At 47.2% G+C, this 205718-nt stretch overlaps 4 protein-coding genes across 9 annotated transcripts; 3 read left to right on the forward strand and 1 right to left on the reverse strand.

Moving 5' to 3' along the window:
• The first annotated feature begins 4840 nt into the window (after window positions 1-4840).
• On the forward strand, window positions 4841-12700 carry LOC144142712 (uncharacterized). Its single transcript, XM_077674377.1, has 3 exons — window positions 4841-5628; window positions 8865-9012; window positions 11455-12700. Exons 1-3 carry the CDS (start codon window positions 4963-4965, stop codon window positions 11676-11678), a joined length of 1038 nt encoding a protein of 345 aa, XP_077530503.1. The 5' UTR covers window positions 4841-4962; the 3' UTR covers window positions 11679-12700.
• Window positions 12701-17895: 5195 nt separating this feature from the next.
• Window positions 17896-26949, reverse strand: LOC144142714 (uncharacterized). Its single transcript, XM_077674379.1, has 3 exons — window positions 26195-26949; window positions 20658-20805; window positions 17896-18450 (listed from the first exon to the last, which is right to left on the reverse strand). The coding sequence occupies exons 1-3, from the start codon at window positions 26909-26911 to the stop codon at window positions 18245-18247; spliced, it is 1071 nt and encodes a 356-aa protein (XP_077530505.1). The 5' UTR covers window positions 26912-26949; the 3' UTR covers window positions 17896-18244.
• A 5710-nt stretch (window positions 26950-32659) lies between these two features.
• Mv (lysosomal-trafficking regulator mauve) lies at window positions 32660-151349 on the forward strand. 5 transcript variants are annotated; one of them, XM_077674380.1, is made up of 54 exons: window positions 32660-32995; window positions 33535-33644; window positions 38937-39016; window positions 41999-42152; window positions 44545-44629; window positions 46567-48674; window positions 51617-51775; window positions 54960-55119; window positions 56351-56511; window positions 58173-58257; window positions 58681-58790; window positions 59969-60097; window positions 61880-62036; window positions 63740-64041; window positions 64701-64890; window positions 66928-67124; window positions 67822-67919; window positions 68487-68625; window positions 69293-69481; window positions 70332-70607; window positions 71928-72162; window positions 77255-77389; window positions 79399-79791; window positions 82200-82342; window positions 87012-87178; window positions 88685-88814; window positions 92562-92671; window positions 93571-93648; window positions 93738-93835; window positions 94892-94984; window positions 96616-96843; window positions 99796-99890; window positions 100680-100748; window positions 103316-103447; window positions 104667-104914; window positions 106401-106598; window positions 108013-108152; window positions 109753-109858; window positions 109952-110013; window positions 111009-111055; window positions 113022-113174; window positions 114246-114490; window positions 115478-115689; window positions 119547-119687; window positions 122971-123188; window positions 124312-124491; window positions 126214-126415; window positions 129610-129749; window positions 134513-134611; window positions 138153-138286; window positions 142332-142432; window positions 143012-143168; window positions 148352-148423; window positions 151120-151349. In XM_077674380.1, exons 2-54 carry the CDS (start codon window positions 33558-33560, stop codon window positions 151232-151234), a joined length of 9942 nt encoding a protein of 3313 aa, XP_077530506.1. In that variant the 5' UTR covers window positions 32660-32995; window positions 33535-33557; the 3' UTR covers window positions 151235-151349. The 5 variants fall into 5 exon arrangements, with proteins under 5 accessions (XP_077530506.1, XP_077530509.1, XP_077530508.1 ...); XM_077674381.1 differs by lacking the exon at window positions 32660-32995 and adding an exon at window positions 33038-33367; XM_077674383.1 differs by lacking the exons at window positions 32660-32995; window positions 151120-151349 and adding an exon at window positions 150878-151043 and having other exon boundaries at window positions 33037-33644.
• A 23221-nt stretch (window positions 151350-174570) lies between these two features.
• On the forward strand, window positions 174571-204733 carry LOC144142718 (catalase-like). 2 transcript variants are annotated; one of them, XM_077674387.1, is made up of 11 exons: window positions 174571-175057; window positions 181691-181821; window positions 182621-182772; window positions 187619-187800; window positions 188420-188599; window positions 191081-191272; window positions 192019-192171; window positions 193587-193722; window positions 197230-197378; window positions 198054-198073; window positions 201269-201397. In XM_077674387.1, exons 1-10 carry the CDS (start codon window positions 174818-174820, stop codon window positions 198069-198071), a joined length of 1533 nt encoding a protein of 510 aa, XP_077530513.1. In that variant the 5' UTR covers window positions 174571-174817; the 3' UTR covers window positions 198072-198073; window positions 201269-201397. The 2 variants fall into 2 exon arrangements, with proteins under 2 accessions (XP_077530513.1, XP_077530511.1); XM_077674385.1 differs by lacking the exon at window positions 198054-198073 and adding an exon at window positions 204529-204733 and having other exon boundaries at window positions 174574-175057; window positions 201269-201427.
• The last annotated feature ends 985 nt before the right edge of the window (window positions 204734-205718 follow it).

The raw sequence follows: 205718 nt of genomic DNA on the forward strand, positions 1-205718 counted from the left end.
TGTCCCTCGACATCGCGTTGTCTGTTTTTCTGAGCCAGTTCACGAATGAAGCCGTCACCTTGAGCCCTCGCCGGTGAAACGGCGACAACACGACGACACCGATCTTTTCCCTAACAATCGAGGACGAAGTGTGACACCACTAATTGTGCGCCCCCATATCCTACAAGAAAACAAGTCACGTTGCCGTCAGCAACAACATGCAGCAAAAGAGTTCACCAAGCGAGGATAAGCCGTGCTGTGATGCAGCGAATTCAGTGATGTGGAAATGATTGTGTGCATTGGGGTGCCACGCTGGACGTACCACATTCGGCTTGTTATTGCGGTGACAGGTAAATGCGCAAACGAGACGTGGTCGAGCTCACCGTGTTCCGGTACATCTACGAATTCCACGGTGACAGAGAGAGAGAGATAGAAAACCTTTAATGAAAGCTGAAGAGGTTAGTCCCACTAACGGAGAATTTGTTTTATGGTAAAGGCGAGATTAGCCATTGCACTTAGCTTGCTATCGCCCTTGATGTCTGCGCTCTTGATGGCTGAGTGCGATGCTTGCACGGGCAGAAATTTTTTGCAGGCAGCTGTATGAAGCGGGCTTCCAAATACAAGTGCCTTACATACATGCTATTACATATTGCATGCATACTATTTTAAATTGCCTAAATAGTGAAAAGAGCAACCTTTAAATCGTAAATCAGCGGGAAGCTGAAGGCATGTAAAGTTTGATAACTGCACGTCCCAGGCCTTATAGCTACAGCAAGTGGTGAGCCTGTCTTATATGCACCTCCTGCAGTTGTAACTGCCCTAATTGCACCCAGTGATCGTACAGGACGAGAATATTGACAGATAAGCCATTTGCAGTGTTGTGGTATTTTATTGTCCCTCTGTTTTCTTAGAACACACCCAGCTCAGTATCATCACAAACTTAATCAGAGCAAAGCGAAGTTCATCCAGCTGTGAGTGGTCATAGCGCTGTATTCTTATTTTTATGGCGAGCCTTCCCTGACCAGAACACCTTTTCCCATGGCTTTATACACCCATGACTACTATTTCCGATACCCACTTTGGGTTGCCCATAGAAGCAGCCATTCCACTGAGAGAAGGAAGAGTCACCTATGCAAGCCTTCCCCATCGAGATGTCAATAGTCACCTGTACTCATGCTATTGTCACTCCAATTGCCTTTGAAACTCTCAGCTGTGCATTATACTGTCAAAGCTGCAAATGCTCAATGCAAGAACACACATGTACACTAGCTCAATCAGCGCCGTAAAGCACTGGGACAGGAAGATGCTTTGAGTCTTCCAGCATATTCATGGTCACTATTCAATATTTCTATCCGGTGATTGCAAAGACACAGCCTGAATGCTTCTAACCACTTTGCCGACCCCATTTTCCCCTCACCATACCAGACTCGTTGCCAAATTACTGCCTCCAGGTCCTGCTTTCTTAAGACTAAAAAATCTCTGCCCTCAAAGTTGCCTCTGCATCTGCTCCCTGCCTTGTACTGTTTCCGAGAGGAGGAAGTTTCTCTCCAAAGGCTTCTAGTTGGAGTGGCCCTCACACTTTTTCAATCTGGACACATGTAATCCCCTGTCCACTGAAATCCATATGCATGAGTCACTAAGCTGTGAATTTTTAATGTCCTTGCACATTGATAGCAGGTATAGGTTCTGAAGAGTTGACTCTGTTGGTATGTTTTGGGGCAACACGTTACGTAAAATGGACTCAGCAAGCCTAAAAAGGCATTTTTAGGGCAACAAAAAGCCAATATAGACACGAATCTAAAAATAGGCCCTTATAGGCACTATCAACAGTTGATTAATTTAATTCCTGTAGTTCGTGCTTATATGTCGAACAAAGTTTACAGGGACTCCAGGAAAAAAATGGGAATTTTGCCTAAAGTTTCAATCTCTAGTTATACTTTGTACATCAGGGCATGAGCTGCGTCGCAAATATTATGTGCCGGTGCATAACTGTTTTGTGTGCTGGAATTTGCTTTTTTTGCTGGTGTTCGCACGGTTTCTGTATATACACGATTGTACTTTACCAGTAATACTTAGTTCCACTTGTTCCTGTCATCCTTTGTATCTTGTCAAAATTTTGCCTGTATATATGCGAGTGTATCTTACCAATAAATCCTAGTTGGAAGTAGCACTTGGTCATGTCATCCTTGTTTGTCTCATCCAAATTTTGCACTTTACACGTGTGAAGCCGCCCAAAAGTTCACGTCGGTCAGCTACATAAGAGATCAAGTACATCACCCACTAAAAGTCTGCATGGCTTCACCTAATAATTAGTCCGTAAGCTACAAGTGAGACTAACAATAGCCATGAAGAGTTAACATCTATGGAGAAAAAGCGAGTAGTATAATGCACAAAAGAAATTGGAAAAGATACGAGGCTGTTTGGGCACAGCTTTTTATTGCAATTGAATTTCCTGGAAAAAAAGTCAGTGTTAGGTGCAACAGGGCCTCAGAACACAAGTTTGCTTCAATGTTTGTTTCAGTGAAGTTTTTTCTGAGCTGACATCACAAGCACAGAGTTAGGTAACGGCACTGTAATGAAAACTATCATGCATGGTGGTGTGGCTCCTATACTCAATAAAGCGCAAAGGCTTTATTAGAAGAGAAAAACCACATGCAGTGCTCTTAGAGAAAGTAAATATCTTCATTCAGTGGCTTCTGCTTCACATAATGGGAATGCACTGTCCCCTTATAACTGCTGAAGGTGGTGCAAAAAGAATTCAGCTATTACCAACACACCCACTGAAAAGAAAGTGCTGGTGATCCCTTTTACATTCCTATGTCTGAGGTGTTTGCAGCACATTGTGGCAAATTTTAATTTTTGTCCCCAGTGCAAATTACAAAAGGCACAAATTGCGGCTCGTTGAACGTTATGTGGTGCTTTTGAATGGACTATATGTATAAGGGGTGGGCGATTGATCGATCAACTTTCCGATTAATGCTTTAGTTGCGATTAATTTTTTAGTCGGTCGAAGTCATGTGAGCAAACCGAAACAGGAGTACCGCGTTGAAAGTGTGTGCATGCCGAGGACCATATTTGCGTTCAAATAACCTACGTGACGTTACAACAGAAAACAATGCAAGTATGCTCAGAGATGATAACAATTAAAACTGTTGGGACGGAGAAGCATTTTATTATTATCATTGGTGTATGGATTCCATTAAATAATATTTTAGGTCATTAAAGCTAATCGGATTGACACGGTCAGACAGATTAATCGGATTAAAACTTTTAACCGACGCCCAGCCCTACAATGTATGCAACCTACATCTTGGCTTTATTCAAAAGGTCAGACAGTGTACATCATTACTACAATATTGTTCTATGAGGAACAACACTACCACCACACAATAATTAGAATACCCACGGGTAGATTTCACAAACAGGCAGCCAGAATGCAAAGGAAGCCAAGTAAACCAGGGGAGGCCACCCACTTATTAAACAGCCATCGGTTCCGTTCTTGTGCAAGATGCATAAAGCCTGCCACTTGACCTTACTTCAACTGTGGTATCAAAACAGCTTTTTGTGCCATGCTATAGGTACTCGGTACGAGATGAAATATCTGCTACCACTACAAAATGTCTTAACTAAAAGCCCGCAACCCTCCTAGTTATATATCTTATAGGAGCTTCTGTGGAGACCAGGGCTGCGAGGATATGAAATTCTGCTTTTAAAGCTGTTTTATTGAACTAGCTTTTAATAGGAACAAATATTTTCGAATTAAAGTGCTCTCCTAAAGCACCTTTCTCTTCGAAACGTGTTTTGGTTGAGTTGGTCTATGATATTGACAAAATAAAATAAAAAAAAATTATGAGCGCTAAATAACAGCGTATGAAAAGAACGGACGACAAATACGACAGCTGCTTGCCTTTCTCGTCCGTTGTTCTTGTAGCGCTCGTATTTTTCAACTCCTTCCGCCTGTCCTTTAGCCGCACGTCACCGGTGCATTGCGGTAAAGCCTGTCGGCGCTAGCGGTGAAAGCGGCGCTAGTTAGCGGTGGCCGATCGGTCATCCAAACTTTTTATGGGCCTGGAACTGGTACTACAGCGGAGTCATGGTGGAGTCAGTGACTGTCGAACAGGCAACATGAACACGCTTAAAGCAGATACGCGGCGCGTTCATCAACCAACAGCTCGACGCTACACTTGACAATCATGTAAGCAACCGTCCACGACGTTGACCCGCGGCTACGTTGACACAAACTCGAGCATCAAACAAACGCCAAAGCGAACCTACCGCTGCGGAAGGGCGGATGTACCTGTGCAATAGTGACAAAAAAACACCTTACCGCAGTATAGCTTCTTGATGCTACGCGCAGTGCCTTCGCGATAAAAGTAAAAAAAAAAAAAAAAGCCCACGGTCTAGGAAGTGACAAAAATGCCTTTATCACGTGACTTTTGGCTGTGACGTCACGACCTCGATCTGTTGTTGGCCGGACAGAGCGTCCCCCACGACATGGGAGAAAGAATGATGCATAGATCAGGGACAACTCGCTTGCAATGGTGAAGCAACATGGCGGTAAAAAAAGTTTCGATTTTGGCTGCCGTCCTACTGACTGTTGCCGTCACGTCCTGTACATCAAATTAACTCCGTGTTGTATTTCTTTCTCGATATTTAAACGCATGAACGCCTCGCTATCTGCTAGAGGAGAAACGCATTGAAATTGTCTCGGATGACTGGCGAGGCGGGGACAAAACCACCGAAAATAATGCATGTATAAAAATTCTGCAATGCATTCGGGATACTAGGGACCTCTCCTGAGTAGTATCACGGTATTTACGGAGGAAAAAAACTGGTATGTATACTTGCGAAATCTTTACTTCTGTTTGCCTATGGTTTGGGTCTGAACCTGTCACGTGACACATCTAGCCACCATACTATGGCACATCGGAGAAGCTTATCGTTTCATGCTGGTAGAAACTAATCGTAGTAAAATAGCTAGAAATGCTTCTGAAGAGAAAAAAGAAACGCTCAGATGAAGAGATCGCCGAGCAGAGGCGACGGCGCAACGAGAGGAGTCGCATTCGCCGTGCGAACGAGACTCCCGAAGTCAGGAAGAAACGCCTGGCCAAGCAGCGAGAACTGAGGAACACTGAAGAGGCGCGGCTTCGAAATCGGGAATCCAAGCGACTGCAGTACAGGAGGCGCTTGCAATGTGAAAAGTACGCGTGGGACGCACATCGGTGTCGTCAGCTTCGGCAGGAGCTGTGGCGGCTGCAAATAGAAGGGAATGCGGCCTCCTGTTCGGAAGAGAGACCTGTCCCCGAAAATTTGCTGATGGTTTCGCGGTTCGAGTTCCAAGAGCGCCCTGAAAGTCCCGTGTCCGAGCAAGAGTGCGTTGAGAGTGCCGTCGTCACAGAACAGGGAGCCGTCGTGTTCAAAGTGTTGTGCGGACTGTGCCAGCGGTTGTGCTCCGACAGTGACGTGCAGTTGGCCAATGTACAGCAGAGCGTGCTCCTCGCTCGAATCTACCCGGGTGAAGACGTCACCCTGTTCAGAATATGCAGCAAGTGCCGTCGTTCTTTGAGCGATAACAAGGTTCCCCTCTTGGCGCGTCGCTGCCGCATTGTGGACGCTTTGGTGCCGGTGCTTTTGAACCCTTTGAATCGAGTGAGTGAGCGTGGTGAGCGTGCGGTGTAGCCTGTGATTCGGTTGTCTACAGCGGGCACCCCCGTTCTGTGCGGACACCGTTGGGGAAGGGCGGAGGGAGGAAAACTTCCGGCCGGGTTAATTTTTTGTCGGGTCTCGCGTGATTGGCTGCCCGAGACGTTTTCCGTGACGTTTTCGCGCGCGCAGCCAATCACGTGAGATCGCATGAGGGATCAACCTCGCCGAAAGTTTTCCAGCACCGTCGCAACCTTCTTTAGGCTTCCGGGCGCCTGCCCGGTGCCCACGATTCGAGCGCTCACTCTCGTGACGCCGTTCCGGGTTCCAGTATACATCAGTAACAGGGCGCTGTCAACAGTTGTTATCCAACACGCCCAACCTTGCTGCTTTTAGCAGCATTTATCATCATCATTACTACCTGCATTGGGAAAGATAGGGGAAGGATCAAAGGGGAAATTAGGGAGGTACCCTCTTTCCAGGGCCCAGGAGCCCGCTGGCCAGGGTTGCCTTCCATGTTTTTTTAGTGAAAATAATATGAAGGCAAGATGCTTGCAGCTAAAGGTTGTCCGTGCTCTTTATGAGTGGAAAATCAAGGTGTTGAATACATGGGATGGGTCAGGTAAGCAGAGCAGGTACACGAATCACTGAGGCATTAGTCAAAGTAGTTGACACCGCAGCACTATATGTAGTGCGCTACAGTGGCTGCGCTGTCGTCTTGTGGCAAGGGGTGCACTGCACTTGCCTACTAGGCAAGTGTTTGTGGCGGCGAACTGTACAATCCGATGAGCTGAATTTTTTCGTAATGACAGCTCTGGATTCATTTGTTGGTGGAAATGAGGAAAAGGGCATCTCAAGAACGAGCATGTTTGCAGTGGGTCGGGGTAATGCAGCGCTGCCTAGAAGTGACTGGCTAAGGTTGCTATATCTGTCACGCAAGTGCGAATCCCGTAAGTGAGAAGCCTCATGCCATTGCAGTTCAGGTTTCTGACTTATTATTGTTTCTTGCCTACTTGTAAATGGCGGTGCAACTACCTCAAGCAAGAGACTGTCTGACATCATAAACGAAACAAAAGCGTTAATGCACGTGGGTTCACTATTGCAGCCCTGTTACTTGCTTACTTCACGAAAAAAAATGTAGTTTTGCGTTGATGAAACTGGCTTAAATATTGACAGTTGAGATCAAGATTTTCAGTGACAAAGGTGGCTACTGCTGTGCCCGCAATGTGCAGTGGAATTGAAATACGACTTCTTTACCGCCATGCCTGCATTTGTTCAGGTGTGTGCGCGAGAGCTGGCGCATTGCCCGTATAGGCGAAACGAAATTAGATTAACAGACGCCAATGCAGGGGACAAGTGCTGTGAACAATCACGTTTTACCTCTTTTACACGAATCACCTTCAGTGGCGACTTCCTTGGAGTGAGCTGTCGATATAGCTGATTAACGAGAAATTTTCGTCAACTTATTAAGTTTGCTAGCTGCAGCAAGTGATGAAAAAGCGCCACAGGTCCAAAAAAAATTACAGCCGTTCCACTCAACGTGAAAGCTGTCGGAAGTGCAGAGCAGTGATTCGCCATAAAGGGCTGTAGCGCCGTTATCCGCTCACTGCTACCACCCAATTGAATTCAAATTTCCCGCCTTTGCAGTGCTCGCGCTCCCCCTGCCTGAAACTGCGCCAGCGGGAGTTCTGTTCTTTCTGTGCTTGCTTTTCCTCCTGCGTGTGCCGGCGTTGCACTTCCACTTTTTTTCACTTACTATAGAAAAAACCAACCCAACGAGCGTTCCTAACTAAAGGAACGCGTGCACTGTCGGTTAATGACGTATGTTATGCCTCAAATGTGCCTGCAGTTTTCTTTGCGCTAAACAATGGGGAGCTGTATGACAAGTGCCAGCGGTTAACGAGTTTCGAACGCTTATGGCTATATAAACCGCTTGGCTTTCAAAGCCTCTGGGTTACGCCGTGACGACAGCCGCTACGCCGGAACGCGGGCGTCTCTACTTGGGTCTAGCGAGCAAGCTACGACAACAAGGTGCGGCCCTAAAGTGCTATAATTAGAGCACACACAAAAAAAGAAAGCAGGTGACGTAGGATTTCGCGATCATCAACAAAGTACGCGCTCATCAACACATAGATAACTGTCATTATAAAATTGTTAGGTGCAGGGAGTGACAGAAAGCTGCGATGGCTCGAAAAAACTCCTGCTTAGCATGAGAAACGAAGGTTACGTTGATGTTCATAGTTCTCAACAAATGTCTCCCTCCTCAGAATGACTCGCAAGGCCCCCCCAAAAAAACATGAAAAGGATTCCCTGATAAATCGCAAATACAGCGCAGACTGGCCGTTCGTAACTGAAGTCCCTGTCTTCAGTTATACCAGACGTTCTGCGGTAGGTTGGTGGAAAATCTTAGGCACATATGACAGAGATCTTGCATTCGTCCATGGTTTACCACCAGTGAAGTGAACTCTGCGTATTGTTATCATCTTCGCCGGCTACCATTCTGCTCCGTGAGCCCTATGTTAAAAATAAAAATTACACTCTTTGCACATGGTCATACAGCGGAATGTAAACAGTCACGTCCCTAACGCGACGCGCACTGTGATTTAATTTTGTTCACCGGCTTGGCCATGCTGGAAATAGAAAGAACATTGTTTCTAGAGGAGAATTAGAGTAAGTATAGGCACATTTCACAATGTAACACATCACAAATTTACCATCTCCGTGTATAACTATCCAAGCGCTGTCTTCTCGACCACTTGCTACGTAGTTAGGGAAGCACCCATGGGATGGCACTGCAGTCCTGTTGCATGGTCCGTGTAAACACCAGCAATGACGGCTTATTGAGAAGCACGAAAATTAAATCCTGCGCTAGTAGTGAAGAACTAGGCAAAGCTTCTACCATCAACAGAGATAAAACAGGGCGCTCTTGCAGGTACAGCGAAGTGAACGCTAAATTACGTCTTCCTCGGCACTTCGTACTACCAAACTTGGAACTTACTAGCTTCACAACAGAGTCCAATATTTCTTCAGGGCAAATACAGGGGTCCTAGTGTCATGCCATCCTTATATGTCCTCAGGTGTATTAGTGGTATGGCTGAGAGTGCGTCAACAGAACCTAAGCGTTGGAAGTTAAATGTGTGTATTTTTTTTCAACCTAGAGCTTGGTGGTGATCAAGCATGCACATGCCTCCGTGTGGCGACTAGGCCTCCCAAAGTAATGTTGTTTTCCATTACTCGTGCAGGAAAGCACCAACGTGGATGAGAGTTGCAGACCTGGCAGCCTTCTGGGCACCGACAACACAGTCTTAATGCAAGTGCCTACAAACTGTGACGACCTGAACCGGATCCTCCAACCCCATGCTGAGGTCGCTGCGGAAATCTTCAGCTGCTGTAATTATCTAAATTCGCTCTAAGTAGGCACTTGAAAGCATGTCTACCATTTGTAGGGATCATTCAGAGAGACCGGCAGGCGAGATATTTTAGCTGTGCCACCGTGAAAAAGAAAAAAATTAAAGCCCTTCTACTCAATGTGAAAGCTGTCGGAAGTTCAGAGCAGTAACGTGCCATAGGGGCTGTGGCGCCGTTATCTGCTCATTGCTGCCACCCCTCGTGCTCTTCACTTCCCTGTCTCACTCCTCTCTCGATGAGTTGAGCAGAGGTTTGTCCAATGCATTTCAAATTTCCCGCCTTCGCAGTGCTCGCGTGCCCTCTGCCTGGAACAGAACGAGCGGGAGTTTTGTTCGTTTTGTGCTTGCTTTCATCTGCACGTGCTGGAGCCTTACTGCACCATTCGCAAGGCGCCGTCATTTTTTTTCTCTTCCGCGTCCAGTTTTTTTTGTTTACTATCGTAAAAACCAACCTAATGAGCATTCCTAACTAATTGGATGCGGGGACTGCTGGTTAATTACATATAGTTTGCTTCAAATGTACCTGCAGTTTTCTTCGCACTAAATAATGGGGACATGTATGACCAGTGCCAGCGGTTCCACGAGTTGCCAACGGTTTTGCTTATATTTATTTATTTATTTATTCAAAGTACCTTACAGGCCCAGCAGGGCATTGAGTAAGGGGGGACTAGCAGAGCAAATATTCACAAAATAACGACAAAAGTTTATTGAACTAGGCATATTATAATAAACAAGTCAGTGCAAAACAAAAGAACATTACAACAAGTATGGAAGGAGAATTAAACCTCTTGTTCAAGTATCCTCTTAGCTTTGGGCCAAAAGGCGGAGTTGAGCGACAAGCGGGTAACTTTTAAAAGCCTCTGTCTGGGTGCGTGACGCCGCAAGGCTCTGTTTTGGTCTGGCTTGTCGGCGTAGTGGACGAGCTAGGACGACAAGCCGGACTCTTAAAGTGCTCTGCACTTAAAAGCGTCACTTCACGTGTGTGTGTTATCTCTACTGACACTGCGAATGCTTTACCTGGCAGCTAATCTGGATGCAGGCAACCATGAACAAGGATCTTTGATCTCTGACGCAACTTGGTTTCCTTTGGGCGTTGTAAGTGGTGAAGGAGTAGTATTTGAAAACACTCGGAACAATAAACAAGGCGTATTTCTGGCTTATTCTAATGTAGGATGTACTCTTGAGCTCCCGCTCTTGTAGTGTTTTGTTTTTTCAATGATAGAGGGCTGTACTCGTCCATGCATGAGACGAGACAAGCTCACCCCTGGCCGAAAATTCTTGTATAAGAAGATGGCTTTTACTCTATCACAAAATGTCAAACTAAATACTGTAACTGATATTAGTTTTGAGTCAACTATACAATATAATGTGCATGATTTGTACAATGAAATGTGCACGATTGTGCTAACTTTCAGTAGTGATTGAGTGTAGAAAAAGGATTTCAACATTTCTTTTCCTGTTTTTTTTTTTTTTTTTTTTTTTTCGAGTGTGAGGTGTGCGATACAGAAGCTATTTAGAAAGTTGTTGCCGTGAGCATTAGTTCCGTTTTTTGCCCATTCTGTGGTGTCCTCTTGAAGGAGAATTGCTGAGCTGCCAATGTACTGGCTCATTCACTTGTATTTGATTAAGAAGCAGCCCCTGAAAAGTGTTGCTGAAAACTTCGCCTGTCCTTGCTGCGGGTGATTCCACATGATCAGTCGTCGCGTGTATTTGCTAAAAACCATTCAAAATGTCAAACATGTCTGTTTGAAGAGCTCTAATTTGTGTTTATAATACGTAACTGTGCCCTTAAACATGACAGGACACACTGGTTCTCCATGCAAGATTGCTGTGAAGTTCTGCATATACCTTTCTGGAGCTGCAGTCAGTGGCACATTTGAAGGCATATTATTTGTCTCTAGAAGTAGGCTTATGAAAAGGTGGTCGGGTACAACAATCTTGTGTGCATTCACATTGTGGTACAGAAAAAGTATGGGTGTTGCCAGAAGCTGGAGTGTCATGTGGAGAAGGAGGGCGTCTAGATCAATAGAAACACTCGTACATACATACATCCGCATGCACGTTCTGAGCACCATCAATCCAGCCCTAGCTCCATGGCTCCATTCAATGTACGTTTATTCGGACGTCCGCAGGAAGCGCATTTGAGGGTCGATTGACGTACCATGTACATCCATGGGACGTCCGGACTTAACACTTCCGTACTTTCATTTGTACGTCAGAAATTCAAATTATATGGGATATTCAGTAAAAATCTAGAGAGTCACAAATGCCTTGCAAACGAGAAGCTTACATTCTTACAACGAATACTGCACCTTAGATACAGCCGAGCTTGAGGGAATTGTGGTTTGTCATACTCTTAACCAATTTGTCAGTGAAATTTCTCAATGTGGGTCTGATTACTTTGATCGCATTTTTGTGCCTGCAGGTTTGACCAAGTCATGTTCCCACAACACTGCAGCTGCCTTACCATCAGACGAGACACCAAAGCCTATTGAAATCCCCGAAGCCTCTGGGGCATGGACACAGTGCTCAGTGTGGGTTTCGACAAGGCCAATACAAGCCAAGCCAAAACGGCGGACTACTGCAGTACAAACTGAAGATGAAGCGTTACGGACTGGTCAAAATAGTGGCAGAACACCGTGTGAATAGTGGATGTTCAAATTTTGGGAGTTTTTTTGTGCCAAAGCACTACAGCTGCACTATGGGGCGGAGAGCTCTGGATTAATTTTGCCCACCTGGGGATTTGAACAGATGGAGAATTGTGTGCCAGCAGGCAGCTACTTAGTCAAGCAACTCGTTCCTGTAACATTGTGCCTGCCAGCATGTTTGTTGACTGCACAGACTACTTGATCTAAGGCAGAAAAGCAGATGCATTAATTGCATGTTTTGTGAGCACAAAAGAAAAGTGAAACAACTCTGTCAACCACAGCCATGCTATCATGTACTACGAACAACGCATCCTGTTTGACCAATGGGTTTGCCATGAGGAACTTTCCTTTTTGTTTCATAGTTGAACAAGTATTTCTGCCACCAGGAAAGAGTGAATCCAGTGGCAGTTTGTGGTATGCTACATGAGGTTCACCTACGCACAGTGGCCTGAAACTTTCTTGCTTGCATGTGCTCAAAGTGACAAGATTTCCTTTCATGTTTTGAGTATCAACACTTCAGTCTGCAACAGGTACCCATCGCTTTTTTCCCTCAGCTAATGCTCGCTCGTTCATGCTCTGATGTAAACACTACACCGATAAAAAATCCTTTATCTCAAAAATAACATCAGGCCTGCACAACGCTCTTAGTTTGGTACGAAGGGTAGGAAGGAAGGATAGGAAGGTAGGAAGAACGGGTACGAAAGGTAGGAAGGGCTCAGACATCAAGCGTTGATTCAGCGATACGAGTTGCTGGCATGTAGCTATAGGTAGTTTCAGGCGGTAATTTTGTGCCATGGTCTTGGTTTGTCCTGTTTGTGATGATGGCTTCTAAGAATTGTGTTCAATGTGTGACATAAGCATCATGATTTCTCAGTTCTGCTCATAAGTACCCTTTCACCACTGTTAATAAATGCTATAAAAGAAAAAAAATGTGGTTCCAATCCACGCTGTGAAGGTGGCTGGACTGCGAAGCTGTAAGGACACCCACAACGATTACCCGTGCAACGTCCCTTGAATTCACACACGTGACTCTACAAAGAGTGAAACCAGAGACAAGTGAAATGTACTTTTCCACACCCTTTATTACTTCACAACGACATTCACAACTGCTTTGTGTTCTCCTTCTGGCTGTTCTGGTGTCTTTACTCTCGGTGGTCAACCATGGTAGCCTGGAATGGACTGAATGAGTTACTATACCAGTCTCCCTTTTCATATATGAAGGCATGGTGATGTCACTGCTTGATCTCTATGCTGTTGGTACTTTTGCACTCTTACGCAACCGTAATCTTTACCTGAAAACACACGCTGGGAGAAGGAATGTGCTTCGCATCATTCGCAGACGCTGTTATCATACATTATGCAATTTGCACTTCACACAAGGGCTTTTAATGAGCGCAGGTGGTAGACCCACCGCTGCGCTCGTTGAGTACACCATCTGTCTCCCCTGTTCCCTCGTGTGGGCGTAGCTTAGTTGGTAAGACAATGGGCTCTTGCTCCGTTTCTCTAATCGGGTCCAGGTTCGACTCGTTATCAGCGTCGGCGCCGACAGCAGATCGCAGACAACAGGAAAGAATATTTCCTCCCCCATTTCGGCCGGTGTTAGGTAGAGGTCGTACAGAGGGCGCTACGTGTAATAAGCTAAAGGGAGAAACTCACTGGGCTGGGGGGGAAAACCAGAGATTTTCTCCCTTTTTGCTTAGTGCATAGTGTCGGCAGTGCTGTCACGTCGGCGATGGCCCCGAAGAGCTCAACAGAGAGACATGCACTCACGTTGAAGTATGCTAGTTGAAGGGATAAATCTAAGCGACTTTATTCAAAACGACGTCTCTTTTTAAAAGTTCGCCGTAGCCCCCTGGTGGTAAACAACTGAACCGCCGAGATGCAAAAACCCCGATACTACAAGGCCTTTTAACCCCTGGGTGTATTATGCAGCCAAACAACGCGACGCCTAATATGGCTTTACTGGATCATATGTTGAATAGAAATGCAAGCCTTACGTATACGCTAATATGCCTTTCGACAAATGTAGCACTCGAGAGCAGGATTTTTCGTCTTCAATGGGAAGCAGGATCCTCACGGCGTGGTTTGCTATCACCCCGAAATGCTATCTGATCTCTGCAACATAGTTTTTTAAATGCAGAGCATTTCTTTAACTCGCACTGTCACCCGTCGTCCCTCGGCGTTGTCCGCAGCCAACCGGCGAGGCGCAGGTCCGCACCCCTCCCCCTACACTATAAAAAAAAAGTTATCGGCGCCTGGTTTCGATCCCACGACCCTGCGGGCGGAACGCGAGGTACACGGTGCTCTTCCCACTGCGCGACAAAACCGACACAGAATGAAAGGCTACGAACGCGCCTTATATCCTTGACTCATTCAAACTACGTCAAGAAGCTGCTGATACAACGCATTCACTACCACCAACTCCCAAACACTAAACGTTAACGCAATACACCCACCCCCTATGCGACGCATTTACTCGAGTCCCCCTTGCAGGGAGATGGGCCCAATTTTTTATCCAATTCTTGCCCCGTCCATGAGCACCCCTGTAGTTCTTGTGTGTTGTCTGCATGGCGCAGCCATTGTAAAGAACAAGAATTCGAGCGACACCAATGCAAAGTTTTTTGCATGTAAGGTAGTCGAACATCCATAACAGTTAGTTAGTATAGCATATAGAGGGAAAACGGAGGAGTTTCCATCCTTTATGCCGATTCCTTTCTCTCCTACGACAGCCACCCCGCCTTCTGTATTTACCAAGTTAATTGCGGTAAATTCAAACAATTGCTAACTGTGCAAGTGCTTCTGGAAGCTTGGCAGCAGAGCAAGGTGGTGCTCTCTGCGCTTTGAGCCTCGACGACCGTTGGGGTGCATAGTAAACTTTGGTGCCTGGAGATTAAACCAGGAGCGTGTTCAAGATGTGAAAAGACGGCACTCCTTTTAATATGGACAAACTTGAATGTACGTTCACTGTAAAATGATTCACAGCTTAAAAGGAATTTCGGACCAGAACCGACGCCCTTACACCCCAGCAAAAACACAATTAAGACGCTCTTTTAAAGGGTGTTATAAAAGACGAAACACCAAGGAAAAGGGTGCTTACCTGTGTTTTTGATAGAGTCCCTCTGTTCAAGGTCAGCCAAGGTAAACCAAGCGCCTTGTGGGATTTTGCGGCTCCGTGCCGGTCAAAGCAGATCATCTCGTGGCCTTGAGAGATTTGCGGGTCTTGTTTGTCGGTGCAGAAAGAGACTTCGGAAGGCGCTTTGTGAGGAAAGATGAACTTGACGACGTGCAGTTGAAGTTTCGCTTCACACGGATTCCCACCCAGGTGAAAATATGTTTTTTCTAGCTGGATTATTGAATTACAAATTTCCTCTCGCTAGAAATATTCTAGCTAGAAATAGCAGAATTTCTAACGAGAAATTCAGTTTCTACTTCATTTCTAGCTGGATTCAGATTTACTTCCAGCTAGCACTTCTCAGTCCAGCAAGTAGAAGGAAAAAAAAAACCCGCAAGCTGGAAATAATCGTCTCTACCTAGACAAAGAATTTTTCTAGTTAGAAGCTATCGATTCCAGCTAGAATCTAATAATCTAATCAGAAATGAAGCCAGCAAATGATGATTTCTTGCTGAAAATGCTCTTTCCATTTTCACGGGGGCACCTATAGCTACGCAAGAGATTAATCAATTTTGTTAACAGCAGAGCTGCTTAAGCTTTTAGTTGCGCCGTGGAGTGTTACCAGAAAACTCACCCCAGCTGAGCACACGTGAGCGTGCGCTTCGTGAGAAGCGCCCAGAATTGGTCAGCTCGACCTTCGAGAACGCTCTGCCCAGCGTTCGTGGCGTGATGTCTCGCCTGCTCTTGTACTCACCAGTTCAGGTGTGTTCATGCCTTGGGGACCACAGACGCCGAATTACGGCAACAAAAGTTGATGCTGTGCCTCAATCGTCACCGCAGCCGGATGTTATTCCGCATGGCAAAGGTAGTGCGCTACTGGGAATATTTTAAACGTGGACGTGGCTTTCGAAATCAACTTTTTTATTTCTCTGCGGATTTTGATGAAAATTGGCACAGCAACTGGGAATGCTTCTGCGATAACACCATAAAAATTTCAAAGTAATACTTTGAAAATTTTTTTATTTATTAAATTTTCTTTCCATTCACGTTCTTTGGAGCTTGAGCGGCTTATAAAACATGATAGAAAACTTGTTCGAAGTGCTTTGCATTCCGAAGTGCGAAGTGAATAGACAAAATCGTGATGGTCTTAGATTTTTATTTACAACATAATTTTGTTTTAGCTCATAGTTTTTTAGAGGTTCATGTAAAACAAGCATGTCGACTGTGAACGACTACTTGAATATAAAAATCACAAAAGTAAACCTAGAAAACCAAGACTGTCACGACCTGAACTGTACATCAAGGAATGTAATGCAAAAAACAGAATCAAAATGGACACAGCGGTCACGAAGAAATCCCTGGAACAAGCAACGGAGGTGGCAAAAGAACTGCTTTGAGAAAACGGCTTCCGAAGTTGCAACATAGATTTACTTATGAAAAGTCGTCACGGTTGTAGCCTTTCGTGTATTTTTGAACATGGGGCTTCTGGAATGTTTTGTCCTGAAATTGGAGTGGCTTTTGCAGCCTTTCCAAAATGTCATTTTCAGCTCCTCTGTGACGAGTACATAGCCCACTTTGCAGACTACATGGAGGGGGAGATGGCCTTCAATGCAAAGTAGGTTAGCCGGTTGCCTGTATCGCACCGGACAACTTCCCTTTGGAGTGTTGTCACCATGGCAACAAGTGAAGCACTCTTTTTTTTTACTTAAATTTGAAAATGACTCTTGGCTTCTTTTATGTTTTACAATCTTGCCTGAAGCAGCAACTTAGTACTCATACGTGCAGGTGTTCATTGCCAAAAGTTTGCCTACCACAAGGATGCAAATGAGCTACTTTGAAGCTTGGTATAATATTCTGAATAACTCCAACTTCAACGCATGTTTTTTTAGTACTCTAGACATTCAGGGCATCCAATATTCCTTGCAGCACAGCCAATTTGCCCTAAAGCATAGATGTATGCATTGGTATTAATAATTTCCCTATAAAATTCAATGTGAAATGCTGCCACTGTAAGGTATGTTTTAAATGCAGAGAACATATTTTTATTCCTAACTCAAATCCATTTGCGTAATTACTAGAAGTGCCCAGCAAACGTTGCACAAAAAAGGTGGCATAGTTCATGCGCATCGCAGCGTTCGTTTACCGCAACGTACCATACTTCGATTACCACTGACATGGCTCATCAGGTCGCTTTTAACATTAGATCTAACGCCACAGGCATAATTACAACTACTGGCGTTCAATGGTAACCGGTTGTGCAGTCGATCTAACGTGCAGCGGCTATGGCACGCGCGCCGCAGCGTTTGACGCCTCGACTGTTTCTTTCCCCAAGGCTATCGAGCCTACTGTATAACATAGCAACAACTAAGCGTGCAAACATCGCAAATCAGACTAGAAGTTCACTTCGCGAACCAGTATCACAAGCGCGCACACCGTGTTTCACCCTCCGATGTAAAGTCAAGAGCAGCAGGAAGCATCTGGTGACCACTGCCTTTTGAGCCATGCAACTTCCCGTAATCTGGCTAATGATCTCAGGCACTCCCATAGCGATAATGTCCATGTTGAATACCACAGCAGATAGAGAGTTTTAGTATATCGTACGGAGGACTACGTAAAGAAATAGCACGTGTTATCTCCTTCCGTCGCTGCACTGCGCATGCGCACTACGCTACATTATTTTTGCGCTTAGCGTTGCTTGATGAGTGTCGCTTTGCATTCGGTTCAACAGATGGCACCGTAAGCGATAGGGTGCCACAAAGCAAAACCGATGAAACGCTGTAGTAAACTTTCCGCGCAGTACCAATGTAGCATGCCACAAAAATTTAACGTTTAGCATACACAAAGACAGACAGCGCTATGCTAAAACTCTTTTCTTTCATGCACACAAAACACATAATTGATGCATCTGCTTTTCTGCTTTAGATTGCGTAGTCTGCGCAGTCAACAAATATGCTGGCAGGTGTTACGTTATGGGATCGGGTTGTTCGACTAGGTAGCTGCCATGTTTCAGAGCAGATAATCCTTGGACAGGCAACGCCATCTCTCTGCGCCTGGAGGAATTCTCAGCCATCATCCTCCTTCGTGCAGCTGAGAACAAGTCTTAGAAACTTTATTGTAAACTCTCACTGCTCTCACTAAGAAGCATTGAAATTCATAATCAAGCATCTCAAATGAAATGCGCCACTAATCTCGCTTCTGTCCACAAAAGACGAGCCCTACATACAGATCTTAATAAACTATACATAAGCTTTTAGAATGTGACACTAGACAGTTCAGGTATAAACGGCGGGTCATCCTAAATGCACAGGAAGGCTTTTGGTCCATCCATGTTCTAGCCCTACGGCAGAGGCTAGTGCAAAATTTAATTCGGAGTTCTCTGCCTCACAGTGCAGGTGTAATGCTTCGGCACAAAAAACTCATGAAATTGAACATCCGCTGTTCACACGTGCAGTACGTCACTTTTTTTGACCAGTCCCTATTGCCTCATCTTCAGTTTGCGCAGCAGTGGTCCGCAGACTTGGCTTGGCTTGTGTCGACCTTGTTGAAACCCACACTGAGCACTGTGTCCATGCACCTGGGACTCCGGGGACTTCGATCAGCTTTGGTGTCTCGTCTGAGGGTAAGGCAGCCGCAGCGGTGTGGGCACATGACTTGGCCAAACCTGCAAGCAGATAAATAGGATCAAAGTAGTTACCACCACGCTGAGAGATTTCACTGACAAATTGGTTAGCAGTTTGACAAACCAAGGCTGATGCCTCAAGCTCAAGGAATAGAGAAGACCTGCAACAGACTCCTAGTCAATGTATCCCCTAGTCAATGTATCTCCTAGTCAATGTATATGAGTGATGTACGGGCAGGATAAACCTTCACAAGCAAAGCGAAAAGTTCCTGATCCAAAAGGGAGTGTGACAGAAAGATACCATCTGGCCAAAATTGTTCAGAGTATGTCTGGAAGAGATAGTCAGGAAGCTTGACTTGGAAAATGTAGGTTTACGGATAAACGGGGAATACTTGAGCCATTTGACGTTCGCAGATGACATAGTCTTGAGGCTATGGAACTTTGGGCTGGATTGATAGTGTCTGGAATGTGCTTGCCGATGTATGTACGCCTGTTTCTGTTGATCTAGGCAGCCTCCCCCATTACGACACCCTAGCTTTTGGCAACACCTATATTTCTGTTATCCAACAATGTGAGCGCAGAAAAGAGCTCCGAATCCAGCTCTTTACACCGTACCATCTTTATCAATAACCTAATTCTACCGACAAAAATCATGTCTTTAAAGGTGCTCCCAACTGCAGCTCCAGAGGGGTATACACAGAAGTGCACAGCAGTCTCGCACTGAGGACCAATGCATCCTGTCATGTTTAAGAACACATTTATGTATTACAAGCTCAAATTAAAGCACTCTGAACAGACCATTTTTAATGGTTTTTAGCAAATACACGTGACGACTGATAGTGTGGGATCACCTGCAGCAAGGACAGGTCAAGTTCTCCGCAACACACTTAATAAGGGACTGCACCTTAATATAATACACATGACTAAGTAATCTTGAAGCCTGGAACAGGGGCGAATACGGCTGCCTACTTTGGGGGGGGGTTCCATAACGCTGATGGGTGGGGGAGAGGAGGGTGCTTTGATTTGATTGTGGGGTTTAACGCGCCGACACTACGCAGGTGATGACATACGCCGTAATGGAGGGCTCCGGATTGATTTTGGCCACCTGGTGGTCTTTAACGTGCAACAAAATCTCGAACATGAGAGGAGGGTATAACCAAACAAAATGTCACGATTTGTTTCCAGTTGCGCACATAGTGCTTTTTTCATCAACATCTTGCAGACAATCATGTGACCAGTTTTTTTTAAAAAAGGCTCCCCCCTTGCTGTTGCACTGATGGCTGTAAATAAGCCTTGAATGACCCTCTACTCTGTGAAGGGGAAAAACTGGGTGTGGGGAGAAAGCAATTTGCACGCTCCCATAAGGTGGCAACTGCGTTAGCCAGTATCACACCTAAAAAAAAAAAAGAACTGAGGGGTGCCTTGCTGGCCGTGGACAAAAATCAGCGTCGAGGGGTGTGGAAAGATGTGGGTGGATTAGTTAGTGGCGTTGTGGCAAGGGGAGGGGGGGGGAATCCACCCCCCCCCCTTTGGATTTGCCACTAACCTGGCAATGTTTCTTCAAGGGGACACTACAGCACTGGTGAAACAATGGACAACTGGCACTCACGGCAACAACTTTCTAAATTTCGTCTGTATCGCACCTTACACGCGAAAAAAAAAGATGTTTAAATCCTTCTTCTACGTCACACACTTGCTCATACCTCAATATTAGCACAACAGAACACATTTGATCGTATACTTGACTTAAAACTAATGTCAGTTACAATATTTAGCTCACTATTTTGCGATGGAATAACAGCCAGTTTACAGCCACCTCAGAAGTTTCAGGCAGGGGTAGGTATTGTCCTGTGCTTAGACTACCACAGCTCTCTATCATCTAAAAGATAAAATGAAGAAAGAGCATTAGCTGAAGCATCTGAGGGGCAGATCCTACATAAGAATTTGCACAAATATGCACTGCATTACATATTTAGTTTCCAGCCTTTTCAAATACTCCGTAACTACTACATTGCTCAAAGAAAACCAAGTTGCATAACAGATCAAGTCATGGCTGCCAGCGTCCAGCTTAGTGCACTTACCCAGGCCAACAAAACCACTACCGCATTGAGCATTTGAAGTGACGATTTTCATTTGCACAAGTAACACAGCTAAAAGATCTGTTGTCAGTTTCTGTGAATGATACCTACATGTGGTAGACATGCTTCAAAGTGCATACTGAGAGCAAACGTTTAAAGATGGATAATTACAGCAGCTGAAGACTTCCGCACTGGATTGAGCACCGGGGCCAAACATCCCGTTCAGGTCGCCAGAGCTTGTAGACGGATGCACTAAAACGGCGCTGTCGGCGACGAGAAGGCCGCCAGGTGTGCAGCTCACATCCATGTTGCCACTTTCCTGCATGAATAATAGAAAACATAATTTTGGGCAAGAAGTGACAACTGGGCTAGTTGGTAATGCATATGGGACATCTTGAAGGTAGCGCACTTAAACACGGACACTAGCGAAAGAAACGACAAACCACAGCGCTGACTCACAACTGATTTTTATTAGAACAGACACACACTTAAATACTACAACCCAAACCCATGTGACCAGACATCATACATACGTCACAATCCAGCGTATCATTTCTCAAAAAATGACAGGCATGAAACAGACTGCGTGGATGAAGGCGCGTGTTGTATTTATTCATTCTCGATTCATTTACATGAGAGCGAGTTTGAATTTTTAAATCGCTCTGTAACGTAAATGCAACACGCGCCTTCATCCACACAGTCTGTTTCATGCCTGTCATGTTTTAGTAATGATACGCTGGATTGTGACGTATGTATGATGTCTGGTCACATGGGTTTGGGTTGTAGTATTTAAGTGTGTGTCTGTTCTAATAAAAATCAGTTGTGGCAGCGCTGTGGTTTGTCGTTTCTTTCGCTAGTGTCCGTGTTTAAGTGCGCTACCTTCAAGATGTCCCATATTATTTCGGGCAGCCCAGCACTCACTTGGAGTCATGTGCACGGTTGATCCCCAATAAACTCCAAGTTGAAAAAAAAATATTCACATGCCCGACTTCTGACGCTTAGGTTCTGTTGAAGCACTCTCAGCCATAATACTAACACATCTGAGAACATACAAGGATGGCATGGCAATAGCACCCCTGTACTTGCCCTAAAATACTCTACTCTGTTGTGTAGCCCACCTGAACCGTTCGTCAAGCTAGAAACTTCCGACTTTGGTAGTATGACATGAAGAAGAAGACGCAATTTAGCATCCACTATTCTGTGCAATCAAGAGCACCCCATTTTATCTCTGTTCATGGCAGAAGCTTTGCCTCGTTCATCACTAGCAGTGCAGGACTTAAATTTTCGTGCTTCTAATAACCCGCCATTGTTATGGCCTACAGGAACCATGCAGCGGGACTGCGGCGCCATCCCGTGGGTGCTTCCTTAACTACGTAGCAGGGGCTCGAGCAGACAATGCTGGGGTAGTTATGCAGAGACGGTAACTCTGTGATGCACGGACAAAGTGCTACGCTGAAAAAGGTGCAAATACTTATGTTACTTCTCCCTTGGACACAAAGTTCTTTCGCACGGTCAAGCCTTCATGACCAGCAAACACAACGGATTCACACTGTTAATCCGTGGTTGGTTAAATATCGCTATATTTTACATATCATTGTATTACATATTGTGGTGGTTACATATCATTGTATGGTTGGTTACATATCATTCCATTGAAAGACTTGGTTACATTTCATTGTACTTACATGTGCAGAAGACAAGCATAATTTTTTTTTTTGTAACACAAAGCCGATGGAAGCAAATAGTAGCCAGCGAAAAGAAAAACAACATGTAGTGCTCCCTTCGTTGGTGGTAAACCATCGATGGATCCAAGATCTCCATCATACGCGTCTAGGATTTTCCTACCAACCTACTGCAAAACGTCCAGTATAGCTGAAGGCAAAGACTCCGGTTACAACTTGCCAGCCTGTTCCGTAATTGCTGTTTATCAGGTCGTCTTTTCGTGCCTTGGAATCTTGCGAGCCATTCCGAGCACCGGAAAGGACAGAGAATTTTTTGACGGCCACGAACATCAATGTAACCTACTGTGCCCAGCAGGAACTTTTTCGAGCCACCGCAACTTTGTGTCACTCCCTGCAGCTAACGAATTTCTAATGACAGTGCCTACGCATTGATGAGTGCGTATTTTGTCGACGCTACAAAATCCTACCTCATCCGCTGTTTTATGTGTGTGTGCTCTAATTACTATAACTGAGCTGGATCAGCACCAGGGACAGTTTTTCGACCTGTGGTGTTTTTTCATCGTTCACTGCAGCTAACGAACTTGTTAATTTGGTGGACTCCTTGTTGAACAGCAATATCAGCAGCTCACTCCAAGGAAGTTGTTGCTGAAGGTGATTCGTGTAAAAGAGGCAAAGCGTGTTCAGTTACAGCCCTTCCTGGCATCTGTTAATCGTATTTTGTTTTGCCTGTAGTGCTGTGTTCATTTGTACCATACTGTACATACGGTGGATACCGTAGTCGTAGTAAGAAAAATATAATAGCCGCCACTTTCCAAATCACTTCCGCGCAGAGTAGACATCTTTGCGATTGAAAATCTTCATCTTAACTGTCAACCCCTAAGCCAGTTTTATCAAAACGTAAGCATGCCTTTTTTTCACGAAGTAAGCATGTGCCAGCTCGTAAGTGAGAGGGTTGCAAGAATAAACCAGCGTGCGCTAACAATTTTTTTGCTCAGTCCTTAATGCAAGACAGAGTCTCTCTTGAAGCAGTTACACTGCCATTTACATGTCGACAGTACTGAAGTTTAATAATAATTGTTAAGGACACGAACTGCAATGGCGTAAGGCTCCTTACTAACGGGGTTTATGTTTGCCCAACGGATACAGTGACCTTCGACGTGCAGTTGTGTGAGGTACCGCACTACTCAGACCTGTTGAAAATGTGCCAGCTCTTAAGAAATTTCATGCACTTTTTCTTATTTGTGCCAATAAAAAAACTCAGAGCTGTCAGTACGGCGAAATTCAGTTTGGTGGCCAGTTGTGGCACATTGGTGCCCTCTATAGGTGTTGCACGCTCCTTATTGTGCCGTCCCGTCAACCACTTTTACTACCGCTTTTGTGATTCATGTTCCTGCTTTGTTTGCTAGACCCACACCAATGTATTCACAACCTTGATTTCTCACTCGTAAAGAGCACGGACAACTTTTATCTGCACACGTGTTGTCTTCGTATTAATTTCGCAAAAGAAACAAAGGAGGCAACCCTGGCCAGCAGGATCCTAAAGGACCAGCGCTAGACGATTGACAGGGCCTCGACCGGGGCAAGCGCCAAAGGCGCCCTGGAAAGAGGGTGCCTCCCTAGCTTTCTCTTCCTTCAATCCCGACCAATCTTTCTTAGCGCAGGTTATGATAATGATGGTGATACCAAACGTTGCTAAAAGCAGCAAGGTTGGACAAGTTGTATAACAAAAGTTGACAGCAGCCTGGTGCCACTGTACTAGAACCTGGAACAGCGGCACTACGATAGTGAAAGGTCTAATTGTGGGCACCGGGCAGGCAACCGCAAGTCTAATGGAGGCTATGGCTGTCGCCTCTCGAATTTTTAGATGCGAAGAATCTCATGCTCGGGGCTGTGTCCCTCTTTCCCTTGTTACCGTTGTTGTCCGCACTCAACTGCGCATGCGCGTCTCTTCAGCTCCGTCAGAATTTGGCCTGACGTCAGTGCAGTCCACTATAAAAAGAAATAGTTAGGCGGCGCCTGGTTTCGACCCCACGACTCCCTGGCCGCAACGGGAGGTACGTGGCGCTCTTCCCACTTCGCTACAAACCGAGACGGGAGCATATGCTACGAACACGCCTTATGTCCTTCACTCATTCACACTACGTCAAGAAGCTACTGATACAACGAAGGCACGCGAAGCTGAACGACAACGGAAACAACGAACTGAAAACTTTACAGGAGGATGTTGAATTTCCTGTGGGAAAGCTGTGGCGGGAAGCGCCACGTGCCTTGCAGCTCAACCAGAGAAGAGGACGAAGAGGGCGGGCAGCGGGGTAGGAGCGTGAGCATGCAATAAAGAAAGACGAGAACCAGGAGGTGTTCGATCAGGTAACGCCGGTGTCGGTCTCTTCGCTGTCTCTACATTTCTCTGTCTCTACATGGGGGTTCACACTACGTTCCCATTCTTGCTCCGATAAATGAAACAACATAACGGCAACACAATGGAACCTACACGGAACCCCCATGATGCTTCGCATCCTCCTCATGGTTCCCCACGGGAAGATGGTGCAATTTTTTCAATTCCAAATGCATCACCTGCTTCACAATGAAAGTGAGTGGGGTGCCTGTTACGGACGCATGTAGTAAGGGGAATCAAGCTTAACTGGGATCACCTAACCGTAACTGAATTTGAGACCATCTTGTGCATGGTTGCAAGTCAATTGATGTTCGAGATTGCCGAAGTAGCGGCGCTCTGGCCAGCGACAGAAAATCCAGCGCCACGGCACAGCACATTTTACCAACGTTGCCACTTTCCACCACACATCACAGAGATTAACGCGCCACATGACTAAAGCGTGACCATAGCTTGCACGTGACATCATCGCAGCCCTTTTCTGCGACCCACTTCTAAGCTTCTTCAGCGCTCAGAGATAAGAGCATCAGATAAATGTGCAGCATTTCACTGTACTTGTGGGTCACAAACATGGTGGCTATGCTGACGTCAGTGCAAGCCGTCTAATGGTGGACTGCTCAGGGCTGATGCGTTTAAAAAATACAGGAGGCGATGGTACGGCAGGGACGGAAAACTTCAATCGGGGGTTGATTTCTTGTGGGGGCTCACGTGATTGGCTAGGCGAGTGAAAACGTCACAAAAAAATTACACCATCTTTCCACGTGGGAACCCTGAGGAGTCGCAAAGCATCTGCTCCGGTGCAAGACTCGCATTTGAAGCGCTCATCGGCGCCGACCGTAGCACGACGTTGGCGTGCCGAAGTGGCGTCGCATTCTCGGAGCGCGGGATCTGCTGCTCGACGTTGGCGTTTCGAAGTGGTGTCGCTTTATCGCAGTGTGGGATCCGCTGCTCGACGGTGACGTTTCGAAGCGTTGTCGTGTTGACGAACGGCATCCGGATCCGCTGCTCGACGCTGGCGTTTCGAAGCGGCTTCGCGTCCTCGAAGCGCGGGATCCGCTGCGCGACGCTGGCGTTTATGTTCTGTGTCACGAGTTCTCCTCTCCGCAGCCTTGTCTTCAGAGGTGCTCGCGGTTTTGGAAGTGGACTGGCTGTTACTGGTTGAAGGCGTGACAGCCAGTTCACTGCCAGAATCGTTGGCGTCCATGGTCAGCTCATCGGATGGTGCAGCGTTGTCTCGTAGAAAGCAGCAACTGAAGGGAGCAGCGGCGCGGACTTGGTTATCTGAAGTGGAGAGGAGGAGGGGAGAGGGGGAGAAGCGCGCACAGGTAGTGGGGAGAGGGGGTGAGGAGGTGCGGCGCGCGCGCTATCGCACAGGTGGTGTGAAGAGGAGGAGAGGTGTGGACGCCGGACCCCGGACGACGGAGCCTCGACTAAGAGATGCTTTGCATCTAAAACGGCCCGAGCAGCCAATCACGCGAGACCACACGAGAAATCAACTCACACTGGATGTTTTCCGGCACCCAGTAAAATTTGCCTCCACCCCCCCCCCCCCCCCCCCCCTTATCCGGTTAAATGCAAACAAAACACAGGTGGCACCACACGCCCATACACGTTTGTACACTCAGTTCACTCACTTGGATCAGAGGGTTCGAATGCGCCGGAACTAAAGCGCCCACAATGCGGCAGCGACGGGCCAAGAGGGGAACCTTGTTATCGCTCAAAGAACGACGGCACTTGCTGCATAACGTGAACAAGGTGACGTCTTCTCCCGGGAAGATTCGGGCGAGGAGCGCGCGCTGGTCTTCGTTGGCCCACTGCACATCACTCTGGGGGCACAACCGCTGGCAGAGTCCGCACAAAACTTCGACCACGACGGCACTCTCAACGCGCTCTTGTTTGGACACGGGACTTTTAACGCGCTCTTGGAAGCGACTGCACGGCTTCTCGAACTGCGAAATCATCAGCAAACCTTCGGTGACAGGCCCGTTTTGCGGACGAGACACCGCATTCGCTTCTTTCTGCAGCCGAAGTAGCTCCAGGCGATGCTGACGCCGCCGATGCGCTTCCCACTCGTGCTTTTGCGCCTGCAACTGCCTCTCGTACCGCCGTCGTCCTCGTTCCTGAATTCGAAGACGCGCTTCTTCGGTGTTCTGTCGTTCTCGTTGCCTGATGAGACGTGCCTTCCTGGCTTCAGGCGTCTCGTTCGCACGGCGAATACGACTCGCCTCAATGCGTCGTCGCTTCTGCTCGGCGATCTCTTCATCTGAGAGTTTTCTCTTTCGAACCATTGCTAGTTTCGGGGAGGCGGGTAAAGCTGGCTTAAAAAAGTGTTTAAACACAAATTTCGCCATGATGCCATGCTGTAGTTGCAGTGATGCCAACCTGAGGCAACGCTTTATCCCTAGAATGACCCCTCAAAAATCCCTAGATAGCAGACAAAATCCCCAGATTGCATTTTTTTTTTTCGCAAGTTGGCATTCACCTTTATTAGTCTAGACGCAGCTTGCTCTTCGCTTCGTTTGCTCTGAATCTTATTAGAGTTAAGATACAGCCTATAGCAGCAACTGCAGCTCTTTTTTTCTACATTTTCTGTGGAGTGATGTGAATTCGATTCTTCGAGCAGACGACTCTGGTTTCACAGCAACGCCTCTTGAAATGCTCTCGCAACAGTCTCTTCTCTGTATGCGCAAATTACCCAGGCAGCCGGCCGAGGCTTGCAGGACGAAGAAAATGCTGGACATCGTGACACGTAACCCTTTGAAGTCTTAATCACTATACATTTCTTTCTTCATCCGCTTCAAATGCGATGGAGTGATCTGGAAGGTGTAGCAGGAGCTGTCCGTCAAGGTTCTTTTTGCGTGCAGCAAGCCGCACAACGCGTCTGTTGACAACCTGTTTCTTTGCTTTGTTTTCAGCAGATTTACTTGCGAAAACACGTTCAACCACAGCGCTGGAGTGTGGTAGGCACAAAATGTTTTTCATAAACGCTGACAACAGGGGAAACTCTTGTGATAGAAATAGAAATAGCGAAGGAAAGTTAGAAATGAAAAATAGAAATTAGCAAAAAATTACATTCTTTGCAGTCGCTTATTGTTGAAAACGCGTGGTTACTCAGCAACACCAGTCACAAGCTGCATAGCGTTTCATTTCAACAGACTCTAAAAAATCCCTAGATTTCACAAAAAGACGCCAAATCTCTAAAAGAGACAAAAAACCCCTAGATCTAGGGATAAATCCTTAGGGTTGGCATCACTGTGTAGTTGCCAGATCAGTAGTTGAAGATATGGCTAACAATTTTTCTTGAAAATGAGACACAAATTTAGGGCCCTAAGCCTGCCTAAGCTAAAGTTAGGCAACTTTTATGGCAATAACTGAGTTTTTTTATTAGTTTGAATGTTTTTATTAGTTTTTTTGAAGCATTCATGCTTCACGAACAAAAATAAATGAAATATTAGGCAAAAAGAGGATGTCGGGCTGAGGCGCCAAATTCAGTTTCGGTATATTGTGAGGAGCGTCACTCATGTGGGGGTAATTTACAAAGGTTCACTCTAACACGCCTTAGTGTCTGCTGTGTCACTTCGTTGCTTGCGAAGACAAGCTTGCGAATACTGCCGACGATACGGAATAAAGCCGCCGCCACCTATCTTCAAGGACACCTTCTCTACATGTCCGTAGTGGCTGCTGCCGATTTGAACTCGCCGTCAGCCGGTCATATCATGCATGTTACGCGAGACATTGCTGGGAAGATCGGCTCCTTTTGACCGTATATGGTTTGTAAATTAAATACAACCAAATGTACGAAACATTTTACCATGCCTAGCGTATAACTATAGGCTCTTGTTTACGAGTGCTGTTATACTTTCACTGAACGGTGTTTTACTTGAGTGAGAGATAAAACAACCACCAACTAATAATAATAATGGTAACTTTATTTGCACAATAAGGTGGTTTTCTAGAGGAGGACAAAACGAAGCCGAAAGGTAATCCCGAATGTAGGTGCAGAAATCTCCTGTATGCGTGTGTGCGATTGGTGCATGCTCCTTCGATCGCTGAAACACTCAATCTGAAATTTTCGAGAATATATTTGATGCTTTGCATGACACATTTCTTAAACTCGGTGGATCAGCGACGTTGTTTTATTACGTCTACTTGCACCTCTACTCTCATATGGCCCATGTATATACCTGCACAGAGGAGGTGGGGAAGGAGTACGATGGGCACCCGTGTGGTGGGGCGTTAAGAAAAATTATTCTGTCCTTCTCTGGGTGCCTTCGCAAATGAACGGAAACGGCCACTTCTGTTCACGCCCAATTATCAGGACCACCCCGCCCAGGCGGTTTTGCCTGAAATGCCTGCGGGTTCGGCCGGAAATCTGTCTGTCAACAGGAACCGCCTAGGACTTGAGCATGTTGAGGTAACACACATAATGCGCTTTCTTGGGTCGCGATGGGACCGTCATGTATTTTGTGCAAGGCGAAGTCGACGAAGGATATACGTCTCCCTTGAAAAGTAAATTAATTTGAGTGTACCTCTAAATTGTTATTGCCCCCCATTAGTTCAATCATAGTGGTTAATTTTGAAACAGCTGCCAATTAAACATAACTATTGCAGGTGAATCAGACTGCCTAGCATGATACTATCAATCGCTAATATAGAGTATTCAGACACTTCATATGATTAAGAAAGCGGACAATAAATTGAACTCTCAATTTTATTATTTGTGACAGTTACATCTGCACGTATTGGTTAGTCAGTGCCACCTGGAGACGTTCTTCAGCTAGCTGTATACACCAAATAAAAGGAAGTAATGCGAATGCGATACGTGATAGAAGGAAGGAATTCGATATATGTGTAGCACAGCCTTCTCATTTATGCCAACATTAAACCGGTGGCCACAAAGGTGTCACACCAGACCTTGTGGAATTTCCACGGTTCCATTCCAGCGCGTGCTCACAGCAACAAGGATGATGACGAAGTTGCATTAACGAAGCTGGGTTCCAGTAATATGCTGTAGCTGATTATGAACGTTCTGGATATAATGCTCATTCAAGGAGTACTGTCACGAAATTTCAAAGATATAACAATGTAAAACGCTTCCTTTTTATCAGGAGATATCTCCCAGCAAGTTTCAACAGCAACAGTTCAACGAAACATATTTAAAGTCCATTTTAATCTTCGCCCGCACGAGAAAGCCCAGAGCGGGCCGATGCATGACATCATGCTACTTGCCCCAAACTGCCGACGTCGGGGCTCCCGTGACAAAGCCGACGCGCTGGCTGTGGTTGGCGCGCGCTGCTCGGGCGTGTGTACACGTCATGGTTTTGGGACTGACGTCATGCTGCCCGGGCCTATGGGGACGGCGAAGACCTCGGCCGGTCTGGGCACGCGCGCTCGCGCGCGCATCCAGAGAGGCAGCGATGCGGCAAGAATGGTGACGTCATGTGATACATCCTGTTATGGCGGGCGCTCGGCGTTTTTCAGTCGAAACCGAAACTGGCACGAATAAACGACGCCGTAAATGAATGTTTACGCTGCGCTCGACCGTCTAATCTGTCATTCTATATGATTAGGGGGCTGGTAGGCACGCATAGCAGCAAAAAAAACGTAACACGAAAATTTCGTGTCAGTACTCCTTTCAAATTGTGGTCACCAGCATATTGTTATTTTCATCAAAAATAATGGGCCATCACAATGCCATCAGCCTGTGTATTATATGTGCTTCACAGCATAGAACATATTCCGTGTTGCAATTCCGGCAACGAAAAAAAGAAAATTGACAATGCCAGCCTTACCTTCTCATCCTTCCACCGGTTTTGTTTGAGGTGTGAGAAGTTATTTGTGCAAGCTGAGCCCAATAAAATCTCGCGCACAAGTTACTTTTCATACGTACATTACTCTTTGGCTGCCAGAACAAGCAAAAATAAACACAGAAAAAGCAAGAGGGTCATATGTACAAGCAATTCTCATCCAACAAATTTTATTTCACCACCAGTAATACCACCAGACCTCTAGGGAAGTTTGTGATGGTAAGAGCAAGGCTAAGATGATGTGCGACTTTAAAGAAGAAACTGTAGAAGAAAGCTAGGGAGGTTAATAACCAAGGAAAGAAGAAGAACTGCCCAGCTGGCTGTGCTACATGTGGAAATGGGAACATGAAACTTGAAAGGATAGGAAAGGATTGGCATATAATAAAGGCTAAAAAATTCGGGAGAAAAAAACATGGCTCTATGGTTTCCCCCGTGTGCCTTGTATTTTTCTGTATCATGGAGAAAAGAATGCTCTCTATGGTGCTACTATATTCTAAGCACTCAAATGCTACAGTGCTCCAGAAGGTTCTGGAGCACTGTAATGGTGCCTAGAGCACTGCACGGGCCCAGGCCGGCCCAAAAGCCCGGGCCCGACCCGGCCCGCGGGCCGGGCCGGGCCGCCCGATGTCGATTATCGGCGGGCCCGGGCCGGACCCGGGCTCAGTGCCTTGGGCACGGGCTCAATGCCGCGGGCCCGGGCCGGGGTCGGGCTCGACGCCACGGGCCCGGGCCGGGCTCGGGCTTGAATTCATAGGCCCGGCCGTTAATAGTTCCAACGTGAAGTGTAGAAAAGAGCATAAAATTGAATATTCTAAGTATACTTTTACGCGCTTCTTGGTGTTAGTTGTACACATTAATTGTTTTAAAAACGTGTTTTGCTAGGGCTGATAGTCACTATACTGTAACTTTAATGACATTTCATGTACTGCATCAAGATTTTATATTTTGGTGTATAACATATCAAAGATACGGTTACAAGGAATGTCCTATAGGGGAAGGAATTAATTAAGCCACCCTGGAGCTGTGCACCCATGTCTATGTACGTGCACGTGTGTTTTGGATGTCGAACCAATCTAAATGCGGCTGCCGTGGCTGGAAATCAAACTCGCGTGCTAGAGAAGCGCCACCGCTTAACAACCACTCCAGGGAAAATATTTCAACGCACGCACATACTCGTGGATTCAAATGGAGAGCAAGAAATTTCATTCAACTTGTGACCGAAACGACCACATGAAGTTGCCAAGAGTCTGGTCATCAAAGGTGATGGTGTCTCTCGTGTAAGAATACGAGCTATTATTGCGCCCATCAGTCATGAACTGCAATGTGTCGTGAACTGTGAGCTAAACTACGTGCATGTACTTTTCAACCCTTTTTTTGCGTTACAATTCAGGGCGTGCTTGTACAGACTAGATGCTCCGTCTGATTTCCCGCTACGAAGACACTCGACCAAATATATCATAAACTAATTTTCTTCAACGTCTAAAACCAGGCCTGGTCACACACATGCGGGCCCTCCGTAGGCTAGAAAAAAAAAAAGACCGTGCCCGGACTGGGCGTGGGCTTGAGACGACGGGCCCGGGCCGGGCCTGGGATTGAGACGACGGGCCCGGGCCGGGCCTGGGCTTGAGATGATGGGCCCGGGCCGGGCCCGGGCTAGGCTCACTTATGAATGCCCGGGCCCGGGCCGGCCCGGGCTCGGTGTTACGGGCCTGGGTCGGGCTTCACAGAGCGGGCTTGGGCCTTAAAATCAGGCCCGTGCAGTGCTCTAAGGTGCCTTCAAAAACCCGCCATTGTGTCACGCGAGAGGTCACGTGACAGTGCATTGCATCACGGAGAAAAGAATGCATTTGCAGCATTTTTAGTCGGTTATCATTATTTACACAATTCTAACTCGTGCCATAGTGGCCCCATAGAGTTTCTCACTTAGCTGAGTAACACCCATGGGTGGCCCGCCTCAGAGGATGTCCACAGAGAATCAGTGCTGTTTCGTTTGCTACGATTTCAGCCGACGCGATTTCCGTGCGTTTCATCCGAAGCTGTTACCCTGTTACCTTGGCTGGTACGCACTTACATGTCCTTCAGAACATAACGCGGTGTTCATGCATCTCAATATCGAGGAGGCTGACTAGATTTGATGTATGAGAACCACGTAATAAGTACATATTTGAGAGAAGTATGCGAAACCGAAACCGAAACTGTTTTAGTCTGTTTGCCATGTTGTCCCGCTTTTGCGAGCGAGTTGTCCCTGCTCTAGACTTCTCTGGTGTTCTTGTTTTTGTTCCGCTTCGGCCCGAAACAGATTTAAATTTAAACCAGCTGGCCCTACTTTCCACTGTTGCCGCCGTGTTTTGTTTCAACGCTTTTCCTCCGGGCTGCGCATTTGTTCGGCAGTGGAAAGTTTAAACGCCAAATTCTGTCGTTTCAAACTACTGCGGCATTTCAGTCACGTGTCGTTACGTCGGCTGCATGTTACGCTTCTCTGTGCGCGCAAAGGGGCGACTCGAAAGCGCGAGAATAGCGTACGATTAGTTCGACCCCTGCCGCCTTCTCCAAAGCAGCGTCGCTTACACCGCGGTCGTAGTCGTTACCACCACTGATCAAGCCAATCGCAAGCGAGGCGGACGGCGGGTAAGTTACGTAACGAGGCGTCATGCGAACGTTCACGCCCACCTCAATCGCGTCTGCCTTATCGCACGGTTTTCCAGTTCCTCCAGCAACAACGCGCTGAGGACCCCGCGCTCGGCCGATATCGGAAGGCTTCGATAACGGCTTAAGGGGGCTTATCGGAGTATGCATCCATGCTGTGTTTTCGTTCTTTGAGCCACCGGCCCGAGTCTGCCGCCGAGCTGCACACTACGCAGCGGCGAAGCGGATCTCATCTTCCGTATTGCATTTTCCACGTTTCAGTCAGCGCGCGAGTTGTCAACGCGATCACCGCTTACGGGGGGACGGATTGAGGTTCTCTCTACGAGCAACTCGCCTGACTGTGCGTCATTCTAGGTGGTGATAACGTGTTTCTTTGTTTTAATTGCGCGCGTGATACGGTGGTTGGTCTGCACAGCGCACGTGCGCCCGATGAAGACGTGCGCGGATCGGTGGACCACCTGTTGAGTGATGCCAGCTTTGGTGTTCTCTTCTTCTTTCTCGTGTGAATGACCCGAATTCAGTGGCATGTCCGACGACGAGTGCCATGGACCAAATGGCCGGACAGAAAGCCAGCCGGGAGCTGAAACAGGCGTGGCAGCGGTTCGTCGCAGCGCCGAGCCGAAACCGAGAGGTAACGCTCCCTAATTGCATTTGCTATTCCGATCACTGTCTCGCCTGAACGGCGCTGCACTGCTTCGTAGACGTCAAGGCGCTGCATATATCTACACTTCCGATAGACTGAGCAGGATGTTGATCTGAAAGCCGTGATCCACTGATGAAAACTTCCTGGCGGACGAAATTAAAGATAGCGTTTAGTCACGGTTTGTTTACATGTATCCATTTCAACTGTAGAAGCAAGCGGAAGCGCTGAAAGCGGCCTGACAATGCCTTGATTTTGTTTCCACCTCCGATTCCTAAGCTTTGCGAGCACACTAAGTTTGAAATCGCTCGGTCGGCCTCTTACGCCGTCGAAGTGTCGATTCAGAGCAAGTGTAACGTTTATGAGTTCTTCCCAATACGTGACATCGCTACAGAAAAAAGTATGAATGATGTGATATTTTCTTTTTCCCAGATCCACGCTAATTCCTGAAAATGCTGTGCTTATTGATGGTGTATTCTGGGAACATTGCAAGGTCAATTCCCTTCTTCGTAACAGCTAGCAGTATTCGTAGTTTTGTAAAGGTAGTGTCGTCTGCATAAAGTCAGCATTGAGTTTATACCGACGACAATACATCTTGCGCATAAGGTTTGGCTTCACCGAACAATATCTACAGTTTTGCATCAGCTGTATCAGAGTGAGGATGTGATTGTTTGTAATACATGTGTAACTTGCAGTCATTTTATTATACCGTGTTTTCATGCATATTATAGAGATAGTAACGAAGTACGTATTAAGGCACCGGGAATATGCATAGCAAGCTGTTCGAAAAAAAACTCGAAACGAGTTTCTTTTTCTTTTGAAATACTTCATTATGTGTTCTGTTGTGTGCTAAAAGTCCCTTTACATTTATTTAGTGCAACATATTGCTGCCTGTCAATGTATGTTTCTAGCAGTCTCACAAAGGAACTACTTGCGCAGTGTGCGTGATAATTTTGATTGTCATAGCTGCTTTAATTGTCGTAGCCATTATGAACAAGCCTAAAACATTGTTATACTCGCATAGCAGGCAAATACTTTCATACTTCACTTGTCTAAAAGTTTTCTTCTTTTCGCAAAACTTCATCGCACGTACACAAGGCATGCTAACAAATATTTTGGCACACTGGAAAGTATCGGACATGGCGTTGCGTTTTGTCCTTTATTTTCCCTAGAATTTTTCCGCTGTGCGTAGAACATGATTTCAAGGGGAGGGCGAGGTGATTTGTAAAATTTCAATGACAGGTGACATTTCCTCGCGACACACGATTGTCTCGTGTGAAAATGGGGTACGTGGTTTTGGACTCCATGAGACAACGATGACACCTTTGTCCAACTTTATTGTCTATCCATCTGTCACTTCTGAATGCTGTGTTGTCATTGTACTGCAGCTGACTCTGACTGCTTGTTCTTTTCGCTTATACCCGTGCCACACATACACGAAAAATGACATTAGGTGCTTAATGCCTTAAGTTTTAGTGCCTTTAGTTTGTTGTTACATGCAAAGGTCTAATGACATTCACTCTAATGTCATGTTTGCTTTAAGGAGTTCCACACAACTCATTCGCCTTCAGAAATGCCTTAAATCTGTATACTGTCAAAGGGGTGAGCACCGAATGAAATCAAGGAAACTATCATCACCAGAGTGTTGATGCAAAAACGTAGCTGAACTTCGAAATAAGACGATTTTTTGTGCCCTCGTGGTGGCGAAGTTCTGAAGAAGACGAAGTTCACTAAAACAGTGGCAAAAGTCAAAACATCGTGTTACTCATCGTTTTGAATATTTCGGATTTGGCTATCGCTTGCAGGCGGCGGCAGCTGCTGAAGCCACTTCTGGAAACGGCTCACACCATTTTTTAGAAAACACTATTTCTCATAACGTTTTCTTTCACAAAAAACATTTTTAACCCTTGTGAGACTTTTTCTCTATGTTAAAGACTTCTAAAATATGAGTGCATTTCTCTTTTTGGTCATTATCACCATCATGCCTAACACATTTAATGCCTTTGCGTTTTCATGTGTAGCACGGCCTGCCCAAATACAGTAGAACCCTGTTGATACGTTCTCGGTTTATACGATTTCCCATTTAGTAAGATCTCAATGGTGAACACTAAAAATTCCCCGTAGTATGTTTTACTAGATGGTACGTTTCTCCCTCACGTTTTTTTTTTTAGACGTATCAGTGAGGTACTACTGCAACACTGTTGGGTGTCTTAAAGCCTTAAACACTTAATGTCATTTTTCGTGTACGTGTGGCAGAGGTTTTAGTAAGGAGTGGGTGATGATGGTGATGATTGGAAGTCATCAAAACGCATTGAAGTGAAGGGCAAATACGTTTTCTATTGTGGAGTGGCTTATGGAGAAAAATAATTTTTACAAAACAAGGCGTTAGTTTGCGGGGTTATGAAATTATAGATTTAGAAGTTACTGAACAAAAGAGACCACTAAAAGCAAAGCGAGCCAGTTGAATTTCTTAACGTAAGGTGTGTGGCATGATGGCAGTCTACACTAGGAACTGTGCATGACAAAAAATAAATTAAATAAAAGGCTCCCATCGTGGACTTCTGACTTAATTGTGCTTCAGTTCGAAGCCACTCTACTAATTTTGTTGGCGTCTAATCGTAATGGCAATCAAAAAGAGTGATGAATGCAGTCTGTACTAGGTATATTTGATTAGCAATCGCTGCCTCTTTTTGGTTATGTGATTCACAACGGAGGTATGGAAGGCCTCCTGATAGAGCAGTATGAAAGAATTCAGCCGCGCTATCAGCTCAGGTGACTAGTACAATTGACTGGTTGTTATCATCGGATGTAGGCCTGCAGACAGATGTGCGACTGGGTGGCTTCGAAACGCAGAGGCTTTATTTAACTAACCCTGTTGGAATTTCTTTCTCTCATTGAGTTTCTGCTCTGCGTCTAATTGTTGACCTGTGTGTGATGCTTACTCGCGAAAATTGTACAAGAAAAATCAAGTACCTTATGATGGCAATCATCAAAGCTGTGCATGTCAGGCAAACACTGTACTTCATACCTGCATTCTAGTACTTGATATTGGTTCTTTGGTAGCTGCATTTTAGGGAAGGAAAAATGTAGGTGAAGGACTTTTTTTTTTTTGAGGCTAGAAACATTACTAGGGAGCTGTTATAGGAATTTTGAGTGCGCTTGTGTTCTCATCACTTGACCACCATTGCATGGCCATACGGCTTGATTTGACAGTTTTTTTCGATGCTCTGTGGGTGGAGCAGCGTTATGTTAACTGAAGGCTACTTCTTATTTAAGGGGGGACACTGGTCTTGAGGACTGAAAATGTGCCAATCAATTTTCTTAAATAATTTTATTTGCAATCTACAGGTCCCAAAGAATGTGCCTCCGAAATATCATAGCTGTATCATAAGTATTCACAAAGCTGTCGCCCTTTGAAGTCGCCTAAATGACCATTTTTGCCTTTGTTTGCAAACTTTGTGCCCTGTTTTCTCAGAACCAATTTTTTCCCCACATGGTCAGCAGTCGGGTACAATATCTTGGGATGTACTGGTTCGATTTGCATCATTTTTCCTGCATTCAAAAGCGTGTGAACCGAAAATAAAATCACAAAAGTATAGAATTTCTTTTTTCTGGCACAAGATCGTATGCAGTTATTTTTACAAAAACGTGCAATTGATGACCTGGCATTTATGAAGTTTACAGCGTTTGCAGAAACAAGGCTAAAATTATTGCTGGGGTATAGTTGCACTCCCTGGTCCTTCTAGAGCACAAAGGAATAAAAGCTACCTGAGTATTTCATGTGTAGGTAATGAAAAAAATTGCCCGAAACGGAGTGGCATGACATGTTGCACAACTCTAAACTTACACCCCATAGACAAAAACTGACTGCATATTTGTGCTCAGGATGTTAAAATACACTCAATGTGTAAGTCTCAAGCGCATGGGTTAAAAAATAACAAAAATGTCCTCAAGACCCCTTAACGCCAGCAACCTGTTACTGTTTCTGTCTGTCAGGCTTTGTCTTGCACTGTGCATCTTACACGGTATCTGTTTTCTCAGGAGTTCGATGAAATGGTTTTTGCTTTGAAAGCAATTGGGCACCGTGACCCACAGTTATGCAAGATCAGTATATGTTATGCAAGATCAGTATATGTATGTTTGAAAATTTTTATTGCTTGTTAATATTTTGTTCAACGTTCTGGCTCGAAAGAGTAGAGGCCCTTTTTAATGAAAGCGATTTATGATAAGCAGTTTATCAAACCAATATTTCAAGTACGAATGTGTTTTCACTTAATAATTTTAGTGTAGCCGTAGTTAGCCATCATTCAGAGTTATGTGCTTATCAAAAAGGCATCGTCTAGGGTATTTAATTTAGGTTGGCAGTTTTGTTCAATGAGTGTCACATCAAAACAAAAGTTTATTTAAGCCGATCAATTTAAAAATACCGTACCTTTAAATTCTGAGTTCAGTGTACAGGTGGCCAGTACTCAAAGCTAAGGTAAGACAGTTGGTAAGAATTGACTCCGAAAAAATTGTGGTTGGTTTCTCTGTCGTAGGAATCAGTAAAACACGAAAGTGAAATGTTGAGTGAAATCTGCAGCTGAGCATGATTTGCGGGTCAACGGCTGTCTTGTAGGTGTGGTTGGCGAGCGAGGTCCTGCTGGCGGTCGCTTCTGCAAAGGTTTATTGGCGTCATTTCCGTGACGGATATGACGTCAGTGAAATCTTGGTGTATCCCGGCATAAAACACTTTCGTGTTAAAATATAAAACCTGAAAACGAACAACCATAAGCATAACGTGCCCTTTAGTACTAAAGGTTGCTTCCCCGCAAGACGACCCTGAGTGCAGGGGTGCACCCTTTACAGGCCGCTTGCATCGTTGTACTGGCGTCATTTCCGTGACGGTTATGACGTCACTGAAATCTTTGTGTATCTTGGAATAAAACACTTTTGTGTTAAAAACTGCGCAAAAGGATGGAGGCAAGGACAAGCAACTTCAAATGGATACAGATAACTATGTTAATGCTAAAAAGCTGACAATTAAAAAAGTAGTTGCTTACAAATGAAATAAATATGCTGCCTGTGATATGCCATCGTTTAGCCTTTCGTAATTTGAAGAATGTGTTGCCACATTTTCGGTTCACAAACTTTTCTATATTTATGAAATCTGTGGTAGTGATTGTGTAATAACAATTTATAAAATCCAGGGCTGTCTTACGGTTTAAGTTTATTTTGTAGTATGAACGTTACGTTACAAGTCACATAAATGCATTTTTGCTCTTGTGCATCACTACTTCACAGGTGCAAAGCCGTTTGCTTGACGTCTTCCTGGTGAAGCTGATCGTTGAATACCAAAATGTGCCAAGCTCGACCCAACTCACGTGAGTTTCTCACATGTCCATCAGTTTGTGAGGTTATGAGCATTGTGGCGGGCCTCAAACTCCAAAAAAAGCAGTTTTTACAGCGCGTCATACCATTTCACGTTTACGCAAGATCTAGAACTTAATCCCATATCGTGCTGATATGGCCACATAGGTTGAGCAAACGAAGAGTTAATAAGTTTTGCTGCTTTGTCTGCAAGCTCACCATCAAGAAGGGAGTTACAATCAGCTATTTTTGGCTGGTCTTGTACAGGATGTAAAAGCAACATTGATATGCCACATTTTTACCCGCCGCGGTGGCTCAGTGGCTAAGGCGTTGCGCTGCTGAGCACAAGGTCGCGGGTTCGATTCCCGGCCGCGGCGGCCGCTTTTCTGATGGAGGCGAAAAGCAAAAACGCCCGTGTGTACGAGATTTCGGCGCACGATAAAGATCCCCAGGTGGTCAAAATTAATCTGGAGCCCTCCACTACGGCGCGCCTCATCGCCTGCGTTGCGTCGGCGTGTTAAACCCCACAATCAATCAATCGATATGCCGCATTTCAGCCGCTGCGTAATTAGTATATAGAAACCTTCGTTTCCGATGATGGTTGTTTCTATGGCGTTTGCTTTTACGAGAATGTACTGTAAATTTTCTTCGGGCTTTTCAGGTGGCGATATATGGAAAAATTTAAGGAGAGACACTGCTCCTAAAACAACTTCTAATTTTCAAGTAAATTTTGTGAAACTTCTCAGTCTTGCCGCTGCTTTTTTCCCACTGATTCCAAATATTCCATTATTTTTTGAGTCAGTCAATTACGTAGTTTGGGAGATAGTAAGAGATAATTAGCCTTTACTTGTCAAACAACAGACAAAACAGTGTTGGTCATAAAACTGTAATCTTGATATTTTCCAATACTATGAACCTTGGTGAACGCAATAGTTGAAGCAGTTTTTTGATGCGTCGCTTGGAACTAATTTTGCAGCTCGTTAAACTTCGGTGTTTGGAATTGGCTCTTAAAATGGTTCCTTGCTACTGGAGCCAACAAAGTTTAATGAGCTGTAAAATTAGTTCCAAGCAATGCATCAAAAAACTGCTTCGATTATTGCATTCACCAGGGTTCATAGTATGGGAAAATATAAAGATTACAGTATTATGACCAACACTGTTTTGTGTATTGTTTGACCAACAATGGCTGATTATCTCTAATTATCTTGGGAGCTAATTGACCGACTGAAAAAATACTGGCATATTTGAAATCAGTGGGAAAAAAGCAGCAAGGCTGACAGGTTTCACAAAGTTTACTTGAAAATTAGAAGAAGTTGTTTTAAAACCAGCGTCCACCCTTAAGTAAAAGAGGGAATTCAGAGTATGCAAACATTTACTCAATTTGGCTCTGTTAAAATTTGCACTGTCGTATTCCCTCTTTTGGCATAACAATATATTGAGTTTTCAGAAAGTGCCAAATTAATGCGTAAAGTTTGGTCATCTGAAAGTGCCTTGTAGAGCGCGCTTTCCATGCACATTGACACTGGTTCATATCAGTCTGCTTCTGTTAGATTGGAGCAGATTACAGTCTAACCTCATTATAATGAAGTAGTATCGGGACAGTAAATTAGTTCATTATATCCAATATTCGTTGTAACTGCTGAGGTAAAGAGGCTTTACTAAATAAGCTCGCGCAACAATCCTAGATAAAAAACTCCTTATTCTAGGCTTCGAACCCACTATAAACGAGGTAATCCTTATCTGTCTCCTTGTGGCATTTCAAACTAAACAGACCGGAACGTGAGAACGTGAAATTACAACAGAACGAAGTTCGTTCGGCAAAACAAGCCTGCGTTCTTATTTGCTTGACGGAGGATGTGGCCTTCGCCTGGTGGCTTTTCACAGTCTGAACGAAATGAAGTTTTTCACAGTGTCCACACAGCAAAGGGCCTTTCCTGCTTCTGCAGTTTTTCAAGCTACTAAAAAATAGTTGTTTTGTCTCACTTTTAAAAAATTTTGCTTTTATTATGCTAGCTGTCGAGTTTTGAGCCTCGCGGGAACCAAATATTTCTTCGTTATAGCCGGTATCGCGCGGCTCTCGAGGTTTTGGTTTCGTTATAAAAAGAATAGGCGTCATTTAAGTGAAGCGTGTCCAAACAAACTTCATATTTTGTTTGTTATAACCAATAATTCACTATATCAGTGTTTGCTATTACGAAGTTCGGCTGTAAGTGAGAAATACGGGGAGCATAAGAAAGGTAGAAAAAAAGGCCGCACAAAGCAATGTAACGCTATAATTTATTGATGGCTGCAGTATCAGCCAGGCAAGGAAACTGTAAACTAAGCTTGGTGATTTCCGGAAAGAAAAAAAAAAATCCAAACTCACATTAAATGGACTTGCATCGACACCATGTGTCTTTAAAAAATACGAGCATCTCTCCTGAGCGAGTTCTGCGTCTCAGCGAAATGAGCGTGACTTTCAACTGGGTTGGTTGCTGCTACTGCTGCAATTGAGTTCCGATATTTGAGCCAAGCAGCAAAGTGAGCTGTTGCCATAAGCAGTGTTCGATGCGTGTTATGCTGTAGTTAGGAAAATAGAAGTGTCAGTATCCACTTGCGGGCTCTGAAAGGTTACATGGGAGCCGGTAACATACTGTCGGTTATGGGAGGAGGGTAATGACCTTCGCTTCTCCTTCCTGGTAGGTTCGTTATGATGATTAGGACATTGCATTGTGGCTTGCGTACGTTTAGTCTTTTTGTCAAAGTTTTCTAGGCTATGGGCCACAGTAAATATCAAAGCAAGAGCTTTAGAGGGAAGTATGACTTAACCACTTTATGAGATTGAGAAAGAAAGGTACTCCTGCCAGCCTTGTCATAGAACATTACAGTCTAGCATCAGAGGCAAGCTTTTATGCTGAATTTCTTGTGATGTACTAACATGGCCCAGAAACTTTTGGCAAAGACTGTAAGTATGGGGAAATTTCAGCCCGCTGTCAAGTTGTGCATGCCCTCTGCAGGGAGTGGGTGGGAGCAGGCAACGTGCTGGCCCACCAACTCATGCTCGAGGTTCACGAGGCCTGCAGCGGTGACGACCCCGCCCCCTGCCGGGAGTTCCTGCTGTCTGGTCGGGGGTGGAAGCTGCTCTGGGCTCTGGTTCGAATTGGGTCCCAGGTGAGACATCTGACGCTCCTCCTCCTCCTCCTAATCATCATCATCATCATCATAATTGTCGTCAGCATCGTCATCATCATCATCATAATCATTGTCACAATCATTATCACCATCACCATGCCACCACAACATCATTGCCATCACCACCACCCCAGCACCATAATCATCATATTCATCACCATCATTATCACTACCACCACCATGACAATCATCATAATAATAATCAGCAGAAGTCTGTCTGTGCCCCACTGCGCCAATGCGTTGGACTGTGTGGAGGGACTAGTGCCGATAAAATGGCCATGCCAGTGCTATCAGATCACACCAATTGATGATTTGATGTTTAGCAAATGATGGCATCACTTCTGTCAACTGGAAGGGGTGTTGCTCCCAGTTGCGAGGTCACGCCCACTACTGGTGATGTCACAATATGTGACGTCATTGTAGTGTGGTGCCGTGAATCAGCAATTCGTGGCAAACTACGGAGTCCCGTTGCTAAACATAGTATAGAGTAGCAGGAAAGACCTTGAGACTCAAGTTCTCCACGTTGCCTGATCAACAACACACAGCTTTGCTGGCCGTTCATGTCTTGGGTCGCAAGAATGTCGGCTGTTCTTTTGGTTGCGTTGTTGTCGGCTGCCAGTTTGATTGGTCCGGGGCATAGTGAGAGTGCGTGTAAGTGTGTGGGGAATGAATCAGTGAGCCGTTCAGGAACGGTAGAGATCGAGGATCACTTGGAGGCATAATAATTGCAGGAAAAAAAAAATGTTCACGCGAAACTAAACGCACCTAATTTGGGTCCTTCGTAAGCTTTTTTAATAGGTGTAAGTATAAACGGGCAAGGGGATTTGAGATTTTTGCATTGGCATGTGCGCCTTTGTCCTAAGTGGTTTGACAGTTCTTATGCATGTCAAAGGGCAGGGTAAGGTTCGAGGTCTGACTATTTCTACTCGATGCTCTTGCAACTGCGTGTGCATGTAGCTGCTTCTTGTCTGCATGTAAGCCTAGTTCAACGCTCAAGTATTCCACAAAGGGCGGCGTCGTAGTGATGCTTACCGTATTTATTCAAATATAAGGTGAGGTTTTTTTCCAAAATCCGTAGTCTCAAAGTCATACCCCGTGTTATATTCAAAGCTCAGTGTGTGTGTGTGTGTGTATGTGTGTGTATATATATATTATAGGGATTTAGCTACCCTGGTTGGGTACATTTGCTAAAAAACCCCCAATGATTATACAATCACACTATCGGCCTTCAGGCACTTGATAGGCGTGGCTGCAGGTCCTTGGGAAAGGCCTTCGTCCTGTAGTGGATATAACCAGGTTTAAGATAAAGATATATAGATATGGCGATTTTTTTGAATCTCAAAACTGCACCCTCGCCTTATAATCGTGACCACCTTATAATCGAATAAATACGGTACATACCTGCCTTGCTCAGAAAGATGCAGAAGATTGCCAACTTTTGTTTTTATGACTGGGAATCCCGGAAACCACTGCGAGCTTTCAATGCGACACACTGAGCTAAGTAAACAAAAGCACCGCCAGAAAGCTGCACCGGCATGGAGTGGAGTGAGATCGGATTACAATTTGATTCACAGCTGGGCCGTATAAAAGCCTGAAGGAGGCAGTTTTCTCTCGCATGCCAGAAAACGCTGTACCGCATTTTCGCGCGTATAACCCGCACCAAAAATGCGAAAATTTCAGTGGCAAAGTATGGGTGTGGATAATATGCGGGGTTTTTCTTTTAGTGCAGCTTCACAGCAATGCCTATTGGTATGCCGGGCAGCTCCTACGCAGTAGCACTGACTAAGCTTTCCATTGCAGCGATTGCGCAAAACATACAAGGACAAGGAAAAAAAAAATCAAGGATGAGTGCACTCTACGAACTGAATTTTATTAGTGAATTGTGACTTTCGCCTTGCAGTTAGTGTATTCTACTTGCTAAATATACGCTTTTTCTGTCCACACAGTATGTGACGTGTTGCTTAAGAAATATAGCTTTGGTGCAGCCTTTCCTGTATCAAATGTGCAGGCAATACGTGAGGATTTTTTTTTTTCTTTTCTGGCGGGCTGAAAGTGGGGGTGCAGATTATATGCAGGGGTGGGTTATACACGTGAAAATATGGTATTTCTCAGGAGAAGCATTGCCTGGGGCAGTTCCGGCATGAACTGCCCTAGTGTGTAGTTTTCGTTCGGGTGCCATGATTTCTGCTTCACACTGATGGACCTCCTATGTCTCCTAAATTGGTGCAGTTTCGTAAAATTTAATTACTGTAAAGAATGGCTTGGTGTGGTAGGGTATGCTTTATTATTATTTCTTTATAGTGTCATGTGTGAGTAGACTCGATGCCAGAGCTGTGTGCGTGCCTGAACGAAGATTTGCTCCTGAACGCAGGCGCTGCCCTGCTGCAAAGAATTGTCGCGGGTGGCCATCTCTCTCTTGGCGTTCTTCTCCAAGCTCGAGGAACCGTGGTCCCCGGGTAGGTCTTCCCAGGAGCCACATTGCAAGGGTGCTCTCGTATTTTTGAGGTTTGGGGTGGTTTTGAGTAAATCGCTGGCAGTATTTGCTTACGAGGGGGTGGAAATATTTTCGTTGATCTGAAAACGAAAAAAGTAACATAGCCAAATTTAAGGGTGCGCATTTTGTTGCACTGCAAATGTGAAAGGCTGGTCCAAATAAGAAAAGTTTCTTAACTCTTTCGGGATGGCCGGAAAAAGTGATGAAAAAGGGAGGTCTCGGTACAATTTTTTTATTACATAAAGCAAAGGCCTTAGCATATATCAAAATGCAGCTCATTATATGTTCTTTGACATACAATACCAAGTTTTACTTCAACACTGACGGTAGAACCATGAAAAAATCTGAAAATAAGAACTTCGTAAAAAAACTGCAGAAAAAGATAGAAAAAAGCGTAAATATAAAAATATTAAAAATTTTTTTTTTCAGGATATACAAAATCTAACACAATGCTTTGTTTCTTCATCGCGAAAGTTTGATGCAGCTAGGTGTGACTGGTTTTTTGTTTTGTGTGTGATCTCTTTGGCACTAGGGCCATGGCTACGTCGTCGCCCAGGTACACGCCTGGCTCTCGTCTCGACGAAAACTGATCTGTTTCTTCGCTGGTGGCAGGAGATCACCACCATAGGTAGTTAACACCCTAGCAAACAAATATAAACTAGCCAGGACATATTTCGAGCGCACATACCTGCTGCAGAGCCAATTTGAGCACGATTTGATGTTCCAGGCTGATCGACACCCGAATCCTCACTTGAGCTGAAAATCGATCTCTAAAGCCGCATTCCGACTCTTCACTGCCACTCTCATCGTTAAAATCCAAAGTAGAAGCCGTCCAGCGGCTCGGGGACGCCCTGGCCCGGCAGGTGCGAACGGGAGACCCTCCTCCTCCTAGCGGGGGGAAGTGGTCCCGCCAAGTAGCCAACGCCGGGACACTAGCCTAGTGTTCCTCGAGGTCTAGATACTAGACAAGGGGCGGTGAAGCCCTGCGTGGCCTGATCCGCCCCTGCACGCCGGACTACTCAATAAAGGTCATTTTCTCTCTCTCTCCACAGTAGAAGGCGAAGATATGCGAGACGAGACGAGGCGGATTTCTTATCGCACTCGCGCGAGTATGACGCCATGTTTGTTTACATTCGAAACCACTGCCCGTCAGAATAAAATATCTGATGCGTTGCCGCCTGGCGATAAAAAAAGAAACTTCACAAAAGAGAAAACTCCAGTTTTCAAACTATCTCCTAGATGTCGCTAGGTGTTCCATCGAGTGAAAATTTGTATTCTGCAGGCTTGCGAAACCATTGATCATATGTGATCGATATGTGATTGATGGCCTATGGAGCGGTCCCGAAAGAGTTAATGCACACTTTTTCTAAAAACACTTTTTTTGTACCTACAGAAGTCAGTTTGTCATTGAATGAATTTCTTGTTCAGGTAAAAGCAAGACATTGTATTTGTGTAGCTCTGAGAACACCTCATTTTTGCCTTTTTATTTAACAACTTTGAAGTACTATAACGGTAGAATGGACAACTGGGCTAGTTGGTAGCTGTTCATCTTGAAGGGGAAAGCGCTCACACAACAGGGACAAAAGTAGGAAAAGAAAGTTGAAAGTAGTAGTATAGTAGAAAAATCAGTAGAAAGTAGAAATAAGCGCCGTGTCATCTCCGTTTTTTTTTACTTTCGTCCCTGTTGTGTGAGCGCTTCCACCTTCAATTTGAAGTATAAGCTAGAAACAAAGCTTCCCACTAGAATTAATGGTAGAGCTGCTTATGCTTATCAACATTAATGAAGTTACATTTAAACTGCCTAATTGAAGATTATTAAGACTAAAAAACACTGTATGCTGCCATTTGAACAAGAACGTTGGTAGATGCTTAAATACGTAACCTTTCTCTTCTCTGAAGGAACTTTCGAGTGGGAGTTTGAGTGGAGGGACCTCATGGCGTGCTCGTCCACGACTGCGAGTCCAAACAAGGCTGCAACCAAGCACCGGCGCTGCAAACAAAAAGTCCTCATCGAGTCCGCGACGGACTCATCCACGTCGACCGACTCCGAACACATGGAAGTGCCTTCACCCCTCCTGCGAACATCCACTGCCCTGCTTCTTCCCAACAAGGACCCGTTCGACTCGGCAAGCGAGGTCTGGGACGACGACGGAGACTGGCGTGAAACGGCGTTACCGGAAAACCGGTTCACCGACGAAGAAGCCAAGATCGCCGAAGCCCGCGTCTCGCCATCCTTCCTTCTCCACTGTCTCGTCGCACTCCTGACCCAGTCTTGCGGCGGCTCGGTGCACAAGGGTGACCGGTGGCGAGCCATCGCGACGTCCATATCGGGTTTGTGCCTGCCTGGTGCCTTAGAACTCTTCAGCAGCCTCTGCTACTCCCCCCAGGGCAGCCCGCCGCTGAAGCAGCTGCTTGGTCAGCCCAGCTCCCGGTCTCTTCAGCGGAGGGTGCTGCGTCTGGTAGTCACCGCGACTTCGCAGTTGCTCTACGCCGGTTGTGGATACTCGCACCAGTCCATTCGGAAGTACCGCGCGCTGTTGACCCTCCTCGATGCCTGCCAACCCGCCGTCGACGCGGGGGACTCCGAGTCTGCAGTTGAAAGCCTGTGTGCCACATTAATAACCGTTCGGGACGCCATCCGCGGCTTTCCGTCCTCGGAGGCGAGCCTAAACTGGGTGGTGGAAGCTGTTCACAGGCTCTGTTCCCACGACGGCCTGCACGCGACGCTGCACACCACTGAAGCCCACTCTTCTTCAGCTTCCATAAGCGGGCTCTTTGCGGAGATTGTCGGGTCGTTGAAGCGTGCGAAGACGGCGCGGAGGCAAGGCGTTGCATTCCACCACCACGACGCCTTGTTGGGGACACAGCTGCGGCATAGTGTCCTCGACCTCGTGTCGTCGGGATGCTGCCTCGCGTCCCTGTGCGGAGTCCTCCTCAACGCTCCGTTCCTCTCGACACAGGCGCTCTTCCGGTGCGGTGTGTGCTGCTGCATGGCACTCGACGAAGTCTTCGTGCCGCTGCTCCGCGACTTCAACTCCCGGGCCGCGGAAGACAAGCACCAGATTCTGCAGCTGCTCCAGAAGTGCCTTTGCGGACAGATGGGACTGTTCTTGCAGACATGCTTCACCTGTCGCGACCGCCAGGATCGAGGGGAGAAGACGTGCGCCGCGTACGCCTCGCTCCTCACTCACGGCGATGCGGAAACGCAGGCCATGGTCGGGAGACACTTGCTCGCCGTTATAGAGGTTGCCCGGTCGCCGTTCCGGGAGCTCATCTGCATGAACGTGGCCCTTCCCTGTTTCCTCGAATTTGACTTCGCCAAGGCGACGAGTGCAGAACCGGAACTGAGCCCCCTTTGGTTCTCGGTTTCAGCTTTCTCTCTCCTGGGTGCCGATGCCTCCGCGGTGTTCCCTCCCGAAAGCGTGCAAACCAAGTTGCTGTACCGATTGCTGAGTCCTTCCGTCGCGCCCATATACAGGCACGCCGCGCTGGTTTTGATCGAAACCCTTATCCTCGCCCACGTGAACAGCGTTAAGTGTGACGACGATAACGGCGATGATGAGACTGCAAGCGTGGTGACGCAAGCCGGCAGCGACTCAGACGTCAACGCCCTCTCCGCCTTCACTCAGTTTCTCGCCGGCGAAACGAAGCAGTTTCTTCGACAGCTGAGGCCTCTCGCGGTGCAGTCGACGGAGTCGTTGGTCGGATCGCCGAACGAGTCCTTCGCTTCGGAGACAGCCGAGGCGAGCGCAACTGCCGTGCAAGAGGCGCAACTCGCGACGCTTGCTGAGCTGTGGCTTTCCTGTCGTCACGTGGCGCAGTGCAGCCCGGTGCGTTCGCATCTCCGGACCGGTAACTGCTGCACCGAGGCGTACCAGCTCTTGCTGTGGCTGGCAGACGAGACGGTGAAGCCTGGACCGTGCTGTCGGAAAGTGTTTCCCGCGTTGGAGACTCTGCTCTCCCTGCTTCTCCAGTTGTGTCCTGTGCGGCTGTGGTACCAGTCGGAGGTCAGTGTAATTCTCTTTCAATAACTTGCTTGTTTTTGAAGTCTCTCTCTATTTGGCTTGGAGGCTACTCAGCAATGCACGAAGCTGTGATTTTGAATCTTGTCATGTTTAAGAAAAAAATCTCAATGTGAAAGCTGTCGGAAGTGCAGAGCAGTGATTCGCCATAATGGGCTGTAGTGCTGTTATCCGCTCACTGCTGCCACCCAATGCAATTCAAATCTCCCGCCTTCGCAGTGCTCGCGTGCCCCCGCCTGAAACTGTGCCAGCGGGAGTTCTGTTCTTTTTGTGCTTGCTTTTCCTCCTGCACATGCCGGCGTTGCACTGCCACTTTTTTTTCCTCTTATTATCGCAAAAACCAGCCCAACGAGCATTCTTAACTAAATGTGCGCGAGCGCTGCCGGTTAATTACGCATATTTTGCCTCAAATGTACCTGCAGTTTTCTTTGCACAAAACAGCGGGGAGATGTATGACAAGCGCCAGCGGTTCACTAGTTTCGAACGCTTATGGCTATATAAACCGCTTGGCTTTCGAAGCCTCTAAGTTACGCTGGAACGACAGCCACTACGACGGAACGCCGTGTGGCTCTACTTGGGCCCAGCGAGTGAGCTACGACGACAAGGCGAGCCCCTTAAGGGCTCTGCACTTAAAATGTATGACGAAAATCCTCTTGAAATGTAACCCCAGGATTTCTTTATCCTCTTGAAAAGTAACCCCAGGATTCTTTTGTGAATGTTGGTGTAGTTTGCGTACAGTCAGCACTGATTGGAGCTAGTTGTTGAGGTGAATTAGCATGAAAGGGATCAAAGCGTGAGGAAATGTTTGTGAAGGTTGAGGGAGTAACAAACATTGAATTGCAGCACATGCGGATTGCACGCCATGTTTCTCAAATTTCCCACACAATCTCATGCTTTATTTTTAACGTGAAATGTTCTTGGGATAGCTGTCCAAGACTTTGTGGTTGTGACATGTGACGCCTCAGTTTTTGTGTAACCCAAGAATATAAAGCCTGGTTAATGCGTGAATGCGAAATTGCCGTTTATGTTTTGTAAGCCTTTGCCTGTGACTGTACATCTGGGGTGACCATATTCCTGGAGGTAGAAAACAGGACGCACCAGCAGTGGTGGTGGGGAGTGTAAAAAGGACAAAAGGTTGAGATTGGGAAAAAACATATTAATGCGAGAACTTCCCTCACTTTTTAAAACGTTACATTTTGCACTAAGCCTTCACTCAGGATCGGGAAGCAATTCCACTCGCAGTGCAATTAGGTGCGTTCATTTCGAAGGTCCCGTTTCAAGTCCTTTGTTGGTGTATTTTTCCAACGATTTAATTTTTTTTATCCCGCAAGACTCGGTCGTAAAATGCTTCGAACTTGTACAAAAAGTTCAGCAGCACAAGTAACACACAGTGCTGACAGCAGGTTGATCTCCATGTCGAGTTCACAATGGAAAAAAAAAAACGCGCTCTACTGGAGCCATGGTTCCAGGAAAACGCGGGTCCAGTTCTGCGGTGCGAAATCTCAGCATAGCATGCACCCCGTTGACACATCTTTAAAGACTTGCACCCATCTCTCAGAGATTGAAATGCCTGAAAAGTTTCAGTCATCTAGTTTCCTTTCATTGCTTTGCTTGACGATGGTCCCCTGGTGAAATAATGCCTCTTCAAAGTCGCTTTCGCCAAAAACTTCAGAGCGTCCTCCTGTAAAAATAGACCAAAATTTTACTTTCTTGGTTTGGTGAATATTTTAAAGTGCGCGAGGTTATGTATTTGCAAAATATACTTGTAGCGAGTCGGCGCACTTTTGCTTTTATAAACTTGCTGGGCGGCAATTTTGAAACTATGAAGTCCTGCAAAAATGGGACAAAAACGGGACTGTTCTGGCCAAAATGGGATGTCTGTTCACCCTGTGTACAGTCATAGACAAATGAAATGCCAACATGAAAATTTGAACCAGAACACACAAATAGCGTAATTTATTTCTCTACACGTCGAAAATGACACGTGGCTTAGTTGCAAAAACAATTGCACAATTGGGAATTGTGGCTTTCCAAATATACCAACAGCGCACCATTATTGGACCTCAACGAATAGTAATTTTTAATTTGCGTGTTTTGGTTCATATTTCTATGTTCGTATATCATTTGTCCGTGATTGTATATCACAATGCATGTACAGCAGCCGACCGTTTTTTTGAACTCCGAAAATTCGGACTGCTGGATATTCCGGACTTTCCCGAAGAACCGCCAGTCATCCCATAGGAGTAATGTGTATGAATAACAAATATTTCGGACAAAATAAAGTCAAAAGTTCAATTTCCCGGACAAAATTCTCCGCGACAGAGCCGTGTGCGACTTCAGGACGACGCCATTTTGAATCCTAAGCCGCCTGGCTGGCTTCGGATTGGATGGAGATTGGCTTGACTGCTGCAGGGGTAATAAACTGTGTTCTTGGAGGCCATAATTTTGCACGTAGTCTGTGGCGGAAGCGATATCGAAAGCCGGATAGGTCATACGTGGCCAGTTCCTTTTTTTTTTTTTTTGACACCACTGTTTTTAGGCACCAGGCGAGCTGACTTATTATCAGTAACATCATCACCAGGTTCGTCCTGAACCATTCATGACTTCTTCAGTCCTATCCAAATGAAATAAAGTTCGTTTTTGCGATTCACGGATTTTGTAAACTGCTCTTTAATTCGGACTTTTTCGTTCCCCTTCAGGTCCGAAAAATTGGTCGGCTACTGTATGTAGATATGGACACCATACATGCGCAGCACATACAGATTATTGATTGGAGCTGGACGTAAGCAGCTTCTGTTTCCGCATATCCAATGTAAATGCAGCTATATTAAACCCCGGCTACCTCGTCGCGATATCTTGCAATAAAAATAAAAACTGGGCGAATGAACCGGTTGCGTTACGCCTTTTTTTTTGTCACTTCACTTCAGTGCCTGGAGCGCAAGGACTTGGTGCGAGAGTTACGGAACCGGCTCCACAACTGCCCCAGCGTGAACCGGACGGCATCTGAGTGGCGCTGTCTTCTGGACGCCTTGTTGGGAAACCTGGTTCACTGGACACGAGTTCCCAGCCTTTCGATCCGCTCCAAGGTGACTGAGGCAACTCTAACTCTGGTTCTTAACTTTGATAGCTGCTCTGGTAGTTTTATGGAATAACTCCGTTGTCATCGTACGGGGTTAAGGTGGTGTGTTGCTAAGCTTGAAGTTGCCGGTTCTATGCCCGGTTGTGAGAGAGAGAGAGAGAGAGAAAACTTTAATGAATACTGAAGAGGTTAGCCCCACAAACGGCGGGGCTTGCTACTTCAGATGGGGGTGAACATAGCGAGGTGAAAAAAAAAAAAAAAAAAGAGGGGGAGAAGTGCGCACCAACAATGAATAAGAGGGAGAAGAAAATAAAATCAGTTCGGAACGTAGAAAAAATTACAGCACTAGGAGAAAAATCTGAGGATCCCAAGTTTAAAGAACATCGGTTAGTCCCGTGTCAGACAGAAAAGTTAAGAGAGCCTTTGTCCCTCGCGCCGCGTCAGCGTGATTTTGCCACGGACCAAGAAAGTGACGCAGCTCTAGAGAGTGTCCTCGTAGCAGTCGCACTAAAGTTCTTTTAGCTGTTTCGCGTTGAGTTGTATGCCCGGTTGTGGTAACCTGTTGTGTTGTGGGCGACGGCGAGCGGCCTCGGCGGCGACGGGAGCGAGGGACGGCCGCCGGGCCCACGCACAAGCCCAAGAAGAAAGAGTGCGGCCTGCTCGTACCAAGACCAGAACCCAAAGAGAACGTTTATTGTTCAACAAGACGGCACCGAGACGCATACGCACGTGACCCGTCACGTGCGTCCACAGCAACGACATCTAGTTACAATTCATACAACCAAGCGCACACAGTGAGCGGGCGCTCCACTATAGGGCGCCACTACACCACATAACCCTATCTTGGTTAATGGGGGACAGTGGTCATAAAACAACTTCTTTTAATTTTCAAGTAAACTCTGTTAAACTTGTCAGTCGTGTTGCGTTTCCCCCCACTTATTTCAAATATGGCATTATTCTTTGAGCCAGCCTATTAGTTCCCAAGATAATTGAGATAATTAGCCTATTTTGGTCAAACAATAGACAAAACAGTGTTGGTCATAGAACTGTAATCTTTATATTTTCCAATACTATGAACCCTGGGGAATGCAGTAATCAAAGAAGTTTTTTGATGCATCGCTTGGAACTAATTTTACAGCTCATTAAACTTCATTGTTTGAAATGGGCACTCAAAACGATTCCTTGCCACACTGGTGCCACCAAAGTTTAATGAGCTGTTTACGTGTACTGTTTATATAGTACAGAGCACTCAACTTGTCATATCACGTTGGCCTGTTAAACTCCGAATTCAGTTTCTTTGTGACAAAAAATTGATTTAATGGGGTGCTTGTCGGGATATTGTCAAATACCTTCCCTGTGCAAATAAATAACACCCGAGTAGGCACGCATAACAGAATTTGTACTGCGCGAATTTGCCATAGAACTGTGTAAAATGTCGCGCAATCATGCAGACTGTGCAAAAGCTTGCCCATTGCGTAAAAGTGCAGCCTTACTGCAGTGCACGTTGTGCCGTGATTTATTCATCATAGCAGCCGTCATTTCATTTTTTTTTTGTTCCTCTACTCTAGCCGGTGTATTGTCAGAAGCAGCAAGAAAACGGGCTTTTGCTGTTTCGTCCTAGATAGGGTGTTGCGCTAGCTTTTCGCAAGGGCTGCTGTCGTTACAAAGTCCGACATCACCTTACGGTAACGAGAGCCTCGGAAAGGATCCGGTAACGAGTGTTGCCACGCCCGGCGCAAATGTGAAGGAAGCTCTTTACAACATGCAGGTAGTTACTAGTGAACGGCCCTCTAGGCATGCCTTATTACACAGCAAAACAGCTTTTGCAGTAGGGGCAGTAGGGGCAATGAAATGTCTTGGATAAATTTCGAGAAAGATAAATTTCGGGATATTTTCCCTTCTCTTTTATTTTTTCTTTTTGGTGTTGGTGTTGGCGAGGTTTGAGCAGTTTTTGATGCTTTGTTCAGGCAGATGTGTTAGCTTTCATTACCCAGTTGTGCCGATAGCAATAAGTAGTTACTTGCATGGTTTGGGCTGCTACTTGATTTAAGGCTTGTGTGATTTTCGGACGTGTTCTTGCTTTAATAAAAAAATTCAGGGAAGCTTGCACTCGCGCGCAAGGCTTCAATGGCGGAGCTGTTGTAGGTAAGCATTGCTGGACACGTAGTTAAGTTTCTGTATCATTGTTTATTAGCATAGTTGCGGTGCTAGTAATCGTTGTAATAAGCATTGAGGAGGTCGTCATCTTCTTCGCGGCGAGTGGTGCATGCAAAGTCATGCTCAGCATTGTAGACTTCCAGCATCTCTTCGTCATCGACTCGAGGCAGCAGTGGCGAGATCTGCAAATCGTCTCTGGAAGGATTGGCACACTCGTAGCCATGTCTGCAATTATCCATAATGGCTTCTATAGAATGCGTCTGCCGGGGTGACCTCCCCCAAGCAAGGCATCGTCTCATCTTTAGCATTAGCACTGGGATTTTTTTTTGTTTTTTACATGCGCGGTAGCGCTTGACGGCAGTGCTGCAGCTTTTAAAAATTTTTTGCTAAAGCCACTTTGCAAGCCAGGGACTTGGCGGGCGCGGCAAGGCTTGTACTTACAAGCGCTCGCCATTTTCTTGTTTTTTTCCCCCCCCTGCAATGGCGAACTTGCGGCCAGTAACAACAGCTCCGCTGTTAAAAGGGTGCATGTTAAAATTAGGCAATAACGGTATTCTCAATGTTTTTTTTAACACAAAAGTGTTTTATTCCCGGATACACAAGGATTTTGCTGACGTCATATCCATCACGGAAATGACGCCAGTACAATGGAGCAAGCGGCCTGTAAAGGGTTCAGCCCTTCACACAGGGTCTTCTTGCGGGGAAGCAACCTTTAGTACTAAAGAGTACATTATACTTAGAGTTGTTCGTTTTTCAGGTTTTATATTTTAACGCGAAACTATTTTATGTAGGCATACACCAAGATTTCTCTGATGTCATATCCGTCACGGCAATGACGCCAGTACACCTTTGCCGAAATGACCTGCCAGCAAGATGTCGCTTGCCAAGCACCCCCACAAGACAGCCGCCGCCGACCCGCAAATCATGCTCAGCTTCAGATTTCGCTGCACGTTTCACTTTCATGTTTCACCGATTCCTATGACAGAGAAATCAACCACTGTTTTTTTTCTTTTCTTCTTTTTTTGCTTTTGAAGGTGGATGGTAGCCTGGTGTCGCGTGCCGCCCTGCTTCGGCATGAATCCAACTCTTCCATTTTGGTGCCGGCGTGCAACGAAGAGGTCGGCTACGAAGCCGACTCAGAGTCAAGCCCTGATGCTACATCGGAAGGAGCCCTGTCGGTATCCAGAGAGGCCGGTAAGTTTTGCAAAATGTTGCGTTTCTGGCATCATGGAAGTGTAGAGGCAGCTACGTAATCATGGTATTGTTGATTAAGGGGGCACATGGGTTTTGGGAGACTTAAAAATTGCCCAACAAAGTGTTTTTTTTAGGTATCACTTTCCTCTTGGTTTGCACAGTTTTTCGTCCGAAAAGTCGGTACTTGTAAAAGCTATACAGACCTGATTACAATGAAAAAATAATGATCTCCTTCGCCACCACCAGTATCGCAGTGATAGGAAATTTTTGAGAGGTATATCCCAGCATGTAGAGCAGTTGGGATGTATAGACATGGACAAATAGAACGTGAACACGAAAATATGAACAAGAACACATAAATAGCACGATTTTCTTCCATGCGAGTCAAAATGACGCATGGCTTAGTAACAAGAACAAAGTGAGGAAATGTGTCGGGAAAACGCGTACAAAAATGGTTGGTGCCATAATTGTTTATCGTTAGGTCCGATATATTGTTATGAACGGTATCCTTATAAGTGGACTCGGCCGTATACCAATAGTGCGCCATTGTTGTACAGGTGCCGTCATAAGTAATTGCAACGAGGGTTTGTGAACATCGCAAAATATTTGTCTTACTGGCTTTATGACAGCCATTACTGGTTTATAGGAAGCTTTTTCTATTATGGAGGACAACTTTAAATGTGCACTAACGCAGCCAGGCAGTTTCCGGAAGAAGAAATTTCTGTAAATTTACGAGACCTTGTTCTAATTACTTTTGTCAGCACAGTATCGAGCAGTACTTCTCAATTTTGTGTGTTCTGGCTCATATTTTCGTGCTTGGGTTTCATTTGCCCATGATTGCACTTCTCAGCTTTTCCCACATGCAAGTTCTGTTCGAAAGTAACTTCTTACCATGCCAGCAGTACCTTATTCGTTTTCATTTATAAGGTGGTCATGATTGTAAGGCGAGGGTGCAGTTTGGAGAAACAAAAATCACCACGCGTGCACGCACGCACGCACACAGAGAGAGAGAGAGAGAGGTTCGAATATAAGGCGGTGTAGTATGACTTTGAGACTACGGATTTGGGGGAAAAAACCTTGCCTTGTATTCGAACAAATACGGTAGTGTCGTTTCACAGAAACCCAGTGGCAGCATTGTCTGTGGGAAGCTTTGGTGAAAGGAGACAGGAGGGAGGTGCGAGGGCAGGAGTGGGAGGTTGTGTTCTTGAGGATATCCCCCGCACACGCGCAGGGGACGTGTCGGTGGTGTGCTATGAGGAGGTGTGCTCCCTGGTCCTGGACCTGGTGTGCCGTCTGTGCCCCACCCGCGCGGAGGTGGCCCTGCACGCAATCCAGAGGCTGACCACCCTCTGCTCCCAGCACCCGCTCCTGCTCACCCTCTTCGTCAAGCAGGTGGGCGCCCGCACCCATTCTCTCATATCAACAGCGAAGCTGTTTAGCAAATCGTAATTTTTCATGTCCGCAGTTAAAAATACGAAGAAGTTGCCGAGCATGCGGACATGAGCGCGGGCGTCGCGGTGACCGCGCGATTGTTAACAAAACCAAGAAAAGGCCGAGCGCTCGTGCGTGCGTGCCTCGTGACGACCACCTAGCGTCCCAGGAGCACGTTTGTCAAGTTAAGCATACCCACTTAGGGAGATTGGCCAAGATTGCACCGACCGCCCGACAGTTAAAAAAACCAAGAAAATGCCGAAGCTCACACTTATAGCAACAATGATGGAGTGAATGTTGTTGAGGCAGCGAAGAAGAAGCAAATCGGCTGCAATCGTGGACTTAAACTGTCGTTAAGGTTGCGTACAGCTTCGTTACCTTAAAGTCTTGCGTGTTAATGTGAGCTCCCTTCATAAAGCGCACCATTTTTCCTGGGTGGGGACATGGGGCTTGATTGGTGGCACCTCGTTACCTCAATCTCAGTTAACTCGGTGTTTTAATAATTAACTTAGAGCATTTTTGAATACAAAAACCAGTCACCTTTGCCAACCACATATGTTTATACCCGGCTATCTCGAAAGGGCTGTCAGGGTGAACTTTAAATTTCTTTGGCCGAAGTTTGGTGAAGGGGCCGTCATTTAAAGCGATGTTGGAAGCTGGAATTGAGCTGTGAGCTCACTCTAGTTCTTGTGTCAACAGAGTAACCTAACTTTAACAGGTGCATGCAATGATACATGCCCTCTATCATTAATGAATGTTTTCGTTTGCAATTTTTTTTTGGTTGGTTCTTCATTTCTCGGGTCTCTGTGTCATTGCCCCATGTTGCGTAGTAATTTTTTTTCGGACATATTTGGTTGTCAGGTGTTTCAAATGCCTGTATGGTTCTTTTCTCAGCCAAATTTGATGGTAAAACAAAGCTGCCTTCACAACGTTTTTTATAAATAACATACAGAAATAGTTGATGCTTTTTTTTAATAAACAATCAGTCATGGGTGACCTATGTTGCAAGAACTGGCATTTAACATTTTTTTTTATTATAGATAAATGAGCTTTGCATCTGCATTTAGTTGCAAAAATAATCAATTTTTGGCCCAGGCTTCGGGTGTGCTAAATATTTGCAAGGAACTTCCGTGCAAATATTTGCAGGGAATTTTTTGGTATTTCACAAACGTGAAACATCACCTGACTGAAATTTTTTCCCTCAAGTTATGGTTTAGAATTAGCAGGGTTTTTCTATGCATGTGTACATATATTATGACCTATTGTCATGAACATCACTGTGGTTAATGATGAGCGATCACAATGGATGTGCGTATGTATCAAGAAAGTTTACGTGCATTGACCCGCGAAAGACATGCACATGCACTTGGCTATCTCGACAGCAGGCACTGCACGGGAAGGTGTTGTGCCAATAGTTTTTGCATGCTGCTTACTTGGTCTGTTTTATTTTGTGGCTCCCTGTATCTACGTTCTACAGTGTTACCATCGTCGACAGCAGTCTTTCTCCCTAAACCAGTCGTGATTTCACTGTTCATAGTGGACAACGTTGGTGGTGGTGACCATTGTTTGGGGTGTGTGATGATGATGATGATGATGAACTAGTGCCTATGCCGTGTATGCAGGGTGCTGTGGGAAAGCTGTGCCATGGCCTAGGCTGCCTGCTCCATCTTCCGGACCAGCCGGACTTGCTGGAGCACCACACTCTGGGTGCGTGGGGTGACACGTGACAAACTATCGAAACAGGACGCAAGGTGACCTAACCAGAAGCAGGGACATCCAGATGAGCTTAGAGAGAAGAAGAGCTGGACTTTAGGGATAACGTCTTTGCACGTGAAAGTGAAAGTGGTGTTCGCCCCCCCTCCCTTCCCTTCCACTTTTTTTAGCATGGTACGTGCATGCGAGTACTCTAACTTAAGGAGGGCAATTCTCCACAACACAAAAACAACCATTATTGGGAAAAAAAAAGTTTTTTGTCCATGTAATAGTTGCACCTCTTAGAAAATGTAGAGAAGAGAATACTTTCGATGACATTACTCAAAAGTCTGTAGGGTGATCTGGCTTGACTGTTTGTAGTGCGTGGTGGTGGTGATGATAATGATGATTATGTTGATGATCGGCGTTTGACCGCAGAGCTCCAGGAGAGCCTGGTGTCGCTGCTGGTGCTGTTCTGCCGGCGCAGCCTCTCCTCCCAAGACCTGGTGGCCTACATGGGCCTGCTCAAGGGAACCCAGTCGGCCTTCGTGAGTGTGCGCTCTCTCCTACAACGGGAATCCCTCTGGTGCCACTTTCTGGCACTACATTTTTGCTAAGATGTAGTGCCAGCAGTAAGGCTGTAGGTCTGGGTGTTACTGCACCTTGTGTACGAGCCGTAAAGAAGTTTGCGGTCACAAGGAAGAGCCATTGACAAAGTATTCCAGCAGGAGTGCTTGGTGCTGTTTAATCACAGCTTGTAAGAACATACACGCAGTGTCAGCAGTTGAACTTGGAATTGCAGCGTTTTGCAGACACTTGCTTCGACGCCTCGCAGCGCAGGGGAAAAAAATTTCAGTACCTCTGGCTGAACTTGAATCTCATGCAGGATTCCATGGAAAATTTCTTTCCCTCTAACCTCGAGTTCACCGAAAATATAAATATTCAAAATTCTACAGCTCATTTAACTCTCTCTCACAGGAAGCGTATGTGCATAATTGCAGGAGGCAAACTTCTATTGGAGCCGTAAACTCTTGGTCACGGCAAATTGTTTCCTCTCAACTGGTAACAGCTACCCATTAAAGTCTGATCCCGAAAGCTGGGATATATTTTTAGAACATTAAAAAATGGGGGACCGAGTAGTTTTGAGCGGGACCCGCCGTGGTGGCTCAGTGGCTAAGACGTTGCGCTGCTGAGCACGAGGTCGCGAGTTCGATTCCCGGCCACGGCGGCCACTTTTCTGATGGAGGCGAAAAGCAAAAACGCCCGTGTGTGCGAGATTTCGGCGCACGTTAAAGATCCCCAGGTGGTCAAAATTAATCCGGAGGCCTCCACTACGGCGCGCCTCATCGCCTGTGTTGCGTCGGCGCGTTAAACCCTACAATCAATCAATCAGTTTTGAGCGGACCAGGAAAAGCTGATTTTGCAGCAAACTTTCCCCATGGAGGAGTCCGAGTGCTAGGGAAGCTTTTGGGGAGAGTGCTGGGGAAGCTCTCCCTAGTGCTCTAGGGAGAGTGCTAGGGAAGCTGTGTGCTAGGTAAGAGTGCTAGAGAAGCTGTTGGGAAGAGTGCCAGGGAAGCTCTCCTAGTGCTAGGGAGAGTGCTAGGGAAGCTGTAGTGCTAGGGAAGAGTGCTAGGGAAGCTTTCTCTCCCTGCTAATTGCAGCAGCTGTGATTGCAAATGTGACAACCTGTATGGACCACCTTAGTCCTCGTTCTGTTTGTTCGCAGGGCCCCATTCTGCAGGGTCTCCTGGCCCTGGCCAACTGCGGAGATCGCGGGCCCCAGTGCTGGCTGCAGTTCCCGGCCCTGGCAGCCGACGATGATGACGAGGTCATGCTCATCCCTACCGCACCGCAGGTGAGGTCGTCCGTCGTCATTTCCGCGATCCACTTTGACCCTTCTGAGCCTTGAATCCGAGGGACTGAGGACTTGAATCCTAGGGACTAGCATCCTAGGGACACATCCACTGGGTGCCGATGCTGTTAGACATGCCCAAGCAACCACGGACATCCGTGGGACGCCCGAAAAACATCCAATGCCAAGTTTGGACAGCCACTGTACGTCCATGCTTGGTTGTACAGCCACGAGCAAAAGTTTACGGACCAGGGAAATGGCAATTTTAGGTTATTTCTCTTCGTATAGCAGCCCAACAAACTGTCGCATGCATGTGAGATGTCGTATATGTACTGAACGAATGAAACTACCGCCCATAGTACTCCGGGGTGCCATGCGGCAGAGAAATATCTCAAAATTGCTGATTTCGGGGTCCGTAAACTTCTGCTCTTGGGTGTACATTTGCGAACGTACTGCGGTCATCCAGCAACGGATGCACAAAGGATATACATTTTTGCATGTCTGAAGGACACATGCTTGTGGACGTAGAAAGTTACCAAGAAGCATCAAATAATGGCGTAAATCGAAAGTAAAAGCAAAAACGTTAAAGATACTCTATTTTTATATTAAAAATATTTTTTACATCAACACCCTGACTTGTATATTGGAAGTTTCATCTCTGTGTTACTAAAATTAAGCATAATTTTCTAACTTTTCTGAAGCACCTCACTGACTCCAAGGATGGTCTCTGTGAAGAAGGGTATATAAAAATTGAGAACCGCTAACACAACTGGGAAGCAGGGTTACCATGTTCGTGTTGGTGTTGTGAGTATTCGTTGTAGGAATATATGCTTCTCCTCAATACAACATCTGTGATTCTGTAAACTTTTACTGAACGTCCAAAACGCATCCAGTTTCGGACGTACGGAAGTGTTTAAATCCGGACGTCCCATGGACGTACATGGTATGCCCATCGGCTCTGCAACGGACGTCTGGTGGTTGCTTGGGTGGCACTTGGTTAGACAGCTGATGAAGACAAAATGCTGAATTGTTCAGTTTTAAAAAAACTAGCCTTTGGTACCTCTTCCAGCCAAGAAGACGATTCGGAAGTGTACTGAACAACGTGATATGATTGTGCCTACGTCAGCACCGTGCATTGATTCAAGGAATTCGTTAATACTTATTTTGTTTATTAAAGACGAACAAAACGCTTCTTGAATGCGAATAACGTATTCATGAATTAGAGGAAATCGCGAGCGGCTGCTTCTGGCAGCCGCCATGTTGTTTGTTTTGATATCGTGCGGCAGTGGCCGCTGCCAATAGCGCATCTCGCAGTGAATGTGTTCTCATGATTGTGAATAAAGTTTCCCGCTCAACCCACAGCGCATGGTTATTCCGCGTGCTTATACAAAAGCTTTTCTTTTTTAACATCTACTGCACGCACCACGAGCGTACGGCTCTTGTGGGAGCATCAACCAGTGATGGAAGAGCCGCCGTATGGGAAGTATTGGTAGTTGATAGAAGAGCTTCTCTTTGTGATACAATTTTCTAGTCAGCCGCGTTGCCGCGTTCTTGTGTCACTTCTGGGTTGTGATGAATTGTCCCGTCCGTCATGAGTGCCCTGGGCCCGAAGAACTCTTTTGGCGCTCATTTACAGCAGCGTTCAAACGGGCTGCTTTCTGCACTCGCACTTTTTTTTTTTCTTTTTTGGGAGATGCAATTTTGGGGGGTCGACCTACATTCGAATCAACTTACAATCGTGTAAATACGGTACATGTGAAGCCACCGCCCGCACACTTTGCACAGGGGGAGGCGGAGGGGCGACTGGCCGACCTTCCGCCTGGAGGAGCGTCGAACCAGGCAGTGCTGGTGCTTCCGCTGGTGGACCACGGGGGCTGGTGTCCACGCCAAGAAGGCTTCTCTGTCTCCTTCTGGCTGGCGCTGCGATGGAGCTCTGTCGTGGGTGGGTGAGCTGGGACTCAGCGCCCACCTGCTTTTTCTCCGCCCGCATTTTCTTTGTCATGCAGTACGCCAGTACGACGATACGCCGGTACGCCAGGTGGCGCAGTACGCCTTGTGTACTGTTCGGTGCTCAAGACGATTTAGCTAAATAAGGGAAGGTGGTGTTCTTTTAACGAAGTGGGGACAAAGGGATCCTTGATGCATTGGCTTGACAGCAACGTTTGGAGTAGTACGATGATGATTGTATGCAGCTTAGTGTTGTCTTTTCCTGTCTGCTAACCTTTCCTCCCCAAAAAAATGATACATTACATTATATACTGTATATTTGTGCCCCTTTTAGAGTTGGCTTAGTCACAGGTTCAAATACCTGACATTGGGTGTCTTTTTTTTTTAAGTTGATTTTTTTTTGTTTTGAGGCAATGTTTTTTATACTAAATTCACCATTTTTGTGCTGTAACGTTCATTGCTCCACGAGCAAGTTCGCAGAACGCGCGCAGACTGACACTGGCACGCTAGCGAATTCTCGTTAACGTGCTGTTGCCACAAGCACTGACTACTTGGGGGCAGTGGGCACAGGCCAGAATCAGCCGACTCTTGGCCTGGTGCGAACACGCTTTTTACGATACAGGCATGTGTGAGGCAAGCTCCAAATATGGGGGAAAAGCGCATGGCATTTGAGTGTCTGTGGCGTCTCGAAGGGCGTTCATCCACTGGGTTGGCCTCGGCTCGTGATTGCTACGATTCTAAGCCGTCCTGGTAGGCTTATCTGATGCACTTTACAGCCGACAACACGGCAGAAGTGCGGTGTACCGACTACTGAGATATCGAGAATACCCATCCAACGATAACGTCGGATGCCAAACATCTTGTTTCCAAGGACCGAAACCGAAATGGGTTTGAATCCTAATCTTGGACATCGTCAAATCACGTAGCACCTTGTATTGACATCACTGCTGTTAGATGGTGTGGCCGCCGCAAACCGTACGTGGTAGTTTTTCTTGTTTCAGGCTTTGTAAAATAAATACCGCCTTATCGCCCGGATAAATGCTGAAAAGTGTGTTTATTTGAGCCAGTCTACGCAGTGCAAACAAAAACGGGAGCTTCACAAATTCACTTCAGTGTCCCTTTAATAAGAAAGACAGCACACAGGACTAGTGCTGGACATCAACTGTATTTTTTCACTCGCGTACAAAGGCAGATGCAGAATGAGTGAGGCTCTTTGATTTACATTCTCGAACTCGCTGTGGACTCCCTGCCAGAGAAGCAGTTCGGCGTTTGTTTTTCCTGTACACCCTCATGTCGTGAAGAATCCTCGGACTACCCACGGACTATCCATGGTGTGTTCGAGACTAAATCGAAGAGCGCCTGGAAGAAATTTGGGCAATGTGCGCGGGGCCAGCGTGCATGCTGATATTCTGTTTCTTTTTTTGACGGGTACATAGACGTCATGCCGACGCAGTTACCTTTTGTATTCACCATACACTGTGCTTCAAACATTTTGTGGGTGGCGGTCGGATGCGATGTCTTGTCACACCCGTGTGTTGGAGATTTCGGCGCACGTTAAAGATCCCCAGGTGGTCAAAATTAATCCGGAGCCCTCCACTACGGCGTGCCTCATCGCCTGTGTTGCGTCGGCGCGTTAAACCCTACAATCAATCAATCAATGCCTTCCCTCCCACACCCCTTCCTTTCGCAACGTCCCAGGCCACGAGGCGGGCGCCCCAGCTTCGCGTCTGCACCTGGTCTCACTGGGCTGCGGCCCGTTCCTGTGCGAGCTGTGGGCGGAGGACGTGGAGAAGGGCACCGTCTCCCTCTGGCTCACCCAGGGACCTGGGGAAGAGGCCTGCGAGAGTGCTGCGGCCGCTTGCAATGCGGCCTCTCAGTGCAGCTTCGAGAGGGCCCTGGCGGGCCACGGCTGGCACCACCTGGCCCTGGCCTACCATGAGCAGCAGGCGGCAGGGGTGACGCACGGCTCGGGGGACGGGGGATCCTCCTCTTACGCCTCGGTCAGTTGTTATGCATCAGAGTGTTGTCGGTATCTGTCAGAGTTACTTGATGTACCGTATTTACTCGCGTAATCCGACTTGCGTAATGCTTGCACCCCTAATGTGAGCCACCAAAATTTGAATTTTTTTGTTTCCTCGCATAATACTCGCAGCCCTAGAATAGCAGCGGTGAAAGTCGCCTCCTTGCAAAACCCACATGATGCACGCGCTTCCCACTGCTCGCCCTTTCCGCCGCCGCTCCATTTGGCAGAGAGCGCTGTGTCCAGGTGCCCTAACCCGGATGGCAGCCTAGTGCCACGTCTCAGTCATTACTTACACAGTCATTGAGCTGGTTTCATGTGCGTGCAACTAGATGGCGTTCGCGCAGCTCGCGGTCGTCGTGTCGATGCCATTCAGCAGCAAGCAGTCAGTCTCTTACCAGTTGTCGAAAGCTCACTTTCGGCCATTTTGAGAAGTTATCTTTTGCTTTCTCGAGGGTTGGTTCAGGCTGCTACCATCTTTGTTTAGGGTGGTACCAACTGGGACCAGCAGCGTCCAGCTGGTAATCTGGCCATAAAACAGCTGGGACCAGCTGCCATTTTCTCTAAGGTTCGACTGATTTGTATGCCATTATGCGTCACTCTGCATTGTCTTGACATGTGCACTGTCCCTCTCCGCAGGTGACTCTGACCGTGGACGGTCGCCACAGTCGCTCGTGGCACCTTCCCCTGGAAGGGTGGTCGGGTGGCGGCTGCTCGCACCAGCCCGGGCCCGTGCTCCTGATTGGTCAGGGGGCCGACACGGGGGACTCGGTGGCCCTGGTCGGCGGCGGAGTCTCCTGGGACCTGGGGAACCTGCTGCTTTTCCGCGGTCCGTGCCTCTTGCCCCTATCACTTTTCTTTAATGCGGTCAGCGTTTTAAAGCGAAGCTGTTAGCCTGTAGTCGGTTGGAGAACTTCTTGTCGTGAACAAAAAACACAGGCAGGACCCAGCAGTTCTCGCCTAAGGCGCCGAGCGTATGCGTCAGGCTAATCAAGCAAGCAGCATAGAGTTCACTATTCTTTAAAACAAACACAAAACAAGAGAATCGAGACCGCATTAGGGATGATAATGCGCCTGTAAACAATGGGACCCACCCCCACCATGTGTACCTGGTAAAGATTGTTTGCAGATTATGTTTGAAGGCTATAAGCAGGACTAGTGTCACTAAATAGAGCAGTTCTTGCACAAGACGCCGAGCGCATGCATCAGGCTAGGCAGGACCCAGCATTAGCTGCCACAGTAGCCGAGTGCAAGCGACAAGCTTGCCGAGATGACGAAAAACATTTCATACCCTCCCTCCCCATCAGCATTTGTAGTGGTTTACAATAGCTTCGCTCGACATCCACTTTCGCAGGGCGGGATGGCGACCATTTTTTGGCATTTACTTCACCCACTTTGTGGTGTGTCTTACACAGAGCGGTCTGTGTGTGAAGCAACAGGGAAAATGGAGGAGGGGCGAGAGGGAGTAGAGGGGGAGCAGGGGGTGAAGCGAATTCAGTGAACACAAATCTTCCGCGCGACTGGAATCCCATTGCTAGCACGGACCTTAGCACATCGCCGAATCTATTGGAATGACTGCCACAAGATGACGTGTGCATAGAAACACCACAATGGGTTAAGTGCGCACACGTTCAGCAACTCATGTGTTGTACCACTTCTTCGTTAAGCCTACTTGGTCGCTGGACATGGAGTGGTCAAGTATGGGGGACGTTACCCTGTGCATATCCACCATTATCAATACAGTACTTATCATATGTGCCTTCCGAGGGGTTCAATAGTTTGGGCCCCTCAATATGTCGAATTTTTAAAATGAGATTTGTTTTTCTCCAAGTTATACATCACACATACATGTCGTATTGTACATTTAATGCATATTCACTGCTAATAATGACTGTTTTGCAACTTTGAGGTTAGTTCAAGCAAAAAAAAAAATAGCACACCAACGTATCTGTGTGTAGCTCAGTGTCTGTGTCGGTCTTGTGCTTGTACAAGGCATGTTTTGGCAAGATGCCACCAGGTTGCGTGGTCGAAGAATGTGGTAGAATGGTGTGTGACCAACCAGCAAGAATGGCCTGGATAGAATTGGACCCCTTCCTTCACTTCGTAAAAAACCACAGGCCGGCACACCTTTCACGCCTGACAAGTTTATCTCTGGTCGTCAAGAATGACATGCTCCGTCCAACATCCCTACAGGATGAAGCAGAGCAGTCCGGCCCTTTTGCCTCGCTTAATCTTGTCTACTTTCCCCGTGAAACGGTGGAGTCACAGGTTAAACTACCGTATTTTAGCGTGTATAACCCGCCCCGGAATATAATCCGCACCCCCACTTTCAGCCCGCCGGAAAAGAAAAAAAAAATCCTGACGTATTGCCTGCAAATTTGGTACAGGAAAGGCTGCACCAAAGCTGCTGCTCAAGCAACACATCACATACTATGTAGATAGAAAGAGCGTATATTTAGCAAGTGTTATACCCTGACTGCAAGGTGAAAGTCGCAATTAACTCGGTGTCACTGCTCTCGCTAGAGCTATCACTTGAGCAGCAGTCTGCACTGTTGTACACAAGGTCATCTTCAGTACCATCCATGATGTTTGCGTTCGCTTTTTTCTTGTTTTCGTCTTTGTTTCTTCTTCGTTGTCCTTGTATATTTTGCGCTATCGCTGCCATGGAAGGCTTAGTCAATGCTTCACGGCACAATGCGCATTTCCGTGAAGCTGCACTAAAAAAAAAACCCCGCTTATAATCCGCACCCGTACTTTGCCCCTGAAATGTTCTAATTTTTGGTGCGGGTTATACGCACGAAAATACGGTATGTCTCTTAGGTGAGCTGTCTGCTCTGGTCATGGAACTTCTTGCTTATATCCGCAGGCTCCTGTCTTGGATCGGCTGAGTGCCTGGCTCTGTACTCCAGGGGGGCTGACGCGGCCGCTCCGACATCGTTCCTGCTCTGCGAGGACCAGGAGTCAACGCGGCTGGACATCAGCCCCGGTCTGGTGCGCAAGGGCTCCCTCAAGAAGAAGTGGCCCCTGGCCAGCCAGTTCCATGAGCTGCTCTTCGCACTCGAGGTGGGGCCTGTCGAACAGAAAAGAAAAAAAAAATCTAATTTTGAGGGTTTAAACGGGGTAAAGCCACACCTGTGGTAGTGACGCCAACATTAAAAGGGCTTGGTGTATAGCAGAGTGCCTCAAGAATTTATTAGATGCGGAGCATCTTATAGTCTGGGCATGTCCTGTGTCGGCGTCCGCACTCACACTGCGCATGCGCAACTCTCCTCCTTCCCTCTCTCCCACAGCTGCGCGATACTCCCGCCACTTCTCTCGTACCAGCTGCGTGCACTTCGCTTTCGCTTCTCCCGCTTTCTCGCTTCTGCTTTCGCGGCGCATGCTCGGCGCTTATGCATCTCTCCTCCTCTCGTCTCCTCTCCTTCAACCTTGAATGTAAATCGGGTAGCCCGTTGCGCGCGTTCATTTCAGCGCTTGCTGCGGTTGACTCCACTTCACTCCGTTCTTCCGATGAAGTTCTACGAACACAACGGAACCCCGAGATGCTCCGCATCTACTTAGCGTTCCCTTCGGGAAGATGGGGCTAATTTTTTCGGCAATGCCTGCCTAAGAGTTTTCCTGCAAATGTTTCTTTTTGTATGATGGCTCAGTCTGTGATTGGCTTGCAACTAATTGCATTTAGTTTTAGCATTCAGCTCCTGCCGCCTGTGGTACCTTTTGCTTTGGAAAGCTGCATTTCTGACTGTCTTTTTTTTTCCAGGATGATCTCATGCTGTGGTTCTCTCCCCAGCGGAGCGACTCCTATGTCAGTTACCCGCACTCTTCCCATGGCTTGGCCTCATTTCTGAACGCCTCCAAGTAAGCAAAAACTTTGTTGTTAAAACACTACAACGAAGCTATTTAAGTGTACTAGCTGTTAATGATGTCATCAGGGTCAGTAATTTAGTAATTCATTGTGTAGACCACATTTATAGACTACAAGATATAAATCACATTACTATAAGATGTAGACACTACAAACCATAAAACCATAAAATTCAGGCAGGTGCTGACTGGTGGTATCAGGAAATACAAATGTTTTCTGTTTTTTGCCGCTTCTCCTGAAATGGGCCTCACTTGGCTCTCACCATAACGTGATTATGTTTGGTCAGTTCCTGCTTGTCGACCAGATATTAGGGGGAATCCCCAAGGTGGAGTAACTTTCTGTGAAGGAAAATTTGATGTCCACCTGAGGCAGCCGTACAACAACAAAGGAGAGCTGTACAGCTTTTTCTGAAACTTCGCAGTTGAAGAAAAATTCATCCAGATCCAATTTAGTGCAAGTTTATGAAGTTAAAAGCTGGCATCAAGGCCGTAGTTACTGGTGTGGGCTTTGTCTGGATGAGAGTGGCCAGGTTTGCAACTCTCTTCTTCTTTTTGTCTCAGGAAGCACAAGCGGAGTGGACTTCCTCGCTCCCAGCCCGCTCTGCGGCTCTCACCTGTACAACTTCAGTGGGAGAGGCAGCTTCACCACGCAGCGGCCAGTCTTGGGGGCCCAGGCCTTTTCCTCTTCCTCTTAGCCAGGGTGAGGAGGAGGATAAATTTCACACCTCTGGTTGTGGTAAGAAAGGGAAAGAGGAAGATTGTGCATTCAATCAGTGACAAATAGGTCTTTTTTAGTGCAAAGAATTTATGCATTATTATGGGTTTGTAGTGTGGGTATATGACAGCTGATGGACCACTAAGTAACAGAGTGGGGTAACAGGGACACGGGACTAGAAGTAAGAGAAGACCATTAATTTGATGGGGGGGATGGCATTAAAATACCCAGAGGCAAATGATTGGACTTGGGGCAGTGCAGGGCGGGAGGGGTTGGGGATCTACAGGAGAGGCGTTTTGTCCTGCAGTGTAATTGGATAGGCTGATAATGATGATGATGAGCTTTCTACGTCCCGTTTTGTGGTGAGAGTGGGGAGCCAAGTATCCCAGCATGCACCATTAGAGAGAGCTCAGAAGGCATGCACATGCAGTGCATGCCTTCTGCTTTAATCCTGTTTATGCCCATAACCAGCCTACAAGTTGGAGGGTGAGCCGACTTTTTTTCCTTAAAAATGTTTGCAACCTGATATCACTTGGAGAGAGAATGGGGACTTGGATAGGCACCCTCCCCTGTTGCATCCGATCTCCCATTCTTTTCACAGGCAAACTGATGTGCAGAGCGCTTCCCACGCTTAAAGTCGATGTGCCCGCAGGTGGTGGAGTGCACCACGGAGGACGGTCCACAAGCGGCTGCCCTGGAGCTTGCCCTGGGCATGCTGGGGCACCCCAGTGCGACCTGGGGCACCCCCAGGATGCTAGTGGGTGCAGCCGAGGCCCTGAACCTGCTCGGGCAGCTGGTGGAACACCCGCGGTGGGCGGCTGACTCACCACGCTGCCTCCTGGTGAGCTCCTGTTTTGCGTTTGCCATTCGCTATGGGGGGTGGTGGCAGCCACCATTTAAGGAGCTCGGAGGAAAGCGATTATAGGAGGAATAAAAGGTTGCTTGAGTTGATTGTGGTCTCTTGTGAGGATGCGTGAATCATCACCCTGGACGGAGCTGCCGAGTCTTAGCGTGAACAATCAAGTGTGTGGCCAGCACTCGGCCGCACTCATAGGTAACTTAGCAGAGGAACTATAAAGATAGAGGGAAAGCGTGTACTCTTGTGACATAGCTCTTTGCTTCTCCTCTGGTCTCTTAGTATGTGTACTGTCATTTGCATAATTCTTTGCAACGCAGTAGTGCGCCCGTGGCAAAATGGTGAGCTCGTTTTCTGGCCGTGTGAGGCATTAATGACCCCTTGTTGCATGTGGGGACAGAATCTTGTCACAGTGTCCTCAATTGTGGTCTTATGAGGACTCGGCAAAGCTTATTGAAGCTTCTTTTGAATGGAACAAAGCTGCCACTACCTGAATTCCGGCCTAGCACCAGAAGCCTCCGAAACAAACTCCTAACAAAACGCACTGCCCCGAAAATCGTCATTGTGTTTTGCTTTGAATACCCCAGGTGGCACCGCACTTCTAAGGTGGTCATCATGTCTGAGATGGCCACCGGCTATGCTATAGGTAAAAATTGTTTTTATTTATTTTCTAAATAAGCAGATGCGCTTTTGCCATTCTTGGTGTCAAACAAAGCAGACCACAAAATGCGACCTTCGTTTAAAGTTTGAGTGCAAACGAAGAGGCAGTTTGCTGAGGAGAAATTTTTAAAGATGCTCATTTATTGTTGCAACGCCCTGTATGAATGAAACGCAGGTAGCCGTGAATGCGTGCAGCAGTCGCCCACTGCTCCAGTGGGATGGCGGAGGGGACGGTGGAGGCGTGGAGGCAGTCCGCCACCCGACAGGACAGGAGCCCCTGCTGGTGTGGCCCCAGCTTGCCGGCACGCTGCTGGAGCACTGGAGGCCCGGCATTGGAAGGCGCCGCCTCCTGGCCGCTGCCTGGGCCCTCCTTAGGGAGCGCCACCCACACCGAGAGCACAACCTGGCACAGGCCGCACCCATCCTGGAAAGACTGCTGGCGGTACTCAGGGTGAGACATCAATTGCGAGTGGAGTGCCACAGGGCTGTGCACTGGTGCCACTTGTGTTACCTGTTGGGCAACACTCAGTAGGAGTATGCCTTTACCACTTTCGGTTCAAGTATATACTAGGTAGGTGCACTGAAGTTTCTCAGGGTCTGTGGGGTGGCTCTGGATAGATCCTGTGGAGTTAATTTCTGAGTGCTTAACATGATGTACCATACAATTGCGGGAGGGTGAAGTTGGGTGGCGGCTGGCCGCAGCGAATAAAGTTTTGTACTTGTGCCTATGTCGACCTTGTACTTTTATTAAGAGGGTAAGTCCTGCTTGGAAATGCCTTGGTTATGTATATTACCTATCCAAATCTTTTTTAAGCTCGTTATTACCACTCAAAATCCCTCCCCCTCCGAACATTCTTGCACCCCTTAACTCGCACCGATTTTTACAGAAAAAAAGTTTGAAGATTATGCAAGTAAATGCAGTAGGTGGGTGTGTTAACTGGGCAGCTGCAGGAAGCTGAAAGGTGTCGACTGTAGGGGCTTCTAGTGATTCTGTGCACCTTCTTTCTGCATTCTGTGGTGATATTTTGTTTGTTCTTCAATGTGATCATTCGCGGCAGCCCTTGTCAGCCAAGAGATGTTTGTGCTACTCAGTTTAACGTGGTCCTAGTAACCACCTAGTGATACATGTTGTATTCTCTGTTTCGTCAATAGGTGACCGGTAAAAAGTGCGAAGTCTCATGGGTACATTGTTTTCTCCCGCGGAGAGCCGCTACTTCCGGTTCGGGAGCTCCTGTGGCCTCCTGTGCGCAGGCGGCTTTCACGCGCATGTGTGCTTGTTTATCTGTTTCCACCGGGAAAAAAAACGCTCATGCATCGGGAATTTTATAAATAACGACGATTGACCCTACTAGGGGTTTATCTGACAGGTAAGCACTCTGTGACAAATAAACAACACACACACAAGCGCCTGACAGTCGCCAGTGTACGCAGGCGTACGGGAGGGCAGGAGATATCTCGAACCGGAAGTGGTGGTAGCAGACAACGTACCCATTAGCCTTTGCGCTTTTTACCGGTCACCTATTCACGTGCTGGTATACCAATTAAAATATGTTTCTTTGAGCCAGGCCTGAAGCCTAGCTTGAGATCAGAAAGCCTGATTCATACCAGTAATTGCTCAGCGCTGATCGTAAAGGATGTAACTCAGGTGCGGTCTCATTGTTCTATCTGTTCAAGTGCGGGTGCGGACAATAGGTAGCCTAAAGCAGTGCATGAAGCCAAGCCCGAGCCTGAAGCCAAGCCGTTGCCCGACCCATTTCTTCCCATGCAACAGCGGCTGCTGGTGGACGGGGGCAGCCAGCAGGTGAGCCTGGGGCCCCCGGGGACGCTTCCGCTGGTGCTGAAGCTCCTCGGGGCGCTGGTGCCCGCAGCTCCTTCCGAGTTGGCTCAGCGGCTGAGCGGCTGCCTCGACCTGCTGCTGCTGCTCCACCGGGCCGCCAACGCCCACGTGGCGCAGGGGCGCTCCGCCTTCTTCTCCCTGCCGCCCCACGACTGTGCCCCCGCCTCAGGTCGGGCACGTTTCTCTTTTAAAGCGAAGCTGTGTGTGGCTAGGTTGTGACCGAAACTGCGTCCGTTGACAGAGCCGCATAGAAGGGGAATTTTCTCCTACAGAGATAGTGCAGTATGCTCTGTAGCTCTCGATCTAGTGTAGGTATCCAGAAAAAAAAAATAAAGAAGAAAACGTAGTGCAAACTAGATGGGGACAAAGAAGAGAAGATACGACAGAAGAAGAGATGACACGACAGATACAGCCGCCTGTATCTGTCGTATCTTCTCGTCTTTGTCCTCGACTCGTTTGTGCTACGTTTTCTTCTTTCTTCAAGTATGTACCAACTAGCTCAGCGACAAGTTTTGTTGAACAGAAAAAGAAAAGTAGTGAAATTGTCTGCTAGGACAACACTGCCACAATGCCAAGTTTTCCTTAATGGTCATTTGTCCGCAGTGAAGTTGCAAACATTACAAAATTGTAGACATTACAATACACAGCTGTCTACGGAGGGAGCATGGCTACAGAAAACAGCAGTAACTCTTATTTTACTGAAGCTATTCTGAAACAAATAATACTGAAATAAATTTAAAATTAATTCTAAGGAAGTTATGTGAACATGTGTTTATTCTAACAATGTGGTAAGTCACCATACTTAACTCAATAATAGTTATTCGTTAATACTAGGGGTGTGCGAATATTCGAAACTTCGAATATTCGATTCGAATTTTTTGGTATTCGATTCGATTCGAACGACACTTTTATTGTTCGAAATATTCGAACCACCCAAAACTTAAAAAAAAAAAAAAAATCAGAGCATGTCTGTATCGGTGTTTATGTACAGTGGACTTTCGATGGTACGAATCTGGGGGTGCGAATTTCGGGATGATACGAATTTCCGAAAAGTCCCGGCGAAATTGCATCGTTTGCAATGGGAAAAATTTCGGCTGTTACGAACGGACCTGCGCGGCCCGGCGGAAGATACGAACAAGCCGGCGAGGCACCCGACTGCCGAACGAGCAAGTGACGGCTCTCACTTCCCTGTTTGTCACTCTTTCTCCAGAAACGGCCGGACTGTTGTTTTCTGCTCGCGAAAACGCTCTGCGCAAGCCCAACGCGCTGACACCGCCGCGAAACCACCCCCACGCTGCGCGCGGCGCGGCCGGCGGCGTCAACATGGCGTCGGCTCCAGCCGCGAAGTGGCGCGGGCGCTCGGGCGACCGCTTCTAACCGCTCTTTAAAATGCGGCTCAAGGGAGACACGAAGTTGCTTGTGCGGTAAAGGAGCTGATAATGCATGCGAAAACGGTACTATAAAACATCATCCGCGCCGCTAATAAAAGCGCCCATAAAATATTTGCCGAGGTGCTAAGCCTAACCATCTCCGGCGGAGCCAAGCTGGCTGTCTCGATCTCATCGCAAGTAATCAGGCTCCTCCATTCTGCCGCGCGCATCGTGCGTAATTTTCTGACCGAGGTAGGCGCTACCGCGTGCGCGAAATCGTCGATGTGGGCGTGAAAATACAGCGCTCGCAGAGCCGAGGCGAGCGAATCGCGCGCAAAAACGCACCATGCGGTTCACGCTTGACTGTTGCGGCGTGTAGCGAGCTTGGGTACAGCGAGTGAGGAGACGAGCGCGAAGCTTTACGTGCTCCAGAAAGGGCTGCCTTGCGACATGGGGGTTAAAAAAAAGCAGAAAAAATCACGAATTTCTTCACGCGAAAGTAAGAAAAGAAATAAACGAAAACTTTTTTCAGCGCCCAATTTTTTGGTCTGTGTTGGCTAATACGAATTTCGGATGATACGAATATTTTTCGCGGTCCCGCGAGATTAGCATCATCGAGGTTTTACTGTATCAGCGTGCGGCAATGTGCACGGGCTCGGGCATGCCAGCCACTAGTGTCTCAAGTGAGCGGCTGTTTTCGGTATCTGGTGGAGTCGTGACGAGCAGGAGGTTGTCACTGCTCCCCGAACATGTAGAGCAGTTAACCTTTCTCCATGTTAACATTTAAGTGAGTACAGACCTTAACCTGTTGAGTGCAATGGTATTGTGTAATTCCTAATTTTACTTTGTGTGATTTGTTGTGAAATAAAGTTGCAGTTTTTGTGTCTCTAGATGGTGAAAACATTAATTTTACAAAAAACAATAAGTATTCGTATTCGAAAAATATTCGAAAAATATTCGATTCGATTCGAACTTTGTTTTTATTATTCGAATTCGCTTCGAAATTAAAAAATTGATATTCGCACACCCCTAGTTAATACGGCTTTGCTGGGATTCCATCTTCGCAGTACATAGTGAAAGGGCTCGAAATTTCTTATTACAGTGTAGACCATTTATAACGTAACCGCTCATAGTGCGGGACCAGATATAAAGCGGGTTTTTGTGACCACCGGTTTGCCTCCCATAGAACTCAATGCATAAGCATACCGCTTAAGATGCGGTTGGCCGAAGCACAATACCGTTTATAGTGCGGTTTTTCGGCGGGTCTGCTCATCGACCGGCGCAGCTGGGGCATCGTTTTAGGGTAGCAAAAGAAAAAAAGAAATGATGAAATCGGCCATCTGACGCAGCGCGCACCCCTTGCTCTCCTCTAACTTCGACACAGAAGCAAAAAATAGGCACCCTTTAGTTCACGCGTATGCGATAACCACAGCTGTCCTTGCTTGATGCACCTCGGAAGATAGCGACCGGCTCCCCGTCCACGCGTGGCAAGTTGTTTCTATTAATCGTGAACCGCATGGCCCGTTTTCGCACAAGAATTGTGCACATCGGCGTTGCGCGTGCGTTTTTTTCATGCTCGCGTCTACGATTCCGCGCTCGCGGTGGCTTCTTCACGTGGCAGTGGGAGGAGCCTGACGACTTGCACCAATGGAAAAACGCGCACCTAATGGCGGGAGATTCGAAGCGCTCCGAGCCGGCTAGCCGCGCCAGAGATGTTTAGGCTAAAGTCCCTCGATCAGATAAGGGGACTTTAGTTTAGGCTTACCACCGCGGTATTTTTTGATGGGCGCTTTCACAAGCAGCGTGGATGGCAGTTTATATTCCACTTTGCGGTCACATTATCAGCTCTTTTCTTGCATGAGCATCTTCGATTGCGCCTCGTGCGGCATTTCAGCGAGCAGTTAGAAGTGGTCGCTGGAGCTGCCTGCACGGCTTCACGGCCAGTGCCGACGCCATGTTGCCGCCTCTTACCGCGCCGCACACATTACGTCAGTTGTATCCGCGCCGACGTCGCCGCGCCTGCGGCATGCGCTGCACGTTTTCGCGAGAAATCGCTCCATGCGGTTCACTCTTTAGAACGTTGTGCAGATAAGCCACCGCTCTTCCCGAACAAGCGAGCCGCGCGAAGATTTCCACCACCAGTACGTTGCGCTGATAAGCAGCCGCCTTCGGCATCGTGAACACAAGGTGGGGTAAAAAAAAAAAATCCCCCTGGCCTTTCTTATCCTGTCCTGCGGCATCTTCATAGACGCAAAAAACGCAGCCATGGTCTTTCAAAACACAAACACAACGGACGTTAAAGCCGCACTCACCGTTTGTAAGACCACGCTTTTGCAATGTGTGAGACCCGGCAGCAGCGGCTGATGTTAAAAATAATACGAAATAAAGACCCTTCCTTCGTTTTTAGGCGCTATGCGTTTGGGTGATAAAAAATTTAGGATGACTTGAGAGGTAGGTGGTGATTTGGTTGAATTCGCGCACGTTTTGGTTATAGTGCAGTACCGCTTATAGTGCGGATTTTTGCGGCTCCCGCGACATATGTTATAAGCGGTCTACACTACCTCAACAATGTGTATTACAGCAGGGTGCATTGCAGATAGGACATTGAAAAGTGTTGTCTTCAGAATCTTCGAAAGAGTGCTTCTAACGTTTGGACTGCCCCGGGAGCTGCTGAGTCTGGATTAGCAGAGCTCAGCTAATGCTTGCTGTTTATTGCATGTGGAATAATGTGGAACAATGCACCATCCGGTGCAAGTTTCTTTCTTTTCTTTTTGCACGACTGGAATGCCTGGGGAGTCTGGAAAAGCTTGTAATTCTATCGGCGCACTGATTCAACCTCTCACAGTAGAGCAGTGCATGGGTAAATGGCAGTGCCCTTTCAGTTCACTCCCACACATACCCACTCCATGCTATCTTCCTGCACCTGTAGTATTCCTGACACATCGTGATATGGTCTTCGAAGGCAAAAGCTGTTGCTATGTCAGCAACTCTTATGGGGGGTGCTTTACTGGTTCCATCAGTTATTTTAAAAGGGCAGCTAGGATTGTTGGTACGTGAGCTAGGATAACTACGCTCATGGTGGGAAAAGCGCTACGACGACGAGGACAAGCAACTACACGGGACAAAGCGCTTTGTCCCATGTACTTGCTTGTCCTCATCGTCGTAGCGCTTTTCCCACCATGAACATTTACCAACAATCCCAGCTCGCAGTTCTTCTAGGATAACTATGGTTAGTACGTGTAATGAAGGTGCAATGACCTTATGAAACATGAGTAACTGCCTCAAGCAGGGTGGCTTTTATAATGTGTTAAAAGAAGTTGCAGCTGTACGCTTCGAACTTTTATTTTTTCAATAGGCTTTGCCAATGGCAAAAAATTGAAGGAATAGATCAGCTTGCGTCAGGCCAGATTTCATGCAGTTTGCGGTAATCTCGGCCACACTAATTAGTGGAAGAAGGGATAAGGAATTTCTTTCTTTTAAAACCAACTAACTTGTCAGCATCCTTGCCTTTCTTCGTTGCAACGCATCCCGACCAGACGGGCTTCCGTCACGTCCTTGACTGCAAGATTTTTGCTTAAAACCTTAACCTTTCTCAGCTTAAATATTTCGGTTCTTACACGTGAGTTGAGGTGTGTAATTTGCTTATTTCGAAGTACTTATGGAATCGTGCCAAAAAATTGAAGGCTCAGATTTTTAACTCTATTCCAACATTCCCGGCTTCATGCAAGTCAAAGTCACTGCAACATAAAAATTTGCGCAGTAAGAAATGGCGTTCGAAGATTTGCACGTTAACTCGTTAACTTGCTTAGCTAGGCATCTTAGTGCTATAATTGCATGTGGCTGGACTTTTCCACTGTAGCGGTCACTAACATTCAGTGGAACGTAGTGCAGGCTTTTCTGTCTTGGAAAGCGGCACATCTCCCACATCCCTCTCGTCGAGTCCCCTCTCGGGGAGCTTTGGTCACATCCTGGGGATGGTATCCCGGTCGCCGGCTAATGAGACGATCAGCAAGGTTCAAGAACCTGGTAAGCTAGCGCTTGCGCTGGGTGTTGGAGCTTCTAGAAAGTTTGGGGCGTGGAACTGGGCTCTTTCGGTTATTTTTTGCCTAAATTGTGATATTACTCCAAATTGAATAATTAGTTTCAAACTAGCAAAGTAATTTTTTGTCAGAGCTAATTAGGTCGAAATGATTAATAGTTTACAACTACTTATAAACTGAATAATTATATGAGGGACCGAACCCTCATCCATGGATCAGCAGCACAATGCCTTGGCCACCGAGCCACCACAGCGGGTCAATGATTATTTGTAAATTAGTATTAGCAATTAATACTGTTCTTGCAATAAGTACTTATCAGCCTAATGACTGTTCTGTAGTCTAAGCTACATAGTTGCAAATTAGTAATAAATACCTTTATTTGAACCTAACAAATAGAATTGTGAACAAAATTTTTGAAGCCAGAGTGACTTTTTTCCAACAAAATAATTACTTGTAAGTTTGTGATACTCTACAACATCATTTGGACGAAACAGCTATCAGTACTTACTGAATAATTGTTAATTAGTAGCAAATAAAAATATTCCTGTGCCAAATTTGGTGAAATAATTATTAGTTGAAGCTCAACACCCATTACTTAATTGGTAACAATTCTTTTTTTGCACTGACATCGTTAGTGCAGTGATTAATGTCCTTGCACATGGCCTTTGCACCCTGAGCACGCTCGTTAAAGGAGCCATGAAGAGAAAACACAAGTTTGGTTCATTCAAAAGATTGTCTCGTTAGAATCATACTGACACCACTTTTAACGTAAACTTCGCTCAAATAAGCTACATAATTAGGAAAAACGGGAATGGTCATGCGACCCACCAGCTCATTTCCCGCAACAGAACCTATGATGTCACATGAGCTAAGCTCTGCGATTGGCGGAGGCTGGCAGAAGCAGACGCAAATTAGGTAGAGCTTACAAACTAGACGAACGAGCGATTTGCGCTTAAATTTAGGGCATATTCTTTACAAAGCAATAAGAATGATGGGACAAACAGTGGAAGTTACGAAACCACATGTAAACATAGAAGTACTGATGCGTTCTGCTGTTCTTACTGCGCACAGCATGCTTGGTTTAGCTGCACAGCACTACGGGGCTTGGGGTTGTCTCAGACGACACTGGCCGATTGACGCAAGCAACGGTGTCTTACGTGACCCCATTTGTCGAGCGAGCACTGTTTCAGGGAACGAATATTTTCTCCCAGAACAAAAACAAGCCAGGTTTAAATGCGGGCAAAAACAAACCAAACGCTTGCCACGGTATGGTGGCGCCATCTAGGTTACGGAACGTAAAGAAACGCGGGAACAAACCAACACCGCTGTACAGGGTGGAGACAACCTTTGAACGGTCCCGTGCCGCCGCAATTGGGCCAACGGGCTCAACGTGTTATTCTTTTCGTTTCCCACGAGACCTAGCAACGCGAAACAGACAATATGATTCAAACTTCTTCAGTAAACCGCGTTGCGGCAATAATTTTAGCGCGGTTTTGACACAATGACTTGCTTCGGCGGTGAGCGAGCAACCGAAAATGGCGGCGCCAGCGTATACGTGTCTCTACCCTGTACGGCGGATGCGTGAATGAAGGTACTCTAGGCTGCAGAGCGGTCGGTTTCAGTGATGTCACTTGGGACCACGAAAACGCACGATTGAGCGGGAAAATCAAAATTTTAACCTAAATTGTTTAATTTCTCAGTGAATAAAGCATCGTTTGTATCCGGACAAGCGCTGGGGGCACTATAAAACACGAAATCTTTCGAATAAAACCAACTTGCATTTTCTCTTCATGGCTCCTTTAAGGATCGCATGCAAGTCGCCTGCCGCTGCATTTACCCCAACACCTTCATTGTGGATTTAAGCTCTTGGCAGTTGCTCACAAACATGCACGCAGTACAGAGATCTGTCATTTGCTCCAAGCATGCTAATCACTGACTGATAGAACATCATCATCATCATCAACATCATCATCGTTTGTTTCCACGTACACCCAGATGCCCCGCCAGTGGTGACGGCCCCCTCGGCCGCAGCCCAACACCTCGGTGGCCATGGCCTCGACGGCAACAGTCTCGTCGACGCTAACTTGGCGTCTCTCCATGGAGAGCCCGCGCAGCCGTGCCCCGTGCTTCTAGCCGAGCCAAGCCTGAAGAAGACGACGGCTACGGAGGCGCTCAGTCTGCTGCTCTCCGGAGAGATGGAAGTCAGCGGGCGGAGCCAACGGACCACGGCCGAAGACCAGCTGAGAGCCAGCTGCCCGTTCGAGAACAGCATCCGACTGCGCGGACCCGTGACCTCGTCGCCGGCACCACTCTCACCCAATCCGTGGGCAGATATGGACGAAGAAGAGCCGGTGGATGCTGAGGACGACATGACGGGGCCTGTGCTAGGTGAGAGGCGTCGGACCTGGGGTCGGGGGTTGAAAGCCGTGGTCAGTGCGGCCCGCCGAGTGTAATTTCGGCTAAATTGTTTCGGAACTTTGGCTGTTGGTTCTGCATTCTTTGAAGCTCAACTAGCGTGAGTATTTATGACGGTAGCTTTGCGCGCACTAAATGAGGAGGGGCACAATGAAAAGGAGATACGAAGTCCAGCATAGACCATTTTGTCTTTTTCTCGTTGTGTTTCCGTGAACGAGCATGCCATCAGGCCATCATGCCCAGTGTACCATCAGAGCTACCATCAGGCAAACCAACTAGCCCCGCATTTCTTTGTTAGTATTATAAAGAGTACTTCCGAGAACTTCTTATTGCTACTTACGTGTGAATCGGCAATTTTTTTCTTTTGAAGTGACTGCGAACGGATTTGCGGTTTCATTTAAATAGTTCTCAAATATGAAGGAAATTGTTTTGCTGAGTATAATTTATGGCTGAATCATTTCGAACCTTCAGCTGTCAGTGCCACGTTCCCTAAGGATTGGCTGGCGTGTGTGCTCGTGAGAAGTTAACGCAAGCTGTGTGTGAGTTGACTATCTTTTCCTTTTGAAGCAGGTGCAAAGAAGTTGGGGGTTTTGTTCCAGTAGTTTGGAATCGGTAGTGAATGTTTCGCATTTTTTAGTGCAAAGCCTGAGTTTGCGATTGGTTATTTGTAAACGGTTATACTCCAGTTCAACGACGACAGCAGAAGTTGCCCCTGTGCCTCATAACCGTAGCCGGCTATCTCTCCGTACGGTGCAAAGAGTGCATCAGTGCAAGTATTTTGAACATGGCACGAGTCGTTTCTGTTATTTATTTTGGCTTAATCTGCTTATAAACTATACTTCAGCGACCACAAACAAAGCACGGGAGAAAAAGCATATGATGTCCCGAGACTGGTCTTAGAGCTATTTTTTTTTATTTACAAACCAATTTTAATGAACCTGCACAGCATTATGGAGTTCTTTGTGCTGATTTTAACTCTGCAATTAGATGTTATACAAGTTGATAATTTTTTGAGTTAATGATTAATTGCCATTATTTTGGGTCACAATTACAAAATAACGACTCCATACAGAATGGTTGTTACCCTGTGGCTAGGCGGACCAATGACTAAAGAATAAACGTCGCAAGAACATTCTTGATTTAGCTATTTTTGGTCATTTTGCAACACACTAAACTTCATTCCCCCCACACTCTGCCAGAAATGGCCCAGAGGTGGTGTCAATTGGACACAGTAATAATTTTCCAAAGCCTCCATTTGAAAACTTTGTTTCCCACATTGTATTCTCCGCACATGTAAGTATCAAAAGCTAAAAAAATTAGTTGTACCTGCTCTTGGTGCCGAAATGTCCGAGGGCGCAATGCTAGCTTAGCGTTGCAAGAAAAGTGCCGTTTCACCATCGAATTCTGCGCAAACTGAGCTGTAGAGTGCACTTTAAAATGCTGTTTACAATAAAATATGGCGCCTTACGATGAGGAAATTTGAAGACTGATAGACAGATGGCCATGGATGCCAGAAATGCCATTTTTCAGAAAAGGTTTTTTTTGACCATTTTTTGGCCCCAGAGACCCATCTGCCCCTTAAAGGAGCCATGAAGACAAAATACAAGTTGGGTTTATTAGAAAGACTGCTTAGTCCCGATAACAATGACACCAATATCATCGCAATCTTCGGAGATATTAAACGGAGATATTAAACGGAGATTAAACAAATAACGGAGATATTAAAAGAAAACGTGTGAAGCAGTCGCGACCCCCTAGCAAATTTCCCGCAACTTTTCTACGACGTCACGGAACCTTGTTTGTGCAATTGGCGGCCGCCTAACTGACCCCTCGCGACGACACATGACTGGACGTCTGTAATGGGGCCTCTAGTTCCATTTGACCGCATCACTTGAATGCTAACATGCAGTTAATGCACTGAAAATTATGTTTTATTGTTGGCCCATATGACGTCATTCTTGCTCATAACACGTCACTGTGGCGCAAAATTTGAAAGTTCTTAAATACTTCTTGCTTTTTTTTTCGTTAAAAACATCTTTTGTGGCTGTAATGGAGCTGAGTGAGATACTGAATCCTAGTTCTTTCGAATTAAACGAAGTTGTATTTTCTCTTCATGGCTCCTTTAAGGGCAATCTTCATTCAAAATACGCCAGCGCGGTGTCGTCATGCTTCAGTGCAGTGATAAGAATAAGAATAAGAACGCGAGCTAATGCTGTTCTTAACTTGTACCCGAGTATAGTTAGTATTATGAGCCGCTCACGGAAGTGTGGTCTGAAGTAATGTGTGAGGTCAATCTGCTGTCTCCATATAATTTGTGGCACCCGCCATGGCGTCGTCCAAGGGTGCTATTTGTTCTCGTTGCTGTTCGCAATGAATTGCAGGCCTACTGAAGCTGCTGCAGGATATCCTGGCTGCGGCGCCCGAGAACGTAGTTCGCGACAAGCTCGAGCCCGTGGTGAGACTGGAGGCCCTCCTGGTGCTGGCGCACAACGAGAATCCTTGGGTCCGCAACCAGGTGCTCTGTGTGAGTAGGCTCTGTTTTGCAACCCTTTTCTTGGGGGGGCCATTTTACGACTTCTGTGGCTCTGTTCATAGCTAAGCACCCCCATCCCTCGTTGCACTGTGGTTACATTTTACAGTCTAGTTCACTTATAACACTATCCAAGCGCCAAGGAAATCCCAATGTAATAACCGGTAATTGTTATAAACGGGTTGCGAAAAGAAAAGGTGAAACAGAGCTCAAGACATTTTATTTGCATGCAAGCAACTGCTTGGTAATACTACTACTTATATGCAGAAAAGAAGCTATAGTCGGTGATCTTTGTTTGCTGCATGCAAAGCTGGCGCACATCTTTTTCAAGAGCATCTAAAGGTGCTTCACCTAGCTGAGCTAAATGTCCTTGGCGGAAACGAAGACCCTGAGGGACTGTGTCATGCGTTGGGCCTCCTGTGAAGACACAACCTGAGTAGGCTGCGCAACCGCGTCGCCAGAGTCGTCACTGTCACCGCTGTCTGCAGCGCGTATCCGTGAAATGATCGCCTCTTTGGTGAGGCACTTGGACGTTTCCAAAACATCGGCCCCAGCGTCCCTTCCATGGAAAGACAGAGGTAGTTGAAGAGGCACTCAGCCAAAGTTGAGCCAAATTCAAAGTGGTAGGAACGCGACACAAGTGAGCGGGCACAAGGATAAGGCCAAAGCCGCGGCACTGGGAGGGGTTTTGGAAGGAAAACTTCTCCCCTCCTCTCTTTGCTTCCTCATAAGCGGCGCAGTCGACTCGTTTTCTGAAAGGTGGGCGGGGTGCGAGGCGCATCGCAGCGCATGCCGTCGGCAGCTCGCATTTTCGGTGCACACTGTAACCTGATTCAATCATTATATCAGATATCGCGGCACTGGAGCATTGCAATAAGCGGTTTATTTTATCAGAACGCATACAAAAGTGGACGGTGCCATAGTTGTTTGTTGTTATATATGATATATTGTTATAAACGCTATCGTTATAAGTGGACTCGACTGTAGTCAACTGTTGTGAACGTGGTTCTGTAAGGAAATGTTGGCTACAACAATAGAATTTCAGTCTCCCATCCCTATTTCGTAATTTCAGTTGTCTCCACCATAAATTTTAAAGCAAAAGCTTTCTTAGTGGGGTTGATGGTGTCCAGTCAAAAAACATGCATTTCCCCATAGACTGGTTGGTCAACTGAAAAGCTCTGATAAGATCTCTGGACACATGGGGCGTGCGTGAAACCGGGCATTCCTTGTGTCAAAACGGGTACTCGAAAGTCGCGAAAAAGGAACGGTTCTGGATAAGACAGTACGTGCATCGACCATGCAGAAGGAGTTCAACAGTATACGTTGATCTCATAAACCGCGTGTTGGTATACGTTTACATCGTTCGCAGATACGTTTACCTAGTGCACAAGAAATTGTCGCATGGGTTTGTTCTTTGTTTATGATTTCGGTCTGTAAAGGTTTGACGATCGATTGGACGCACTTTTAGTGAAGATTTTGACGCACTCTTGACGCAGTTTTGACGTGAGAAATCTTTTGCACTTCTCTCAACTTTCTTTACAAAGGTATGGTATTTTTTGTATTAAAAACAACTATAGAGCCTTGTGCGAACTTAGTACAAAAAAGTTGCTGGAAAACTCGGCAAATTTCGGGTAGGTTGCACTCGGAGAGTCCTAATCAGCTTATGTAAACAGAAAGGGAAGTGCATTCAGTAATTGACAGCGTGGGGACCATGATTTCTGCAGATCCATGCCATGAAATGACCTGATGCTGTCTCTCATAAGGGGTGGAATCAGGATCACATGTTGAGACAAAAAAGCGCTGATGATGGGAATGACACGGATAATGGGTTGCGATTTGAGTACATGCATGAATCACAACCCGTCATTATTTTCATGTATCATGAGCATTCCCTGTCATTATTGGCTAAGATTAAGGCAATGGGATATATAGTCATGATGTTTAAGGCCCGATCAAACAAAAGCTGTTTCTGTGCCTTCATTGAGATAAACAAGAAGTGTACTACTATATTGGCAGATATACAGGCTTTCTTAGAAGTCGCCAAACTCATTCAGACACGCATCTCATTGCTTAAAAAAGCTGCGGATACTAGGATAGGCCACAAACAGTGACGGCGGTTGCTTCTCGACCCACATAGTCACCACCTCCGTGATGTTTGCATCAGACTAGAATCATCGTTCTTTTAAGGCTTTCTTTATAACTCTAAGCAAGTGAAAGTCACGTGGGGACGTCTTGGGACTCTAATAAGTGCTGGGTAGAACCTCACACGCTTTCTGTACTAACACATGTTGCACAATGACTACAGCAGGAGCACAAGTGAAATAATTTAAGGTCACTTATTCTCTGAGGGACTGAGAAGGTTAGTGGCACGAGGATGAAAATGATACGTTCATTGGCTGTCACATTGTATGAAGAAGACAGGCAGAAAGTATAATGTTAATGTTTTTTTCTGAAAAAAGTAAACTGAGTCGAGTGTGTCCCACTGTTTGGCGCATGTACAAAAAGCAAAAGCAAAATGAAAGCTCCGTAAATAAATATGACGTGAACCGTACTCCCAAATTTGTTGATTGTATCAAGAAAGGGGTCCTGTATCGGACACCTTTGAATTGTGATTGCATGTACATGGGGCGGTCGGGGAGGTGTGTAAGTACCAGACTCGGAGAGCATCTTTCGTCACTGAAAAGTAGGCCCTGTAGCCACTTGTCACTTCTTTGCAAAAAATGCGAGTGTACTCCGTCCTTCAATGACACAAAGATGCTGTACGAACACAGCATTCAAACAACAAGAGAAGTGGTGGAAGCTTTCCGCACTAAGAAATTGGGAGAGGACTGCATTAGCCACCCATCCTTATCCCTTTCCAATAAGGAAGTTGGTTTGCTGGTGTCAGTCAGAGTTGTGAGTGGGAAAGGGCAAACGAAAAATCTTTCGGCTATTTTTATCGATGTATGCAGTCATCGTGCATGACCAGATGTGTGTGGATATAAATGTTCCTTTGAATAAATTTTAGTTGATAGCACTTGTGTTCATCCTCCTATCTTTGTCCCCATCGTCTTAGTGCTGTTCAAAGTATGCACTTATTCTCGATGTCTCTGCGCGGTTTGTCAGGGTTTGCATTGATGCCTGCATTGGGCTCTTTCAAGTCTTCCAACAGAAGCCCTTTAGTACTGTCAAAAAATGCCATCAACATCACTTTAGTAGCCTGTGACCTGAAATTCGTCTGTTTCGGCGATCCGGAATATCTGCGTGGTATGCTTGCTGCGTTGCTGGAGGGCTCAAAGTGGTGACACCAGGTTTCGCCACCAGCCTGAATGCGTGACATAAATTCACCACTGTCTGTCTGCTTGTACAAGGTTGCTGACTCCAGCTTATTTTGTTGGTCAGTATCCATGGGATTCATTACAAACACACCATTTGGTACTTCAGTTGTTTCCAAACAGCCATTTGAACAGTTCCAAACGACATAGTGATCAACTTCCTCACTAAGAAGGCAGTGTGAGCTCTGAGGCAGTCATCATGTAGTGCTCCATCAGTCTTAGTGATGGCTTCATCATGCAACTGACTGCACCGCAAAAGGTCTTTCACTTTCTCTCATCTTTCCCATTCAGTTACTGCTGTCTTCAAAACACACTCCAATATATACAACCTGCATTCTGCGATGATGAATTTCGACCGGTCGATGTCTTTTAGCTATTTTAAACTGGGCGGCTGCTCGCTGATGCTTCTTGGTTGAATTCTCTATCGCACCAGCCATATTCTCAGTGGTCTCCAGCACAAGCCACACACATGAAATTGGCCGCGGATCTGCTCCTTTCATTGCAAATGCCAACAAAAGACGATGTCGACTGGCGCCCCTGGCAAGTAAATGCCTCCCTTCTCTTTCCCACTCACCTCTCATGCCTTTCCTCTCCTATCTCGTTCCTCCCAAGGTAACACGCTAGAGGTCTGCTCAAGTCAATTTGAATTTACCGCGTTCCACTGCTCCAAGTCAGGTGTCTCAATGCTAGCACTGCTGTACGGCGGAGACGCGCGTGAATCGAGGCACCCTACTACTATAACGTTTATAGAACCTGGTTTCCCTACTGCATGAGCATTCCAATCGGAACGCGGAACCTATTTAGTGGAACTTTTTGTTGCTATTGCTGTTTGATTTTTTCAAATGCTACCGGGTAGCGCGGGCAACAGCAGGCGACGGTGTTCTGCAGTTGATGTAGTATTTTGTTTGCTATCGTCGAAACCAAGCAACCGTGAATTTTTCAATAAAGGAACACTGCAAATATCACTTATGTATTGATTTTCTGCCTTATATTTGCGTAATGTTCTGTTCTTGTTCAACAATGTTGACAAGTCTGAACATTGCCACCGGACATAGACGTTTAAATTTGGCTGTGGGTATGTACAACTATTCCTCAGTTTCTGTTTCACTTTGGCCGGACCGCTGAATCGGGTCACAGAAAGACGGACAAACATACAGACAGACCAAAATTTCTGCGTTTAAGTAGCCCAAGAAAGACTACGCCTTTAAAACAGCACACCTGTACTGTGGTATGCGCTTATCACAAAAAGTTAAGTGTCATCAAGCGATTCAATGCTTGGACATTCCGACAGCCTTATTGCTTACGAAACGGAAGGGAATTGGAGCACGAACCATTGCCATTGCGTGCAGGTCTTGGCAACGTACTTGGGCAAGGCATCGGCCGAGACTGAGGCCCGCTTCCTCAAGGCCCGAGGCTTCCAGCTGCTGGGCTTGCAGCTGGCCCAGTATCCCGCCACGTCCTTCTTGGTGCAGACCTGCTGCCGCATCCTCCTCGGTCGACCCCTGTCCCTGGCCAGGTGAGCACCGTGATGACCTTTCACCTGGTTGGGAGCTCTTCGCGGGGACCGGTTTCTGGCAAACTATAAGGTGGGCATTCCCAGGCAATGGCCTTGCAAAGCAAGAGGGTTCTGTTGGGTTCGAAATATTTTCAAGGGGGGACACTTATCTTAAAACAACTTCTTTTAATTTTCAAGTGAACTTTGTGAAACTTGTCAGTCTTGCTGTTTTTTTCTCACCGATTTCAAATTTGCCATTATTTTTTCAGTTTGTCAATTAGTACTCAAAGTAAATAGAGATAATTACTATTTTGGTCGAACAATAGACAAATAGTGTTGTTCATAAAACTGTATTCTTTGTATTTTTCAATACTAAAAACCCTGGTGAGTGCAGTAATCGAAGCAATTTTTTGATGCATTGCTTGGAACTTATGTTGCAGCTCATTAAACTTCAGTCTTTGGAATGGGCACTCAAAATGGTTCCTTGCCACTGGTACCACCAACATTTATAGAGCTGTAAAATTAGTTCCAAGTGAACAGATCTTCGACCAAAGCCTTGATTTTTTACAATTACTTTAGGTAACGCAACAAACGTTTGCTGTGCAGTTTTGAGGTAGCTTGGCATGAATTTGTAAAATGAAATTAAGGACCCGACAAAAAAAGAAGCCTGTAGCACAAAAGGCAAGAGGTTGCTGCGAACTGCAAAAAAGTCATTGGTATAAAATAACTGACACACAGGTTTCAAAAATTTCCAACTGTATTGCCTAAATTTCCTAGCACTATTAGTGACTGGAGTAAACTCCTGAACGAAGTGTTGCTTGCCACAAATTTTGCTGAGGCTATCGAGCATGCTGTGTAATTTTTTTCTTTCCGGATATCTTCCTCGTGTATTGTTGTTCAGATAAGGGTTTCATTGTTAGTTGTCTCTTAGTGGCACACTTGTGTACCTATAATGTTTGAAAATTACTCCCCTGCAATAATGCCCTATGGTTGCTGTAGGAACCTGTAATAAATGAATGAATGAATGAATGAAACTTTATTGGCACAAGGATGGCGACTCGGCCTACCTGTAATAAATAAATAAATAAATAAATAAATAAATAAATAAATAAATAAATAAATAAATAAATAAATAAATGAATAAATAAATAAATAAATAAATAAATGAATGAATGAATGAATGAATGAATGAATGAATAAATAAATAAATAAATAAATAAATAAATAAATAAATAAACAAACAAACAAACAAACAAACAAAGAAACAAACAAACACATAGATAAACAAACAAGCAAACAAACAAACGCATAGATAAACAAAGAAACAAACAAATAAATATTTTTGTGTTTATTTATTTATTTATTTATTTATTTATTTATTTACTAATAAACCAAGCAAACAAACAAGCAAACTCTCGTAAGGGCAGTGACAAAGCTGGTCTCATGAGTTGCTCCCTGCTCATTAAGATTTTTATGTAATGGCCTAATTGCTGCTGTTGGCGTGATTGTCTCTGCCAACGAGCGCAGGCACCTGTCTCACGGGAGCGTGCCCGACCAGGCGACGAACCGGGCCTCTGTGGTCCTGCTGCTGTCCCTGCTGCCCCGAACGGTCCACGACACCTCCTTGTGCTGCGGTACCCTGCTGCTGCTGCAACAGGTACCGGTACCGTACCCCTGGCTGGACTGCACTTTTCCTCTTGGTCTTTGTTGGTGTTCATGGGACTTTTGAGGAGTGTTTCGAAAAGAGGGGAGGCAAAGGGTTTCACGATTTTTACCACGGTTGTAAATCACCCGTGAGGCTAATTGCTGTTGATTGATTATGAGGTGTAACGCGCTGACGCTACACAGGTGATGAGACGTGCTGTAGTGGGGCTCTGGATTAATTTTGACCATCTGGTGATCCTTAACGTGCGCCGAAATCTTGAACACAAGTCACGTAAACAATGTATTGAGACCCTTTTTTTTATTTCACTTGTGAATTTCACTAAGAAATGGTGTTTGATTGATTATAAGGTTTACCACGCTGACGCTACACAGATGATGAGGTGTGCTCTAGTGGAGGGCTCAGAATTAATTTTGATCACCTGGAGGTCTTTAACGTATGCCGAAACCTTGAACTACTAATTGCTGTTCCAAACACTTTGGAGACACTGTGAACAGATCTGTTATTCTCTTTGGACGAAAGTATACGCTCGAACCCCGGAATAGTGAAACTGCAAAGAAAAGCCGAAAAATTCGGTTTTGCGAGAATTTCGTTGTCGTGAGAATGAAACATAAATGACAGGAAAATAGCCCGCAAATTGAATATTTATATATGAAAGTCAGTTATATTACTTTGCTAGTGTTACCTTGCAGCAACTTCGCAGCTCAGTTCGCACTCTACAAGAAAGGTTCATTGCTACTCGTCGGTGTGCATGTCTAAGAGCGACCGAATCATGTCAAACACATCCAAAACATCCTCCTGGTTTGCCTTCTGTGCATGTTTTTCTTCTTGATCATTGGTTCTGAGCATGCTCGAGCATGCAAGCCATTGCAAAGTCCAGCTCCTTCTGCTGACTAACTTTGCCAGACAGTGGCACCCCGTTGTTCGAATATTGTTCACGTACAGAACCAAGTGAGCACCATCTTGTCGATGTCCGAAAAGGCCGCAGCCATTACTTTTGTTTTGTGCACGTGTGCCAATAAAGAATGGCGGCCTTGGTTTTCAAAATGGTGGACAGCGAGCTGCAGGCGGTTCCAAACTCATCAGCACTATCCTCCAATCCTCCACTTGGGCCACTGTCTTGGGAAATGATGGCTGCCTTATCTTGTAGAGACAAAAGCTTCCGCTTTTGGGTTGGTAAAGGCGTCTTATAGCGCTTTCCATTGGGCGAACAGGAGCACTTCTAACTGCACCCAAAGTGCTCTCGCGAGTTCTGGCGTCTTCCAGTGGTCGGGCAGGAGCACGGGCGTTGTGTTTCATTGGTCGATGAGGAGCACTTTTTTGGCGCCGAGAGCAGCGAGAGCAGTTCTCGGTGCTCCGTTGCCAGCGGCGGAGTAACAGGGAACGCCGAGGAAGTCACACGACCTCTTTTGCGTCACTTCTGGTTTTATCCCCGGGTGGCGGAGGAAAAATGGCGGAATCCAGCAGCCGCGGTAGTCGCTCAGTGCGTACGGCAGCAGCTAAGCGCAGCCGTCTGGACAGGGAATTGCTGCTACTTTTAGATGATGAAAGCACCATAGATTCAAGCGCAAGCTCATCATCGGACAGCAGCAGCAGCGACGACGACGACAATTTGACATTGCATGAGTTTATGTTCGAGCACCTGTTTACTCCGCCGGAGCAGCGACCGAAGGTAGAGTCGTATCTGGAAAAGACGGTGGACGCTGTTATCGTTCGCAGCTAATTTTTGGGAGACACGATGGTGACCCCTTTATCATGAACATGAACATCCGCTCGGCTTCTTCATTCGTCGCCATGCGGAAGGCAGACACAAAACCACCGGCACGTATCTGGCAAAACTGGCGAGGAATAACTGCGTGTGGACATCATGAGCGCGCGAAATGCTCCGGGAAGCGAGCGCGGGAAACGTTTGGTCAGATGACTCTTGACATCTCGCCCTCCCCCTCTTTTCACTGCTCCCGGAGCAGCGCGAATGTTTCATTCGAGGAACGAAAGCACACGTCCCCGTTACTTCCGTGTGCTGCTCTGGCTGCTCGCTCCACTTGCTCCTGTTCGCCCAATGGAATTCGCCATTATCGAGAGAAAACGCGCCGATCACCACATGCACAACGAATGCATGTGCGCTGTTCTGCGGTAGCCGGCTAGCCCAAGCACTAGCTGGGCCGTGAGCCATGAGTCACTAACTGACCATCCTGTGTTGCCCCCTGGTGGTGTTGCTGCGAGGCTGCCTCCGCAGCCGCCTGCTGCACGGTCTTTCTTTAATTTAAGTGCAGAGCACTTTAGGGGCTCGCCTTGTCGTCGTAGCACGCTCGCTGGACCCAAGTAGATTCACACGGCGTTCGTGACGGCGTTCCCACCTTTGCAGTGCTCGCACGCCCCCTGCCTGAAACTGCACCAGCGGGAGTTCTGTTCATTTTGTGCTTGTTTTTCCTCCCGCACGTGCCAGTGTTGCACTGTCACTTTTTTTCACTTAAAAAACCAACCCAACGAGCGTTCCTAACTAAATGAATTCGGGTGCTGCGGGTTAACTGCGTACATTTTGCCTCAAATGTACCTGCAGTTTTTTTTTTTTTTTTTTTTTTTTTGCGCTAAGCAACAGGGAGATGTACGACAAGCAGCAGTGGTTCGCGAGTTTAGAACGGTTATCACTATTTAAACCACTTGGTTTTTGCAGCCTCTACGGGACGCCTTACGACGAAACGCTGGGCTCTACTTGGGTCTGTTATCTGCGTGTGGACATCATGAGCGCGCGAAATGCTCCGGGAAGCGAGCGCGGGAAACGTTTGGTCACATGACTCTTGACATCTCGCCCTCCCCCTCTTTTCACTGCTCCCGGAGCAGCGCGAATGTTTCATTCGAGGAACGAAAGCACACGTCCCCGTTACTTCCGTGTGCTGCTCTGGCTGCTCGCTCCACTTGCTCCTGTTCGCCCAATGGAATTCGCCATTATCGAGAGAAAACGCGCCGATCACCACATGCACAACGAATGCATGTGCGCTGTTCTGCGGTAGCCGGCTAGCCCAAGCACTAGCTGGGCCGTGAGCCATGAGTCACTAACTGACCATCCTGTGTTGCCCCCTGGTGGTGTTGCTGCGAGGCTGCCTCCGCAGCCGCCTGCTGCACGGTCTTTCTTTAATTTAAGTGCAGAGCACTTTAGGGGCTCGCCTTGTCGTCGTAGCACGCTCGCTGGACCCAAGTAGATTCACACGGCGTTCGTGACGGCGTTCCCACCTTTGCAGTGCTGAAATGAATTCGGGTGCTGCGGGTTAACTGCGTACATTTTGCCTCAAATGTACCTGCAGTTTTTTTTTTTTTTTTTTTTTTTGCGCTAAGCAACAGGGAGATGTACGACAAGCAGCAGTGGTTCGCGAGTTTAGAACGGTTATCACTATTTAAACCACTTGGTTTTTGCAGCCTCTACGGGACGCCTTACGACGAAACGCTGGGCTCTACTTGGGTCTGTTATCTCGTGGCACCGCCTGATTCTGGCAGTCATTTGACGTTGATTGTTACAGCGAGCTACAATGACATGGCGAGCCCCTAAAGTGCTCTGCACTCAAAACGAAATAGAATTTGTGGAATAATCAGGGGAAAGAACAGTCAGAATGCCAGGGAAGTTAGTGCGTTCACGACATAACTGTTATGCTTATTAAAAGTCTGCTTAAAACAAAATGAATGCAAATTTATGTGTGTGCTGCTTTGTTTGCATCATGTGTACAAAAGTCTCTTCGTATTTTCTAGTTATGCGACAGGATCGAAGGGGCAGCTCGATTGCTGTATTCCAATGGACTGGGCGAATCTCTGGCTTCGATGATCGTGGCAGCCCCAAGACCACTTCTGCTGAGTCGAGGGTAAGAAACATAGGTGCCTGGAATTTGGGTGAATTTGAACAAGCGTGGCACCATTGAGTGACGCCATACCATCACTGAATTGGTTAGAATTGCTATCCAGGTTAGAGGGGGCGGAGTTGTATGTAGAGATAAATAAGTAGAGAAATTTCACCTCTCTCTTTTTTAAGTGAAGCTTATATGGCTAGGGCTCCATGTATTCTTCATGTCTGCGAATGAAAACTCCGGAGGTTTCATGTCTATTTGAAGTTGAAGGCGTTGAGAAACCAACGCACCAGTGTGTGTGTGCTAAAAGCAAGCGGTCACCACCAAAGTCGCGCGCCAATAAAAACATGATTTGGACCCCAAGTCAATACTTTTTAGATGCGCGTATTGAGAGACGATAGAAAGCATGGCCAGTTCATTTGGACACTTGGGAAAAGCAACCCTCCAAGTGGTGGTGATGATTATTTACAGGTGATGATGATGCTGAGGATGCTCATCATGAGGTTGTGGGAGCTAGCAGCGATGATAGTGTGCTGATTATGAGTTTGTGTCGGTGGCGCAGTGAAGAGCACAGGGAGCATGGTCAGAGTGTCTCACAATATCCATGTCTCTATCACTTGCATATGCACCTTGATTAAATTAGTGATCAGTAGGCACTATTTGCAAGATCAAAACATGACTCAGGCCTTAAGCTTTGCGCCGCATCACTTGGATATATATTTTGAGTAGATTCGTTATCAGGATCAGTAGAGTCAAAATAAAAGTGTGTACTTTCTCAGAAATGACCGCGGACAATGCCCCAGAGAAATAAAATACGGTTCACTTAAATTTGTGCCACCTCCATGTCGTGTGCTAAAACGCTTCACTGGTCAGCCACTTTCACAGAAGGGCTCATGATTTTTCCCTCACTTCCACAGCTCAGGCACCAGTCATGGAGACGGCTTTGTAGACCTCGTGCTGGCTGTTCTGAGAAGTGTCTCTATCGCAACATCAAGGTATGGCATCACGTCAGTGAATACAAAATAAGCTAATGAATGAACACTGGAACCCTTTGTCTCTCGTTTCTTTTTTTTTCCCGTGACAGGCTTGCAACGGATCAAACAGGGAAAATCTCCATGGAATGCTTCCACTCCCTCTGCGCGCTCTTTTCGCGGCTTGCGGAAGCACATAACACCCGCTGTGGCAAGTTGTTTTTTCCCCCCACTTACGGGGCTTAACGGGGCTTATACGGGACTTATACAGGCGCTATAGGCCCCGTATGTAACAGGGGCCTATAGCTTTCGTATGTAATGGGAACCTTCACACGTAGAATACTCTATTGTATTATGCACTGGGTGTTTTGGAGAAGACTGATGCACATTTTTTAAAATGCATATAGACTTGATTTTTATTTCAAAGAAATTTGCAAGGATACAAAATGAGATGGCAGGATACTGGGTCTATTCTCTATGCATCAGAGCAGTGCCTTGTAACGAGAGAGAACATAAGCCTGCTCCTCGAGAGGTCTGATGAGGGCTTGATGATGATGATGACGACGATGGTACGTTGAAACGAACGTATGAATAAACTTTTGTTTGGAGTTAGGAATACAACAACCTTGTGATAAAAGATCAAGGTAGAATTTAACACAAAATTTTTTTTGGTACAAGTTGCTTTGGTGTTGAACATCAGGAGTTGCCTAAAACACGGTAATTACTTGGCTGTCCAGCTGATTCACACTGATTAGCTTCTTAGTAAGGTACACGTTTATGTTTGAAGATTGGGAGCATGGTGTAAGATATTATTCTGCTTTGTAAAAAATCCACATTGTGGTTTGTGGTTAGTGATGTGTGTACCAAAAGCAAATGTTTGCCTTCTAATACTTGAGCGTTCTAGTTCGTACTGGACATGAGGGGGCCAGGGCCTTTTATTTCTGTAATGTATTTTAACGTAACAAAATAATAGGAAAAACATCCGCATCTGTCTGTTCTTTCGCGGCTAGCTTTTCCGTGTTGCTAGTTTCGCTTCATCTTGACAGACGGCGCCACTTATCCATTGTCCAGTGCAAAATAATCATTGACACTTTGGAGTTTTGCAGGGACGATAGTTATGCCACAATATCGTCTTATATGTAAATGAGCAGCCCTTAGTGTCCATACTGCATTTCTACCGTGTGCCTAAGCAGAAGGTGCCAGTAGTGCTTTTTCTGTGCGCATGTTTTGCTAAGACGGAAATTTTATTTTAATTTTTTCTGGACAGGTGAGAACTGCAAAGCGGTGCCATTGTTCCGTGAGTGCCAGGCTCAGTTGTACCTGTCCGCTCTGGAACTGATCGAAGGCTTCTGCACTGAAGGTAAGCGCTTGCAAAAGGCACTTCGGTGGACACCGCAGTTTCTAAACTTTCAATGCTGCTTGCACTTCATTTTCTTCATATACCACCTAAAAAGAGGAATACATTTGAAGCAAAAACGTGCTGCATGATTTAAAAAGTACCCACATGGCTTAGGCATGCCATGTGGTGAATTGTGCCTTGTGTTAAAGCGGACAGAGGGAGAGATTTTCAAAGAGGGCGGGAAAGTCGTCACGTAAAACTGCTTGCATGGTAAAAACACTTGTTTGGTTCATGTTCAGAAATGTGGGTAACAAAGAGAAGCAAAGAGTACGTCAGTGTAATTGAGTTGCCGTAAAAGAAAAAGTAAGTGGCTGCTGTTTTTAGATGTCATCGCCTGTGCCTAGTAATTTGCCAGCTGTATAGTTTCCCTTTTCGTTTCAATCAGCCCTCTCACGGGGCCAGGATTTTCTTCTCGCAAAGCCCTGCTTTTTTTGTTCTTTACTGGTGCACAGCGTAAAGGCGTAAACGTAATAGAGATTTGCCTGTCAGTCATGGCATTAACTCACTTAAGAAATAAATCAGTAGAACAGTCGTCGAAACCTTGGTTGCTACTCTTTGTGCCATCATGATCCCAGTTCACAGCAGCGGCTGTGTAGTAGTGTACAGCCCACATCTTTACTCAATGCCAGTTTTGATGGATGTCTTAAAAATGCTAGAGCAACTTGCCGCACCACTTGGAAGTGTGAGGTTAACCTGATGGCCGGTTTAGGTGTCATCTCATTGTCACTGTAACACATTTATCCGAGCTGCCAGTTTTAAATTCCCTGCTCTTTACACCGTTGTCAGAGCAGAAAAATAATTGGCAGCAACTATTGTGCCCAGCTGTGGAACAGCTCTTGTGTGAAGTTGATTGAGCGAAATGTTAATTTTTTTTCTTTTAAGGCAGAAGCCACAAGTTCCCCATTCTGCAAAAGACTTGTTTTTGTTGTCCAGTCAAGCAAATGGCTGCAGTTTTAAAGATTAAATAAAAAACACGCGCGTGTGTGATCCGATGGGATTTCAACCCGAGTCTCCACAGTAGCCGCCCTGTTCCCTACCAACTGGGCTATCTCCACCATTGCCAGCAGTGGATCAGAAGTTATTGGCACTGCTGTTCCTTTGTTTGTGGCGCATGCCCACCTGGGGAATTGGCCAGGAACAGGAAGCTTTGACAGGCAATGTGCCCGCTTCTCAAAATTCGCAAAACTGCGAATTGGAAACGTAAAAGTTGTAGAGTAGTGCATACTGCGTGACATCTGAACGTGCTGGCACGTGAATAAAAAAGGTGCATTTACTCTGTGTCGACCACTGATTTTAGGGAAGCTGTGGCGTATGATGCCAGTCTGCTTGCTGATGTAATTCGTGTGATAAGACTAAGAAATGAAAGCGAGGTGATAAGACTAAGAAACGAAAGCGAGGAAAGAGACGCGAACACGAGGTGGCAGAAAAGAACCAAGTCGAAGTAATTCACACTGAAAAATGAAGAAACGGAAAAAAAAAGAGATGCAAATAAGAGGTTGCGGTAAGGAAGTTGTGAATAAATCTCGCCAGGCATTTGTCTTGAAAGCGCGTAAGCAAATTTAAGTGCCCCATACAATTTTTCTTCTTTTTAGAAAAGAGAAGCTTTTCATCGCCATCTCTTCTGGAGGCGTTTGCATCCCTGGCGCCACCAGTGGTGCCCGACGTTGCACCGGTGTCGCCCGACATTCACAACGGGGGCAGACACTACTTGGGCGTGACACCGCCTCCCCGGGACAACGTGACGAGTCCTCCGACGTCCTCCCTGTCACGGGAGCTGGGAACCTGGTTTGCGCTTGCCTGCGACTTCGTGATATACCAAGGTGTGTGTGATGCTGTTTGTTTGTGTTAGCTGTTCTGGAAACATTACTAACGTTATCCGGTCCTAGCTGGGACGAGAGGTAAAGTGAGAAATAGATACACAAAGCAATCCCAGCATCATTGTAATATCCTTAATGATACTGTAGTATAGTAGTAATAGTAGTACAGTACAAAGCGGTGTAGTAGTACAGTCCAGTACACTTATAAGAATACCGAAGTGCCAAGGAAATTTCATCGTTACAACCGATAATTGTTATAAGTGGGTTGCAAAAAAAAAAAAAAACGGGCAAAGCAGAGCTCAAAACATTTTGTTTGCATGCAAGCTAGGTCGTATTACTTCTTATTTGCAGAAAAGAAGCCATTGTCGGTCAGCTTTGTTGGTCAGCGCACATCTTTTTCAAGAGAATCTATGGGTGCTTCACCTAGCTGAGCTAAATGTCCTTGGCAGAAACAAAGTCCCCGAGGGACTGTGTCATGCGTTGGGCCTCCTGCGAAGACACTACCAGAATAGGCCGTGCAACTGTGTCGTCAGAGTCGTCACTGTCACCGCTGTCCACAGCACGTATCCGCAAAACAATCGCCTCTTCAGTGAGGCACTCGAACGTTCCCAAAACATCGGCCCCGATGTCCCTTCCACGGAAAAACGGAGGCAGTTGAAGAGGCACCCCGTCGAATTCAAAGCAGTGCGCGCGTGACACAACAAGCAAACATGCGAGCGAGTGGTGCCGCGATCTCACGAGCGGGCGTGAGGACGAGGCCAATGTGGCGGCACCGGGAGGGGGTTTGGAAGGAGAACTGTTCCCTTCCTCCTCTCGATTCCTCGTAAGCGGCGCATTCGACTCGTTTTCTGAGGGGTGGACAGGATGCAAGGCGCATGCCAGCAGCAGCTCTCAGTTTTGGTGCACGCTGTAACCAGATTCAATCGTAATCCGATATCGTGGCATTGGAGCATTGTAATAAGTGGTTTATTTTGCCATAGAAAGCATACAAAAGTGGGTGGTGCCATAATTGTTGATTGATTGATTGATTGATTGATTGTAGGGTTTAACGCGCCGACGCAACGCAGGCATGAGGCGCGCCCTAGTGGAGGGTTCCGGATTAATTTTGACCACCTGGGGATCTTTAACGTGCGCTGAAATCTCGTACACACGGGCAGTTTTGCTTTTTGCCTCCATCAGAAAAGCGACTGCCGCGGCCGGGAGTCGAACGGTGCCATAATTGTACGTCATTATATCCGATATATTGTTGTAAACGGTATTGTTATAAATGGACTTGACTGTATAGTCGTGTAGTAAACATGAGTTTCGCAGTTACTACTGGGGGCAACTTGAAATTCCTGGTAATTGCGTCACATTGTGATGTAACCATTATTTTGTGAGGCGTGGGCCGTGCTTGGAGACGTTAAGCTAGCAAGTGGTTGCATCTTTGAAAAGTGTTGCACCCCTACCAGAAACTCCAAAGGGGTTAAAAGAAGTAAATATGGTAGTTTGTAAGGTGTAATGACCATGTATTGCTGGTTTACGCATCTAGCCCTGTCTACATGTGATTGTGATCAAGGTGAATGTACAACATGAGTAGCGGTCACACGCTATGTAGTAGTATGTTGTTATGTACCATGGAGACATTCCGTCGGGGCTAGGCCAGGTGCACCAACAAGCTCAAAATTTGCCTGTGGCTCCAAAAAACACTATTGATTGTGAAATTTTATTTGAGGTCGTTTTATCAATAGAAAAGTGTGGTTCCAAAAGATTTGTCGGGGGTTTTTTAGAAGCTCCGTGCAAGACGAACGAGAAGAGAAAATGTTACCCTTTTTGTTGGTCTTGGCCTTGGCTTCAGAAGCAGAAAGATTTGAAGCCATATGGAAAGCCAAGCCAAGTAGGAAATGAACATTTCTAGCTACTACCGTATTTACTCGCGTAATCCTTGCACTCGCGTAATCCTCGCACCCCTAATGTGAGCCACCAAAACTTGGATTTTTTGGTTCCTCACATAATCGTCGCACCCCCAACTTTGCAGCGGCAAGAGTTGCCTGCTCGCGAAACCCGCATGGTGCACGCACTCTCCAACGCGCGCCCTCCCCCGCCGCCTCTCCGTTCGGTGGACAGCGCTGTGTATCCAAGGCCATCCAGGCGCCCCAACAACCTGCATGGCTACTCCCTAACAGGCGCTCTAACACAATACTACTCACACTGTCCCTGAGCCGGTTTCGCGTGCGCGCAACTAGACGGTGTTCGCGCAGCCCGCTGTCATGTCGTCGTGTCGCCGTCGTGGTCCCGTCGTTTGAGCGGCAGCAGTCAGTGAGTCACTCGCGTCAGTGGTGGATAGCTCGCTGCCATTTTGAGAACTTTTTGATCTCTTTGTTTTGTGCTTGGTGCCGCTTCGCCATGGGGAGGAACGCCAGCTACACTGCCGCTTTCAAATTGAAAGCGAAAGAGTACGCGATCGAACATTGCAACCGTGCTGCAGGCAGGCACTTCGGCGTCACCGACTTCAGCGTGCGTTACTGGAGTAGGGCACGCACATACGACGACGAGATAGGGCGCGCGCCAGAAAGCAAAGGCGGCAATTTCATGATTGCTGATCGACGGGAGACTGTTTACGTTGTAAACGTTGTAAATAATAAAATAAGCTGCTGTTGGCAACACTGAGCTTACATATACAAAAAACGACCGCTACATTTAGCGGGATTGGCATAAGGCAAATGCAACACTGTGCACCGAATTTTTTTTCCCCGGCATAATTCTCGCACCCCTAACTTTGCATTGACTTTTCTGAAAAAAAAGTGCGAGGATTATGCGAGTAAATACGGTATATGGTGGCGCCCACGACAGCACGCAATTGCAGCAACACATTTCCCTCTACGTAGTAGATATTAGAATGAAAATCTATGCGGGCTAACGTGGTGCGATAACTTGAGCACTAACTTTGTGCCCTTGCCTGTGTTGCATTCGCAGTCCTCTCCTGCGAGAGGCAACCCTGCGAGCTCTTGTTGGTCACTGCCCTGTTGAGAAAGGCAATCACCGGCACAGCACTGGGTCACCTGAGCAAGGTAAGCGGAGGAATGTTTGCTGCCGAGATTGATTAATTGATTGGTTGATTGATTGATCGATCGAGAGAGAGAGAGAGAGAACTTTTATTCGAGTCACGGGAGCTGAGAGTTGGTAGCGACATTGATTGATTGATTGATTGATTGATTGATTGATTGATTGATATATATGCTTGCAATCACGGCGGATTTTTCCTCGACTGATTTCTTTATCCTCGCATCACAAAAAAATAATTGCCTTATTCGGTGCTACAAAGCACCTTAAAGTAGCTGAATAGCACTGGCAAATAAGGACTACATCTTTGCTCTGTGTGTGTGTGTGCGCGCGCATTTTTTTCCCCTGAATGTTCTTGTGTGATTTTTAGATGCTTAGCTTTACATGGCCTTAATTAGGGATGTTGCATCCATATGAAGAAAAAATTTGAGCTTTTAGTTTAAGTATTGTTGGGGATAGACAATCTGAAAAAATATTCAGCACTACTGAACACACTGGTAGTGCTTACAGTTGTCTTTTGCAGGGTGTTAAAGTTTGTAGTACTATCTTACTTTTATATATTTGACTGTAGACGGCTTCATGATCAGTTGCAGTGCACTAAAACACACATAAACATGAAAGCAAGGCTGTTTAAAATACAGGAGAGTCTAAGTACTTCACGAAAATTAACACAAGGGAGAAATCGATTTTTTACGTCGCAGATTTAAGCATAAATCTCATACATTTTGGACTGTCTTTTAAGCGCTCGCACCCTGCAGAAGAACTTTTTTGTATTTTTTTTTTTCCTTTCTTACCAGAAATCAAAACGCAAGCTTTCAGCCCTCGAAAAAGTATTGTCATCTATGAAGAATGTATTCCAGCCCCAGGTAAGCTTGCGTCATCGCTCAGTTGGAATTTTTAAATTAGGTCTTGGAGGGAACTCGAGGGGAACAGCAGCACAAATTCTGCGCCGTCGTAAATTCTGGAGCCGCCTTAATTTGGGAACCTCCGCACTACTCACACAAAGGTCGTCGGAATTTACTTAGACAAATTGATATCTTCGAATGGCCTTAATCTCAGTTTCATCAGTTCGTTAAAACGTTACAGGCCTAGCTACTTATGCTGGAAATAGAAATTTGTAGTATTCCGAGAATTCCCACGATGACACAGATGTCCTCGGGCGAGTCACATTGATGGTTGTGCTGCTGAGCCCAAGGACGTGGGTTCGATTCCCGGCCGCAGCGACCGCTTTTCTGTTGGAGGTGAAATGGAAAAATGCCCGTGTGTTGGAGATTTCAGCGCACGTTAAAGATCCCCAGGTGGTGAAAATTAATCCAGAGCCCTCCACTACGGCATCCCTCATCACCTGTTAAACCTCATAATCAGTCAGATTCCTCTCTAGTTTATGTGAGAAATTCTATGCCAGGCGTATCACACTTTCAGAACCTACTGCCGCCCTCTAAAGTTTACCGGGTTTTTGTAACAGCAGCAGCAGGCTTATCCGCAGCGCACTAGTAGTAGTTTGCAGCTACTAGTCAAGAGGAAGGTGTTTCTGGAACTTCCTTGGTGTTGGGCTGACCCTACCCTCCTGCTACTCGCTTTGCATCCTTATAACAAAGTAGTCACTAGTCGCACATACCGTATTTACACGATTCTAACATGCACCTTTTTTTTTGCTGAAAGAAACTTTGAAATTTGTGTGCATGTTACAATCGGGCTCAATTTTGAAGTCGGATTCAAAACAACCGGCAGGATTTCCATGTACATGGAAGCCTCCAAAAATATTATTCAATCCAACCAAACCAATCTCTTTTTCGAAGTTTATAAGTAAACTTTCCTGCACGTTGCAATGGGGGGCGCGTTAGAATCGTGCAAATACGGTATGCGACTCTGGTCGGTGCCAACAAGATCAGAAAGATATGCTGCGAATTACCACAGTCCCCGGTTTTCTCGTCAAATGCCACGCAATTTAACAATTATCTCTTGGGTGGAGCTTATCTGAGTAGGCTTCCATGCATTTTTGATGTCCAAAAATGAAAACTTTTGAGGTTCCACTTACCTTTGAGGCTCGAGAATTGGACAACAAACGTTTCGTGGTGTACGCGTTTAGAAAACAGGCACCACCAAAGTCGCACACTAATCAAAATATGATTTGGATCTCAAGTCTATACGTCTCATTGCTTGGAAATGCATTCGGAGTGGATTACTTGCCCTTATTAGGTACCATTTTCAAGGTCAGTAGAGTCGAAATAAGGGTGTGTGCGTGTATGTGTGTCCCTGTCTTTGGAACGACCGCCGTCAACTCTTAAAAGAAGTAAAATGTGCTCGTACCTTTTGCTTAAATTTTGTCACCTCTATGCTGTGCACTCTAAAGCTTCACTGGTCATCTAACCTTACAGAATAAAATGGCTTGCGATTTTTTGTTTTATTTCTTAAACATTTAAGCTTCTCTTTTCCAATTTGTAGGACATATACAGTGTACAAGAAATGTGTCTAGTTTCATACTTTGACATTTGGATAAAGGAACCACGGAAGCAGTTTTGCTGTCGGCGGGTTGTACAAAATGAAAACAATGCTTTGCCTCACATCAAAGATCCTTGGAGGTCGAAATTAATCCTTATCCCTTTATTGCAGTGCTCCTCATAGTCCACGCGTACCATAAAGTTCCGAAAGAACGGCCACCCAAACTTCAGGGATATCAAGTGAAAACTATGGGATGAGCAGACTGTCGGGTCAGGTGTGAAAAACTACAAAAATGTGGCCGCACCGCCAACCAAAACTGCGGAGATATGAAGTAAAAAATAGGAGATGGGCGAACGTTCGGGTCAAGTTCTGAAAGAACAAGTAACTGACCGCATTGACATATGAATAGCTAGATCGTGTTGCTGCAGCACGCGAGCAGCAGTACTTCATCCACCATACTCACCCAAGCTTCACGTCCCCTCGCTGGTTTCGTGCTTGCAGAGGCCAGACGCTGGTTGAACTTGCGTTTTCAGACCTGTCAAGGTTTATCGAGATGCCACACCACATAAACGACGCCAAGACGATGTCCCCCCAGTCTTCTATTTTTTCCATCTACTACCCCTGCCTACTGATTTTGTCACTCAAGCAGGACAGGTTGTGTCTCTTTTGTTCAAAATCGACACATTGGTGGTGTTCGCGGCCGCGGATCGTTTTTCTGCAGCGAGCTCCCTGGGCTTTTGAGAAGTCGAAGCTATTACGATTTTAGGGGGTGAGTGATCTTTGGGGTATTTTAGTAACTTGAATATTTTGCCCCCTAAGCGGGGGGGGGGGGGGGGGGTTGATGTTTCGGGGGAGGGCGTTCCCTCGGAACTTTACGGTAGTCTCAATACGTGGTACCCGGTTCAAGTTTTACATGCCCCTTCAGGATTGCGGTTTTAGATTTGCCGTGTGACGAGTGTCTCTCGACGATGCGTCCTCCCTTCCACGACAGCTGTCCAGGCTGTGCATCAACCTGCTGGCCCCCAGCCAGGACACGTCTCTGCGCATTCATGTGGCCGAGGTCCTCATGTCCTCCGAGCACCACCGACAAGCCCTCAAGGTCACCCTGGGGTCGTCCAGTGATGTACGCAGGCTTCCTCTGCATGTTGCTCCCTTCCGTTTGGGCTGATCAAGCTGATTTGTTGGGGCTGCTGAAAGAAGCTTTGGTTAACTCACTTGCATAGAAAAATTGGCTGCCCTCATATGTAAACAAATATCACATGATGCTGACCGACCAATGAAAATCCTGGTGGCACATAACAATGAGAGAAAAGAGTGCCGATACTCTAAAAGCCTTTATTTAGTGACGCTACAGAGGTTTGCAAATTTGCTACAGGAATCTTGTCGTACTGCTGAACCTGTCGTTGAAGGTTTTGGGAACTTGTCATTTTTTATAGTTTTTAATTCAGATATAGTACTTTTCGTAGGTCAACAACCATTTTTTTTTTACATGACTGGGTTTCGCAGCAGTAGTATTAGACAGTTATATAAAATAGTTATATAAAATAAAAATAATGTAAACGAATATTAATAATAATATCTTTGCATTTTGGAAATAGTTATTAGTAGCTATGCATTTTGCAAATATTATATTTATGCTCTTACGGTTGTGAAATGTCATCCCAAACAAATAAACAAACATCAAAAAACAGTGTGGCCCACTGTTTGTCCTCTAGTCTAATTGCACCCAGCTTCTGCTTGTCCCCCCTTGTTCCACCTGATGAGAACTGTTTATTTCATTATTTTAATGGCACGTGGGTAAACTGGAATGAAGCAATGACAAGAGAATTGCACTGCCAAAAAAAATAAGAAGAGTGAATGAGATTTCTGTGGTTCAGCTTTGAGAGGAGTCTACTGATGATTCGTGCCAGCATGATAGACGAGGATAGGGGGAAGGCATTGTGCTCTCCTGTCGAATTCTTTTCATCCATCTGTCGCGCACTGTCACCCCACTCGCTTGCAATTCACCTAGTCACCAACCTCTCCCTTTTCTAATGACCCACTCGACTCTTTGTGATTCTAGTAGTTAAGATAGTCTGCTGAGTTCTCAGCACACCCAGAAGCTCTGCCTCTTCTGTGCATCGTTTGTTCAAACTTTTTGAATTGTGGAAAAGCAGCTCGAACTTGAAACAAAACAAAGGACAAGAAAACAGGACACGCCGCTGTCCTGTGTGTCAGCGGCGTGTCCTGCGTTTTCTTGCCCTTCGTTTCGTTTCAAGTTCGAGCTGCTTTTTTCACAAGAATGTACCAACTAGCACAGATCACAGCCATTTTACTTGAGCTGTGGTTGCCCAAATTTCCAGGTTCGGCTCCAAGTGCGGGTCTTTGCCCAAGAGCTGCTGAGTGCCTCTGCTGGCCGGTCCGCCATTGCCGCAAGCACGGCTGTGGTGTCGCTGGTGGCCGTGCTGGCGCAGGAGCTACCCAGCGTTTTGCCTCGGAACCCCCGGCATGAAGTCCAGGTTGACGAGGCCCAGATCAAGGAACGGTGGGAGAGCCAGTGGGCAACCCAAAGGGACGCCTGGCTTGCACAGAACGCCCCCGCTTCTGAACGGTATGCCAGGAAGCGGCTGCATGGGCAGATAATTTGCTTGGGGGCGAAAGAGCAAAAATTGACGAGATACTATACATACCATAAAGTTACGAGTGAACACCCACCCCTGATACATTGCCCACCCCCCTTCAGGGGCGAAATGGTCAATTTACTAAAATACCCCAAAAGGTCGCCCACTCCCCCTCAAATCGATGGCTTTAGCACCGATGAGTGAACAGAACAGAATAAACGCGAATCATCTGTTGATGCGGTCACTTATTTGTCCTTTCCGCACTTGAGCTGAAAGTTCGCCCATCTGGTTTTTTAAAACAAAACAAGTAATGCTCTTTTTAATTAAAAATAAGAAAATCACCGGTTTAGGTGACTTAAGTGGTCATTACAAGTCGAGACAAGCCTGCAAAAAATCTGTATCAGGGTTGGGGGCGAGATTTCTTTTGCAAGTACTTGTTGGCGTTTCTTTATTTGAAAAACAATATGAAAGGGAAAATATATGTTTACTGACTGTTTTAGAAACAGTATTGTTTGGTTTATTACTGAACTTTTTTGTTTAGTGATGTGCCATTTCTGTCGAGGCTACTCATTTGGCCACTGGGTGAGCTCCCTAACCTCATTTAGCCGCTAAATGCCATTCTCCTCAAATGTAATTCGATATTCTCGTGTAGTGCAAACCAATGACATTTAGAGCAAATGGCATTTGCTCTACATGTCATTAGTTCTGCCGTGTGACAGGACTAATTAGTCTTGTTGCTCTGTTAGGTCAGGTTTTTGTTACATTGGAGTGTGCTGTTTAATGAAATACGTTATGTTGAACTACATGCACCTAAGCAGACATGCCTGGTAGATACCGTATTTTAGCGTGTATAACCCGCTCCAAAAATACGAAAATTTCAGGGGTGAACTAGAGGTGCGGATTATATGCGAAGTATCTCCTTTGGTGCAGCTTCATTGCAATGCGCGTTGGGCCGTCATGCCCCTACAGCAGTAATAGCGACTAAGCCGCTGTTATCCCATTGACAGTGCGTATTTTTCACACACAGTTCAACAATATGCCAACCTGAGAAAATGTGTGCAGCAGGTCGTCTAGTTACGTTAGTTATGTAGTCAGCTGGGTAAGTTCTTTTGCATAAACAAATGTGTAATGTGGCTTGAGTAGTAGCTTTGGTACATCCTTTTATGCATAAAATATGCGGGCAATACGCGGGGATACATTTTTTTTATTCATAGACGGAAAGTGGGGGGTGTGGGTTATATGTAGGGGCGGGTTATACGTGCAAAAATACGGTAAAAAAAGACCAAAGTGGCCCGATCCTGGGCTTTTTGGTAGGCCTGAGCCCGTGCACACCTGTTGTGCCACTTATCCAACTTGCTAGGCCTTGGTTGGTGCGAAAGTAATGTCGCCTTACACAGTGTTGGGGCATCAAATTTATATGCCTTATCAGAAAAATCTTGCGCACATCTTGCGTCGTTTTTTTTTGCTCACGTGCAGCAAGAACAGCCGGTTGCGAAAGTTGGAGGCCAAGGCGTCGCAAGTGGTTGCCGAGGGGGCCAAGGTGACGAGGTCGGTTGCGGAAATCCTGCACGCCCTGCGCAAGGAAGTCCTGCACGAAGCCAAGGCCCGGTCGGGCCGCGACTTAATCCTCAAGCAGACGTGGTCACGGCTGGCTGCACAACTCACACACGAAAGGTCTGTTTTTAAGTGCAGAGCACTTTGGGTGCTCGCCTTGTCGTCGTAGCTCACTCGCTGGACCCAAGTAGAGCCACACGGCGGTCCGTTGTCGTGGCGTAGCCTAGAGGCTTTGAAAGCCAAGCGGTTTATATAGTCATAAGTGTTCGAAACTCGTGAACTGCTGCCGCTTGTCATGCATCTCCCTGTTGTTTAGTGCAAAGAAAACTGCAGGTACATTTGCGGCAATATTTATGTAATTAACCGCCAGTGCCCGTGTTAATTTAGTTAGGAGAGCTCGTTTGGTTGGTTTTTACGATAGTAAGCGAAAAAAAGTGGCAGTGCAACGCCGGCACATGCGGGAGGAAAAGCAAGCACAAAGAGAACGGAACTCCCGCTGGCGCAGTTTGAGGCAGGGAACGTGCTAGCACTGCGACGGCGGGAAATTTGAATTGCATTGGGTGGTGGCAGTGAGCAAATAACGGCACTACAACCCATTATGGCGAATCACTGCTCTGCACTTCCGACAGCTTTCGCATTGAGGGGAAGAACAACTTGAATTTTTTTTGTTTATTTTTGCTCTAAATATTGATTTTCCTGACTAAAGCTTGCCCTTGCTTTCTTGTTTGAGTGTTCTTCATTTTGATTTTCCTCCTTGTAGTCCGCTTAAAAATTGACTTGCAGCTGTATTGGAACTAACCTGGCGATGTAGTGATGGTTACATTGGCATTCAGTGAAACCCTTTGTGCATCCCGTTTCACGTGACTGAAAGATCTGCGTCTTCATGATGTCCCTTGGTACGTAGAGCTTTATATATATATGCTAGAAAAAAATCCCCCTCTGGTGTCTACGCAGCAAGCTGCGCTTTAATTAGCTTGCCGTGACCTACCAAAGAGATGTGTTCCATTCCTATTTGGTGTTGCTCATGAACAAGCTCAATAATTGTCTGTCGTTGCAAAAATTATTGCTAAAAGACATTTAAAGTTGTTTTATCTACACAAAAGTGTAGGTCTTAAAAGGTTTATTGGCCAGGGTTTTTATAAAAGCTTCAAGCAAAACAAGCAAGAGCAAAATATTGTTAACCTTGCTGATGTTGGTGTCAGGAGAGAGAAGAAGCAATGTCGCGAGACAAGCCAAGTAATAATAGAACGTATGACGGCCCCATGGGTAGGTCTTGTTCTAGTATATATTAGTATGAATCTCAGTGCCTCGTCACAAGATTGATGAAGCCAGTGGTGGATTTTATTGCATTAAGAGAACATACATAAATACCTGTCTGAGCTGAGATTTCTGCAATGCTGTTAATCTGTAAAAGCTGAATTAAAATACAGCTAAGTGCTGAGGTTCAGGCTGGCCTGAGGTGATATCTTTCGTTTTGTTAAGCACCCTAGAAAAATGAGATTGCACAGTGCATGTATGTTTTTGTTTCACCCAGAGCACCGTGGTACCTTCCTGAGAGTTTCCCAAGCAGCTGGGAACTGGACCCCACGGAGGGGCCATCGAGAATTCGCCGACGTCTGCGGCGGGCTTTCCTGCCTGTGGACCCCAAGTTCTTGCTTCCGGAGCACCGCAAAGGTTGGTAGGGCAATTTTTTTTTTTCTTCTTTTTTGGCTTACTCTGGCTAAACCAAGTGTAGTCTCAGTATGGTGAGGCCGATGCATGTGTTACACTAGTGTAGCCAGTGTACTAGTGTACAATAGTACACTAGTTACATACACTAACACTAGTGCACTAGTCTAACCCACACTGGCTGCACTAGTGTACCCACTGAAGACCAGCGTAGCTAATGTACACTAGTGCATTATTGTCTGACTTAACACTGGCCACACCAGTGCAGTGAGTGTATGTTAGTGGACTATTGCCTGACCTACACTGGTTGCACTAGTGTAGCGACTGTACACTTGTGAGGACAATGTACTTTAGTGTAGCCCATGTGCACAAGTGTGCTATTGTCTGACCTACATCGATAGCGTATTTAGTGTACACTAGTGCAGCCAATGTACAAGATTGCACTGTTGTGCGACCTAGGCAGCCAATGGGAGTAAAAAATTACAGCCAAAGTGCTGACAGCATCTTTAAGGCATGCATAGGGCTGTTTGAATAGTAGGTTTAGTTTTTCTTCGGGGCGGTATTACTCTTAGTTTTGGTTCCACAATACTTCAAGCCTCCTAGTCAAACTGCCTGATAGTTAAGCAGCATGGGGGACATTGGCTCTGCTTTGAACTTCTCTGTGTGAATTTCTATAAATCACCACAACTAAGTGTTTTGTTCACACTTTCTGCTTTAGATACATAGGTTTTAACTAGTGTATTAGAATGGCAATGGGTAACACTTAGTTCCTTGCTTAATTAACAGATGACCGTTACATTAGTGAGTGATGTAACTCATGGAAACTCAGCGATTTCTTGATATTTTTATCTGCGGACATGGAAAATTATGATTTTCTAAACAGCTTCGCTGTGAAAATAAATACCCGTCGTGGTGGCTCAGTGGCTAAGGCATTGTGCTGCTAAACCCAAGGACGTAGGTTCGATTCCCAGACGCGGCGGCCGCTTTTCTGATAGAGGCGAAAAGCAAAAACGCCCGTGTGTACGAGATTTCGGAGCACGTTAAAGATCCCCAGGTGGTCAAAATTAATCCGGAGCCCTCCACTATGGCGCGCCTCATCGCCTGCGTTGTGTCGGCGCATCAAGCCCTACAATCAATCAATCAACTCATGGAAACGGGATTCAGAGCCAAAGTGTTGGGACGACGTAATACCATAAGTAGCGTCATGACGTTACTAAACCGATTATTCCATTAGGAAGGAAAAATAATTGCCTCCTTATAGTTGAAGCTGTAGTATAACGAGTTTTTCTCAGTTTCAAAAGTTTAACATCCTGGCTATGAAAGCCACTGTATTTTATAATTAAACACTTTTCGCTGCAGTCTTTTGGTTCATCACCCGAATCGTGTACTCACGTGATATGGATCAATTCACGTATCAAAGAATCACTCAGGCCTAAAGGTTGTCACACCAGACTTGGAAGACTTCGTGGTACAGTGTGGCATTGAACACTGTTGAGCAGTTTTCATGGTTTCTGATCACTATTGATGTTTCATGCGAGAGGTGATGCCAAATTTTTTACTGTCTTGTTGGTGGCTAAGTGGTGCGTCTCCCATCATCACTTTGCAGTTGTGAACACAGCTTCGCCGCCGCTCCATTTCCTCTACGACGCAGACGCCTCGCACATGGAGTCGACGGCCTTCCTGCACCATCTGTACATCAACGAGCGAATCACGTGAGTCTCGGCACGTGCAGTTTGTTTTCCTGTATTTCCGGTTTCCACACAGCCTCTTTACACAAACCGCCGTAATGTTCTGATTTCCCACAGCCACACGTGCAAGTGCAGCAAAATCTGCCCCTCGTCAGACATGCCGGGAGAGGTGCTGCTCGGTAAGTCCTAGCATGCCAGAATTTTACTTTTGGCTTTACACTTCAGCAGAAATGCTGGTGGCTGGCATCATTGCCTGCGTTTTTGATGCTGAGAAGCGACTTTGAGGAGCTTGAGGGGGAAGTGGGATGTAATACTGAGTTTGCTTGCATTGTGTGCAAAGGAGTTTGTTTTCCAAGAAAAAATGGTAGCTGGTCCCGGCTGGTTTATGGTTAAATTCCCAGCTGAGCCCAGCTGGTCTTAGCTGGTCCCAGCTGGAACCAGCTGGTCTTAGCTGGGAATTTAACCATAAACCAACTGGGACCAGCTACCAAATTTGTTCCTTTGAACAGATGTGTGCTGAAGAAACTGAAAGAGATATCGGTGCGGAAATGGGCAGCGCAATGAAGTCTCATTTGAATTGGCCGTGAAACTTAAATACATTATCGTTTTAATTGAAAGAACTTGCCTTTGGTAACTTACTCAACTTGTTTTTGACCCTGGAAGGCGTTTTCTCCGAAAAAAATAATGTGAAAATTTTTCAAATTTTGCACCGCAATATGCCAGCAGGAATGATAAGGAGGAAACACTAAAAGCAGAGTTATTGCTGTGTTGACGTTACGTTAGCAACACCTTTAAGTGCAAAAAAAAAATCCGATGTAGTACATGAAGGACGAGGACAGGCGCTAAGGACAGGTAGGACCTGTCCTTGTCCTTCAGGTCCTACGTCAGATTTTTTTTGCCCTTAAAAGTGTTCGTCATTGAGTACCAACTAGCTCGAAGCATTGCACGTTAGCATACAAGTGACACGACCAAATGGAACTAGAGGCCCCACTGTAATCGTCCTGTCGTATTTCTGTCGTATTTCTGTCGTATTTCTTGGCAGTGGCTTTCGCGGCAGCTGCCAATTGCATGAACAGGTGCCTGTGACATTACAAAGACCTGGTGGAAAAGTGGCTGCTGGATGCTTCATCATTTTTCCTGGAGCTTGTTTTCTGAACCAACGTTCTCAATGCAGGTGAAGTCAGTCTGCAGTTTGTCCCAGACCAGCTTGGCAAATGCCAGGTGAGTTCCTTGGAGTGAGTTGATCCGAATCCATTTATGACTTAAAGTACTGACACTAAATTTTTATGCTACGTTTGTTTCACGGCTACAGCTGCCTACGAGGCCACTAATCATAGAATGGAACATTTGATTGTTGTGCACAGTATAAATAATTACTTACAGTTCCGTTTAATCATGTCAGTTTTGGTTTCTGTGAAACGAACACTGAGGCAGCCGCCATGACGGGAAGGTGCATGTGACATCACTGTTCTCGTCGCACCGCAGCCGATTCTAGTTTGAGCGCGGCCCGACCGGCGGTAGTCGCATGTGACATCAGTCCCAAAAACTGTGACATGATGCACAATACGGGGAAGCACTTGTCAACAGTACCACGGCCGCCCCGAAACGTCGCAAGAACCCTGACGTTGGCCGCTTGGGTTGAAGCGCAGATGACAACATAAGTTTGCTCGATGGCACACATGAGCTTTCTCACGCACGCAAGAATTAAAATTGATTTAAAGTATGTTCTACTGAACAGTTACAGTTTACACTTCCAAGGGGGTATCTCCATATACAAAGGAAGCTTTTTACATAGTTATCTGAGCTTTGAAATTTCGGGTCGCTACTCCTTTAACCCTTTTAACTGCCACTACCGAGATAACTCGTGAAACCACCCAGGCGCACCCCCTGCTACTCCCGAGTATACTTGTGTTGCTTTTTAAACTCACTCCCTGCCTCTCGTGAGACTATTCGTGCGGAAAAAAAATTGCGTTCATGTCCCGCTATCTATGGAGAGGTCACCTAAACACATAGAACTTGTAAATTAAATTTTAGACAACAGATGGAGCGCATGTTTTTACACCCGTGTCGCTTCGTATCGGCAGAGCGCAGCAGCCATGGGGAGACAGCGTGACACGCGCGTCCGCGCTTTGACAGGCGAATAAATTAAAGAACTGCTGATGAATTCTGACTCAGATGAAAGTGATGATGATGAAGGAGCTCAGCTAAGTGACTCGTTGAGCGACGACAGCAAAGAATGCCACCAAAGAGTTCCACACCAAGAAGGTTTTCTAAACGGCTGGGCACCCTACTTAGCAGATCATTTTGTTAATTATTGTGGTAATTATATGTAATTAGTGAGCCTTTCTTATTTGAATAGGATAATCCTGAATAAATATCTTTACATGTCCTGTGGAGTATCATGGTGCATTACTAGCATAAATTTCCACTGAACCAACATGGAAAAAATACCCGGCAGGGGATGAGGAGCAGTCTGAAAAAAACCCGGCAGGGAAAGGGTTAAAGAAAGACGGTTTGTTTATTATTTCCAGCAGTGCTGCTGGTTGTGTGTTGCTTGTAATGCCCGAGGCGCCGGTTTTTTGGGCATGTCAAGCAGGCATTTGCAAGACATTGGTGTATTGGTGCAAGACGGTGGAGCATTAGTATGCAATATATTTATGCCACAATGCACATTAGTTTGCATGTTTGTACGTTCTGTATGTTTGCGTAATGCAGTTAAACCTCAACAAAACGCAAATCTAAAAGATGGCACTTAGGTAATTGTTTATTGGGTCAGTTTTCTTGAAGTCCCTTGAAGACTCTCCCCAGCGTTTGTGGCGGGATCTCTCGCGTGCTCTTGTACTCGCCAGTTTAGAGCGTTTGCACCTGAAGTGGGGAGCACAGACGCCGAAGTTTATGCTACAGACACGGCATTCGCGAAGCCAGTTGCCGCAAGTTCTAGCGCGCGCTAACACAGTCCACTTTGGGAGAGATTTGAAAGCCTGCAGACGAAACGATCCGGGCCTGCGAGTCGTGGAGAACTTTCTGCGGCAAGTTTGGAAATCCACGTGAGGTTCAAGAGCTGTGGAGAGATGAAGGGAGAAAGGCCGCCAGCTCTGCTGTTTCTCCCACCTCGCACCACTAGTGCGAGCTGTGCCAATTTTTTTCTTGTAGCCTTTTGATGCATGTGCTGCTGCTTGCATCCCAGGGTGCCTTGGGCGAAGTTGAGGCGAGACACGAGGTTTGGCCCTACAAGGACATCCAGGAAGTGCTTCTGCGGAGGTTTCGACTCCGTGACAGCGCGGTCGAGCTGTTCTTGCGCAACGGAGTCACCGCGCTGCTCGCCTTCTGCACGACACAGGTGAGGAGCCATCCCCCCAGTCTAGCTGGGTTCTGACCTTTCCTCGTGAAAGTCGTTGTGAGAACAAAACTTGTGCACGTAACAGAACTTTGTGGCCATTTTGTAAGTGTGTGCTGCTAAGCGAGGAGTCCTGTATAGAACTTGTGTATGCAACGCCAGAAAGCCAGTCCTATTGGAAAAACGGCCATAATTCCGGCTTTGAGAACCGTGGGGTTTGAGTTCGGTCCTGAGTGCTGAGAAGTGTGTTTCCATTTTGTGAATTTGTGATAAACGTGTCTGTACATACAAGCACCCACAAAAATATGAGTATTATTAACTGCGTGCTGCTGAAGGTGCTTCAGGCCGAGATAATAACTACGCGCTTGAAGGGAAGACTGCATCCATTCTTGTACACTGCATGGCCACAGGATAGCTTTTTGTTGTTGAAAGAAGAGGGTTGGCTGTCTAGAACTTGATAGAGAAAAAGCAAATGCCCGTGCATTTGCACGTGATGCTCAGGAAAAAATATTCCCAGACAACAGTTTGCGTGCGTCCGTGCCTCAAGGGGGAAGCACAAGACAGCTCGTGCCACAGACACCCAGTTTGCGAAGCCAGTTGCTGTGGTGCTGATAGCACGTGTTGACGCGTTCCACTCTGGGAGAAAACGATCCGGGCCTGCCAGTCATGCATGAGGAAGAAGACGACGATATAGAAGGATATCATGATGACTGCTACTACCAGAGTGAAAAGTGGCGACGGAACATATAAATAAACAATTTCATACCTAATTCAATGTGTGGTGGTGTGTCCTTCACTGCTTATGTATAAAGAAACCCTGCAGCTTTGCTATGGCTCAAGCTGTGTGGCTTTAGTGCAAGCTTCGCCTTTTCTTTTTTTATTGGGGCGTTTCAATTCACCGTCTCAAACTCGTCATGGATGTTCGCAGCTACTTCAGCAATTGTCCGCACCGTAAGAATGTATAGAAGAAAATGAATGTCGGTCTGCTTCTCGCGGAGTCTGCAGTGTTGTCCGAAATGAATCACTGAAGAGCCCCATTTTCTCTCCCCCCCTACCCCCCTCTCTTTACCCCAGGAGCGTAACGAGTTCTGCCGGCAGCTGTGGCAGTGCCCGCAGCTGGAGCTGGAGCCGTCGGAGTCACTGGAGTCGCTGAGCCACCGGTGGCAGGAGCGGCTGGTGGCCAACTTCGACTACCTCACCCAGCTCAACAAGCTGGCTGGCCGCTCCTTCAACGACCTCATGCAGTACCCAGTCTTCCCCTTCGTGCTCGCCTGCTACGACCGTGACACGCTCGACCTCAGGGACCCCGCCAGCTTCCGGTATGCGTGGCCTCTTCCGGATGGATCGGGCTTCTTTGCTGCTCAGAACTACACTTGCTGTGCAAGATATGCGCTGTAGTTTATTCCAGCCGACATGCACTTTAGTAGCTTTGCAATTTTGCAGACCCTATAGAAAAAGGGGGACAGGAGTGGGTAGAGATCTATGCCAGAGCCTTTAATCCCGCGGTGGACTGAAATAACTTGATGATGGTGGTGGTGATGATTGAGATGGTGCATGCATGTTTCTGGATCTGCATGTCGCTTCTGAACACAAGCTGACGGACTTTATGACCATGGTGATGATGATTGTGATGATACATGCGTATTCCTGGATCTGCATGTCGCTTCCGAACACAAGCTGACGGACTTTATGATTATGGTGATGATGATTGTGATGATGCATGCGTATTCCTGGATCTGCATGTCGCTTCTGAACACAAGCTGACGGACTTTATGATTATGGTGATGATGATTGTGATGATACATGCGTATTCCTGGATCTGCATGTCGCTTCCGAACACAAGCTGACGGACTTTATGATTATGGTGATGATGATTGTGATGATGCATGCGTATTCCTGGATCTGCATGTCGCTTCTGAACACAAGCTGATGGACTTTTGATTATGGTGATGATGATTGTGATGATGCATGCGTATTCCTGGATCTGCATGTCGCTTCTGAACACAAGCTGATGGACTTTTGATTATGGTGATGATGATTGTGATGATGCATGCGTATTCCTGGATCTGCATGTCGCTTCTGAACACAAGCTGATGAACTTGATGGTTATGATGATGATGGTTGTGATGATGCATGCATATTTCTGGATCTGCATGTCACTTCTGAACACAAGCTGATGAACTTAATGATGATAATGATGATTATTATGATGATGCGTGTGTATTTTTGGATCTGCGTGTTGCTTCAGAACACAAGCTGATGCTCCACGTTGGCTTACTTTTCCCCGTTCCGTCATTCCCTCGCAGGCGGTTGGAGCGCCCCATGGCGGTCCAGGATCCGGCGCGGGAAGAGCACTACCGGCGGAACTTCCTCACGGAGAGGGCGGCTGGTCCGTCGGAGCGGCTCCACCCCTGGATGGGGCCGTTCCACTACGGCTCGCACTACAGCAACAGCGGCACTGTGCTGCACTTCTTGGTCCGGCTGCCCCCTTTCACCCAGATGTTTCTCAGCTACCAGGGTACGTCCGCCTTGGAAGAGTTCCTTAAAAGGGCCATGCAGACAACGTACAAGTTTGTTTTATTCGAAAAAGATTTCGTGTCTTAGAATGCCCCCAGCGCTTTCGCACCAGCAGGTGATGCTTTATTCACTGAGAAATTAGTCAATTTAAGGGAGCACACGGGACTTAAAGGAGCCATGAAGAGAAAATACAACTTCGTGTAATTTGAAAGAACTAGGATTCAGTATCTCACTCAGCTCCATTACAGCCCCAAAAGATGTTTTTTAACGAAAAAAAAAGCAAGAAGTATTTAAAAACTTCCAAATTCGCGCCGCAGTGACGTGTTATGAGCAAGAATGACGTCATACGAGCCAACAATAAAACACAATTTTCAGTGCGTTAACTGCACGTTAGCATTCAAGTGATGCGGTCAAATGGAACTAGAGGCCCCATTACAGACGTCCAGTCATGTGTCGTCGCGACAGGTCAGTTAGGCGGCCGCCAATCGCACAAACAAGGTTCCATGACATCACAGAAAAGTTGCGAGAAATTGGCGAGGGGGTCGCAACTGCATCAAACGTTTTCTTTCATATCTCCGTTATTTGTTCGAAGATTGCGATGATATTGGTATCATTGTTATCGGTTCTAAGCAGTCTTTCTAATAAACCCAACTTGTATTTTGTCTTCGTGGCTGCTTTAAACCAAAAAAACTTATTTTTACAGTTATGATCAGAAAAATTTGGGGGCATATGCAGATTTTCATTCTGATTGTAAATATACAATTTGTTTTTTGTGTAAAACGAACGTATTCAAGTTTATTTGAATTTTTATATTTGACTTTTTGACAGCTTTTGTAAAAAAACTGCTGGTGGGATAAGGCTGTACAAGGTACCAGTGAACTGTGTGCAAATCAAATAGTGCAATACAGTTAAACCTCGTTATAACGAGACGGGCTATAACGAAATAATGGATATAACGAGCAAATCGTAATTCCCCTTGAAAGTCCCCATAGAAACCAATGTATTTAAAACCTCGTTTTAACGAGGTAAAATTAACCCGTTACGGGATATAACGAACAAATTTCGCTGAGAAATCAAATTTTGGGCAAATTTTACAACAGTGCGCAACGCGGATTTGAGACAGTGCGTGACGCGGCAACTGTATTAGCAGTTCAAAACTCCCGCCACGCGCGCGAAGCTGGCTGGCGCGCCATGTGGACGCTGCGCCCGCGAAGCCCCCACCCTCCTCTCGCTGCGCACGGCATGCAGACAATGGGGCCCTTCGATTTACAGTGCAGGACTCACCGCGGGCTCCCCGAGAAGCAGTCCGACGTTCGATTTTCCCACGTATCCCTATGGCTTCGGGGAATCCGCGGACTATCCGGCCCGAGAAGAACCCCATTTCTAGCCACCATACCCCAATGCACACGGCGCGCGCGGTTGCGTTGCCTTCCTCTCCCCCTCCTTCCCTGTTCGTATCGCCGACGTCGCTGCGTAGTTATGTGTGCGTGGATTTTGGCAGTCTTCAGCCTTATCTTTTATCGTACAGCCGGCGTGATTCCAACAACGCGAGTGCGACAGGCGGGAAGCGAAAGCGAAAGACCATCATGCTTGAACAGAAGACGGCTAAGATAAAAGCCGTCGCATCGGGCGCGAATGTAGGTGCACTCCGTGGTTAGGTGGCAAGAGACTTTGACGTGTGGACGAGTACGCTGTTCAACATCGTGAGCAACCGAGAGTCCATCGTCAGCGCTGTTGCACATGGCTTGAAAAGAAGCGCTAAGGACGGCGTCGGAAGCACTAGATGCGGTGGACGTGCTGCGTCGCTACTTCGGCGGGCACGAGGGCGGCGAAGATGGCGTGAACGTAGCGGCCGCAGCCGAGGGAGCCATCGCCCGCATCAGGAAGGTGCATCAATGTCCGAATACGGACTTCTTCGTAACCAAGTCTGTTTGAAATACGAGTTTTGTACTGCAATAAAGTAGGTTCGTGACATTTCCTTTTTACCTCCGGAATGTGTTTATTTTACTGACTACCGCCGTGCGGCAAGATGCTATTTCGCCCGCATTTTGTTTTAGGTAACTACAATGCATAATATTTGCAGTAAATGTCGGCTACGGTTATAACGAAATATTGGCTATAACGAGCAAATCGCGGCGCCCCTTCAATTTCGTTATAACGAGGTTTAACTGTAATACCAAAATTATCGTTCTATCTGGTCTGCAGCAGAAGTTACGACCGTTTGAAGTTTGAGCCTGGAACGCGGGAACTAGAAAAACTGGTTTTGCCTTCGAGGCCAAAACTTTAAACGCTCGTAACTTCTGCTGCAGACCAGATACTTAACTACAGACCAGTTGCTTCCTTCGCGTTCATGGAGTTCCGATGCCCAGAGTTTATCTGGGCATTGGAACTCTACTTGGTCAACTTTTCTTGGTCAACTTTTTATGCCGTAAGAGAAGCAGACAGGCTATATCGTAGTAAAAAGTATTTGGGGAAGTAATGAGTAATTTCCATGAAATTACTGGCCTGAAGTAATTTATTACATTACTAAATTACCAACACTCAAAAGGAATTCATTACATTACTCATTACCGCAAAAAGTAATTTAATTACTGTAATTTCATTACTGCCAAGTCTGGTTGTACATGATCAAACGTTTGCAGTGCAGAACAAGGACTACTGTAATTTTTTTTCATGTCTTTTCAATAAACTCGACGCACACGTAAGCTCTTTGTGTTTTCCCGATTGAAGTAGCCAAAAGTCACACTCGTGTTGTTTCGTTCTTTCTTTTGTCCTTGTTGTTCTGTGCTGCAAACGTTCGATCTGTTGAACCAGGAAGTCAATGTCCATTTTTTGAAATTTGATTTGAGTTGCACTTCATTTTAATGAACTGAAAAGGCTTTTTGTCGCACGCAAGAGTAACACATTGTGACAGCTCTGTGACACTTATTTCTGGTTTTTCATTGAGCCAAAGGCTTTTCAATTTTGCCACGCAAATGTTATTTAACTGTTAGCGTTACCATGGCTAGTTTGTTGACCGGAATCGAGCTTCAGTAAGTCACACGGGGTCATCTTAGTTTTAAAAGAGCCATGAAAAGAAAATACAACTTCGTTTAATTTGAAAGAACTAGGATTCAGTATCTCACTCAGCTCCATTACAGCCACAAAAGATGTTTTTTTAACGAAAAAAAAGCAAGAAGTATTTAAAAACTTTCAAATTTTGCGCCACAGTGACGTGTTAGGAGCAAGAATGACGTCATACACGCCAACAATAAAATATAATTTTCAGTGCGTTAACTGCACGTAAGCATTCAAGTGATGCGATCAAATGGAACTAGAGGCCCCATTACAGGCGTCCAGTCGTGTGTCGTCGCGACAGGTCAGTTAGGTGGCCGCCAATCGCACAAACAAGGTTCCGTGACGTCATAGAAAAGTTGCCGGAAATTGGCTAGGGTGTCGCAACTGCTTCACACGTTTTCTTTCATCCGTTAATTGTTCAAAGATTGTGATGATATCGGTATCATTGTTATCGGGACTAAGCAGTCTTTCTAATAAACCCATCTTGTATTTTGTCTTCATGGCTCCTTTAACCTCAACTCGAGACGAATCTCTTGCAAACCCTCTGAAGTTCAGGACTTGCAGTTTGTGAACCACTGTCACAGGTAGGTCAGCAATTTCACATTGTTTCCACGGTTCCCATACAATCAAACAATAGCTCGTATGTTCCGTTTCGCTGCATATTCTCAGTTTAAACATTTTTTGGTGTGGTGGTACGGAGTGCTGCAGCAAGAACTAACGATTGCGCCTGGCATAGGGGACTGGAAATTTCAGTGAGTCTTGTGCACAACTTACGCCTATCATTCGCTCATTTGTTTGCAGACAACCAGTTTGACATCCCAGACCGGACGTTTCACAGCGTCCACACCACGTGGCGCTTAGCCAGCAGTGAATCCCCGACAGACGTCAAGGAGCTCATCCCGGAGTTCTTCTTCTTGCCGGAGTTCCTGGTAAACCTCCAAGGTGAGGTAATTGTCAGTTCGACCCGCCGTGGTGGCTCAGTGGCTGACACCTTGCTGAACACAAGGACATGGCTCTATCCCGGCCACAAGGGTCATTTTTTAAGACGATAGCCTTTTTTGGTCTGTCTGTCTGTCTGTCTGTCTGTTTGTCTCTGTCTGTCTGTCTGTCTGTCTGTCTGTCTGTGACCTAGCTGAGCTAAATGTCCTCGGCGGAAACGAAGACCCTGAGGGACTTTATCATGCATTGGGCCTCCTGCAAAGAGTAGGCTGTGCAACTGTGTCGTCAGAGTATCACTGTCACCACTGTCCGCAGCACGTATCCACGCCATGATTGCCTCTTTCGGTGAGGCACTCGGACGTTCCCGAAACATTGGCCCTGACGTCCCTTCTGCAGAAAACAGAGGCAGTTGAAGAGGCACCCAGTCAAATTCAAAGCGGTGCACATATGACACAATAAGTGAAAGTGTGAGTGAGTGAGCGACTGCAGGGATGAGGCCAAAGCGGTGGTGCCGGAAGGGGGGTTCGGAAGGAAAACTGCTCCCCTCCTTCTCTCGCTTACTTGTAAGCAGTGCAGTTGACTCATTTTCTCAGGGTTGGAGGGGATGCAAGGCACATCGCGGCGCATGCCGTCGGCGTGGCAGGCATGGAGAGCCGGTTACAGCTCACATTTTCGGTGCACGCTGTAACCGGATTCAATCGTTATATCTGATATCACTACACTGGAGCATTGTAATAAGCGATTTATTTTAGCGCAGAACACGTACAAAAGTGGAGGCTGCCGTAGTTGTTCATCGTTATATCTGATATGTTGTTATAAATGGTATCGTTATAAGTGGACTCCACTGTAGTTGTTGATTCCAGCTGTTACCGAAGCTCGCTTTGTGAATTCACCAGCATTTGCTTAGCATTTCCATCGTGGAATACAGTACACGCCTGGGTGCAAGCGAAATTCATTTGTTCATAGGTCACGGCTTTCCTGTCGTCTTCGTAATTACCACGACCCCTTGTCTTCACTAACTGCCAGATAGCTCACACCTCACTCTCATGAGACATGATGGTGAGTGGGGTTTTAATCATCCGAATAATAAGAGGCTGTGGCAGGTCTCATCGCAATGCCATTTGCCTGAAGAGACTGTGATGGATGCTTAAAAAGAAGTAGAACAACATCCTGTCACCCTCTTGAAGACGGCAGGATGTTGCACATACGTTATTTACTCCTCACGTTTATGAGAACAGGATTGAGCCGTGTGTCAACATTTTGGCGTGTATTAATTAAAGAACCCCAGGTGGTAAAAAATAATGTGGAGCCCTCCGCTACAGCACGCTTTGTTGTAGCCCATGTGTAGCCTTGGTACATTAAACCCCGTAATTTCAATTTTGAGAACTGTATTGTTAAAGAAACGGGCGGAGATTGCGGGACATACCGTATTTTCGCACGTATAACCCGCCCCTGCATGTTATTCTCACCCCCACTTTCAGCCCTCCGGAAAAGAAAAGAAAAATCCTCACGTATTGCCCGCACATTCGATACAGGAAAGGCTGCACCAAAGCTACTGCTCAAGCAACACGTCACATACAGTTAAACCTCGTTATAACGAAATTGAAGGGGCGCCGCGATTTGCTCGTTATAGCCAATATTTCGTTATAACCGTAGCCGACATTTACTGCAAATATTATGCATTGTAGTTACCTAAAACAAAATGCGGGCGAAATAGCATCTTGCCGCACGGCGGTAGTCAGTAAAATAAACACATTCCGGAGGTAAAAAGGAAAAGTCACGAACCTACTTTATTGCAGTTCAAAACTCGTATTTCAAACAGACTTTAATGCACCTTCCTGATGCGAGCGATGGCTCGCTGAGCTGCGGCCGCTATGTTCGCGCCATCTTCGCCGCCCTCGATCGTGCGCGCCGAAGTAGCGGCGCAGCACGTCCACCGCATCTAGTGCCTCCGACGCTGTCCTTAGCGCTTCCTTTCACGCCACGTGCAACAGCGGTGGCGATGGACTCTCGGTTGCTCACGATGGTGGACAGCGTACTCGTCCACACGTCAGTCTCTTGCCGCCTTACCTTTCTTCGCGCCCGATGCGATGGCTTTTAGCCGTCTTCTGTTCAAGCGTGATAGTCTTTCACTTTCGCTTCCCGCCTGTCGCACTCACGTTGTTGGAATCACGTGGGCAATACGATAAAAGATAAGGCTGAAGACTCCCAAAAACCACGCCGGCGATACGAACAGGGGGGGAGGAAGGCGACGCAACCGCGCGTGCCGTGTGCATTGGGGCTCTTCGATTTAGTCTTCAACTCACCGCGGATAGCCCGCGGGACGCAGGTAGTCCGAGGATTCCCCGAAGCCATAGGGATACATGGGAAAACCGAACTCCGACTGCTTCTCGGGGAGTCCACGGTGAGTTCGTGACTGTCCCCATTGTCTGCATGTCGTGCGCAGCGAGAGGAGGGTGGGAATGGCTTCGCGGGCGCAGCGTCCGCATGGCGCGCCATCCAGCTTTGCGCGCGTGGCGGGAGTTTTGAACTGCTAATACAGTTGCCGCGACGCGCACTGTCCCAAATCCGCGTTGCGCACTGTTGTAAAATTAGCTCAAAATTTTATTTCTCAACGAAATTTGTTCGTTATATCCCGTAACGGGCAAATTTTACCTCGTTAAAACGAGGTTTTAAATACATTGGTTTCTATGGGGACTTTCAAGGGGAATTACGATTTGCTCGTTATATCCATTATTTTGTTATAGCCCATCTCGTTATAACGAGGTTTAACTGTACTATGTAGACAGAAAAAGCGTACATTTAGCATTTTACACTGACTGCAAGGCAAGAGTCGCAATACACTAATAAAATTCAGTTGTTAGAGTGCGCTCGTCCTTGTTTTTCTTCCTTGTCCTTGTTTGTTTTGCGCAATCGCTGCCATGGAAGGCTTAGTCAGTGTTACTGCGTAGGAGCTTTTGGCACAACGCGCAATGTTGTGAAGCTGCACTAAAGGAGACACCCTGCGTATTATCCACACCCCTACTTTGCCACTGAAACTTTCACATTTTTGGTGCAGGTTATAATACGCGCAAAAATACAGTAAATGATTCTTTAACGGCCGATGGAACTGCTATCTTAAAATGATGATGATAGTAGGGGCAGCTGGTAACTTCTTCGTCTGTAATATTTTCAACATGAATTGAGGACGCACACGTGTCTACGTGTGTGTCAGCAGTTTTTTCCCTACATAGTGATACTGCGTAACACGATGCCTGCCAACCGGATTGCCAAAACTTTGGCGCAGGCTTCAACTTCGGAAAGCGGCAGTCCGGCGAGCCGGTGTCGGACGTGCGCCTGCCGTCCTGGTGCCGTGGGGACCCCCGCCTCTTTGTCCTAGTCCAACGGCAGGCCCTCGAGTCGGACTACGTCACTGAGCACTTGGGCCACTGGATTGACCTCGTATTCGGCTATAAGCAGACAGGCAAAGCCGCCGAAGAGGCCATCAATGTCTTCCATCCAGCTGTGAGTCTCCCAATTCTGCTGCTTCTGGTCACAGCACTGTCTGCGGCATGTGGCCTTGGCTTCACTGCTTCATTGGAAAGGTGTCTACATAACTTCTGTTAGTGCTGGTAGCATCAGTGAAGTCACATGTAACCCTGCGTTTGTAGCCTTGGTCCCTAGCATGGATAGAGAGAAAGATGCCACTCCAGACTTCTCTCTTCCCTAACCAGATTAGTTGCCAATGTTCTGCTCATTTCTTTCCTCTGGATTGCTGCATAACTTTGCACTGTACTGTTGAAGGAAAAAACAGCAGCTGAGTCTGGTATGTGTTGTGGCTGTGTTCGATTATACAATGCACAGCACTGACCTGACCTGACTTGGCTAGAGTAGCAAGCACTATATAGTTCTGCCTGTGCAGATGTACTACGGTGTCCAGAGTTACTGGATATAGACAGTTGCGAAACTCCCCATAGGCCCCATGTATCGAAAGCCGGTCTTCGGTTGCCCCCCTGCGCCGGGGCAAGCACGGGGCAAGTTGACTAGCCTGTCGTCTGTTGGCAGGACGTTGAAGCAGTACTCAAGTGCTTGCGGCTGCTGCCGTAAGTCATAAAAAGAAAAGCCGCAAAAGCACAAGTAAATTTTACGTAATAATTCTGTTGTAATTTAAAAAGCAATCTTTATTTTACAGAAGAATTTTGAATAATAATAGTTTAGCGAAGTTTCGTTTCCATCTCCTAGGTGCCGCGCGCGTCGACTTGCCCCTCAGCTTCCACGGAGTTGGGGGGCTAGCGCCGCCCGGATTCTGAAGCGGAGTTTCGCAACTGTCTATATTGAGTAACTCTGACGGTGTCGGCGTCACTTGGGTGGCAGAATGATATGTTCCATTGTGCAATGCGATGGCACTGACTTGACTTGAACATGACTTTACTTGACTTGTTTGACTTGGCTAGAGTTCAAAGTGTTCTCTGACCTCCGTTGGTTCCATTCGTGACGATGTATTGCAATGTTGGTGTCAGTTCAGTGATGGAATGCTGTGCACCATTGGGCAATGTCAAGGCACCATCTTACTTGATTTGGCTTGACTTGGTTTCACCTGGCTAGCGTCAAAAGCATTCTTTGACCTCTGGTTCCACCTGTGCTGCAGACATACTATGGTGTGGACGTGAGCTCGGTGGCACAGGACCCTGTCTCCCAGAGGGCCCTGGAGACCATGATTCGCACCTATGGCCAGATGCCCAAGCAGCTCTTCAGCAGTCCACACCCATTGGTGACGCTCAGATTGGCCGACAGCCAACGAAGCAACACCAACTCCGCCACAGACCAGGCAAGTCCGACACTACTCAGAGGCGTCCTATGGAAGCTGGGGACTCGACCACGGGGCTTTATTTTTTGAACCGCAAACTAGTTGTCTGACTGAACGCTTCTCTTGTCAGTTCAGTTTGTTTGCCAAGCTACTTTGTCCTCAATTAAATTTCAAGTACAGTGAAAATTTCTACCTCTCGAAAACCCTATTTCCGTACAGTGTGCCTAAAAAGACAGCAAGATACAAAATATAACAACTATAAAACAGCTATAAAATACCGCTTTAAAAGCTATGAATGCAGCCATAAATAGCTATAAACAACCATACAGCTATAAACTGCTATAACACAGCTAACGGCTATAAAATGTACATGCATGGTGCAAACAACCAGCAAAAATTGGTGATTTTGAAACCAAAATTGAGTAGAGCACGGCCGTTATGGCCAGGATGGAGTGACCTTGCAGCCCGCGAACAAGTGGCCGACTGGTTGGACCAAACGGGCACACAATAATGTCACATGTGCGGAACCCTTAGGAGAAGCACGCGCTCAGCAGGGCTTGACCGGTTCTCCTAACTGGCCGGAGGAACAAGCACCTGGCCGGCCAACATGTCACTCGCACTTCATGGCTGTCTGCACAATGTGCAGTGTCGTCTGTGATGGAGATATTTTAAATGATTTTAACTGATTAACAATGCATTTCACAGGGCTACCAGTCATGTCCCTGTTGACTTGGTAGTACGTATCGCATGTCTAAAATAAATCCGGCAGAGGTGAAATTCCAGTGCAGCTGCAGGCCTTATGCGAAACAGTGCATTTCAAGGGGCATATCAAGTCTGCTTTTCTGATGGAGGTGAAAAAGCGAGAACGCCCGTGGTCAAGATTTCGATGTATGCTACCCAAGCAACCATGGCATCAGCCGAACATCCGATGCCCAGTTTGGACAACCACTGTACGTGCACTGTACATCCAATATTTGGATGTATATTTTCGGATATACAGTGGACATCCAGAAACGGATGTGCAAGTCCGAATGGCATCCACCAGTGGCCGTTCAGAATTACTACAAAGCATAAAATAATGGCTTAAATTGAATATAGAAGGGAAAATGAAAAGAACTACTTTGCTTTTAAATTTAAAAGATTTTGTACATCAACATCCTGACTTGTACATTGGAAGTTTCATCTGCATATTTCTAAAATTAAGCCTAATTTTTTTTACTTTATTGGAGCACCTCACAGACTCCAGCGATGATCTCTTTGGGGAAGGATATATAATAATTGAGAACTGCTAACGAAACGTGAAGCAAGTTCACTGTGTTTATGCATGCCTGTCTGCCCGGTAGTACGTTGGTCTTGTATGGTGTACTATTCGTTGTAGGAACATAATCTTCTCGTTATGTGATTCTGGAAATTTTTACTGAACATCCACAATACATCCAATTTCGGACGTCCGCCTGGACGTATAGAAGTGTTAAATTCGGACATCCCACGGACGCACATGGTACAACAATCGGCCCTGAGACGGACATCGCACGGACGTCCGTTAGAGCCGGAATAAACGTACAATGGACGGCCAATGGACTTCCGGGTAGAGATCCCCGGGTGATTGAAATTAATGCGGAGCCCTCCACTACAGCGTGCCTCATCAAACTGCACCTCGGTGCATTAAACTCCACACTGTAATCAAATGAGGTGAATATCAAGTAAGGCTCCTTGACGAGAGTTTGAATGGTGGGTGTTCAGGTTCCGATGGCGGAGGTTCGGGGTCTCCGGTGGGGTAGCTACGTGGGCAGCCCCTCGGCCCCCTCCCCCAGGCTGGTGTTGCGCCGGAGCCCACCCCGGGACCAGGGACACCCCGTGGGCCACCTGGTGCCCCTCCGCACCAACGACGTCTGGGGACTGCCGGCCACCTCCTGCCTCCTGCTCAGCTACAGCCACACCGCCGGTAGGGACGCCACAGAGCGTGGAATTCACTGCGTGGGGAATTCGTTGCGTTGGCAATTCGTTGTGTAGGTAAATCATTGTGTAGGAACTTAGTTGTATAGGAAATGCATTGTGTAGGGAGTTCGTTGTGTAGGGAAGGCATTGTGCAGAGAGTTCGCTGTACACGAAATGCCTTATGTAGAGAGTTCGTCATATAGGGAAATCATCGTTTAGAGAGTTTGTCGTATAGGGAAACCATTGTGTAGAGAGTTCGTTGTGTAGGTAATTCGTTGTGTGCGAACCGTTGTGCACAATCTATGCCAGGATGGGAGTGACACCGTGTTTACTCGCATGATGATCACACCCTGAGCTGTTGTAATCAATAAGTCGACTTTTTTTTACCCCTTGCATAATGGTCGCACCCAAAACTTGCTGCTATTAGTTCCATAATGCGTGAGTAGTCTTCGGGTGCATGAGGGTCGAGCATCATCCATCAAACGCTACGTAGACTATACGTAGAATATACGTGGACTATATGCTGCGCACTGAGTTAGAGGGATATAGCCAATTGCGAGCGGAAACAGCAGTAATGACAGCAACCGCAACAGCAACTTACTCGCCATTTATGCTACGTGACGGCTTTGTCAGTCTCATCGCTGTTTAGCAGTGGAGCAGTATGCAAGTTATACGGCTGTGTTCAAGTTGGACGTGATTGGCTATGCTCGGAAGCTAAGCACAGCAACCGCGTGGCTGGTCGGCATTTCGGAATTGGCAAGATTGGCCTTTTATTCTGGAGATTTGATTACTGCAAGTTTAAGGCTACAAATAGGATGCACCAGGCTCTTTGTGGACAAAAGACCAGCAAGCTTCTGCACGTTGAAGAGGCGTTGCTGAACTGCCTGAAGGATTGTCAAGAGTTTCAAAAAGACGCGGATATCAATCATACTCGCTCAATGCCACTGATGGCAACTTACTCTGGGAACACGAGGATGCAGTCAGCGATGACAGATGAAATCCGAATGAGGCAGTGTGTGGAGACAAATAGGATGACACGTTGCAGCGCAGGATGTTAGCGCGTGTATGAACACACTCCCCACCTGCCATGATAGTCCACGTTCTTGCCAGTTCCTTCGAAATGCGAGCTCAAAATTTTTTATGTTTTAAAATTTGCTGCGCTGGAAGGAGCTTTAAAATTTGTGCTTAATATTTGCTGCACTGGAGTAAAAATGTGTTGTCAGTGTGACTTGCAGGAGGCACAGGCAATTCATAGTTTAAACGAACATTTAAAATACTGAATACTAGATGGATGATATGAACAAACTAGTGGTAAATGTAAACTGTAATTAGTAGTTTGGAACCAGTAGTGGAGGCCATCATCCTGGTGAGGAGAAGTCATGAAGCGTGGTGATGATGGAACAAATGGTGATTATTGTGATAATGATGGCGATGGTGATGATAAGTCATTGCAGTTTACAGCTTGGAGCAAGGCATTGCAGTGTGCAGCTAACGTAGCAGTCAAGGCAAATTTTCCGGTCTATAAGTCGCACTTTTGTATCAGTCGCACCCCCCTCAAACCGACAGTTTTTCCAGACAAAAATCTATAGAAGTCGCACCAGTGTACAAAACATGCTTTTTAATCAGGTAAACTCATAGAGGATCAGTTCGTTAGAAAGTGCTGGGAAAGTACATGGTTGCAGCGGCTGCCGCGTCTGAACGCATCCCCCGGTAAGTAGTGCTAGACACGTGCATCTACCATCCAAAGTCTAGACAGAACCAACTTCTCAAAAATGGTTTATTGATACACACAGATTGCATGTACTTACAGACGGCGTTTAGGCAAAACCATCGAAGCCTTCTTCCTCCAACTCACCAACAAATAACTCATTCATTTAGACCATAGAGCTGTGTCTCCTAACGTGCGCTGACATTACGCAGCACACAGGCACCTTTTTCAAGCGCGGACCACTCGCGGCCGCCACGTACCAAATTTATTCCATACATAAGTGAATAAGACGCACCAACGAAAATTTCAGAAAAAAACTGCGACTTATACACCAGAAAATACGGTAAATGACATAGGAAAGCTGTAGAGAAGTGGAGCTGGGCTGCACAATATAGTCATAGGACCAAAGTTGGTGTTTTGACAAATTTTATTTAACAAAAAACATTGTAGTGAATTGAGCGAGATTTTGGCTACAGACTTCAGCAGAGTTCATTCATCTGAGAATATCGTGATGAATTTTTCAATGGATTGTTACTGTCTTCCAAGAAGAACATACCCACTCGTAGTTATTTTTTAGTGATCCTTTATGAACTGTTGAATGGCCTGTTCCATCAGGTGATCGGCTGATCAGAATTTTCGTACACCCCCAACCTTTGAGCAGGTAGTAGCAAGAGGTGAACTGTTTCAACTTCTTTCATTTATGAGCTGACTGTGCCGTCGGATTGTACACTAAGGTCTTCTCCTTAAATTCCAGTAAAAAGGGATTCTCTCATGAAGCTTCATTGACTGTGTGTGTGAGATGATTTTTAACAATACGATACGACATGATATTTATGATATGATATGATAACGATACGATAACGGTGTGATAACGATACGTTATATGATATGATAACGATACGATATTTTAACAGGAACTGGCCATGTTCTAACCTGTAATTGTTATGACAAACAGCCAGTTATCTATCCCAGAGAAACAGCCAGTTATCTACCGTATTTTCGCGTGTATAGCCCGCACCAAAAATGCGAAAATTTCAGTGGCAAAGTAGGGGTGCGGATTATATGCGGGGTGTTTCCTTTAGTGCAGCTTCACGGCAATGCGCGTGGTGCCGTGAAGATGACCTTGCGTACAACAGTGAAGACTGCGGCTCAAGTGATAGCTTAAGCGAGAGCAGTGGCACTGAGTGCATTGTGACTTTCGCCTTGCAGTCAGTGTATTACACTTGCTTTTTTTTTCTATCTACATAGCATGTGATGTGTTGCTTGAGCAGTAGCCTTGGTGCAGCCTATACTGTATCAAATGTGCGGGCAATACGCGAGGATTTTTTTTCTTTTCCGGCGGGCTGCAAGTGGGGGTGCGGATTATATGCAGGGGCGGGCTATACGCGCGAAAATATGGTATACCAGAGAAATAGCCAGTTATCAATTCCAGAATTGCTATTAGTGAGTGAAATTTTTCTCAACGCTGATCTCATGCTGATCTTCCCTCCCAGGGGGTCCGAAAGCCGCGCTGCAGACATTTATCCAGAGCACAGCACTGGTAACATGGCAACATGCGGACGGCTTTGTCCGCCTAAAGCTGCAGAAGGACGAACCGGCTCAGCCTTTGCTTTCTCCCTGCCCCGGCGACATGGTATGTATTATCGCTATGGCACGCCACTGTGGAATGTAGTGCAGGAAATCCTTTTAACGGGAGACTGTGGTCTTAAAAGAACTTGTTTTAATTTTGTTAGGCTTACCGGTTTTTTTCCCACTGATTTCAAATATGCCATTATTTTTTCAGTTGGTCAATTAGTTTCCAAGATAATTGGAGATAATTGGCCGTTTTTAGTCAACGAGTAGACAAAGCAGTGGTGGTCAGAAAACTCTAATCTTTGTATTTTCTAATACTGTGAACCCTGGTGAATGCAGTAACCAAAGCGGTTGTTTGGTGCAGCGCTTGACACTTATTCTACAGCTAATTAAACTTTGATGCTTGAAGTGGGTGTTTGAAATGGTTCCTCGCCACTGGTGCCACCAAAGTTTAACGAGCTGTAGAATTAGTTCCAAGCGATGCATCGAAAAACTGATTCTCTTATTGCACTCACCAGGGTTCACAGTATTGGAAAAAACAAAGGTTACAGTTTTATGACCAACAGTGTTTTGTGTATTGTTTGACAAAAAATGGCTAATTATCTCTGATTATCGTGGGAACTAATTGAATGGCTCAAAAAATAATGTCATATTTGAAATCAGTGGGAAAGAAAGCAGCAAGCCTGACAAGTTTCACAGAGATTACTTGAAAATTAAAAGAAATAATTTTAAGACCAGTGTCCGCCCTTAAAGGGGTCGTGAAGAGATTTTCAAAAAAACTGTGTTGTGTGTGCGCTTATAACCGTGGAACCTTGATAAACAAACAATGCATACCCGTTTCGTCGTCCGATATCGGGAAATAGGTAAATAAATGCAGTTACGGTTTCACCGAGGCTTTCCTCCTCAACTCGTGAAGTGACATTTCAGTAAGTCAGTAAGCAGCCAATCACAGTTCTCCCTCGTCTGCACAATATGTCGGCATAGGGCGGGCTTGCAAAGGGTAGGATAAAGCTACAACATCGGCGCCATGATGAAACTCGCCCTGCAACTGAACGGGAGACGTCTGATCTCTGATACGACTGATCAACATGGTCGAACTTTCAGTCAACAACACCGGCGAGTGGCGCAGGCAGAAGTAACCACGTTTAATCTAAACTGGGCATTCGTAAACTGTTTACGCTGCTTTCCACGAGTCTAAACTGTCGTTTTGCTAGCCGATATTCTTGCACAAGTTTGCCGACGTCTGTCTCACGTAGCCTGTAATGTGAGTTGCGCGAACGTGAAACTTCTCACCTGACGAGATACATGACCGAACGCTTAAAATGAGAGTTTATTACATAAACACGTTTATCGAAGGAACTTCGAGTTGTCGGAACTTAAAACCCACTCATTATTCACTCATCAAGCGCAAAAATAACTAGCGAGAACGATACAGCGCCGAGTCGCCGAGTCCCAACATCACGCAGTTCGAGGATTGCTTTCCTGTTTCCTGCAATAAACAATGCTGTTAACGCTGTTTTGTTGACTGTATACGCTCCGCTTTGGCTTACTGCAGAAGCGCTCAACAGTAAGTTGGCGGTTAAAGCTCTGGGTAGATTAGAATTTATGAAAACACGACAGACTTCTGGGTTACAAATGCGAAGAGGCTTTTATGCAGCAGTTTTTCGGCGCGCGCGCTTCCCGCGGCGATAGTGTAGTGGATAAAGTGTCCGACTAGGCTGGCCGTAACGTTGGGCTGGCCTGGAGGCCGCAAGTTCGAATCGCACACGGGGCACTTTTTTTTTTTTTCCTTGAGCGGTCTTGGGCCATTTTATACAAAAAGATAAAATTCCGAAGAGAATTCGGCAGAAGAACGTGAAATTCGGCAGGTAAACTGGCTACAAACACCCAGTAGGTCTGAGTTCTGCTGCAATGGTTGCCAGACAACTGAGGCGGTCACGACACCGCTCACGTGGATAGAAAACTGTTTTTTGGCAACGAATAAAGGAGGCATTATTTTTAAAATATTGGGTTTGCAGATTTGCAGAATATTATACACAAAGAACATTGAACTGCGTTGAACTCTGGAATGTACTTCACATGACGTCATTCTAGTTGCGCTGCCGACCGCCCGTGCGCGCATAGTCGCTTGCGATGCGTCCCAAAACGAGCATTTCAACGGCGCCTCCTAAATTCCAGAAGCAATGAATTGTGAAAATATTTGGGATTTATGTTCTTAAAAGGTCGTTCAAGCAGACAAAATTAATCAAAGACAAATGCATTTTCTCTTCACGACCCCTTTAACGCCTTACATCTCTCATTTGATGGTGACTTTTTAAATGACCCTGGCGTCGACACAGAGGGCACAAAAAACCTGAGGGAGGCCGGAAGCTATCTAAAGCATGTCAGCCATGTATAAGAGATGATTAATGATCACCAAAGTTAATTACAGTGGAATCTCGATGATATGAATCTCGCAGGACCGTGAAAAATATTCGTATCATCCAAAATTCGTACGAACCAACACAGGCCAAAAACTTGAGCACCAAAAAAAGTTTTCGTTTATTTCTTTTCTTTTTTTTTTTTTGCGTGAAGAAATCCGTGATGTTCTTCTGCTTTTTTCTTAACCTCCGTGTCACCGAGCAGTCCTTTCTGGAGCGCGTAAAACACGGTGCTCGTGTCCTCGCTCATGGTGCACAAGCTCACTGCACACTGCAACACGTCAAGAGGATGCAGAGTTTCGCTTGTTGATGGTGCTAGTTCACTTCCGGTGCAGTCCTCGCCATCACTGACCAACTGCTGCTCCATCTCCTTCATCTCTTCGGCGATGCCCTCAATCGTGCGGACACCGCAGGTGGCGAGATCGTTGTCGGCAGTGATGAAATCATGCGCCGAGCAGGTCCCTCTCTTCATTAGCCAGTGGCTCTTCAAACCATGGGGACGCTGTCATATCGGTGCATTTAAAGAAAAAAGCCCTGCCTCATCCACATTGAATACGTCCCGTGCTTCCTACTCCGATAGAAGCGCCGGCAGAGTGCCAGTCATCCAGTTGCTCACCACTGAGTCATCCACCTTCTCTCCTTCGCTGCACACAGTTTTGTATACAAGACCATGCCGCTGCTTGAAACGGGGTGAACCCACCCGCTGGAGTTCTGAGAGCTTTCAATTCCAAGTGAAAGGGCAACATCGCCGGCTTTCTCCCTAAGCACTTTTCCGTCAATGTTTGCTCCAGCCGCAGTTGCTTCCTTCAACTACGTCAGGAGGACGTCTTCGAGTCTGGCATGCTAGGCTGTTTTGGCCTGTTCGACGTTCACGCCGAAGCACTGCCGGTTTTGCAAAATCATGTCCCATTGCCCAAATGGTACACGTCGACCGGCTGAGTTCTTTTGCCAAGTCGCTGCTCTTCCTTTTCGGTTTGCTGTCGACTTTATTCAGAATGTCCAGTTTCTCCTTGAAGGAAAGGGCTTTCCTCTTGTGCAAAATAGCTGACAGCAGCCTGGTTGAATTAAAGCAGTTCCACTCAATGTGAAGGCTGTCGGAAGTGCAGAGCAGTGATTTGCCATGATAATGGGCTGTATAGTGCCGTTATCCACTCCCTGCTACCACCCAACTGCATTTCAAACTTCCCGCCTTTGCAGTGCTCGCACGCCCCTGCCTGAAACTGCGCAGGCGGCAGTTCTGTTCTTTTTGTACTCACTTTTCCTCCCGCACGTGCCGGCCTTGCACTGCCACTTTTTTTTTCACTTGCCATTGTAAAACCAACCCAACGAGCGTTCCTAACTACTAAATGAACGCGGGCGCTGGAGGTTAATTACGTATATTTTGCCTCAAATGTACCTACAGTTTTCTTTGCGATGAACAACGGGGAGATGTATGACAAGCATCAGCGGTTGGTTCACCAGTTTTGAACGCTTATGACTATGTAAACCGCCTGGTTTTCAAAGCCTCTGGGTTACACTTCAATGGCAGAACGCCGTGTGGCTCTACTTGGGTCCAGCCAGCAAGCTACAACGACAAGGCGAGCCTCTAAAGTGCTCTGCACTTAAAACTTCGCACATGCGTCTCAGCAACCGAACATTCACCGTGAGCAGATGGCGGCAATGGTGAAGAGCAGCCGGCGCATTCAGAGGGCACGGTCCCCCACTCAAGGCCAATGAGACGCCAGCAACTGAGTGACGTCGCTAGCCGACTGCATCACTGCCTGCCCAAGCCCATCGAGGCGTTCTCCTTGGTGGTACGGCCATGGTAGACTCTGGGGGCGGCGCGCACTCACACAACAGCCCAACCGTTGCCGGTGAAAGAGTGACAAAAAGGGGAGGGAGAGTTGTACATCGCCGTCGCTTGCTCGCTCAGCAGTCGGGCACCTCGCCCGCTCGTTCGTATCATCCGCCTGGCCGCTCAGGCCCGTTCGTAACAGCCAAAATTTTGCCCATTGCAAACAATGCAATTTCGCCTGGACATCTCAAAAATTCGTATCGTCGCGAAATTCGTATCTTCCAGGAACGTATCATCGTGGTTCCACTGTAATGATTGATTAGAGATCGATAGTAATTATTGGTAAAGAGGGATTAAGATGGATTGTGAAGGATAAGTGATTGACAGCAAGTTTAAATGAATCAAGGTGAATAATGAGGGTAAAGTACAGTAGCTGCTGGGTCGATAAATGGATGTGTATATAAAAGGTTCCCATCACAATAGTTCACCAGGCTTTCACCTTAGAAGCATGCAAGCAGACTTTAGTGCCCCGAGAAACTTTTTTATAAAAGTAGGTGGGAGAAGTGCCGTTGCATTTGATAAATAAGTCTCGGATTGCTTACCGGTTTGTGATTTCATTTCTCCAATCAGGTTTCGACGTGCGCCACGGCTCCCGGGTGTTCCCTCCTCTTCGTTGGCTACGCATCCGGCCTGCTGACCGCCCACGAAATCAAGCTGACAGGGTCAAAGGTAGTTTGGACAACATCTTGCTCCTTTAAAAACAACTTCACCCGCCAAATGATGCAAAGTATTGCCTACGCTCGTTATAGCGGATCCAGCAAAAACGAACTTTTGGTCACAACAGACTGTTTCTGTTGGTTTGCTTGGTCCTCATGCATTTCAAGTGGAATCCACTTCACTCATAACGGACCTGGCTAGAGCAGACTATCGGCTACAGCAGACTAAATATCGGGCGAAAATTGTTTTGACTGAATGTTAATAGCGGGCTTTCATGGTGCTGGCCCCCGATATGCTTTTTCTTTGCCTATTTTGGCGCGGAAACTATTATGTCTGGCAGCATTGTTGGTGTAAAACAAGTCGTTGGCACAGCCAAGCCAGATCAGTGCCAGTGGTTGGGTTTTTTTTTCTTTTTTCCCCCCGATTACCTGCAGAGTAGCTGATTTCATTGTCGGATGAAACAAGCAAAATTAACGCTGTCGAACATGGCGACAAACAGGCCGACATCACCAGAAGTACAGGCCTCTCTAAGCAGACAGTCCGCTAAACTGCCAAGAACAAAGACCCTTCTGAAAAATGTGACTCCGGTGGGATTGAAGAACAGCGCTTTTACTGCGAAACAGTGTACCTCTAACCAGACAAGGAAATTTTTGTGTCTGCGTCAGCAGAAAACTCCCGGGCTACTACTGGCTACACCCACGCTACGCAAACAAACTGCTGGCACTGCCAGGGATTGAACTCGGGCCCGAAGAGACGAATGAAGCTAGAGCCCGTCGTCTTGCAGACTACCGTATTTATTCGAATATAGGTCGACCTTTTTTTTCCGAAAATGTGCTTAAAAAATGAGGGTCGACCTATAATCGTGACTGAAGAACCTCGACCTATAGTCGTGATCAAAAATGGCGAGCGCACCGAGCGATCCGTTTCTCCGTCGCGCCCGGCGCTCCTCAATTTGAGGCGGCAGCGCGGAGCATCTAGAACAAAGACAGGCAAGAAAATAAATGAAAAAATAACAAAACAATCAGCGTAAGAAAACCACCCACAGTCACTGCCGGCTATCGCGCATTACCTGCGGCCGAACCGGACACGAGCGAGCTGACGTACTGGCTAGAGAGCCAGATTGGCTTGGCTTGGTGTCTTCGGAGCCGCGGTAGCGGCTAGCGCGAGGTGGGGGTAAAGGTGACTTTCGCCACCTAGCGTAGCCACCTCGTGAACGGAACGGCGTTATCTGCTTCGCTCGCTGTCTCTACTATCTCCCGTTCTCCGTTTCATGCGCTTTCTTTGTGTTTGCTTCGTTGTGATTTCCGCACATAACGTTTTTCTCGTGCGCATTTCGCGATGTCACGTCGGACTTTAAGCGGCGGGTGATCCTGTTTGCTGAGAACTTGAACAACTGCGCCGCTCAGCGAGAGTTAGACGTTAATGAAAAGCTGATCAGGGGATGGCGGAAACAGCGGGACGAACTTTTTGCTTGTAGGGGACTGCGTCGTGCGTTTCGTGGCCCTACAATTGGGAGGCACGATGCTCTCGAGAAAAAACTCCAGCTGCACGTGGAAGAGGAGCGTGCGATATTCAGACCAAAGCTCAACAGTTAGCGCTGCGAGGCAGGATTGGCCGTTCAGCCTTCAAAGCCAGTCGGGGGCGGGGGTGGTAATGAACTGCGGCGCATGCGGCGCAAGTTCCGACGACGACGCAGTGTGTGGCTCCAACTAGTGAGGTGACCGCGTTGTAAATAAATGGGAGTTTAAAAAAGTTTCCTCAAGTTTTTTCTTAAAAGTATGGATCGACCTATAATCGAATATATTATTTTTTTTTTCGGCGACTTCAATTTTTAGGGGGTCGACCTATATTCGTGCTCGACCTATTTTCGAATAAATACGGTAAGCTATGCCCACACGTGGAGACAGGGGAGACAGACGGTGGTTTGGATTCAGCATCTGGGGAGGGGGGAGGGAACTTTTTGGAGGCGACTCATGAAACAAGAGTGAGGGGGAGGCAGTGAGAGAGATGACGCCGTAGCCGTGCATGCCGCCCTCCTCCTCACCCTTCGAAAGACACCCCTCTCTGTTTTCTTTTGGCCGTCACTGCTGCGTTTGGGCAGCGCTGTTGTGAATCCCAGGTAACGGCTTGCAAAGTCTCTGGTCTCACTCTTTGTAGAGCCACGTATGTGAATTCAAGTGACGCCTCACGAGTAATCGTTGTGGGTGTCGTTTGCAGCTTCGAGGTCCAACCACCTTCACAGCGTGCATTGGAGCCACAGTTTTTTTTAAGAACACTTATGCTGAGAAAAATATTAAAAGTGCCCTGTACATACAATGTTGACCAGCAAATGAAACAAGCACTGCCGCAATTCAGGAAAAGCTCGGCCAGCAGTGCTTGACTAAGCCCAATGGAGGGACCAAAGGTTGTCTAAACACCTGTAAAGGTTTCCAAAGCTGCTCAGTGAGCTTAAAAAGGCTAGAATATGCTTATCTCAGCTTGTAAAGCATGTATGAAAGCTACGAGAAAGAGTTACCGTATTTACCCAATTCTAACACGCACTTTTTTCTTGAAAAAATAGGCCCAAAAATCGCATGCACGTTAGAATCGGATACAAAACCGAAACTGCCGAAACAGCGGAAATTTCATCCCACCCATCGCCATCGCCATCTCAAGATGGCGCCAAAGCTTTTAGCAACGATTTTTCGGACGCAGGAAGCATAGGCGCCTAGGCTTTTCTATCGGCGTTCACACAAATCGTCAAATTGTTTCACTTGCGTGCTTGATAACAGCAATGGCAGCAGCGGCTCTCACGCGTTCAAAACGAGCGGTCGGCTGAAGAGTGCGGCTCTGGAGAAGCTCGAGGGATGGGCGTGCGAGGCGTGGGCCACGATCCCATCGACCATGGTTGAACGTTCGTTCAGAAGTGTGGCATCGTGAACGCGCTTGAAGTCACCGAGGACGAGATGTGGTCAGCGGAGAGCGACGAGGAGTGAGATGAGTGAGATTACTTCGGGAAATAAATCGCCCGTTTCTCTCGCATTCGTTTGTCTGGGTCACAAAGTCCCATGTGCGTTACAATTGGAGGTGCAAGTTTTTTCGTTTTTTTTTTTTTTTTTTTGCCAGGAAAATCGGGTGCGCGTTAGAATCGGGGGTGCGTTATGATCGGGTAAATACGGTAGATTCCTGTCCCAGCCACTGTGTACAGACCCCACCAACCTTGTGCTAACCGGATCGGGGCTCAGAAACACTCACACAGATGACCTCATTAATTCACGCCCAGCAGGAGCTGTGAAGTTTGATTGAATACAGCAGAAAATCGGGTTAACGTAAGTTGAAATGTGCAGTCTTTGAATCCCGGTGGGACCACTACAATGTGATCGTATTGTAGGACAAAGGCGGGTGGAACTAATGAGAATGGATTGAAATGACTCTAACGGGAGTTTGGGCTCTGATGTTGCTTTGTATTCCCTGTTTTACTCAGGTTGAGTCACTGCTTTGTGGTAACACTGGGCTTGCTGTGGTATACCCGGCGTGTTTAAAACTGGGCGTGTTGTTCCGCTTGCTGTAACAGGTGGAGCACCCATCACGGCCAACATGCCTCTTAGGTCACACAGACGCCATCACAAGGGTCGAGGTTTGCACGGCCTTTGGCCTTGTGGTGACGACCAGTCGGGACGGGTCCTGCATAGCCTGGGACCTGAACAGGTGACGCCCCCTCTGCTGATGCCATCGTCACGAACATCGGGTCGCTGGAAGGATATCGTGATTAGAGTGCTGTTCTCTGTTGTGACAGCCTGAAGGGCTTGTGGAATAGAGTAGGACACTGCTGTGTGTTCGAGAGAATGGCACTTCAGTAGGTCTGCTAGGCAGTCAAGGATGGGTTTTTTAACACGTGTGTCCGTTGATACTGAGTTTCAGTTGTTGTTTTTTATTGTAGTAAATTGAATAACAGCAGCGTGGCCTTCGCTTGTTGCAAGCAGAACGGGATGTGAATATGGAATGGCCGAATGAAACAGGCAGCGCAGACGAAAGGAGACGGAGAACACAGGGGAAAAATAGAATGGAGAATAGCGGTGCGAAATTAATTGATGAGATGGTTGAAAGGAAGTGACAAGTGCAGGTGGGAATTAAATGAGGAATTGAAAATAGGCAAAAGTTTGTTATCTCAAATGCTCTGTAAAGATTTACATGGCTTTTCTTGATTTAAATGGAAATAGTGGAGTCTTGTAAAGAGGACCTAGGTAAAAGTGCTATTGGTAACTGCGTGCTTCAAAAGACGATACTTTTTGATGGTGTTCATTTGGAAAGGTTTTCAAAACTGAACCTTTCAACGACATTTGTCTTTGAGCGAAACCGAGCCTTTGACAAGTACAGTGGAATCTCTTTGATACGTTTACGTTGGGAACCGGAAAATAAAACGTATTGTGCGAAAATTGCACTACCCAAAAAGGTTAAAAAGAGAGGGAAATATGCATACTTCGTGAGCAACTGAATTTTTTTAGCAGCATTGACGTAGCTGGTCAATTTGTGCTCCACGTCCTTTTTTTTTCGACACCCAGAAGTAAATTCTTCTTACACGCAAAATAGAAGCTACCGGTAGTTTTTGCTCCGCTGGACAGAGTTTTGTGCGCCGATTTGTGTCGGGGTGAAGCCAGCCGCCGGACGCTTGGACGTCCTCAGTGTCCAAGAAGAGCGCGATGTTGTCAACATTGTTGTGTAGGACTGACGTTCACTCCTGCCGCTCTAACTTCCTTGAACCGTGTGAGCGGGACGTCTTCACTCCTTATGCTTCACTCCTTGTGTTTGTTTTTACACCAGGGACGAAAACTTGCAGCTTCTTTCGAAGTTCCTCTTTAATACTGCTCTTAAAACAGCGTCCTTTAATTGTTAAGTAATCTGCGTGAAACGTGTCAGTCTTGCAGCTTTTTTCCCACTGATCTCAAATATGACATTATTTAGTGAGTCACTCAATTAGTTCCAAAGATAGCTTGAGATGATTAGTCATTTTTGGAGGAACAATAGACGAAACAGTGTTAGCTATATAACTGTAATGTTCATATTTTCCAATACTACTATGAATACTGGTGAGTGCAATAAGACAAGCGGTTTTTTGATGCACCTCTTTGAACTAATTTTACAGCTCATTAAACTTTGGTGGCACCAGTGGCAAGGAACCATTTCGAGTGCCCATTTCAAACACCAAAGTTTAATAAGCTGTAAAATGAGTTCTAAGAGGTGCATCAGAAAACCGATTTTTTTGTGTAAAATATGAACACTACAGTTATATGACCAACACTGTTTTGTCTATTGTTCCTCCAAAGACGACTGATCATCTCTAGCTACCTTTGGAACTAATTGAGTGACTCGCAAAATAATGTCATATTTGAGATCAGTGGGAAAAAAGCTGCAAGACTGACAAGTTTCACGCAGTTTACTTAACAATTAAAGGACGCTGTTTTAAGAGCAGTGTCCCCCTTAATACAGTCGAATCCCGCTACAACGAACTCCGCTTCAACGAAATTTCCGCTTCAATGAAATATTTCCAATTCCCCATCAGTTAGCCGTAGAAGTCAATGCAACTAAGTCCTCGCCACAACAAACTATTTGTCTCGCTTGCTTTCGCTTCAACGAAATTTACGCTCATTGGAACACTTGTTTTACAATAAAATGAGCATAACGCCAGTTATTTGTAACTTTCTATACGTTCAGGACACTTAGTTTCACCGAAAACTTGCGCCACGTGTGCACACCACCACCCAAAACAAAACAAACTCATAGGCGGACGCCATTATTTGCTGGTGATAATGATGTAGCTGGCCCTCTTTACATGAGGCGCAGGCCGGTTCGCCAAGCCGGAGCTACAGCCAATCCGTCTCCAGTTGAAATCGCGCGAATGTGCTCCGTTGCTAGTGCGGCGCCGTCATGTATGCGTTGTGAGCAGCTGTCCTTGCCGTTTGCCTTCTACTATTCTTCATAGCCAAGTCATCCTATCTTACTCACGAGCGCGCGGTCGCGTTTAATGCAAGCGCGTGCATCTTGCCTGCCAAGGTCAGTAGCTGCCGTGCCATAAGGTAACGGCACTGCTCCTGCCACAAGTGAGAAGACGGCTTCCGACGGCCTAGCAGCTATCTGCAAGTAATCAGCTCGGTGGACCAGCCTTGTTGTACAGCAATACGTTTTGCGCCTGCATTTCTTCATTCCCCCCCCCCTGTAACGCACTCTTTGCATGCAGGTAAAAAACAGATAACCATTGGTATGTTTGCTATCCGAATAAACATGACGTTATTGCGTGTCACTCCTTTTTCTAAACATTGTATTATGCTGCCAATGATGCAGAAACATACGGGGCTATTTTTCTGGCTTTTCCGTGGTGTGTTGGGGCAGATTTCGCCTCAACGAATTTTCGCTTCAACAAAATTTTTTGCACGTCCCGTCAATTTCGTTGTAGCGGGATTCGACTGTGCTGGCAGACCGAGCTCGCTTGCCAGGTCCACGCGCTACCTCTTCTGGTTGCCTTTGAACTTGTGTACAATTTGCTCTTTTTCGTATATTATGAGCACCTTGCATTTCCTTGACATTGTCACAAGCCTGGCAGCACCACCGCACACGGCAACAAGGCAGAAAAACAGCAATAAACAGCGTGGAAATCCGAAGCATGGCGAGCAGTTGGGAAGGGAAATCGCTTCCTGCTGAGAGCATTGCACACATTCTTTGATTATTATGCAGGGTGGTGCGACGATAATTGGAACCCTTTAAAAATTTCTCCTGAGCGAACCGCTACTCTGTTTGCGCTCAAACTTGCCACGAAGGTCGCAGTTTGTGGTCTATTTTGTTTGATACCGGCAACAACGGCGGTGCTTACCTGTGTATTCTGAAAATAAATAAAAAAGTTTTAGCATATGGGAAATTGGTGGCCGATTTGGACGTGCGAGCCAGTGCAAGTTGATTTTGGAACGACGGCGCCACCTGGGGTATGCAGAGCGAAACGCACGTTTGGGATTCACGGTAGGAAGGAGCCAAATGGTGCAGCAGACGATCAGAAAATGCACCTAGGAATGAGCTAGCAGACGATCAGAAAACCCGGTTCTCGGGCTCGCATGTCCAAATCAGCCACCATTTTCCCATAGGTGAAAATCGTTTTTATTTATTTTCAGGATAAACAGGTAAGTATCGTCGTCGTTCCCGGTGTCAAACAAAATAGACCACAAAATGCGACCTTCGTGGCAGGTTTGAGCGTGAACAGAGCGGCGGTTCGCTGAGGAAAAATTTTTAAAGTGTTCCAATTATCGTCACACCACCCTGTATGTTTCGATAGATGATGGAGTGCATCGCCTGATGAGGCAGCAATGTTTTTGTTACAAAGCCGGTGCTGCCACAGGCTTAGCGGCTCTGTAACGTGGGTTTGTTGGAACCACAACCTTGGTTGAAACGTGGTTTGAATGTAGTATAGCGAAGAATACACTCAAGATTCCCAGAAATGTCGGTTAAGATCCACATCCCCGGTTGCATTAACCAATATTTGGCAAAGTTGTGATTGTATTAAATGGAAGAAAATGAATCATTTCTGGTGGTCGTCAGCCGGTAATAGAAAAGAAAACGTAATAGGCCAAAAAAACGTGTTATGCTGAATCGTATCAACGAGATTCTACGGTGCGTAGTGACAGACGTGTGACAGCAAGTAACGTTTGAGTCTATTTAGGGTATTTTTTAGTCTATTTTTGAGTCTATGTCCCGCTGTCTTTTGCTGCAGGCTGGAGTACGTTCGCACACTGGTGAAGGGGAGCTCTCCCATCACACTAGCCTGCATCAGCAACACACTCGGAGACGTGGCCACTGTACAGACCACTGAAGGTGGGTAGTACTGTGTGCTCTTTTGGTCATCTTTGCTGCATTCTGATTGAGGTCAAGCTCGCTGCACTGGACAGTTTAGCGAGGAAAAGTGACATTTTACAGCTTTATATCATTTACTGGAGCCTGTGTCTAAATATGTCCTCAAAGCTTCTTCCCTGGTTGAAAGACGAAGTCACGTGAAGGTACTGTAATAGATAGCTCACGACTAACCAAGTGGTTCTCACAGGACAGCTTGCAAAGCCTTCATTATTGCAACAGGAGGGAAATCTGGGCCCGTTGGTTCGACTTTGTTTCGACAGCGCAAAAATACCGAACAAGACAGAAGAAACGCATGGGACCAATGCTGGCCCCATGTGTTTGAATGCCTCTATCATTGGCAGCCATAGTTTACAATATTCTTCGCAACAAAGCCCATGGCAAGCGAAAAACGAAAATTTTCGTGTGTGCGGGGTGTTGGCAGACACCGAAGATCCCAGGGAGGCTCATTAGTGCCCTCCGCTTTGGCACGCCTCAAACGCCGCGTGCTGGTTCAGAGCGGGAAATTCGAATTTCCAGTTTCTCTCTCTGCTTTCGATGCAGGCTCTGAGCACACGCGCGTTCAGGTGCACACCATCAACGGCGCCCGTGTGGGCGAGCTGAGTACGGACGTGGGCATTGGCGCCATCTGCTACTCGGCCGCACCCGAGGGCACCTCCATCAACGTCCTGGCCGCCGGCTGCGCGGACGGACGCATTCGGTGAGCTCGCTAGAGGGCTTGGCAGTCTCTCTCTAGGTGCATCATAGAGTTTCATACTAATATATACTAGAGGGAAATCTGGCGCCACTGCCTAGGGGAGCCACGCTTCAGCAAGCGTTCCATCATGTTTCGGCCAGGCACGTTCCACTGGTCCTTGGCATGGCTCATGAACAGGATGAAAAGTTGGCTCTGGCTGCAAAAAAGCAACAATATTACTGCAGAAGGTTAATAAAATTTGTTTTGTTAATATAAAATTGAACCGCCTAAAAGATTAATTTGTCAGTGATTATGTAGAAGCTTCATGCACGATGAACAAGAAAAATATGTTGCCCTTTTTTGTTGATTTTGTCTTCGAGACAAAAACGAAGCCTTATGGCTAGCTAAGCCAAGTAGGCGAGGAACGTCGCTAGCGGCAATGGCGCCGCCCATGGCGGCATGCGACTGCAGCGACAGATTTCCCTCTAGTATACATTAGTATGAAACTCTATGAGGTCCATAGGGATGATTAAGGGATAGATGATGGTGGTGATGGAGGATGATGGAAGAGGCTAAATGGTACTTTAAAGGGGCCATGCAGACAAAACACAAGTTTGGTTCATCTGGAAGATTGCCTCGTTAGAATCATACTGACACCACTTTTAACGTAAGCGTCACTCAAATAAGTTATATAATTAGGAAAAAACGGCAGCATCTCCACTCCGTGGGTGATGGCGAGGGTGCGGAGTACGGGGACTTGAAATGGCATCCAAGTGGCGCCCCGAGTGACATCCGGTTTGCGCCCCGACCACCTTTCGATTTCAGCCGTGAGTTGCACCTTGATGATTCATTCCCTAAATGAAACTGCAACTCACGGCTCAAATCGAATTTCGCTTGATTTTTGCTTGATGGGGGTGTGCGCACGGATGGACGCGGAAGGACATTGGGCGGTTCTAAGGTACTCCGCACCGTTACAGGCGAGGGAGTAACGCGTTTGACTCTTGGGTACTAACAGTTGTAGCCCAATGGGTAAGACGACTGGCACTAGCACTGTCTGGTCTACCAGACACAGGCTCGAATCCTGCAGGTGCCTGTGTGATTTTTTGTGATTGTAAATGCTTGCGCACGGACGCGGACGGACATTGTGCGCTCCTAAGGTACTCTGCACCTAAAAAGGGAATGGCCATGCTAGCCCACTAGCTCATTTCCCGCAACAAAACCTATGACGTCATATGTGCCAGCCTAGGAAAAGCAAACGCAAATTAGTCAGGGCTTACAAGCTTGCCAAACAAGCTATTTGCGCTTAAATTTAGGGCACATACTTTTTATACGCCTCGAGCTTCGCGATCGCTGCGCCGCCTGCCGCCGTTTCTCCACGGCGTTGACGGGATTTGCGCTGCGTGGCTGATAGGGGCTCGTCGGGCTCGTGCAGTGTTTTAGTTCTGTTTCGCTTATTTTCGCCTTTCTTCGCCCTAAAAAAAATTTGTTATGGTGACGTCTTTAGACAAAGAGTACGTTTAGGTCTTTTAAAAAGCAGCTGGGTCTTAGAGTACGCGATCGCCTGCTAGAGCTATCCGCGGACGTGGTTCTGCGCGCTTCGTCGCCGCTCTTCCGGGCGTCGGCGACGGCAGCAACATATCACCCCTGTCACCTCCAAAACATCAGGCACAAATGAAGTCCACTGCCGCCTCGTTTAGACCTGATACTGGCACAATGAGCGGTTGGCTTCATTTTGCAGCGTGGACAACGAATGCGGCTTCGTTTCGAATATATATATACGTCGCAGAAAAATATGTTTCGGGGATGTGATTACCCAATCCCAGACAATAACTGATGAGCCTTTTATAAGAATATAAACCATGCGAAAAGGTTAAGTATATTCCAAGCCTGTGCGTCGTTCAATATGTGCCCACACACGCCATATAGCAAGAACCAAGGCAAGTTAATGAAACCACGGAAAAATGAATGCTGTGCAAGTGCGGAATTAAGAAACATAATAGCTCTAACGGAAATGAAAAAAAAAAAACAGTGCAGCTTCTGACATGCTAAAGACGTTTGTCTAAACTTAAGCCAGGTAGGGTTCACTATAGCAACTATACACGAAATGCACTGCTATTTCGCGAGACATCGGGGGGGGGGAAAGGGGAGGGGAGGGGGACTCTGTGTACAAATGCGGAGCGAAATCAAGCAACTACGTTTTAGTAATCACACACACAAATCTCGCGTTCACTTTCCTTGTTTTTATACTGCAACGAACAGCTGATCGTACGGCGGACTCATTTTTGGAAGTATACAGGGTAGGCTGTTCAACAAGCGATGAAAGGTGTCGTTAAAAGAGTGTGGTATGTGATAAGGTCCTCTGATTTCAGTTTCTGCTTCATTGTGCACGCTCCCTGTGCCATATGACGATATTTCGAAGAAGCATTTAGTCGCGGACGCGGATTATATTCTAAGCCCGTCTCCGCGCTGCTAGCAGATGAATGTTTGCGGGCGCTCACCTCACGACAAGACGTCTCTGTCGTGTGCTGATCCCCGAGTATAATTATGCATTGTCTATCGTGCTTTTGTTGAATATTCCCTTCCCGAAATTAACACAGACCGGCTTGTAAATGGTGGTGATCAATATCGGAGGTATATTGGCAAACGTAACTGGCGTGCTGTCAGGTATGAGTGCTCCGCTGATTATGTAAGCGCACAAAACCGATTTAAATCGTAGTGTATAGCCGTAGAATGAACATCTGAGGAACCGGTGGTTACGGAGAAACTGTTAGCAAATTCAGGTTAGTGTAACTACAATCGTCTCCATCATACGCCGGTTGCGCGACGCTGACCTGTGACACACGCCTGGCGCTTATACAGACGGAATATACCACACTAAGATCGCGTCAGAAACATTTACACTCTCGTAAACACACCTCATTTGCGAACAGAATGACTTCTCCACATAAACATGGATTTCAAACGCCCGCAAAGGCTAAATCTCGGTCGTGAACATGCCGCAAAAGCAGCGGCGACACTGGGGAGCGGGACGCGGACTCCCGCGGCTGCTTTCGAAACGGGCCGCTAGGGGGATTTCAGTGGCGCCCCTACAGCCCGCGCTCGAGGCGTATAGCAGTAAGAATGGGAGGGGGGGGGGGGGGGGGGGGGTGAACAGTGGAAGTTACAAAAGTATATGTAAACACAGAAGCATTGATGTGTACTGTTCCTGGTACTGCGCACACTAGGCTTGTTTTAGCTGAACAGCACTGCGGCGCTTTGGAGTTGTCTTACATGACACTGGCTGATTGGCATAAGCGGCAGTGTGTTACGTGACCCTGTTTGTCGAGTAAACACAGTGTTTCACGAAATGATTATTTTCTACCTGAACAAAAACAAGCCCGATACAGAAGCGGTCAAAAACAAAGCAAAGGCAGACAACGACCTGCCGCGGTATGGTGGCGCCATCTAGGTTGACTAATGGTAAACAAGGCTCCGCAGCACACCAAGTTTAGCTTGAAGACCTGTTCTTGTGATGTCATTGCAGACGTCATAAAGACACACGATTTGGCAGGAGAATCAAAAGTTTAACTTAAATTGATTAATTTCTCAGTGAATGAAGCATTGTTTGCTTCCGTACAAGCACTGGGGGCACTATAAAACACGAAATCTTTCGTATAAAACAAACTTGTATTTTATCTGCATAGCCACTTAAAGGGACACTGTGGGGCTTAAATAAAATGGCCGCAGGTAGCTTGGCAGCAACTCTCCACGTGTCTAGAGATGTTGGTGATGATGATGGAGAGATGATGGAAGAGGTTAAATTTTCCCCCTGTATGTCAAATCGGTTTGGCTTCTGTCTGCCATTGCTGTTACCTTAAACCTTACTTGTGTTGCTTAAAGGGACTCACTGAAGTGTGAAAACAAAATTTACTTGTGTTGTTAGGTTACAGAGTTAGCAGTGCAAATGTATGGCTCATTGCAGCAGCAGTTGTTTGGTAATGCAGAAAATGTCACAATTATCAAATCAGATGTTGTCATTCCAGCAGCAGCACCAAACGCTCTCCACCTTGCGTGGGGAGGGCACATATTGGACGAGTGCAGCTTAAAATGTGCCGTGTGGATTGTTTATTACGATACGATAGCGTTGGGGTAAAGTACAGTTGGCTGTCCTGCTTCGAAAGGAATTACAAAATCACTCGTAAGATGCCCCTAGTAACAACGCGGTGTTTAATTAACCCTTTGCGACACGCATTAGGATGTACCCATTAGAAAAATTTGTAACTGCCTGTGTATGCCTGTGATAATGAAAATTTCATATAAAAACCATAACATAAACTCGATCTCATAAGTACTTAATAAATTAGGTTGTGTCTTAATCGTAAACATGCTATCGTAAACGTGACCACCGTTTCCTTTCCATTGCTACAACAGAAAACGTATGCACAGAGAGAGAGAGAAACTCTTTATTAAAGAGGAAAATGCAGAGAGGTTTGCCGACATGAGTTCGCCGGCATGCCACTCTGCGGGGAAAGGAGGAGAGGGGAAAAGGTAGTAAGTGTAGTGAAGGAGAGGAGAGTAGTAGTAGAGCAAAAAATATGATCCTTCTTCAGGGTATTGAGTTCAAAGGTTCTTGAGATGGAGGAACGACTACAATTTCGTGGACACACCAATGTCCTGGAGGAATTCGAATAGTGCGGACAAGATTTTGCGCTGAGCGGAGGGAGAGGGCCATGGTCCAAGTACCATTATTGTGATCTGTAGCCCTTGTATACTAAGTTACCATTTCAAGTTTTGTGTTAATAAAGCTTTTAGCAAGATAGAAAAGGTAACATTAAGAACACCTACTTGATGTGCCGTAGAACGCCGAGGTGTTCATCTTGCTCTCTTGTTTTGGTAGAGCATTGGTGGATGGTAAAGGCGCGGCATTCATGAGATGGCAGTGCCGTTCCTTAGAGTGAGAAATCTGAATGCTGGCTGAGCAATTCCAGTTTGGATGGCGACCATTGTAACTCACAAAAATGCCCTTAAAAGTCGCGTACACAATTTGTATTTGCCGTGTCGCCAAGAGTTTGGCTGGACTTGCATTTCTAGGTTTCCTCAAGTTTGCCGATTTTACTAAAGTTTCGTTGTTGCCTGTGAGCTTTTCTAAAAGTAGGGTTTCAGCTGTGCTTACCACGAAAGGTGCCCTAACCACCAGCATCTAATATCATCGTCATCACTTTGCGCAGATTGTGGAGCTCGTGGGATTTGAGTCCCGTGCAAGACATTTACTCGGACAAGTGCACTTTCCCCATCATCAGGTGAGCAGTCGCTATTGTCGGCGTCATTACGCACTGTGTCTTGAACATACTTCAAGGGGCCTTGAAACAAGGAAGGTTCCCAAGTGCAGTGGTTTTGACCGTCCCGGAGATAACCGTTGGCGCACCTCTGCAGATTGCGAGCCGCCGGACCACGAGTTCTCTGGCAGGATGTTGTAGCGATTATCATTATCAACCGAATTTTGCATCACCGGTGAATGAGGTGGCACGCAGGGAGTAGTGAAGGTTCCGCCCATGTTGCACCGGTGGTGCACGACCCGGGCTTCTTCTGTCACCATATTTGTTGTACCAAACATTTAAGAGCAACTGTAACTCTCCCCCAAAATAGAAGCAAAGGAAAGTGATGACGACCCTGTCTGAAATTTCAAAAAATCGTGAAACAGCAGCAGGTACCAAAAAAAAGACTGGGAATAAATACTGTAGTTTCGCGCGTATAACCCGCACCCCCACTTTTAGCCCTCCGGAAAAGAAAAAAAGATCCCCGCGTATCGCTCTCACATTTGATACAGGAAAAGGCTGCACCATAGCTACTGCTCAAGCAACACATCGCATACTACGTGGACAGAAAAAGCGTATATTTAGCAAGTAGAATACACTGATTACAAGGCGAAAGTCACAATTCACTAATAAAATTCATTTGTTAGAGTGCGCTCGTTCTTGTTTTTTCTTCCTTGTCCTTGTATGCTTTGCGCAATCACTGCCATGGAAGGCTTAATCAGTGTTACTGCCTAGCAGCTTCACCGCAGAACGCGTATTGTAACGAAGCTGCACTAAAGGAAGAACCCAGCGTATTATCCGCACCCCTACTTTGCCGCTGAAATTTACGAATTTTTGGTGCGGGTTATAGGTGCGAAAATACGGTACTGTTTTAGTTGTGTGCATTGTAGCCACAGTAAACAAAGAATGCCTGGAAGGGAGGTGGGGCCTGTAAATACGGTACTGTTTTAGTTGTGTGCATTTTAGCCACAGTAAACAAAGAATGCCTGGAAGGGAGGTGGGGCCGGTAGCCTTGGCTTGCGCAGTTCTCTGTTATAATGGGAATTTTTGTGGCTCCAGTGACATACATTATAAGCGGTTTATTACAATTACACTTAATACAAAAAATTAATCCAGCATGCTGGCAATCAGGTTCATTCTAAATAAACTCAACTGTATGTAGCAGGCTAAAGCTTGAAACATGAGAAAGCATCTGGCAACTTTCAAGGTGCTCAGTAATCGACAGTGTAGCCCTATTTTACAGCATCATGCATATCATGTGAGGTTACCTTGTGCTTCGGAAATCCTTCCAATTATGAAGGTTCCACTCTGCTCATTTAATTCTCTGCATGCGTATTTAAGGGGGGACACTGGTCTTGAGAACATTTTTGTTATTTTTTAACCTATGTGCTTGAGATTTACAGGTGAAGTGTGTTTTAACATCCTGAGCACAAATATGCAGTCAGTTTTCATCTAGGTGGTCTAAGTTCAGAGTTGTGCAACATGTTATGCCATTTCGTTTCGGGCAATTTTTTCAATATCTACCTATGAAAAACTAAATTTTTATCTCCTCATCCTCTAGAAGGACCAGAAAGAGCAACTATATCATAGTAGTAATTTTAGCATTGCATCTGCAAGTGCTGTAAAGTTATTAAATGTGAGGTCAGCAGTTACCAATGTTTTCGTAAAACGAACTACATAACAAACTGTGCTATCAAAAAGAAATGCTATATTTTTTGTGGTTTTATTGCACTGTTCAGTTCATAAGCTTTCGAACGAAGCAAAAATGATGCAAATCTAACTAGTACACCCCGAGATATTGTACCCAACAGCTGACCTCGTGGGGAAAAAATTGGTCCTGAGAAAACGAGGCACGAAGTTTGGAAACATTAGGGAAAAAGGTCATTTAGGTAACTTCAAGGGGGGACAGCTTCATAAATACTTACGGCACAGCTATAATATTTTGCAGGTACATTCTTTGGGACCTGTAGAGTGCAAATAAAATAATTACAGAAAATTGATTTTTTTTAGAAATTTTTGGTCCTCAAGACCAGTAGACCAAAGACTTAAGACAAAGACTTAAGACCAACGATAAGACCAAAGACTTAAGACAGTGGACCAAAAACTAGACTTAAACTTTTAAGTCTAGTTTATTTATGTACTACTTTGCGCCTGACAAAAATCTCTGACTGCCTTCTTTTGTGCCACGCTCTTTTTGGTGCACGGCCTGGCCTACTCTCAGGACCAGGAGCATCTCTACGCTTTTTTAGAAATTTTTGGTCCTCAAGACCAGTGGACCAAAGACTTAAGACAAATACTTAAGACTTAAGACCAACGACTTAAGACAGTGGACCAAAAACTAGACTTAGACCCTTAAGTCTAGTTTATTTATGTACTACTTTGCGCCTGACAAAAATCCCTGACTGCCTTCTTTTGTGCCACGCTCTTTTTGGTGCACAGCCTGGCCTACTCTCAGGACCAGGAGCATCTCTACGCTTTTTTTAGAAATTTTTGGTCCTCAAGACCAGTGGACCAAAGACTTAAGACAAATACTTAAGACTTAAGACCAACGAATTAAGGCTTAAGACAGTGGACCAAAAACTAGACTTAGATCCTTAAGTCTAGTTTATTTATGTACTACTTTGCACCTGACAAAAATCCCTGACTGCCTTCTTTTGTGCCACGCTGTTTTTGGTGCGCAGCCTGGCCTACTCTCAGGACCAGGAGCATCTCTACGCTGTCGACAATCAGGGTGAAGTGTTTGCCTGGGAGGCGCACGACGGCATCCACTTCCCGCGCTTCCATGTGCTGCTCTGAGCCGCACACTGCACCCACCTAGTCTTCTACATCGCCGCCGCCGCCGCCGCCGCACTGTCGCACTAATTTTATTACCCGCGAGAAATAATAAATATACGTTAGCGTTATACGATAACCCAGAAGTGGTGTGTCTACCCTGTCGATGATCAGGTGGACGTGCTTGTCTGAAAGGCATACAACGGCATTCACTTTCATGTGCTACTCTGAGGTCATCCAGTTTGATTATGCAGCCTTGATTGATTAATAATTTGATTGTCTAAATGGTCGGTCTAATTGGTTACACCTGAACATTATAATGTGATGAACGTTGTTACAATCCGTCCTACACAGTCTTGCCCTATCGGCATTAAAGGGGCCCTGAAGACAAAACACAAGTTTGGTTTGTTAAAGAGACTGCCTTGTCCCAATAACAGTGGCTTTAACCCTGTAACAAACTTTAAACGACTGAGCTACTTATTAAGCGGGCACACTGGTCTTAAATCAAAAATGTTTATTTTTACAGTTATGGTGATAAAAATTGGGGGACATATGTAGTTTTTCATTCTGACTGTAGATATAAAATTTGTTTTGGTGTAAAACGACCACATTCAAATTTATTTGGATTTTTATAGTTGATTTTTTGACAGCTTTTGTAAAATAACTGCTGGAGTGATGCAGCTGAACAAGGTACCAGTGAACTGTGCACGAATCAAGGAGTGCAATAAGACTAACAGCATCATTCTACCTGGTCTTTAGCACAAGTTACGCCCATTTGAAGTTTGGGCTTGGAAGGAAAAACCGGTTTTTTGGTTCCCACCTTCCAGGCCCAAACTTCAAACTGTTGCAACTTCTGCTACAGACCAGGTAGAACGATGCTGTTAGTCTTATTGCACTCCTTGATTCGTGCACAGTTCATTGGTACATTGTTCAGCTGCATCCCTCCAGCAGTTTCTTTACAAAAGCTATCAAAAAATCAAATATAAAAATCCAAATAAATTTGAATGTAGTTACTTTACACAAAACAAATTTTATATCTACAGTCAGAAAGAAAAACTGCGATTATCCTCAAATTTTTTGTCATTATAACTGTAAAAATAAACATTTTTGATTTAAGACCAGTGTGTCCCCTTAAAAGACAGACGCATGCAAAGGCTCCCAGCGAGGGGTCCACCTGCTTGGACACGCACATTTGTATAAGTGCACTTCGTCTGCCAGTGCTATTTTCACGTCCACCATCAACATATCTTTCTTCCTCTTCCAGGGTCTACTTTACCGGCAACCCTCATATTGATGTCCGCACAACTTTGCTTTGTTGTCATTTTTTTTTCTCTAGCTATTCAGTTAATTAAGCATGTTAATGAGATATTTAATTATTTGCCCTAATTGGCTTAACCAGGTAATTTATCCTTCCTCCCACAGTCATCCACTTTAATTCGCTGAGTCATCCAGTTTAATCGTTTCGTCTTCCATCTTAAATCACTTTGATACACCTACACACTGCCGTTCAGCCTAGTTATTCTCTTTAATGCACTTTGATTCCATTTAATTCACTTTAATATACTTTAGGTCCCTTCGTCATCCACTCAGTCGTGTAGTGTAACCAGTGGTGCGGCGCACGCGCTGCAGGTAAGGTTGTGATGTGGTGCTGTGGTAATAACTTAGCTCCTATACCCTGGACACACAGGTTCGATTCCCAATGTGGCCAATTTTCTTTTACGTGCCCAGAAGATTATGCGAGAAAGTTTCGCAAAGGTTCACTGAATGACAAGACTTATGTTGTAAGGTTTTCACCGTAAATGTTGGTTTTGCGAGTCACAGTGACCTTTTCGGCTGCAAGTGACGGCAGACAACTTCGGAGAAAACTGGCATTGCCTGTTGGCTGCATTGGGACCCACGGCAGCCCTTGGTAGGTACCTTGCCAACTTAAGCTATGATATGCTCACAGTGAAAGTGTCTGCACAAAGTATTTACTACTAAATACAGGTCACAAGGTGCAAACTTTCGTCACTTATGTAAGTTGTACTGAAGGCTCTCATTTAGACGTCGAAAAAAGTGTACTATAGGCGGTATTCGTTGAAAACTTTAGCGGTCAATTTCTTCGTTTGGCAACGCTGGAAACGGCCACAGACATGGCCGATGCGCCACGGGCACGACGTGGCTTGGGCCACTGCGGCCGCTCGCCGTAGAAAAAAATTGACCCGCATTTCCCCGAGAGGAAGAATGTGAAAGTGCGAATGCACGAGTTTAATTTGCGCGGTTCGGTAATGTTCGCGAAAGAGAGATCACACACACACACACAACTACAAAGAAAGAAAGATGCATTTATTCACAGACACCTATTTGTGTTGTCGTTGTACTTGATTGCTAGAGCGGATCTCAGCTTTGAAATTTCGTGTCAGTACTCCTTTAAGCGGGTGCATTAGCCCTTCTCACGCCCGATTCCTGGCCAATCCCCCACGTGGGTATGTGCCATGTCAGCGGCCAGGCAGCGCGCGCCCATCTCCCCCCGTTGCCAAGGGAGACGAGGAGATTCCTGGCCAATCCCCCACGTGGGTATGTGCCATGTCAGCGGCCAGGCAGCGCGCGCCCATCTCCCCCCGTTGCCAAGGAAGACGAGGAGCACGCGCACCCGCAGCTGTTGCTATGCGGACGGCGGCGGACGCTTCAGGCTCGCTTAAGAAGTGCATTCGCACTTAAAAAAACACCGGCGTGTGTTATCTGCTCCATTCCAATCCAATGCAAAATGGTGGCGTCAACAGAGATGTTATTAATCGCACTCAAATTGAACTCGAGGCAATACTTTGCGTTCGGTAGAGTTTGTAACGTGAAACACCGTCATGTGTTTCATAGTCGTGCTTAGCATGGACAAGTACCGCCATCCCGCGGAGCCCGGCGTAACGAGTGACGGCGCACTCACACGGTTGCATGGAGGAGAAGAGGGGTGCCTGATCTGGGGGCCGTGCGCACAACGTCGCCTAGCAACAGACGCTTGGCCACAGATATGGCGGCGCACTCACATGGTTGCCTGCATGCATTCCACGCCATTGAATACTGGCTATAGGGCGCCAGCTCCAATAAGAGCCACAACAAAACCACTTGGAGGAGAGAGAAATAATGACTGGAGAGTTTAGCTCCTACCTAAAAATGAACTGGCTACTCCAACCTTTGGAGTAATTAAAAGTTACAATTGTCTTAGTGAACCACGAGGTTAGAAGATGCATTGAAAAGGCAACGGCTGAAAGATCACATGCGGGCTCAGTAAACTACTTGCTATGTATAGTACGTATGTTTTCATACAGCTTCGAGGAAATTGTCTTTGCAAGGGTGTCAAAATAATGCACTTATAAAGAGAAAGTAAAAAGGCTTCAACGAAGACAATGAAGGCTTTAAAAAATCGGAGCCCTTCCACCCTGTGAAGAGGCAGTTTAGTGAAGCTGGCGCCCTGGTAGTATTTGCTGTGTCGGGGTTTTGCTTGTGGTGAAACAGTGCGTCGCCGCTTCTGAAGGGGGGCGCCTGTGAAGATAAAAACACGGTACAGACGTCGGCTCTGGTATTCACACGGCAAAGAAATCCGACGTCCGGCTCGACCACGGGGTCACGATCACGTGACCCCTACGTCACAGTGTCTCGCCTCTTCGATCGGAGGTCGGAGCTTTTGCTTTTGAGCTACAGACGATCCCATCCTTGGCGGCAGAGGCGGCGGGATTTCGTGTGCTCGTCGGCCAGCTGGCCGTGACTTCAGTTTCAGAGTGCAGGCACTCTATCGCCTTTTATTACACTGGACGCGAAACTGCGCCACGACAGGCGCACTGAAAGATCCTCCTCGCGAGCAGCAATTCCACAGAACCAAGCACCGACCGAGAAATCGCATTGTAGATTAACTTCCGTGCCCCGTTCGAGTTCTCGGAGCTTATAACCACGCAGTTTCACAGTCCGGAAAGGCCATGACCGGTACGGTCTCGTAGACTGTGAGGTGCTTGTTGTTACGTCGTCATTTACACAATATCCGACACTGAGGAGATCGTCTGATTGCTATTCTCCGCTCTAAAGAGCTTGATATAACTGGCTTTCCTTCTGTAAATTCCGCTCATCACCATCATCATCGTCATCACCATCCCCATTTGAAAGTTACGTGTGGTCGCAGTGTGGCTTTTGTTGTCCCTTCACTCGTGGAACGTACCCATGTGAGGCATTGCCTGCAACCGTCCCCGCTGGCCACGTATCTCGCGTTCTTCCGAAAGCACTGCGGTGGCTTCCGCGCCGCGCGCACTCGCAATTCTCCGAAAATGCTGTTGTCTTTTTTTTTTTTTTTCGATGGGTAATAAAGTGCTAAAAATGTCTGCTTGTGGCTTAGGCGAGAACTTTACTACACTCGGGAATAAGTTAAGAACGGCCACGGAAGTTGCCGCTGTGCCTATAGCTCATCACTGCATCCGGATGCTACTCCGCGCGGCGCAAGTAGCGCGTTACTGGGAATATTTTGAACATGGCACGAGCCGTGCCATGATTTTTTTGGACATAATATGCTTAGAAACTACTGCAGCGACCTGAAACAAACTACGCTAGAAAAGGCAGACGATATCCCGCAGTCATAGCATCTCCTAAAGGCGCGCGCCGTTGACATCCGGGTCCGTCGCAAAGCGGAGTGATACTGTAAATCAGCTATTGCCGTTATTAACTTGTTACCGAGATACGAATTTTCACAACATTGGAAATATTGTCGCAAATCATCTCTCAACATCAAAATGCCTCATGTGGTATTTTGCCGTAAGTTGCTGCCACAGGAAGACGACGAAGCAGCGGCGCCCGGCACGAGACTACGAGCGCATGGGCTGGCAGAGCCGGATTGGGCCACGTCAACTCCGGCTGCGTCGACGTCTCCCTCACCACCGCTGGCAAGGCTCACTGTGGAGCAGGAACGCCGGCGAGTCTTGCACGCAACCCCGGCTGCGTCTCTGGCCGTTGTCCGTTCCTGCCACCCATTCGGCGCAGCATCCGCAGCTCACGACGGCACCAAATGGCGCACGTCCAGCATCGGCGTCGGGTCGTCAACGGCCGCCGACACGGCTGAACTCATTCGGCCAGCCAGTGGATCGCGGTCTCCCAGCACCGAAGGCTTAGCCCCCGGCCACCCCGGGAGGCACACGCCTGCTGCCGGGAACTCCGCCGTCGGCAGCGGCTGCGGAGGACGACGAAGAGCCGCACGGCGTCCGACTCAGGCATCTTCGCAGCGCACACCCTGCTGCCAGATACCGACTTGGCTGCCGCCTCTGCGGCCCATCTCACCGGAGCCACATCCCTGGGCCGAGCTTCCGCGGCGCTGCTCAGCCCTCCAACGGCCAGACGACCCTTACCGCATGTCGGTGAGGACACCAGCCGGAAGAGACCGAGGCCGTAACCCGGGGACGCGGAGACAGCGGCTGCCCCAACGGTCGCCGCTCCTGTCTACGCGCCCGGCGTCTGGGTTTATGGCTCACCGCTCAATCGAGGCCTGTCGCATCAGCAGCTGCCACGATTCATCCCAGCAGGACACAAGGCACGCAAGCTGCACGGCGAGCGCCGGTCAGCGTCGAGACATCGGGCCAACCCCGATACTTCAGCACGCACGGCGTCCACTCGACTCGCCGACCTGACACCGTTTTAAGCGTTTTGTGGCTTGGAAGGTTAGGATCTCCAGGCGGACTGGTACGCCCACGGGCGGAATGAGGGGTTTTCCTGGATGGGACAAGACGCGGACTTTGAAACGCTCATCAGTGGAGTGTTTGACTTTACACCTTGTGTAATTCCCGTACACCGTCACAACTAGGTCCCACCATTAGCAAACGTTCTACTGTCCTCAGGGTTTGACGTTAGCTAGGATTGACCTTGGCGAAAAACGCTGCAATTTATATTGTACGAGTGAAGTCGTTGCGGCTATTATATTGGTAATAATTTAGATTTTGTTTATTTGATGCATTGCCAATTACGTGAACGTGAAACCAATTGTGCACGTCATATATAATAGCAAATTACACGCTAAATAAATTGCGAATTGCCCTGAAAATGTGCTTGGTGTTGCTGCAAACATACAGAAGATAGGTTAGCAATGTAATTAGCAATGGGCGTCTATAGCGCGTCAAATAAATTGCGAATTGCCCTGAAAATGTGCTCGGTGGTGATAAAAACATTTTTGAGCTTGAGGGGAGAGGGAAGGGGAAGTGGTCAGCCTCCCATGTCCGGGAGGCCGCGAGCCCGCGCCGATTCCAGAGCTCGTTTCACCAGTGCGAGTTGCTGCTCCGGTGCCGAGCTGGTCAGAGCGGACTCCCACTGCTCAAGGGTGGGGGAGTGAAGGCGGGTTGGGTCAACACCACCTAGACTAATAGCATCCTCGATTAACCGCACCGGTGCACACCGGGGCACACCGGTGCGCCTTTTCATCCTCGATAAACTGCACCGGTGTGCACCGTCCGTCCTCGATAAACCGGGGTGCACCGTCGCGGGGCAATTTATGGTTGCACCGCCGCGCACCGAGAGAGTCGACGGTGCGCCGGCGTGCAGTCCCGAGATGCATCGCGGACGATGCCGGCGAAGGAGCTTCCTCCGCCGTCTGCTGCAGCGACGGCGCCATCGCCGCACTCGTGTCAAGGCGGACGGAGCTGTGTATTGTTGCTGACAAGGATGGCGTGCTTGTGAATTCATCGGGCAGCGATGCGACAGTCTCCTAACGGGCGGTAACAACGGCCAGTGATTGTAAATGAGGACGCGAACTTTGTGTACTTCAAAGGCGGCTGCATGCATTGCCAGAAAGTTGGGGATTGACATTCGTTTCGTTCGATCAAATTATCATGAACTGTTACCGGAGTGCCTAGGCGATGAACACCTACTTGTTTTGCTGTAACGGAAGGGCGGAACAAAACAGGCACTCGCATTATGGCTCAAACGAAGATTAGAAGCAGCTTGTATGTAGCTGTTTAGTGGAAGCGGTGGCGGTACGTTGTTCCGCATGTGTGACGGATTTAAGTTGTGCGTACATATAATCATTGGCCTTCAATAAATACCACTTTCAAATAGCGCTTTGTCTCATTACAGTGCTGTATTGTTACTTGTGAACGTTTTTATGAGTTGATTTTACTTGTGAACGTTTTTATGAGTTGATTTCTTAGATTAAGAGATGGCGCCTCCCTGTTCTGTGGTAGAACCGCCCCGTTTGTCCTCGATCAACGCTCCGTGCCGGTACGCACCGTCGTGGGGCACTGTGCACCGCGCCGGTTTTGGGGGCAACACCGGTGCGTGTTTATCGAGGACGCTATGAGTCTAGGTGGTGTTGGTTGGGTGATGCGGGCAGGAGAAGACTAGGTGGTAGGTGGTAAGGGGAAGGTCACACGCTTGGCAGTTGTGAAGGAAGAGGGATGGGGAGATATGTGAGAGAATCATGTGATTATAGAAAGTTTCTGTCTGAAGGCGGCGATAGACTTCATGTGGGGTAAGGGATGGGTGGGGAGGAGGGTACCTTCTGTTGTGTAGTGGGAAAGGATGGAGCTATAGGGACCGGGCGGCCGTTGTATGGCACCACCGTCGCTTCAGCGAACAGCGCCGCCCGTGGCGAACCGCTCGTCAGTGGAATGCCGGTGGCGGTAAGCGCAGCGTTGTTGTGCATGGCTTTCAGCCGTTCTGCTGCAGTGTGGCTTGCAAAGCGTAGATAACCACAAGGACTTCTGTCACATCGGTAAATCTTGAGCATAGAAATGACGTTTACGAGGCATGACATGTGTGTGACTTACGCCAATACTCAGTAATTACAAATAGCAGACGACGCTCAATGCGCCAAGCTTGAATTCAAGCTGGAAGTGCAAGTCCGTTCCTTCGCGCAAATTTTTCATGCTTGCGTGCACTTTGGCGTATCGAGGAATATATCGCAGATAAATGCTACTACAAAGCCGGTGTGTTCAGCCGATCAAGGAATGCTGCGGCGCTAGCCTTTGTCAGTTGATGACGAAATGGCGTCGTGCACATGCGAAAGGCAAATTTGGGGCGTGCATTCTAAGATTTACCTCAAAACAGAAATTGTGATGGATGACGCTTCCGTAACTTCATTAGCTACGGTAGAAAAGTGTTTAATTTCACAGAAATACACTTACTACAGTCGTCGGGAATTGTTTACAGAATAAAAACCGCAGAACCTTATTGCTTCTCGTGGAAAAGCATTGCTTTGCAAGGATTGCAATGGTTGCTGGATAGTTGGTTAATGGTTTTTCAAAAATCAAATTCCTGCGGGGCTGAACGACGAGAGACAGGAGGGTGCCATAAAAACCTGTCCTCAGCTTCACAATTGAATGCAGCGGTCGAGTTTTACAAGGTACCTACGCTTGAAAATCATGCACCCCTCCGTATAACAACGATGATGGTTTATTGCCAAGTTCTCTCGTGTGGGTTTGCTTGGTTGCTTTCTGGAGTTAAACTTTGGCTAGTTGAGCTTTGAATTTGACCAGCACGCAGTTTGGTCTTCTTATCGCAGCGTCCTTGTCTTTGACCATTTCTCATTCGATTTCGCACGCAGAAAGCTTCGCCTTCAACTATCGTCTTCGCTAAACGGAGGGATGGATGATTTTGATGCTTAATGTTGTACTTCCATGCACTCCTCTCCAAATCCTAAGTGCTTCAGTGTGTCGGAGATGCGTCTGTGCTGGAGTACTCGGGCTGACGCACCCCTATTTGAGGCAACTAGCCGCGCGTTCTTGGTTTCTTCACGAGGCATTTCACGATTTTTCTAGGTGCCCGGGAAAGAATACTTAAGCATTAAAAAACACAGGCTGACGTTAACACTGCCACATTTTTTAACTATCGGTGCCAGCCTTTATTCCACGCAGGTTGCAAAATGGGAAGGGGAGGAGGGATGGTTTGTTGTTTGGGCTGTTGGGCGGTTGATTAACTTTGGATCTTGATAAAATGACCACTACAAACGTGGGAGTTCCGCTTCGGCTATGAGGCTCCCATGCTGTCACAGTGTCGCTCACTAAAACCGAAGGCACAAAGCTCACCGTTACAGAAAGTGTGAACTACCGGGACATTTCCACGACATTTCCACGGTAATCGATCTCGTACATAAGTGCCCGGACGTGTTCTCTTCAAAACACACGTATCAAGATATCTCAGCGTTAAAGATGGCGTGGAAACCGCAGTCATTGAAACCAGTGAAGATCATTTAAAGGGGTAGGAATGAATAATAATAGTTTTATTCCTAATCAGCGCAGAGCCAGGCGCAGAGCTCTGCATAAAGCGCTCACGTCAATGTAGCCCATTCCCAAACTTAGAAGCGTCAAATAAGTTTACGTAGACGTTAGTGCATTTAAAAAGAAATGCTTACTAATATTAGTAGTTTTATTCCTACTCAGGACGGGTGGAGCCAAGCGCAGATCGCTGCAAAAAGCGCTCATGTCATTGTAGCCCATACCCAACTTTAGAAGCGTCCAACAAGTTTCCGTAGCGGTTATTGCATCTAAGAACCCAACACATCTGTCTAGGCTTAGTTTCACCGCAAATATCCGCTCACAACACCACCAAGACATTCAAAGCACAGAAGCACACACGGCCAAAACAACGGGAGCCTGCGTTGTACAATGCGCCGGCTCATTCCACTAACGAGGGGAGTGCCGCGTGGTGGCGCCACCCGTCCAGCTGCCCGGTCCCTATAGGTAGAGTCGAGCGGTGTTAAGGTGGTGCTTGCGGAATCTGGACGTCCTGTGGTGTCTAGCCCAGTGGCGTTGCTGGGTAAACTTGCATGGGGCTCAGGAAATTTGCCACCCCTTCACATATATACGAAAGAATTAAGAATATTGAGACAAATATTGAAGCAAAGCTTTCTACCTCTACCTGTCAACGGTTCTTTCGTGGAGTGCGGGACAAGAAACTCCCAACGCGGCTGGGAAGGCGGAAGGCGCTTTTCACTCACGGAGTACACTGTAGATGGCGCAGCGATAGGGCGCTATAGTCCGTTGAACACTTGATCTTAAGCTGTGCAGGTCTCGGACACTGTGACAATATCCGCGAAAGTAGTCCGCCTCCGACCCTGCAGGAAGCTCTCGGCTTCGGGGACGCCGATGGTGTGGTGGACGTGCGCGCTGTTGAGCGTACAAATCGGCGCCTGGAACGCTGGTGTGCGACGGCAGCCCAGGGACGTTAATTGTACATTCTCAGATTCTTCGTTATGTTATGCTTTTTTTGTTTGTTTTCTTGGTTTCTCGTATGTGGCTGAGTGTTGTGAAGTGTTTCCTTTTGGTGTGCCATAAGTTTGTGTCTCGTTCGGGCCGTGTTATTGTCGTTGTGTTTGTCATGCATTTCTCTTTCTGTTCGTCCTGGCTAGCGTGTGCGCGGCACACCCACCCGATTCAAAGGGTACAGCCAAAATATCATCATCATCATCATTTCTAGGGACCATACCCCGGCGGGGTAGGGTAGGGTGGCTACCGGCGGGCGCGTCGGCGCGACCATTCCGTCGGCTTCACCGTCAGCATTAGCGACGGTGTTGGCCTCTTTTGGCGCAGCTTCGCGTCCATTCCGCGCTTACTTTGCATGGCTTGATTAACTTGTTCGACAGCCCCTCCTGGGTATCCCGTACCCGACGGAATTAAGTGGTCGTACGGCAAAGATACGTTAAGGATTGGTTTGCAGGGCGGAAAAACAATAAAATGTAGACACCACATTCAGGGATCTGGCCGCTGGAGAAATGCCACCTTTTGCGCACTGCTTGTCACGAATCGGGCTGCGTTTTCTGAATTGGTGAATACCAATTCGGTTGTGTTTTAATGGGTATTACATAAGACGGATGGAACAACTGGTTCTGATAAATAGCGATTCTTAAAGTTTCGTTAGCTTTCTCGCAATTCTCAATAGGAAACTATTTAGTTTAAATGTTTAAATCTGTATAAATGGGAATCACTAAGCTCACATACCGGATTGTTTCTGTGTCTGCGCTTGTGTCGCGCAGTGGTGTAGCCCCGAGCTAGCACATCAGGATGGCTAGGTTCCGCTGTCTTACCCTTCGAAACACGCTCGTCTCCATTTTAGATGCAGAGCATCTGATTCACTCGCCTTGTCCCTTCGGCGTCGTCGTCGTCGGCGTTGTCCGCCCCTCCCCCATTCTCCTCGCCGCGCCAGCTGCGCTCTCCGCCGCTCACCCCCTCTCCTCTCCGATAGCGAACACTCTCTCGCGAGGGGCATTGGATTGGATTCGATTAGATTGGCTTGGCTTGACTTGAATTTGGATTAAAGTGGATTGTGTTGGATTGTGTTGCGTCATAGCCGCGGCACGTTGCGTCATAGCCGCGGCAGACGCGCTGGGGCCGGCGAATGTGCAGTACGGCAGTACTCTCTCTTCCGCGGTTTCCTCTCCTTCGGGCGCGCTGCGCATCCGGTGTGCCGTTCTCCGGCGAAGCACCATCCACGCTTGGCTCAAACACCTAGAGTCCACGCCGCTTTACAAGTACGCCAACGTCGTCATCGACTGGGACCGGCTTACGCAGTCCCCTCAACGTTATGCGCGCTATAAAACGCGGTCCCTTCGCCGCTCCGCCTATGCGTCGCATCTGCACAGGGGTTCCCGCGAGGGAAGGTGGAAGTTTTTTGTTCCGACGCACGCCGGGCTACAGCGGCGGCATCCGCCGCTCGAGCCCGGCCGTGGCCTACGCTGCTGCGTTCGGGACGGCGCCCCCGCGAATCCCAGGTAACGGCTGGCCGAATCTCTGTATTCACTCTTTCTAGAGCCACGTGTGTGAATTCAAGTGACTTCACATGTGAAATTGTTGTGGGGGTCGTTCACAGCTTTGCTTTCCAACCACCTTCACAGCGTGGATTGGAGCCAGTTTTTTTTTTAATCAAAATTCTTCTACCAACCAACCCAATTTAAACTTCTGCGCTATACAGGCAGGCGCTTGACAAGTGATATGTCACGGGAGGGTGATGGGTGGATACCACCTACCTATAGCAGATATTGCACTGACAACGGAATGAGGGGCCTTCTCTCTAAATTCCAGTTGGCTCACTTTTTACGATGCAGGCGCAGGCCATCCCGGAGCGCACTGAGATTACTGCCACCGAGTCTCGCCGTCTTTTGAGCGCGTTCCCAAAGATCGACCCCGACGTAGCGAGCGTGGGGGCTCCGCTACCACCAGAGAAAGCCAACCAGCAAGTTGGCACATTCCCCACACCCGTGCCGCTGCTCTTTACGGCGGATCTGTTTACGGCTCGCCTTGCGCGAATCCTTTTTCTCCGTGTTGCTGCTGCTGGAAAACATTATTGACGGAAAGGAGAGTGTTGGGGAGGGGGAGAAATATAGAATTTTATATTTGTAGGCCTAGAATTTTTCCTTTCTTGCATAACCGAGAAGACATCTGTCCCGTAAACCTTAATTTCGAAGCGGTTGAGTTGCGGTTGGGCATCTTAGTTGTCCGTGACTTCACACCTTCAAGTGCGCATGCATTTATAAGAACTGCGCTGCTTCGTACGAATCTTTTACGCAAAAGCAAATATGCCACGTGCGGTTCTTGAAATGTGCGTCACACGGACATGCAGGGCGTTTAATCTCCTGTTATCTGGCCGTCCAACGTTGAGAAGATACGGCTACTTATTTTTAGAGCGAAGGCTCTATCACTCCAGGTACAAACCACGAAAACACCTCGTAGCGTAAATCTGACTTTCAGGCTTAGCCAAGGTCAAGCCAGTACCTCGTGCGATTGCGCAGTGAAAGCAGGTGGGTCACCTCAGCTTGGCGTATTACCCCCAAAACGTAGTCGTGACGGTGGCTGACGCATGCGCATAAAGTCTAATCTCTCGTTCGTTCCAAGCATAGAGTTTCTTACAGTTATTTGTATGAAACTCTATGGTTCCAAGGGGAAGGGTGTGGAAAGGAGGACTGATGGAAAGGGTAAGGACCAGCGCCATCAGAAATTGGAACTCTAGCATGACTACCTAAAGAAAGTTGAAAGAAGCGCGAAAGCTTTCTCGCATCAACACTGCGTCAAAACATTTGCTAAAAGTTCGTCCAACCTTCGCTTGAAAAGTGCGTCCGATCGATCGTCCTACTTTCTGTTATGTACCCGCAGACTGCAGCCCCGAACCTGCATACTGCCACTCCGTTTGCGTGAACTCTACGGGCGCCTCGACGCCGCGTCTCGTGTTACAGCCCGCCGCTGGCACGCTCGGGTCTTTGCCCTCTTTATGTTCTCGCTTCTCTCTCTTCTCTCGAGACCCACTCGCTCTCAACTTATACTGTACGCTTGGCTCCAATAAACAGTTTTGCCTCGGACCCCGACTCGCGAACACCTCACTGGCGACGAGGATGGGATCGCCGCGGTCCCAAGCACGCAGCTTCAGCCCGCTCTGACTGCGTTAGCAAAACTCCCTGGATCCGCTCCAGCGCCCAAGAGCCCCGCTCTTCAAGCACCAGCCGTCGACAATGGCAACCATGCTGCCTCCAGCCACCATCGGCGAATTCTCTCCGGCCGAGCCTTCTTCCTGGCCTGTCTACCTGGAACGCCTGGAATTCTTCTTCCAAGCGCACGACATTACGTCGGACGACAAGAAGCGCGCTTTGCTGTGCAGTGTATGCGGTGTCGACGCGTATGCTCTGCTGCGCTCGCTTTGCGCACCTAAGGCACCGTCAGAAACGCCGTTCAAGGACATAATCGCGAAGCTAAACGGACATTTCATCGGAAAGCCGAATGTCACGATGGAACGCTTCAGATTCAACAAGCGCGACCAGCTCCCTGGTGAATCCGTGCAAGATTTCCTTGCAGCGCTTCGACAGTTGGCTCGCTACTGTGACTTTGAGAACTGGTTGGATCGTCTTCTGTGTGATCGCCTGGTTTGTGGCCTTCGCGACGAGACAATTCAGAGGCGTCTCCTCGCCGAACCAGACCTTAAGCTGACCAAGGCCATCTTACTGGCTCGTGCTGCGGAGGAAGCAGCCGCCAAGACAGAAGAACTGCGACGCTCAAAGGCTAACTCTGTGGTTGATGCCAACCAACTACAAAACAGCGGTAAGCGCCACGGTGCAAAAGGACCCGCTTCTCCTAAGCAACCGTGTTGGCGTTGTACTGGTGAGCATGACGCACAAACTTGCTCATACCGTTCAGCTGTCTGCCACTTCTGCGGCAACGAGGGGCATCTCGAGAAAGCGTGTCGGAAGAAAGCAGCAAAAGAAAAGCAAGCTTCAAAATCCGGTCATCACAAGGGACACAAGAAAAAGTCGCAACATCGTGGACACAACCACCACGTTTCGGAGTCCTGTGACCCAGTTGAGGACGTCAACCCTGTCACTGCTGCTGATTCGTACTCCGACGAGCCTACGTATGAAACGCCCAAGTCCGCCATGGTGAACCGAACTTCGCCTGCCTTCTGTGTGGACGTGCGCATCAACAATATGCCACTGTCCATGGAAGTCGATTCCGGAGCTGCCTGCAGCATCATCAGTGAGAGAACCATGGATAAGCTTGGTCTACCAAGGCAAGAGATTCACCCCAGTTCTCTGCAACTTCGTTCTTACACAAAAGAGCACCTAGCGATTCTGGGATTCCTGGAAGTGACAGTCTCGCACAAAGCAAAGTGCGCCCGCCTTCGCCTCTTTGTTGTGCGTGGATCTGGCACTAGCCTGCTGGGAAGAGACTGGTTTCCTGCTTTGGGGATCTCACTCTGCGGAATAAACTACGTTCCCGGAAGCGAAGCTCCACTTACCAGGTCAACAGCAATCTCTGAATTCCCCGAGGTTTTCGCTGAAGGACTGGGAAAGAGCAAGGGGCCTCCTGTGCGCATAGAGGTCAACGCGGGAGCTACTCCAGTGTTCCGAAAAGCTCGACAAATCCCCGTGGCTCTCCAATCGCGAGCAGACGATGCCATTGACGCCCTCGTTCAGGAAGGTGTATACCAGCCGGTGCGTTCATCACGCTGGGCTACTCCCGTGCTCGGAGTCGTCAAGAAGAATGGCAAGATCAGAATGTGTGGAGACTACAAAAGCACTGTGAATCAAGCGATCAAGTCTGAGACTTATCCGCTTCCAACAGCAGACCAGCTTTTCTCAAACCTCGCTGGCAGCACAGTCTTCTCACAGCTTGACCTAAACCAAGCATACCAGCAGCTCGCTGTAGACGACGAAACAGCTGACCTTCTCACAGTGAACACTCACCGAGGACTGTTCAGAGTCACTCGCCTACCGTTCGGAGTGTCAACTGCCGTAGCCATATTCCAGCGCTACATGGAAGAACTCCTTGTTGGGCTTCCAGGAGTTCACGTCTACCTCGACGATATCATTGTTGGAGGCCGAGATGCTAAAGAGCACAACAAACGCCTGCGATCCGTGCTGAAACGCATCAAGGATGACAACATACGTCTCAACCAAGATAAATGCACTTTTGGGACGTCGGAAGTGACCTTCCTTGGATATCGCATAGACGCAACTGGTATTCACCCAACGGAAGAGAAGGTTGAGGCTCTCAAGAATGCACCGCAGCCTGAGAACAAACAGCAACTACAGTCTTTCCTCGGACTGTTGAATTTTTACAACAGGTTCCTGCGTGGTGCTGCGCATATTCTTGAACCACTTCATCGTCTCCTTGAAAAGAATCAACCCTGGAGATGGCGCCAAGAAGAAACCAACGCTTTTAAGCGCGCCAAAGAGCTCGTACAGGCATCGAATGTTTTGGTGCACTACGACTTGCACAAGCCGCTCACGCTTGCCTGCGATGCATCTCCCTATGGAATAGGATTTGTCCTTAGCCATGAAGACTCATCTGGACAAGAAGCACCTATTGCATTTGGTTCCCGTACTCTGACTACGCCGGAACGGAACTACTCCCAAACGGATCGAGAGGCTTTGGCCGTCATTTCTGGGATCAAGAAGTTCCACCACTTTCTCTATGGGAGACATTTCAAGGTGTACACAGATCACAAGCCGCTCCTAGGTCTTCTGCACCACAGCCGCCCAATGCCAAACGTGCTTTCACCGCGAATGCTTCGTTGGAACCTTCTGCTTGCTCAGTATGACTATGAGCTCATTTACAGACCAGGACGACAAATGGGCAATGCGGATTTGTTCAGCCGCCTGCCGCTTCCGTCAACGGATGCTGAGAGTCCGGTTATGGGAGACGTCCTGCTGCTCGAAAACCCACCAGAGGCTTTCGCAGACGCAGCGAAGATCGCTCAGTTGACGAAGAAAGATCCTGTGCTCTCTCGAGTGCTCAAATGGATCCGCACTGGGTGGCCAGAGAAAGTCGACGACCAGTTTCGACCCTACTTCGTGCGCCGCGACGAATTGTCCAGCTACCGCGATTGCATATTGTGGGGCTGTCGTGTGGTGATTCCACCTGCACTTCGCGCCGAAGTACTCCAGCTGCTGCATTCATCGCACCCAGGAATTGTACGCATGAAAGGACTCGCACGAGGCTACGTTTGGTGGCCTAAGCTTGACAGCGCCATTGAGTGCCTAGTTCGCTCCTGTCAAGTATGCCAAGAGTCGAGAAATGCTCCGCCCCGCGCTGCAATCCACCCTTGGGAACAAGCTACGAGGCCATGGTCCAGGCTTCATGTCGATTTCGCCGGACCGTTTCAAGGCAAGCTATTCCTCATAGTCGTCGACTCGTACTCGAAATGGCTCGAAGTCATCATTGTATCGAATACTTCAGCAGCCAATGTAATCCGTGAGCTAAGGAAGCTGTTCGCTACGCATGGACTTCCAGACGTTGTCGTCTCTGACAATGGTTCTGCATTTACATCTGCCGAATTTCGACAGTTCCTAGCAAGAAACAGGATACGCCAAGCTTTGGTAGCCCCGTACCACCCTTCTTCAAACGGACAAGCGGAACGTTTCGTTCAAGAGACCAAGAAATCTCTGAAGAAGTTGAAGGGAAAGGACGTTGAACTCTCTCTCACTCGCTTCCTGTTTCAACAACACATGCTACCATGCACAGCTACAGGAAAGAGCCCAGCCGAGTTACTTTTCTGTCGCCAGCTCAAGTCCGCTCTCGATTGCTTGCACCCTGATTCCCAGGAAGGCATCAATACCGATCAGGATCAACCCAGACAGAAGAGCTCCGTCCGAACAATTCGCACTTTTTCACCGAGTGACTCCGTGTTCGCCAGAAACTTTTCCTCCGGACCACGATGGCTTCCCGCTATCGTTTGTTCAAGAAAAGGACCTCTTTCCTATGAAGTCCGCCTTTCAGATGGTGTGCTTTGGCGAAGACATGTGGACCACCTTCGAAAGCGAAACCACAACCTACCCGAATTCCAAGACCACAGGTCTGATCCTGCGGCACATCTCCCAGATTTCTTCAGTGAATCAGACACAACAGCCAATGCAGACCCATCTAGCGATGCACCTGCAAGCGCGTACGGCCGCTCCGAAACGGATAACACCAACGGATCTCCAGACACTTCTCCGGGACGCTCAGTGCCGGACATTCCCCGCCGCTCCACTCGCGAGCGTAGGTTCCCCTCGCATCTTCAGGACTACGTGTAGTGTGTCTATCTAGCAATGGGGGAGGGGTGTTATGTACCCGCAGACTGCAGCCCCGAACCTGCATACTGCCACTCCGTTTGCGTGAACTCTACGGGCGCCTCGACGCCGCGTCTCGTGTTACAGCCCGCCGCTGGCACGCTCGGGTCTTTGCCCTCTTTATGTTCTCGCTTCTCTCTCTTCTCTCGAGACCCACTCGCTCTCAACGTATACTGTACGCTTGGCTCCAATAAACAGTTTTGCCTCGGACCCCGACTCGCGAACACCTCACTTTCAAAGACCCAAATCGCAAACGAAGAGCGAATAACCCATGCGGTAATTTTTCGCGCTCTAAGTAAACGCATCTACGAACGATCTCAATGTGCTATTATGAGCAATATGAAAGGGAACACAGGAGCGCGTGGAAAACACCCTCAGACCCAGCTATACTCGGTTGCAACTCAGGAACGGCACCACCTCATGTAGTGTATCACTCCGCCAAAGCGCCGGACCCGTGACGTCAGTGCGCGCGCGTTTTGAAAGGGGTTTGCTATGAATGCGCGATATCGTCTGCCTTGTCTCACGCAGTTTGTTTGTCGTCACTGGAGTCGTTTATAAGCATATTAAGTCCAAATAATCACGGGAACCGGGCTCACGCCATGTTCAAAATATTCCCAGTAACTCCCTACTTGCGCCACGCGGAGAAACATCCGGCTCGGGTGATAAGGCACAGCGGCAACTTCCGGAGTATATGAGTGATACGCAGCGGCCGCCGTCGGAAACAAAGTGGAAAGGGAGACGCTGTTCTAACAACTGTTCCCATTCCCGCCGTGCGTCTTATCGGCTTTCGGACGGTACTATATCATCGGTGAAATGACCTAAGTTGCTGCTTTTTAGAAATCCCAGCGTGGTGGGAGTGCCAACAGTTGATGGAAGAGCGCCCTCCTTTCCCCCTCTGTTTTTCACAGTGCCATCCGCGTATACCCCTCCGAGTCTGTTTCGAGGCCGTTCGCCACGCGTTCATGTGTTCCCTTTCATATTGCTCATAATAGTACGTAGCTTGTTAGATAAAGGTGTGCTATATTGTACTTCTTCTTCTTGATCGATGCGTGCATTTTCTATCTAGAAGCGTTTCTCGCGATTTTCAACTGCTAGCCGTTTTGACACAATGTAAGGCCGCGTTTTCACGCACGCGCCGTGTGTCCGGAGATCTTATCAGAGCTTGTCGGTCGACCAACCGGTCTATGGGGAAATGTAGTAGTTTTTAAACCAGCGCTTTTTTCGTACAGCGGTTTCGCGGAGGATGCGGAAGGTAACCTTTTGAATGGAGACACACCACCGGCGACACGCCCCTCGAAGCGCGTCGCGTGATTCGCCGGGCCCGCTGTCGGCGCTGCGCACAACGCCCCGATTTCAGTCGTTCTGCTCGCGTAGCTGCGGCGGCCGCGGCGGGAGCAGCCGCTCAGCTGATCGGCAGCCGACCAAACCCGCAGCCTCCCGCGCATGCGCCGCTGGGTCGTCTCGGGCTATGTCTCATCTTGCGCCGCGTTCGCCGTGAAAGACGAACGCCGCGTTCGCCATGAAAGAGGAACGCCGCGTTCGCCATAAAAGAGGAACGCCGCGTTCGCCATGAAAGAGGAACGCCGCGTTCGCCATAAAAGAGGAACGCCGCGTTCGCCAGAATGAAAGCGAGGCCGGGTCTTCTTCTGCGAGCGTTGCACGCGACCGAACGGCTTTGAGCCGTTGTCGGCAATACAGCTACGTCAAACGTTAACCAAGCGAAATCAAGACTCAACCAGACTAAGCCAAGCTTTTTCTTTGCATATCCAAGGTTAGCTGAGCTAAGCTGCAACCATTTTTTTTGACAAAATGCCATCGGTTTCACTAAGAAAGCTTTCTCTTTAATACAAAGACGCACTGGCAGCATCCACGTTCACTGAGCGTTCACGCCTAGACCACAGACTGCGGCCAAGCAGCGTCTCTGTTTCGTCTTGCATGCGATGAAATGTGTTCTCGCTTACTGCGCGCTCTCGGTGCGAAAGCGGACCTTCCGCTCGACAAACTTTGTTTAATCCGGGTTCAACCACGGCAAAATTTTAACTATTTTCGTACCTTGGTATACTGTATTTCTGTGTTAAAGATCCTGCTTCACGACACGATGCAGGAAAGAGCAAGACGAACCAGAGCCTGGCGCCACAGGGCCGGTGACGGTCGACCAGAGTCCGAACCAGGCTGCCAGTCCTTGGACCTAAGGCCCCTAAAATTTTAGGGACCTTACTCGGACCAGCCCTGCATCGCCGCCTACCGGCGATGCCAGTGATCGGAGCACGGCTGGCCAGATCACCAAACGCGGCTGAGGTCAAGCCCGGGGCACAGACAAGTCATCAAAGTTCGTGCTGCATCCACGCATGCGCGGGGCTGCGCCCACAGAAATTGTTGACGAAGCGATACCCCACAGACTTGACGAAGCGATACCCTCGGCGCTGGCAGCGTGGTCCCGGGCAACGACTGAAACGAATCCGGACGACCACAAGCAAAACGAGTCCCCGACTAGAGCTTTGCTCTTAGCCAGGGTCTTCACCCCAGTTCCCGGGATGCACCGCGTGGCAGCTGTATCCGGAGAAGTACCGACGAAGTTAGCCAAGGCTGCTCAGGAAGGCACGGAAGCTCATGAGAGTTTCTTAACTGAATGAACATGTATTTAAAACGGTTAGTGCAGTTCTAGTCGGCTTCGTCTGTCCAAGAAGCCGTGGTCTTCAGATGCCGGCGCCGCTATGATTGTTAGCCAGGGCTTGACACCCAGGCTCATGTCGGACAGCAGGGCCTGCCAGGGTGGAAAATGTGGCGGTATAGTGGCCACGAAGCTGGTCTGTGGGCGTTGGGACAGTCCAGCGCCATGTGTTGCAGTGTGCTAGGTTCATCTTGAATGTGTTCGCATTGACGCTGGAAGAGTCCCGGGTGTATCGCATGAGGTGTCATGTTGATACGAAATAAAAAAAAATTCACAGCGTTTCTTATCTGATCTCTGCGACGACCTCAATCCTCAATAGCTCAATCCTCCGCATTATTTTCTTAAAAGTAGTTTGGTATCTTTTAGGGGTGTTCGGAGATGGGGAGCGGCACAAAACACGTTTATTTTAAATTTGCATCTTTAACGGAAGTGGTGGGCTTGTGCCTACCTTGGAACGCAATATCGCCGTTAACAACCGTTCGCGTCACTCAACAACGAGTTAGGAGTGGCATTGTCTGCAGCCTGTCGCTGCTTTTGTTGTCCACCGGCATCGTCTTTTCGTCGTTTTGTCAATCTGATGATGATGATCGTTATTGGTTTCCCCTTTGCAGCGGCATGATGACGTGTCAGCTTACCAAAAAAGACTAATTTACCCATGTTTTCCGCTCTTTGTTCAATACTAGCACTGCTTAGGGCAGGCACAAAAACTTATTAGGCACAAAATACTTTTGTTTTTCTGTTACAGGTGGTAGCTGTCCTAGGCAATATTCCCCTCTGCTTTCGGGCATGGTAGTCGGCGATGGTGTTGCCTGTCACTCGCGGGTAGCAGGCAACACCATCGCCGACTACCATGCCCGAGAAATGTCAATCCGGGCCGAGCACGAGCCGGAAGAGCTACCGCACCCGGTTACCAGCTTTCGGGACATTACCCGGATGTACCGAGAGGAGGGGTGCAGACTGCCGGAACCGCACCCCAAACTGACTAGGCAGCAACAGCCAATCCTGCGTCGAGCGCAGGCGGGATCGCTTGCGCATCCCGTACTGATGAACCGCATGTACCCTGCGGAACACGGTACGCTCTGTCCGTTTTGCAAAAGAGAGAGGGGCACCCTGCCGCACATCTTGGCAGAGTGTACAGAACTCAAGACCCCCCTCCCCTCCTTCCCTTTCCCACAACACCCCCAATCCCCAACCCCTTGAGCGATGGGAGACCGTGTTGTCCAGCCCCGCCCTGCCGACTCAGCTCGCACTGACAGACAGGGGCCAGGAGCTGCTGGGAACATATGAGTCCCGTAACTAGGGAACCACCCCGTCTGGTGCCAGCGCGCACCACCGATTTCTTGGGCTCAGTAAAAGTTGATTCCTCCTCCTCGTCCACCAGCATTCTAATCTTATTTTCGTCGCCTCGACAGTCTTGAAGTTGACTCCTTCTGTGCTACCCTTAGGCTTCTGGAAGCCAAATACTTCCCTCACGTAGATTTGGATGGATACCCTCGCATTCCAACACTACGTGCCGCATAGTTTCCGTTTCTTTTCCGCAGACGACGCATACCACATCACTTTGTGTATACTTCCCCACGAAGCTCTTATTTCCCGAGCAACCTGCTATAGCCTCAAAAAGCAAAGCACTGCCCCGGGAATTATCGTAGAAATCTGCACTGACTGCACACGCCACTTTACAACGCCTGCAAGAAGTTCGGGAGCCACGGAACCGGTCGAGACGGCGTGCGGCCGGCGCGTCGGCAGAGGCAGCAGACGACGAGCCGCGCTTCAACTCGGCGTCTCCATGGCAACACCGGCAGCGGTGCGAAGGCAGCGCCACTGCTGCCACGGGCTCTCCTGCCCTCTGCTCTTCTGTAGAACGGTGTTAATACGGGCTTGTTGGTACAGAGGGCAACACCCTTGTCTATAACACAGGTTTCGTACTTATAGCCATATCTTGCCTCGGCCGAAAAACATCTGAAGAAAACTACTGTGTCACTCTGAAGTATTGACCATATATTTTGACCTAAACGTTATTTGTGACAAGTTTGAGTACGCAGTTTTGAGAGGTAACCAGTTCAAGTCAAACTCAGTGTTATAGACAAGGGTGTTGCGCACTGTACATGGTTTGATAATAGCGCTAGGACAGGTCACAGAGGAGGCGCCCAGTCTCGTGTCGCCTCCTATGTGTCCTGTCCTAGCGCTCTTATCAAACTCTTCAGTAACTCACTGGGATAAGGATAGGCGGCGAAACGTTTCGCCAACATGACCCACATCTATTGCAGACGCAATAAAACAAAATAATTGGATCTGTGGCAAACAATGTTCTGGCAAGAGGATAGTTCGCTGCTCCGTATTCAGGGTTGATGCTGCTCCGTATGCACTGCGTCACCGAGAGCAAAATTCAAATTTACCTCCGGCACAACTGGCACGTTTCCCTCAAAAATGACTGACGTCCGAGTGCTCTTAGTCTAATCTTCTTTCATCCATGCTATGCGCACCACTAGAAAGGAGAAAAATGAAAAGAAACCACCGGATGCTGAAGGCACGTAGATAAAGACTGCTAATGGAGAGCGTGTCCTGTTCATGGCACGTGCGTTGGGGGTATCATCCACAGCTCTTCAAAATCTTTTCGTGATTATCACACGAACACTTTCGTTTTAGTTTGCGTTTGCACTCGGCACACGTACGCATCGCTGAAAAAGCCGACTCAAGTCCGACATCCGGCAGTAACACCGGAACATATCCTTTGCCATAAAACGACAACCTGTTGTCTTTCCAAGCGACATATGCATGCTCGTTCAAATAAGTTGGGCGCATTTCACGGGAAAGCTATCTAGGAGGCACCGTTTTCCAACAAACGCTGTTTCCACTCGTAAGCGTGGTCGACCGCCAATTCAAAAAGAAAAAAATATGGCAATATCGTTTGGGGGACATTTAGGAATGCGTGAGCACCTCACAACACGGACTTTCTCTCACACCGCTCGTACACCGCTCCAGCCGTGCTAAACTCCAAGACGAAGGAGCGTTATAGCAATAGACAAGTCGTACTATGCATGCGCCGGTCCACCGAGTCTTTCGATTGTGAATGCGACCCCTATGTTGTTCCGCAACGCTATCCCTCCCTCCTCTCCCAATAATTCTTCACCGCACAACGTTATTTGAGATTACGTGGAACAAAATCTTCAAACAAAAACCATTGCGTACGGGCCCGTCAGTCCGTCCATGCTAAATTTATACAGCCCACATTATCGGTTAACTTAACGTCGGCGGTTGTATCCACGAATGATAAAACGTGCCGGCCTGTGCGCATGCGACGGGGTTGCGCGCTTTAGAAGAGGGTTACAGCGCATTCGGGCAGGAACACACCGGAGCATAGACACAGGGCGGAGCGCTCGTCACTTTGGCAGGTTCGGTGCAGCAACCAAGCATGCAGTTGGCGAATACGCGTCTAGGAGACGAAAGCTCTCATCTTTCTCGTCCAACTCACGGATCCGCGATTTTCGTGATGCGGGCCATCGTCACATGTTTCGTGCTTTCCCTCGGATTTGCGGCCGCTGCTACAACCCCGGACCCTCTTTGCCCTGGTCACTCGTCATGCCATCACAGGAACGCCTCGAGCCACGACTGGGCGTCGGACCAACTCAAGGACTACGCGGAGAAGCACAAGGTGAGCAGTGTTGGCTTGCACGTTGGCTTCCGCTGTGGCTTTTGCTTCCGTTATGCGCGAGCAACCGCTCTGTGGGAGTGAATCGTCAGAGCCCTTGCCTGCGACAACAGTGTAGTAGTAGTAGTAAAAAGACGTTTTGTTGAGCCGATGAAGCGGGAGTGGTTCCCTATCCCAGGAAGCCATGTGACGAGCGGCAGCCTTCTCGCTGGAGGCCCAAAGTACTTCTCACTCCTTCCAGAGGTAACGCTGCGTTACGGTTGTGGGTTCTGTACGCGCAGCGAGATCCTCGGTTGAAAGGAAACGCGGGAACGAGTGACCTATGCTCTTCAAAGCGCAGTGCCTCGTAAACTTAAAGCGAGAGGTTGTGCGTCGAAACGTTACTCTTCGGCACGACTGAAGCACTTAACGTTCCACATGACATATTCTCTTCTGGGCGCCCACCAGCCGCTAACTCCGTAGTTCCTTGTATCAGTGGAACACCCCTGCAGTAAAGGTACACAGAAACTGCGCATGTATCAAAACCTGAACAGAACAACGCTCCCGATCCTCCCATGGCTGGAGGGAACTGTGCCTGAGGAAGTAAATGAGGATTTACCGTATAACACAATTAGATGGCAGCGGATATATGTGCAGCTTTCCCGGTTGAAACAGTTCGTCCTGGTCCGGTTTCGAATCCGAGGCCACCGTCCACTAATTACACAAGTTCTGCCTTTCGAGTCACCAATGCGGTCAAAGCCATTTACATGGCGCGGGTGCGAATTAAACGACCGCTCCAAGTAATTAAGCGTTCATTCGCACCATCTTGAGCTCTTACACAGATTTGTGTTTCGGGGACAATGAGGTAAAAGGAAGCTGGAAACGACGTAAAAATTATAAGGGAACGAAGGGTCACGCAAAGCAATCAAGTACACTGCCTTCCAAGAAGGTTCTCAATGTGGACAGCTCTCAACCTGCGCTTATACCCCGGCCCAGTCTTGTGAACTTGGCGTAAAGGTGACGCTTGCCTTGTTTGTGACATCTCGTTGAAATATAATGTTGTGAGTGTAGTTCCACATGATGTGTATACGGGGTGTCATTGCAAGCTCGGCAGCGTCGTCACTCCGGGCCATATAGGTAGTGCGCGAGAGACGTTAAAGGAGTACTGACACGAAATTTCAAAGCTGTGATAGCTATGTAAAACGCTTCCTTTTTATCAGGAGATATCTCCCAGTAAGTTTCAACAGCAACAGTTCAGCGAAACATATTTAAAATCCATTTTAATCTTCGCCCGCACAAGAAAGCCCAGAGCGGGCCGACATGACATTATGGGCTACTTGCCCCAAACTGCCGACGTCGGGGCTCCCGTGACAAAGCCGACGCGCTGGCTGTGGTTGGCGCGCGCTGCTCGGGCGTGTGTACACGTCATGGTTTTGGGACTGACGTCATGCTGCCCGGGCCTGTGGGGACGGCGAAGACCTCGGCCGGTGTGGGCGCGCGCGTGCGCTCGCTCGCGCGCGCTTCGAGAGGCAGCGATGCCACAAGAATGGTGACGTCATGTGATACACCCTGTTATGGCGGCCGCTCGGCGTTTTTCAATCGAAACCGAAACTGGCACGAATAAACGACGCCGTAAATGAATGTTTACGCTGCGCTCGACCGTCTAATCTGTCATTCCATGATTAGTGGGCTGGTAGGCACGCATAGCAGCGAAAAAAACGTAACACGAAAATTTCGTGTCAGTACTCCTTTAAAGGGCCCCTGAGTAATAAAAATTCCTCGGCGAGAAAACAACAAAATGAGCCGTGTAGGCAGGTCGCGGTTCATCTGAATTGGAGATTTGCAAAGTGGTATCTCACATTAAGTTTCTTCCATGTTGTCGACTATCGCAATATAGCGAAAGGGGAAACTGGGAGCTCATGAAGCTATTCATTACAGGCCTTCCTTCCGAAGGCGGGAAACAGACATGTCCGGCTTCAGATGTAGATCGAAAGCAGCCATATCAGAAGTCCACATTCGAGCTCATGGTGATGAGGCTGCTCGTTATCTAGGACAAGCATGGGGCCATGTTTCATCCTTTCTTTCACGGCTTGAAAATAAAATTTCCTTGGCAAGCAAGTACCGCCTACCCAGCCATCTTTACAATCAGGGGACTGTGTTGTACAGGGGGGATTAAAAGAAATACGAACAACGGAGCACACAGCCTCCGACTCATGCCGCACCCATAGAGTTTCTTAGCGCACCGTCTGGCTGCACTGTCTGTGAACTACGCGCATGCGTAGTTCTTTCCCGGAGTTTAAGAGTGGGACCTACCTGCGCGGCGCAAGTAGGTCGTTACTGGGAATATTTTGAACATGGCGTGAGTCGTTCCCGTGATTTTTTGGACTTAATATGCTTTTAAACGACTCCAGTGACGACAAAGAAACTGCGTTAGACAAGGCAGACGATATCACGTATAGCAAACACCTTTCGAAACGCGCGCGCACTGACGTCACGGGTCCGGCGCTTTGACGGAGTGATACACTACATGAGGTAGTGCCGTTCTTGAGTTGTAACCAAGTATAGCAGTATTTTCTTTAACGATCATCCTGCTCAGAGGCGACACAGCGTGAAAAGGCGCCTCAGAATGAACGACTGGCGTCGCTTATTGATCAAGCATTTCCTCTAAATGTAGGCCACACTCTCAAACGCTCTCAAAGAAGTGCGCATGCGCGCAATTTACTGTCTTTTTGCAGCCAGGCGGTGCAGCATGCGTAGGAGGCTGTGCGCTCCGTTGTTCGCATTTCTTTTAATCCCCCCTGTAAAGCAGCCTACGCTTCTTTAGTTTGCTGCTGCGGTACCGGTCGCTTGTCCTAATCTTTCCTTGTCACCAGTATTTGCTCTTGTTTTTGCTTTTTGAATATGAACACGGGAGCGCGCGTAGCTTTTACCGTAAAATCTGTGACATAAAAGAAAAGCTCTGCTACGCATGCACAATTAATGTATCGATGAATCTAGTTCACAGCTTAGACACTTTGCAGAACTGTCATGGCATGCACACATGCAAAGAGAATGGCGTTAGGAGTTCTAAAACCATGTCAAAATCTGTTAGTGGTATCTCTAGGTACCAAACTTTGCCAGGGAAGAGAATGGTTGCATAAGATGTCAGCGAGCGCTTTGGTTTGTGTCTTCTGGTTTCTGCTGTACTTACATGGAGCTCACAGGATATAAAGGCGACTGCGTCATCTCAACCGTCATGCTTGCCGGCGCTTTGCATGCACCTAAAAATGTATTTTACACCTTGAACTCAATTATGTCTGTCCTCAAACAGTTAGCCATTTCCTCCTTGCATCTGCTGCGCAGCCACGCAAAAATCCATTATTGCTATGGCCTTTTCCGCTATGGGGCATTTACATGGGGTCCCATAGGCTTCACACTGTCGGCCGTCCTGTGTTCAGTGAGATACTAACATCTTCATTTCTCCTTCCTGTTCTGTTCCACGCTTACCAGAAATAGTTAGGTCGCGAAAATAGCTAGGTCGCGAAAATGAGTCCACTGCTACAGCATGCGCGTCTCTCTCCCTTCCCACCTTTCGGGGTTTGGATGCCCTGTGTATTTATATGCATTTAGATAAATATTGCCCATTTTTGGCCTATTACCAACCACGTACGATGTCGGCCTACCCTATGCTTCCATCCATTAAATCCGTTCGCAATGCCCAAAAGGAGGAAGTCCGCTCCGGTCGGCGTCAATCGCGACTCGGCGCGCCGCATATAGCCTCTGAAGCTTCTGAGCGTGAAAATAGTAATTTGAATTTTTTAGAATTAAAAAGGGGGATTCGAGCCCGCTCCGTCACGTTGGCAGTGGCCAAACCGTAAAGTGGATGAAATAACAGGCTGTTTCCTCTTTTGAGGACCGTTTAAGGTCGTCCGCTCGCGACCTTCCGTTCCCACACGGGTACAAGCCAGACACTTCCTTTTACACCTAGCGCCATCTACGGGCCCGTTTTCCATCCTCCCCCGGTTCTTTTAAGAGATGGAGAGAGAAGCTTTAATGAAAGCTGAAGACGTCAGCCCCACTAACAGTAGGGCTTTCTACTCCAGATAGGGGTGAATACAGTGAGATGACAGGATAAAATAGGGAGAGAGAAAAATAAAAAAGGGGGAGGAGGAGGGGAGATGGACACATATATAAAAGGTATATATTCAGAGAGTTCACATGACCTCTACTAGCCCTGTTTCCGCAAGAAAAGTTAGCATCCCAGCCCTGCATCATCACGACTTCGTCAGCTACAAGATATTCGCTGTCCGAAATAGAGGGAAAGAAAAGTTGCGGGTAGTTACGCTAGCGGCCGGAATACGAGTCCCAACCAATCTAACATTTTTACGGCGAAGCTGTACGGTACAACAGTACGGTACAGTACAAGCTGTACAACAAAGAACGAGGTGCCAGCGTATATACAGAGCGGCAGCTTGCGATAGCGCTCGGGCTGCTAAGCCAGGCTGTACGCATGCGCTGCAGCACCCGAGTGCAGTAGGGCAGCATCGCGAGCTACGATAGCTACAGATGCGGCTGTAGCTATCGTGAGCTTCCACTCTGTGCGTAGGCAGGCACCTCGTGTTTTGTTGTTAACAGTTTTGACGACTGTACATGGCTCCGATCCAGCAGATTGTCTCTGTGGACGTGGACCAGCAATTTTCCTCCTCCCCACCGCCGACGCCTCTTTCACAAGTTTTAAAAGATCTGAAACGACAAGTTATACAGCTAAAGCTTTTCCTAAACGCTAAATCTCGTACCATACCTCACACGTGTCAACATAGTTGAGCAAAAAGAGGAGGAGGTGGAGAATAAACATTTATTGAGCGTAAGTGCTGATGACGGGGCACTCGCACGGTGGAGGCCATCCTTATTTCGGGATACCCAGGCTGCCACTTGCCGTCCAGGACCTCTTTACCAATTCCTGCTGGTGTCCAAGGTCCGGATCAACCAGACGAGCCATCCACTGCTCAAAAGATGGGAAGGGGATAGGGGGTAGATTTGGAGTTTGTTGGCACTCCCATACCTGGCGGTACAGGGTGCCGGGCGTTGGACAGAAATTGCAAATGGAGGGATACTGGGTGGGGTAGATAGAATGGAGGAGGGAGCTGAAGGGATAGGAATTTGGCTGCAATCGCCGGAGAGTGGTGGCTTCTTCTCTGGCTAACGGAGGATGAGGCGGTGGGAATTTATTTTTGCCAAGCCTATAATGTTCCAGGACGTCTGAATGCCGGGGAATGGGGTCCGTTTTGATGTCAGCGGAGAACATTCCGTCTCGGGTAATGGCCCCTTGCATGAACGCGCCGGCATGCCCACAAACCCAGACGATTTCCATCTCAGGTAGCTCTGCAATGGTTTTTAGAATGGTCAGTGCTGGTTGAGAGAGGCGCCATCCCGCTTGCGAGCCAGTTAGTATTGTGATGAAGTCCTTGCTGGTCATGGCAGCCAGGGAAATCGCAACTTCTCTACAGCTTCGGTTGAGGTTGTACGTACAGTCATAGCTGTCATTTCCTGACTCAACGCACACGACGTGTACTGGTTGATTTGGATATACGGCTACTTCCACACTTGGCATTCACGGCTTTAGTTCTAGCGATGCGGCGTGCCTTCTTATGAACGTGGTGCGTGTTTCGCGGTGTCGGTGGGACTCGAATCTGCTTTCGAATCTGTAATGGAACAAGTGTCTTGTGGTCTTGCATGGTTGGCATCGCATATCCTAGCTGTCTTAAAGTAGTCCTTTCCGTGGTAGTTAGCTTCAGTCGTTCAAGCTGAAAACATTAGGCACATAACTCGTACTGGCAGTGTTCCTTTAATTAAAAAAAGATGCGGGCTTGATTTTTTTTCGATGGCAAGTAAAACTATGCCTTGAAAATGTTTTGACCCAAAAGTACAAAACGGTCTTCTCCCGTGCCGAGACCTCACAGGAGACCTCGTGTCGTCCTTCCAAGTCCAAGAGTACCGAAAGGTTCCAATAGATGGCACGAGAGCAGTGGAACGCGGGAAAATTGAATTAACTATAGCAAAACTCCACCGCGTTCATCGAAGGACGTGCTCGGCAGAAGGGGACGAGCGTGAGAGGGGGAGAGGAGACATTTACGTCATCTTTCGGCGACGTTTGGGGTGCAGGGAACAGATAAACGACGGGGGTCATTCGGTCCGAGGAAGAAGTGCGGGAATTGAAGGATCGTCGCTGTTCGGTTTGAAGAAGTACGCGGAGGGGCATCGAGCCTTCGAAAACCCACCATAGCTATAGCTTCGCTGGCTTCAGTCTTCACAGAATGTAGAAGCTCTGAATTCTTTTTGCCAAGTTTCGTAATTTTGCTAAAGATGTTCTCTTGAATTGGTCCACCTGTTGTTTAGGTAAATAAAGATTGGTTGGTACCTTTTGGGTCAGTGAGGGTTAGGTTAGGTGCGGCGAGCACGCTATTACCTAGTTTAACTTAAGTTCTGCATCACGTTCGAAGCGCTGGACTTGTGTATAAGCGCGAAAGAAAATCCGCAATCCGGTCCATTACCCCAGTCAGTTAGAGGAAGACAATATAAAAAAAGATTGTCTGTACGCTTGTTCTGTGTTCTTACCAACGTTTCCAAAAGAGGAATCATTACTTATTATCTTTGCGAATTCCCGACACGTTCTTTCAGAGACCCAAACGGCTGACGACGTCCTGGGGCGCTCCTGTCGGCGACAAAAGTAATGTCCTCACTGCTGGTCCTCGCGGGCCCGTGCTACTCCAGGACTTCGTGTTCCTCGATGAAATGGCCCACTTTGACCGGTAAGCTCGCTTGTCGCCGTTCTTAAACGTGTTTTAAACGAGATATCACTTTTACGGAGAGGCTATACACCAGGGGCGGTATTCTCGTAACTGTCCCTTTTGAAAACGTCCCTTTTGCGTCCCTTTCATCGTGACGTACTTCCGGTTAAGCAGTGGGCCTTTGATTCACATACCGTAAGGGTTCTTGCAAACGCATTTTAAAAAACTGAAACCGTATCAGAGTATCTTTTATGTGTTTAGTGTTCCGCGAGCGAACCAACACTAAGGTGACGAAAAATCGTCTGCTCCAAATCGTCTGCTCCGAGTAGCCACGGCTCATAGCTCCGCCGTGCTTGCATGGCGTCACATCCGGGTGTTCGCTTTTAGCCAATCAGGGCTCCCTCAAAAGGGTCACTTTTGAAAGGGACACAAAAGGGACAAAATACGGGAATACCGCCCCTAAACAGACCATTACACCCGCTTATGCATGTTCACTTATCCACACTTGTGGTGAAAAAAACGGAGGTAAGCATCCCCTCCCCCTACCTTTCGTCAATAAAAAGCGATCTCTGAAAATTTGGTAGCCGTCCTCGACGTTCTCGAAAGTTCATAGTTTCGTTTTAGTTTCTCATTGGATGTTGACAGAACTGAGAGGCAAGTAGACCGACAATTTGTCCAGCTGTGGAACACTAGAATTTTTGATTATTTATATAATAGTTATCTGCTGCACTGTATAGTATTCCGCCCCCATATTCTGTTTTTAAACTCTGTGCTCCGATGAGCATTCGAAATTCCCGCCACTTGTTTTCATTCCCTCTAGGGAGCGCATTCCCGAGCGCGCGGCGCATCCCAAAGGGGCCGGAGCCTTCGGGTACTTCGAGGTGATCCATGACATCACCAACTACACCAGGGCCTCACTCTTCGACCACGTCGGGAAGAAAACCTCGGTGGCGGTTCGCTTTTCGCAGGCCAGTGCGTACACATCTTTCTGATAAATATCATCTTGAAAATTGGCGCGGAAAGACGTTGACTGAGAAGAGAAATACACAGGACGACGCGCTACTAGGAACTGGCAACATTTATTAAGAAACAGAAATATATATGGCGACCAATAAATATAATAAATGTTGCCAGTTGCTAGTAGCGCGTCGTCCTGTGTATTTCTCTTCTTAGTCAACGTCTTTCCGCGCCAATTTTCAAGATTAATCAACACCAACGCGCCCAACTTGCCATCCTGGTAAATATCGTCGTTGGGTGTTCTTGTTATAGTCTTATAAACTCCAGTCTACTTCTGCCACTTTCACGGGTTCTCTGTTAACGAATTCTCGAATGAGTGGCAGTGACCGGCTGGCGGAAGCGTGGGGACACTTGTCGACTTCTTTAATGCGACCTCATATTTGCGTCGGTATTCGCTTCCGTTTACTTGTCTTTTCGCGCCAATTGCTTCGACAGGCTCTTTACTTCTACAACGTCTTCACGTCTTTCTTCTCTCTCCTTTTTCTTGGTTCTCTGGCGCGAATTACTTGAGCAGTCAGACTGGTTACACACGCCACAGTCTGGCCAGACGGAGTTCGGCGCGGTTGTGTTGGACCTGTTCCACTCGCGTTCCGTCAGGTTCTCCTGTCAGGCTGTATCCGCTTCCAACGCTGACAACATGAGGAAGTCGCGCAATGGTAATCGCACGAAGGAAATGCGGGCTTATCAACTCGCGATGTCTGCAGTAGTCGAGACGCACCTCCGGGATGGGAAAGTCCCCCCAGCACAGTTGGAAAAGCCTTGGGAGGGGTGCAACCGACACGCCAATGAAAGGCGATGAGGCGGGATAGGATGCCTGTGGGTGGGTCCCCATCAATGGACGAGAGAAGGGCGTACCTGCCAGGAGTGGCTACCTGGCAGAGCAGCAGACAAACCAGTGGCCTTGGCCACTTGGTGGACGCAGGAGCAGCGTGAGAAGAACGAGCAGATAGGTGCCTGCCTCAGTGCAAACTGCAAGAGCTCCGCAGTCGGTACGAAGTCATGAGAGTGGGGGATTTTAATTCCCACGTGGAAGAGCTGGATGGCCCGCGCACCAATGAAGGCCGCCGCTGAACATGATGAGGAGAGGGAGTTCGGTCTTAGTCAACCTGACAGACAAGTGCATAGAGGCGGTCACGTGGGCGGTACGTGATGGGACGTCATGCATGGACTGCTGCCTGGTGTCTGAGAAGCTATACGAGCCTTTAGACATAATGGTCATAGACCAGGGCGGGGAAGGTAATCTGGCCAGCGACCACAACCGTCTTCGCCTCGTCTTTGGCCAATATCAGAAGAGGGTTCCACGGCCCCCTAAAAGTGGGTCACGACGACTGAGCAAACGTCACCTAGAATGCTGGCGTCCGTGTTGTAAAATAGGATGGATGTAATTGCGGCTTACGAGCAGATGCTAGTTGCTTTCCACGGAGCACTGGTGCATTGCCCGTCACAGAAGAAAGGTTGGCACCGGGTGAAGTCGGGGTGGACGGCCGAAGTGGCGGTGGCCATTAAGCGCGACGTGAAGCTAGCCGTCTGCACCGGCAGCTGATTAAGCACAAGGATCGTGAGGCCACAGCAAGTGCGTGGGTGGAGTTTCTAGCGCGTAAGTGAGAAGCGGCGGCGCTGGTCCAATCACGTACAGCCGATTTGAACCAACGTTTCCTGGCCGACCTACAGCACGCGGGGAGGCGGGCTTCTCAGCGTTTCTGGCGCCATATTCAAGCGGGGAGTAGAACGGCTCCGCAGAGCAAAACTCGCTCATCAGCGGGCGAGCAGACACTAAGGGAGTGGACTGCGTGCCTTTTCTGGAAAAATGGCTGCGAACGCTCCAGCGGTACAAGGACACGGAGGTACCAGCGAGCGACACCGGCAAACGGGTGGCAGAGAGGATGGGGAGCACTACCATCATCATCATCATCATCATCATATTTTATTTCCTTAAAGACCCCACAGGGGGTATTACATAAGGGGTGGATATACAGGGTATCAAAAACATTTGCCACATAAGGGGTTGGTATACAGGATATAAAAAACTTTTGCTACATAAGGGGCGTATACAAGGTACAAAAAATTGCTACATTGGGGTGGATATATACATTGCCATAAGGTATCACTGACAGAGATGAGTCGTTACATTTTTAGTGAAAGTTGATGGGCAGGTGATTGTGACGACGTGGTTTGGGAGGTCGTTCCAGTCCTCCACAGCACGCGGAAAGGGTGCAGAGAAGGTAGCAGTCCTAGTGCGGTAACGGGAAACTAGTGCGGTAACGACGACAGCGCTATGCCAGCCGTCCTGCGACTGGCACCGACGGACCGCGAATTCTTGCAAGCTGCACGAAGAGTGGACGCGGGGCGGCTTCGGTGGTGGATGACATCTCCATGAGTCTCGTCAAGGCGTTGGGACGGAAAGTGAAAGCGCGGGTGGGGGACCTACTGTCGCAGGTCCTAATGGAAGCCCGGATCACTCGGGACTGGAAGCACAGCAGAGTTCGCCCTTCGCACAAAGGCACCTGGGATGTTAAGGACCTCAACAACAGCAGACGTATAGCCATCGCTCCAGTGTTGTACCACGCAGTTCGCGAAGAGCCGGCTGTAGCGCTGGGCGGAATCCAACGGTGTCTTGGGGGAGCTGCAGGAAGGTTTCCGGGTCGGCGGACGCATTGAGAACAGCTTGTTTGTCCTTAGCAGTGCATAGAGATCGCCCTGTAGACACCCGCCGCTGTGGCTCAGTGGCTAAGGCGTTGTGCTGCTGAGCACGAGGACACGGGTTCGACTCCCGGCCACTTTTCTGATGGATGCGAAAAGCAAAAATGCCTTTGTGTACGAAGATCCACAGGTGGTCAAAATTAATCCGGAGCCCTCCACTAGGGCGCGCCTCATCGCGTGCGTTGCGTCGGCAATCAATCAATCAATCGCCATGCAGACCCGCTCTGTGTCGTTCCTGGATACATCGAGGGCCTACGATCGGGTGAGGAACGTGGCCTGGTCAATAAGTCGGACGTCGACCTGCTCCGGCCGCTGTGCGGGCACATCAGGGCACAAATCGAATGGGGTGGCGAGGCCTCGGCGCCGATTGAATACCGCGTGGTCTGCAACAGGGCTGTCCTTTCTCTCCACTCCTCTTTATGTTGTACGTGGCGGAAGTGATGCACCGGTTGGAGTTTCGGGGGAGTGGAGGGTACCGACTGCAACACCAAAAGGGCCAAAAGAGGACATGGGCACTGTAGGGTGGCACGATGCACACCTCAGCACGGGTCTTGGCGTGGCGACGCACGAGCGGCTCATAAAGACCAAAGCCGCCATATGCAGAGTTTCTGGGCCGCCAGGCACTTCGGGCATTCAACCGATACGAGGTGCTGCGCGCGATGTGCAAAATGGTGGCTGTGCCGGGGCCGACCTACGCCAATGCCACGCTGTTCCTCTCTGCTGGAACACGTTAATTTTTCGAGGCGGCAGAGGGACGCTGGTAGGTTGGCCTTGGGCGTCCCCAAGAACACTCCGGTGGAGTGGATCCAGGGAAACCTTTGTTAATCGTCGTTTACGGCACGGGAGGCACTTGTGGCGAAAATGAGCTACGATGAGAGGCTTCCCCAGTTTCCCGATACTAACCTGGCCCACCAGACACTCATCCCCCATTATCTATGCTGGGATATCGACACGTTGGACCCGACGGACGGCAAACGTGCGCCGTCGTTTGGAGGTACCGCCTGCGTCGATCGTGTCACCTGCCCCAGAGCTCGCGAGCACGATGGTGGCCAGGATTCGGGCTCAGGCGACAAAGGGGGATACAAGGGAGTGACTCTGAGGAGCAAAGGCGAAGTCCTGTAGGGACCTGTATAGTGCCACGAAGACTCCCATCGGCCGGGAGAAGTTTTTTTTATAAATAGGGCACATGAGACTTAATTTTCATTGGGGCTTTCGACTCCCCTTCCCTCATCTTCCAATAATCCCCTAGGGCCTCAGGCCTATTTCTAAATAAAGTCGATCAAGCATTCATTGTCTGGACAGTGGCCTGTTGGCAGAGGCCCGCCTCAGCGTGCTGCGGACACTTGTGTGGCGAGCGAAGTTTACTGCCGAGCTCGACACGACTTACGCCATGAGTGGGGTGGCCGAAGAGACCACCAGCCACGTCGTCCTCTAAACCCTGAGCTGGACCCAGTCAGCAGTTCTCGCGTCCGAAGAGGCTGAAGCGCTGCAGCTGTGAACAACGTTAAACGACGCTTAGAAGTCTGGTGACTAAATGGGGCGTTGCGGTGGAGAGGCGGCTGGAACAAGGGTGGCAGGATGGATCGGGGCTACGACGTTGGGGTCTCTGTAGTGTTTGCTCCTTATTCGTTTTTGTTTGGAAGAGTTTTTTTGGCTACGCCGCGTTTTTACACTGTGGCGACGGGCTATACCGAGGGCATAGCCACATCGTAACCATCGCCATCGTAATGCACTGGGCTCCTTTTTGAAGACCCGGGTTCAATTCCCATACAGCCCACATGTGTTTTTGCAGTTTAAGCGGTGGCCATTTATCTGTGCCGGTTAACAGCGACAATTTCGCACAACGAGGCCCTTTAGGCGTTCGCCTTAAACGGAAATGGGCAGCGTTACGTTCATGGCATATCAATCCTTCGTTAAAATTCGGGTTCTCATTGTCAGAGGTGAATAGCGGGGCGCACTCCGGCGGTGATGGTGTTAGTGGACAAATTGACTGAGCTGTTCACTGAGTGGTCCTTCAGTCCAAGGATGCACGAGAGAGGGCCGCTGGGTGTGCGATGAGGGGAGGGTCCATAAACACTCGCGGGTTTCTGCTATTTCCCAGTTGGTGAAAGTGGCTCTGCGGACACAATTCGTAGTCCTCTCGGCTTTGCAATCAAGTTCTACACGGACCAAGGCAACTGGGATCTGGTGGGTCTCAACGTGCCGGTCTTCTTCATCCGGGACCCGCTCCTGTTTCCAAGTCTGGTTCACAGCCAGAACAGAAACCCTGTGACCCACCTGAAGGTGATTTTTATGCTCTTGCACTGAATCTTTTTTTTTTTTTTCTTTGAGTAACGACCATCTACTTTACAGATGACACATACTATAGGCCTACTGTGCTCGTTGGTCCGCAGACGCGCGCGAAGTTGAACAGGAAATATTATTGTGTATGTGGCGCTGACCGTACTTCTTAACCGCAGGTATTCCCATTTGCATTAGACGTGTGACCAATTCATTGGAGCGGAGTGACCCGCCGCGGTGGCTCAGTGACTAAGGCGTTGCGCTGCAGCTGAGCACGAGGTCGCGGGCTCGATTCCCGGCCGCGGACGCCGCTTTTCTGATGGAGGCAAAAAGCAAAAACGCCAGTGTGTACGAGATTTCGCCGCAAGTTAAAGATGCCCAGGTGGTCAAAATTAATCCGGAGCCCTCCACTACGGCGCACCTCATCGCCTGCGTTGCGTCGGCGCGTTAAACCCTATAAATCAATCAATCAATCATTGGAGCGGTGTGTACTTGTTGCACGTTGATATGGGAAGCCTCTCGCCATAGGAAATGTCCGCTTTCTATGTTCTTCAGGCGACGTAAGTACGCACATCTCAGGCGACACACTGCATGGCGCCTTACAGCTACATTGCGTTTGCAGGACGCGGACATGTTCTGGGACTTCTTCGGCCTCCGTCCAGAGAACACGCACGCCTTCATGTACGTCTTCTCCGACCGAGGCATACCGGATGGCTACCGACACATGGACGGGTTCGGCTGCCACACCTTCAAGCTGGTCAACGCTGACGGGACAACCGTCTACTGCAAGTTTCACGTCAAGGTCGGTCCGCGGATGCGGATGTATACACAGGCGGGAACAATTTGAAAGTGATCGCTCCAGTGGCAAAAAAAAAAAAAAAAAAAAAAAAAAAACAAGCACTATTTAGGGCCATGTTAAGGGTTGCATCATGGTTGTATGATCATGCAGTAGACTACGAGAGGAAGAAGGCAGCGCTATCTTTACATCCAAAGTCCTCAAATCGGCCACTATGCAGCCTAAAAGGCCCACTATTCGATACTCCCGCGATCACCTTCAAATTGATCCCGACTGTACGTTCCGTACGGCTTTTACTGTGAAGGTATTGTGTGTGCGTGTGTGTGTTTGTGTGTTTTTGTTGTTTTTGTTTTTGTTGTTTTTATTTGTTTTGTTTTGTTTCTTTGTTTGTTTTTGTTTGTTTGTTTCCAGAATTCTTCACAACGCCGCCACCACCCGCGCGGAAGAAACTCATTGAGGCAAAGCGAACCATATAACGAAAGCTAACCTTGCAGCAAAGACACCAACGCCTGCCGATGCAAGCGATGCACCAAACATGTCCGCCAGTCCGTAACCGCCATGCACTTGCCCGCCACGTCACCCTGCTCAACTGTGCGCCACTCGATATCAGCATCACCTTAATGATTCTGTTGCGTAGTCACTGCGTCGATAAGTTTCCGTTTTGCTTTTATAATGAAGGGTAAAAGCGAAAAAAATTAGCAGTGACTTAGCTCGCGGCTATGCCAGGATATACGTAGCGTGAGCTAAGGTTCAGCTGGTTATTCTTAGCTTTCCTGGTTGTCTAGGATTAGGTTGATTATCATGCTTACTGCTGCTAAAACGATTTACAATCAAATGCGGTCCGGTCCGGTCCGGTCCAGTCACTGCTCCTCGCGCATGCTCAGCACGGCTCTCCAGGACCCATGCGAAACGGCTATCAAGCGGCTCCGGTGCACCGTCAGACTTGGCTACTGCGCAACGGAGGCGAACAGGTGGTCACGCGCCGGCGCCAGTGTCTGCCGCGGCTATGACGTCACTCCTCTGGAATGCGCACACCGGCGAATGTGCAGAACCAATTCTCTACACACCCTTACCCCAATTGGATTGGATTTCCAATTCTATTCAATTCAATCCAATCCAATCCAATTTAATCTAGTGTTCTTCACGCTTGCGCAGCACGGCCCTTCAAGTTCCACGTGAAACTGCTCAACCTCGGGCAGTGTAGCTTACGCTACAAAAAGCCCATGTGTTGAGAATTTGGCACACCCTAAAGATCCCCAGATGGTCTTAATTATTCCGCAGCCCTCCGCTACGGCGCGCCTAGTATTTCAATTGTAGCTTTGGTGCGCTAACCCCTCAAAATTTAGAAATTTTGAAATGTTCTCGTTACAGTCAAGAGGTGTTGTACCGATAGGTGACGCAATGTTGGCGCCATAAGCACGAGGTCGCGGGTTCGATCCCCGACCGCGACGGCTGCTTTTCCGATGGAGGCGAAAAGCAAAAACGCCCGTGTGTACAAGATTTCGGCGCACGTTAAAGATCCCCAGGTGGTCGAAATTAATCCGGAGCCCACCACTACGGCGCGCCTCATCGCCTGCGTTGCGTCGGGGCGTTAAACCCTACACTCAATCAATCAATCAATCAATCAATCAATCAATCAATCAATCAATCAATCAATCAGATTATCTTCACTTTATAATAATTTATTCGCAGTTTTACGAATTGTATAATATCGATCTTATTGATTTGTGGGTTAAAAATTAATTCTTTTAAATTTACAGTGGCGTAAAATTTTCTAAAATTACTTAGAAGTCAATGCCGTCGCATACACACCCGTACTCCAATCCAATACAATCCAGTTTAATCCAATCAAATTCCAAATCAAATCAAATCCAACCCAATGCACCTCGCGCTTGCACAGCACGGCCCGTCAAGGGCAACGCGAAACTGCGCAACCTCGGCCAGTGTAGCTTACGCTACAAAATATTTTAATGAACACGATAGTGGGAGCGGAATTAACCCTAATCCCGCAGTCCATGTTTTGCCCTAGTCGTCGTCGCACTGGTCACCAGAAAGGTCGGGCCCTGCAGTCGACTGCTGGTCAGCAGTATCCACCGGGAACGGACTTTGCTGCTCGACTTAACTGCTATACCTCTTCTAAGTCGAAGGCCACGAAGCTGACTAATGGACCACCCTTAGCCGGGTAGTCATCGAGGTCTGTTGCTTCGGGGAGGTGTGCTCGTCTCGCGTTGTCGAGGCCCACGGTTTTATTACCACACCCTACTTTGATAAATTTGGCGTCACTCGGAGCATTCTTTTAGCTCTTTCATCTACTGAGCCATCGGCTATTTTGTTATCACTGTCTTGTCCACGGTGCCAGATTTTAGACATACCGACTCAAATGGTAAGTTCGCATTATGAACACCCCACATACGCATTAAGGGACTTGTGCATGCACGCATTCAATTTCGTGCACTTAATTTTGTTCCGGAACTGTTCCCTCTTCAGAACGACCAAGGATCCAGGAACTTGTCCGCGAGCGAGGCCGAGGAGCTTGCGTCCAAGGACCCCGACTACTATATTCGAGACCTCTACAACTCCATCGCCGGCAAGGACTACCCGACCTGGACTTTCTACATCCAAGTGATGACGCTCGAGCAGGCCAGGACTTGGACCTTCAACCCGTTTGACGTGACCAAGGTCAGTTTTTATGTTCACCGATTTTGCGCAAAACTTTCAACTACGCAAGGATTCGGCACCTGGGAATTGCCTCGAGCTCAGGACATCGTTGCCCTGATGTTCGGAGGGCTCGCAGAGATTTCTTGCCGTATAATTAAGGTTTGTGCGATATAAATTAACCGCGCAGCTTACACATGTGTTAAACATGGTTACTTATCTAAAAAGGAGTTCAGTGGACAGTATACGCGGTTTAAAGAATTATACCATTAAGTCCAAATGAAGGACGATATATATGTGTTAACAGTCAAGTGAGCTAGGGTCCAAGCACCGCTTTAGGTCAATTTTCTAACCTTCATTTTTGGACAATGTGTAGCCGATGTAGACGAAATTCAGCATGGACAAGGCGGGACCGAAATTGTACGAAGACATGCGTCCGTGCTAATGCATTAACTCTCAGACCCGTCTTGTTCCCGCTGTTTTTTCCATTGGTCTGTATAAGCCAATTGTACATCATGCCAACGGGCGTTCGGTTGAATCACTGGATACTTTTAATAATCTCAAGTACGTGGTCCGTACTTCACTCCCCCGCAACGTGGAATCTTTAAAAAACCAAGTTAAGTCAGAACAAAATGAGGCCCAGCGCAACTACCAGCCGTGAAACTGGCGGTTTCCCCAGTCGTACAAACACTTGGACCAAAACGTGCGTGCGCCTTGGCCGCTTCGTCCCACTTTGAAAAACGTCCATCCCTCTCCTTCGTTGTTTCCAGTTGTGGCCACTCTCCGAGTTCCCGCTGATTCCCGTAGGCAAAGTGGTCCTGCAGCGGAACCCCACCAACTACTTCTCCGATGTCGAGCAGATAGCCATGAGCCCAGCGAACCTTGTGCCAGGCATTGAGCCGAGCCCCGACAAGGTCCTCCAGGTTTGTGCAACGCCATCGCACTCTCTAATTAAGTTACATCCAGCCTACACGTTGAAAGACCTTTGGTCTGTCTGTCTGTCTGTCTGTCTGTCTGTTTATCTGTCTGTGACTCTATTCAGCCACCCGGCCAAAGTGCAACGAAGTCTTCGCAATAGTCTTTTATACTCGCAGTCAAATCTAAACGTTTCAGTCCGGTTTATATGTTCATACTTGTCAACATTGTGGAACAAGAACACGAAATTACGCAAATATAAGGCAGCAAATCAATACATGAGGGATATTTGCAGAATTCCTTTATAAAATAATTCATAGTTGCTTTATTTTCGCAATATGAAATACTACATTAACTGCAGAAAAAATTCACACTGTCGCTTGCTGTCGCCAGTGCCACTATAGCTTTTGGCGGCATTTTAATAAATCAAGCGGCAACAGTTACGAGAGGTTCCACTAGATAGGTTCCGCGTTCTGCTAGGAATGCACGTGGACTAGGACAACGCGGTTCGATTCACGCGCGTCTCCGCCGTACGGCAGCGCCGGCATCGAGGCAGCCGGCCTGGAGCAGTGGAACGGCGGTAAATTGACTTGAGCAAACCTTTAGCGTGTTTACCTTAGTGAGCGCGACGCAAGAGGAACAACATGAGGTGAGCGGGAAAGCGAAGAGAGGCATTTACTTAGCAAATTTCGGCAAAGACTATAGTCTTTTGTCGACATTTGCAACGAAAGGAGCCGATACGCGACCAATTTTTTCAGCGCCATCTACTAACAGACACAGAAACTGCTTTATCCACTGGTTATATCGCGAGCCCGTTATGTATCGCGAGTAGTATTATCGCGGGTAGTATTAACTATGTTCTATGATGACGACCAACAATAGCCGGTCTATCTAAAAACCAAAACATGCTTTGCGATTGAAAATTCGGGAAAGGGTTTGAATGGGCAAATTGAAGGCGAAATCAAAAGCTTAGAACTCGATATCGCGCCTAGGGATTAGCGACGAGGCTGTTATCGCTGCGAAGAGGGAGGGCAGGGCTCCTCCAGGTTGATCCACTGTAAGTACGGAAGATACGTAAAGACCGCAACGTAAAAATTTGAATCTCGCGTACGTCCGCGAGATTCGCGGCCACCCTTGGCGTTCTGAGCATGCGCCCTCATCATTCCGTGAGAGTTTTACGTACTTGAATCTTCTGTGTTCTACGTACGAGAAACCAAAGCTGTCCATTAGAATCTCATGTTCGTCCGTGAGGCTTACGGCGACCCTATGGGTTCTGTATTCGTCATCCATGAATGTTCTGTGGTACGCGAAGGTTCTACGTACGTGAAACTGAAACTGTTTAATATCACTTTTTAGAAACACATAATAAATTGTACGGCAAAGAAAGTAGGCTTAATTCTTTTACGTTCCTTGATTGCCACAGGGTCGTCTGTTCGCATACGGTGACTCTCAAAGGCATCGACTGGGTCCGAACTTCAGCCAGTTACCAGTCAACTGTCCACTTAAAGTTCGCCGGGCCAACTACGAGAGAGATGGTAAAATGGCCGTCACAAATCAAGGTACCGGATCCTTATATCCTTCACACTTAATTGCTTTCACTGATATTAAATTATCGTGTCGGCTTAATTCAACGCAGGAATTATTGTTGGGAGAATTGATGGAGTTTGCAAATTGGTAAAGCCCAACCGCGAGCGTTTTATATCCTTGAAGCATGCCGCTTTTGATTGCAAGCCGGACAATAAAAGGACTAGGCAAACCAGGGCCTCCCTCTGTGTCCATTCCTTTTCAACTCGGTTCCGCTGCGCGGTTTAGTATTCCGATCGCTTCTCAAACGCTGCCGTCTTTCTTCGCTGACGCAAAACAAACTCGTTCACGTGCAAAAAAAAATCCGAATTGAGGAAGCCAATAGGACCTTATTTGCTTCCTCTCTGAAGGGAAGAAGGAAGAAACAAACAGTGCTGGAAAGGCAGTGAGGGTAATAAGGGAAACGTTTGGTTGGCTACCTTACACCTGGGGATGGGGACACGGGAATTAGAAGGGAAAGAAAGGGTGTGTAGTAAAGGAGGGAATAATAACGAACGAGGAGGGGAAATGGTATATAAGTAGAAAGAAAACTGCTGAGATTGCTAAAAAAACATACCTAAAAATACTTATTCACCGTTTTGTGTCTGTCCATTGGTCCATTCCGGCCTTTCGTTTATCGGACGTCTGCAGATGGACCCTGTCGCAGGGGTCGGCAACGTTTCGAGGTTGCATGAAGCCGACACGGCGGAGGGAGGGACGGAGCATCTTGGGGAGGGGGGTTGCAGGTCAAGAGAAAAAAATCAGCGAATTGTCAATAATATTCGAGAATAATTGACAATAATCTGGCTAACTCCATTTGAGGGCAATTGGCGATGAGATGTTTGAGTGGCACCCTCTGGCTCTGACGTCGGCTTAGGGACTCGCGCCGCTGTCGTCTGCTACGCTCCGCTTGCGAGGGGCAGCAGTGCCTGCGCTAGAAATCGCCCGCTTTGATGCTTTAGTGCATTAAAAAGCCTATTTTAATAATTAAGTTATTTGTGCCAGCTTCTGACAGATATCAATAATTTCAAGCTGTATCTTCCACAAGTTTGGAACACACGAGGAGAGAGATAACAACTTTCTTCAGAGCATCGGTCAGAAGATCGTGTGTAACTCGTCCTTTCTAGCTTATTCACGAGGTTCAGCGCTGAGAGCTCCTCGATAAGTATTCAAAATACATAGGCTTCCTTCAGTATTTTTGTGGTGCTCTTATGAAGGCTCAAGAGTCTAATGCTACGTACCAAGCAGCGGGCCCCAACACGCGCATCGCACAGCAGGAAATAAAGCGGCTGTCTTCTATTTCTTTCGTTGTCGACTCGTATCAGGTGATTGTTTTTTTCTGTGCCCAACGCATTATTTTTTCTGAACCGTCACAAACATCTTATTAGTGGTTTGGGAGGCTCACAAAGATAGGGTGGATTTTCTTCAGGCTGTATGACAAACGTTCCCTTCACAAATTGGCTTTCGTTATGGCTGCGTGCAAGAAGATGCATATCCGCAGCGTGCGTTGTTTATTCACACGCAAATACAAGAAGGTTCGTGCTACGCCACCGCGATCGCGCCCCAGACAACGTTGTCCAGAGTACTCGAAGGTGGCTTTTGTGATTCGAATTTCTCTTCTATCTATCGTTATTATAACGAACTGACACTCAACCCGAACAATTAGGGCATGATCACGGTGTTGTAGGCTTTATACACTCGCTAACGAACGAAATAAATAGTATACGTGCTTTTTTTTTTTTTGCAAGAATCGAAGCCTATCAATATTTCCAAGCAGCTCTTAATTGTTTTCTAACCCTTCCAGGCGTAAAGAACAAATCCTGGTCTACTTGGGATGGCGTTCTACGAATTTAATACAAAATTACTCTTAGGGTGTTGTCCTGGAGTGAGGACCCGGCCCACTAATAAGCTCGACTTTACGAATAAATACAGTTCCTCCTCCTCCTCCTCCTCATCCTCCTCCTCCACCTTTGAGTGCAGTTTTCCTCTAACGCATATCTGACTATTGGGGCGATATGGCTGTGAGAAATGAAAACGAAATATCACCCCAAGTCTGAACAAACATAGTGTTACTGTATCTTTATCGAAGACGTGACTCGTTTTGCTCAATAAACCTCGATACTGGTTTATAAAACGAGCACGCGCCTATGCACACAGTAGGTTATTCGGAACTCAACCTACATTTTTTTTTTGCGCGCCATAGTGCATGTCGGCATACTTTCATGCCATGACAACGAAAAGTAATGTGGTACAATACTTTTGAGCGTTCGGAAAGGTTGCAAGAACTATTTTACCTTACAAATGATTACCGGGAACCGTAATGCCTTCTGCCAAAACCGACAGCCCCGAAGGCCTGGAATTTGTTTTGGTCTTGTATTTTCTCTGTTGTCGGTTACTAGCAGCTGGCTGTTACCTTTGTTCAAAAGAGAGGCTGACGCTCAGCTCCGACTCCTCGCGCTCCGCACAGGACCGGCTTCGCAAGGGATGGGGCGACGCCGGCAATGTTAAATTTCTTCCGTAGCGGTATCCAAAACTATACTCCAACTCACGCCTTGAGCTAGTGTATGCGATTTTAAGTCAATTATTTTGATAAAAATTTACGCACGCACAAAATCTGGTGCGGACAAACATCAGACGCGAACCGAGCGCAAAGAAACAGCAGGGAGAGCGAGCCCGACCGAAGCAGACGACAAATGTGAGAATCCCTAAGCTGACGTCGCGGAGGCGCGCTTCGCAGCGCTGCCGGTGGTCGCGCTCATCGCCAATACTGGCGTGTCAGTATTCAGATAGGAAGTAGCCGCGTTTACATGAATGCGACAAGTGGCGCATCGCATCGCCTCGCATCGCATCCATGTAAACTGGGCTAATGCGCTAGGAAAGCGCGTCGCATTAATGCGCCAGACAGGGGTGGATTGAGACGCGTAAGTCGACTTTCGAAGTGCATGTAAACGCGAGCGCATCGCATTAGGAATTATGCCGACAAGAAAATTAAGCCCTGCCAACGCAGCTTTGCATTTAAAAACGTCTAAATCGAGTGTAAGACACCGGAAAATGCGAGTCGTGAAAAAAGAACAAGAACCAGCCGTGCCGGAAGCTTTGGAAGCGCCAGAAACGCTACTTTACCTTCGATGTGCGACGCCGTATGGCGCCACCATCGCACCAGGGGTAACGCGGTACATGTAAACGCTAGCGCATCGCATTACTTGTGATGCGCTTGGAAATGCGACGCGCTCCTATCGCATTCTGTCGCATTCATGTAAACGCGGCTAGTGACAGGGAGAGGGGGGAGGGTTCTGACAACGTGCTGCGCCGCGGGCCGCAGGATGCCGACCCGTGGTCTATCGGGTTGAAGGAGCGCCACGACGACTTTGAAGACTGGTGTTATCACGTGGTTTTTTTTTTTTTTTTTTTTTACAAGTGTGGCACTGTTTGTTTCTTGTAGTCACCAGTGTGGCCGGTCCTTGACCTCATGCACATTCATATTAACAAACGTCTGTCTGCAGGCGGGGCCCCCAACTATTTCCCGAACAGCTTTTCCGGTCCCGTGGATGACGCCAAGTGGAAGGCACCCCCGTTCCCTTCGTCCGGAGACGTTGACCGCTGGGACAGCTCCTCCGACGACGACTTCACTCAACCGGGGGAATTCTGGGAGGTCAGGCTTTCTAGCAAAGACAGACTTCACATGTAGCGTAGCTGATAGAATCTACATTAACGTGGTTTATTGAGGCTACACTGATTTACGTGTCTTACGTGTCTTAATGCCTTACGTGTTTAAATGCTTTAATGATTTGTTAATGTTTTACGTGTCTGTACGAGAAAAAAGGATGCTTGTTCCTCTTAACCGGGGATTGCTTTAAGCGGGTTTTTAAAGAGGTCATGGACACAACATACATCTTTGTTTAATTTGAAAGCACTATATAGCCTCTGGTAACGCATTCAGCTCCGTATCAGCCACGACAGACGCTTTTTTACACCCCCAAAAAGGGGCGAGATATGTTGAAAAACTTTCAAACCTCGCGTCATAGTTACGTAATGTGGACAAGATCAGTGGACAGGATAAGTTATCAGTGTGCTAAATGCACATTAGCATTTAATTAATAGGCCGTGTTACAGTGAACTAGAATATTGTAATAGTGGCAAAAGCGGCACAGGGAAATTGAAGCCAGAAATATGGAAATCCGCTAGGGGCGCTGCTGCGGAATACTGGACGGGGCGTAGTGTAGTGGATATAGTGTCCGTCTTCCAATCAGCATTCATGGGTTCGAATCTCGATGTGGGACAACTTGTTTTTTTTTTTTTTTGCATATGCATGGGGCGCACCAACAAGATGCCTAAACCACACTGAAGGTCAGTATAATCTGTTCTTTTTCATAGCGTAACTGTATTACGTTACGCTTTCATACATTTTTCGGTGCCCTTCGTCGCGGGCACTGCATGTCGCGGCGGCCCTATAAATTTCCGCCCCCCCCCCTCCTCTTCCTATTTTCTCTCTCTCTCTCTCTCTCTCTCTCTCTCTCTCTCTCTCTCTCTCAATGCCCTTACATCAAGACGACATGCGGCAAAGCCAACTTTATGCACATGTTTTTAATGCGCGAGGCGTCAAAAAAAGCGAGAAGTTCATGGCTGTGCGCCTATTTCAGAGGCTCCAAATGCGTTGAAGCGCGAAGCTTCCAGAAACACGTGCTTGAACCCGGCAATGGCCTAAGGAAACAAGCAGCGGTGTAACGTGTAGGAGACTGATCGAATGCATTTGTAACCGGAAGGTGGAAGGAGATCGCGAAGCAACCTTAGAGAACTTGGGGCGGTTAAAGATGATTCAGAAAATAAGAAATAATTTTAAACAGAATTAAAACACGAAACTATAAATGAAATCAATTTAAACCTTAGATAAAAACTTCGCTGTGCCGTCGATGTGCTTTTCAAGTCATGTTTTCTTAACACGGATTCGTTAATTAGCGCTCCTTCGCGCAGATTTCTTGGCGCCGCTAACAAGAACGTTTTGTACGATGACGGATCAAATTGTGGTGGAAGTAGGAGTCTAAGCTCTCTTTTGTTGCATCGATTTAAAAAAAAATAAGTCTCGGTCCTCATAAGGATGGGCATGCCATTCTTCCATCCACCCCCGAGAAAACCAAAAATTTCGGGAAATAGAGTGACCGATGCAAAACTATTCCTCCATTAGGTAGAGCTCATCATGCCTTGTGTGTATTTGTCCTTGAAGAAAAAAATGCTCGGGCCTGCTATGGGATGTCACAAGAGCTCAAAACCCTGAACGTGCGTGTGCCCTGAGCCACCATTGCCGCGAAAAAGGCTGCGCGGCCCAGTGTTCCTTTCACGCCACTTCATTTTTGTTTTAACGCGAGAAGGAAGGCAGATTGGGAATGCCGCAGAAAATGTACGCCATCCCGAATGAGAGCTTGTCATACGAGGTCTTGAGGATGAATTTTCTTCCGAGCGCAACTTTGAGAAGCGAAAGCTGCTTGGGAACAGTTCAGTCAAATACTCCATATCTCTTACAAGTAGGCGCCTTTGGTAGGGGAATAGGGGCATTGGCAATTGGGGAAAGCGTACCACCGTCGTATCTACTTACGCCCCACTAAAGCAAGACTATGCAAGATTATGCGAGATTATGCAAGAGCAAGACTATGCGACTCTCAATGCCCAAATGGAATAGCATTCTTTGCTGAGTACCTCCGTAGCCAGGAAGTAACCCCATGCATTTACACAAAAGTACAGATTTGTCGAAAAAAACAGCTTTAATTGTTACAATAGCGTGAATGGGGATAATTTGTCGGACAGCATTTCAAAAAACAAAAGATTAAAAAAATAAAAATCAAATTTTCACAAACATTATCTCACAAAATCAAAAATATGCATCTTATACATTTCCTCACACAACCGAATAATAAACTAAAATGCCCGCAAAAGAACGTCAGAAATGCTAATAAAAAATAGCGTAAATGCTACAACTCTGCTGTACGCCTTGCACCTTCGGAAAAAGGTATTATCAGCCAGCTGTAAGGCGCTTCATCACTATAATACTAAAATTTGCATTAATCGAGAAAAGAAACAAACAAAAATTAAAAATATTAAAATAAACCAACGACTTTCGCTACTCATACTCGTATTCGGTTACAAAGAACTCACACTCAACACAAGTAGCAGAAGAACGCTAGGCATTAATAGGCAATTCTGTGAATTTCTGCAGATTTTTTCGCTGCCAATAATCAACACAAGCATTAAATCAGTCGGTGCTTAGCCCAGAGCATTTGCTTTTATTCGTGTTCCTGGGTTTCCAAAAAAGAAAAAAAATGGCCACACGCCTGGATTCGAACCCAGGGACAACGAGTGGCAGGCGGTGACTGTATCCACTACACTATTTACCCTCTAGTAATCGATGGCAGCGCCCCCTGCGGATTTCCAGTTTTTCGGCCTCACTGCCTCCCATTGAAAATGCCCTTGCTTTTGCCACTCTTCCAATATTTTAGTTCACTCTAGCCGTGTCTAGGGTGCCGCCCGACGGCATTATAAGTACTCCACTATATCGACGTCCACCGGCGCTTTGTAACAAAATGGCTGCGTGTGGCCCTACATCGCTCTCGATAACGTAAAGCTAGGCAACTTAACCTTAACAAAACCTAACATGACCTAACGCACACAAAGAAATCATTTAAAACATCAAAACTTACCTGAATCATAAAAATTAGTTCAATTAAAGCTGTAAAAAAGAAACAGATGCAGAAGCCGCTCTCGTACCACCGTCCTTGTAATCAAGAAGCTAAGAGGGATACTACAACGACAGACGGTTTGGCTGGTGCTATCCTAGTCCTAAATATCCGAATGTCGTCGGACGGCACTCTAGCCATGCCTGCAGCGATAAGCTAGTGCCGTCGGACGGCACTCTAGACACTGCTTAAGTGATATGGTTAAACGGAATTGGAGGCCCCTCCACAAGCAGCCGGTCATGTTTCTTGGCGGTGGCCAGTGATGTTCCGTGCGGGTAATTTTCCCCTTTTCGAGGAATATTCAGATATAATTATGGCCACTAGGGAACAGTTGGCCTCCTTAATAGAGGCAGGGAATTTTAGAAGCCGTGCAGTCAAAATGAAATGTCAGTAAGCCGGACCTCGCATCATTTATTGCTTTGGCTTTTTCTGAAAAGTTCCTTTAACACTTCGTCGGATTCAGGTTCAAATAACCGTGGTCATGCTACCACAAGCATCCAAGACCGTTCCCAATCCAGTTCATAAGGAGGGTGATAGATTGATTGTAGGGTTTAACGCGCCGACGCAACGCAGGCGATCAGGTGCGCCGTAGTGGAGGGCTCTGGATTCATTTCGACCACCTGGGGATCTTGATTATTTCTATCTCGATTATTTGCATGAAGTTTGCCGTAACATTTATCATTGGCTCATTAATAAAGCTGCCTTTTTCCAATAACTAACTTGTATTTGATCTTCATTGACTCTTAAGCGGATATTGATCACCTTAGCAAAAGTGAGGAGACCGCGGCCATTTTGACACTTCCGCGCACGTTTGCAGGCGATGAGCAGTGACGAACGCGACCACCTGACGACCAACATTGCCAACCATCTCCAGCACGCCCAGGACTTCATACGGAGGCGGGCTGTCGCAAACTTTGCCAGCGCTCATCCGGACTGTGGGGCCGCCATCTCGAAGAAGCTCGACGAACTCTTACAGGTGGGAACTGTCGTGTCCCCATCGGAGCAGAGCTGACTGCAAGCGTTCTTTTTATGTGGTTCGATAGGAAGCTAGTAAAGGCATTTTAAGATAGTTGGTACAGTTTTGAATTCAAATTTAGACCAATGACCGGGACAGTGAAACAGACATTGCGCACCAGCCTATGGTTTGTCTGTTTCTGCACTCTCTGTCACTTGTGCAAGTATGTGACGCCCGCTAAATTTCATTTCATTTATTTCATTTATTTCCACCTTAAGGGCCCTGAGGGCATTACATAAGGGGGGGGGGGCGTGCAGAAAGGTATGACACAGCGTTAAAAAAAAATTACAAGGCAACAACAACAAAAAAAAAGAACTAGTGACTTTTGAATTTGAATTGTTTCGGGAATTTAGTATGTGTGGTCGTGTACAGCCAAGAATGATGCATGGTTCTTTGATTAAACAAGGTTTATTGCAGCGAACTTGTGCTCCACTACAGACAAGAGGACACAAGCGGCGAAGAAACGGTCAACCAAGTGACATGTGCAGTCGAGGATCGGGAATTGAATCTCGCGGCGTCTGCCCTGCGAGCATTTATCTTTCACTACTATTGTTTCCCGAACCATCGAACTAGGTCGAGAAGGGCGCTACTAGAGCCACTAGATCAGGTTTCGGAGTATCGGCACTCTTTTCTGTGATCGTTGTATGCCGCCGACAGCGGCCATTGGTCGAAACGCGTCACGTGACATTTGTTTACCCCCAGACGACCAATGGGCGGTGGCATTTTGGTGCCTTCGTGTTGCCCCGCGCGCTTTTGGATAAATCGTGATTTTCGAAGCGCAGTGCGGCTGTATGACACGTTGAGTGGGTTTTAAGCCCCCAGACAGAGTAGCGATGCCGTGCTGCTCTGTACTAAGCTGTTTCAACCGGCGGGAAGGTGGAAAGCGCCTGCATCGCTTCCCGCTGGGAAAGAACGACAGTGTCCTAACGTAACCTATAGCCACTTCGAAAGCGTAGCTTAATTAGTGGCTCTAGTGTAAGCTAGAGCCACTAAATGAGCGACGCTAGCGTAACCGAGCTTGACCCCATCGCACCGGCACGCTGTTTCTAAATCTTCGAAAAGTAAACACAGCTGTCATAGTTGCCAAGCGGCGCCCGGACCAATTCCGCCCGTAACTTTCATCCGCAATAGAGCGCATACAGCTGGCCACCCTGGCGTCAGGCACCAAAATGGCTGCCGCCGTGCGTAAGTGTCGTTACTCTTCAGCGTAGCTTATTTAGTGTTTCGAAGCGCTACTATAGGTGCTAGCTTTTAAATATACTGCAGCTTCAAAGAATTTATCATGCCAGTATCGCACATTTCTGCACATGCATACGCGAACTTTGTCGATCAAAGGACAGTCTATCTCATTGTCGACAGGGAGAAACCATTTCCCCATCAAACCAAATTGCCCGTTGCGGCAGACGGTAAAAAGAGCGAACTGGCGCCCAGCTCGGAAAAGATAAGACAGCCGGGCGCGGCCAAGCGCTGGTAACATCACATAAATAAGACGCGTTTGTGGCAATATACCTTATTTACTCGCATAATGATCGCACTCGCGTAATGATCGCACCCTTGAAGTTTGTCGTCAAAATTCCATTTTTTTTTAAATTTCCCGCGCAATGAACGCACCCTGAACTTGCCGCAGCAGTACTAGAGTGTACAACTCTAGCAGTACGTCATGTGTGCCAAGTCTATTCGATGATGATCGTGCTTACCTCTTTCCTTCCCTTTCAAAGCAGACATGGCTACGTTGTTGTCGCAGACTTGCTGATATTAGCGATATCGGCAAGCATTGATGCGGACGAAACTCTCACTAAATTCACACAATGTACTCGCAAGACAAAGAAAAAAATGCGCTCAGCTTGTTGCGTCGGTCAACATGTCTGTTTTGATGTCCCGCACTGACAGCGGCAGCCACTTATTGGTTGCCCTATTGTCACTTCGCAGCAAACTCGTTCCGGCGCATTCCCTAATTCATGAAAACACTACATTCTGCGTCACTTGGCAAAGCGGCTGGCGGCGGTGTGGGGAGTTTTTATTATGTTTTTATTATTTTTATTATGTCCATGAGACCTATCGTAAGAATTCTGACCCGCTACTTACTTGCGTTTTCTGGGCTCAAAGGTTTTTCGCGAAAAAATTACCCCGCGTAATGAAGGCACCCCTAATTTGCATCAATTTTAAAAAGAAAGTGCGATCATTACGCGAGTAAATACTGTATAATGTTTTTGTTCGTTGTTTTTGTCGCCTTTTCGGGGCAGTATACACACATGCTCTGCTGTAAGCATATAGTTGCTAGCTTATAAATATACTGCAGCTTCAAAGCTCAACGTCCGAGAGTCGATCACGCCAGTGTTGGGCACTTTTGCACGTGCAATGACATGCGCGCTCTTATTTTCGGTTCAAGCTTATTCAGGCCGGACAGCTACTCTTCTCAACGAAATACTCAACGGAGTACAAGTTCGAAAGAATCCAATTATGCAGCGAAAAAAAATATTCGGTATTCGATTTGATATTGTAAGCGGCTTTTCCAGCATCGAAAAATTCGTGTCTGATTCGATCCGAACATTCGCCCATATATTCGTTTCTGTAAGCACGAAGAAAACTATAGGCATCGACTGCGCTAAACACGGTGCTTCCTGATTGGCCCACCGGACGCAATATCACTTGGTCTATGCTTTTTTATATTTGCTTCCCCGTTGTTGTGTTGTTTATAGAGCGGTCGTAAACAAATTAATTGCTGCGGCTGATAGTATACGCAAACCATCACCAGCTGTAGTGTGTTTCTGACGAAACACGAGTCGAAAGAGAACAACCGACATATAAGATCATACGAAATGAGAACTGATGTTTGTGGGACAGTTTGTGCATACCAAGTTTTGCAGAACTTGTAAAAAGAAAGAGAGTTTAATTCTCGTTACCCAACAACAAGGAATAGCCATTATGAATTAAGCATTCTCAGTTAGTCATTTTCAGTCAGTCTCCGTCAGTTAGTCAATCTTCGTCAATCTGTCTGTTTCAGTCAGTCAGTCTATCTGTTGCAGCAACTTTTCTCTGATTCTTCTTTTTTTTTCTTTCAGGAAAGTTGAAGTGTTCCGGCTGGCCACTTTGCAGGCCCTTGCGTCCTTCACAGCGCATTCTTGCCTGAAGATGAAACTTTTACACCCCACCAAATGGCAATCGCCTGTTGCGTGCTCTCGCACATTGCACATCTTCACTTTCGGTGCCGTCGTTTTTAGTGTTTTGTGTTGTGCAAGCGAAGAATAAAAAAAATGTGGTTGATTCCTCTGTCATATAGGAACCGGTAAAACACGAAAGTGAAATGTGCAGTTAAATCTGCAGCTGAGCATGATTTGCGGATCGGTGGCTGTATTGTGGGTGTGCTTGGTTCCAGGCGCGAAGAACAAATCCTATTCTACTCGGGATGGCGTTCTATGATTTGAAGAAAATTACTTTTACTCTCTTGTCCTGGACTGAGGACCCGTCCCACTAACCAGATCGATTTAATTGTTACATAAAGTTTTCCCCTCCTCCCCTTATTCCTCCTCCTCCTCTTGAGTGCAGTTTTCCTATAACGCATATCCGAATATCGGGAAGATATGGCTGTGCAAAATATTCCGAAATATCCCTCCAGGTCTTAACAAACATATATCTTTTACTATAAATTTAACGAAGACGTGACTCGTTATGTTCAATAAACCTCCATACTGGTTAGATGCCTGGTATAGAATCAGCACGCGCGTATATACACACTGGGTTATTTGGAACTCAACCTACAGTTTATGCAGTCTATAGTGCATGTCGGCAAATTTTCATGCCTTGACAACGTAAAGTGATGTGACAAAACACGTTCGAGCGTTCGGCAAGGTTGCAAAAGCTGTTTTACCTTATATATGATTACCGGGAATCGTGATGCCTTCTGCCAAAGCCGACAGCCCTGAAGGCCTAGAATTTGTTTTGGTCTTACATTTTCGCTGTTGTCGGTTATTAGCAGCTGACTGTTCCTTTCGTTCGAATGCTTACTTGAGAAGCTGACGCCTAGCTCGGACTCTTCGCGTTCCGCTCAGGACCGGCTTCGCAAGGAATGGGGTGGCGCCGGCAATGTTTCTCCCGTCGCGGTATCCAAAACTATACTTTAATTGACACCATGAGTTAGTGTATGCGATTTTAAGCCTATTATTATGATAGAAAGTTACCCACACGCCAATTCTGGTGCGGACAAGCATCAGACGTTGACCGAGCTCAAAGAAACAGCAGGGAGAGCGAGCCT

Source organism: Haemaphysalis longicornis, unplaced genomic scaffold (assembly GCF_048455015.1).
Source record: "Haemaphysalis longicornis isolate Haplotype H1 unplaced genomic scaffold, Haemaphysalis longicornis Haplotype H1 scaffold_6, whole genome shotgun sequence".
Taxonomy (NCBI): Eukaryota; Metazoa; Arthropoda; class Arachnida; order Ixodida; family Ixodidae; genus Haemaphysalis; species Haemaphysalis longicornis.

Coding starts and splice junctions, on each gene's coding strand:
- LOC144142714 (XM_077674379.1), bottom strand. CDS start 26,911: ATGGCGAAATTTGTGTTTAAACACTTTTTTAAGCCAGCTTTACCCGCC. Junction 20,806..26,194: donor ATTCGAACCCTCTGATCCAA/GTGAGTGAACTG, acceptor TTATTCATGCAG/GAAAGTGGCAACATGGATGT. Junction 18,451..20,657: donor TGCGGAAGTCTTCAGCTGCT/GTAATTATCCAT, acceptor ATCTGCTTGCAG/GTTTGGCCAAGTCATGTGCC.
- LOC144142718 (XM_077674385.1), top strand. CDS start 174,818: ATGCAGTTGGCGAATACGCGTCTAGGAGACGAAAGCTCTCATCTTTCT. Junction 188,600..191,080: donor ACTGCAAGTTTCACGTCAAG/GTCGGTCCGCGG, acceptor TTCCCTCTTCAG/AACGACCAAGGATCCAGGAA. Junction 197,379..201,268: donor AACCGGGGGAATTCTGGGAG/GTCAGGCTTTCT, acceptor GCACGTTTGCAG/GCGATGAGCAGTGACGAACG.
- Mv (XM_077674380.1), top strand. CDS start 33,558: ATGGACCAAATGGCCGGACAGAAAGCCAGCCGGGAGCTGAAACAGGCG. Junction 56,512..58,172: donor TCACCCTCTTCGTCAAGCAG/GTGGGCGCCCGC, acceptor CCGTGTATGCAG/GGTGCTGTGGGAAAGCTGTG. Junction 119,688..122,970: donor GTTCCTGGTAAACCTCCAAG/GTGAGGTAATTG, acceptor ACTTTGGCGCAG/GCTTCAACTTCGGAAAGCGG.
- LOC144142712 (XM_077674377.1), top strand. CDS start 4,963: ATGCTTCTGAAGAGAAAAAAGAAACGCTCAGATGAAGAGATCGCCGAG. Junction 5,629..8,864: donor TTTTGAACCCTTTGAATCGA/GTGAGTGAGCGT, acceptor TTACTCGTGCAG/GAAAGCACCAACGTGGATGA. Junction 9,013..11,454: donor TGCGGAAATCTTCAGCTGCT/GTAATTATCTAA, acceptor TTGTGCCTGCAG/GTTTGACCAAGTCATGTTCC.